The 282,086-nt window shown below is 46.3% G+C and overlaps 12 protein-coding genes and 4 long non-coding RNA genes across 35 annotated transcripts in view; 2 read left to right on the plus strand and 14 right to left on the minus strand.

The window, feature by feature from the left end:
- Positions 1 to 639: 639 nt before the first annotated feature.
- On the minus strand, positions 640 to 17,661 carry LOC310691132 (uncharacterized protein). 3 transcript variants are annotated; one of them, XR_014518346.1, is made up of 21 exons: positions 17,017 to 17,633; positions 15,112 to 15,384; positions 14,649 to 14,760; positions 12,708 to 12,960; positions 12,445 to 12,594; positions 11,720 to 11,784; positions 11,112 to 11,335; positions 10,375 to 10,628; positions 9,840 to 9,968; positions 9,185 to 9,314; positions 9,048 to 9,083; positions 8,395 to 8,501; positions 7,962 to 8,036; positions 7,343 to 7,407; positions 5,263 to 5,486; positions 4,674 to 4,918; positions 3,576 to 3,698; positions 3,261 to 3,402; positions 3,056 to 3,106; positions 1,513 to 1,980; positions 640 to 1,343 (listed from the first exon to the last, which is right to left on the minus strand). XR_014518346.1 is itself a non-coding variant. In XM_083470732.1 (20 exons), exons 1-20 carry the CDS (start codon positions 17,432 to 17,434, stop codon positions 1,700 to 1,702), a joined length of 3,357 nt encoding a protein of 1,118 aa, XP_083326858.1. In that variant the 5' UTR covers positions 17,435 to 17,661; the 3' UTR covers positions 640 to 1,699. The 3 variants fall into 3 exon arrangements, 2 of the variants coding, with proteins under 2 accessions (XP_083326858.1, XP_083326859.1); XM_083470732.1 differs by having other exon boundaries at positions 640 to 1,980; positions 17,017 to 17,661; XM_083470733.1 differs by having other exon boundaries at positions 640 to 1,980; positions 14,649 to 14,757; positions 17,017 to 17,634.
- LOC310691209 lies at positions 16,570 to 24,568 on the plus strand. 3 transcript variants are annotated; one of them, XR_014518380.1, is made up of 5 exons: positions 16,570 to 16,613; positions 18,344 to 18,619; positions 20,501 to 20,694; positions 21,039 to 21,069; positions 24,440 to 24,568. It is a non-coding gene; the product is annotated as an uncharacterized lncRNA (long non-coding RNA). The 3 variants fall into 3 exon arrangements; XR_014518381.1 differs by lacking the exon at positions 16,570 to 16,613 and adding an exon at positions 17,750 to 17,979; XR_014518382.1 differs by lacking the exon at positions 16,570 to 16,613 and adding an exon at positions 17,750 to 17,979 and having other exon boundaries at positions 20,523 to 20,694.
- LOC310691217 lies at positions 18,883 to 20,503 on the minus strand. 2 transcript variants are annotated; one of them, XR_014518392.1, is made up of 2 exons: positions 20,013 to 20,503; positions 18,883 to 19,977 (listed from the first exon to the last, which is right to left on the minus strand). It is a non-coding gene; the product is annotated as an uncharacterized lncRNA (long non-coding RNA). The 2 variants fall into 2 exon arrangements; XR_014518393.1 differs by having other exon boundaries at positions 20,010 to 20,503.
- On the minus strand, positions 21,039 to 43,820 carry LOC310691137 (uncharacterized protein). 2 transcript variants are annotated; one of them, XM_083470739.1, is made up of 15 exons: positions 43,316 to 43,820; positions 42,094 to 42,366; positions 39,288 to 39,399; positions 33,007 to 33,302; positions 32,803 to 32,918; positions 31,895 to 31,959; positions 27,876 to 27,942; positions 27,623 to 27,687; positions 26,465 to 26,688; positions 25,810 to 26,063; positions 24,435 to 24,560; positions 24,139 to 24,280; positions 23,987 to 24,022; positions 22,891 to 22,960; positions 21,039 to 21,816 (listed from the first exon to the last, which is right to left on the minus strand). In XM_083470739.1, exons 1-15 carry the CDS (start codon positions 43,650 to 43,652, stop codon positions 21,537 to 21,539), a joined length of 2,463 nt encoding a protein of 820 aa, XP_083326865.1. In that variant the 5' UTR covers positions 43,653 to 43,820; the 3' UTR covers positions 21,039 to 21,536. The 2 variants fall into 2 exon arrangements, with proteins under 2 accessions (XP_083326865.1, XP_083326864.1); XM_083470738.1 differs by having other exon boundaries at positions 39,288 to 39,402.
- A 4,363-nt stretch (positions 43,821 to 48,183) lies between these two features.
- LOC310691151 (uncharacterized protein) lies at positions 48,184 to 59,050 on the minus strand. Its single transcript, XM_083470774.1, has 12 exons — positions 58,904 to 59,050; positions 56,008 to 56,303; positions 55,789 to 55,910; positions 55,065 to 55,129; positions 54,009 to 54,232; positions 53,161 to 53,405; positions 52,009 to 52,131; positions 51,698 to 51,839; positions 51,544 to 51,594; positions 50,883 to 50,952; positions 49,943 to 50,224; positions 48,184 to 49,352 (listed from the first exon to the last, which is right to left on the minus strand). Coding segments are annotated over exons 1-12 (1,716 nt in total). The 5' UTR covers positions 58,999 to 59,050; the 3' UTR covers positions 48,184 to 49,351.
- An 892-nt stretch (positions 59,051 to 59,942) lies between these two features.
- On the minus strand, positions 59,943 to 64,130 carry LOC310691569 (uncharacterized protein; the record flags this gene model as incomplete). The annotated part of the gene is made up of 3 exons (XM_083471429.1): positions 63,155 to 64,130; positions 61,979 to 62,245; positions 59,943 to 59,950 (listed from the first exon to the last, which is right to left on the minus strand). Exons 1-3 carry the CDS (start codon positions 63,498 to 63,500, stop codon positions 59,943 to 59,945), a joined length of 621 nt encoding a protein of 206 aa, XP_083327555.1. The 5' UTR covers positions 63,501 to 64,130.
- A 4,266-nt stretch (positions 64,131 to 68,396) lies between these two features.
- Positions 68,397 to 89,949, minus strand: LOC310691144 (uncharacterized protein). Of its 3 annotated transcripts, XM_083470756.1 has the most exons (13): positions 86,157 to 89,949; positions 84,853 to 85,125; positions 77,693 to 77,807; positions 75,712 to 76,001; positions 75,533 to 75,617; positions 73,858 to 74,081; positions 73,010 to 73,254; positions 71,858 to 71,980; positions 71,309 to 71,450; positions 71,155 to 71,205; positions 70,492 to 70,561; positions 69,519 to 69,800; positions 68,397 to 68,928 (listed from the first exon to the last, which is right to left on the minus strand). In XM_083470756.1, coding segments are annotated over exons 1-13 (2,256 nt in total). In that variant the 5' UTR covers positions 86,512 to 89,949; the 3' UTR covers positions 68,397 to 68,927. The 3 variants fall into 3 exon arrangements, 2 of the variants coding, with proteins under 2 accessions (XP_083326882.1, XP_083326883.1); XR_014518355.1 differs by lacking the exon at positions 68,397 to 68,928 and having other exon boundaries at positions 69,661 to 70,244; positions 70,279 to 70,561; XM_083470757.1 differs by lacking the exon at positions 68,397 to 68,928 and having other exon boundaries at positions 69,661 to 69,899.
- A 1,187-nt stretch (positions 89,950 to 91,136) lies between these two features.
- LOC310691158 (NACHT, LRR and PYD domains-containing protein 1-like) lies at positions 91,137 to 96,643 on the minus strand. 2 transcript variants are annotated; one of them, XM_083470783.1, is made up of 8 exons: positions 96,400 to 96,643; positions 96,129 to 96,193; positions 94,723 to 94,946; positions 93,757 to 94,001; positions 92,801 to 92,923; positions 92,495 to 92,636; positions 92,334 to 92,384; positions 91,137 to 91,491 (listed from the first exon to the last, which is right to left on the minus strand). In XM_083470783.1, the coding sequence occupies exons 1-8, from the start codon at positions 96,439 to 96,441 to the stop codon at positions 91,211 to 91,213; spliced, it is 1,173 nt and encodes a 390-aa protein (XP_083326909.1). In that variant the 5' UTR covers positions 96,442 to 96,643; the 3' UTR covers positions 91,137 to 91,210. The 2 variants fall into 2 exon arrangements, with proteins under 2 accessions (XP_083326909.1, XP_083326908.1); XM_083470782.1 differs by having other exon boundaries at positions 96,292 to 96,643.
- A 6,849-nt stretch (positions 96,644 to 103,492) lies between these two features.
- LOC310691142 (uncharacterized protein) lies at positions 103,493 to 129,651 on the minus strand. Its single transcript, XM_083470750.1, has 13 exons — positions 129,090 to 129,651; positions 122,175 to 122,229; positions 119,662 to 119,957; positions 119,420 to 119,577; positions 114,948 to 115,012; positions 114,194 to 114,417; positions 111,986 to 112,245; positions 111,428 to 111,553; positions 111,114 to 111,255; positions 110,949 to 110,999; positions 107,914 to 107,983; positions 106,083 to 106,364; positions 103,493 to 105,448 (listed from the first exon to the last, which is right to left on the minus strand). The coding sequence occupies exons 1-13, from the start codon at positions 129,619 to 129,621 to the stop codon at positions 105,442 to 105,444; spliced, it is 2,268 nt and encodes a 755-aa protein (XP_083326876.1). The 5' UTR covers positions 129,622 to 129,651; the 3' UTR covers positions 103,493 to 105,441.
- Positions 106,358 to 107,914, plus strand: LOC310691212. Its single transcript, XR_014518387.1, has 3 exons — positions 106,358 to 106,452; positions 106,732 to 106,995; positions 107,029 to 107,914. It is a non-coding gene; the product is annotated as an uncharacterized lncRNA (long non-coding RNA).
- Positions 129,652 to 132,322: 2,671 nt separating the features above from the next.
- LOC310691140 (uncharacterized protein) lies at positions 132,323 to 153,658 on the minus strand. The gene is made up of 13 exons (XM_083470746.1): positions 152,911 to 153,658; positions 150,603 to 150,645; positions 148,911 to 149,206; positions 148,666 to 148,811; positions 147,660 to 147,724; positions 145,844 to 146,067; positions 138,568 to 138,827; positions 137,998 to 138,123; positions 136,710 to 136,851; positions 136,548 to 136,595; positions 135,478 to 135,547; positions 134,738 to 135,028; positions 132,323 to 133,156 (listed from the first exon to the last, which is right to left on the minus strand). The coding sequence occupies exons 1-13, from the start codon at positions 153,536 to 153,538 to the stop codon at positions 133,150 to 133,152; spliced, it is 2,346 nt and encodes a 781-aa protein (XP_083326872.1). The 5' UTR covers positions 153,539 to 153,658; the 3' UTR covers positions 132,323 to 133,149.
- Positions 153,659 to 157,755: 4,097 nt separating this feature from the next.
- Positions 157,756 to 193,771, minus strand: LOC310691136 (uncharacterized protein). The gene is made up of 15 exons (XM_083470737.1): positions 193,093 to 193,771; positions 191,851 to 192,717; positions 188,476 to 188,530; positions 180,556 to 180,851; positions 180,314 to 180,456; positions 173,302 to 173,369; positions 166,018 to 166,250; positions 165,045 to 165,298; positions 164,483 to 164,608; positions 164,171 to 164,312; positions 164,006 to 164,056; positions 163,446 to 163,515; positions 162,321 to 162,602; positions 158,892 to 159,549; positions 157,756 to 158,727 (listed from the first exon to the last, which is right to left on the minus strand). Exons 1-14 carry the CDS (start codon positions 193,148 to 193,150, stop codon positions 159,543 to 159,545), a joined length of 2,652 nt encoding a protein of 883 aa, XP_083326863.1. The 5' UTR covers positions 193,151 to 193,771; the 3' UTR covers positions 157,756 to 158,727; positions 158,892 to 159,542.
- Positions 193,772 to 198,331: 4,560 nt separating this feature from the next.
- LOC310691213 lies at positions 198,332 to 200,137 on the minus strand. The gene is made up of 2 exons (XR_014518388.1): positions 200,054 to 200,137; positions 198,332 to 199,875 (listed from the first exon to the last, which is right to left on the minus strand). It is a non-coding gene; the product is annotated as an uncharacterized lncRNA (long non-coding RNA).
- A 1,855-nt stretch (positions 200,138 to 201,992) lies between these two features.
- Positions 201,993 to 216,084, minus strand: LOC310691139 (uncharacterized protein). Of its 2 annotated transcripts, none has more exons than XM_083470744.1 (13): positions 215,352 to 216,084; positions 213,064 to 213,106; positions 211,364 to 211,659; positions 211,119 to 211,264; positions 210,113 to 210,180; positions 208,295 to 208,518; positions 207,345 to 207,604; positions 206,783 to 206,908; positions 206,470 to 206,611; positions 206,305 to 206,355; positions 205,231 to 205,300; positions 204,489 to 204,779; positions 201,993 to 202,442 (listed from the first exon to the last, which is right to left on the minus strand). In XM_083470744.1, the coding sequence occupies exons 1-13, from the start codon at positions 215,980 to 215,982 to the stop codon at positions 202,436 to 202,438; spliced, it is 2,355 nt and encodes a 784-aa protein (XP_083326870.1). In that variant the 5' UTR covers positions 215,983 to 216,084; the 3' UTR covers positions 201,993 to 202,435. The 2 variants fall into 2 exon arrangements, with proteins under 2 accessions (XP_083326870.1, XP_083326871.1); XM_083470745.1 differs by lacking the exon at positions 201,993 to 202,442 and adding an exon at positions 205,462 to 205,583 and having other exon boundaries at positions 204,104 to 204,779.
- Positions 216,085 to 220,328: 4,244 nt separating this feature from the next.
- Positions 220,329 to 282,086, minus strand: part of LOC310691145 (uncharacterized protein) — a 63,344-nt gene continuing 1,586 nt past the window's right edge. The window contains exons 2-14 of one of the 9 annotated variants that reach the window (XR_014518356.1): positions 276,192 to 276,246; positions 274,006 to 274,301; positions 273,761 to 273,921; positions 266,595 to 266,659; positions 265,647 to 265,870; positions 264,773 to 265,032; positions 263,631 to 263,756; positions 263,314 to 263,455; positions 263,149 to 263,199; positions 261,928 to 261,997; positions 261,413 to 261,694; positions 259,957 to 260,240; positions 220,476 to 220,542 (exon numbers count right to left, since the gene is read on the minus strand). Coding sequence is in view for 7 of the 9 variants with exons in the window: in XM_083470758.1 (XP_083326884.1) it covers positions 222,042 to 222,048; positions 223,328 to 223,609; positions 223,843 to 223,912; positions 224,870 to 224,920; positions 225,035 to 225,176; positions 225,347 to 225,472; positions 227,963 to 228,222; positions 228,816 to 229,039; positions 266,595 to 266,659; positions 273,761 to 273,921; positions 274,006 to 274,301; positions 276,192 to 276,246 (1,739 nt within the window). In the remaining 2 variants the exon portion in view is untranslated. Of the gene's footprint in view, positions 222,049 to 223,327; positions 223,610 to 223,842; positions 223,913 to 224,869; positions 224,921 to 225,034; positions 225,177 to 225,346; positions 225,473 to 227,962; positions 228,223 to 228,815; positions 229,040 to 247,642; positions 248,807 to 258,293; positions 258,342 to 259,550; positions 260,241 to 261,412; positions 261,695 to 261,927; positions 261,998 to 263,148; positions 263,200 to 263,313; positions 263,456 to 263,630; positions 263,757 to 264,772; positions 265,033 to 265,646; positions 265,871 to 266,594; positions 266,660 to 273,760; positions 273,922 to 274,005; positions 274,302 to 276,191; positions 276,247 to 282,086 lie in introns of those variants that run through there. The other 8 variants (XR_014518357.1, XM_083470758.1, XM_083470760.1 and 5 more) reach the window with 8 other exon arrangements.
- On the minus strand, positions 248,789 to 255,367 carry LOC310691157 (uncharacterized protein). Of its 2 annotated transcripts, none has more exons than XM_083470780.1 (2): positions 253,932 to 255,367; positions 248,789 to 251,663 (listed from the first exon to the last, which is right to left on the minus strand). In XM_083470780.1, the coding sequence occupies exon 2, from the start codon at positions 250,782 to 250,784 to the stop codon at positions 249,465 to 249,467; it is 1,320 nt and encodes a 439-aa protein (XP_083326906.1). In that variant the 5' UTR covers positions 250,785 to 251,663; positions 253,932 to 255,367; the 3' UTR covers positions 248,789 to 249,464. The 2 variants fall into 2 exon arrangements, with proteins under 2 accessions (XP_083326906.1, XP_083326907.1); XM_083470781.1 differs by having other exon boundaries at positions 251,225 to 251,663; positions 253,932 to 254,806.

Raw genomic sequence — 282,086 nt, forward strand, 5'->3', positions numbered from 1 at the left:
TCTCTCGTGCTCTCCAAAAGCACACACACAGCCTCTCTGCTGTGCTGCGTCTCAGTCTCAGTCAGAATCGAAAGCAATTCTCTGAACACACACAGACTCTGACGCACTTCCCTGCATCAAGCTCCTCCCAGATACAGGACACCACGGAGTTTTAACCCTGTCAGTTCCAAACTCCACATAACCCAGAGATGCATTTTAAATAAAAGGACTGTGGGCCGGATTGAGAAGGGGATTGGGCCTTAGGTTGCCTACCCCTGGGTTAGGGTGTTCAAAGGGGTGTTCTAAGGGTTAGGGACAGGCCAAACAAACCATTTGCTAATCTTAATGCCCTGACCATGCCGTGAAGGAAAAGACAGCTTTTAGGTAACCTGGTCTGCAGTTGTTTAGAGCTTTGCATGTAAGTAGCAAGACCTTAGCGTAGGCTCAGTAGCTAATAGGTGGACTCCACAGACCTTTTAGCATGGGTGTGATTTGTTCCTGATGAGGAAAGGCCACTCGGCCTGCACAACCCATTAAAATAAATGGGTTTAATTATTCTTCATTGACACTAGACAGCAGTATGATGCATTTTCTATTTGACTGTCAGCTAATTTAATAAGAAATTCATTACAGAAACAGGAAAGTCCAGCTGCAAAAATAAGTCACAAAACTAATTTATTTGCAAGTGATAGTTTAGTATTTTCAACACAGCAACACCTGCACCCTTTGAACCAGGAAAGCAATTCATCAGTGGCGTAGCTAGCCACTTGGGTGCCCGTGCCGGTGCACACGCCCTGCGCCTCGGGGCAGGGTGAGTCACCCATGGGGGCAGGGCAAGCTGTCCATGGGGTGGGGTGAGCTGGGGCAGGGGCACACTGCGTGGAACCTCCATGGGGTCCACCCACCACCTCCAGCGGGCAGATGCAAGCCCCACGGTGCTGTTTTGGGCAGCGCGGAGCCTGCAGGCACCCGAGCCAGTGTGGCAGTCCTAGAGCCATGCCGCCTCTGAGGTCACGGCTCCATTGTCTGAAGTAAAATGTACAAGGAGGAGGATAATGAAGCCTTGAGAAGGGTTGGGCAGCAGCTGCAAGAGGCTCCGCAACTCAACTTTGTGCTGATGGATGGTGGCCAGTGAGGGCTGCGGTTGTGGTGTGAAGTTGTTGTTGTTGTCGTTGTCCTCCTCCTCCTTGGAGCAATGGAAGCCCACGGGACCCAACCGTAGCTCAGCTGTGGAAGCATTCAGTCTCACTCTCTCTTCCTCACACAGTAGTTCTAAGGAGAATGAGGTGACAGTGGAGTGTCGCACAACCCCAACCATCCAGTGTCCACTCCCAATGACATCAGCACCAACAAAGCTGAAGGCCCTAATGAGAGTGGGGGGAGAGTGGGGGAGAGAAATAAAGCTGATAATAGGGAGTGGGGTGTTACAGCTCCATATGAGAGTGCCTCTCAATCTACAGCAGAACATCATAGAGAGGTGGGGATGAGAATGGTATCTGGGCAACTGCCTAAGGGAGCAAAGGGGTGACATACTTGACAGAGTAGAGAACAGCCTCCTCCAATCACACTCCAGTTCTTATCATGGGAATATTGGAGGGTATGCATGTAAGTTCTTGGGAAAATACATGGTATGGCTTTGTCTTCAGGAGTCCCCTAGCAATAAGGAGGTGGATTTCTGGTGCCTTGAAAAGGGTCTTGTCTTCTGCCTTCCCTTGGGGCCTCATTGCCCTTCCAGGTCTTTCACGAGATGTGGATTTTTGGCCTTCAGTGCCTCATACAGCTTATTCTTGCACTGGAGGTCCCAGCTTGGCACAAGCTTGTAGAGCTCTCGCATCTTGTCTGGGTTAGTTTCCTGGGCAATGATTTTTTGGTATTGCTCCTCACTGAGGACGAAGGCATGCAAACTATCCAGCACCGGTTCCACTGGGATGGTCCGTTGGATTAGCACCTCCCTGTGCCGCTCAATGAAGTGCACGTTGGAAGAGTTTGGAAACTGCAGCCCTACCGGGAAAGAGAGAAAGAATGGAAATCTTTCTACAGGTTCACACTGCAGGCTTAAGACTGGTTCCCCAACTCATTCCTTCTTCCCCCATGCCCTGGGAATTGTAGTTCCATGAGGGGAGGGATTGTGAACAGAGCATTCCTAGTAGCTCACCTGCCTAAAATTCCCAGAATTCATTGGGCAAAGCCATAACTGTTGAAGAAGTATAAAACTGAAATAAGTGAGAGCTGTTGGAAGGGAGCCAAGGCTGGAGCCACCCCTACCATTAGGGAGAGTGAGGTGGCATCATAATTTGGGGTATCATAAATGACAGCAAATTGTCAGGCAATTAATTCATTACTATTTCACATAGTATTATATTTAGCTTTATCTTTTCTTACTTTAAAGCCCAGGAATTGATAGAGGGTGGGACTGAATGACACTTGGAATCCCTCCAAACTCTACAAATTCTATGCTTCTATTATTGTTGTTATCATTACTGAACCCAGCTTTCTTCCACAGAGGCAATTTTCCTCACTATCCAAATTCCACTATCCCCATATGGCCTAGGACCCTCATACTTATGGGACCTCCTCTCCTGGTATGCCTTGCGGAGGACCTTACGGTCCACAAACAATAACACCTTGGAGGTCCCGGGCCTCAATGAGGTTAGACTGGCCTTCTCAGCCCTGGCCCCAGCCTGGTGGAATGCTATGTCGCAAGAGACCAGGGCCTTGTGGCACTTGACATCTTTCTGCAGGGCCTACAAGATGGAGTTGTTCCTCCAGGCCTTTGGTCTGGGCCCAGTCTGACCCCCCTCTTTTTACAAGACCCTGCATGTAAGTGACCTCTCTCACTCCTCCAGGCAACCCAGAAACAATAGCTGACAGCCGCATCAGATGTTCGGTTTCTGAAAATTGTTCGAAAACCAGAACACTTACTTCCGGGTTTTTGGCATTTGAGAACCAAGGTACCACTGTACAAAAGTTATTTTTCATTTTTGTGCAGTGTATGTTCTACTGTGTCACCAGCACTTCCTATTGGGAGGAAGATAAGATACAAGTACAATGAAAGAAACAATTAAAACCTGCTGACCTTGTGCTGGGTGTATAATAGGAGAAGCCATCTGCCCTGAAGTTAACTCATCTGAAAATCAAGAAGAAAAAGTCAGTCAAAGAGGGAATGTGACCCCTGGTCCTTTTCCATCCTGCCTCCCAAGATATGACTCAACCTCACGATCATCCCTTGTTCAAAACTCACTTTTTTTAAAATGGGCCTTCATCCCTTGTTCAAAACTCACTTTTTTTTAAATGGGCCTTCCAAACAACTTCAGTTGTGCCCTTCTTCATCAGGTAGAAGTTGAACTTCTCTTGCATTTGTTCAGCAGACAGTTCTACGTACTGCTGCAGTTTCTCTGCATCCAGGTATTGAAGATGCAGTTCCTGTGGGAAAGAATGAAACCTCTGTAAGTGTGAATCTGGTTTGGCCCAACCCACCATTCCAAGGGAGTCAGATTAAAGGGTGAAGAAGGATCCTCGTTGAATTTCTCCCACTCTCAGACTTCACAGTCTTGGTTCTGCCCCATCAAAAAACCACCATCATCTTCATGTCTCACCTCAGGATTCACTGTGACATCCTCTGGAGTACTAAGAGAGACCTGAGAGCCAATCATCAGAGGTTTCAGGGTCACAGGGGGTTTCTCTATTCTCTTTGAATTTACTTCACGCTTATCGACCGCCTGGGAAGGGTAAAGAGAGTCACTTTTGACATACGCAGAGAGGGACCAAAATTTTTGGAAGACTAGATGCCTACAACATTCTTGGCATTGTAGCACCAGGTAATGCAGGAATGGGGAACCTGGTGTCCTCCAGATGTTGTTGGACTCATATCCTCCCCAACAAGCATGGGCCAAGGATGATGGGTTTCATAGTTCAAGCACATCTGCAGAGACATAGATTCTCCATATGAAATATAAAGAAAATTAAACCACTATGGCAATAGAAACTAAAATGTGGAGCGGAGATTTCCTGGCCTCATGAGGAACTGAAGGAAGCCAAGGCTCTTGGACTGGGCAGCCTGAACGATGAAGTGGCCAAGAGGTACCATGAATCCTGGGTCCACCTGCATCTTCTCTTGATGAGACCATGCAGGAAACCACAGAAGCCATGAAACTTCATTATTTGAATGAAGCATAAGAAGACATTTTAAGGAAAAGTTTAAATTGAGAAGGCAATATGATAGTGTGCTTTATCTCCCATGTGTCAACACTGCAAATCAGGAAGAATGTTTTTCCTCAGGAGTTATCTGAGAAAGCTCGTAACTACCAAGCTGATTCCTTAATGAACGAAGCAGTATTTGTTCATTGCTAAATACGTTTACTCTGAAGGAAGTGTTACTGATTTCAATGAAGGCTTCCAGGAGAATGTGCTTAGGATTTCACAAGTCAGTGACAACCCGTTTGTTTAGAGAACCAGACAGGCTGTGTAACAAATGAAAAGGGCATATTTCAATATTGGAAAAATCACTTTAAACCAACAGTGCTGGTGGGAAGCTAAGTAACCCAGCATTGGGCAACTTGCTAATCTTCTCTCTACTGGCATGTTGATGTTGGGTAGAAGAGATCAAGTCCAACAATTGTGCATAGTCGGGGTTAATATGATCAAGCAAATGATCCAGGCAATCGGGAATACCAGAGATGGAGATTCCTGGTTACCTTTATTATCGAAGGGTCATTGGGCAGAAGGTACAGGTGAAATGTTGGCGTTTCCAGATGAAGCCTATGATAGAGCAGTACAACAGTGTTGATCTTTTGCTTAAACCACTTTTTGAAAACGACTCCAAGGGAAGAGAACTTGGGGTTTTCCAACACAGCATGGTGAGGCTCCACTCTGTCTGGCTTCTCCAGCCTCATCCCCCCTTCAACAAAATGTGCAATGTAGACATGGGAACTATCTTCACCTGAAAAGACAAACATGTTAGCAGTGGGAAAGTGACAAAAATATCATCACTTAACCCTCCCTATTTCATGCAAGTATTCATTTTCTCATTGTAATTTAAGAGGTTTATAACATCATTTCACAGGACAATATGCTTGCATGGCAGCTTAAAACAGAATGCAAATCACAGAAAATAATAAAACAGCACAGTTGGAACATTTTGAAAAATTGAAACAAATCACAAAAGTCTGATATGCCAGCACTCCTGACCTCTAGAACCCACCCATAGCATTCTGGAAACATCAATGGACATTTAGGACTCCTCCTATTATGGTTATAATGCTGGAAACTTCTCCCCTGACATACCTTCAAGGCACAAGAAGTGAGGGATGCAAATGGATGCCACAGCCTCTGCTGCATCCACCTTAAAGTTGAGCAGAGGGCCAGCAACTTGCAACTCCTCAGTGTTCTGTTCTTCCAGGAGCTTCGGCCATGAATCAAAGTAGTATGTTAAGGTCACAGCTTCTTTCACTTCACATATGAGACCAGTATCATCGCAATGGAAGGAGCCAGCCTCAGTCGAGTGCACTCTGAATGGCACAAAGAGAAAGATGAAAAGGAAAAGGGGACCCCACTCGGTTTACCTTGGGATCTCAAATTTCAGCAGCTCCCTGAGCAATGCCAAAATTCAGCACCTTACCCAAGCCTCTTGCACTCCATTCTGAATAATAGTTGTGGCATCTCCTGCAGAGACCCTCAGGCTCCACACCCAGTGCAGCTGAAGTGGCCGTGCTCCCCTAAATTTGCCTTTGAATAGCTGACATTTGGGTTGTTGAACCAAACTGTGGGAATGTTGAGGGTGGCAAGAGAGGGTATATTGATTATTAATATCCTAACTTGCGCTAGCAAGTTTCTTTATTTAGCAAAGTGCATTCCCCTTCTTACGCAGCAGAAACTGGTTGCAGACTCGTGTGAGTCTCTTAAGACTATAGGCAATTCAATCTGGCTTGTCCAGATTGAGATGTATTCCTGGTAAGACCCCTTTAGGTAAAGGTAAAGGACCCCTGACAGTTAAGTCCAGTCAAAGACGACTCTGGGGTTGCGGTGTTCATCTTGCTTTACTGGCTGAGAGAGCTGGCATTTCTCCGCAGACAGTTTTTCTGGGTCATGTGGCCAGCATGACTAAACTGCTTTTGGCAAAACCAGAGCGGTGCACGGAAATGCCATTTACCTTCCCGCCAGAGCGGTACCTATTTATCCACTTGCACTTCAACCTGCTAGGTTGGCTGATTAAAGACCCCTTTAATCCCTCCTAAAAGAATAAAGACACTGCAGTCTTATTCATAAGTGCTAAAAAGTCGTTTACTTACATTCAAAGAGAACACAGTGTGAATCCTGAAGGCAGGCTTAAGGCTTAAAGTTACAAGTATGTACAATGTGCATTTACCCCATATCAGGGAATAACCCAGTGCTGGCTGAGAGCCAGCAGTGCAGTCCAAGCTGGAAGCAGGTCGAAGGTGAAAGGTGAAAGAGAGAGGACGGGTGCATGACTTGGCCTCTTATCAGGTCTGGTAAGGTTACAACCACCTGCTAGTCACATGCAAGAGGAAGGATGCTCCAGCCAAGTGCAACAGGAAGTTCAGCTGGCTGGACCCAACATTCCCCTGCATGTCCACTCTAGCAAAACAGGCAATGTTGTACTTGACTGCTCTGGTGGATTACATCCCACAAAAACTAGTAGAGAAGAACAAGATAAATTGATTTTGGGGCAATGGCAATAATGCCAAGGAAGGGACAGGGGACAAGAGGAGCTGAAATGACTCCCTTGCTTCAAGAAACTCATTGGGTTATCTTGGGCCAGTCACTGCCTCTTAGCCTAAAGTACCTCACAGAGTTGTGAGGGGGAAATGGAGAGGGGAAAACCATGCATGCCAACTTGAACTCCTTGGGAGAAAGGTGGAATATTTTTAAGGAAAAGAAACAACAATTCCTCCAAAAATCCAGACTCCAGATTTTTCACCTTTCTCAAACTCTGCATCCTTCTTTTGATGCTACCCCAACCTGAAAAGGGGGTGGGATATATACAACTGGAAGTTAGCAACAGCAGTGCTTCAGTGTAATGTTTTTCCCCAGCTCTGCTCCATGGAACCAAGGAATTCCTCAGTGAAGACATCAGGAATGGTGGTTAAGCTTCCTTCAGAGAGAATTTGTCCACCACAACTGACCGTTCACTGCAATATGCAGATCACAGATGTACTCTGCATAAGTTTTACCAAGAACCACCATATGTGGTGACTGTGAGACCCACAGAAACCAGATGTGCTCTGTTGGACAATTCAAAGTAGAAACCACTCCCTGAGGGGATAATGTTTCAAAAGGTCTGAGAGAGATAGAGATGATAGAGATGATAGAGATAGAGAGATAGCGAGAGAGAGAGATCACACACCTGTAAGCTTCATGGCCCCTTTCTGAGTCCCAAACCACCTCTGGTTTTATTTTTTCTGGAAGATCCTATAATGAAACCATAATCATTCATGTAGATGCCAGAATCCACATCCCATCTGGAAACAGGGCATTATTGTCTGTTCCTAAGACCCTTGAGACCACACCCTTCTAAAACAGATGTGACACAGGAAGATTCCACACTAAACCGGAATCACAGCATTAGAGTTCTGCAGTAGTGCAATGATCTTTTTAGATGGAAAGTGTTTAAGCACTGGAAAATATGGGACAATTTGAAATGTTACATCAACTGGACCGCCCGTAAGATAAGAGCGAGGCAAGATGATTCCCAACTAAATGGAAACACAGTGTGCTAAGTGTGCATTGCAATGACTCTCGCCATGAGTTATTAGCACAAGGAAACAGCTGTTTAGATGCAGCCTTATTTCCTGCTATCAGACTCTAGCTTTGAATAACAAATATGTAAATAATTACCTAAGATGGGATAGTTGCTAACCTTAGGGGACTAGAAATTTAAATTCAGTGGCTTCATGTTAAAAATATCTTTGTGTACCTTATTCCTGTGGGCGGGAAATGCACATCAAGACAGGTCAGCCTCTTACCTCACTGGGACACCGGCCACACGGCACACTTTCCCCAGAACCTGCTGAGTTCTCCATCTTCATGCTTCCTTCCCTCTGTAAATATGAGCAAAGCAAGATGATTCCCAACTAAATGTAAGCACAGCAAGGCAAGAAGATTCCACATGAAATTGGAATCACATAATTACAATTGTGCAGAAATGCAATGCTTTGTTTTTTATTATTTTTTTAAGCACTAGGAGCAACCTGTTTGGAAACAGCCTTGTGGCTCAATACCAGCAATTAGTGCCGACTAGCAAGATGATTAATTAATGTACAAAAATACCTAAAGAGGGACAAGGGCTTTTTACAGTGCACAAGAAATTCAAATTCAGAACCTTTCTGTTAGAAGTACCAATATAGGCTTCATTATCATGGGTGGTCAATGCAAATGAGAAGAATGCCCACCCTTTACCTCACTGAGACACCAGTTGCTTGTGATAATCTCCCCAGAACCTACTGGGTTCTCCATCTTCATGCTTCTTTGTTCCCCTTCATATAAAGGGGATTCTGAGTGTGGTGCTGTAAAAGAATGACAATTATTTGCCTGCTATGACTTTTGGAAGTTGGTTTGCAGGGTGAACACATAAAAATACAGTATTTCTTAAGAACCCATAGGATGTGAAGAGTAGCGCCTTGTGTGAGGCCAAAATTCCCTCACTTCTCTCTTTCCATACTACTCAATTCACTATGTTATAGTTACAAAGCCCTGCAGTACCCTCTAGGAACCAGTCTCACTGCCCAAAATTCGCCTCTGGTGTGGATTGTGGCTAATGCCATGTTTCTGTCTCAGGGTTGGCCCAATACATTTTTCTACCTGAGGCAAACCAGAAAATACCCCCTATCTAACCTGATTAAGACACTGAACAGAAACGAGGTGATCACTACTACCCACTATGATCTTAGAAACATCCTCTTAATCCTTAAAAAAAAGAGAGTATTTCTTCAGTGTTGTTGAGAGCACATTGAGCAGCAGGTTGGCCTTGGTGACTTCCAAAGTCTGTTCCAACCCCAAAAGCTCAGCCTGGGTCAACCTTGTGGTAGAGCCATCTCATCTCCCCTACTGACCTTGTTCTGGATGTGGGCCTGAAAACTTCAGCTCCTCTGAAAGAGACCAGGAAAGAGGCAGTCAGATGGGATGTCCTTTCCAGCCTGCCTCCTGAGCTATGGCCCAACCTTGTGGTCCTCCCTCAGCCAAAGCTCACCTTGCCTCACATGGGCTTCCCAGACCAGTTCATTCGTGCTCCTCTCTATCAGGTTGAAGTTGAGCTTGCCTTGCATGAATTCAGCACTGATTTCGAGGAACTGCTCCTCCATGTATTGAAGCTCCAGTTCCTGTGAAAAAGCTCTGTAGGTGTGAATGTGACTTAACTGATGGACATTTTATCTCCAAATGCTGAGAAGAAGCTGAACTGAACTAGCAGACTTTACTCTGGGCATAATCACACTCAGACTCTGGGTTTAGGAGATGCAAGCAGCCATGGTTGTTTTTGCATCTCAGCAGGAGAGACACCAAAAATGTCTCCTTTACCAAGATGAGGATGAAGAAAAAGGAAGTAGTAAATGACATATCAGTGTAGCACCTGAGAGGACGTCAGCACAGGTTAGGTCAGACAGGACAATCTAGGAAACCGGGAAGTCTCTGTCCTCCTCTGCCTCCCTTTCCCCATGCAGACATATTTGCCTCAAGTGCAAGCTGAGATGCATCACACCACTTCCGATGTAATTCCCCCACCTCCCCACCATTCAAAAGGGGGTAAACAAAAGACTGAAGGGATCCTGGTTTGCTTCCTCCCATTGTTAAACCTCACAGCCTTGGTTCCCTCCAGACAACCCCTGTAATCATCTCTGGTCTCCTACCTCAGGGCAGACTGTGACGCCATCTAAATTTTGGATGAAGACGCGAGAGCCAATCTTCAAAGGCTTGAGTGCTCCAGAGGGTTTGGGCAGTCTCCTTGAAGGCCACATTTCCTCAAATTTATAGACATTCTGGGAACGGCAAACATGGTCACTTTGGAGACATGAAAGGAAGACACCAAATCTATGGAACACAGGGTCCCTTTGCTTACTCCTGGATCTCGGATAGAGAGAGATCCAAAAGAGATGCCTCCTCTCCCAAGGATGGCATGGAGAAGAGGGAAGTAGAGGTCAGCAACCCAAAGAATTTCACTCTAGCCTGAAGGAAGGTCAGCAAAGGTTAAAGGACAGTCTAGGAAAACTTAGAGAGTCCTCTCTCTAACTACTTTCACCCATGCAGCTACATCAGCCTTCAGCACATACGGAGTTGCATCTCAGCACTTCCAACAGAACAGACATTCAATAGTATCATTGTTTTCATAATCAAAATCAGACTAATAATCTAGCCTGCCAATCAGAGTTGGAGATTCTTAGTTACCTTTCTTAGGGAAGAGTCATTGGGTAGGAGGTACAGGTGGAATTTTGGGACTGAGATTTCCAGCTCCTGATAGAGCAGCGCCATGGCGTGGACCATTATCTTTCGCTTAAACAATGCCTTTTTGAAGATGACCCCACAGGTATAGAAGCGGGGGGCTTTCAATACAGCATGATACGGCTGCACGCGATCTGGCTTCTTCAGTCTCATCTTTCCTTCAACAAAATGTGCTATGTAGACATGGGAACTGTCTTTCCCTGAAAAGAAACACAAGGGAAACATGGGCAAACAGTTCACTATACTGTAGACTTGAGTATGGGTGAGAAAACTCACCCCTTCTCCCTTCCTGCTTAATGCAAGTCAAGCCATTGGCCTGATCCAGGAGACCCATTCTATGTTCTTAAGTGTTTCTTTTGTTATCATAATCTAGAGGTGTTTTTAAAAGCCCACATTGCAGAGCAATGTCCTCCCAAAGCAAGTTACAGTACAAAATACAGTATACAGCAAGTCATACAGTACAAATAGAGTAAGTCAAAGAAAAAAGCAGAATTCTTGCAAAAAGACAGAATTCTTGCAAAATCAAAAGAAGCCACAAAAGGCAGATAAAGCATTGTGATCCACTGAACCAGCCCATAGCATTATTCAGCCAATAAGAAATGTACATGATAGACAAAAGGAAGAATCTTAAACAGGAATGAGTATTAACACACTATTCTTGGAAGCTTTTCCTCCTACCATACCTGTAAGACACAAGAAGTGAGGGAAGTGGACTTCTGCCACAGCTTCTTCTGGATCCGCTCGGATGTTGAGCAAAGGACCAGCAACAGCCAGCTCTATCATTTGCCATTCATGCAGGTGTTGAGTCCATGAATCAAAGTGGTATGTGATGGTCACAGCTCCCCTTACCTTAAATATAAGGTCAGTACAACAGCAAAGGAAGGAGCCAGCCTCAGTGAAGCAAAATCTGAAGGCAAGAAAGACAAAAGGGGTTGAAAGAGATTGATGCAGCTTCCTCTACTGTTCCGGCTGATACTCTTATAAGCAATTTGGGGGTCATGTCAAATGTGCTCTCTTGATAACAATGATCATTAGCAGTATTTCAGTCCAGCATTGACTGGAATTTTGGTACTTAACTTTGGCTCTTCATCTTATACTGTGCTGTGGCATGGGCGAGGGGCAGGATTTATGTTAGGGGGTACATGCTTTATGTCCACTACTCATCTTCCACAGCGATGTGCACCCACAGGGGCAAGCAGAGTATGCCTTAGGGAGCACCGCAATGTGGGAGCATCACCATATCCATATGCAATGCAGAAAACATTCTCTGACGGTAGGAAGTACTACTCGCCTGTAAGTTTCATGGCTCCTTTGTGAATCCCAAACTTTCTCTGGTCTTATCTTTCCTGGAAGCTCCTATAACAAAGAATAAAGGGTCCGAATTGATACCATATTTCTCCTCCTATCTGAAAATAGGAACACCCACTATGACCACATCAAGGATCCCTTCTTGAGCTCCACCCCACAGCTCCACATTGCTAAAAGCTCTTTATACCTGCTGCATTCTGTATTCATTTTTAGTATAGTAATTGGACCTGTGCTGAATTCTGAAATACTGTGTGAACTGCTGATCCATTAAAAAAAAACTTTAAAAGAAGATATAATCTTCCAAAATATCTCATTATGGTGATTATAGCATGGCTGCAACCCAAACATCCATTAACATTTCCTCCCTAAGTACTGATGAGGGGGAAGAAGGGGACACGGTGGGTTGGCACTTGGTGTCCATCCATACCAGATTCTCCCACTCTTTCACCCAGAGAATTATTTCTGGAGACACCTGTGGACATGGCAGTATTGGAAAGTTCTGTACCACAATGCATGCAAATGAAGAAAGATTTAAGCTCCGGGAAACAGGAGGATTGCAATGTAACAAATAGCTGGACCCCCCACAAAATATGAGTGAGGCAAGAAGATTCCAAACTAAACTGGATACACTGTGTCATAAGTGCCCACTTGCCATGGTTTATTAGCACATGGAGCCCCCTGTTTTGATGCAGCCAGTACAACCCTTACCTCACTGGGACACTGGATGCACATGACGCTTTCTCCAGGATCTTCAGAATGCTCCATTTTCTGGTTCCTCATTTCCTTTCTGAATAGGAGGGATTCAGACTGCAGCACTGACTGGTCAGAAACCTGGGCTTTATTTTTAAACCAATATGACTGTTGTGAAAATGAAGAAAGGTGCAAAAAATGACCTTGAGGAATAAGAATGACATGAAGTCAAATCCACCCAGTACTGCAAATAGTAGGATCAGAACAGAAGCTGGACGTACCATTTCTAAACATTCCAGGAACCGACAACAAGCTTGTTCTCCCCTTTCCAGGATTATACTTAGCAATTTTTTGATTTTCTCTTTAGAATCTTTCTCCATTTTGAAAACATCCTTGTATTCTTGTAGTGTGATGACAGAGCAAGAGTGTAGGGTGTGCAAAACGAAGTCTAGGTCCTCTTCAAGAATTTCAATCAACTGTTCTCTTCCCTTGCAGATCATCTCATCACTAAAGAATGCGTATCTTTTCAACGACCTGTGGCAGAAACAGAAGCAGGGGAAGAACTGGAACCTGGTTAGGTGGCCAACTTGCAGCCAGTGGACCATCGGTAGCTCTCAGCTGCACACCTTGGGGCCCACCAAGACTTGGGGAACCTTGCCTTCTTTTCTTAGCCTTAAGCTGTGCAATTTGACCATCATAATCAGGTGTGCCAGCAGGTGAAGAGGGAGCTAAAAGCGTACGTGTGAAATGAGTGGAGGGGAAAGTGGTGTGTGCAAGAGAGAGTGGGAATGAGAATTGTGAAGGTGGGTGTGTCTGTGCACATATCTGAGCAAGTGTGCAGCCCCCAACACACTACTCACCTGCACACACAACCGTCAGGGATAAAAAGGTTGCCCTGCTGTCCCCCATTCTAGAACAACAACAACAACAAATTTATACCCTGTCCATCTGGCTGGGTTTTCCCAGCCACTCTGGGCAGCTCCCAAGAGAATATTAAAAACATGATAAAACATCAAACATTAAAAACTTCCCTAAACAGGGCTGCCTTCAGATTTCTTCTAAAAGTCAGATAGTTGTTTACTTCCTTCCTTGACATCTGATGGGAGTCTATGAAATAGACTCCCTCGAATATCCTCCCAGTAACCCCAGTCAGTTCTTATCTTTAGTTCTTATCTTAGCATTATTATCTTTATATGAGCAGGATGGGGGAGGCTGAGAAACAGTCCACACAGTGGCTTCGTTGTAGAGGCAAAATCTAACCCGGACTTCCCTGTTTCACAGCTCACTATATTCCAGCGGCTCTGCACCTTTATGGTTGTGGAGTGAGGACGGCCTGAAAAGTATCTGGCAGCTGACAGCTTCAGCAGAAAATATGCACTTTGGTTTTACTGCCCAACGGTTGACTTAGAAAGTCATCTGTGGGCAGGAAACGGAAAGGTTCAACATGGTGATTTAAAAAATATTCTTTCTTCCAAGCAGCCTTTTCCTTTAAAAAGCACACACACAATTATTAAATTGATGCTAAAGCATTTATTTGTTTTAAGCAGAAGAGCTTGCTAAATTACTTACAATGTTTACAGTGGTACTTCGGGTTAAGTACTTAATTCGTTCCGGAGGTCCGTTCTTAACCTGAAACTGTTCTTAACCTGAAGCACCACTTTAGCTAATGGGGCCTCCTATATACTTTTCAGATATATACATTTCACTGATTTTACAATCATTTTGACATTTAAAAACTTTACTTCCTTCCCCTTCTTTCTGCAGTTCCTTAAATTTATTTTTAATATTTTCTGCATATCCAGATTAGCTTAACTTGCTCATGTATTTATCTTCTTTATATATATATATATATACTCTTATGTAGCTGCAGGTTATTACAATAATCCTGCCAGTGTTTTTATCTGTTTACAATTTATCTGTAAATATTCAATAAACCATTTCCATTATTTTATATAAAAAAGTTTGTTATCTTGGTTTGTTACTCTTCCGGTAAGTTTCTCCATTTCTGCATATTCTATAAGTTTTTGTATCCATTCTTCCTTTGCTTGGACTTCTTCTTTCCATTTTTGGGCAAGTAACATTCTTGTCATATAATGTTTAAAATTGAAGCGTTTTGCATTTGTTTTGCATTGAGAGTGTAGTTTGGTGTAGTGTTAACTGAGAGGGGAAAACACATTGCTAAAATGGTGGCTTCAGTCACTTAAGTAAAGTGTAGAAATTACCCTTTGGTGGCTCTTTCTGATGAAAGCAGCTCCTCCAGACCTTGAATAATTTTTGAAGACAATACTACAGCTGTCCGATGCCTTGAAACATGTATTTTGGCGGGTTGCTCTGCTGTTAGATATATTGAGAAAATGAGTACACACAAACAGTTTTAGTTAATCAAGCCCATGGCTTAGCTGAAGTTCTGCCAGAACCTTCAGGGCCAGGAGGCATATGTAAGCAGAGGGGAAGGGATAATATTGTTCTGAAGTGATGGCATTGATTTTATAAAATCATTGTGAAACTTGAAGAGATACTGATTTCAGAGTCTTCCCTCCGATTTTGTCCAGAATACATATTCAGAATGCTGCACAGATTTGAGACACACCCAAAGCCCTTCCAAGAAGCTTCCTTTACACCCAGCCCCACTCCTAGAAGAAGACCATCAGACTCAGCCAATGTTCTCCCTTCCAAGTTCCTTACCTTTCCCGATGAGACGAAAGAGCCATTCTGGCAAGGGCTCACATTCAATGGCCTTCAGCACCTCTGACACCACCTCCACAGAATAATCCTCAGCACAGTATGTAAGCAGCAATTCTGTGAGCTCCCAAAGATTTGCTTCCTCCAGCAACCCCTTGGGGATACTGACATAGCCTTCCTTGAAGGGGAACACGCTGAGTTTATCCTTGAACTGCTTCAGATCTGACTCCTTCAAGGTTTTCAGGGTGACCAGCAGGCATAAATGTGTAATCCTTACTGTTGGAATTATTGGTGTTAGTAGCAGTATTGAACAGAAAAAACCCAGCGTTCCTACATTCCCCTTCTCCTTCTCTTCCTGTTGGAAAACCTTGAATAGGTAGCACTAAGTGGGAAAGGGCCGTGGATCAGTGGTAGATCACATGCATACAAAGGATTCCAGGTTGAATCCCTGGAAACTCCAGATAGGTCTGGGAAATATTCCTGCCTAAAACCTTGGAATGAGCTGGACCAACTGGTCCAATGTGCCCTAAGGCAGCTTTCCATCTTTCTATGATTTCCAATGATTCCAGCAATCAGCCTGACTCAGAAGACAGAAAAAACTCCAAGGGGGTTAGGAAGGCCTGAAGACTCTATTAATTTACATGCCTCTTCTTAGCTATTTGCAGGCTTCAAACATGAAGGAAAGAAGACTGCATTCCACAAGGAAAAATCTGAACCCCAAATCCAAAGGACCACAAGAAATTCATGTAAACTGTTTCTTTGCTGTTCTCTGCATCCTAAGATGAAGATACCGTATTTGCAATTTATTAAGCATTGGCAAGGGACACAGGTGGTGCTGTGGGTTAAACCACAGAGCCTAGGACTTGCCAATCCGAAGGTCAGTGGTTCGAATCCTCACGACGGGGTGAGCTCCCATTGCACAGTCCCAGCTTCTGCCAACCTAGCAGTTTGAAAGCACGTCAAAGTGCAAGTAGATAAATAGGTACCGCTCTGGCGGGAAGGTAAACGGCGTTTCCATGCACTGCTCTGGTTCACCAAAAGCAGCTTAGTCATGCTGGCCACATGACCCAGAAGCTGTACGCTGGCTCCCTCGGCCAATAAAGCAAGATGAGCGCCGCAACCCCAGAATCGGCCACAACTGGACCTAATGGTCAGGGGTCCCTTTACCTTTACCTTTAAGCATTGGCAATCCGATTGTTGAAAGCTACTGAGAATTACTGTCATCAGCCAAAAGCTTTCTATAGAAAACAGTGCATGTACTAAAAGTATCTCAGCTTGATATTTTTTGTCATTTATTGCTGCACTTTGGGGCTAGGCTAATCTAGGAGCAGGGAGTCTCAAGCCCTGTGGCCAAATGGGCTCCTCCAGGCCCCTCCTTCAAGCCCTTGGAATGCTCCCCAGGCCACACCCCTCACTGACCCCGCCTGGAAACCCTCCTGGGTGTCTCTGCCTTCCTGGAATGGGGCCTTGAGCTCAGATCAGGGCTGGCGTACTCATGAGGCAAGGTGAGGCATGATCCACAGGAGCAGCAGATCCCAATGCAGATCGTTATTCCCCACCTTGTTCCTGATGTTCCTTCTTCCCTGGTGGGGAGCCATTTTTCTGTTTCGCCTCAGGCGCTAAACTCTCTTGGGGGCAGCCCTAGCTCCGACAAAGCTTCTTTCTGGTCTAGATGGAGGGCAGAGGGATGTGTGAAAATATTAGCCCACTTTCCGCAGGTAACATTGACACCCGTCATTCTGCTCCCTTTCACTGCTGGCCCTGCCTAACATGGGCCTTTGCTGGAAAAGTTGCCCCACCCCTGGGCGACTACAGCCATGGGAAGGAGCTGTGCTGTCAGTACAAACAGAACCCCGAGGTGTCACCACCACCAGCCGGATGGATCCACCCCTCTCCGGAGATCCTTACTTAGCCTGATGAAAACAAAGAGAGAGCCCACCGGGGGCTTGTAGTTCATCGCCTGCAGCACCAGCGCCGTCACCTCCACGGCATAAGCCTCACCGTAGTAGTGGATTAATAGATCCCTGAGCTGCCGAGCATCGGCTTCCCTCAGCAACCTTTTGGGGATTCTTCCGACGCCCTCCTTGACCGGGAATCTGAGCAGTTCGCCCTTGAATTTCCTCCAGTCCTCGTCCCGCAAGTCCAGCAAGGTGCCCAGAAGGAGGAGCGCGGCGCAGTGAATCGCCCAAGGCTGCGGCTCCAGAAAGAGCGAGGGACCCGCTTTGGGTAGCTGCGTCGCGGGGCAAATGCTGCCCTCGTCGTCCCCCTTTCTGGGGGGAGCTGTGAAGGAGAGAGCCGGGAGATTGAGGACGATCTTCTTCGACATCGCGCTCCTTTCCCGCCAGCCCTAGCGCAGCAGAAACCACGGACACCCAAAGACCCAGATCTGGAGACTCTGCCAAGGGAAGTGGGGGCCAACTCGCGGCGCCTGACTCCCCGGGGGAGAAAGGCTTGGCGCGAGGGCAGCAGCGGGAAACCCGCTCGGAGCGCCGCCGGCTCTCTCTCCTCTCCTGGTCTCTTTCTGTTCCCTTTGGCGAAGAAACTCGCCTTAAAGATCCTTCCCTCCGGCAGCTGCAGGAGACTCGAGGGCGGGGCTTCGCTTCACCATTCCAGCTCACCTGCTGCCCAGCCCTGCGCTGGAAGAACTTGGCCCAGAGGTTCCTCGAGGAAAGACACCGAAGCGCAATTCTCCGAAGGGAAGAGAATTCGCTCGCGCTCGCAGGATCTGAAGCAGGGATGAGCGGCCGGACGGTGGGACAGGAAAACGCTGAGTGTGCGAGAAGAAACTACTCGTCCTTCGCGAATTTAAAGCAACCCCCCTCCCCAAAAGCAATACTGTATTTTGTTAGGGTGCTGGGACGCGTCTGAGAGGTAAACCATGGTTCCCAGGATTCTTCTTGGGGGTGGGCTTGAGATGCGGGTCGGCAGCTTCTAGCGCTTTGGTTGTGCTCTCCATCGCTAGTTTTCTTTCTCCTTTGGGGAATGTTATTACTAATTCCCGACCCACAAAGGGCTGGAGGAACTCCTTAACCGAGTCCCCCGGTAAGTTTTGTGACGCAACAAGTATTATTATTATTTTTTAACATACAAGCATGTGATTGCAACAGGTAAAATATTCTCTCTAAGCAGATTCAACAGCCACGCGGCTGCACCTTCTGTGTTACAATAACTAATTGGCTCAGTTATTCCAGCGATTAATATTCCATTTCTGCACCCACATCCTGTCCCCTGGCAGGTTTCAGACAAGAATTCAAGACCTCTACATCCTCCCTGAAATGATGTGAGGAGGGGAGAGAGGCGTATCCTCAGCATCCTACACAGCTGGAGGGAGTTTTGTATGCCAGCTGGCCTGATGCAGAAAATCCAGCCCTACAGCATGTTCAGCAGGTGGCTGTCAAGACTCTGCCTGAAGACCTCCAGTGAGGGAGCTCCTCACCCCAGGAATTGGCTCCATGAAACCCTAGGATAAATTCACAAAGTCTCCTGCGGACATTAATTGAAACAAGTCCAGGTATGTATTTTAGGGCACTGTTTTGTGAAGTATTCTCTGCATTTCCCCCATGCTTTTTGAAACTCTTTTTTAGTGTGATGTCTAATTGCCTCTGTTAATCTAGCCAGCCCAATATACTCTAACAGTTTGTCTTGCCAGTCCTTTTTTGTTGGTACAGTTTCTTTTTTCCAGTTTTTAGCAATTTGTGGATATTTAAGTTATAATTAGAAAAATCTTAATAATTATTCATAAACAGAAGAAGTACGGTAAATAAGGAGGCCAGATACAGGATAAAGGAAGTCTTTTATTTGGTTGTTTGTATTGTTGTATGTTATGCTCATTGTATGTTATGTTCATGTTTAATGAGGGTGGATTTCTGTATTGGGGAGTGGGAGGTTTATGTTAGGTTGTAAATAAAATTCCAATAAAAATTAAAAAGAAAAGAAAAGAAACCATAGGATAAATCACCAGATAAAACTCTTCCTGCAGCTTCCTGCAAATGCAAGCTGCATAAGCGACCAGGTGATTTTCTGCAGGAACCCACAAGCCCAAAGGTCATGTATGTATGAATTCATGCCAAACCGTTCTCCACCTTGCTGTCAACAAGGAAGAGATCACCGCCCTGCAGTGCATTATACTGCTTATAATGTTTAATCTTGTTTACAGTAACATGCTGAAACTCTCATGCATCAGCAGACTTTATTATCTGGATTGGTAGGCATAAAACTAAAGTTCAACTCCTCTCCTCCCGATTTTTATGACAAGGAAAAAAACCACGTATAAAATATAAACTGTTAACAGACACCAAAGAGAGGGGTGGATTTGGACTTCCGGATTGGAGAATTTACTACCAGGCTGCATGCTTAGGATGGATAAAAGACTGGGTTGTGCTAGACAAAACAGAGATTCTAGACTTGGAAGGATGGAACAACCGCTTTGGATGGCATGCCTATTTAATTTATGATAAAGTGGCAGTAAACAGGGACTTCCTGAACCACATAGTCAGGAAGTCTCTATATAAAGTGTAGGCAAATTACCGATGGTTGTTAGAACCTAAAATACCATGGTGGTTATCCCCACTAGAAGTACTGTCAGTGAAAAGAGTAAATATGGAAAAGGGCTGGCCAACATATCAACAGTTACTAATAAAAGAGCACAGTGAGATAAAAATAAGACCCTATGAAGAGGTTAAGAACTGTTGTAACAGCTGGCTACAATATCACCAGGTATTGCTTATCTTCAACCAAGATAAAAAATAGGATTTGAACAAAAAATGATAACGATAACGATATCTTTATTGTCATTGTCCCTTGCAGAACAACGAAATTGAAAAACTACATAAAACTACATAAAACTACCACAAAACTACATTAAAAAAACTACATAAAACTACATAAAAACTACATAAAACTACATAAAAACTACATAAAACATTCAAAAACCCCTAAAAACTCTAAAACCCCATTTTAAAATACACTATACTACAGAGACCCCTTATGCTGCGTTTAGAACCAGAATTGCATTAGTGTAGAAACTGTTTCTCAGGCGGCTAGTCCTGGCCTTTATAACCCTATACCTTCTTCCAGAAGGCAGAAGCTGAAAGAGATCATTTCTGGGGTGCGTACTATCCTGTGCTATCTCTGCTGCTTTCTTATGGCACCTGGCAGCATAGATTTGATCTAAGGTGGGAAGAGTGCACCCAATAATTCTCTCTGCAGTCTTTACAACCCTGGATAGCATTGTTTATCCCCTGGCTGTGCAGCTCCCAAACCACACACACAGACCATAAGTTAGTACGCTCTCCACAGTGCAATGGTAAAATGCCATCAACAGGTCCTTTGAGAGATTGTTTTTCTGGAGGATTCTCAGAAAATATAACCTCTGCTGTGCTCTCTTCACCAGGTCTTTGCTGTTCTCTCCCCAGGTTAGGTCATCTCTCAACTCCATTCCCAGAAATCGAAACACAGAGACCTGTTCCACGCACTTCCCCTCAATAATAAGTGGCTGAATATTCAATTTCCATTTCCTAAAGTCTAAACATCAAAATTACAAAGTGAACTTCCGCAACCAAAGAGGAAAATATCGAAATTACAGTGGTACCCCGCAAGACGAATGCCTCGCAAGACGGAAAACTCGCTAGACGAAAGAGTTTTCCGTTTTGGAGGTGCTTCGCAAAACGAATTTCCTATGGGCTTGCTTTGCAAGACGACAATGTCTTGCGAGTTCCTGCTGTTCTCCCCCTTTTTCTAAGCCGCTAAGCCGCTTATCAGCTGATCCGATCAGCAGATATGCTGCTAAAAGCTGCTAATAGCGCTAATAGCGCTAATAGCGCTAATCCGCTAATCCTTCAATGGGCTTGCTTCGCAAGAAGAAAAAAACGCTAGATGAAGAGAATCACAGAACGGATTCTTTTCATCTTGCGAGGCACCACTGTATACAGCTTGCTCCTTGAATGGGAAGTGAAAGATGAGGTAATAAAAGAACCAATGATAAAATGGTCACAAGAGCTGGGCCAGACAATTCATTTAGACAGATGGGAAAGATTATGGAAAACTGATATAAATTTTACAGTGTGCTATTCGATTAAGGAAAATATAATGAAGATGTTTTACTGCTGGTACCTCACTCCAGTGAAACTATAAAAATGTATAAAAAACAATCAAATCTCTGTTGGAGATGCAAAACAGAGGTGGGGACGATGTATTATATGTGGTGGGGGTGCAAAGTGGTGAAACAATTCTGGATTATGATACATGAAGAGCTTAAAAAGATATTTAGGAGTTCAATCTTTAAAAAACCAGAGGCATTTTTTGCTTGGTTTAGTATCAAGTGACATTCCTAATCTCCCTCCACTCACAGAGTGGTGTGGGGCTGGGGTAGGTGACAATCCATTTGCCCTACCTCACAACGAATTCCACAAGCTGGGACTCCTCCTTTCTCACCCAGTGAGGCTGAGGAACTTCTTTGCCTCATCCCTGCAGTTGATAGCTCTGAGGACATCAGCTGTCACCTGCAGGGCATAATCCTCCATGTAGAAACTCAGGAGGAGTTGGCTCAGGTCCATGGCATCTGCCTTCTTCAGCCGCCCCAGAGGAATGTTGTTGTGGCCCTCACTGACAGGGAACTCATGGAGCTTGAGCTTGAATTTCTTGAGTTCGTCCTCACCCAAGTTCTCCAGAGTAGATATCAGGGAGTCTCTGATGCTCCTCACCGTCGCTCTGCATTGTTGCCCCCCAGAGGCAGGGAAAAGCAGGCATAAAACAAAAGAAGTTCAGCAAAGGGACCCAGGAAGGACTCCTGATTATTTGGAGGTGCTGCTATAACTTCCAAAACTTAGATCAGCACAGAGGGAGCGGGAAGAACTGTAGCCGGAGGGGGTTCTAAAGCTTGGAGAGCCATCTTCGATTGCTGAGCAGAACACCTTAAAGAGCAACTCTCCTGCCTACTCTTTGAAGATTGCAAAGCAACAGCGCTGGCATGGGTGGAACTTCCATGCAGAGTGCAAGGCAACATGTCTACCCCTCTCCACACTACTGCAGGGAGTGTAAGGGAGTGTGGGAGAGAGGCACCATGCACATCTGTTTCTGTGTGAGAATGTACAGTTAACTCCCAACTTACACAGATTTCGCTTATATGTATGTGACCCCCCCCAACCAAGGAGATAAGTTACTAACCAACCTTTAGAAGACATCTGAAGGCTAGTCTTGTATAGGGAAGTTTCTTAATGTTTCATGTTTTATTATGTTTTTATATATGCTGGAAGCCACCCAGAGTGGCTGGGGAAACCCAGTCAGATGAGCAGGATATGATGATGATGATGATGATGATGATTAAATAGGGCATCCCTATTTTCATCAGTTAAACGCAATGCAGAAAGCAAAAAAGTGCTTCTGTACCAGGAAGATCCTGCACAAAGAAGTTTTTAAGCTCTCCACCTTGCTTACGGGGCTCTGGGAGAATCTCACATGGGCTCTGGTGGCTCTCATGAGAGAGATCAAACATTGGCTCAAAGCAAACCAGCTGAAGTCTACAGTGCATCAAGATGAAATTGGCTGAGAAGATGGAACTAAGAGTAATTTGCACTAAGCTTTTTCAGCCAGCCTTAGGTGACTCTCTGTAACTATTATTTAAAGATATTGCAACTTCATTAAGGCAAATGTAAATAAGTCTTAAAGAAACTGTAACGTACCTCCCCACCCCCGCCCAATATCTGCTACCTTCCAGACACAACTGCCTCATTATTCTAATGGTAGTACTGGAAACGGAGTGTGAGAGAAAGGATCAGGCCCTACCTGCTTTCCACTCCATGTCCTGAGTCAGTTCTTCTGGGTGGTGCATTGGTGAGTGTGCCATCACGAGAGGCTGGAAAGAAGAGAGAGTGAGGATACGTACAATGCAAGCAGGTACCTTTGAGAAGATGAATGATCATGGTGAGAGATGAAACCAGGACTTCCAAATATCATCTAAATTGCTCTTCACTCTTCCCCAGTCATGATCCCAAGCATAGGCACCAACTATAGGGGGCCCTGGGGGTCAAGCCCCCCCCCCACAAAAATTTGTGGGTGCTCGGCACCCACAGCGTGGACTCCAACATGACTTCTGGTACAAGCTGGCAGTCTCGTCAAAGGTCTCACTAGGCCTTGTACATGATCTCCAAGGCCCCGTGAGGCCTCTGAGATCACGCCTGAGGCCCTACCAGGTCTTCCAGTTTATGTTGATGTTATGTGATGTCACAATGTCATGTTACGTCGCGGGTGCCATTGGGCACCCATAACCTGGGGCCCAAATTGGCACCTATAATCCCAAGAAGGGAGCTGAAAACCAGCAAGTAAACAATGGCTGGGGAAGAAAGTCAGGAATGCAGAAGCTCTTTCAATGTGAAGAATTTGCAGAGGAAGCTTGGCAGGCATTGCAGTGAGCAATCTAGTCAGAAAAATCCTGTTCTTATGGGTGCTGGGAGTTGTAAGGAGATCCTTAATGATCGAGTTCATAGGATTCCTTATGACTCTTGAGGTGATACAAAGCAGACTTTAAATGTATGGTGCACTGCTAGAAGCCTACTGTGGGTGACCACCCCACATGATGACCCCTAATATGTCATGATCTCCAGAGATCTGATAATGTATAGGGAAGTTTTTAATGTGTGATGTTTTACTGTGTTTGATGTTTTAATTTGTTGGAAGCTGTTTATTCTTATTGTTATCTTCATGTGACACCAAAAAAAGTCCATGAAGCCAAGTTAACTCATCTCTATTTCAGAATGTTACAATTCCCGTTGCTGTACCATGTATATAGTACCATATCACCAGCCACTCTTGTGCTCCCATTGGGAGAAAGAGAAGGGATACAGGTTAAGCAAAAGGAAATAAGTCATTAAAACCTGCTGACCTTGTGTTGAATTCATCTCATCTGAATTTAACTCCTCTGAAAGAGAACAGGAAAGAGACAGTTAGACAGGGAATGTGACTAGTGGTCCTTTTTCATCCTGCCTGCCAAGCCACAATCCAGATTGTGGTCCTCCACTGAAAAAAAACCCTCACCTTGTTTCACATGGGCCTTCCAAACCAGCTTATTTGTGTGCTTCTCTATCAGACAGAAGCTGAACTTGTCTTGCATTTGCTCAGCAGACAGTTCTAAGTACTGCTGCAGCTTCTCTGCATCCAGGTATTGAAACTCCAGTTCCTGTGGGGAAGAATGAAACCTCTGTAGATGTGAATAGGGCTTAGTATAGCACCCAGTTCTAAGGGAGTCAAATTAAAGGGTAGAGAAAGATCCTAGTATAGTTTCTCCCATTCTGGGTTCTCCCCCGACAAAAAAATCTTTCTTTGTTTCTCACCTCAGGACAGACAGTGACATCATTCGTCTCCACGAAGAAGCGAGAGCCAATCGTTAGAGGTTTCAGGGTCCGAGGGGGTTTCTCTATTCTGTGTGAAGGACAATTTACTTCATGTTCATCAACCGCCTGTGAAGGACAAACAATGTTACTTTTGAGGCATACAAAGAGGGCACCAAACTGCTAAAAGCTGGATCCCTACCTCTGCTTTGGCATTCTCACAGCACATAAATATTGAGGCTATGAATATTGTGCATTTGGAAGTGAGAGGACGAAATAAAAATTGCCCAGTGTGAAAATATGTTTCAAAATCTTTACTATCAGAACTTGATCTAAAATAAACATTCAACAATAATGTTACATTATAGTTGCATAATAATATCATGTGCTGATCCCAGCACAGGTAAAAATATCTTAGAAATATAAACATCTTCATTCAGAGCTGAAATCAAAGCTCTACCTCTCCCATTCCAGCCTCCACTAGGCCTGAGGCTGCATTCTAGAGAGAGAATCATACATCCTTTCTCTTTGGTGCTTTCAGACACAGAGCTAATTCACACCACCAAAATGGAGACCTGTAACGGAATACCTCGTGATCTAAGTTAAACACCTCGTGACAGTGGTAGAGATACATTCTCACTAATCATTAACTGTTAGGCACTCTGCAGCTCAGTAGAAGTTTCCATAACATGTTGCGCTTTTAGTACTACACATACAGAGTTATTTTCCATTTCAATGTACAATTAAACAATTATACTTAACAATACAGCCACCTCTCCTGATGAGACAACCCAGGAAACCATAGAAGGCATGACACTTTGACCAAAACATAGGGCAGTATTCTGAGGAGCAGTTGAAATTGAGAAGGCAACTTATCCCACATGTGCCAACTTTGCAAACCAGAAGCAACATTTCCCTCATGAGTTCTTGGAGAAAGCTCCTAGTAAATACCAAACCAATTCCTAAACAAAGTAAGATGAATTTCTTCATTGCTAAATACATTTATTTTGAAGGAATCTCCATTAACTTCAGAGAAGGCTGAGTGTACTTAGAAATAGTAGCATAAGGATATTTTGTTTTCACAATTCAGTGACAATGCTGTTGTCTATGGAACCAGGCATGGCATTTGCCCTCTGGAAAGGAGGTTGCCTAGCACTTTTAAACATCACTACTGGTGCAAACCAAAGTAACTCAGTGAAGGGCAACTACTAATCTCTCTAGGGGCATGTTGATGTTGACGAGCAGTTTGGTAAATGAGTTCATGAACCATGACACACTCTGATGCATAATTTTGCATAGCTACTCTGTCAGGCTTCCTATGTTCAGGCAAATGATCCAGGGTGTCTAGAATACCAATCAGTTGGAGAATCCTGATTACCTTTCTCACAGAAGAGTCATTGGGTAGGAGGTATAGGTGAAATGTTGGTGCCTTGAATCGAAGCATTTGATAGAGCAGTGCCACAGTGTGGACCTTAATCTTTCGCTTAAACCATGACTTTCTGAAAATGGCTCCACGGGGAGAGAAGGTGGGATTTTCCAACACAACATGATATGGTCCCACTCTGTCTGGCCTCTCCAGTACCATCCCTTCTTCAACAAAGTGAGCAATATGGACTTGGGAACTGTCTTCACCTGAAAAGGAGCACAAAGGAATAATAAAGAAACCTGTTACAAGTGGGAAAGGGTGAATTTGAGTCTGGGTGACAAAACTCATCACCCTCCCTGTTAATGCAGGCATGTATTGTGTTGTTGTTGTCATCATCATCATCGTCATAATCTAAGGTTTCCCCCCCTGGTCTCCTTACAGGCAATGTCTTCTCAAGGCAGCTCACAAAGAAAATATAGAAATCATAGGAAATAAATAGCAGAGTTAAAATTGCAAAATTGAAACCAAGTACAAAAGATAGGTAAGTGAGCCCTATTGATCCATAGAACCAACACTGCTGGCCTCATAGCATTCCTGATCCATTATTCTTGCTAAGGATTCTACCTATTTTGGTCGTACTATTGGAAGCCTTTGTTTCCTAGCATACCTTCAAGACACAGAAAATGAGGGAAGTGAACGGCTGACACAGCCTCCACTGGATCCACTTCAATGTTGAGCAGAGGGCCAGCAACATGCCACTCCTCGGTGGTCTGTCCTTCCAGGTGCTTAGGCCACGAATCAAAGTGGTAGGTTATGGTCACAGCTTCTTTCACCTCACATATGAGATCCGTATCTAAACAATAGAAGGAGCCAGCCTTTGTGAAGCGCACTCTGAATGGCACAAAGGGAAAGATGAAAGGGGAAGTAGGTTGAACATGGATAAAGAGAATTTCTATTGTTCTAATTTACCATAATTTTCCATATATTAGATGCCCCTGTGTATAAGGGACCCCCCCCCATTTTGGGGGACTCAGTTTTGAGAAAATGAGGGGAGATGGCCCAAAGTTGTTGAGTCTCTCCTCCCACGCAGCTGTGGGCAGGAAACACTCCCTAGATCATTTCCTGTGCGCAGGTACCGAGTGTTTCCCTCGTGTAGCAGCACCAGGGGAAGTTGTGCTCCAGCCAGCCAGTGCCCCCAGATTGCTCCCCATGCACAGCAGCATCTCCCCCCATGCCACTATCCGTGTATTGGGTGACTCCAGTTTTTTGACACATTTTTGTTCAAAAAACCTCATCCAGTACATAGAAAAATATGGTATATTTTTTTTGCAGGAGATGCTTCATATACTGAATTAGAAGTTGAAACTTTTAGGGAAGGAAACCTCCTGGGCAAGCATCATTCTACACACTCAGCATTATTCCATGGAGAAGCAGGTTTGCTGTGAGGCTGCCCTGTGAGTAAAAAAAACTAGGTGGACTTGATAACTCTCATGGTCCCTTCCAACTCTACAATTCTATAGTTATAGTCTATGATGCTACCCATATCTTCAAAGTGGATAAACAACTGGATATGTGCAACAGAATTGCTCCAGAGTAATGTTTTCCCCCCAACTGTGTTCCAAGAAACCTAGAAGCTCCTCATTGAAGATATCAGTGAGAACTTGCCCATCACGACTGATCTTTCATTGCAATGTGCAGGTCTCTAGTGTAATTGGATACATTTTAGAAAACACCACCATGTGTGATGACTATGAGATCAACATATACCAAATGTGTTCCATGGTCTCTGAATCCCAAAAGGAAACAGTTCAAAAAGATCACTCACCTGTATTTTTCATGGCCCTTTTCTGAGTCCCAAAACACCTCTGGTCTCATTTTTTCTGGAAGATCCTGTAACACAGCAATCGTTAATATGGCTGCCAGACCTTTTGTCCTATCTGAAAACAGAGCATTCTTGTCTAAGACCCCTGCAGCCACACCAAGGAGCACTGCTTAAAGCCAAACCCACAACTACACAAAAGGCTGATGTTCTCATTAGGTCAACTGGGGTGCAGACCTTAGAGGCATGCAGTACTGACCTTTCTCACCTCACATATGAGATCTGTGTCACAGCAACAGAAGAAGCCAGCCTCAGTGGAGCCCACTCTGAATGGCAAAAGGGAAAGATGAAAGGGGAATCAGGTTGAACATGGATAACTTCCTCCACTGGTCTAAATGATATTTTGGCAGGAGATGCTTCACATGCTGATATAAGGAGGTAAAAAATTGATAGAAGGATATCTCCTGGTGAAGCACAACTGAAGAACAACTGCTATGAGGCCACCCAATAAATAAAAAAGGTGTTTTTTCTTATACTGAGCTGTTTTTAAAATGGTGTCTTAAAACAGAGCAAAGCAAGCTGGTGAAAGAAACTACTAATCTTCTGTTTACCTGTGTGTTGATGATACTAGAATGCCAGGGAAATTTATCATATTCAGTAACCATGGTAAGAGTTCTGTAACCCATGTACCCATTTAGCTCTAACCACTGGACCAAAAAGCACACTGTTTTAAAGTGATGGGGAGGAGCCAGTTCTAATAAGGGAAACAGCCACTATCACATCTAGTTTGGGCCGTGGTAGCTGTAACAGCTCGTTGCATGTTATTTAAATAGGAAAGTTCTGGTGAAAAGCCCAAAACATGTATGTGCATGCCGTATTTTTCATCCCATAGGACGCACCTGGTTTTTTGGGGGGGAAATAAAGGAATTCCCCCCCCTTTATTTCCCCCCAAAAGCAGGTCGGGGAAACAGAACCAGGTCGAGGAACAGCGGGATGGCGGCGCTGCGCCTCCCTGCTGTCCCCTGAGCTTGTGGGCTGGCCGATGTCTGCCCGGCGTGAGGGGCGCTCTGCATCAGGGCGCCCTGCCCGCCAGGCAGCAGGCTGCTATCCACAGCGTGGGGAGCCTTGCGGGGAACTCCTCCAGGGTTCCCCACGCTGCGGATGTCTGCCCGGCGCGAGGGGTGCTCTGCTTCAGGGAGCCCCTCGCGCCAGGCGGCAGGCTGCTATCCGCAGCCTAGACATCCCTGCAGTACCTCCTGCAGGGCTGCCTAGGCTGCGGATGTGTTCCCGAAGCGCCGGGCACTCTGCTTTCATGGCGCCCGACGCTCCGGGAAGCAGGCTGCTATCCGCAGCCTAGACATCCCTGCGGGACCTCCTGCAGGGCTGCCTAGGCTGCGGATGTCTTCCTGAAGCCTGGAGAGCGAGAGGGGTCGGTGCGCACCGACCCCTCTTGCCCTCCAAGCTTCAGCAAAAGCCTGCATTCACCCCATAGGACGCACCCAGATTTCCCCTTCATTTTTGGAGGGGGAAAAGTGCATCCTATAGGGCGAAAAATATGGTACATTGATTGATTGATTGATTTTTTTTACCCAGGCTTTACCATTATCTCCCAGGGTAGGTTATGTGGGATGTTACATAAGCAGTCAAGTACAACACTTCCTGTTTGCCCAGAGTGGACATGCGGGGGGGGGGGTGTTACTCCAGCCAGGAGGACTTCCTGTCAAACCTGGTCTGGAGCTTCCTCCCCCTGCATGTGACCAGGTAAATGGGTATGACCCTGGGAGACCCCATAAAAGGGCTAGCCATGCAGCCATCTCCACCCCCCTCTTCTTTTTCTTCTTCTTCTTCTTTTGATGCTGATACTGATGTATTTTGCTGTCTGCTGGCTCTCAGCCAGCAGCACAAGGGGCTCATTCCCATATGGGATGAACTCAAACTCTGTTCTGTAACTACAAGCTTAAGCCTGCCTTCAGGGATCCAACCGTGAACTGGAAATTATGATAAGTATAGAGTACATAAGATCTTTACAAACCACATAATAAAAAATTCCCTGTTTAGAGTTTGGGGAAAATATAAAAGACTCTACATTGGATATCGCCAGTCGAAGCAAACATGGTAAAAAAGAAGAACATGAAAGGAGACCGGATAACATATAATTCTTTATTGTTAGAAGAGGATGGCCAAATTAAATTTAGAAAATATGAGGAGATAAAAGACCAGCTTTCTGGTTGGTTGGAATACCATCAAATATACAAAATATTTAAACAAGATAAAAAGACTTGATTTGATCATCAGCCCTCTAAACAGAATTAATAAATAATAAAATCAGGGTAATTTCGAGAATATATTGGCTCCTCCTGGAATGGAAAGTTAAGGAGGTGATGGTTAAGGCAACAATGATTAGTTAGGCACAGGACATTGGACCTCCAATAATGATGGCCAAATGGGAAGAGCTTTGGAGAACAAATATGAAATTTACAGCGTGTTATAACATAAAAAAATATGTTAAAGATGCAGCACAGGTGGTACCTCACCCCCACAAGACTATCAAAGATGTATAAAAAATTAGCGAATACTTGTTGGAGGTATGGTGGGAGTAATGGCGACATGTATCATACGTGGTGGACATGTAGGAAGATCAAAGTATTCTGGGGCTTAATTTACGAGGAGTTTAAAAAAATGTTTGGAATAACTTTTTTAAAAAGACCAGAGGCATTTCTGTTAAGCCTTGTTGGCAGGGACATCCCGATGGCCTTTAGGAAGGTATTCTTATATGCAACAGCCGCAGATCAGACTTTGGTGGCAAAGGGGTGGAAGGAACAAGAAGCCCCGACAATAACGGACTGGCATTACAAGCTACAAGAATTTGCTTAAATGGCGCAGTTAACAAATACCCTGAGAGGCGATTCAAAACAAAAATTTATGTAAAAGAGGGATAGGCATAAAACATATGTTAAAAAATACAGTAATGGTTCGCTATCTATGCTAGCATTTGATTGACGTTGGAGCGAGAATGAGTTGAGAAATAAGACTAAAAGCACATATTGATGTAGGAATGTATTAGATAAAATGTAAAGAAATATACAATAATAAGAGTACATTCATTTGTAAAAAAGGAATATACAACGGAATAGACAGGAAGTCTAGTGTGTTGGTATGTATATGATCTTTTGGGGAGGGAATTGTTTTTGTTTTTTCTCTTTGTTCTTTCTTTCTTTTTGTTTTATTTTCTTTCTAGGTATATAAAATTTGTATATAATTTTTGTATACATGTTGGAAATTATATTATAGTAAGTCCTGTAATGTAATATGTCAACATTTACTGATGTAATATAAGAATGTTAAATAAAATGCAAATTCAAAAAAGAAGAAGAAAAGAAAAACAAGCAGGTCAGTTCTGTACCTGCCTTGGTCCCAGTTGTCTTTTGTCCTCAGAGAGCCCCTGGTCTGGATCCTCTCACATAGAATGAGATGGGCAAGTTGCACTTGAGAACATCTGACCATGAAATATCAAAGAATGCAGAAAGCTACTCAAGACTAACAAGAGAACTGTGCACACCTATACTCCTTTATGTGAGTATTGGCTTAGAGATGTGGAAACACAACTCCAATACCTCAACTGAAAAAAATGGCATGAATGGTTCTTTTTCTAGTAGGAAAGAACAAAAAAATAGATTTTAGGGGAGTGGCAAGAAAGCTTAGGAAATGGCAGGGAGGCAGGGAGGTAAGGAGACGACAACCTTCCTTCAAGAAGCTCCTTGGGCCAGTCACTGCCTCATAGCCTAAAGTACCTCATAGGGTTCTTGTGAGGGTAAAATGCAGAGAGGAAAACCATGCATGTCACCTTGAACTCCTTGGGAGAAAGGTGGGATATGACTTAAATCAAATCAATAAAAATATATTTAAGGAGGAGAAACAACAATTCCTCAAAAAATGCAGAGTTCCATATTTTTCACCCTCCTGGAAATAATAAGCAACAGCAATGCTCCAAGGTAATGATTTTCCAGCTGTGTTTGAGGGACCCAGGAGTTCCTCAGGGAAGAGATCAGTATTGGTGGGTAAGCTTCCTTGAGACAGAATTTGCCCACCATGGCCAACTGTTCATTGCAACGTGCAGAACATACTGTAGATGTACTCTGTGTGTGTTTTAGGGAGCACCACCATATCTGATGACTGTGAGACCCACAGAAACCAGATGTGCTCTGTGGAACAATTAAATGTAAAAACCGTTCCCTGAATGGAAAAGGTTTTTAAATGTCTGGTGGAGAGGTCACTCACCTGTGTGCTTCGTTGCCGCTTTCTGAGTCCGAAACCACCTCTGGTTTTATTTTTTCTGGAAGATCCTATAATGAAACTGTAATCATTTATGTGGATGCCAGAATGTGGATCCCATCTGAAAAGGCAGCATTCTTGTCTGTTTCTAACACCCCTGTGACCACACCAAGGGGCACTGCTTGAGCTCAAAGCCACAACTACACACTGCTACAGCTTCTTCTTCCCCTGCTGTGCTTTGTATTCATTTTGGCCACAGTAGATTAACCTAGACTGATTCCTGAAGTGCAGTGTGTTACTTAATTGCTGATAATAGCATTATTTTTTAAATGTATGTTTAATACAACATTTTCCCTTCTCATTGTAAGATCTCATTACACTGAAACACATTCAATAATATTCATCATCCAGATAAGTAGGGATAACAGCAAAGCAGTATCCTGGAATTTAGAACATATGCATGTAACCAGGAGTCAAGATGCACTCAGAGAATTATTTTCTGGAGACAGGTGTCCACACAGTGGCATCTGAAGATGCCTATCATGAGTTGAATGCGTGTTAATAAAAAATGTTTACAACACTGAAAAATATAGGAGGATAGCAGATGGATGACCACATCAAGTGGGCCCCTTTAAAACTAATGTGACACAAGAAGATTCCACAGTAAACTGGAATCACATCATTACAATGACAATAAAGATATTATTATTATTATTATTATTAGCACCTGGCTAGATGCAGCCTTATTTCCCGCTACCAGCCATTAGCAAATATGTAAATAATTACCAAGGATAGGATAAATGCTATCCTTAGGGAACTAGAAATTTAAATTCAGTGGCTTCATGTTAAAAATATCAATGTGTACCTTATTCCTGTGGGTGAAAAATGCACATCAATAGAGGTCAGCCTCTTACCTCCCTGAGAGGTAACAGGACACTTTCCCCAGAACCTGCTGGGTTCTCCAGCTTCCTGCTTTCTTCCCACTGTGGCGCTATATGGCCAAGTGTCGGTAATGGAATTTGATCCAAACCTGTAAAAGGAAGACAGTTATTTGCCTGACATGACTGTTGCAAGGAGGAAGTAAGTTGAACTGCCCTTGAAGTTTAAGTCAAACTCACCATGCCTTGCACACAGCAAAATCAGAACTGAACCTGGACGTACAATTTCTATGCATTCCAGGAACCTGCAACAAGCTTGCTCCCCTCTTTCCTGGATTATACTCAGCAATTTTTTACTTTTCCTCTTTAAAATTTTCCACATTTTGAAAATGTCTCTGTATTCTTTCAGAGTGATGACATAGCAAAAGCATAGCACGTCTAAAAAAAGTTCAATATCCGCTTCAAGAATTTCCATTAATTGTTTTCTTCCCTTGCAGATCATCTCATCACTAGAGATTGTGGATCTTTCCAATGACCTGTGGCAGAAACATTTATTTTATTTAGGCAACAGAAGGTGGGGAGAGGAGAATTTGAACGTAGTTAGGATACAGACTGCTCCCTTACCATAAATGCCAACCAGGGTCCTTAGGCCAACCCCCCAATAATTTTCTTCTGGGAACACAACCCCTCAATATTTTCTCCCCACCACTGCCCACCCACCTGCCTTCCTGTCTCCCTCCCTTGGTTTGCTGTCTACCCCCAGCCAACCATCACTCTCTGTTTCTGTTTCACTCTCAGGTATACTGGGCCAAGGCCACCTAGGGCTTTAAAGGTCAGCACCAACACTTTGAATTGTGCTCGGAAACGTACTGGGAGCCAATGTAGGTCTTTCAGGACTGGTGGTCTCAGTGACCACTCCCAGTCACCAGTCTAGCTGCCATATTCTGGATTAATTGTTGTTTCTGGGTCACCTTCAAAGGTAGCCCCACATAGAGTGCATTGCAGTAGTCCAAACAGGAGATAACTGTTGGTTTCTGCTCTCTTCACTGTGCAGCGAAGTGCTTGTCCCAAGACAATGTTTACATTCCACAGTCAGAGCACTGTTGGGTTTTCCCACGGGAATGGGAAGCTGGATGTGACGTACACTGGTTTCCTGTTTTTCACCGCTCTCTCTGTGTTCGTTGTTCCGAGGAGAAGGACGGTTGCTTCTCTGCTCCTGCAGAGGCAAGATGCATGTTTGTAATTTCTCAACTTTGAACTGAAAATAAAGCAACATTAAGCATGTGGCACGTACTGCTCATCATTCCGTTGTGCAAAGGACTCTGCAATTACAACATTTTTGGTTCCGGGCCCAGAAAGACGTAAATCAAACTGAAGAATGCAGACTCCAGAAGCCGAGTCGGAATGCCGGCAGAGGAGCAGAGGAACGGATCGCGTTATCTGCTCTGCGCGTCAAGTTTGATTGATGAAGGTATGTGCTCATGCTCCGGGCAGCCTGCCAGCTACTAATTTATGGCTTTATGGCTGGACTTTGAACTTTTATAGCCGTTTTGCCGCGATACAGGCAAAGGCACAGGCTCACAGGCTTGGTGGCTGGGAAAAGTGAAAGTACTTTTTACAAGTGCTTTTGGAAGCAGCTGTACTGTGACGCAGCTTGATTAAAGTAGCAGAGATGGCTGAAGCAAAGCTGGTTGATGCTTTTGGGATTCCTAAGCTCAATAAGAAAAATTATACGGAGTGGGTACTTTATGCAGAGGCTGTTCTGCGGAAGGAAGGTCTGTTTAATGTTATTACAGACAACCCCCCAGCTCCAGTTACAGATGAATGGGCTACTAAGGATTCCAAAGCACGGGGAACACTTACGTTGATAGTATCCCCAGAAGAGCTCTGTCTGTTGCGTGGAAAGACCACAGCCAGAGAAATTTGGGACACTTTAAGAGAAGCTCACTTGAGGACAGCAGCTGGTTCCTCAATGTACTATTATGCCAAGCTGCATGGTATGACTCTTGCTGAAGGTGGAGATGTGCGTACACACCTGATGGAGATGCAAAATCTGAGACATGAGTTGCAACAGAGAGGACTCAACTTTCCAGAGGCTGTGTATTCCTTCATGATACTACATTCTTTGGGTCCAAGTTGGGAGTCCGTTGCCACTCAGATTGCCGTTCAGCCAACTGCTCAGCTCACAGTAGCCTATGTTACTGCCGTGATCCAGAATGAAGCAGATCGCCGGGGTGCTAGCTGCATGGATAAGGGGGAGTCTTCACAGACGTCATCCCAGAGTGCAGTGGAACCACCAGAGGGCGCCAAAGCTTTGAAGGCAGTGAAATGCTACTCATGTGGACGTCTAGGCCATATGAAGAGGGAATGCAAATATCCCAGGGCCAAGACAGAGCAGCGCAGCGGAAGCTCATCGCGTGGAAAAGGCCAAAGCAAAGGCAAAGGTCTGGTGTCCAGGACAACGCAGCACAAGGCAATGGTCTCACGTTTCACTCCAAAGGTTGCAAAGGTCCAGAAGACGTCTAGATCTTTCTTCGTTGTTGATTCAGCAGCTACCCACCACATGTGCAACGATAAGCGACTGTTCGTGACTTTTACACCGCAGGAAGGTGCGATTCACCAGGCGGATGACCACACGATCCCCAGTCAAGGCTACGGAACTGTTGTACTTCACAGTTTGGACTTAGAGATACAGGATGTACTTTATGTTCCGGATGCCACACACAATCTTCTAAGTGTGATGCAGCTGAATGAATGGAACATTGACGTTTCCTTCAAGAACAAGAAATGCACCATCACAAAGAAAGACGATTATGTTTTGCATGCTGAATGTGTTGATCGTTTGTTTGTCTTGTATTATGATGATGTTGTGCAGAATGATACTTGTTGCATTGCAGGTTCTAACAAAAGTTTGCATGCAGGATGTATTCATGATTTTCACCGAAAATTTGGTCATTTGCATTTTGAGGCAGTATCTAAAATGCCTACCTTGGTTGAAGGTATGACTATTAAACCCTGCAGGTACCACATGAAGTGCAAGGCATGCGCAGCAAACAAGGTGAAAATGCCTGCGAAAGGTAAGGTGTCTAGTAGGCAAGCTACAGAACCACACCAGATTGTTCATGCTGATTTGGTTGGTCCACTATCGCCCTCTTTGGGTGGCAATAGGTTCTTCATGGTTCTCATTGATGCATTTTCCAGGTATATTTATGTGTACAATCTCAAGCAGAAATCAGAGGCTTTTCAAAGGTTTAAGGAATTCTGTGCTTGGTTGGAAAATGTGCATGGTAAAAAGATAAAAATTCTTTTCACAGATCGCGGGGGAGAATTCACTTCTCAGCAGTTTGAAGCTTTTCTGACTGAGAAAGGAATTCAACACGATTTGTCCAGTCCTCGCTCGCCATGGCAGAATGGACTTTGCGAAAGGGCAAATCAGACATTGCTTCAAGGGTTAAAAACCTTGCTGCATGATGCCAATCTTCCAGAGAGTTATTGGGCCGAATCTCTCTCATGTTTTGTTTACAGTTACAATCGCAGGTTATCTTCAGCGATTGGTTGTACCCCGTATGAGAAGATGTTTGGCAAGAAACCATACATCAAACACATGAAAATCTTTGGTTCAGACATGTGGATTCACTCACCACAAAGCTCCAAGTTAGGCAAACGTGGATTGCATGGTATCTTTCTAGGTTATCAGAAAGGTTCTTACAGAATAATGATGACTGACTCTAAGACAATTAAGCTCACAAGAAGTGTTGAGTACAATGCCAAGTGGGGGGAGAACGTGGGAATTTTCCAATGTTATCCTGATAACAGTGATGAGACTGAGGATAAGCAACAACAACCCACACCCACTGATGAAGGTTCTGTTTCTGAGACTGAAACTGAATCGGATACTTCAGAGGATTTCAAGAGTGCGAAAGCCTCTATGCGACCCTCTGAAAGCTCTGATCAGGAATTGGAAGAACCATTGTTCACAATAGGTCATTTTTCTCCTAAGAAGGAAGAGGAGAGTGTTGAAGACCAAAGGCTGATTCGCAGGTCACAAAGAGCCACAAAAGGCAGACCTCCAAAGAGATTTGCTGATGAATTTACTAAGACAGCAGTAGCAGCTGTTAAAAGCTCCAAGAAGGTATTTGAACCTTCAAGTTTCCAAGAAATCCAGGATTTGGATTCTAAGGAAGCTGAGCCATGGTTAAATGCCATGAAGGCTGAGCTTGATTCCTTAGCAAGGAACAAAACTTGGGAGCTAGTTCCAGTAGTTCCAGGAATGAAACTGCTTGGAAGCAAATGGGTCTTCAAAGCGAAGACTGATCAAAATGGCAAGATAGTCAGACACAAAGCCAGATTGGTAGCCAGAGGTTTTGCACAGGTACCAGGTGAAGACTATCACGAGACCTACTCACCCACTGTGAGATATGAGAGCATTAGGCTTATGCTCAAGCTAGCTGCAGAGGAGAATCTACACATTAGTCACCACGATGTAAATACAGCGTTTTTGTACGGATCTCTAGGTGAATCACTTTATATGCTTCCACCTGATGGCGTACAGGTAAAACAGGGATTTGTTTGTGCTCTAAAGAAGTCCCTTTATGGTCTCAAACAAAGTGCACGGTGTTGGCACACAAAACTCACTGAAGCATTGTTTTCTCTAGGTTTTCAGCAAGGGAAAGCTGATCCATGTGTGTTTGTCAAAGAGGAGGGGCAAAAGAAGCTGTATTGTTTGTTTTATGTTGATGATATTTTATTCTTTTGGAAAGATGTCACAATGTACAATAACGCCCTAGCTCAACTGAAAGAGCACTTTGACATGAAAGATCTTGGTGAGGTAAACAACTACCTATCTCTGGAAATAGAGAAAGATCAAAGTGGTAACATTCTAGTACACCAGTCATGGAAAATTGCTGATGTGTTAAGCAAACTGAACCTGATGGATGCTAACCCTGTAGACACACCGATGACAACAGGTTATCAGGTAGAAGACACTGAAGAAGCATTTTCTGACACTACGCTGTACAGAAGTGTGCTAGGCAAGCTAAACTTCATTGCCAGATGTTCAAGACCTGACATTGCTGTTAGCTGTAATTTGCTAAGCAGACAAGTTAACAATCCTACTGTTAAGGATTGGAAAGCTTTGAAACGCATAGCACGCTATTTGAAAGGCACTATGCACTACAGACTGAGATTTAACAATCAGAAGTCTGGTGGTCTTGAGATTTTTGCAGATGCAAGTTTTGGAAGTGACACCACAGACAGGAAAAGTACGTCTGGAGTTTGCTACATGTACAATCAGGGTCTATTTGATTGGTCATGCAAGAAGCAAACAACAATTAGCTTAAGTACTTGTGAAGCTGAACTGAATGCACTGTCTTATTCACTTAAGGATTGTGAATGGTTGTTACAATTGTGCAAAGACATGAAAATTCCTGTCAAATGTCCAATCCAGGTTTACCAGGACAACAAAGCATGTTTGGCTTTGCTGAATTCGGAAGGTTGTAAGCAAAGCACGAAGCACTTGCAATTGAAGTTGCAACATGCTAGGGAACATATTCAGAAGGGACTCGTAACGGTGTCCTATATGCCAGGTAATGAAATTCCTGCTGATGTATTGTCCAAGGTTGTATCAAGGGATCAACACTGTACCTATGTACAGAAGTTGGGTTTGTACTGATATTGTACGAACACGCTGCCCAGTGATGTTCACAGAAAGGGGGAGGATGTTGGTTTCTGCTCTCTTCACTGTGCAGCGAAGTGCTTGTCCCAAGACAATGTTTACATTCCACAGTCAGAGCACTGTTGGGTTTTCCCACGGGAATGGGAAGCTGGATGTGACGTACACTGGTTTCCTGTTTTTCACCGCTCTCTCTGTGTTCGTTGTTCCGAGGAGAAGGACGGTTGCTTCTCTGCTCCTGCAGAGGCAAGATGCATGTTTGTAATTTCTCAACTTTGAACTGAAAATAAAGCAACTTTAAGCATGTGGCACGTACTGCTCATCATTCCGTTGTGCAAAGGACTCTGCAATTACAACAATAACCAGGTATGCATCATTCAGTGAGACAGTCTGCAGATAGGTAGGGTCTCATCCTGCATACCAGATGAAGCTGGTAGACAGCTGCCCTGGACACAGAATTGACCTGCGCTTCCATGGACAGCTTTGAGTCCAATATGACCTCCATGTTGCACACCTGGTCCTTCAGGGGCACAGTTACCCCATTCAGGACCAGGTAGTTGTCCAAACCAGCCTGCCCCCTGTCCCCCCAAAACAGTACTTCTGTCTTGTCAGGATTCAACCTCAATCTGTTAGCTGCCATCCATCCTCCAACCACCTCCAGACACTTGTTAAATTAGTGGTAAGTGTTTTTGTTTTAAGCAGGAGAGCTTGCGAACTGACTTGTATTGTTTTAAGATCAATAGATTTTACATTTGCTTTGGATTGGAAGGGTTAGTTGAGAGGGGGAAAACATTGCTAAAGCTGTAGCTAAAATTGTGGCTTCAGTCAATTATATAAGTACAGAAATTACCCTTTGGTGGCTTTTTCTGACGGAACCAGTTCCTTCAGAGCTTGATTAATTTTTGACGACAAGAATTCAGCTGACCGGTGCCTTGAAACATGCATTTCACAAAGTCGCTCTGCTGCTAGATATTGAGAAAGTGAGTGCACATCAGAAGTGTTACTGAGTCAAACCCTTGGCCTATTTGAATCGGAGAAGAAGTCAAGATGAAACTGAACTGTCTCTTCCCAGTTTCACCTGGGCTAGCATTTATCATGGCATGGGAGTTCTTATCAGTAAAGAGATGGCCATGAAAAGGCCTCCTAGGAGCAACTGCAAACTCATGGGAGCCATAGTTCATAGTGGAATGAGTTTTTTGCTCTATGGTTTAACCCACAGCGCCACCCACGTCCCGGAAAACAGGTTAGGGACCAATCATTTCTTTAGCTCAATTACCAATTTACCAATGGTTGTATGATGAGACATTATCTCCTGATTGACAGGAGCCCAGCACAGCTGAACTTTGTTTAGTCTTACAGACCTTGAGATCTAAAGGCTCCCCGCTTTGACATGTACCAGGCTTTTGAGCTGTAAATTACTTAATTGCCTCTTGCACCTTTTCGAACCCAATCCACATTCAACCCCCAGCTGTGCCAGGATCTGCAAATCAGATAACATCTCTTCCTGCCCAAAGTCAGGATGCAATTTGATTCACACTTCTAAAGACAGAGAGTTTTACTATTAAAGAGACCAGATACACATTCCCCAGAAGGCCACAGTTTTAACTCTCCCACAATGCCTCACTCCTGCATGAACCAACGTTTAACATACCAAGTGTTATGTACTGAGTTCAATAGGATCCAAACTGCAGCAGGCTGATTGGTCCTAGAACAATAGGATCCAAAAGGCAGCAGTCTGATTGGTCCTAGAACAATAGGATTCAGAATGCAGCAGTATGATTGGTTGGCAGGAACCACCCAATCCTGCTCCAGATAGAAGTGAATCCACAACCTGATTGGCTTACAGTAGAATTCCGGAATTAGCCAATCATGGGCAGCCTATTGTGTAAATAATGTATATAAAGCAAATACTGTGAGGGGACTTTCATTCATTCCTCCTCACCACTATGAGCTGAATAAAGAGCATGAAATCACTTTGCGACTCTGAATATATTTCACCAAGGTTTCCCAACTTCACTACAGAAGGGCTGTGAGGGCCGACACCAAAGTTGTTAACCTTTTTTTAGGATTGAAGTAGTTGAGGTTTTTTTAGGATTTTTTTTTACCCCAGGAAATAAACTGCCATGGAAGGGGCTGGATTAAACCAACCGATGGACTGGATTAGGCCCCTGAAATGGACTTTGGACATGCCTGGTATAGAAGGATTCACTTCCATCTCATACAGGTCAGCCTTCCAGTGATGTGGAGATATCATTTTGGGTGTCCTAGAGTGTAATGTGGGATGCATACACACGACTTGCTCATTCTTTCCAACATTATTTTGGCTGTTAATGTCATGGGTGACCGACTGAAGGCACAAAGGTGGAGTAGACAATCCCAACAAGAAAGAAAAGTGGGAGGCATCTAAAGAAACCAGTGTGGCTGCATAAGGAGCTTACAGATGAGCTGAGAGTAAAGAAGGGCATGTATAAGAAATGTAAGAAAGGGAAATCACAAAGGAGGAGTATATACAAGTAGCCAGTGCTTTTTTTAAAAAAAGTATTTACGGGTACTCTCATTTTCATATTCATATTGAAATACTGCCCCTCAATGAAGCCAAACTTAGATTCACAAAATGTTTAGGCATATGTGTACCCCTGCACCCCTCCACCCAAAAAAGCGCTGCAAGTAGCCAATAGTTGCAGGGTGAAGATCAAGTGCACTAAAGCTCAGCGTGAGCTCAGGCTTGCAAGAGAAATTAAAAATAATTTTAAAAGGTTTCTCAGGCTATGTTTGAAGCAAGAGGAAGAACAAGCAAGTGTTAGGTCTCTGCATGGAGAAGACAGATAAATGCTATTGAGTGACAGAAATAAGGTGTAACTGCTCAACACCTCCTTTGCCTCTGTCTTCTCCCAAAAGAAAAGCAATGCTCAACTTGCAACAATAACATAATAAATTTTGTAAGGAGGGAGCTGTAGCCCAAGATAGGAAAGAGGTGGTCGGGGAACACCTAGCTACTTAAAATGAATTCAAATCTCCAGGGCTGATGAGCTGCACCCAAGTGTACTAAAGGAGTTTACAGAAGTAATCTCAGAGCCTCTGACTATAATCTTTGAAAATTCTTGGAGAACAAGTGTATGTTTAGCTTGGAAAAGAGGAGACTGAGAGGAGATATGACATCCATCTTCAAATATCTTATGGGCTGTCACATGGAGGAGGGAGCATGCTTGTTTTCTCCTGCTCTTGAGGGTGGGACACGAACCAATGGCTTCAAGTTACAAGAAAGGAGATTATGACTAAATACCAGGAAGAACTTTCTGACAGTAAGAGCTGTTTAGCAGTGCAACTGACTCCCTTGGGACGTTATAGACTCTCCTTCCTTGAAGGTTTATCAGCAGAGGTTCTAATGAATCATCAACTTGCTTCCTATAAGTTGAAAAGGGAATGTGCTCTGCTATTTATCACTAGCGTGAGGAGGGATAATATCAAAACAATATATCATCTCCAACCTTCCTTAACATTCCCACAATGTCAAGAAGACATATTCAGATTGGCACATAGGTTTCACACACACACACACACACACACACACACACACACACAGCCCTGCTCAAGAAGCCTCCTCCCCACCCAGTCCCATCAGACTCAGCCAATGTTCTCTCTTCCAAGTTCCTTACCTTTCCTGGTGAAAGAAGAGCGACATTCTGGCAGGGGCTCACGGTCGAAGGCTTTCAGCACCTCTAAGGCCACTTCCACAGCATAATCCTCATCACAGTATGCAAGAAGCAGTTCTGTGAGCTCCCAAGCATTTGCTTTCTTCAGCAGTTTCCTGGGGATACTGACATAGCCTTCCTTGACGGGGAACATGCTGAGATCCTTCTTGAACTTTTTCAGATCTGACTCCTTCAAGGTATTCAGTGCGGCCAGCAGCCATAATTGTGTAATCTGCACTGTGGTGATTATTGATGTTAGTAGCTGAATTGAACAGAAAAATCCAGCATTCCTACATTCCCCTTCTCTTCCTGTTGGAGCACTTTCAGACTGGACTAAGCAGGGAAGGGCTGTGGATTTGTAGGTGATCAGATGCATGCAAAGGATCCCAGGTTTAATCCCTGGAGCCTCCAGATAGGGCTGGGAAAGATTCCTGCCTAAATCCCTGGAACGAACTAGATGGACCCATCTAGGCAGCTTGCCATCCTTCTAGCCTCTCAGGTGATTGAAGGAGCTCAGCCTGGCCCAGAAGAGAGAAGCTGATCCAGGAGGGTTTGAAGAATCTCTTAACTTACAGGCCTCTTCTTAACACTTTGCAGGCTTATACGTTTATCTCACACCCAAAGAGCCAAAGGGGCAGAGGGGTGTGGGAAAACACCACCTCACTTTACACAGGGAAGATTTACATCCATCATTCTGCTGATTTCACCCTGGCCCTGCCCCTTTGGCTCTTTTTTCCTGCTCTGGAGGGTAGGACTCCAGGCAATGGCTTCAAGCTGCAAAAGAAAAAAAGAAAAAAGGAGATTCCGACTAAACATTCGGAAAAACCTTCTGACAGTAAGAGCTGTTCAGCAGTGGAACAGACTCCCACATGAGGTGGTGGACTCTCCTTCCTTGGAAGTTTTTAAGCAGAGGTTGGATGGCCATCTATCTGCCATGGATGCTTTAGCTGAAATCCCTAAATTTCAAGGGGTTGGACTAGATCTCCCTTGGGGTCCCTTCCAACTCTTAGATTCTATGATTCTTTGGAATGTTACCCAGGAGGATATGGGGACTCGAGCAGGAAAGGTTTCCCCACCCAAGGACGAAGGCAACCATGGGAGGGAGCTGAGCTCTCGGTACAGACAGAACCCGCGGGGTCAGCACCATTAGTCGGATCGAGCCCCCGCCCCGCTCCCAGTCCCTTACTTAGGCAGGTGATAACCGAGGCATCTTTCACCAGCGGCTTGTAGTCAATTTCCTGCAGCACTAGGGCCGTCACCTCCACAGCATAAGCCTCTCCGTAGAAGCCAATCAGCAGCTCTACGAGCTGCACAGCATCGGCTTCCTGGAGCAACTCCTCGCGGATTCTTCCGACGCCCTCCTTGAATGGGAATCTGAGCAGTTCGCCCTTGAATTTCTCAATGTCCCCCTCCCTCAACTGCTGCAAGGTGTCCAGAAGGAGAAAAGCGGCGGATTGCATATCCCGCATGAGGGCACGCGACGGATTTGTGGAAAAGAAGAACTTAGTCCCCATTGCGCTCATTCTCCACCAGCCCAGCAACAACCTCGGCCAGAGAAAAACTCAGAAGATCTGGAGACTGTGCCAAGGCAGAGAGGCAGGTGGGCGCGATTCCCGGGCCAACTCGCCTGGAAAGAGAGATGCCTGGCCGGTGAGCAGCAGAAGACCCGCTCCGAGTGCCCCGTCTCTTGCCCTGCGCGTCGCCTTCTTTTCCCTTTGGCGAGGAAACTCTTGAAGATCCTTCTCTCCGGCAGCAGCAGGAGACTGGAGGGCGGGGAGGGCGGAAGGGGCGTCTTTCCAGCAGCTCCCATTTCGGGCTCCCCAGCCCAGCCCTGGTTTGGAAGAACTTGGCTGAGCGGTTCTCGGGGGAAGACCTCCGAAGGCAGCCCTCGCAAGCATAGGCGCCGACTCCATGGGGCTTGAGGGGGCCCGAGCCCCCTCAAAAATTCGTTTGGGGGGGCTCAGCCCCCCCAATAATCTCGGGCGGCGGTGGGCGCGTCTGCGGCTTTTATAGGGCGCCCGGCGCGCACCAGCTCGATAACGGGCACCGGCGCGGCGGGGGGCGCCGGGCCGGGGGAGGGGGGCGGCCGGCCTGTCTCCTTGGCAACCCCATTGAGCAGCGCCGGCTCCCCCGGGAGGGCCATCCCCCCGCGCCGCCGATCGCCAACACCGCCGACGCTGTGGCTGCCCGAGCCTGAGCCCGACCCGGAGCCCGAGCCTGAGCCCGACCCGGAGCCCGAGCCCGACCCGGAGCCCGAGCCTGAGCCCGAGCCTGAGCCCGAGCCCAAGCCCAAGCCCGTCAGTCAGTCAGTCAGTCAGTCAGGAAGGAAGGAGAAATGGGGAGGGAGACGAGGGAGGAAAATTGCGCGCAGGGTGAAGAAAGGAGAAGGGCGAACGAGACGAGCTTCCAACCCAAAAAAGGGCTGGAAGACTGGGAGGATGCAGGATCGGGAAAGAAAGCGACGCCTTCCCCGCCCGCGACGTTGCCCGCTTGTCATTGGCACCGCAGCGGCCCCCAGAGGGGCTGGGCACCGGCGCAGGGCCGCTCCGCAGCCGCGGAGGACAGCTGCGCGGCTAGCAAGGTGTGCCGCGTAGAGCGCGGCCCTTGTGTGGCCCGGTGGCCAGGCAAGCTCGGGCGGGGACCCCCATGCAAATCTAAGACGGGAGAAGAGGGCAGAGCAAAGGGGGTCCCTTCCCCAACCTCCGGCTCTGAGACTTCCCTGAGCCCCAGAAAAGCGAAAGGATTTTCTCTTCTTCTTTTTTTATAAATATTTTATTAAGTTTTCAAATACAAAGTTAGAAACATACACTGAAGAAAAAAGTAAAAGAACAAGAAAAAGAAAAAAAGAAAAAGAAGAAAAGAAAACCAACCATTCAACACATTTTTTATATAACTAACTGGACTTCCTCGCATCTCCCTTACCCTGCATTCTTTATAATAAAGATATCAGCAAATTATTACCTTGTTTCGTACCTTATTTTGTACTTTTCAAATACTATACCTCTAAATTTAACATACTTTTCATCAGTTACTTATATCTTAAATTAAACATAGTATTACCTTAGATTTTGACCTTTTCTTACTTAAAATATAATTTCCTGTTTCCCAAATCTAATTGCTGAAGCTATAGTTTCCGAATCGTGTAAATTTTTAACATTCATACAACTTATATTGTTTTTGTAAATAGTCCTTAAATTTTTTCCAGTCCTCTTCCGTTGTTTCTTCTCCCAAATCTCGGATTCTGCCAGTCATTTCAGCCAGTTCCATGTAGTCCATCAATTGCGTCTGCCACTCTTCCAGTGTGGGCAAATCTTGTGTCTTCCAATATTTTGCGATAAGTATTCTTGCTGCTGTAGTTGCATACATAAAGAAAGTTCTATCCTTCTTTAACACTTTCTGGCCAACAATGCCCAAGAGGAAGGCCTCTGGTTTCTTGGGAAAGGTATACTTAAATACCTTTTTTAACTCATTATAGATCATTTCCCAGAAGGCCTTCACTTTTGGACAAGTCCACCAGAGGTGAAAGAATGTCCCTTCAGCCTCCTTACATTTCCAACATTTATTATCAGACAGGTGATATATTTTTGCAAGCTTGACTGGGGTCATGTACCACCTATAAATCATTTTCATAATATTTTCCTTCAAGGCATTACATGCCGTGAATTTCATTCCGGTGGTCCATAACCTTTCCCAGTCCTCAAACATGATGTTATACCCAATATCCTGAGCCCATTTTATCATGGCTGATTTGACTGTCTCATCCTGAGTGATTTTCTCTTCAACCTGCCCTCCATCCTCTTGCAGAAAACTCTTTGCCTGCCCTGCCTGTATCTCGTTTTTGCTTTTTAATTCCACACACGCACCCTTCGGACTTCGTGGCAATCGGGCGCACGGGTGCGTTTCCTAAGAGAGTGAGGACCCCCGCCTCCTCCCCACCTGCTCCCTCGCCAGCCAGCCAGCCGCGCGCCCTAGCCGGAGAGCCCCGGCCGTCCCCGTCGCGCAATCGGCTGGATCTCCCTTCAGCAGGCCGTGCTCACAACTCGGCCCAGGGACCCCCCAGCAGCGGATCTCCGGCCCAGCTGAAGAATCCGGCAACAAGCCCCCTCCTCCCCAATCGCTCCGCCAAAATACGCTCCAAAACCCCCCAGATAGGCCGCCGGCCGCCAAGTCTAGTGGCGCCCTGAGCGAGGGTCTCTCCCCAACACCGCCACCTCGAACTGCGTTCTCCCGGCTACCCGAGCAAACCAGCGGCAGGACCCCGGTATGGGCCCCCCCAATATTTTTTATAAGTCGGCGCCCCTGCTCGCAAGATTTGCAGGGGCGCTTTGGCTACAAGACGGGGGTGAAGAGAATCCGCTCTTGCTCTCCCTTTGCGCAGGATCTGAAACCGGGAGGAGCGGCAAGGAGGCAGAGCAGGAAAATGTGGGAGCGCGCAAGAAAGACCTGCTCGTCCTTTGGAAATCTAACGCACCCCACCCAAAGAAAAGGAACCTGTGATTTTGTTCAGGGTGCTGGGACTTGTAGATCTCTCAGAGGTGAACTGTGGTTCCCAGGATTCTTCCGGGGCGTGGGCTTGAAATGCGTTCCTTCTGGCACTTGTGCTGCGCTCTCGGAGGCTAGTTTCTTTTGAGGACACAGCGCTCCCCTCCAAGAAATGCAGAATACCCACCCCGCATGTCAGCCAAGTCATGCCCCACCTTGTAAGGGCTTCAGCTGAGGAGACTGGCACAGAAAAACCAAAGAGCCCACCGGAACATTTTCCACACACAGAGAGAGAGACACACACCGTGGCAATCGAGCGCACTGGAATAGAACCAGCTTAGGCAGTGAATTATTTTTTAACTGCATGAGGCATAATCCTGCCACAGAAACTTTCATTTACTTGCGGCGTGGCAGCCAAGATACTAAACCTGCTGGGTGGGGGTCAGGAGTGCCAACTTGAAAAACACATGAGGGGGGGGGGCGGAGAAGCCCAGCCCTGCGATGCATACACTGTCAGTCAGCATTTCTTAGTGCAGAGAGTATTGATATGATGTGTAGAGATCTTTCCTATTCTACTTAATTCAAGAGTCATGGATTGAATGTCAATGACTGTCAACTTTTTTGGGGGGGGTATCATATTTTATGGGGGGGGCAAAGGGTCCTTGGCCACTAGGAGTTGGCTCCTATGACCTTCAGTGAGGGAGCTCCCCACCCCAGGAATTGGCTCCATGAATCCATATGAGAAATTTCCCAATAAAACCCTTCCAGCAGTTTCATGCAAATGCTAAGCTGCATCAGAGACCAGATGGATCTCTGCAGGAGCCCACAAGCCCAATGCTCATATCCGGATTCATCCATGCCCGATCTTTCTCCACCTTGCTGCCTACAAGGAAGAGATCACTGGCCCAGCCTTTGTTTACAGTAACCTGCCTGAAATCCTCATGCTACCAGAAACTTTATTAGCTGGGTTGGTAGGCATAAAACTAAAGTTCAAAGTACAAGGTAGGGCAGGTGTGAATCATAGAAATATTGAGTTCTTGTGCCCTGGGAAGATGTTTGCAGAAACACTTTGGAGGTTTGTACTCAATAACTACTGATGCTGAGGAATCACCATGCTATAATCAGTCAGGGTGATTTCAGAGGGACAGACATGCTACAAAGGGGGAAATACAAGCCTGGGTTTAGAAACCAAGCACCCCTATTTCTCTTTCTGTGTTCCACCACATTATATTCAATTCAACTTAGAATTCCTGCTGTTGTGGGTATTTTCAGATGGTGTGTCATGGCACCCTGGAGTTACTTGAGGAACATTCAGGGGAGGTGTGCTTTCATTACGGTAACTTGCAACCCTTATCTTCCTGCATTCTCTCTCTCTCTCTCTCATTCTGAGGAACATTCAGGAGAGCCGGCTGCTTTAACTTGCAACACATTACCTTCCCAAAATAAAACAGTGACAAAAAAAGAGGGGAACACTTTTGCATGACTGTTTATATTCTGAAAATCTCCCCCCTCCAAACAAAAATCCTCCCCAGCTTCAGTAACTAACAGTTCCTTAGTTTTAGACAGAGGGTTTGAGAAATGCCAGAAACTAACAAAGTAGCTTGATGGGTGTGTGTGTGTGTGTGTGTGTGTGTGCAGGAGAATGTTGCAGGAAAGGATCGTGTCTGCATGTTTGTCCAGTGCTGTGTGTTTCTTGGTTTTCCTTCTCCACGGTAAAAAAAAAAAAATCTGCTTCTGATTGTAATCTTGTTTTGCCCTCTCCATGCCCAACCAAAGGGAAGCTGGGCTGCCATGTGGAGTCCATCAGCTCAGCCCTGCAGAGCAGTGGCGTTTCTTGGCTTCCCATTGACACACGCACTCCCACTTACATGTGTGCCAAAATTAGGGGTGGGACGGAATGGAGAGATTCCCCAGTACATGTGCCTTGTAGCAGAACCCCAGCGTCAGTGGCTCCCATAGGGGAGCTGCAGAAAGGATGAGTGGCTGGTCAAGGAAGCCGTGGACTTAAAAAGGTTGAAAACCACAGGGCGAGGTGAGACACAGGAAGTGAGGAAAGTGTATGGAACTGCTTGGACCAGCAACAAGGAATTGTCTTCCATTCGTGCAGATGCTTAGGCCATGAATCAAAGTGGTATGATATGATCACAGATCCTCTTATCTCACATAGGAGATCAGTATCGCCGCAAAGTAAGGAGTCAGCCTCTGTTGAGCACACTCTGAATGTGAGGAAGCCAGGAAAGCAATTAACCCAGCAGTCTGTGTGCCCAGCTCACACCCAGCTGTCCATGTTGCCAGTCATTGAAGCATCCACTACCAGGATCTCTCTGGCCTCTGGAGAAATATCCTTAGAACGTGAAACAACTTCTTTGCTGAGACAGGCCTGCTCAAAGAGCTAAAGCTGACAAGTGTTTTAATATGCACTTTACTTTTATAAAGTTATATTTTTAACCACTGATATTATTCATTTTTTATTCATTTTTAATTTCTGACTTTTATCAGAAATTTTAATGTTTATTTGGTATTCTTAAGAAACTGTGAAGGGATTTTTTACAACTAAGTGGTATACACATTCAATTTTTAAAAAATTGACAGCTGAAGAGCACTAATTTGTGTGGGGGTTGCAGCCATAAGAACACATGTTCTGCTAGACAGTACAGGGCTAGTATACACAGAGTTCTTGAACTTCCTAGAGAGGACTCTGTGTGTGTGGTCATTTTCTTTGGCTCCTCTGGGCAGGAACTCTGTAAAAAAGTAGACAATTCTTTATATTTCCTTCTGCCTGTGACAAGACTCTCTCTTTCCACCATGCCTTCAAGCTGAGGAGACCTGTGTGGTTGAGGCTCCTACTTTCAGCCATGTTTGCTAAGACTACTGCAATTTTATTGTAACTTAGAAGTATTTTTCTGCATACTATACTACTTTTTCTGTATATGCTGCTTGCATGGAAATGTAAGGAAAGCCTTTTCCAATTATCTTACTAAAATGTGTGGTTCATTCTCTGCAATGGAGGTGAAGAGGAGGAAGGTAAGCAGACTGCAATTGAAAGGGATAGAATGGTGGGTTTGCTTAATTCCTAAGCTTTAGTAAACTGCAAAACTCATAGGTGCTTGCGAAAAAGGCTTCACAGCTAGATTTCATTTGCATTTCTCCCACACACTTAGAAGAGGGGGTTTAGATTTAAATCTACAGATTTAATCCTCCATCCATCTCCCATAGTTTGGCTATCCCTGATGTAACACTTTCCTCCTTCCGGCTCCTTAGCCCCCAAGTAGGGATGATCTAAATTGCTGTCCATGTTGGGGGTGGGCTGCCAGCATTCCTCTTTTCTTACCACTTCCTGCAATGCCTGAGGAGCCTCTCTGCCTCATCCCTGCAGTTGATGGTTCTGAGCACCTCAGCTGTCACCTGCGCGGCATAATCCCCTGTATAGAAATTCAGCAGAAGCAGGCTCAGGTCCACCACATCTGCCTTCTCCAGTGTCCCTCGGGGGATATTGTCATAGCCCTTCTTAACAGGAAACTCATGGAGCTTGAGCTTGAACTTCTTGAGTTCGTTCTCTCGCAAGTTCTCCAGGGTGGACACCAGGCTGTCTCTGATGGTCTTCTCCATCCCTCTGCATTGTCACCCCCCAGAGGCAGGAAAAAACAGACACGCTCTCAAGATTCAAAATGGACCACCCGTCTAAAAAGGTTGGCGACTCCTGCTTTAAATACTGAGATAAAGGATTGTAAACTACATTTATTATAGCAAATGTAAGTATGCCTTTAAAAACAGTAACAAACTGAAGCCGAGTATTCATCCCATCATATCTTTATAGATTAGAATAAATCAAGAATATAGTTACATTTATTTCATTAAAACAGTCTCTGGCTGGTTTTGTACCACAGCAAAATTACCATGGCTAGTGGGATACAGTTCAAGGCATTGGCAAAGAGCAGAGTACAGGTAAATGTTGGCTGGGGTTAGGTGAATCTGCAGTGGTAGAGAAAAGCTCCAGCCATAAAGAAATTGGTGCATTTCCCCACATTTGGTGGAATCGCGTTCTCTCTCTCTTTACAGGAACACACAGATCTGTCTTCAGAAGTGTTCCTCATACATGCAATTTCCCCGAGAATTTATCTGAATTCTGAGTAACGACTTTCAGAGCCTCCCCATTGTTTCCCATCCTCCAATACCCGTTGCCCACCTGAGGCAGCTGCTTCACTGTGCCTAATGGCAGGATGGGTCTTTTTTTGGTGAAATGGAGTGGGGGAGAAAGGGTTAAGCCTTACCTGCCTTCCACATTATGTCCAGGGTTAGTTCTGCTGAATGATGCATTGCTTGGTGTGCAGCCACAAGCACCTGGGAAGGTGAAGAGGGAGGGAATACATACAAAGCAAGCAGGGACAACGAATAAAATGAGCATGGTGGGAGATGAGCCCAAGACTTCCAAATCACATGCAAGTTTCTCTTGGATATGTTAAGAACTGATACTCAGTTTAAAATGGAGAAGCTCACACTGTAAAACTTCAAGGGAGGAATTCAACGCCAGCAAAGGCAGTTCTGCTTGTCAGATGGGACAATTTCCCGACTCCTCCCTCTGAACTCTGTTCTGCAGAGTTTTATGACCCTCCAGGGAAGATTGAGGCAAGCAGGGCGAGGAGAGGACAAAGTCCCATTGCCCTGGTGGTGCCTTGTGCTGCCATGCTGAATTAGATGAATCTGGGTGGGAAACGTCTGTAAAAAAACCTAGCTGACTTGAAAGATTTTCATCTGGCACCAAACCAAATGATAAGCCCAGACCACCTTATCCAGGAGGGCTGTTGTTGAATAAAGTCACAAACGTTACTTTTTATCTTCCTGCAGTTCATCTGCTACTGTATCCTCAGCCCTCTCTGCTCCTATTGGGAGGAAAGTGGGATATAAATACAAGGGAAATTACAACCTGCTGACCTTGTGCTGGGTGTAGAATAGGAGAATCCAACTCCCCTGAAATTAACTCTTCTGAAAAAGAATAAGAAAGAGGCAGTCAAAGAGGGAATGCCACCAGTGGTCCTTTTCTATCCTGCCTCCTTGATCCTGCTATGATCCCTTGATCAAAACTCACTTTTTTTTAAATGCGCCTCCCAAACAATTTCAGTGGTGCCCGTCTTCATCAGGTAGAAGTTGAACTTGTCTTGCATTTGCTCAGCAGACAGTTCTACGTACTGCTGCAGTTTCTCTGCATCCAGGTATTGAAACTTCAGTTCCTGTGGGAAAGAATGAAACCTCTGTAAGTGTGAATCTGGCTTAGCCCAACCCGCCATTCCGAGGGAGTCAAATTAAAGGGTGAAGAGGGATTCTGGTTGAATTTCTCCCATTCTCAGACTTCACAGTTTGACTCTCCCCCAGTAGAACCTTTCGTCATATTTGTCTCACCTTAGGATAAACTGTGACATCCTCTGAAGCCTTCAAAGATACCTGAGAACCAATCATCAGCGGTTTCAGGGTCACAGGGGGTTTCTCTATTCTCTTTGAATTTACTTCACGCTTTTCGACCGCCTGGGAATGGCAAATAAATTCACTTTTTAGATATGCAAAGGGGGAACCAAACTTCTTGAAGACTGGATCCCTACAACCTTCTTGGCACCGTAACACCAGCTAAGGCAGGAACGGGGAACCTGATGGCCTCCAGATGTTGTTGGACTCAAATCAACCCTAACCAGCTTGGATCAGGGATGATGGATGCTGTAGTCCAAGAGCACCGGCAGATACACAGATTCCACATCTGCAGTATGAAGAAGATTAAACCACTATGGCACCAGAAACTACACATGGGGAACTCAAGCCAGAGCTCTTGAACTGGGCAGCCTGAACTAAGCCTGAGCTAGTTGGCAGAGAGGTACCAGCAATCCTGCGTCCACCTGCATCTTCTCTTGATGAGACCATGCAGGAAACCACAGAAGCCATAAAACCTCAATATTTGAATGAAGCATTAGAAGACAATTTTAAGAAAAGTTCAGATTGAGAAGGTAATATGATAATGTGCTTTATCTCCCATGTGCCAACACTGCAAATCAGGAAGAATGTTCTTATAGACAGTTCTTATAGACAGTTCATAATTACCAAGCTGATTCCTTAATGAACAAAGCTGAATTTGTTCATCAATAAATCTGAAGGAAGCCTTACTTATTTCCATGAAGGCTTCCAAGAGAATGTGCTTAGAATTTTGTTTTCACAAGTCAGTGACAACAACGTTTGTTTAGAGAACCAGACAGGATATTTGGCCTCTAGCAAGCAGGGTGGCTAACAAAGGAAAAGGGTGTATTTCAATATTGCAAACTTCACTTTGAAACAACAGTGTTGGTGAGAAGCTAAGTCACCCAGTGGAGGGCAACTGTGAATCTTCTCTCAAGTAGCATGTTGATGTTGGCTAGAAGTTTGGTAAAACAGATCAAGTCCAACAAAGATAAGTACAGTTCATGCACCCTAATGTATAATTTTGCATAGCTATTCTGTCAGGGTTAGAGTGATCAAGCAAAAGATCCAGGTAATCTGCAATACCAATCAAAGTTGGAGATTCCAAGTTACCTTTACTATAGAAGAGTCATTCGGTAGGAGGTACAGGTGAAACGTTGGTGTTTCCAGTCGAAGTCTCTGATAGAGCAGTACGACAGTGTTGATCTTTTGCTTAAACCACTTTTTGAAAACGACTCCAAGGGAAGAGAACTTGCGGTTTTCCAACACAGCATGGTGAGGCTCCACTCTGTCTGGCTTCTCCAGCCTCATCTCCCCTTCAACAAAATGTGCAACGTAGACATGGGAACTGTCGTTACCTGAAAAGACAAGCATGTTAGCAGTGGGAAAGTGGGAAATAGGGAACCCCTCACTATTCCAGCTCCTGCCAACCTAGCAGTTTGAAAGCACATCAAATTGCAAGTAGAGAAATAGGTACTGCTCCGGTCGGAAGGTAAACAGCGTTTCCGTGTGCTGCTCTGGTTTCACCAGAAGCGGCTTAGTCATGCTGGCCACATGACCCAGAAAAACTGTCTGCAGACAAATGCCAGCTCCCTCAGCCAGTAAAGCATGATGAGCGTTGCAACCCCAGAGTTGTCTGCAACTGGACTTAATTGTCAGGGGTCCTTTACCTTTTTATTTCATGCAAACATTTATTTTCTTATTGTCTTTTAAGAGGTTTATAACATTGTTTCACAGGACAATATGGCACATGGCAGCTTAGAATGCAAATCACAGAAAATAATAAAACAGCACAGTTGGAACATTTTGGAAAAATATAAAAGACTGGTAAGCGAGGACTACTGACTTCTAGAATCCACACCGCAGACCCCATAGCATTCTGGAAACGTCAATGGAAGTTATTCCTGTTTGGGATTCCTCCTATTATGGTTATAATGCTGGTAACTTTCCCCCGGCCATACCTTCAAGACACAAGAAGTGAGGGACGTGAATGGCAGCCACAGCTTCTACTGCATCTACTTTAATGTTGAGCAGAGGGCCAGCGACATGCAACTCCTCAGTGGTCTGTTCTTCCAGGTGCTTAGGCCATGAATCAAAGTGGTATGTTACAGTCACAGCTTCTTTCACGTCACATATGAGATCTGTATCTCCACAACGGAAGGAGCCAGCCTCAGTGGAGCGCACTCTGAATGGCACAAAGGGAAAGATGAAAGGGGAATCAGGTTGAACATGAATTGGGAGAACTTCCCCTGCTGGTCTAAACTGATATTTTTGCAGGAGATGCTTCAAACGCTGAGTTATGGAGGTAAAAAATAGATGGAAGGATATCTCCTGGTCAAGCATTACTCAGCTAAAACACAAGTGTTGTCAGGTCACCCAATAAATAAAAAAGGTGGTTTTTCTTATACTGAGAAGGTGTTTTTAAAATGGTGCCTTCATGCAGAGCAAAGCAAGCTGGTGAAAGTAACTACTCATCTTCTGTTTACCCTTGTGTTGATGATACTAGAACATCAGGGAAATTTCTCATACTCGGTAAGCAGGGCAAGAGTTCTGTAACCCATGTACCCATTTAGCTCTAAACACCAGACCAAAAAGCACACGCTTTAAAGTGATTGGGAGGAAAACCATGCATGCCACCTTGAACTCTTTGGGAGAAATATGGGGTATAACTTAAATCATATCAATAAAATATTTTTAAGAAAAAATGCAGAGTTCTATATTTTTTCACCCTTCTGGAAATAATAAGCAACAGCAATGCTCCAAGGTAATGATTTTACAGCTGTATTTGAGGGACCCAGGAGAAGAGATCAAGATTGGTTCACAAGCTTCCTTCAGAGAGAATTTGCCCACCATGCCACTACAACGTGTAAAACATAGATGTATGTTTTAGAGAGCGCCATCATATGTGATGACTGTGAGACCCACAGAAACTAGATGTGCTCTGTGGAACAATTAAATGTAGAAACCATTCCCTGAAGGGAAAAGGTTTTAAAATGTCTGATGGAGAGATCACTCACCTGTATGCTCTGTTGCCCCTTTCTGAGTCCCAAACCACCTCTGGTTTTATTTTTTCTGGAAGACCCTATAATGAAAATATAATCATTTATGTGGATGCCAGAATGTGGATCCCATCTGAAAAGACGGCATTCTTGTCTGTTTCTAACACTCCTGTGACCACACTAAGGAGCACTGCTTGAGGCCAAAGCCACAACTATACAGTGGTACCTCGGGTTACATATGCTTCAGGTTACATACGCTTCAGGTTACTGACTCCGCTAACCCAGAAATAGTGCTTCAGGTTAAGAACTTTGCTTCAGGATGAGAACAGAAATCGTGCAGCGGCGGTATGGCGGCAGCAGGAGGACCCATATGCTAAAGTGGTGCTTCAGGTTAAGAACAGTTTCAGGTTAAGTACGGACCTCTGGAACGAATTAAGTACTTAACCCGAGGTACCACTGTACACTGCTACAGCTTCTTCTTCACCTGCTGTGCTCTGTATTCATTTTGGCCACAGTAGACTAACCTAGACTGATTATTAAAATCAGCATTATTAAAAAATGTATGTTTAATGCAACATTTTTCCTTCTGATTTTAAGATCCCATTATACTGACACACATTCAATAATATTCATCATCCAACTAAGTAGGGATAACACAGAAGCAGCATCCTGGAATTTAGAACCAATCCATCCATGATTCCTGTGGGCGGGAAATGCACATCAAGACAGGTCAGCCTCTTACCTCACTGGGACACCAGCCACATAGGACACTTTCCCCAGGACCTGCCGGGTTCTCTATCTTTATGCTTCCTTCCCGCTGTGGCTCTATTGGGCCAGCTGCCTTGAGTGGAGTTTGATCCAAAGCTGTAAAAGAAAGACAATTATTTGCCTGACACGACTGTTGCAAGGAGGAACTTAGTTGAACTGTCCTTGAAGTTTAAGAACTCGAAGTCAAACTCACCATGCCTTGCAGAGAGCAAAATCAGAACTGAACCTGGACGTACCATTTCTACACATTCCAGGAACCTCCAACAAGCTTGCTCCCCTCTTTCCTGGATTATACTCAGCAATTCTTTACTTTTCCACTTTAAATTTTTCAACATTTTTAAAAAGTTTCTGTATTCTTTCAGTGTGATAACAAAGCAAGAGTATAGCACGTCATAAAAAAGTTCAATATCCGATTCAAGAATTTCCATTAATTGCTTTCTTCCATTGCAGATCATCTCATTACAAGAGATTGTAGATCTTTCCAATGACCTGTGGCAAAAACATTTATTTTATTTAGGCAACAGAAGGTGGGGAGAGGAGAATTAGAACGTAGTTAGGATGCAGACTGCTCCCTTACCATAAATGCCAACCAGGGTCCTTAGGCCAACCCCCCAATAATTTTCTTCTGGGGAAACAACCCCCTCAATATTTTCTCCCCACCACTGCCCACCCACCTGCCTTCCCATCTCCCTCCCTTGGTTTGCTGTCTACCCCCAGCCAGGCATCACTCTCTCTTTCTGGCTTTCCTCCAGGAGGAGCAAAGTGGGACACAGCAGTGGCAGGAGGTGCATGTGAGGGTGCGGTTTGTGTGTGTCCATCCCCCACCTGGCTGCCCACCCCTCCATCCATTGCTCCCTCGTTCCCTCTGTGTGTGGCACCCTCCTGCAGTTGGGACAACCCCCCACTCAACCCAGTGAGCATGCCTGGCCAGTGGGTGATGACAGGCATGGGCAAGGCCGGGTGCCAGGCTGAGAGGAGGCAGCTGACTGAGGGAGAGAGGAAGGCAGACGAAGAACCCTGGCCATGTTGCCAACACCAACACTGACTGCCTACACTCGATGCACCTGCCTGGGTGCACACCTGACACCTGACTTGACTGGCCTACCCCACCTAAATTCATATTATCATCATGTTATGATGAAACTATGCTAATTTGTCATATTACTATGAAATTGCTTTTGTAGTTGGCCTATGGGTTGCCCTCTAGCCTCCCACCTCAGGGTTGCCTCAAGTTTATGTGAACCATATCACACTTTGCTGTGGTCCTTTTCTTCAACCTTCCCCCAATCTTTGGGTTCCCTGCCCCTTAGGGGCTCGTTTCCCCGAAACAAATTCCAATCCTTACCGTGCCCTCCCAACTCATCCCTCCACGGGGCGGGCGTGAGATGATAATCCCAGCCAAGCTATCCTGACTGTGAGCCATTTGCTGACGACCACTGTCCCCCAAGCAACTGGAAAGTTCCCTGCCCTCAGACCAGCTTAATGTGACATACAGGGCTGGAGGGTTCAAAAGGTCTTTCAGATACCAAGAGTCATTTGCTGGGGAGTCTCTAGCTCTTGTGTTCCTGCTTCAACAGCAGGTGTACTAGAACAGATGGCCCACTGAGTTCCCTCCAGGTCTGGTACAGTGGTACCTCGGTCTATGAACTTAATCTATTCCTGAAGTACTTTCTTATAACGACTCTGTTCTTAAACCAAGGCGTTCTTTCCCTAATGAGGCCTCCCGCCACCGGTGCCCTTCCACTGTTCGCCTTCCGTTTTTAGATGGAGGTAAAGTTTGCAAACCAGAACACTACTTCTAGTTTTGCGGAGTTCGTAAACCGAATAGTTCCTAAAAAAGGACTGTTCGTAAACTGAGGTACCTCTGTATTCTATGACACAGGCAGGATCCGTGCAGCCAGTGGACCACAGGTAGTCCTCAGATACACTCCCTGGGGCCTTCCAAGGCCTGTGGAGCCCTGCCTCTGTTTCCCAGCTACTAAGCTGTGTGATGGTGCCTTCATCAGGCGTGACAGTAAGTTGAGAGGGAGCTGAAAGTGTGTGCTTCTGAGAGATGAGAGAAAGTGAGTCGAGGGGAAAGTTGCACATGTGTGGGATGGAAAGAGCATTGTGAAGCTTATGCGTCTGATTGAGTGTGAAGCCCCCAACCCACCACTCACTCCCACATGCAGCCCTCAGGGCTAAAGAGATGGTCCTGTCATCCCCTGTTCTATGTAATACAGGAACTTGAATATCCTTCCAGCAGCCCCATTCAGTTCTATCTTTAATATGTCAACATTATTACATTTATAGTGGCTGGTGTGTGTTTGTGTGTGTGTGTGTGTGTGTGTGTGTGTGTGTGTGTGTGCGTGTGGAGGCTGAGAAACTGTTGACATAGTGACTATCTTACAGAGCTGGACTTTTTTGCTTCACTGCTCCTTGTACTCTGCTGGTTCCACACCCCTAAGGTTGTAGGCCTTTAAAGTATCTGGCAACCTGCCAGCACCAGTGGAAAATATGAATAATAATAACAACAACAACAACAACAACAACAACAACAACAATAATAATAATAATAATAATAATAATAATAATAATAATAATTTATTACTTATACCCCACCGTTCTGGCCAGGCATCCCCACCACTCTGGGTGACTCCCAACAGACTATTAAAAACACAATAAAAGTTCAAACATTTAAAACTTCCCTAAACAAGGCTGCCTTTAGATATCTTCTGAAAGTCAGATAGTTGTCAGATAGGAACCCTGCCTCCATCCCCCAGCTGCTAAGCCTTTAAAGTATCTGGCAACCTGCCAGCATCAGTGGAAAATATGCACTTTGGTTTTCCTGCCCAATGGTTGACGCAGAAAGTGGGAAAGATCCAAAATAGCAATTTTCAAAGTATTGTTTTTTCCAAGCAGGGGCACACACACATTTATTAAATTAGTGCTAAAGCATTTTTGTTTTAAGCAGGAAAGCTTGTATTGTTTTAATATTAATGGATTTTACATTTGCTTTGGATTGGAAAGGTTAGCTGAGAGGGGGAAAACATTGGTATAATTGTAGCTAAAATTGTGGCTTCCATCAATTATATAAGTACAGAAATTACCCTTTGGTGGCTTTTTCTGACGGAACCAGTTTCTCCAGAGCTTGATTAATTATTGACGACAAGAATTCAGCTGACCGGTGCCTTGAAACATGCATTTCGCAAAGTCGCTCTGCTGCTAGATATTGAGAAAGTGAGTGCACATCAGAAGTGTTACTGAGTCAAACCCTTGGCCTATTTGAATCGGAGAAGAAGTCAAGATGAAACTGAACTGTCTCTTCCCAGTTTCCCCTGGGTTAGCATTTATCATGGCATGGGAGTTCTTATCAGGAACGAGATGGCCATGAAAAGGCCTCCTAGGAGCAACTGCAAACTCATGGGAACCATAGTTCATAGTGGAATGAGTTTTTTGCTTCCCAAAGGAAAACCATCATGTTTGCCAGCAGCAGGTATCCCTTTCTGGGAAAGGGCTGTCTGGCTGAAATTCTCCCTGCACCAAGAGACATATGCGAGCAGAGAGAAATCATATAACACCCACAATTCCTTTCCCCTTATTTTTCACTATTATTTGGCATCGACACACATATTAGGCATTGTATTGCCTGAAAGACAGCACTGGTATAGATAAGAACAGAAATTGTGCTCCAGCGGCACAGCAGCAGCGGGAGGCCCCATTAGCTAAAGTGGTGCTTCAGGTTAAGAACACTTTCAGGTTAAGAACGGACCTCCAGAACGAATTAAGTACGTAACCAGAGGTACCACTGTATAAGAAATGTAAGAAAGGGGAAATCACAAAGGAAGGGTATATACAAGTAGCCAGTGCTTTTTTTCTTTAAAAAAAGTGTTAAGGGGTGCTCTAATTTTCGTACTCATATTGAAATACTGCCCCTCAATGAAACCAAACTTAGATTCACAAAATGTTTAGGCATATGTGTACCCCCCCATCCCGCCCAGAAAAAAAGCACTGCAAGTAACCTACAGTTGCATGGTGAAGGTCAGGCTGCTAAAGCTCAGAGTGAGCTCAGGCTTGCAAGAGAGATTAAAAATAATTTTTAAAGGTTTCTCAGGCTATGTTTGAAGCAAGAGGAAGAACAAGCAAGTGTTAGGTCTCTGCGTGGAGAAGACAGAGAAATGCTATTGGGTGACAGAAAGTAGGTGTAATTGCTCAACACCTCCTTTGCCTCTGTCTTCTCCCAAAAGAAAAGCAATGCTCAACTTGCAATAATAACATTATCAATTTTGTAAGAAGGGAGCTGCAGCCCAAGATAGGAAAAGAGGTGGTCGGGGAACACCTAGCTACTTTAAATCAATTCAGATCTCCAGGCCTGATGAGCTACACCCAAGTGTACTAAAAGAGTTTACAGATGTAATCTCAGAGCCTCTGACTATAATCTTTGAGAATTCTTGGAGAACAGGTGAGGTCCCTGCAGACTAGAAGCAGATGAATGTTATCCCCATTTTCAGAAAGGGGAAGAAAGAAGACCTAAGTAACTACCACCAGTGAGCTTGATATTGATACCAGGAAAGGTCCTGGAACAGATAATTCAACAGTCGGTCTGTGAGCAGTTAGAAAAGGATGCTGTGATTACTAAAACCCGGCATGGTTTTATCCAAAACATGTCATGTCAAACTAATCTCATTTCTTTTTTTTTTTAATGGAGTTACAAGCTTTGTGGATCAGCAGAATGCTGTGGGTGTTGTGTATCTTGATTTCAGGAAGGCTTTTGACAAATTCTCCCCTGATATTCTTTTGACAAAGCTGGTATAGTGTGGATTGAACAAGGTAACTGTTAGGGGGATTTGTTGCTGGTTGACTGACCAAACCCAAACAGCGCTCATTAATGCTCATAAATCATCCGGGGGTGGGGGATGACAAGTGGTGTGCTGCAGGATTCTGTCCTGGGCCTGTTGTTGTTTAACGTCTTTATAGATGACTTGTATGAAGGAATTGAAGCAATGCTAATCAAACTTGCAGATGACACCAACTGGGAGGGGGAGCTAATGCTGCAGAGGACAGAATCAGGATTCAATATGACCTTAACAGAATGAAGAACTGGGCCCAAGCTAATAACATAAGTTTCAATAGGGACAAATGTAAGGTTCTGCACATAGGCAGAAAGAACCAGATGCACAAATATAAGATGGAGAACACCTTGCTCCTAGTAGTGCATGTGAAAAGGATCTAGGGGTCTTAGTGGACTACAAGTTTGACATGAGTCAGCAGTGTGATACAGCAGCAAAAAATGGCTAATGCTATTCTAGGCTGCATCAACAGAAGTATATTGTCCAGATCAAGGGAAATAATAGTATGACTTTATTTTGCCTTGGTCAAACCACATCTGGAATACTGTGTCCAGTTCTGAGCACCGCAACTTAAGAGGGATGTTGACAAGCTGGAACGTGTACAGGGGGGGCAGCCAAGATGATCAAGGGTCTGGAAATCAAGCCTTATGAGGAGTGCTTGAAGTAGCTGGGTGTGTTTAGCCTGGAAAAGAGGAAACTGATAGGAGATATGACAGCCATCTTCAAATATTTTACGGGCTGTAAACGGAGGGAGCATGTTTGTTTTCTCCTGCTCTTGAGGGTAGGACATGAACCAATGGCTTCAAGTTACAAGAAATGAGATTATGACTAAATATCAGGAAGAACTTTCTGACAGTAAGAGCTGTTCAACAGTGCAACTGACTCCCTTGATCAAAACAACAACAACAAAATCTTTCCAGTAGCACCTTAGAGACCAACTAAGTTACTGTAGTTATTGGTATGAGCTTTCTTGTGCATGCACACTTCTTCAGATGACTCCCTTGAGACCTTATGGACTCTCCTTCCTTGGAGGTTTATCAGCAGAGGTTCTAACGAACCATCAACTTGCTTCCAATAAGTTGCAAAGGGAATGTGCTCTGCTATTTATCACTAGCGTGAGTGAGGGGGGATAATATCGAAACAATATGTCATCTCCAACCTTCTTTAACATTCCCACAATGTCAAGAAGACATACAGAGATTGGCACATAGGTTTCATGCACACACACACACACACACACACACACACACACACACACACAGCCCTGCTCAAGAAGCCTCCTCTCCACCCAGTCCCATCAGACTCAGTCAGTGTTCTCCCTTCCAAGTTCCTTACCTTTCCTGGTGAAACTTGGGGGACATTCTGGCAGGGGGTCAAAGGCTTTCAGCACCTCTGAAGCCACTTCTACAGCATAATCCTCACCATAGTATGTAATAAGCAGTTCTGTGAGCTCCCAAATATTTGCTTCAATCAGCAGCTCCCTGGGGATACTGACATAGCCTTCCTTGACGGGGAACATGCTGAGTTTGTTCTTGAACTTCTTCAGATCTGACTCCTTCAAGGTATTCAGTGTGGCCAGCAGGCATAATTGTGTAATCTGTACTGTGGTGATTATTGATGTTAGTAGCCATATTGAACAGAAAAATCCAGCATTCCTACATCACCCTTCTCTTCCCGTTGGAGCACATTGAATAGGAATAGGTAGCAATTTCAGACTGGACTAAGTAGGGAAGGGCTGTGGATTTGTAGGTGATCACATGCATGCAAAGGATTCTAGGTTTAATCCCTGGAGCCTCCAGATAGGGCTTGGAAAGATTCCTGCCTAAATCCCTGGAACGAACTAGATGGACCCACTGGCCCAATGTGCTCTAAGGCAGCTTTCCATCCTTCTAGCCTCTCAGGTGATTGAAGGAGCTCAGCCTGGCCCAGAGAAGAGAAACTGATCCAAGAGGGTTGAGAGGGTTTGAAGACTATCTTAACTAATAGGCCTCTTTTTAACTATTTGCAGGCATCTACATTTATTTCCCACCCTGTTTCTGATGTTCCTTCTTCTCTGGTAGGGAGCGGATGCCATGTAATATTTTGCCTCAGGTGCTAACATGTCCTGGGCCAGCCCTGGTGTCAATAAGGCTTCATTCTGGTTTAGATGGAGGGCAGAGGAGTGTGGGAAGACGCCACCTTACTTTACACAGGGAAGATTTACATTCATCATTCTGCTCATTTCACCCTGGCCCTGCCCCTTCGGCTCTATCTGTCATGGATGCTTTAGCTGAAAACCCTAAGTTGCAGGGGGTTGGACTAGATGTCCCTTGGGGTCCTTTCCAACTCTTAGATTCTATGATTCTTTGGAATATTGCCCAGGAGGATACGCGACTCTTCTGCTCGAAAGGTTTCCCTACCCAAGGACGAAGGCAACCATGGGAGGGAGCTGAGCTCTCGGTACTGACAGAACCCGCGAGGTGTCAGCACCATCAGTCGGATCGAGCCCCCGCCCCGCTCCCAGTCCCTTACTTTGCCAGGTGATACCCGAGGGATCGTCCCCCGGCGGATTGTAGTCCATCGCCTGCAGCACCAGGGCCGTCACCTCTACAGCATAAGCCTCGCCGTAGTAGTCCATCAGCAGGTCACTGAGCTGCCAAGCATCGGCTTCTTTCAGCAACCTTTTGGGGATTCTTCTGACGCCCTCCTTGACCGGGAATCTGAGCAGTTCGCCCTTGAATTTCTCCCTGTCCCCTTCCCGGAATTTCACCAAGGTGCCCAGAAGAAGGAGAGCGGCGGATTGACTCTCCTGGATCTCAGTATTTAAGAGAATGAAGCGACTCGACGGATTTCTGGAAAAGGCTAACTTCTTCGCCATTGCGCTCCTCCCTCACCAGCCCCAGCCCAGCAAAAGCCTCGGCCAGAGAAAAACCTCAAAGGTCTGGAGACTCTGTCAAGGCAGAGAGGCAGGTGGGCCCGATCCCCGTGCGAACTCGCCGTGGCTGATGCCCTGGAGGAGAAAGGCGTGGCCGGTGGACAGCAGGAAGCCTGCTCCGAGAGCCCCGTCTCTTGCCCTGCGCGTCGCTTTCTGCTCCCTTTGGCAAGGAAACTCTTGGAGATTCTTCCCTCTGGCAGGAACAGGAGACTCGAGGGCGGGGAGGGCGACAGGGACGTCTTTCCAGCAGCTCACCTTTCGGGCGCTCCAGCCCCGCCCTGCGTTGGAAGAACTGAGAGGTTCTCGGCGGAAGATCTCCGAAGCAGCCCTCGCAAGATTTGCAGGGGTGAAGAGAATCTGCTCTTGTTTTGAGGAGGTCATAGCACTGCCCTCCAAGAAATACAGAATAACACCCGCGCTGTAATCATGCCCATTTTCCAGACACGCACACAGCATGGCAATCGAGCGCAATGGAATACAGTAGAACAAAGTCAGACAGTGAGCGCTTTTATTTTTTAATTGCATGAGGCATAATCCTGCCACAGAAACTTTCATTTACTTACTGCGTGACAGTCAAATATTAAATCGGGGGTGGTGGCGGTCCAGGGGTGCCAATTTGAAAAACACATTAGGGGGGCAGTCAAGCCCAGCCCTGCATAATCAATCACATGACGCAATGCACATGCTGTCAGTTTGCATTTCTTAATGCGGAAAGTATTGATACGATGTGTAGAGATCTTCCCTATTCTACTTAATTCAAGAGGGTTCTGGAAGCTTCTCTGTGTGAAAGAAAGAAGCAGAAGGTTCATGCCCATCAACTAGGGTAGGTGGTGGGGTGGGGAAAGCTCCCTAAAATATTTTATTGGGCAGCCGAAGACCTCATAGCCCCTAGGAGTTGGCTCCTATGCTGGGGGTTCAAGGGAGCTCTGACTGCTGCCACGGCTTCTCCTCACTTCTAATGTATAACCATGACAAGATCAGCTTCCTCCAGAATCAGAGCTATTGCAGCAGCTTAAATGAGGCAAGAGCAGCCCTGGCTACCTAGGAGCTCTGTTAGGTCCAAAAGCACTCCAAAGGGTGAGACTGCTTCTTAAAAAACCTGTTATCACCAGGTTGGACATACCTTTACTTCTGGATGAAGACATAGGCAAAGTAGGTGTTGAGTAGTTTTGCCTTTTCTCTGTCATCCAATAGTATTTCTCCATGTTCCCCGTGCAGAAGATCTACCACTTGCTTGTTCTTCCTCTTACTTCAGACTAGAAATGGGAAGGCCTGGAAAAAACCTGGAAAAATTGAAAAAACACACAGTCTTTTTCTGTCCCCCCCCCCCCAAAGCCGTTTGGAAAAAAACGGAAAACAACTTAGTTTCCCCCCATTTTTTCCTGTTTTTTTTCCAGGCCTTCCCATCTCTACTTCGGACATAGCCAAAGAAACATTTTTTAAAATTGTTTTTAACATCTTGCAAGCCCGAGCTCATTCTGAGCTTTAGCCAGCCTGACTTCCCCCCTGCAACTGTTGGCTACTCGTGTATATTCTTTCTTTGAGATTTCGCCTTTCTTATACATGCCCTTCTTAACTCTCAGCTCACCTGTAAGCCCCTTATGCAGCCATACCGATTTCCTTAGATGCCTCCCACTTTTCTTTCTTGTTGGTATTGTCTGCATTTGGGCCTTAAATATTTCTCCCTTTAGAAACTCCCATCCTTCTTGGACTTCCTTCTCATTGAATATTTCTGACCACGGGATGAAACCCATTAGATCCTTCAGCTTTTCAAAATTGGTCCGGAGTGCATGTCTGACTCTGTATCCTGAAACCTAGGAGAACATGATCACTTCCCCTCAAGTTTCTGAGCACTTTGACTTCATCAGTCAGTTCCTCCCTATTGGTAAGGACCTGGTCCAAGACAGATGATCCCCTTGTTGGTTCTTCCACCTTCTGGGAAATGAATTTGTCAGTGATGCAATGGAGGAATTTGTCAGACCTTACACTCTTGGCAGAGTTTGAGTCTGCATGGATATCGGGGAAGCTGAAGTCCCCCATGATAACTATTTCTCTCCTTTTGGAATGTTTGGTAATCTGCTCTAATAAGGCATCATCCAAGTCTTCAAGTCTGGCTTGGCGGTCTATAGCAGACATCCACAGTAAGATCACTGTTGTCTCTCTCTCCTACAATTTTTACCCATAAACTCTCAATCTGCTTTTCATGCTCCAGGTCATGGATTTTTTCTGAAGTGTACACATCCTTTTTATATAATGCTACTTCGCCTCCCTTCCTGATTGGTCTATTCCTTTTTAACAGCTTATACGCCTCAGTTCCTACAGTCCAGTCATGAGTCTCAGCCCACCAGAATTCAGTAATGCCTATCAAGTCGTATTTGCCATCCTGGATAAAAAGCTCCGGTTCATCTTGTTTGTTTCCCATGCTCTGTGCATTATGGAGAGACAACTGAAACCACGAGTTGTTCCCTGCTGCTGCTTCCTTCCTGCAGTTTCTTGCCCTTTAGCAGGTTTCTGGAGCATCACCTCCGTTTCCTGTGACTAAACTAATATCTTTAGTCAGGAGAAGCTTCAGCTGAGATTCCTGCATTGCAGGAGGTTGGACTAGATTACCCTTGATGTCTCTTCCAACTCTAAGATTCTATGATTCTAATGAGATTCACCAGCCTAACACTGCAGATTTTGCTTACACAAGGGTTGCAGCAGGTAACCGGCCCACTTATCCCAGTAATTAATATCCAGATTCTGCACTCACAACTTGTCTGCAGAAAAGTCTCAGACAAGAATATAGGACCTCCACACCCTCCCTGAAATAATGTGAGGAGGGAAGAGAGGAGTATCATCAGCATCCTATAGAGCTGGAGGGAATTTTCTAGGCCATCTGGCCTGATGCAGAAAATCCAGCCCTACAGCATGTTCAGCAGGTGGCTGTCAAGAGTTTTCCTGAAGACCACCAGCAGGGGTGCCAACTTAAAAAAAAATGGGGGGGGCAGATAAACCCCACCCCACATAATCGATCACAGTATGTGGTATACACACACCATTTGAACGACATTGTCTGTCAACTTTGGGGGGGGGTCCTCAACTATTTTATGGGGGGGGGCAAAGGGTCCTTGGCCACTAGGACTTGGCTCCTATGACCTCCACTGAGGGAGCTCCCCACCCCAGGATTTGGCTCCATGAAACCATATGAGAAATTTCCAAATAAAACCCTTCCAGCAGTTTCATGCAAATGCTAAGCTGCATCAGAGACCAGATGGATCTCTGCAGGAGCCCACAAGCCCAATGCCGATGTTTCTCATCCTTGCTGCCTACAAAGAAGAGATCACTTTGCTACAGTGCAGATTATGCCTCCATAACATGCAATGCTTCAGTGTTTACTCTTGCTGAGGCCTAGCCTTTGTTTATAATAACCTGCCTGAATTCTTCATGCTACCAGCAAACGTTATTAACTGGGTTGGTTGGCATAAAACTAAAGTTCAAAAATACAGCTTCACATCTTCCTACAATGTAGGGCAGGGCTAGGTATGAGAAAGCAACAGGTGTGAATCATAGAAATATAGAGTCCTTGTGCCCTGGGAAGATGTTTGCAGAAACACTTTGGAGGTTTGTACTCAAGAACTACTGATGCTGAGGAATCAGGGTGATTTCAGAGGGACAGACATGCTACAAAGGGGGAAATACAAGCCTGGGTTTAGAAACCAAGCACCCCTATTTCTCTTTCTGTGTTCCACCACATTATATTCAATTCAACTTAGAATTCCTGCTGTTGTGGGTATTTTCAGATGGTGTGTCATGGCACCCTGGGGTGACTTGAGGAACATTCAGGGGAGCCATCCTTTCATTAACTTGCAACCCTGATCTTCCTGCTCTCTCTCTCTCTCTCTCTCTCTCTCTCTCTCTCTCATTCAGGGGAGCTGGCAGCTTTAACTTTCAACCCATTATCTTCCCGAAATAAAACAGTGACAAAAAAAGTGGCAAACACTTTTGCATGACTGTTTATATTCTGAAAATCTCCCTCCTCCAAACAAGAAACCCTCCCCAGCTTCAGTAACTAACAGTTCCTTAGTTTTACACAGAGGGCTTGAGAAATGCAAGAAACCAACAAAGTAGCTTGATAGGTGTGTGTGTGTGTGTGTGTGTGTGTGTGTGTGTGTGTGTGTGCATGCACACACGCCCCATAAAGAGGGATTTAAAAATAACCCTGAAAGTGAGCTGTGTCTTTTGTTTTTCTTACTCCTTCTACCTTCAACATTCCCCCTCCCCTTCATCTCTACCTCTCCCCACAGGCAACCCCCTCCTCCTTAACAGTCAGCCAGCTTTATGGGGACAGGGAGAATGTTGCAGGAAAGGATCATGTCTGCATGTGTGTCCAGTGCTGTGTGTTTCTTGCTTTTCCTTCTCTACAGTAACAAAAAAAAAATCTGCTTCTGATTGTAATCTTGTTTTGCCCTCTCCATGCCCAACCAAAGGGAAGCTGGGCTGCCATGTGGAGTCCATCAGCTCAGCCCTGCAGAGCAGTGGCGTTTCTTGGCTTCCCATTGACACACGCACTCCCACTTACATGTGTGCCAAAAATAGGGGTGGGACGGAATGGAGAGATTCCCCACTACATGTGCCTTGTAGCAGATCCCCAGTGTAAGTGTGGTTGGTCAAGGAAGAATGTGTGGTTGGTCAAGGAAGCTGTGGACTCAAAAGGGTTGAAAACCACTGGGCGATGAGAGACACAGAAAGTGAGGATAGTGTATGGAACTGCTTGGACCAGCAACAAGGAATTGTCTTCCATTTGTGCAGGTGCTTAGACCATGAATCCAAGTTGTATGTTATGTTATGTTATGTTGAGCACACTCTGAATGTGAGGAAGCCAGGAAAGCAATTAACCCAGCAGTCTGTGTGCCCAGCTCACACCCAGCTGTCCATGTTGCCAGTCACTGAAGCACCAACTACCAGGATCCCTCTGGCCTCTGGAAAAATATCCTCAGAACGTGAAACAACTTCTTTGTTGAGACAGGCCTGCTCAGAGAGCTAAAGGTGACAAGTGTTTTAATATGCACTTTACTTTTATAAAGTTATATTTTTAACCACTGATATTATTCATTTTTTATTCATTTTTAATTTCTGACTTTTATCAGAAATTTTAATGTTTATTTGGTATTCTTAAGAAACTGTGAAGGGATTTTTTACAACTAAGTGGTATACACATTCAATTTTTAAAAAATTGACAGCTGAAGAGCACTAATTTGTGTGGGGGTTGCAGCCATAAGAACACATGTTCTGCTAGACAGTACAGGGCTAGTATACACAGAGTTCTTGAACTTCCTAGAGAGGACTCTGTGTGTGTGGTCATTTCCTTTGGATCCTCTGGGCAGGAACTCTGTAAAAAAGTAGACAATTATTTATATTTCCTTCTGCCTGTGACAAGACTCTCTCTTTCCACCATGCCTTCAAGCTGAGGAGACCTGTGTGGTTGAGGCTCTTACTTTCAGCCATGTTTGCTAAGACTACTGCAATTTTATTGTAACTTAGAAGTATTTTTCTGCATACTATACTACTTTTTCTGTATATGCTGCTTGCATGGAAATGTAAGGAAAGCCTTTTCCAATTATCTTACTAAACTGTGTGGTTCGTTCTCTGCAATGGAGGTGAAGAGGAGGAAGGTAACTAGACTGCAAATGAAAGGGATAGAATGGTGGGTTTGCTTAATTCCTAAGCTTTAGTAAACTGCAAAACTCATAGGTGCTTGCGAAAAAGGCTTCACAGCTAGATTTCATTTGCATTTCTCCCACACACTTAGAAGAGGGGGTTTAGATCTAAATCTACAGATTTAATCCTCCATCCATTTCCCATAGTTTGGCTATCCCTGATTTAACACTTTCCTCCTTCCGGCTCCTTAGCCCCCAAGTAGGCATGATTTGAATTGCTGTCTATGTTGGGAGTGGGCTGCCAACATTCCTCTTTTCTTACCACTTCCTGCAATGCCTGAGGAGCCTCTCTGCCTCATCCCTGCAGTTGATGGTTCTGAGCACCTCAGCTGTCACCTGCGCGGCATAATCTCTTGTATAGAAATTCAGCAGAAGCAGGCTCAGGTCCACCACATCTGCCTTCTCCAGTGTCCCTCGGGGGATGTTGTCATAGCCCTTCTTAACAGGAAACTCATGGAGCTTGAGCTTGAACTTCTTGAGTTCGTTCTCTTGCAAGTTCTCCAGGGTGGACACCAGGCTGTCTGTGATGGTCTTCTCCATCCCTCTGCATTGTCACCCCCCAGAGGCAGGAAAAAACAGACACGCTCTCAAGATGCAAAATGGACCACCCGTCTAAAAAGGTTGGCGACTCCTGCTTTAAATACTGAGATAAAGGATTGTAAGCTACATTTATTAAAGCAAATGTAAGTATGCCTTTAAAAACAGTAACAAACCGAAGTAGAGTATTCATCCCATCATACCTTTATAGATTAGAATAAATCAAGAATATAGTTACATTTATTTCATTAAAACAGTCTCTGGCTGGTTTTGTACCACAGCAAAATTACCATGGCTAGTGGGATACAGTTCAAGGCATTGGCAAAGAGCAGAGTACAGGTAAATGTTGGCTGGGGTTAGGTGAATCTGCAGTGGTAGATAAAAGCTCCAGCCATAAAGAAATTGGTGCATTTCCCCACATTTGGTGGAATCTCTCTCTCTCTCTCTCTCTCTCTCTCTCTCTCTCTCTCTCTCTCTCTCTCTACAGGAACACACATATCTGTCTTCAGAAGTGTTCATCATACATGCAATTTCCCCAATAATTTATCTGAATTCTGAGTAACGACTTTCAGAGCCTCCCCATTGCTTCCCATCCTCCAGTACCCATTGCCCACCTGAGGCAGCTGCTTCACTGTGCCTAATGGCAGGATGGGCCTTTTTTGGTGAAATGGAGTGGGGGAGAAAGGGTTAAGCCTTACCCGCCTTCCGCACCATGTCCAGGGTTAGTTCTGCTGAATGATGCATTGCTTGGTGTGCAGCCACAAGCACCTGGGAAGGTGAAGAGGGAGGGAATACATACAAAGCAAGCAGGGACAACGAATAAAATGAGCATGGTGGGAGATGAGCCCAAGACTTCCAAATCACGTCCAAGTTTCTCTTGGATATGTTAAGAACTGATACTCAGTTTAAAATGGAGAAGCTCACACTGTAAAACTTCAAGGGAGGAATTCAACGCCAGCAAAGGCAGTTCTGCTTGTCAGATGGGACAATTTCCCGACTCCTGCCTCTGAACTCTGTTCTGCAGAGTTTTATGACCCTCCAGGGAAGATTGAGGCAAGCAGGGCGAGGAGAGGACAAAGTCCCATTGCCCTGGTGGTGCCTTGTGCTGCCATGCTGAATTAGTTGAATCTGGGTGGGAAACATCTGTAAAAAAAAACCTAGCTGACTTGAAAGATTTTCATCTGGCACCAAACCAAATGATAAGCCCAGACCACCTTATCCAGGAGGGCTGTTGTTGGATAAAGTCACAAACGTTACTTTTTATCTTCCTGCAGTTCATCTGCTACTGTATCCTCAGCCCCCTCTGCTCCTATTGAGAGGAAAGTGGGATATAAATACAAGGGAAATTACAACCTGCTGACCTTGTGCTGGGTGTAGAATAGGAGAATCCAGCTCCCCTGAAATTAACTCTTCTGAAAAAGAATAAGAAAGAGGCAGTCAAAGAGGGAATGCCACCAGTGGTCCTTTTCTATCCTGCCTCCTTGATCCTGCTATGATCCCTTGATCAAAACTCACTTTTTTTTAAATGCGCCTCCCAAACAATTTCAGTCGTGCCCTTCTTCATCAGGTAGAAGTTGAACTTGTCTTGCATTTGCTCAGCAGACAGTTCTACGTACTGCTGCAGTTTCTCTGCATCCAGGTATTGAAACTTCAGTTCCTGTGGGAAAGAATGAAACCTCTGTAAGTGTGAATCTGAGCCAACGTGGTGTAGTGGTTAAGAGTGGTAGACTCATAATCTGGTGAACCGGGTTCACGTCTCCGCTCCTCCACATGCAGCTGCTGGGTGACCTTGGGCTAGTCACACTTCTCTGAAGTCTCTCAGCCCCACTCACCTCACAGAGTGTTTGTTGTGGGGAAGGAAGGGAAAGGAGAATGTTAGCCGCTTTGAGACTCCTTCGGGTAGTGATAAAGCGGGATATCAAATCCAAACTCTTCTTAGCCCAGCCCACCATTCCAAGGGAGTCAAATTAAAGGGTGAAGAGGGATTCTGGTTGAATTTCTCCCATTCTCAGACTTCACAGTTTGACTCTCCCCCAGTAAAACCTTTCGTCATATTTGCCTCACCTTAGGATAAACTGTGACATCCTCTGAAGCCTTCAAAGATACCTGAGAACCAATCATCAGCGGTTTCAGGGTCACAGGGGGTTTCTCTATTCTCTTTGAATTTACTTCACGCTTTTCGACCGCCTGGGAATGGCAAATAAATTCACTTTTTAGATATGCAAAGAGGGAACCAAACTTCTTGAAGACTGGATCCCTACGACCTTCTTGACACCGTAACACCAGCTAAGGCAGGAATGGGGAACCTGATGCCCTCCAGATGTTGTTGGACTCAAATCAACCCCAATCAGCTGGGGTCAGGGATGATGGATGCTGTAGTCCAAGAGCACCGGCAGATACTCAGATTCCACATCTGCAGTATGAAGAAGATTAAACCACTATGGCACCAGAAATTACACATGGGGAACTCAAGCCAGAGCTCTTGAACTGGGCAGCCTGAACCAAGCATGAGCAAGTTGGCAGAGAGGTACCAGCAATCCTGCGTCCACCTCATCTTCTCTTGATGAGACCATGCAGGAAACCACAGAAGCCATAAAAACTCAATATTTGAATGAAGCATAAGAAGACATTTTTAAGAAAAGTTCAGATTGAGAATGTAATATGATAATGTGCTTTATCTCCCATGTGCCAACACTGCAAATCAGGAAGAATGTTTTTCCTCAAGAGTTCTTATAGACAGTTCATAATTACCAAGCTGATTCCTTAATGAACAAAGCTGAATTTGTTCATCAATAAATCTGAAGGAAGCCTTACTTATTTCAGTGAAGGCTTCCTAGAAAATGTGCTTAGAATTTTGTTTTCACAAGTCAGTGACAACAACATTTGTTTAGAGAACCAGACAGGACATTTGGCCTCTAGCAAGCAGGGTGCCTAACAAAGGAAAAGGGTGTATTTCAATATTGCAAACTTCACTTTGAAACAAGAGTGTTGGTGAGAAGCTAAGTCACCCGGTGGAGGGCAACTGTGAATCTTCTCTCTAGTAGCATGTTGATGTTGGCTAGAAGTTTGGTAAAACAGATCAAGTCCAACAAAGATAAGTACAGTTCATGAACCCTAATGAATAATTTTGCATAGGTATTCTCTCATGGTTAGAGTGATCAAGCAAAAGATCCAGGTAATCTGCAACACCAATCAAATTTGGAGATTCCAAGTTACCTTTACTATAGAAGGGTCATTTGGCAGGAGGTACAGGTGAAATGTTGGTGTTTCCAGTCGAAGTCTCTGATAGAGCAGTACGACAGTGTTGATCTTTTGCTTAAACCACTTTTTGAAAACGACTCCAAGGGAAGAGAACTTGGGGTTTTCCAACACAGCATGGTGAGGCTCCACTCTGTCTGGTTTCTCCAGCCTCATCCCCCCTTCGACAAAATGTGCAATGTAGACATGGGAACTGTCATCACCTGAAAAGACAAGCATGTTAGCAGTGGGAAAGTGAAACTTAACCCCCCCCCCATTTCAGCTCCTGCCAACCTAGCAGTTCGAAACACGTCAAGTGCAAGTAGATAAATAAGTACTGCTCCGGCAGGAAGGTAAACAGCGTTTTCGTGCGCTGCTCTGGTTCGCCAGAAGCGGCTTAGTCATGCTGGCCACATGACCCAGAAAAACTGTCTGTGGACAAATGCCGGCTCCCTCAGCCAGTAAAGTGAGATGAGCGCTGCAACCTCAGAGTTGTCTGCGACTGGACTTAATTGTCAAGGGTCCTTTACCTTATAATTTCACGCAAACATTTATTTTCCTATTGTCTTTTAAGAGGTTTAAAATGTTGTTCCACAGGACAATATGCTGACATGGCAGCTTACAACAGAATGCAAATCAAAGAAAATAATAAAACAGCACAGTTGGAACATTTTGAAAAATTACAAAAGACTGGAAAGCCAGCGCTACTGATTTCTAGACTCCACACCGCAGGCCCCATAGCATTCTGTAAACGTCAATGGAAGTTATTCCTGTTTAGGATTCCTCCTATTATGGTTATAATGCTGGGAACTTTCCCCCTGCCATACCTTCAAGACACAAGAAGTGAGGGACGTGAATGGCTGCCACAGCTTCTACTACATCTACTTTAATGCTGAGCAGAGGGCCAGCGACATGCAACTCCTCAGTGGACTGTTCTTCCAGGTGCTTAGGCCATGAATCAAAGTGGTAGGTTACGGTCACAGCTTCTTTCACTTCACATATGAGATCCGTATTACCGCAATGGAAGGAGCCAGCCTCAGTGGAGCGCACTCTGAATGGCACAAAGGGAAAGATGAAAGTGGAATCAGGTTGAACATTGTATTTGAGAGCAGAAGCAGTAAAGGAGTCTAGAAATGTTGTGAAATGCTGAAAAGCTGCAGAATCATTTAGCATGCTGAATCACTGAATCCTGAGGATGAGTCATTCTCTGTATAAATATTGTATCTGTTTGCAGGCAGACCCAGTGTCTCTGGTGACTCTGTCTGCAGTGACTGTCTGAGCTTTGTGAAGCATGTGCACACTGAAGACTCTGTGTGACTCTAACTCTGTGTATGCTCTAAAGCTAACTTAATCTTCTGTTCACTATGCTGTGAGAGCCAGTGTGGTGTTGTGGTAAGAGCGATGGACTCGTAATCTGGTGAACCGGGTTCGCGTCCCCGCTTCTCTGGCTGACCTTGGGCTAGTCACACTTTGAAATCTCTCAGTCTCACTCACCTCACAGAGTGTTTGTTGTGGGGAAGGAAGGGAAAGGAGAATGTTAGCCGCTTTGAGACTCCTTAAAGGGAGTGAATGGCAGGATATTTATTTTAAATCAGTAAAACTTTTATTCTTTTACTGAAGAAGATTCTGCATTATTAATTTACGCTGCACGTCAAACATGAATTGGGAGAACTTCCACACCTGGTCTAATTGATATTTTTGCAGGAGATGCTTCGCACACTGAGTTGTGGAGGTAAAATATTGACAGAAGGACATCTCCTGGTCAAGCATCACTCAACTGAAGCGCAACTGCTATGAGGCCACCCAAAAAGTAAAAAAAGGTGGTTTTTCATATACAGAGAAGGTGTCTTTAAAATGGTGTCTTCATGCAGAGCAAAGCAAGCTGGTGAAAGTAACTACTCATCTTCTGTTTACCCTTGTGTTGATGATACGAGATCATCAGGGAAATTTCTCGGTAACCACGGCAAGAGTTCTGTAACCCATGCACCCATTTAGCTCTAAACACCAGACCAAAAAGGACACTGCTTTAAAGTGATGGGGAGGGAAACCATGCATGCCACGTTGAACTCTTTGGGAGAAAGGTGGGATATAACTTAATTCATATCAATAAAATGATTTTAAGGGGGGAAACCAACAGTTCCTCAAAAATAAAATAAAATGCAGAGTTCCATATTTTTCACTCTCTTGGAAATAATTAGCAACAGCAATGCTCCAAGGTAATGATTTTCCAGCTGTGTTTGAGGGACCCAGGAGTTCCTCAATGAAGAGATCAGGATTGGTGGGTAAGCTTCCTTCAGAGAGAATTTGCCCACCATGGCCAACTGTTCATTGCAACGTGCAGAACATACTGTACATGTACTCTGTGTATGTTTTAGGGAGCACCACCATATCTGATGATTGTGAGACCCACTGAAACCAGATGTGCTCTGTGGAACAATTAAATGTAAAAACCGTTCCCTGAATGGAAAAGGTGTTTAAATGTCTGATGGAGAGATCACTCACCTGTATGCTTCGTTGCCCCTTTTGGAGTCCCATACCACCTCTGGCTCTATTGGGCCAGCTGCCTTGAGTGGAGTTTGATCCAAATCTGCAAAAGGAGGACAATTATTTGCCTGATGACTTTGCAAGGAGGAAGTTAGTTGAACTGCCTTTGAAGTTTAAGAACTCGAAGTCAAACTCACCATGCATTGCAGAGAGCAGAATCAGAATGGTACCTGGATGTGCCATTTCTACACATTCCAGGAACCTGCAACAAGCTTGCTCCCCCCTTTCCTGGATTAGACTCAGCAATTTTTCACTTTTTAAAATTTTCAACATTTCGCAAATGTCTCTGTATTCTTTCAGAGTGATGACATAAAAATAGTATAGCACATCTACAAAATGTCCAATATGTTGTTCAAGAATTTCTATTAATTGTTTTCTTCCCTTGCAGATCATCTCATTACCAGAGATTGTAGAACTTTCCAATGACCTGTGGCAGAAACATTTATTTTATTTAGGTGACAGAAGGCGGGGAGAGGAGAATTAGAACGTAGTTAGGATGCACACTGCTCCCTTAACATAAATGCCAATGAGGGTCCTTTGGCTAACCCGCCAATAATTTTCTTCTGGGGGCATAGCCCCCCCCCAATATTTTCTCCCCACCACTGCCCACCCACATGCCTTCCCATCTCCCTCCCTTGGTTTGCTGTCTACCCCCAGCCAGGCATCACTCTCTGTTTCTGGCTTTCTTCCAGGAGGAGCAAAGTGGGACACAGCAGTGGGGGGGTGAATGTGAGTGTGTGGTATGTGTGTGTCCCTCCCCCACCTTGCTTCCCATCCCTCCATCCATTGCTCACTCCCTGTCTCTGTGTGGCACCCTCCTGCAGTGGGGACAGCCACCACCCAACCTACCATGGTGGCAGCCTGAGCAAAGATGAGCATGCCTGGCCAGTGGGCGATGACAGGCATGGGCAAGGCGGATGCCTGGCTGAGAGGAGACAGCTGACGTAGGGACAGAGGGAGGCAGAGCAAGCACCCTGGCCGTGCTGCAAACACCAACACCGACTGCCTACACTCAATGCAGCTCCCTGGGTGCACACTGGCCTGACACCAGACTTAGTGCAGCAAGGGGGCGGGGGCAGGGGAAGTAGGCAGGCCTGCCCCACCCATATTTTGTTTAAGTTGGCGCCACTGTCTCTCACACGGAATCAAACTGTTGGCCCACCTAAATTCATATTATCAACATGTTATGATGAAACTATGCTAATTTGTCATATTATTATGAAGTTGCTTTTGTAGTGTTTGAAATTGGCTTATGGGTTGCCCTCTAGCCTCCCACCTCAGGGTTGCCTCAAGTTTATGTGAACCATACCACTCCTTGCTGTGGTCCTTTCCTTCAACCTTCCCCCAATCTTTGGGTTCCCTGCCCCCTAGGGGTTCTTTTCCCCAAAACAAATTCCAATCCTTACCGTGCCCTCCCAACTCGTCCCTCCACGGGGCGGGAGTGAGATGATAATCCCAGCCAAGCTATCCTGACTGTAAGCCATTTGCTGACGACCACTGTCCCCCAAGCAACTGGAAAGTTCCCTGCCCTCAGACCAGCTTAATGTGGCATACAGAGCTGGAGGGTTTAAAAGGTCTTTCAGATACCAAGGGTCATTTGCTGGGGAGGCTGTCGCTCTTGCTTTCCTACTTCAAGCAGCAGTTGGACTAGAATAGATGGCCCACCGAGTTCCCTCCAGGTCTAGTATTCTATGACACAGGCAGGATACCTGCAGCCAGTGGACCACAGGTAGCCCTCGGATGCACTCCTTGGGGCCTTCCAAGGCCAGTGGAGCCCTGCCTCCACTCCCCAGCTGCTAAGCCTTTAAACTATCTGGCAACCTGCCAGCATCAGTGGAAAAATATGCACTTTGGTTTTCCTGCCCAATGGTTGACACAGAAAGTGGGAAAGGTCCAAAATAGCAATTTTCAAAGTATTTTTTCCAAAGCAGGGGCACACACACATTTATTAAATTAGTGCTAAAGCATTTTTGTTTTAAGCAGGAAAGCTTGTATTGTTTTAAGATTAATGGATTTTACGTTTGTTTTGGATTGGAAGGGTTAGCTGAGAGGGGGAAACATTGCTATAATTGTAGCTAAAATGGTGGCTTCCGTCAATTATATAAGTACAGAAATTACCCTTTGGTGGCTTTTTCTGATGGAACCAGTTCCTCCAGAGCTTGATTAATTTTTGACGACAAGAATTCAGATGGCCGGTGCCTTGAAACATGCATTTTGCAAAGTCGCTCTGCTGCTAGATATTGAGAAAGTGAGTGCATGTCAATGGCTTTACTGAGTCCTTTTCCCTTTCTACATATTTTTAACCATTATTTGGCACTGACACACAGATTTGGCATTGTATTGCACGAAAGACAACATTGGTATAGAAAGGATTCACTTCTGTCTCATACAGGTCAGTCTGCCAGTGATGTGGAGGTATCATTTTGGGTGGCCTAAAGCTTAATGTGGAATGCATACTTCTTTCCAACACCACTTTGGCTGTTAATGTCATGGGTGACATACTGAAGGCACAATGGCAGACAATACCAACAAGAAAGAAAAGTGGGAGGCATCTAAGAAAACTTATTAAGAATTATAGACCAATTTCACTACTAAACATGGATTATAAAATATTTACAGGTATCCTGGCTAACAGGCTAAAAAATTTCTTCAACAGGGTAATAGGAAATGATCAAGCCGGCTTTTTACCGGGGAGGCAAATAAGAAATAATACAAGGATAATTAATGACTTACTGGAATATACATAAATGAAACCAAGCAAAAAGGTAGCAATGCTACTGGAAGAAGGCTTTCGACAGCATATCGTGGAACTTCTTAATTAAAACTTTTGAGAGCTTGAGAATAGGAAACAACATCATGAATGGAATTAAGGCAATTTATGACAACCAGAAAGCCAAAATAATTATAATGAAATCACTGAAGAATTTAATATAGAAAGAGGGACTAGACAAAGTTGTCCCTTGTCCCCACTCTTATTTATCACAACGTTGGAGACTCTCTTAATAGCAATAAGGAAAGACCAGGAAATAAGGGGAATCCATTTAGGTAGCCGATATTACAAGGTGAAGGCATTTGCTGATGATGTGATTATTACTATAGTCATAACTCATGTTATGTCCGCTTCATGTTACATTCTTTCAGGTTACATCCCACAGTGACCCGGAAGTACCGTAAAGGGTTACTTCCGGGTTTCGCCACTCGTGCATGCACACAAGGGCAAAATGACATCCCGTTCGCAACCAGAGGTACCACTGTTCTGAAAACCCAATTGAAGGCATACAAAAAGCACTAGTGAAAATGAATGAATTTGGCGAGGTCTCAGGATTTAAACTGAATAAAAATAAATCTAAATTATTAACAAAAAATATGGAAGAGATGGAACAAGAGGACCTAGTAAGAATAACGGGTCTAAAGACCACAAATACAGTAAACTATCTGGGGGTCTGGATTACAAATAAGAACACTAATTTATTTAAACAATTACATTTAAAAATGGAAGGAAATTAAAGGAAATTTAGAAAATTGGAGTAAATTGAAGCTGTCATTATGGGGCAGAATATCAGTGATTAAAATGACAATACTTCCCAAAATCCTCTTTCTCTTTCAGACAATTCCAATAATTATTGGGACAAAATGTTTTCAAGATTGGCAGAGTGACCTGGCCAATTTCATTTGGCAGGGCAAAAAAGCAAGAATGAAATTTAAATTGTTGACGGAACCCAGAGAAAGAGGAGGGTTCGCGGTCCTGGACCTCAGAATGTACTTTGAGGCCGCATGCTGGACTTGGCTGAAAGACTGGATGTTGCTTAGGAATACCGAAGTCTTGGATTTAGAGGGCTGGGACAAGGTTTTTGGGTGGCATAAAAGCACAAAAAGGCTTCACGAACCACCTAATGAGGAAGGCCTTATTCGAGGTTTGGGAGAGGAATAAATCCAAAGTTATAACAAAAAACCCTTGGTGGATATCACCTATAGAGTCAACTGACATTCATAAGAATAACATGAACAATAACTGGCCAACACAGAGACTTGGTAGATGAGATAAATTATTGCCCCAAACTGAAAAGGTTTGAAGAACTCAAGCAACTAGGGCTAAATTGGCTAGAATATTACCAGCTTAGGGTGACTTTTGAAAAAGATAAGACTTTTGATAAGGGTTTGATAACAAAGCATCAGTCTTAGAGAAGGAGGTTTTACAGAACAACCAAAAGACTCTCTCCAAAATGTACAAGCTGTTAAAGAATGCTCAAATAGAAAAAGAGGAAAAGGGAAAGGCCATAATAAGATGGGAGCAGGACTTAGGTTATGTAACAGAATATAAAGAGTGGAAAAAACTGTGGTCAAAAAAATATTAATTTTACAGCATGTTATTTAATAAAAGAAAACTACCTGAAAATGCACCATAGGTGGTATTTAACACCGGAGAGATTGGCTAAAAAGAACAAATCGCTTAGTAATAAGTGTTGGAGATGTACAAAGCAGATTGGAACCTTCTACCATATGTGGTGGACACGTCCAGAGATCAGAAAGTTCTGGGACATGATCCATGAAGAAATAAAAAAGTTACTAAGAACGTCACATGGCAAAAGACCAGAAACATACCTTTTGGGTATACAATGGTACCTCGGGTTAAGTACTTAATTTGTTCCGGAGGTCCGTTCTTAACCTGAAACTGTTCTTAACCTGAACCACCACTTTAGCTAATGGGGCCTCCTGCTGCCGCTGCGCTGCTGGAGCCCGACTTCTGTTCTCATCCTCAAGCAAAGTTCTTAACTTTGCGCCCCCTTGCCCAGATTATCCGGAGCTTTGGGCTGGGCTGTCACCAATATGCTGATGACACTCAGCTCTATCTGCTGATGGATGGCCACACCGACTCGGCCCCGAACACATTGACCAGATGCTTGGAAGCTGTGGCTGGATGGTTTCGTGGGAGCCAATTGAAACTAAATCCTTCGAAGACAGAGGTCCTATGGCTGGGTTGGGATGGCATGGGGATGAGGGACCAACTCCCTTCTCTTGCGGGTCCCAATTAGTGCCATTGCCTTCCGTTAAGAGTTTGAGTGTAATCCTTGACGCCTCCCTTTCCATGGAGGCGCAAGTTACAGCAACAGCCAAGGCGACATTTTTCCACCTTCGCCGCATGAAGCAGTTGGTCCCTTACCTGGCCACAGTGATCCATGCGACGGTCATCTCCAGGCTTGACTACTGTAATTCGCTCTACGCGGGACTGCCCTTGAAACTGTCCCAGAAACTCCAGCGGGTGCAGAATGCTGCAGCGAGACTCCTCACGGGGTCCCTGCCATAGGAGCATATTCACCCAGTGCTTTTCAATCTGCACTGGCTCCCGGTGGAGTACAGGATCAGATTTGAGGTGCTGTTTTTGACCTTTAAAGCCCTTCATGGCCTAGGACCCTCGTACCTATGGGACCGCCTCTCCCAGTATGCCCCACGGAGAGCCTCAAGGTCCATAAATAGCAACACCCTAGAGGTCCCGGGCCCTTAGGAAGTCAGATTGGCTTCAACCAGAGCCAGGGCCTTTTCAACTCTGGCTCCGGTCTGGTGGAACGCTCTGCCTCATGAGACCAGGGCCTTGCAGGATCTGATTTCTTTCCGTAGGGCCTGTAAGACAGAGTTGTTCTGCCTGGCCTTTGGCTTGGAGCCAATTTGATTCCCTCCCTCTCTTTCTTTTTTCTTTTCCTTCTCCTTCTGCGATGAGGCTACATTTTAATATTTTAATGTTGTATTTTTTAATTTTGTTTTTAAGTTGTAATCATTTAACTTGTTTTTATTATTGCTTGTAAGCTGCTCTGAGCCCAGCCTTGGCTGGGGAGGGCGGGGTATAAATAAAAATTATTATTATTATTATTATTATTATTATTATTATTATTAACCTGAGGTACTATTTCTGGGTTAGCGGAGTCTGTAACCTGAAGCGTCTGTAACCTGAAGCGTCTGTAACCCGAGGTACCACTGTATTAAATAGTAATATTTCTAGAGAAAATACTAAATTCTTCCTGTATGCGACATCTGTGGCAAGAATCCTGGTGGCTAAGTACTGAAAGGGTAACCAGGTACCGACCAAAGAGGAATGGTTATGTAAATTAAATTATGTGAATATTTGGAACTGGCCAAATGGTTGGATATAATAAGACTAAAGCCAATGAATACAGTCAAGAAGGAATGGAAGTGCTTGAATGATTATTTAGAAAGACAAGGTTCTAATGTAAAAATTTGGCTGTGTCTAGAATGACCTCGTGAATGGAAAAAGTACGAAGAAATAAAAGATCAATTATCGGGATGGCTGGAATACCACCAGTTCTTTGAGACATTTAAACAAGATTTAAATAATGGATTTAATAACGAGCCCTCAAAATTAGAAAAAGAACTGTTAAATAATAATAACAAAATTATTTCCAGAATGTACTGACTCCTCCTTGACTGGGAAGGAGTCAGTAAGTATTTTCCCTGGCAAGGGAAAAACCCCCAGAATTAAATATAAAATACTAACAGATTCAAAAGTGAGAGGGGGGATTTTCCCTGCTAGATTTGAAGATATACTTTGAAGTTGTGACTTTCTGCTGGATCAAGGATTGGATTCAGTTAGACAATGCTGATGTATTAGATTTGGAAGGATTTGACAATGTATTTGGATGGCATGCATATTTATGGTATGATAAGATATCGGCTCATAAAGGTTTTAAAAAAATCATGTAATTAGAAAATCATTATATCATGTTTGGATAAGGTATAAAGATCTCTTAGAAAGGAGAACACCCAGGTGGATTTCACCAATGGAAGCAAAGGCACACAAAAAGTAAAATATGGAGAGTAAATGGTTGAAATACACAGATTTATTGTTGGAAGATAATGAAGGATTTAAATGGAAACCATTTGACCAAATTAAAGATAAATTGGATGGATGGTTATCAATGAATTGTATAAACTTGATAAGAAAAATGGTTTTGCGACAGAAAAATCCAAATTGGAAACGGAATTGTTAGATACCAATGTTAAAAATCTCTCTAAAATGTATAATTTACTGTTGGAATGACATGCAAAGGATGAACAAGTTAAATCTGTGATGATTGATTGGGCAAGAGATGTTGGACACAATATAATGTTGGATGATTGGGAAAAGCTATGGAAGAAAGGGGTTAAGTTTACTGCATGTACTGTATTAAAATAAAACATTATGAAAATGATGTATAGATGGTACTTAACCCCAGTAAAATTAGCAAAGATCTACCATACAAATGATAATCTTTGTTGGAAATGTAAAGAAAAAGAAGGTACCGTATTTTTTGCACCATAACACTCACTTTTTTCCTCCTAGAAAGTAAGGGGAAATGTCTGTGCGTGTTATGGAGCGAATGCCTGCGGGTGGCGGGAGGGATCTGCTGCAGTCGTGAGCAGAGGATCCATGGTTCCCCTTCCTTCCCTCCTCCATGGTTACAAAGCATGGATCCACATGGATCCTCAGGATTTTTGCATTGGGCTACTCCAAACTCACTGTCAGATCACATGTCTGTGGCCACAGCATGAACCACAAAAATCATATATCCACTATTTTGTTTAGAATATTTTTTTTTCTTGTTTTCCTCCTCTAAAAACTATGTGTGTGTTATGGTCTGGTGCGTGTTATAGAGCGAAAAATACGGTACTTTTTACCATATGTGGTGGACATGTCCTAAGGTGAAAGACCTCTGGGGAAAGATTTATAATGAGTTGAAAAAAATGTTGAAAAATACATTCATTAAGAAACCAGAAGCCTTTCTACTTGGTATAATAGGATTGGAATTGCCCAAAAAAGATGTTAGACTGTTTGTTTATGCCACTGCAGCGGCAAGACTTTTATTAGCCAAAAATTGGAAATCGCAAAAAATACCAACAATAGAAGATTGGCAGATGAAGATGTTGGATTTATTGACTGGAAGAATTCGCGACCAGAAAGAAGAGGGGACACAAGAGGATTTGAAGAAATGTAAAGAATATTTAGCTAAATATTGTAATATAAGATAACTAGAAAATTCTTGGAAGCAACAAATAGGCTTAGGGGTAGAAGAAGAATATGTGTTAGTAAATATTAAGGATTAGAATATTAATAAAGGAGAAGAGGTTAGTAAATGTTAGGAGTCAATATTATTAGAAATATGAATTTGGAGAACTGTCATACAGGTGATATAATGAAATTCAGTTAGAGGGGATGCGAGGAAGTCAGTTATAATGTTATGAGAATTAAATATCTGAAGAAATATTTTTTGTGTGTGTTTAGCTTACTGTATTGTACAGTGTTTTTCTTTGTTGTGTGTTTTGTAATGTCTTTTTTGTCATAAATGTGGAAAAACAATAAAAAATGGGGGGGGGGATAATCAGAGAGCTTGTCTTGTGTGGGAGAGCCTATCGACCTGACAACCCGTAGCATATGTGAAAAGGATCTAGGGGTCTTAGTGGACTACAAGCTTGACATGAGTCAACAGTATGATACAGCAGCATAAAAAAGCTAATGCTATTCTAGGCTGAATCAACAGAACTATATTGTCCAGAACAAGGGAAATAATAGTATGACTTTATTTTGCCTTGGTCAAACTATGTCTGGAATACTGTGTCCTGTTCTGGGCACCACAACTTAAGAGGGATGTTGACAAGGTGGAACGTGTGCAGAGGGGGGCAACCAAGATGATCAAGGGTCTGGAAACAAAGCCTTATGAGGAATGCTTGAAGGAGATGTGTATGTTTAGCCTGGAAAAGAGGAGACTGAGAGGAGATATGACAGCCATCTTCAAATATCTTATGGGCTGTCACATGGAGGAGGGAGCATGCTTGTTTTCTCCTGCTCTTGAGGGTGGGACACGAACCAATGGCTTCAAGTTACAAGAAAGGAGATTATGACTAAATACCAGGAAGAACTTTCTGACAGTAAGAGCTGTTCAGCAGTGCAACTGACTCCCTTGTGCGGTGATGGTCTCTTCTTCCTTGGAGGTTTATCAGCAGAGGTTCTAACGAATCATCAACTTGCTTCCAATAAGTTGCAAAGGAAATGTGCTCTGCTATTTATCACTAGCGTGAGTGAGGGGGGATAATATCGAAACAATATGTCATCTCCAACCTTCTTTAACATTCCCACAATGTCAAAAAGACATACACAGATTGGCACATAGGTTTCACACACACACACACACACACACACACACACACACACACACAGCCCTGCTCAAGAAGCCTCCTCTCCACCCAGTCCCATCAGACTCAGCCAACGTTCTCCCTTCCAAGTTCCTTACCTTTCTTGGTGAGACTCGGGGGACATTCTGGCAGGGACTCATGGTCAAAGGCTTTCAGCACCTCTGAAGCCACTTCCACAGCATAATCCTCATCACAGTATGCAAGAAGCAGTTCTGTGAGCTCCCAAGCATTTGCTTCAACCAGCAGCTCCCTGGGGATACTGACATAGCCTTCCTTGACGGGGAACTTGCTGAGTTTGACCACGAACTTCTTCAGATCTGACTCCTTCAATGTATTCAGTGTGGCCAGCAGGCATAATTGTGTAAACTGCACTGTGGTGATTATTGATGTTAGTAGAAGTATTGAACAGAAAAATCCAGCATTCCTACATTCCCCTTCTCTTCCTGTTGGAGCACTATCAGACTGGACTAAGTAGGGAAGGGCTGTGGATTTGTAGTAGATCACATGCATGCAAAGGATCCCAGGTTTAATCCCTGGATATCTCCAGATAGGGCTTGGAAAGATTCCTTCCTAAATCCCTGGAATAAACTAGATGGACCCAGTGGCCCAATGTGCCCTAAGGCAGCTTCCCATCCTTCTAGCCTCTCAGGTGATTGAAGGAGCCCAGCCTGGCCCAGAAGAGAGAAGCTGGTCCAGGAGGGTTTGACGACTCCCTTAACTTACGTGCCTCTTCTTAACACTTTGGAGGCTTCTACAATTATTTCCCACCCTGTTTCTGATGTTCCTTCTTCCCCGGTGGGGAGCGGATGCCGTGTAGTGTTTTGCCTCAGGTGCTAACATGCCCTGGGCCAGCCCTGGTTCAGATGGAGGGCAGAGGGGTGTGGGAAGACGCCACCTCACTTTACACAGGGAAGATTTACATCCATCATTCCACTCACTTTCACCCTGGACCTCCACACCCCCCACTGGCCTTTGGCTCTGTTCTCCTGCTCTGGAAGGTAGGACTCGAGGCAATGGCTTCAAGCTGCAAGAAAGGAGATTCCGACTAAACATTTGGAAAAACCTTCTGGCAGTAAGAACTGTTCAGCAGTGGAACAGACTCCTACAAGAGATTTTTAAGCAGAGGTTGGATGGCCATCTATTTGCCATGGATGCTTTAGCTGAAATACCTAAATTTCAAGGGGTTGGACTAGATCTCCCTTGGGTTCCCTTCCAACTCTTAGATCCTGTGATTCTTTGGAATGTTGCCCAGGAGGATATGCGACTCTCCTGCTCGAAAGGTTTCCCCACCCAAGGAGGAAGGCAACCATGGGAGGGAGCTGAGCTCTCGGTACTGACAGAACCCGCGAGGTGTCAGCACCATCAGTCGGATCGAGCCCCCGCCCCGCTCCCAGTCCCTTACTTAGCCAGGTGATACCCGAGGGATCGTCCACCGGCGGATTGTAGTCCATTGCCTGCAGCACCAGGGCCGTCACCTCCACAGCATAAGCCTCACCGTAGTAGCTGAACAGCAGGTCTACGAGCTGCAAAGGCATGGCTTCCTTGAGCAACTCCTCGGAGATTCTTCTTCCCTTGACCGGGAATCTGAGCAGTTCGCGCTTGAATTTTTCCCACTCCCCTTCCCCCTCCTTCAACTCCTGCAAGATGTTCAGAAGGAGGTAACTGGCGGATTGCAGATTCGGGTACTCAGGATTTAAGAAAATGAGGGCACGCATGTGATTTGTGGAAAAGAAGAACTTAGTCCCCATTGCGCTCATTCTCCACCAGAAGCAGCCCAGCCAAAGCCTCGGCCAGAGAAAAACTCAGAAGATCTGGAGACTGTGCCAAGGCAGAGAGGCAGGTGGGCGCGATCCCCGGGCCAACTCGCCGGGAAAGAGAGAGGCCTGGCCGGTGAGCAGCAGGAAACCCGCTCCGAGAGCCCCGTCTCTTGCCCTGCGCGTCGCCTTCTCTTCCCTTTGGCGAGGAAACTCTTGGAGATCCTTCTCTCCGGCAGCAGCAGGAGACTGGAGGGCGGGGAGGGCGGAAGGGGCGTCTTTCCAGCAGCTCGCCTTTAGGGCTCCCCAGCCCAGCCCTGCGTTGGAAGAACTTGGCTGAGCGGTTCTCGGGGGAAAACCTTCGAAGGCAGCCCACGCAAGATTTGCAGGGGCGCTTTGGCTGCAAGACGGGGGTAAAGAGAATCCGCTCTTGCTCTCCCTTTGCGCAGGATCTGAAGCCGGGAGGAGCGGCAAGGAGGCAGAGCAGGAAAATGTGGGGGCGCGCAAGAAAGACCTGCTCGTCCTTTGGAAATCTAACGCACCCCGCCCAAAGAAAAGGAACCTGTGATTTTGTTCAGGGTGCTGGGACTTGTAGATCTCTCAGAGGTGAACTGTGGTTCCCAGGATTCTTCCTGGGCGTGGGCTTGAAATGCGTGCCTTCTGCCACTTGTGCTGCGCTCTCGGAGGCTAGTTTCTAAGGGCGGCAGCTGAGGAGACTGTCACAGAAAAACCAAAGAGCCCACCGGAACATTTTCCACACACACAATCACACACACAGCGTGGCAATCGAGCGCACTGGAATATAACAAACCTAGGCAGTGAGTGCTTTTATTTTTTAACTGCATGAGGCATAATCCTGCCACAGAAACTTTCATTTACTTGAAGCGTGGCAGCCAAGATATTAAACCTGGTGGGTGGGGGTCAGGAGTGCCAACTTGAAAAACACATGGGGGGGGGGCGGAGGTGCCCAGCCCTGCATTATCGATCACATGAGGCGATGCACACACTATCAGTCTGCATTTCTTAGTGCAGAGTGTATTGATATGATGTGTAGACATCTTTCCTATTCTACTTAATTCAAGAGGGTTCTGGAAGCTTCTCTGTGTGAAAGAAACAAACAGAAGTCACCCTGATTACTATTTCTCTCCTTTTTGAATGTTTGGTTATCTGCTCATCCAAGTCTTCAGTCTGGTAAGGTCACTGCTGTTTCTTTCTCCTACAATTTTTACCCATAACCCTCAATCTGCTTTTCATCCTCAAAGTCATGGATTTTTTTCTAAAATTTACACATCCTTCATATATAATGCTACTCCTCCACCCTTCCTGATTGGTCAATCCCTACAGTCCTGTCATAAGTCTCATCCCACCTGGTTTCAGTAATGCCTACCAGGTCGTATTTGTGATCCTGGATAAAAAGCTCCAGTTCATCTTGTTTGTTTCCCATGCTTTGTGCATTATGGAGAGACAAATGAAACCATGAGTTGTTCTCTGCAGCTGCTTGCTTCCTGCAGTTTCTTGCCCTTTAGCAGGTTTCTAGAGCATCACCTCAGTTTCCTGTGACTAAACTACCGTAATATCTTTAGTCAGGAGATACTTCAGCTGAGATTCCTGCATTGCAGGGGGTTGGACTAGATTACCCTTGACGTCTCTTCCAACTCTAAGATTCTATGATTCTAACCAGATTCACCCACCCAATGCTGCAGATTTTGCATACAAAAGGGTTGCAACAGGTAACCGGCCCACTTATCCCAGTAATTAATATCCAGATTCTGCACCCACAACTTGTCTGCAGACAAGTCTCAGACCTAAATGCAGGACCTCCACATTCTCCCTGAAATAATGTGAGGAGGGGAGAGAGGAGTATCATCAGCATCTTCTAGGGCTGGAGGAAATTTTCTAGGTCATCTGGCCTGATGCAGAAAATCCAGCCCTACAGCATTTTCAACAGGTGGCTGTCAAGAGTCTGCCTGAAGACCCCCAGCAGGGGTGCCAACTTGAAAAAATATGAACAGGTTGCAGATTTAACATATAGAAGAGAACAAGAAGAATATATCACAATATGTGGTACACACAAACCTTTTGAATGTCAATGACTGTCAACTTGGGGGGGTCACATATTTTTTGAGGGGGCGAAGGGTCCTTGGCCACTAGGAACTGGCTCCTATGGCCTTCAGTGAGGGAGCTCCCCACCCCAGGAATTGGCTCCATGAAACCATATGAGAAATTTCCAAATAAAACTCTTCCAGCAGTTTCATGCAAATGCTAAGCTGCATCAGAGACCAGATGGATCTCTGCAGGAGCCCACAAGCCCAATGCTCATATACGGATTCATCCATGCCCGATCTTTCTCCACCTTGCTGCCTACAAGGAAGAGATCACTGGCCCAGCCTTTGTTTACAGTAACCTGCCTGAAATCCTCATGCTACCAGGAAACTTTATTAGCTGGGTTGGTAGGCATAAAACTAAAGTTCAAAGTACAATGTAGGGCAGGTGTGAATCATAGAAATATTGAGTCCTTGTGCCCTGGGAAGATGTTTGCAGAAACACTTTGGAGGTTCATACTCAAGATCTATTGATGCTGAGGAATCACCATGCTATAATCAGTCAGGGTGATTTCAGAGGGACAGACATGCTACAAAGGGGGAAATACAAGCCTGGGTTAGAAACCAAGCACCATTATTTCTCTTTCTGTGTTCCACAACATTATATTTAATTCAATTTAGGATTTCTACTGTTGTGGTTATAACATTGTTTTTAAACTAGTGTGCCGGGGCACATTGAGGAACATTCAGGGGTGTCGTCCTTTCATTAACTTGCAACCCTGATCTTCCTGCATTCATTCTCTCTCTCTCTCTCTCTCTCTCTCTCTCTCTCTCTCTCTCTCTCATTCTGAGGAACATTCAGGGGAGCTGGCAGCTTTAACTAGCAACACATTATCTTCCAAAAATAAAACAGTGACAAAAAAATAGGGAAACACTTTTGCATGACTGTTTATATTCTGAAAATCTCCCTCCTCCAAACAAAAACCCTCCCCAGCTTCAGTAACTAACAGTTCCTTAGTTCTACATAGAGGGCTTGAGAAATACAATAAGGTAGCAAAGTAGCTTGATGATGATGGTGTGTAGGTGTCCACCCTATAAAGAGGGTTTTAAAAATACAGTGGTACCTCAGGTTAAGAACTTAATTCATCCTGGAGGTCTGTTCTTATCCTGAAACTGTTCTTAACCTGAAGCACCACTTTAGTTAATGGGGCCTCCTGCTGTTGCTGATATGCCGCTGCATGATTTCTGTTCTCATCCTGAAGCAAAGTTCTTAACCCGAGGTATTATTTCTAGGTTAGTGGAGACTGTAACCTGAAGCATATGTAACCCGAGGTACCACTGTAACCCTGAAAGTGAGCAGTGTCTTTTGTGTTTCTCACTCCTTCTACCCTCAACATCACTCTCCCCCCAGGCAACCCCCTCCTCCTTAACAGTCAGCCAGCTTTATGGGGACAGGGAGAATGTTGCAGGAAAAGATCGTGTCTGCATGTGTGTCCAGTGCTGTGTGTTTCTTGCTTTCCTTCCGCATGGTAACAAAAAAAAATCTGCTTCTGATCCTAATCTTGTTTTGCCCAGTCCATGCCCCCCACCCAACCAAAGGTAAGCTGGGCTGCCATGTGGAGTGCATCAGCTCAGCCCTGCAGAGCAGTGATGTTTCTTGGCTTCCCATTGACACACGCACTCCCACTTACATGTGTGCCAAAGTCAAAATAAAAAAATTCCTTCCAGTAGCACCTTAAAGACCAACTAAGTTAGTTCTTGGTATGAGCTTTCGTGTGCATGCACACGAAAGCTCATACCAAGAACTAACTTAGTTGGTCTTTAAGGTGCTACTAGAAGGATTTTTTTTATTTTGACTATGGCAGACCAACACGGCTACCTATCTGTAACTGGAACTATGTGTGCCAAAAATAGCGCTGAAAAGGAGTGGGATGGAATGGAGAGATTCCCCAGTACGTGTGCCTTGTAACAGAACCCCAGCGCCAGTGGCTCCCATAGGGGAGCTGCAGAAAGGATGAGTGGCTGGACAAGGAAGCTGTGGACTCAAAAAGGTTGAAAACCACTGGGAGATGAGAGACACAGGAAGTTAGGAAAGTGTATGGAACTGCTTGGACCAGCAACAAGGAATTGTCTTCCATTCATGTAGAGCTGGCATAGGCAAACTTGGCCCTCCAGATGTTTTGGGGCTACAATTCCCACCATCTCTGACCACTGGTCCTGTTGGCTAGGGATGATGAGAGTTGTAGTGCCAAAACATCTGGAGGGCCGAGTTTGCCTATGCCTGGTGTAGGTGCTTAGACCATGAATCAAAGTGGTATGTTATGATCACAGATCCTCTCATCTCACATAGATCAGTATCGCCACAAAGTAAGGAGTCAGCCTCTGTGGAGCACACTCTGAATGTGAGGAAGCCAGGAAAGCAATTCACCCAGCAGTCTATGTGCCCAGCTCACACCCAGCTGTCCATGTTGCCAGTCATTGAAGCACCCACTACCAGGATCTCTCTGGCCTCTGGGAAAATATCCTCAGAATGTGAAACAACTTATTTGTTGAGACAGGCCTGCTCAGAGAGCTAAAGCTGACAAGTGTTTTAATATGCACTTTATTTTATAAATAAAATGCCTTGAAAGGGGTCTTGCCTTCTGCCTTCCCTTGGGGCCTCATTGCCCTTCCAGGTCTTTCACGAGATGTGGGTTTTTGGCCTTCAGAGCCTCATACAGCATATCCTTGCACCGGAGGTCCCAGCTTGGCACAAGCCTGTAGAGCTCTCGCATCTTGTCTGGGTTAGCTTCCTGAGCAATGATTCTTTGATATTGCTCCTCACTGAGGACGGAGCCATACAATCTATCCAGCACCGGTTCCGCTGGGGTGGTCCGTTGGATTAGCGCCTCCCTGTGCCGCTCGATGAAGTGCACGTTGGAAGAGTTTGGAAACTGCGGCCCTGCCAGGAAAGCGAAAAAGAACGGAAATCTTGCTACAGGTTCACACTGCAGGCTTAAGACTGGTTCCCCAACTCATTCCCTCCTCCCCCATGCCCTGGGAATTGTAGTTCCATGAGGGGAGGGATTGTGAACAGAGCATTACTAGTAGCTCATCTGCCTACAGTTCCCAGAATTCTTTGGGCAAAGCCATAACTGTTGAGGAAGTATAAAACTGAAATACAGTAAGTGAGAGCAGTTGCAAGGGAGCCAGGGATGGGGCCAGCCCTACCATTAGGGAGAGTGAGGTGGCATCATAATTTGGGGTATCATGAAACAACAGCACATTGTCAGATAACTAATTTCACATAGTATTATACTCAGCTTTACATTTTATTGCTTTAAAGCCCAGGAATTGATAGCTCATACATTGTAGTGGGTTGGACTAGATGAGACTTGGAATCCCTCCAAATTCTATGCTTCTGTTATTGTCGTTATAATTACTGAACCCAGCTTTCTCCCACAGGGAGAGAAGAGACCATTTCGCTCACTATCCAAAAGCCATGAAAACTTTGCCCACAAGGTCTCTTGGAAGAAGATGAGCCTATGGAACATTGTCTCACAGATTTATGTATTATGCTTGCAGTATCACTTCATAACAAATGACAATAAAAGCAAGTGACAGTTAATATTTAAAAGAACTGACACTCAGTTTAAAACTGATAAGCTCACACTGTAAAACTTAGAGTGAGGAGTTCAAGGTCAGCAAAACCAGTTCTGCTACTGTTTCATCAGCCCTCTGTGCTCCTATTGGGAGGAAAGTGGGATACAAATACATGGAGAGAAATAATTAAAACCTGCTCACCTTGTGCTGGGTGTGGAATAGGGGAATCCATCGCCTCTGAAATGAACTCTCCTGAAATAGAATAAGAGGCAGTCAAAGAGGGAACGTGACTGGTGGTCTTTTTCTGTCCTGCCTCCTAAGATATGACCCAACCTCATGATCATCCCTTGATTAAAACTCACTTTTTTTCAAATGCGCCTTCCAGACAATTTCAGGTGTGCCCTTCTTCATCAGGCAGAAGAAGAACTTGTCTTGCATTTGCTCAGCAGACAGTTCTACGTACTGCTGCAGTTTCTCGGCATCCAGGTATTGAAACTCCAGTTCCTGTGGGAAAGAATGAAACCTTCGTAGGTGTGAATCTGGCTTAGCCCAACCCGCCATTGTAAGGGAGTCAACTTAAAGGGTGAAGAGGGATCCTGGTTGAATTTCTCCCATTCTCAGGCTTCACCATCTGGGCTCTGCAAAACCTTTCATCATATTTGTCTCACCTCAGGACAGGCTGCGACATTCTTCGAAGCCTTCAAAGAGACCTGAGAGCCAATTGTCAGAGGTCTCAGAGTCACAGGGGGTTTCTCTATTCTCTTTGAATTTTCTTCACTGTCATTGACCGCCTGGGAAAGACAAATAAAGTCACATTTGAGATACGCAGAGAGGAAGCCAAGACTAGATCCCTACAACTTTCTTGGCATTGTTACACCAGCTAAGGCAGGAATGGGGAACCTGATGCCCTCCAGTCAGCAAGAGTCAGGGCTGATGGGTTTTGTAGTCCAGTAACATCTGCAGAGACACAGATTCTCCATCTGCAATATGAAGAAAATTAAAGCACATGGCACCAGAAACTAAAATGTAAGGAGGAGATTCCCTGGCCTCATGGGGAACTCAAGCCAGGGCTCTTGGACTGGACATCCTGGTGGCCGAGAGGTACCAGCAATCCTGGGTCCATCTGCATCTTGATGAGTCCATGCAGGAAACCACAGAAGCCATGAAACCCATTAAGAAGGATGTTCTTCCTCAAAAGTTCATTTAGATAGCTTGTATGAATTAAGCAGAATTTCCTCATCACTAATTACGTTTACCCTGGGGGAAGCCTGATTTCAGTGAATGCTTCTGGAAGAAATCCATTGGGACTCACAAGGGAGGCTAAGGACTGAATTGTTTCACAATTCAGTGACAACACCGTTGTTTGGAGAACCAGACAGGGAATTTGGGCTTTAGCAAGCAGGTTGTTTAAGAAGTGAAAAGGGTGTATTTCAATTTTGGAAAAATCACTTTAAAGCAGCAGTGTTGGTGAGAAGATAAGATAAGAGGGCAACTTGTTAATTTTCTCTCTACTGGCATGTTGGGTAGAACTGATCAAGTCCAACAATTGTGCATAGTCGGGGTTAATATGATCAAGTAAATGATCCAGGCAATCAGAATACCAGAGTTGGAGGTTCCTGGTTACCTTTATTATCGAAAGGTCATTGGGCAGGAGGTACAGGTGAAACATTGGTGTTTCCGGTCGAAGGCTCTGATAGAGCAGCACAACAGTGTTGATATTCAGCTTAAACCGCTTTTTGAAAAGGACTCCAAGGGAAGAGAATTTGGGGTTCTCCAACACAGCATGGTGAGGCTCCACTCTATCTGGTTTCTCCAGCCTCATCCCCCCTTCGACAAAATGTGCAATGTAGACATGGGAACTATCTTTACCTGAAAAGGAGCCCAAAGGAAACATAGACAAACATGTTACAAGTGGGAAAGTGAAAAAAAATCACCATCACTTAACCCTCACCCTCTCTGTATCATGCAAGTATTTATTTTCTCATCATCATTTAAGAGGTCTATAGCATTGTTTCACAGTACTGTATGTTCTCATGGTAAAGGTAAAGGGACCCCTGACCGTTAGGTCCAGTCGTGGACGACTCTGGGGTTGCAGTCCTCATCTCACTTTACTGGCCGAGGGAGCCAGCGTACAGCTTCCAGGTCATGTGGCCAGCATGACTAAGCCGCTTCTGACGAACCAGAGCAGCACACGGAAACGCCATTTACCTTCCCGCCAGAACGGTACCTATTTATCTACTTGCACTTTGATGGGCTTTTGAACTGCTAGGTTGGCAGGAGCAGGGACCGAGCAATGGGAGCTCACCCCGCCGCGGGGATTCGAACCGCCAACCTTCTGATCGGCAAGCCCTAGGCTCTGTGGTTTAGATGACAGCTCCAACATGTCTTACAACAAAATAAAAAACAGTAAAAAAGCAGAACATTTTGCAAAATTGAAACAAATCAGAAAAGACAATTTAGCCAGCACTACTGATCCCTAGAACCCACACCACTGGCCCCCAAACATTCTGGAAATGTCAATGGAAGTTATTCCTGTTTAAGCTTCTTCCTATTATGGTTATAATGCTGTAAGGTTTTTCCCATGTAATACCTGAAAGACACAAGGAGTGAGGGACGCAAATTGCTGCCATGGCTTCTCCTGCATCCACTTTAATGTTGAGCAGAGGGCCAGCGATCTGCCACTCCTTGGTGTTTTGTTCTTCCAGGTGCTTAGGCCATGAATCAAAGTGGTATGTTATGGTCACAGCTCCTCTCACTTCCCATATGAGACCAGTATCACAGCAATGGAAGGAGCCAGCCTTTGCGAAGCGCACTCTGAATGGCACAAAGGGAAAGATGAAAGGGGAATCAGGGTGAACATGGATGAAGAGAACTTCCTCTGCTGGTCTAGTTGATATTTTTGCAGAAGGTGCTTCACACGCTGAGTAAGGAGGTAAAAAAATTATGGAAGGAAATTTCCTGGGCAGGCACCACTCTACACACTCAGGATTTTGCCACAGAGAAGCACGTTTATTATGAGGCTGCCCAAAAAGTATTCTTCTGATACTGAGAAGGTGACTTTAAAATGCCTGCGTTCATGCAGAGTAAAGCCAAGTGGGAGGATTAACTACTAATCTTCTGATTCCTGGTGTGTTGATGATACTGGAACTTCAGGGGGAATTATCATATTCATTGAGCAGGCCAGGGGTTCTACAAGCCATGAACCCATTTTGCTCTAAACCAGTATTTCTCATAGTGGGTGATCCCACCCCCTGCAGGGGGCTGGAATGATTGAGGGGGGCAGTGGGAGCTTCAGGTGCAATTGGGGGGCATTGAATAAAAATAAGGGGGCGGTGAAAGCATAAAGAAGAAAAAAGAAGAAAAAACATATGTTGTGTAATGACGCTTACTGCAACCTGGGCACTGTTGTGAGACACTGACAATGCCTCCCCTTGATCTGACGGTTGTGCTGGAGGTGAGGGGTTTTCCTGGGTTTGGGTGAATCCATTTTAGCTTCACCCAGGCCCAGGAAGTGGATCGCAGCTTGACTGCCTATTTGGTCAATGGCAGGCAGGCTGCGACACTGGCCCCATCCCTGGGGCAGATTGAACTGACATGACAGGCTTAACTCTAGTCCTCCTCCTAGGTTTTTAATCCTGGACCTAGTCCACCTCCTCATCCAGTTCTGAAAAGCCATTTGCACATGTTTCATCCGTTCTGCAACGATGCTTACCAATGTAACATGGAGTTAAAGTTGTAGTGATTATTTTCCAAATAAACACACAAAATGCATGTTATAACTGATCAGTGGTCAAGTCCACCAGCGGGTCTTATATGCGCTACAGTACAAAAGTTTTAAATTGCATTTCCTTCATCATATTTAGAGGAACATGGGTGGAGACAGCAACCATATTTGATGACTGTGAGACCCACAGAAACCAGATGCGTTCCGAAGAACAATTCAATGTATAAACCATTCCCTGAAGGGTGAAATTTTCAAGAGATTGGGAAGCTTACCTGTAAGCTTCATGGTCCCTTTCTGAGTCCCAAAACACCTCTGCTTTTATTCTTTCTGGAAGATCCTATAATAAAACCACAAGCATGAATGAGGATTCCAGAATCCTTCTCCCATCTGAAAACGGGGCGTTCTTGTCTATTTCCAGCACCGCTGTGACCATACCAAGGAGCACTGCTTGAGGCCAAAGCCACAACTAGGCAGCCGCGCCCTCAGGTTGCCGTCGTGTTCCTCCTCGCTACCCATCTCCAGCCTTCGGAACTCCCCCTCTACCTGGGCTTCCTCGAAGCGTCCCCTGGGAGTCTTCTTGGCCATCGCGCTGCTTCCCCGCCAGCCCCAGCCCAGCCAAATCCTCGACCAGCGAAAGACCCAGATCCGGAGACTGTGCCAAGGCAGAGAGGCAGGAAAGCCAGACTCTGGTGCCCAACTCGCGGCGCCTGATGCCCCGGAGGAGAGATGCCTGGCCCGAGGGCAGCGGGAAACCCGTCGCTTGCTGCTCCCTTTGGCGAAGAAACCCTTTGAGATCAGGGGCGCCGACTTATAAAAAATATTGGGGGGGCCCATACCGGGGTCCTGCCGCTGGTTCGCTCGGGTAGCCGGGAGAACGCAGTTCGAGGTGGCGGTGTTGGGGAGAGACCCTCGCTCAGGGCGCCACTAGACTTGGCGGCTGGCGGCCTATCGGGGGGGTTTTGGAGCGTATTTCGGCGGAGCGATTGGGGAGGAGGGGGCTTGTTGCCGGATTCTTCAGCTGAGCCGGAGATCCGCTGCTGGGGGTCCCTGGGCCGAGTTGTGAGCACGGCCTGCTGAAGGGAGATCCAGCCGATTGCGCGACGGGGACGGCCGGGGCTCTCCGGCTAGGGCACGCGGCTGGCTGGCTGGCGAGGGAGCAGGTGGGGAGGAGGCGGGGGTCCTCACTCTCTTAGGAAACGCACCCGCGCGCCCGATTGCCACGAAGTCCGAAGGGTGCGTGTGTGGAATTAAAAAGCAAAAACGAGATACGGGCAGGGCAGGCAAAGAGTTTTCCGCAAGAGGATGGAGGGCAGGTTGAAGAGAAAATCACTCAGGATGAGACAGTCAAATCAGCCATGATAAAATGGGCTCAGGATATTGGGTATAACATCCTGTTTGAGGACTGGGAAAGGTTATGGACCACCGGAATGAAATTCACGGCATGTAATGCCTTGAAGGAAAATATTATGAAAATGATTTATAGGTGGTACATGACCCCAGTCAAGCTTGCAAAAATATATCACCTGTCTGATAATAAATGTTGGAAATGTAAGGAGGCTGAAGGGACATTCTTTCACCTCTGGTGGACTTGTCCAAAAGTGAAGGCCTTCTGGGAAATGATCTATAATGAGTTTAAAAAGGTATTGAAGTATACCTTTCCCAAGAAACCAGAGGCCTTCCTCTTGGGCATTGTTGGCCAGAAAGTGTTAAAGAAGGATAGAGCTTTCTTTATGTATGCAACTACAGCAGCAAGAATACTTATCGCAAAATATTGGAAGACACAAGATTTGCCCACACTGGAAGAGTGGCAGACGCAATTGATGGACTACATGGAACTGGCTGAAATGACTGGCAGAATCCGAGATTTGGGAGAAGAAACAACGGAAGAGGGCTGGAAAAAAATTAAGGACTATTTACAAAAACAATATAAGTTGTATGAATGTTAAAAATTTACACGATTCGGAAACTATAGCTTCAGCAATTAGATTTGGGAAACAGGAAATTATATTTTAAGTAAGAAAAGGTCAAAATCTAAGGTAATACTATGTTTAATTTAAGATATAAGTAACTGATGAAAAGTATGTTAAATTTAGAGGTATAGTATTTGAAAAGTACAAAATAAGGTACGAAACAAGATAATAATTTGCTGATATCTTTATTATAAAGAATGCAGGGTAAGGGAGATGCGAGGAAGTCCAGTTAGTTATATAAAAAATGTGTTGAATGGTTGGTTTTCTTTTCTTCTTTTTCTTTTTTTCTTTTTCTTGTTCTTTTACTTTTTTCTTCAGTGTATGTTTCTAACTTTGTATTTGAAAACTTAATAAAATATTTATAAAAAAAGAAGAAGAGAAAATCCTTTCGCTTTTCTGGGGCGCAGGGAAGTCTCAGAGCCGGAGGTTGGGGAAGGGACCCCCTTTGCTCTGCCCTCTTCTCCCGTCTTAGATTCGCATGGGGGTCCCCGCCCGAGCTTGCCTGGCCACCGGGCCACACAAGGGCCGCGCTCTACGCGGCGCACCTTGCTAGCCGCGCAGCTGTCCTCCGCGGCTGTGGAGCGGCCCTGCGCCGGTGCCCAGCCCCTCTGGGCGCCCGCTGCGCTGCCAATGACAAGCGGGCAACGTCGCGGGCGGGGAAGGCGTCGCTTTCTTTCCCGATCCTTCATCCTCCCAGTCTTCCAGCCCTTTTTTGGGCTGGAAGCTCGTCTCGTTCGCCCTTCTCCTTTCTTCACCCTGCGCGCAATTTTCCTCCCTCGTCTCCCTCCCCATTTCTCCTTCCTTCCTTCCTTCCTTCCTTCCTGACTGACTGACTGACTGACGGGCTTGGGCTCGGGCTCGGGCTCAGGCTCGGGCTCCGGGTCGGGGTCGGGCTTGGGCTCAGGCTCAGGCTCGGGCTCGGGCTCCGGGTCGGGCTCAGGCTCGGGCTCGGGCTCGGGCTCGGGCAGCCACAGCGTCGGCGGTGTTGGCGATCGGCGGCGCGGGGGGATGGCCCTCCCGGGGGAGCCGGCGCTGCTCAATGGGGTTGCCAAGGAGGCAGGCCGGCCGCCCCCCTCCCCCGGCCCGGCGCCCCTCGCCGCGCCGGTGCCCGTTATCGAGCTGGTGCGCGCCGGGCGCCCTATAAAAGCCGCGGACGCGCCCACCGCCGCCCGAGATTATTGGGGGGGCTGAGCCCCCCCAAACGAATTTTTGAGGGGGCTCGGGCCCCCTCAAGCCCCATGGAGTCGGCGCCTATGTTTGAGATGCTTCCCTCCGTCCGCAGCAGAAGACTCGAGGGCGGGGCGAGCGCAAGAGGCGTCTTTCCCGGGAGCTCTCGCTCTCTTTCCCAGCAGGTTCTGAAGCAGGGAGGAGCGGCAAGAAGTTGGAGCAGGAAAACGTGTGAGCGTGAGAGAAGAACCTGCTCCTCCTTTGGGAATTTCAAAAACACACAACCCTCCCCCTCAAAAAAAGCAATCCTTGAAGTTGCTTGGGGGAGAGCTGGATGAGAGTGAAGCAGCCAAACAGCTGCTCAACGAGGAGGAGCACAGAAAGGCAGTGGCGTAGCGTGGAGGGTGCAGGGGGGCCCGGCCGCACCGGGCGCAACATCTGGGGGTTAGGGTTAGGGAGCGCAAATCCACGGGTTAGGGGGCGCAAATCCACGGGTTAGGGGGCGCAAATCCATGGGTTAGGGGGCGCAAATTACTTGCCTTGCCCCAGGTGCTGACAACCCACGCTACGCCACTGCAGAAAGGGCTCCTGCAGGACCCAGGTATTACAATGAACAATAATTTTCTAACCCAGAACCATCTCTTTGTGTATGATTGCAACAGGTAAACTCTAATCTCTATCCACCAGCCAAATGTTGCATATGAAAGGTAACTGACCCACTTTTGCCAGTAATTCATATTCCATTTCTGCACCCACATCCTGTCTGCTGACAGCCAAGAATGCAGGACCTTCGCATCCTCCCTGAAATGATGTGAGGAGAAGAGAGAGGCGTATCCACAGCATCCTACACAGCTGGAGGGAGTTTTGTAGGCCATCTGGCCTGAGGCACAAAATCCAGTCCTACAGCATGTTCAGCAGGTGGCTGTCAAGACTCTGCCTGAAGACCTCCAAATGAAGGAGCTCCTCACCCCAGGAACTGGCTCCATGAAACCATAATAATAATTTATAATAATTTATTATTTGTACCCCACCCATCTGGCTGGGCTTCCCCAGCCACTCTGGGCGGCTTCCACAGAAACCAAAAATACACTAAAATCACACACATTAAAAACTTCCCTGAACAGAGCTGCCTTAAGATGTCTTCTGAATGTCAGGTAGTTGTTTATCGCTTTGACATCTGATGGGAGGGCGTTCCACAGGGCAGGCACCACTACCGAGAAGGCCCTCTGCCTGGTTCCCTGTAGCTTTGCTTCTCACAATGAGGGAACTGCCAGAAGGCCCTCGGCGCTGGACCTCAGCATCCGGGCAGAACGATGGGGGTGGAGACGCTCCTTCAGGTATACTGGGCCGAGGCCATTTAGGGCTTTAAAGGTCAACACCATCACTTTGAATTGTGCTCGGAAACGTACTGGGAGCCAATGTAGGTCTTTCAAGACCAGTGATATGTGGTCTCGGCGGCTGCCCCCAGTCACCAGTCTAGCTGCCGCATTCTGGATTAGTTGTAGTTTCCAGGTCACCTTCAAGGGTAGCCCCACGTAGAGCGCATTGCAGTAGTCCAAGCGGGAGATAACTAGAGCATGCACCACTCTGGCGAGACAGTCTGTGGGCAGGTAGGGTCTCAGCCTGCGTACCAGGTGGAATTGGTAGACAGCTGCCCTGGATACAGAATTGACCTGCGCCTCCATGGACAGCTGTGAGTCCAGAATGACTCCCAGGCTGCGCACCTGGTCCTTAAGGGGCACAGTTACCCCATTCAGAACCAGAGAGTCCTCCACACCTGCCATCCCCCTGTCCTCCCAAAACAGTACTTCTGTCTTGTCAGGATTCAACCTCAATCCATTAGCCACCATCCATCCTCCAACCACCTCCAGGCACTCCATATGACAAATTTCCAGACAAAACTCTTCCAGCAGTTTCATGCAAATGTTAAGCTGCATCAGAGACAAGATGGATCTCTGCAGAAACCCACAAACCCAAAGGTCACATATGGATTCATCCATGTCAGTTCTTTCTCCACCTTCCTGCCTACAGGTAAAGATAAAAGGTTAATTAACCCTTGGACGGTTAAGTTCAGTCAAAGGTGACTATGGGGTTGTGGCACTCATATTGCTTCAGGCTGAGGGAGCTGGCGTTTGTCCGCAGACAGCTTTCCGGCTCCTGTGGCCACTGGGGAAGTGGTAATTCTGTATTGATTTGTTTTGGATGTTGTATGTGATACCAATAAAAGGTTTGATGATGATGATGATGACTAAACCGCTTCTGGCGCAATGGAACATTGTGACGGAAGCCAGAGCGCACGGAAATGCTGTTTACCTTCCTATCACAGTGGGACTTATTTATCTACTTGCACTGGCGTGCTTTCAAACTGCTAGGTTAGCAGAAGCTGGGACAGGGCAATAGGAGCTCACTCAGATTGCAAGCCCAAGAGACTCAATGGTTCAGACCACAGTGCCACCCTACAAAGAAGAGATCACTGCCCATAACATGCAGTTCTTCAATGCTTAATCTTGCAATGGGTCTGGCTCTGTTTACAATAACATGCTATCAGCAAACTTTATGATCTGGATTGGTAGGCATGAAGCTGAGGTTCAAAGAGCAGCTTCACATCCTCCTATAATGTAAGATCAAGGGGGGTGGAGTGGCTGTGCTGTGAAGACTGGTTGCAACATTTGGGACTTTTTAGTTCAGGGAAAGGGCGAGTCAGAGCTGACATGATTGAAGTTCATACAGCATGGAGACAGTGGTTGGAGAAATGTTTTTCTCCCTCTCTTGTATCACGAGAACCTGGTAGTATCCAATGAAGGTGAGTGTTGGAAGATTCAGGACTGAAAAATGAAATTACTTCTCCATGCATCGCAGAATTAAATGATGGAACTTGCTCCCACAAGAGGCAGTGCTGGCTACCAACCTGGATGCCTTTAAAAGAGGGTTAGACAAATTAGTGGACCGGGGGCTGTTGTTGGCTGCTAGCCACAATGGCCACCCTCTGTCTCCAGTTGGAGGCAGCAATGCTTCTGAATAGCAGTTGCAGGAAACCGCAGGAGGGAGGAGTTGTGAGCCCTTGTGCTCAAATCCTGCTTGCCACTGTGAGAGCAGGATGCTGGAGTATATGGGCCATTGGCCTGATCCAGCAAACGCTTCTAATGTTATTTTGTGTCCTTTTGTAAACCTCTAAATTAACCATTATCTCTTTTCTCACTTGACTGTTGTAAGGACAAAGAAAGCAGAACCCTGAATCAAACTAGCCATGACCTTTTGTGGCAACCACACAGGGTCCCTGGACGTTTAACGGTCTAATGATCCCTGTGCCACCACTGTGCTCGCTTCCCCGCTGCCACCAACCAGTTACACTCTGGTAAAACACTGAGTCCAGTCAGTTATTAAAAGTGAACAGAAAAAAACCAAAACAAGTTTATTTTACAAACATTAACAAGTTTATGGTTTCTCAGATAATATTCCTGTATGTTAACTTTTGTTTCTTTACCGGCCTATACCTTCCTAATACCTTCTGACTGATTATCTCAACTGTTTGACTGACTCCTCTTAACAAATTCTCTCACTCTCTCACACCAGGCTAGCCCAAACCACAGACTTATCTTCTCTGTCTCTTCTAACTCCAGACTGTCTTCTCAACAACTCTAACTCCTAAAAAAAACCCTCTGTGCTTATACCTTATACAGTTAACTCTGCCCCCTGGGTTCCCATTGGTTAGTCATTTTACAATTAGTTAACCCTTTCCCTATGAACCCAGTATGATGTCACACACCTAGGAGGGCAAACGCCACACCTATATATTGCCAGGCCTGATTTGAACCTGCTTTGTCACTTCTACACATTCCAGGAACTAGCAACAAGCTCTCCCCCTCACCTTTCCTGGATCATACTTGCCAATTTTTAACTTGCCTTTTTGGAATTTTGAGCATTTTGAGCGAGTTCTCTGGGCTGGCACTATCCTCAGTCTGTCTGAGGCAGGTGCCTCAAGCACCACTCTGGAAAGGGTGGCATATTTGCATCTGGGTGCTGTGCCCACTCCCTGCCCCCTTGCTTGTGGCGCTGTCGCCTCCTACTCCCTGGGACAGTTTCTTCAGGAATGCAGGAAAGCTTTCCCTCCTCGCCCACCATTTTCCTTCTCCATTTCGTCCCCTTGCTTTCCTGCTTTCTTCCTTCCCCCTCTGTTTTCCTACTCCATTTCACACCCTGCTTTCCTACTTTCCCTCTCCCCCCATTACAATAATCATCCTACAATACTAATCTATTTTCCCCTGCTGTTCAAAGTTCACTCACTTTATTAAACGACAATTAATGTACCACCTGCTCTCTCTGAGTGTTTTATCAAATGACCTCTCAGCATTCCAAGGACACTTTTAGACGTTTCCATGTAGGATTCAGAGAATCATAGACTTGTAGAGTTGGAAGGGACCACGATGTTCCTCTAGTCCAACTCCCTGCAATGCAGGAAGCTTTCACCCAAAGCAGGGCTCAAACCATGAGGCACAGAGGAGACTGTGGTGTCTTTATTATATTTGGTTTATTTACACATATATATAGCCTGAGCCTACTGTTCAAAGCATTACATTCCAAGAGGGTCCCTTGCTTCTCCCATAGGTGCATAGCTTTGAATCCAAAACAGAAATCTGCTCTACATTTACAGCCTGTCAGCCCACATGATTCTTTGCCTCCACCTTCTTGCTAGTCACCACTAACAGACCCGAAGGATTTCCCCTCCTGTCCACATCAGGCAAACCTATTGGCCTTTGTTCATCTAACTCCCTTTGGCTCAGGGTGGGCTGCATCCAGAAGAGATTCTTTGCCTGGTTGGTGGCTTTCTTGATTGTCATCACCCTGCCTTTGTTTGCTTATGACTTGACCATTATCAGGCTGCCTCATGAGTAAGCCGTCTTGTGTTATTTCCAACACTTGCTAGATCCAGGGATTTAGGGGTTTGCTTAAATGCTAACCCTTTTCTGAATCCAGAGATTTAGGGGAGTCTGACCGTCCCCCTCAGCAAACTCATAACCATACATTGTGCTGCATCCATGGGCTTCCTTGAATGAGGGGCTTTGCTTACCATATAGAAGAGAATTTTAGTGTGGAAGGCAGGCCTGGAAACCTACTGCAAAAGTCCTCTAGAAGAATGCTATACTGCCAGTTCTTGTCTCTCTCTTACACTTACACAAGACTGCCTTTCTCTTTGTCTTACTGAGTAGTTTTTAGGAAGTGCTTATATAATAATAATAATAATAATAATAATAATAATAATAATAATAATATATTTATATCCCGCCCATCTGGCTAGGTTTCCCAACAGAATTAAAGGCACAATAAAACATTAAAAACCTCCCTAAACAGGGCTGCCTTCAGATATCTTCTAAAAGTCAGATAGTTGTTTATTTCCTTGACACCTGATGGAAGGGCATTCCACAGGATGGGCACCACTACCGAGAAGGCCCTCTGCTTGGTTCCCTGCAACCTCACTTCTCGTAGGGAGGGAACTGCCAGAAGGCCCTCAGAGCTGGAACTCAGTGTCCGGGCTGATCGATGGGGGTGGAGACACTCCTTTAGGTATAACACATACTTAACACATAGAGTGAGTCTTTAAACTGTACAGCTTAGCACCAGCACATAGTCAAACAGGATCAGGTCCAAAAAGAGTGTGAGAATTTGCAGGGTTGATTTTTCTTTAGAAAACCAGCAAATTTTAAATGTGGTTAACAAAACCAACCAAAAACAAACCCTTGAGCTAACTTTCTGAAATTTGGCAGTTAATTCCCTCTGGAGGGACTACCATGTGTCCAAATTACAAATAATGGCCCTTTTGGTTCCCCCACTCTGAGTGAATGAGAATACTGAAGATTCAAATATCTAGGTTGTGATTCAGATCCAGGGTCCTGATTGGTTCATATTGGGGCTCGGTTGCACCTGATCAGGTCCAGGTCCCAAACTGATTGTACAATGCTTGCATCTGCATTTCCTGATAGTAAACACCACTCCCACCAATGCAGTCCATTGGACTAGCTGTTTCCAGTGTCCCTTGATGAAATGGGGCACTGATGCAACACGCTGGCTGGGGCTGATGGGAGTTGTAGTTTGGAACGTCTGGAGGGCAGGAGGCCAGCCAAAGCTGAAAGTCTTCTATCAGTATGTATTTTCCTGGAGCGCTGGGAACTGTAGTTTCATTGGAAGCTTGGGTTGTTTTTGTTTGAGATAATTGTTAGCAGTTTGCTAGACTACAATTTCCAGGATTCTCTGAGGGAAGCCAATGCATTATAAAACTGGAAAAAGTTTGTAGTACTGAAGTGTTGCTGAGGATTCTGGATGGCAGCCATGGCTGGGCTGAGACAAAACAATTTGGCTTCCAGATATTTTTGGAGATTGGCAGGATCAGATAAGGCAGGAGAGGGGTCACCATTGTTTGCTGATAAAAAGCAGAGGTTTTAACAAAGAACTGCTAGTTCCTAGGAGAGAGAGGGAGAGAGAATGAATAAGTTTATATGGAAGTACAGCAATGAAATACTGCCAGGAGAACAAAGAAGGGAGACTTCACAGCCAAAACAAAGCCCCACTGAGCCTTCGACCTCCTCAGCCTCCTCTTTGGGCTCTGGGAAGGTTCTCCTCATGAGCCACGATGACTTTCCCACTTCCCCCTCCATTTCCAGGTTCCTGTCACTATACATACATGCGGCTGCACACAAATAGTTCACATGCAAGAGGGGAGTTGCCTGTACATCATTTTATTTTATAAAGTGTATATCTTCAATGGCTGATGTTTTTTACATTTTGATTTTTTTAAACTCAACTCATCGTTAACTTCTGACCTTTATATATAAAAAACCAACATATAAACTGCTTAGAGGTGCTTACAGCTAAAAGATATGCAAATCTGTTTGGTAAGTAAGTAAAATAAATGAAGAGCTGATGGGCACTAGATTGGCTGGCTGTGATATAAGACTTGCCTCTTTTCTCCCCCATGAAGAAATGATCAGAATCCATCACTCTCACCTCACAGTGGGTGGGGCGTCAGGGGCGACTGGCCCTCCATATGCCTTCCCTCCCAGCCAGTTTCATGAGCTGGCCCTCCTTCTTTCTTACCTCTTCCTGGTGAGGCTGAGGAGTCTCTGTGCCTCATCCCTGCAGTTGATAGCTCTGAGGACAACAGCCGTCACCTGCACAGCATAATCCTCCATGTAGAAGCTCAGGAGGAGTTGGCTCAGGTCCATGACATCTGCCTTCTTCAGCAGCCCCAGGGGAATGTTGTCATGGCCTTCAATGACAGGGATCTCGTGGAGCTTGAGCTTGAATTTCTTGAGTTCATCCTCACCCAAGTTCTCCAGAGTAGACACCAGGCAGTCTCTGATGCTCTTCACTGTCACTCTGCATTATCACCCCCAGAGGCAGGGAAAAACAAGGCACAAAACAAGAGACACTCAGCAAAGGGACCTGGGAAGGAGCCACACCATCTGTAAGTGCTGCCAGCTTCCATGCCTGGGATTGGCACAGAGGGAGCGGAAAGAAATGCAGGTTGCAGTGGTGCTTAAATTTATCCGCAATAAGGGCCAAGCATCACAATGCTGAGATGGCAGCTAAACTCCTTCCTCCTGCTCTTTAAAGATTAACAGGCAACATCTGTCCACTTCAGGGTGTTTAGTCCTGTGTGTGAGAGTGTTTCATTCCATTTCAGTTAATTTCAGTTTCCTACGAAACTGCTGAATTTACTTACCAATATATAAAACCATTCCAGATCCAATACTCCTGCCGACTGGGGGATAAAGATCTCCACCAGTTGAAAAAACAAGGTATTCAAAAGGAGCATAGAGACAGCGCTTAACTGATGCGTAACAGGAGGCAGTTCTAAAGGGCAGTTGCTGCCAGAATAAAGACTCAGTTCAAAAACGGACCTCCTGAAGAGATGGTTCCAGCAGGAGGTTTTGTCCTGAAAAGTGTGCAGTAATCCCTGGGGTATAATAGGGGTAAGTCTATCATTTTGGCATCCTGATCTCACACAGTGGAGTAGTAGTAGTAGTAGTAGTAGTAGTAGTAGTAGTAGTAGTAATAGTAATAGTAATAATAATAATCAAATTTTATTCACCAGCCACTCTAGGCAGGTACCAACAGAACACTAAGAACAGAATAAAAATTCAAACATTAAAAAATTCCCTAAACAGGCCTGCTTTCAGATGTCTTCTAAAAGTCAGATAGTTCTTTATTTCCTTGACATCTGATGGGAGGGCGTTCCACAAGGCGGGCGCCACTACCGAGAGGGCCCTCTTCCCGGTTCCCTATGCCCTAATTTCTCACAGGGAGGGAACTGCCAGAAGGCCCCCGGCGCTGGATCTCAGTGTAGGGTTTTGTATGAGGAATAGTTTGTATGTATGTGTGAGGTGGAGATTTATGTGACATTGTGTGTCTGAGGTGTGTGCCTTATGCCTAGTGAGCCTGCATGCTCCATAGGTGTGCTTCTGTGCAATGCATGCGCAGTATTTGTGTATGTGATCTCTGTGTGTTGTGTGCACATACATTGGCCATGCCCACCAGTGGCCTGTGACCCTCAAAGAGGTACCTGACCATCCTCAGGCCAAAAAGATTAGCTGCCTCTGTCCGAAAGAATTATGTCTTCACCTCTTCCGCTGCCCCATTCCAAATTGTGCATGAGGCTAGGCTTATAATCTCTTGGCCATGGAATAAGAAAAAGCAGCCGTGTCTCTCTCCCCTGAAGGGAACCTTCTATGCAACTGATAGATAGAGTGACCCATTTAGCTTCTGTTAAATTTGCACATTTGTATGTTTCTGCCCCTCCAGAGACTGCAGTGCAGCCAATGCATAAACAGCACCACCCCTTCAATATCTGCTGCCTGCCTGTGGCAGCTGCTTCATTGTCCCTAATAGCAGGACTGGCCTTTCATGAGGAACAGTTAAGCCCTACCTGCTTTCCCCACCATGTCCTGAGTCAGTGCCACTCGATGCAGCATGAGACCGAGTGCAGGAAGAAGCACCTGGAAAAACGAGAGAGAAGGTGTGTTTATGAAACATGCAGGGACTATGGGAAAATCATAATCACTGGACATGAACCCAGGATTTTCAAAGCTCTCCAGCATTTTGCATCATGAACAAGTGTGTTGATTGAGTTCACTACCAACAAGCAAATGGGAGCAGGGAAAGAAAGTCAGGAAACCAGAAGCATTCCCAGTGTGTTCAATTTGCAAGGTTGCTGTCTTGACAATTTCTGGGCTGGACTGAATTATTTCTTTTTAAGAAAAAACAAAACCCAGAGAAAGTGTGCCTGGCACAGCAGGAAACCCTCTGTTTAGAAAAATGTGATGGCTACTGTGTGGGTGATAGTGAGGGTGCTGGGGGTTGTTAGTAATAATAATAATAATAATTTATTATTTTTAATAATAATTAAATAGCCACTCTCGGCGGCTTCCAACAGAGATTAAAAATACATTAAAATGTCACACATTGAAAACATCCCTGAACAGGTGTCTTCTAAATGTCAGGTAGTTGTTTATCTCTTTGACATCTGGTGGGAGGGCATACCACAGGGAGGGCGCCACTACCGAGAAGGCCCTCTGCCTGGTTCCCTGTAGCTTTGCTTCTCGCAGTGAGGGAACTGCCAGAAGGCCCTCTGTGCTAGACCTCAGTGTCTGGGCAGAACGATGGGGGTGGAGATGCTGCTTCAGGTATACTGGGCCGAGGCCGTTTAGGGCTTTAAAGGTCAACATCAACACTTTGTATTGTGCTTTAGGAGATGCTTAGAAAATTAAAGCTCCCAGGATTCCCCACCACTGCTGAAATGGTGTAAGAGGGCTTTTTAAAAAGTATGGTGTGGTGATACAAGCCAACTATGGTTTCCTGGCCCAAACTATGACTAATCAAATAAGACAGTCCTAATAGTCTATCAAATGCATTTCTTAAGGAACCAGTCACTCTCTCTCCCCAGTACTGGATTTACATGGCTGGAGAGGGGGAGGCGGCCTATAGGAAGGAAGCTGAGCAGTTGGGGGAGTGGTGCAGGAAAAACAACTTATTAACTTATTCCTCAACTTAAAGAGAACAAAAGAGATTATTGTGGACTTTAGGAAATGGAAATTGAATATTCAGCCACTAATTACTGAGGGGAAGTGTGTGGAACAGGTCTTGGTGTTCTGATTTCTGGGAATGGAGTTGAGAGATGACCTAACCTGGGGAGAGAACAGTAAAGACCTGATGAAGAGAGCACAGCAGAGGTTATATTTTCTGAGAATCCTCTGGAAAAATAATCTTTCAAAGGACCTGTTGGTAGCATTTTACCATTGTGCTGTTGAGAGTGTATTACCGTATTTTTTGCTCTATAAGACTCACTTTTTCCCTCCTAAAAAGTAAATGGAAATGTGTGTGCGTCTTATGGAGCGAATGCAGGCTGCGCAGCTATCCCAGAAGCCAGAACAGCAAGAGGGATTGCTGCTTTCACTGTGCAGCGATCCCTCTTGCTGTTCTGGCTTCTGAGATTCAGAATATCTTTTTTCTTGTTTTCCTCCTCCAAAAACTAGGTGCATCTTGTGGTCTGGTGCGTCTTATAGAGCAAAAAATACAGTAACTTATGGTCTGTGTGTGTGGTTTGGGAGCTGCATGGTCAGGGGAAAAACAATGCTGTCCAGGGTTGTAAAGACTGTGGAGAGTGCACTCTCTCCCACCTTGGATCAAATCTATGCTTCCAGGTGTCGTAAGATAGCTGCAGAGATAGTGCAGGATAGTGCGCACCCCGGAAATTATCTCTTTCAGCTTCTGCCTTCTGGAATAAGGTACAGGGTTATAAAGACTAGGAGTAGTCACCTGAGAAACAGTTTCTATCCAAATGCAATTTTGGTTTTAAACGCAGTGTAAGGTAGTCTCTATGGGAGTATAGTGTATTTAATTATGGGGTATCAGAGTTTTTAGGGGGTTAACCAGGCTGGGATAGCAGGCTTGTTGGTTTTTGAATGTCTGATGTAGATTTTTTCAATTTCGTTGTTCTGTAAGGGACAATGACAATAAAAATTATCGTATTGTATTAAAAATGATATTTTAGCAACTGACATTCAGCTGAAAACTGAGAAGTTCAGGCTGCAAAACATACAGGGAGAAATTAAATGTCACCCTCTGTGACCTTTCCTGCTTTCCAGACAGAGCTATCCCTCCCCAACAGCCAAGTACACACATCACACCCTTTCTGGCTGTTGTGGGGGTTCTCCTTGACCCTCCAAAGTGCATTTGAGGGAAGTGGCGGGTGAAGGGAGGAAAGCCCAATTGCAGTATCTTGAGCATTTGCACTGGACTCCGTTAGCACACTGGGTGTGCTGAATCCAAGCCAAAGCTGTTTCTACAAAATTTAGCTGCGTTGAAAGAACTTCATCTGGCACCAAAGGAGACTACAGTGGTGCCTCGCAAGACGAAAAGAATCCGTTCTGTGATTCTCTTCGTCTAGCGGTTTTTTTTGTCTTGCGAAGCAAGCCCATTGAAGGATTAGCGGATTATTAGCGGCTTTTAGAGGCTTTTAGCGGCTTATCTGCTGATAAGATCAGCTGATAAGCGGCTTAGCCCTATTAGCGCTATCAGCGGCTTTTAGCTGCTTTTAGCGGCTTATCTGCTGATCGGATCAGCTGATAAGCGGCTTAGCGGCTTAGAAAAAGGGGGTGGAGGGGAAAAAACCAGCAGGAACTCGCAAGACATTGTCGTCTTGCGAAGCAAGCCCACAGGAGATTCGTTTTGCGAAGCACCTCCAAAACAGAAAACTCTTTCGTCTAGCGAGTTTTCCGTCTTGCGAGGCATTCATCTTGCGGGGCACCACTGTATAAAGCAATGGGGAACCTGCACCGGAAGGCGATTCCCTAACATTAGAAAAGTGAATTTTCTGTGGTACTGTATCACCAGCCACTCTGTGCTGCCATTGGGAGGAAGGTGGGATTTAACTAATACCGTAAGTAATCAAAACCTGCAGACCTTGCTCTGAGTCTGAAGGAGAAGACGTCATCTCAGGAGGCTTTAACTCTTCTGAAAGAGAACAGGAAAGAGGCAGTCAAAGAAGGAATGTGACTGCGATGTCCTTTATCATCCTGCCTCCCAAATTATGGTCCAACCTTCCAATTTTCTTCCAACTAAGCTCACCTTGTGTCACAAGGGCCTCCCAGATGAGTTCATTCTTGGGCTTCTCCATCACACTGAAGTTGAACATGTCTTGCATTTGCTGAGCAAACAGTTCCACATACTGCTGCAGCTTGTCAGCATCCAGGTATTGAAACTCCACTTCCTGTGGGGAAGCATGAAACCTCCTTATGTGCAAACAAGGCTTAGCCCAATCGACCAGTCCAAGGGAGTCAAATTAAAGCATGACAAGGGATCCTGGTGGAGTCCCTCCCGTTCTCATACTTCACAGCCATGCCTCTGCCCTAGCAAAGCCTTTCATCATCTTTGCGTCTCACCTTGGGACAAACTCTGACAACATTTGTCTCCACAAAGAAGCGACAGCCAATTGTCAAAGGTTTCAGGGTCCAAGGGGGCTTCTCTATTCTCTGTGAAGGACACTGTACTTCATGCTCATGAACCGCCTGGGAAAGGCAAAGAAGGGCACTTCTGAGTTATGCAAGAAACGTAACCAATTTCTGGAAGACTGGATCCCTACCCTTTTCTTGGCTTTGTTGCAGCATTTAAGGCAGGGGTGGGGAACCTGCAACCTTCCAGATGTCAGGAATGATGGGTTTTTTGTCATCCCACTGAATCTGAAGGGACACAGGATCTCCATCAGTAATATAAAGACAACTAAATCAGTCTGGTAGTAGAGACCAAAATATGCACAGGTAATTTGATGTTGGCTAGCAGTTTGGTAAATTAGCTCAAGCCCAACAAAGGGAGATACAGTTCATGAACCATGACACACTCGGAGGCATAATTTTGCATAGCTACTCTGTCAGGCTTACTATGGTCAGGCAAATGATCCAAGCCATCTGGAATACCAATCAGAGTTGGAGAATCCCGATTACCTTTCTCAGAGAAGAGTCATTGGGTAGGAGATACAGGTGGAATTTTGGTGAGCTGAATTGAAGCATTTGATAGAGCAGTGCCACAGTGTGGACCTTTATCTTTCGCTTAAACCATGACCATGACGTTCTCAAAATGGCTCCACGGGGAGAGAAGTTTGGGTTTTCCAACACAACATGATACGGCCCCACTCTGTCTGGCTTCTGTAGACCCATCCCCCCTTCCACAAAATGTGCAATGAGGACTTGGAAATCACTTTTGCCTGGAAAGCAGCACAAAGGAAAAACAAACAAACGTGTCACAAGTGGGAAACTGTGGACCGTCTGTCACCTGGTGTCAGTGAAGTCAACTATTCAAAAAAAAAAAGGCAGGCCTAGTGAGCATAGCAACTCCTTCTGGTAGATCTAGCCCCCAAATGGGAGTTCCCTAAGGCTCCTTTCCCCCTGGGTCCTTCCCAAGCAATCTGAGACTGCGTCGCCATATATGTATTTGCTCTGCTCTCTTCATACCTCTTTAGTGGTGCGGGGTGACATTTTCTATAGGTGAACAGTTATGGTGTGAGGCACCAGCTTGTGAAGGCGATTTGGGGGGGGGGGCAGCGACATTGTGACGTTGCATGCATGAGTATAGCGCCTCCCTCCCTAAGCCAGGCAGAAGCTTCCTGGGCTTTGGGAAGGGGCACCAGGTCTCTGAAAGGATGCTGAAGCCCTGCTGCCTTCTTCCCAATGTTAGGCAGGCTTTGAGAAGGGAACGGGAAGGCTCTTGCACCCATCAGAGTAATGTGCCTCTCTCCCTAAGGCAGGCAGAAGCTTCCTGGGCTTTGGGAAGGGGCACCAGGTCTCTGAAAGGATGCTGAAGCCCTGCTGCCTTCTTCCCAATGTTAGGCAGGCTTTGAGAAGGGAACGGGAAGGCTCTTGCACCCATCAGAGTAATGTGCCTCTCTCCCTAAGGCAGGCAGAAGCTTCACAGGCTTTGAGAAGGAGGTGCCAGGAGAACACTTAGGAAACTAGCCTCTTCCCCCAAGTCCACTGACCACATGCCACTGTACCTCTTCTGGTTCTGGGAGACCAGTGGGGAAGGGAGCTTGTCGCAGCAGGAAGGAAAGACTCCCCAGGCTTCTTCAGCAGCCTGCCTCACATTTGTCTCTTGGCCCACCTCCTCTCCAGCCTCCACTTCTGCCTCCGATTCTGGACTGCTCTCAGCCACAGCCTCTCCCTGCTCAGTAAAGTACCGTATTTTTCACTTCATAAGACACACTTTTTTCCTCCTAAAAAGTAAGGGGAAGTGTCTGTGCTTCTTATGGAGCGAATGCCTACGGATGGCGGGGGGATCCTGCTGCAATCACAAGCTGAGCCGGGGAGGAGTGAGAGAAGGAGAGCCCACTCGCTTTAAAGGAGCAAAGTGGGAGAGGAGAGGAGAGGAGCTGCTTACATGGGTGTAAGAGGCTCCTGTACAGTTGGCTGCTTTAAAGCGAGCATGCTCTCTTTCCCTCCTTCCTCCCCAGCTCACCTCACTGAAAAGCTCTTTCTCCACACACCCCACACATGCTCCTTGTCCATTCAGTGTTTTTCCTTCCCTCCCCACTTAAAACGTGGTTACAAAGCACAGATCCACATGGACCCTCGGGATTTTTGCATTGGGTCATCCCAAATTCACCATCAGATCACATAGCATGTCCATGGCTACAGCCTGCACTAAAAAAATCACACACCCACTGTTGCCTGGGGCCGCAAGGGCTCAAAAACGTGGTTACAAAGCACGGATCCACATGGATTCTCAGGATTTTTGCATTGGGCTACCCAAAACTCACCGTCAAATCACATGTCTGCGGCCACAGCATGAACCACAAAAATCATACATACACTGTTTCGTTCAGAATATTTTTTTTCTTCTTTTCTTGCTCTAAAAACTAGGTGTGTCTTATGGAGTGCAAAATACGGTGCCTCGGTTTTTGAACATCTCTGTTGATAAACATTTTGGTTTTCGAATGGCATAAACCCAAAAGTAAATGCTTCGGTTTTCGAATATGCCTTCAAAGTCAAACAGGATACGCAGCTTCCACTGAGTGCAAGTTATTTGTTTCCCTATCTGCAAACAGTACCTCAGTTTTTGAATGTTTCAGAACTCGAATGGTCTTCCGGAACAGATTACGTTCAAAAAGTGAGGTACTGCTGTATTTATTTTGTTGCAAGTTTTTTTATCTGCCATACCTGCAAGACACAAGAAGTGAGGGAAGTGAACAGCTGCCACAGCCTCTGCTGGATCTGCTTCAATGTTGATCAAAGGCCCAGCGACAACCCAGTCCTCCATGTTCTGTTCGGCCAGGTGCTTAGACCATGAATCAAAGTGGTAGGTGATGGTCACAGCTCCTTTCACCTCAAATATGACATCAGTATAAAAGCAAAGGAAGGATCCAGCCTCCGTGAAGCATAGTCTGAATGGCACAAAGGGAAAAATGGAAAAAGAAGTGGATTGAACACCAGCCGGACACCCTCTGCATCTTCCTGATGGGAAGCAATCCCCGCTCCAAACTCACCCCCCAAAAAAAACTTCCAGGGAGGAAGAAGAGGAAGACAGTATGGGAGTATCTTTGCTCTCCTACTTTTAAGGCTTGCCAGGTTCTGGAAGATGGAGGGTCTGGAATGCTTTCTAATGATAACATGTTAGCTGTGCATTGCTCTGGCTCTCCCATGATTTCCCAACTTTCCCTCTCATCTGACTCTGAGCTGTGACCTCCCTCAAACCCCTGCTGTAAATCTATACTGTCTCCACCACTCCTCCTCTGGCCTATCCCTGACACAGATGTAGTTTGGGAACGTTTTAGAGAGCACCACCACATGTGATGATTGTGAGATCTTCATATACCAGATGTGTTCTGCGGAACACTTCTCTGAAACCTAAAAAGAAAATCAACTTTCCCTTAAAGGAGAAAGCTCTGCAAGATCTGAGAGAGACATTGCTCACCTGTATCTTTCATGACTTGTTTCTGAGTCCAAAAACACCTCTGGTCTGATTGTCTCTGGAAGATCCTGTTACAAAATAATTTACCATTAATATGGGCACCAGACCCCTTTTCCACCTGAAAGCAGGGCATTCCTGTCTGTTTCTAACACCCATATGACCACAGCAAGGAGCACTGCTTGAGGTCAGCCCCACAAATACAAATAGAGCTACTTTCTTCTACATTCATTTTGGCCATAGTAGTTCTCACTCAGGTCTGACAGTTTCTTATGAAAGGTTTTTTCTTTCACCTCAGCAGTATTCCCCCCTGTTCCTTACAGAGAGCCCCTGCACAGGTTTCTCCCTATTAACATTTAGGGACCTTCCTCTTTCTGTTTCACTTTAATATATATATATATAGAGAGAGAGAGAGAGAGTGTTTATTTACAACATACGCACACACTTTCAAACTGAACATGAAAATAATAATACAGAATCAAGACAGACAAACAACAAATAGAAACAACAAAACAAAAAAGTACAAATAAAACATAACGTACGAAAACTTATACAAAACAAGTAGTCACCCACACACCCACACACACACACATCCACCCACACACCATATTACACTTCTTCTTTTCTTACAATTGACTTACTTCATCCTCAACATGGTTCTTTTATCGCTTTTGGTAAACTGTCTCCTTTTTAGTTCGTTATTACCCCTTTTTCTTTCTGTTTTTAACTTAAGTACCATACACTGTTTTGCAGAAGTTAATCAAAACAAGTCCAAGTATTCATTTGAGGGCGCTGCTTTTTAAGATATTCTCTGTATTTTACTCATTCTTTTTGGAATTTTTGCTTGGGTTGGTTTGACCCCTAATTGCCTCTGTCAATCTGGCCAATTCAATATAATCAAATAATTTGTCTTGCCATTCTTTTTTTTGTTGGGATTATTTCTTTTTTCCAATTTTTGGCAATTAGTGTTCTTGCCACTCCCGTGGCGTAAAGGAATATTTTATTATTTTCTCTGGCAATATCTGTGTCTAGTTTCCCCAATAAAAAAGGTTCTGTTTTCTTAACAAAGTTTTGTTTAAACATTTTCTTTAACTCTTCATACACCATATCCCAGAAGCCTTTGATTTTATCACGTCCAATACATATGTATGACACATATGTATTTGTTACACCTCCAACTTTGATTTGATTTTGTTTTATACATTTTACATATTTTTAAAAAGGTAACGGTCCCCTGACAGTTAAGTCCAGTCATAAACGACTCTGGGGTTGCGGCGCTCATCTCGCTTTACTTGCCAAGGGAGCCGACATTTGTCCACAGACAGTTTTTCTGGGTCATGTGGCCAGCATGACTAAGCCGCTTCTGTTGAAACCAGAGCAGCACACAGAAACACCATTTACCTACCCACCGGAGTGGTACCTATTTATCTACTTGCACCTTGACGTGCTTTCAAACTGATAGGTTGGCAGGAGCTGGGACTAAGCAACGGGAGCTCACCTCGTTGTGGGGATTCAAACCGCTGACCTTCAGATCGGCAAGCCCTAGGCTCAGTGATTTAGACCACAGTGCCACCCGTGTCCCTTTTACATGTTTTGGTTGGTGTTAAATACCATCTGTAAAACATCTTTATTAAATTTTCCCTTATCGCTTCACAAGCCATAAATTTCCAACTCTCTTTCCATATTTTTTCCCATGATGATAATTTGGTAGTTTTACCTATATCTATAGCCCATCTAATCATTACCTGTTCACCTCCCACTCCAGTAGTGTTTCATAAATTTTAGAAGTTACCTTGGTCTTATTTTGAAACAACTCTTTATCTAGTAATGAGATTTCCTTTCAAAAGCCTCTTTTCTCATCTGCCTTGAACACTTCATTTAGTTGGTGATACTGAATCCACCCTATTAGATGATGCCTTATTTTCTTGTAATCTTTTAATATCAGCTTTCCCCCCCCCTTTTAATAAATCCTTATATGTAGCCCAATTTAGTTCTATATTTTTCTTTTTTACCATTATCGCTTCTAAGGGTGAAATCCACCAGGGTGTCTTCGGTTCTAGTAGTTCTTTGTATTTTGCCCATACTCTGTATATCGATTTTCTTATGATATGATTGGTAAATCCCCTGTGAACTTTCACCTTTTCATATCCTAAATATGCATGCCATCCATAGCAGTTATTAAACCCTTCAAGGTCCAATAAATCTCCATCCTGTAACAATATCCATATATATATATGCTTTATTGTTCATACTTGCATCTGTACATCAAAGACATACTTTCCTTATTTTACATTAGTCAATTTTGTCAAAATGAAAATCCAACAAAAGAATGTAAGTCCTCCTACAATACATTTAATACATAAGCTTGACTTCCTGTCCTTTCCCAGTTTTTCCACTCTAATAAACCTATTGCCTCAATATGTTACTCATGAAATTAAATCTGTTTTCTCACAGAGATTACACAAAGGCTGCTATCAAGTTCAGATTGCAACAATTGTTCTTTAAATATCTCCTTAGAGGTTCCCAGTTTGAAATGAACTCCTGTTTTGACTTAACTTTGCTCTTTTCCGAGAGACTGTCTAATTCAGCATTTTCTACCAGGTTTAGTAACCATTCAGATTTAGTGGGAATTCTGTCACTCTTCCAATGTTTTCCTATAAGTACCCTTGCGGCAGTGGTGGCATACAGAAAAACTTCTTATCTTGCTAACAATGTCTCAGTATCCTGAGATCTCTCTCGGCAGCCATTCTCCCTCCTCACACGCAGAGAGAGAGGCAGAAAGACTGTTGAAAAAGACAGTTACTGGAATAACAGTTGGAAGAGAATGGAATGCCTCTCTCATGTGACCCACAGTCAGCCAATCACGTGAGAGATACAGCGAAAGGAACACGCCCCCCCTAAAGTAAACATAAGAAAACATCTCCATTCTAGGAAATGGGAATGCACTGGCACAGAATAGGTCTTCAAAGAGGCTCTAGTCTGTGTTCAGACGGAATCATTCTGCCAAGTTCATTGTAGTCACCCTCTCTCACATTTACAGTAATCATTACAAGCTCCCTAGAGAAGCAGGCGGCTGGTTTGGCTCCAGTTCCTGAGCAGGGACACTCAAGAGTAATCTGTCTGACTGTGTCTTGCAGATTTGGAATGAAATGTCTAAACAACAGCTATACGCAACAGCGGCCGCCAGAACCTTAACTGCAAGAAACTGGAAAGGAGCAAGGGTTCCAACGAGAATGGAATGGCAGAATAAATTACTAGAATATGCATAAATGGCACAACTGACTAATTGGATGAGAGGTAATAAAAAACAATCATTTATTCAAAAATGGGACATGTTTAAGCTATATTTACAATAATGTAACAGTGGTGTGATATCTATGGCTGTATTTGAGTGACCCTTGTGTAAAATAATAACAAAGAAATAAGGAAAATTGGTACGATATGTTGTAAGAATGTATTAAAAAATATAAATAGATGAAGGTAATAATTATAAGTACGCTCGATATTAGAAATGTTAAATGCATTGGTGAAGGAGGTGAGAGCAGGTGACCCCACCTAGGCCCGGTCACCCCCCCCCCCAGCCTCAAAACTGTCCAAAATTCCTTTTCTCTCTTCTAAAAAATCCACAGCTAAAATTTTCCTCTGCTTTTCTCACAAGATGCTGTTGCATAGGCAAACTGTTACTTTTATCAGTACGAGAGAGCTTCAAAAAGGCTAATGTCAAAGCAAAAGGCTCTGTCAAAGCAAGCCTGGGAACTGACTCTTATCTCATTTGGTTGTAACACATCTTGGACACACTGAATGCAAGGCTCCTCGACCCCCTTGGCTTCTCATCCCCCTTTTCTGGGAAAAGCGCCAAGAGTCCCAAGACAGGAGCTTTCTGTTCATGCTCAGGAAACTCATCATGGGGCAGGGCTCCTGAGGAGGAGGAGAAAGGGGAGGGAACTGAAGGGGAATATATGCTCTGTGCAAATGGCTGTGAACTTGTGCTTGTTTGTGACTCTATCACACTTGCTCCTTCTACCAGCCGGATGGTAGAAATAAAGCTTTTTCTCTGAAACTATTCCTTGAGTGTCTGTTGACTCCCATTTCCCTGTCCCGGGCACAAAGCTCTTCTCACCCGAGGCTAAAAAGGCTACATTGGGAGTTAATGGGAAGTCTATTACACTTTAGTAAGAATATTGAACTAAAGAGATTGTATAAGATTGAATCAATTTTTATCTGTATATTTACATAAGATTACTTACATAAGATCATTTTAGGTTTGTTTTTTGTTATTTATGAAACTCAATAAAGCATTGAATTGGAAAAATTAAAAAAAAATACTTTTTTTCACCCCAAGTGCTCAGAAAAATCTGTCAAAATCTTTCTACAATTCCTACTTTTAGTTAAGTATTTTTATTCATTTACTTGATTGGGTGGAGACAGCTGCCCCACCCCCACCCCCCCAGTCTGGGCCCATGTTTTCAGCCACTTACCTCACTGGGACACAGATTACACACAACACTTTCCCCACAAACTGCTGGGTTTTCCATCTTGCTTCTTCCTTCCTCCGCAAACAGGGGGGATTCTGACTTCAGCCCTGAGGCGCCTGTCGCCTGGACCAATTTTTTACCTGAGCCTGTAAAAGACAATTCTTTACCTGACACGACTGTTGCAAGGAGGAGGAAGGTAGTTGAACTGTCCTTGAAGTTCAGAAAGTACTCTAAGTCAAACTTACCATGGACTGCAACTAGCAGAAGCTGAATGGAGCCTGGATGTTTCCTTTCTACTTGTTCCAGGAACCAGCAACAAGTTGCCTCCCCCCTTTCCTGGATCATATTCAGCAGTTTTTCACTTTTCCCCTTGGAGTCTCCCTCTGCTTGACACAAGTCCCAGTATTCTTTCCGTGTGATAATAAAGCCATAGCTTAATACATCTATAAAGAATCCTAGGTCCTTTTCAATAATTTCAAGTAATTCTTTTCTTCCCTTGCAGACTATTTCATCATCAGTGATAGCGACGCCTTCCAGTGACCTGTGGCAAAAACATTTATTTTATATTAGGCATTGTTGTGGGGAGAGAATTAGAGCTTGATTAGGATACAACTGGGGCTTAATTTTTCCACCCCTAGTATATTGCCCTCACTGATCCTCTGAGCACGCTGAGATCTGCTTTTCCTTTGCAACCTGGAAAATATGTTGATTTACTCCACACTGCAAAGAAAACATGATGTAATTTGCCACCCCTTTTTTACTGGCCAAGAATATACACAGTCTTCGTGATACATTATGCACTCCTTTCTAGGTTGCATCCAAGGCAGGCGCCCCTGCTGACTTCGTTATTATACATTCTGCATGCAGACACAGCCAGGCTGCCCACGAAGAGGGGGAGGAAAGCTGCCTTGGGGGGGCATACATGGACCCTCCTAAGAGGGGTTGCAGATCTGCCTGCCGCTGCCTCTGTGACCAGCTCTTCCACAGACCCTCTTGCTGCCTCTCCTCCTCCACCAACTGCTAACTCACCACTTCCTCCTCCTCCTCCTCAACTGCACATCTGCCCTTCCTTGCAGGTCTCTATTTTGAAAATGTAACACTTCATCCACACCCCTAAGGAACAAGGAAGGCAAAGTTGTAATAGAGTGATTTTCAAAATGGAGACCTGAAAGGAAGGTGTGTGGCAGGTGGTTGGTGGGGGTGAAGCTGCGCTGGTGGCCTGAATCTGCAGCAGAGACTCAAACCAGTCAGCTGCCTCTCTTGTCCATACTTTTCCATCTTCCTGAGAGAGGAAGATGCAGCAGCTGTGCCTCCCCCTCTCCCCTCTGGGCTAGGGTATTATTATTATCCAGCTGATCTGCCTCCTCTTTCAGGTAAGGCAGCCTCCTTTCCACCAGCAGAAGGCAACAGCCACTTCATGGGGGGGGGGGCTGACAAACTAGCCAATCACAGTTTTCTTTTAGGGTTTTTTTAAAGACCAAAGTGGGAAAACCTTCTGCCCCAGGCCAGCTGTAAAGAATAGATTTTAGAAATATACTGGCAGGATAATGGGGCAATCTTTCTAGCAGAAAGAAAATTTGTGGGAAAAGATTGCCACCTTTGGTTAAAGACCCCTCTTAACTGCATGAGATTTCCCATTTCTTTTTCTCCATGAGAGGAGCAGAAGCTGATCTAGGAAGGATGCTGCTAAGCCAGGGTCCTCTCTCTCCTCAGCTCCCTCCTCCCATCACACTGGCTGCTGCATCTTTGGTGGCTCTCAGGTCACCTTGTCCATCCCAGCCTGGCTCAGCCCCCCTGGCCCCAGCACTGCCCACCCACAGCCGGGCAAGGGTCTTCCTGGCCACTGATGCTGCTCCTGCCACTGCTTATCACTGGTTGGGCTGCTGAGAAGGAAGGCAAGAGGGAAAGAAAGGAGACAAGTGTTTTCCCTGTGTTTCGTGTGTTTGTGTGTGTGTATGTGTAGAAAGAGAAAGAGAGTGAGTCCCTTAGCAAACTACAGTTCCAGGGGGAGAACCAATTTGATTTGCCTCAGGCACCAAAATGTCTGGGGCCAGCCCTGCATGCAAACCATGCTCCATAATAATAAGCAGAAGCTTGAAGTCATAGAAATGGCTGAGAAGTTGCCCTCTGGACTCACACACAAGCCTTTCTCCAAGGCTGTTTCTCCCATTCCCCCATCCATCAGGTTCCTGAGGACCATTGAACTACTCGTGTCTCTCTACATCGCCTAGTAACCCCTAGGAAGTGATAAAAAGGTAAAGGTACCCCTGCCCATACGGGCCAGTCTTGACAGACTCTAAGGTTGTGCGCCCATCTCACTCAAGAGGCCGGGGGCCAGCGCTGTCCGGAGACACTTCCGGGTCACGTGGCCAGCGTGACAAAGCTGCATCTGGCGAGCCAGCGCAGCACACGGAACGCCGTTTACCTTCCCGCTAGTAAGTGGTCCCTATTTATCTACTTGCACCCGGGGGTGCTTTCGAACTGCTAGGTTGGCAGGCGCTGGGACCGAACCCCGCCGCGGGGATTCAAACCGCCGACCTTTTGATCGGCAAGCCCTAGGCGCTGAGGCTTTTACCCACAGCGCCACCCGCGTCCCAACCACTAGGAAGTGATACTTATCACTAAATCCCTTAGCACTGTCCATTCCAGTGACACATTTGCCCATCCTTTTCCCCTCCCAAGCTAAGATCTGATTCTCACACCATCCAATCAATGCTCTTCCACTATAAGCTGCAAGTAGAATTGCAATGGGACTTACCACACATTTTTCTTTCGTACATTCCTCTGCATATCAGGGGGCATGAGACTGTCACCTGTGGAAAGGTAAGAGAGAGGTCAAAACTGGCTGTTTTCTTGCTGGGTAAGCACTTTTTCCTTTAACCATTGATGTTTGTGTGACACAAGCCCTTTGGAATTCCAGTGGATATCAGACTGTGAAATGTATATGAGAGAAAGAGTAGGGGCAAATGGTCAGTTGACACTTGACAGCTCTAGTTCTAAAAACAAATGGAGTAGGACAAGGGTGCTTATTGGCACCCCTGCTGTTTAACATTTATGTAAATGATGTAATAACTAGACCTAAAACAACCAGATTTTTTTCCTGTTACACTTTTATCCCATAAGGTATCCATCTTGCTATATGCCGGCAATATGGGTTTTGAGCACAAACACGTGGGTATGAGGCGATTACTAAAGAACTTTGGGATCATTTGTCCTAACAAAGGTTTGAATATAAATTATTCCAAGACAAAAGCTGTAGTATTTGAGGCACAGCCTGAGAAGCATAAATGGTTCCTAAATGAGCAAATAATTGAACAAGTGAGACATTTCAATTATTTGGAGATTTGTTCTCTGATAAAAGTACTGCGACCCTTCCCCTCTGCAGGGAGGTGGGACCAATTCGGATGGTCCGCCCCCGCCACTTAATGGATCCAAATGGTTTCCAGAGAGTGGTAGGAGATGCTTTATCCCATGTTGATGGCCTTTCAGCTGATTCCCTGGTGGCCCGCTGGAATGCAGAGTTAACCAGGGCTATCGACTGTCTGGCTCCGAAGCGCCCTCTCCGATTGCATGGAGCCCGGACAGCCCCATGGTTTTCTTCGGAGCTGAGGGCGATGAAACAATCGCTGAGACGGCTAGAGCGTCGGTGGCAGAAAACTCACTCCGAATCTGACCGGACACAGGTTAGAGCTCAACGTCGAGCCTACCAAGTGGCGATAGCGACGGTGAAGAAGACTTTCTTCACCGCCTCTATTGCATCTGCAGAAAATAGTAGCAGGACACTCTTTCAGGTGGTTCGCAATTTAACGGAACCACCTTTACCACCGGGGCCTTGTAAAGACCCCAAGATCTCCTGCAACAATTTTGCAAAGTTTTTTGCAGATAAAATCACTCATATTCGGAAGGAGCTAGACACCACCGTGGGAGCAGGGCTGGGGCGGGAGAGTGCTGGAGCTCTGTCTGGTCAAGTTGCATGGAATCAATTTCAATCCGTTACCCCCGAGGATGTGGACAGGCTGCTTGGACGCGTGAAACCAACCACCTGTCTCCTTGATCCTTGCCCATCCTGGCTACTAAAAGCAAGCCGGGAAGGGCTGGGCGATGGGCTCTGCGGGGTGGTGAATGCTTCCCTCTGTGAGGGAACATTCCCAGATCCGCTGAAAGAGGCGGTCGTTAAACCGCTTCTTAAAAAACCATCTTTAGACCCGGCCAGTATGGCCAACTATCACCCAGTCTCAAATATTCCATTCTTGGGCAAGGTGATTGAGCGCGTGGTTGCTGAACAACTCCAGGCACGCCTGGAGGAAGCGGACCATTTGGATCCCTTCCAATCGGGATTCAGGCCTCATCATGGGACTGAAACTGCCTTGGTCGCGCTGGTTGATGATCTCCGGCGAGCTAGGGACAAAGGTGAGAGTTGTTTCCTGGTTCTGCTGGATCTCTCAGCGGCCTTTGATACAATCGACCATAACATCCTTCTGGACCGTCTAGAGGGGCTGGGAGCTGGGGGCACTGTTATACAGTGGTTTCGCTCTTTCCTCCTGGGCCGTGTTCAGAAAGTGGTGGTGGGGGATGAGTGTTCAGACCCCTGGGCTCTCACTTGTGGGGTGCCTCAGGGTTCTGTCCTCTCCCCCATGCTTTTCAACATCTACATGTGGCCGCTGGGAGAGATCATCAGGAGGTTTGGGCTGGGTGTTCATCAGTATGCGGATGATACCCAGCTCTACCTCTCTTTTAAATCAGAACCAGTGAAGGCAGTGAAGGTCCTGTGTGAGTGCCTGGAGGCAGTTGGAGGATGGATGGCAGCTAATGGATTGAAGTTGAATCCTGACAAGACAGAAGTACTGTTTTGGGGGGACAGGGGGCGGGCTCGTGTGGAGGACTCCCTGGTCCTGAATGGGGTAACTGTGCCCCTGAAGGACCAGGTGCGCAGCCTGGGAGTCATTTTGGACTCACAGCTGTCCATGGAGGCAAAGGTCAATTCTGTATCCAGGACAGCTGTCTACCAACTCCACCTGGTATGCAGGCTGAGACCCTACCTGCCCGCGGACTGTCTCGCCAGAGTGGTGCATGCTCTAGTTATCTCCCGTTTGGACTACTGCAATGCACTCTACGTGGGGCTACCTTTGAAGGTGACTTGGAAACTACAACTAATCCAGAATGCGGCAGCTAGACTGGTGATTGGGGGCGGCCGCCGAGACCACATAACACCGGTCTTGAAAGACCTACATTGGCTCCCAGTACGTTTCCGAGCACAATTCAAAGTGCTGGTGTTGACCTTTAAAGCCCTAAACGGCGTCGGTCCAGTATACCTGAAGGAGCGTCTCCACCCCCATCGTTCTGCCCGGACGCTGAGGTCCAGCGCCGAGGGCCTTCTGGCGGTTCCCTCATTACGAGAAGCAAAGCTACAGGGAACCAGGCAGAGGGCCTTCTCGGTAGTGGCGCCCGCCCTGTGGAACGCCCTCCCATCAGATGTCAAAGCGATAAACAACTACCTGACATTCAGAAGACATCTTAAGGCAGCCCTGTTCAGGGAAGTTTTTAATCTGTGATATTTTACTGTATCTTTGGTTTTTATGGAAGCTGCCCAGAGTGGCTGGGGAAACCCAGCCAGATGGGCGGGGTACAAATAATAAATTATTATTATTATTACCATATAGCAGCACTTAGGCCTTGAAGACATCAAGATCTGCACAAGCAATTCTTAGTTTTACCAGAAGCAAAGTCGGCACTGAGAACAAAAAATGGTTAGGTGCTCCCACAGTTAACGTATTGGGGAGAAATTAATTTCTAATAAGACTACTCGGTTTACCCCCCCCCCAACTCCAGCAGCTAGCATTAGAGCAGAAACAGGAACTATGCCAGTACAGTGTCAAATTCCTATGGTCTTATTTAGGTATTATTTTAAACTCTGTAATATGGAAGACTTTTTGTGGAACAAAAATTACAACAGAAGATTTCTTGGGAGAGATGTGTGGCTCGGGTGCACTGCAGGCCCCAGGGTGGAGTCTGGGAGAGACGTGGTGGCTTGGGTGCGCAGACTCCAAGCTGCCAAAACGGTCCACCCACTGCCTCCCCCCCCCCACCTGTAGAGCGGCTGAGTGGGAGGAGGCAGGCAGACTCCGGAGGCCGCACGGTGCGCCCCACCCCTATGGACAGTTCGCCCCACCCTGGGCGAGCCGCCCCAGGAGCCCAAGCAGCTTCCTCCACCGCTGGATAATTGGTGACTACGTTATAGAAGGACTACCCTGTAGGTCTACTTATGTGTAAGCTAAAGAATTAAAAGTGTGCCTGTGTTAAGGGAAAACCCAACAAAATTGGATAAAGCTTAAACAGGACTGATTGCTACCTAATGTCAAAAAGTTCAGTGTTTTATATTTGTTTTTTATTGGAATAGGTTTTTATGGAGGAGAAAACATCACTAAAATGGATCCCTTCCAGTCGGAATTCAGGCCTCATCATGGGACTGAAACTGCCTTGGTCGCACTGGTTGATGATCTCCGGCAGGCTAGGGACAAAGGTGAGAGCTGTTTCCTAGTTCTGCTGGATCTCTCAGCGGCATTTGATACCATTGTCCATAGCATCCTTCTGGACCGTCTTGAGGGGCTGGGAGCTGGGGGCACTGTCATACAGTGGTTCCGCTCCTTCCTCCTGGGCCATGTTCAGAAAGTGGTGGGGGGGATGAGTGTTCACACCCCTGGGCTCTCACTTGTGGGGTGCCTCAGGGTTCTGTCCTCTCCCCCATGCTTTTCAACATCTACATGCAGCCGCTGGGAGAGATCATCAGGGGGTTTGGGCTGGGTGTTCATCAGTATGTGGATGATACCCAGTTCTACCTCTCTTTCAAATCAGAACCAGTGAAGGCGGTGAAGGTCCTGTGTGAGTGTCTGGAGGCGGTTGGAGGATGGATGGCAGCTAACAGGTTGAGATTGAATCCTGACAAGACAGAAATACTGTTTTTGGGGGACAGGAGGCAGGCAGGTATGGAGGATTCCCTGGTCCTGAATGGGGTAACTGTGCCCCTGAAGGACCAGGTGCGCAGCCTGGGAGTCATTTTGGACTCACAGCTGCCAATGGAGGCACAGGTCAAATCCATGTCCAGGGCAGCTGTTTACCAGCTCCATCTGCTACGCAGGCTGAGACCCTATCTGCCTGTGGACTGCCTCACCAGAGTGGTGCATGCTCTGGTTATCTCCCACTTGGACTACTGCAACGCGCTCTACGTGGGGCTACCTTTGAAGGTGACCCAGAAACTACAACTAATCTAGAACACAGCAGCCAGACCGGTGACTGGGAGCGGCCACCGAGACCATATAACACTGGTCTTTAAAGACCTACATTGGCTCCCAGTACATTTCCGAGCACAATTCAAAGTGTTGCTGCTGACCTTTAAAGCCCTAAATGGCCTCGGTCCAGTATATCTGAAGGAGCGTCTCCACCCCTATCGTTCTGCTCGGACACTGAGGTCCAGTGCTGAGGGCCTTCTGGCGGTTCCCTCACTGCGAGAAGCCAAGTTACAGGGAACCAGGCAGAGGGCCTTCTCGGTAGTGGCACCCTCCCTGTGGTACGCCCTCCCACCAGATGTCAAAGAGAACAACAACTACCAAACTTTTAGAAGACATCTGAAGGCAGCCCTGTTTAGGGAAGCTTTTAATGTTTGATGTATTACACTATTTTTATATTTTTTTGGAAGCCGCCCAGAGTGGCTGGGGAAGCAGGGTAGAAATAATAAAAATATTATTATTATTATTATTATTATTATTATTATTATTATTATTATTATTAAATTGTGGCTTTTGTCAATTGTTTAGGGGGCCCGCGGCTCTTAAAGGGCTCTTTCTGATTAAACCTTTCTTGAGCTCCTGAATTATTTTCCATGTACAGGATTGGGCTGATCTGAAGGAAGCTTAACCAAAAGTTTATTGTGGGGTGGAAACCCTTTTCCTTATTTATAATAATCATCTGACACCATCCTTTAATAATGGGCATGCAGCATGTTCAGCAGACAGGCATTTGGAGACTGTGCTGTAGAGGCAGTATTGAACAGAAAATCCAGGGAACCTCTTTATGCTATCGTAAAGCATGGAAATTCCTCCTCCCCTTCCTAGTGCAATCTATTTGCAGGACATTCAGCAGGCAGCACTTCCAGCTGGATGACCAGGGAAGAGCCATGGCTCAGTGGCAGCAGTGGCGTAGCGTCGGGGGTGCCAGGGGTGCCGGCCGCACCGGGCGCAACTTCTGGGGGGGCGCGCTCGCTGCCTCCGGAGTTGCCGAACAGCGCTCGCCGCGGTCCCCGCGCATCAGGGCCGCGGAGGGCGCGCCAGGCAGCCCCTCCTCACCTACAGGCAGCGTTCGCCTGCGGGGCTCGGCCAGCGCGCTGGGCTGGCCGCGTGGAGTCGCCGAGGAGCCGCCGCCGCCTGCCATGCCGCCCTGGCTGCTTCAACCGCGTCCGACAGCCGGCTCGAGGCTCCTTCCGGCCGGGTCTCCCGACGGGGCGCTGCGGGTGGAGGCTCCGGCACCAAGCGCCACGCCGCCCAGGCTCGGGTCGCTGTCTGGACGCGCGCAGCCCGCCAAACGCGCCATCGGCAGCGCTCTAGTGGCTGCGCGCCAAGACCGCCCACCCGCCCCGACGGGCCCCCCCCCCCGCCGGAGGCCGGCCGACGCACTGGCCCCAGAGCCGCCCCCTCCCCGCGCCAGAAAGAAGCCACGTCGGGACTAGCCGGGCCAGGGAGGGAGACCGAGAAGGCTGCGCCGTGACGCCCAAAGACGCGTGTCTTGGCGCAAAGGGGCCCGCGGCACCCAGACGCGAAAGGGACCCTCTCCCCCTGACCCGCCACTGAACTGCAATTTCCAGCTCCCTTGGCAAATCCCAGTCCCCAATCCCCAAGATGCTTTATTTGAGGCAGGGATCCTTTAATTGCAAAAACAACACCACGGAGGGCAGTAGTCACCACGAAGTTTGCCCCAGAGTAGAGCCGTCAGTATTAATGACCATGGTTAGGGGTTAGGGGGCGCAAATTACTTGCCTTGCCCCGGGTGCTGATAACCCACGCTACGCCGCTGAGTGGCAGAGCACCTGCTTTGACTGCAGAAGGTCCCAGGTTCAATCCCTGGTGTCTCCAGGTAGGGCTGCGAAAGACTCCTGCCTGGAACCCTGGAGAGCCGCAGTCAGGCAAGATTAGCAATCCTGAGCTAGATGGACCACGAGGCCCATTTGGGACCTTCCTCTGTTCCAGAGATGTCAGGATGGCCTGCAAACTTTCTGAACTTACAGGCCTGATTAAAAAATTTTGCAGGGCTCAAGCAGGAAAGAAAAAGGAGGCTCCTTTCTACAAAGAACAATTTCAACCCCGAATCCTAAGGACTTCGAGCCCTTTTGCTTAAGGCTGATTCTTTGCTGTTCTGTGTGTCCTAAGGGTGCTGAAGGTATTTCTAATATTTTAAGCAATAGCAATCAGACTGTTGAAACATACCAAATATGGAAGACCATATGCGCTAAATGCCTGGCGCTAAAGTAAGGCGCTTCCAAACATTCCAAGCCCATTGTTGTTTTTCCTTCCCTCCTTCACGGCTGCAGCTCAGCGCTGGGCTGGCGCAACCAGGGAAGGAAGGGATGGAAGGATCTGCTGTCAGACTGAACGGCTGCGAAGGTCACGATCCAGCAAAGACTTACGTTCGTAGGTGGAGAGGAGAGCGTCCGCCTGGTACTGGCAGCCAACGGCCCTCAGTGCTTTGGCCGCCACCTCGACTGCGTAAGTTACGCCGTAGTAGCTGAGCAGCAGGTCTCCGAGGTGAGAGGCGTCTGCCTCCTGAAGCGCCTCCTCAGGGATGCGGACGAAGCCCTCCTCGAGCGGGACCTCGCGCAGTTTGCGCCGGAACCACCGCCGCTCGTCCCGATTCAAATTCCACAGGGTCAATCGAAAGACCTGAACGATAAAGAGACTCTCCAGCGCAAAGCCAAACTGCGTGGCCCCCGAGTCCCGCAATGCCAACTTGGGTAGGTCCCTGTTGTAGTCGCTGCTGCTGCTACTCTGGCGCCCACCACCCTCGAGACTTCGGGACCTCTGCAGTCCCTGGAACTTGAGGAGGGGATCCTCCTCCCTCTCCCCCTTCTTCTCGGTGGATTTGCCGGGCTCCTCCGTCTTCAGCTTCTCGCCTCCTTCCTCCAGGGGCTCCTTCGCCGAGGGGTCTTCGGGGGTCGCCATGGCGCCCCTGCCCAGAGGAAAGTCTCGCCCCGAGACAGAGCCGGAGAGGCGGCAGCGTCTGAAGGGGGAAGAAGGAACCGGGCGACGCCCTCGGGGAGGCGGCTCCTCCGCGGGCACTTGGCGGGCGCGGAGACTCCCGAGGTTTCCTCCCGCCGAAAAGAGAATCAGCGCCGGACCTGGGAAGGGTCTTCCCGGCGCTCCCAGAAAACTGGCTGGCTTGCTGGCGGCGGGGGGGGGGGGGGACGACGGCAAAATGAAAACACGCCGCTTCCTTCCAAGTTTGGCTCAACCTCTAAAAGCGTATCAGCCACCAGCATCTCCTCTCTCCCCCCGCTGCCAAAAGGAGCACATCCGCCCTTGCTCAACCGCAGGACCCAGAAAGGCAGAAACGGAACCGCCTGGTGAGTAAAGAAAGAGGGTGGAGCGCGCCTCTTTCTCAGCGCGGAAGGGAAGCCCTTGGCCGCCGCCTCTTCCTCGGGGAACCCAAAGTGGCTGCCCACCTTCTGGCTGCGGGATCCCCAAGACCGTCGGCCGGTGCAGGGGGGGGGGCGCAACCAGGGGGGCCTAGAGGAAGTAAACCAAGAGAAATACTTAACTGAACAATCACGTCGGTTCTGCTCCCCTAACAAGGGTCCACCCCCCAAAAAAATAAATAAATCCTGGCAACGCCTACGCTCCGGTGCCTGAAGGACACCCTTGAGAACTTGGAGAAAGACGAGCTGCGGAAGTTCAGGGGAAAACTGAAGGCAATTCCCATCGATGGATGGCGCTGAAGGAGCGGGTGCCACAAACGCACGTGAGCCTGCTCCGGCTTCGCTACTACACGGAGGAAGACGCCCCACACCTGACAGCCCAGATCGTCAATGGGATTAACTGCAGCATAGGCGCCAGGGCCCTTTGCACCCACTAAAATATTTGAGGGGGCCAGGTCCACCTCCAAGGTTGACAGTGATTGCCATTCAAAGGGTATGATCTTGTGATCGATTATGTGGGGTAAGGCTTACCTAAGCTCCCCGCCCACATATTTAATTCAAGTTGGCTCCCCTGAACTGCAGCGACCAGGCACAGGAAGTGGATTGGACTAGGGATAGGAAGGAGAACTCCCCCAAGTTCTCTGGTAGGTCGGTCCTGATCAAATTATCTGGATCTGTAGGGAGCTGGTTAGAGGAGGGCTTTCTTCGATATCTAGCGCAGGTGCCCAGAAATCTTGGGTGGACTTCTGTGCATCCCAGACTATTCCTCTCATTTCTTTCAAATAACCAAATTCCCATGATGAAGTGTACGAAAAATTGAGAGAGACTTCTTGGACCAGTTTCCTTTGGATGAAAGAATATTGGAAGCTTATGCAGGCCTAATAAAAAGGACAGAATGTTATTGGTAAAATATCTTTATTACAAAGTACTTTTATCTACAATGTACAAACTGGAAAGGATAAATGTTAGGAAGCCCTAAGGCAAACCAACTTGGAGTCACCACCACCCAGGAAGTTCGGAGAAGGACAGGCTGGCTCTCTCTGGCTTCATCTCCTGGGATTGAAACCTGCTCCTCCTCCCAAGATGTACATCTCCCAGCAAGAGAAAAAGTTCCAGTAAGAAAGGAAGATGCACTGAACTGCAGCCTCAGGAGGGACTTTGCTCACCAGAGGCACTGTGCTTAGTGAATGAGACAGCTCTGCTGTGGTATGTCAAACACAAGAGCAGTTAAGTACAACATTCCTAGAGTGAACGTTTACACATGGGGAGGAATGTTTGTCCAGCCAGCAGGTAAACTTCCTCTGCATGTGACTAGAGGTGGGTGTGGCCTCACCCGTGCAGGTAACAACAATAGCACAGGGCAGGGCAGCCATCTCTCTCTCTCTGACTACTTTAGTTGAAGAAGCAACATCTGCTTAGCCAAAGATGCTCTCTTGGCCTCTAGCCAAGAGAGGACAAAGGGACTGTCTCCTTATGAGTTAGCTTTGAAAAATAACATACACCTGAAAACTAAGTTTGCCTTCTGGGATCCAATTGTGAACAGAATGTGAGTAAACTCTTTTTATACTTTTATAGAAGACTGTGTCGTGTCTTTTCTTTTATAAGGGAATAAAGGGGGAAATACCAGAACTGCTTTGTGTGGCTCATTGGTATTTCCCTGGAGGTCTGGAAATTGAAGCTTAAAGGGAAGTTTTCCTTCTGCCCATACCTGCTGCATTTTGGGGAAGCCTTGCACCTTTTCTCTTGCATTCTGGAAAGTCTTGCTTATAATCTTTTCCCTGCTTTTGCACACACTGTACAGATCTGTTCTAAACACCAAGACATTCCCTCCTTGCTCAGCTCACCCTAAGTTCATGATGACATGTTATTTATGCCTAGCTGACCACATCTACAGAACTTGATTGTTATATTGTTTCATGCTATGATCCATCATTAGTAATTGTTTGTGCCATATTAATCTCTAGTTACAATTTAATTAGGAGGCTTCATGCCTGTCTAGTTCTAGCTTCGATTCCCAGCCTTTAATCCATCGATAATAAATGATCACACGTGATCCCCACCTCTCACATGTAATTCCCGCCTTATGCTTATGTATCAACCAATCAGCGACAAGCACACCTGTGGCAATGTTTGTAATATTCAATAAAAGAGGCTCCCAGGGTCCGCCCTGGCCAGACGCCTCATGTTACACCTGCCTCTCTCGTCTCCTGTGATTTTTCATTCCTACAGAAGCTCTGTTGGGAAAGGCTAGGGATTTTGTGGGAGAATTCTTAAGAGCTCAATGGGCTAAAATTCACAGTGGATAGCATGATGAAGAGGTGGATCTAGTGTGCGGTAGCTGTGAAAAAGTCCAATTCCATGCTGGGGATCATTAGGAAAGGAGCTGAACTTAAAACTGTGAATATCATACCATTTTGCAAATCCATGGCCAACCACATTTGGAATACTGTGTACAGTTCTGGTTCCACACCGCAAAAAGGACATTGTAGAGTTGGGAAATGTTCAGAAAAGGGCAAGCAAAATGATTGAGGGGATGCAGCAACTCCCATATGAGAGCGGCTGCAGGGTTTGAGACTGTTTAGAGAAAAGGTAAGAGAGGACATGATAAAAGTTTATAACATTATTCAGGGTGTGAGCAAAGTGGACAGAGAAATTTTTTTATCCCTTTCTTGGAACGCTGGAACCAGTGAGCAGCCAATGAGGCTGGATGTTGGAAGACGCAGACAGATAGAAGTCCTTCACACAGGAGAGAGTTAGACCATGGAACTCACTTCCACAGGAGACAGTGCTGGTCACCAACTTGGGTTGTTTCAAAAAAGTTACTGGACAACTTCATGGAAGACACGGCTCCTTGCCATGATGGCTGCGCTCTCCCTCCTCAGTCAGAGGCAGAAATGCTTCTGAATACCAGTTGCTGGAAGCCACAGAAAGGGAGCGAGTTCTTGCACTTGCAGGTTTCCCACAGGCATCTGGTTGGCAGGGGTGAGAACAGGATGCTGGCCTGATCCAGCAAACTCTTATTATCTTATAAGGCACAGGTTTCAGCAATGAACTGCTAAATCCTGTAGGAAAGAAAAAAGGGATCATTGAGTACATTTGTGAAGCTATTAAATACTGTCAGGAAATGAAGGGAAAAGAAGCCCCCAAATTTCTAAAGTGTGGGCCCTCCAAATGTTGCTGAACTACAACTCCCACCATCCTGGGCTCCATTGGCCAAGCTGGCTGGGTGTGATGGGACTTGGTTCAACAACTTCTGGAGCTTCAACGGTTACCTGCTCCTGCTCTAGAGAATGATCTTCAACTTTGGGCCCCCAGATGTTGTTGGTCTACAAGTTCCATCACCCCCAGCCAGCTTAACCTGACCTCAAAGAGGGTGGGAGTTGAAGTTCAGCAACATCAGGGGACCCAAAGTTGGAAAACAGCTCTAGAATGTTCCAAGTGGTGGCCTATGCAGGTAATCCTAAAGTATGACGGTGGGTGCAGGCAAGGGGTTCAGGAAGTTAGAAAGGGCATGTTTTACCTAAAGTGAGAAACACATCCCTAAATTTGTGAGAAGCTTCACTGATGTACCTGTTCCCAGGTAGAGCAAGCTGTCCCCCAATCATGTTGTAGCAAAACTCCCCAAACTGGGGAACATGAGACCATGTGAATCAGGGGTAGTCAATATGGTGCCCTCCAGAAGATGCTGGACTACAACTCCCATCTTGCGTGACCATGTGAAGTGCTCTTCTGTAAGCCTCAGATCTGAGGGACACAAGACGAAGAGCTGATCGACACCATTTAAGTGCATAAATTCCTCCAAAGAATCCTGGGAACAGTATTTTATTTAGAGCATGGTGTATTTCAGCCCTGTGAAGGGCTAAACTACAGTTCCCAGGATGCTTTGGGGGAAGCCACATGCTCTAAATGTGCATTAAAAATGTGGTGTGGATGCACAGCTAGATCCATGTCTTCATATCTCCAACAACATTGCCCCAGAGCAAACAGCTTTTGTATGTACAGCAGCGGTAGCCAACACAGTGCCCTAAGTTAACTGCAGGACTACAACTCCCATCATGCCTGATCTTTAGCAGTGCTGGCTGGGACTGATGGGAGCAGCAGTCCAACACCTCTAGGGAATCCATATTCTAGCAAGGCAGCACCTACACTCTGGAATGGCTTGCCCATTGACAGCTACCTTCTTTGTACTATGCTCAGTGCCTGCTAAAAAAAATATTTGTTTAGGCAAGCCTACATAGATACGTAAAGCTGACACGCATTTTAATAGGTGATTTTATTTTTAAAATTATATTTTAGCTGCTGATATTATTAACATTTTGAATGTTTTTAAGCTCAACTCTTTTAAACTTCTGACTTTTATTTAAAAATAATATTTTTTGTTTTATACAAATAGCTTAGAGATTTGTTTCTTATAACTGAGCATTACACACATTCTGTTAAATAAAAAAGATAAGCCAACTACTGAAGGGCACCAGGTTGGTTATCCCTGATGTAAGGTTTTTATCCTCTCATCCCCACTGCCCCCATGAAGAGATTATCAATCCACTGCTCTGCATTTGCTGGGGGGGGGGGCTGGGGCAGGTGGCACTCCATTTGCCTTCCATCCTAGCAAGTTCTGTGAGCTGGAATTCCTTCTTTCTTACTCAGTCTCAGAGAGGGAGATGAGCCTCTCTGCCTCAGGCCTGCAGTTGATGGCTCTGAGCACCTCAGCCGCCACCTGCACAGCATCTTCCATGTAGAAACCAAGCAGCAGCAAGCTCAGGTCCATGACATCCGCCTTCATTAGCCTCCCTCGAGGGATGTTGTCATAGCCAGCCCTGATGGGGGAATCACTGAGATTGAGCTTGAACCTCTTGAGTTCATCCTCATCCAGATTCTCCAGGACAGACACTAGACGTTCTCTGATGGTCCTCACCTTCACTCTGCACTGGCGCCTCCAACAGCAGGGAAAAGCAGACACAAAACAAGAGAAGCTCAGCAAAGGGATATGGGAAGGAGCTGCATCATCAGGAGGTGCTCTCACCTTCCATGACTGTGACTGGCACTGAGGGAGGGGAAAGAGGGGTGGCCTGAAGTTGCTTTGAAGTTTAGAGAGCCATCTTTGATCAGTGATTCGAGGTCCAAGCAACACAATGCTGGGATTGGAGCTAAAAGTCCTCCTGCTCTGAGGGGAGCCTTGCATGCAACCGATATGTAGAGAGATACCCAATTTAGCTTCTGTTGACTTTACACATTTGCATGTTCCTGCTCCTCCAGCAACAGCAGTGCAGCCAATGCCTAAACAGCACCCCCCCAAACATCTGCTGTCTGCCTGTGGCAGCTGCTGCATTGTCCCTAATAGCAGGACTGGCTTTGTGTGAGGAAAGGGATTGTCAAGCCCTACCTGCTTTCCACACCATGTCCTGAGTCAGTGCGGCTGGAAGCAGCATGAGTCAGAGTGCAGCAACAAGCACCTGGAAAAGAGAGAGAGAAAGTTTATGGATAGGTAGGAAACAAGGAGGGATCACAGGGAAATGATAATCATGGAACGTGAACCAGTAGAGGACCTTCGGGTCTCAAATTACAGCAGCGTTTTGTGTGACACCAAAATTTTGCACACTCACACGCTTCTCACCTTCCATTCTACATCATAGTTGTAGCAGGGGTATAGCGTGGGGGGCCCAGGGGGCTATCGCCCCGGGTGAACGATTTTTGGGGGGTGCAAACCAGGACTGCCGGCAGGGGTCTGCTGCGATACTGTAGGGAGAGAGAGGTCATTCTGCCAGCATTTAAATCCATGAAAACTACCCACAAGACCCCTGTCCTTGGAAGAATACCACCTTTTTGGACTCTGTGTCACATATGTTACTTGTTAAAGTCTTACACTTGCACTACCCCTTCATAACACAATTTCCAAAGTTGGCTCACAAGGAAAAACAGAGCAACAAACACACACATTAACATGCAATTAGAAAAATAGTTTAACAACTAACACTCAGCTGAAAACTAAGAAGCCCAGGCTGTAAAACATACAGGGAGAAATTAAATGTCACCCTCTGTGACCTTTCCTGCTTGCCAGACAGAGCTATCCCTCCCCAACAGCCAAGTACACACATCACACCCTTTCTGGCTGTTCGGGGGGTTCTCCTTGACCCTCCAAAGTGCATTGGAGGGAAGTGGTGGGTGAAGGGAGGAAAGCCCAATTGCAGTATCTTGAGCATTTGCACTGGACTCCGTTACCACACTGGGTGTGCTGAATCCAAGCCAAAGCTGTTTCTACAAAATTTAGCTGCATTGAAAGAACTTCATCTGGCACCAAAGGAGACTATAAAGCAATGGGGAACCTGCACCGGAAGGCGATTCCCTAACATTACAAAAGTGACTTTTCTATGGTATTGTATCACCAGCCACTCTGTGCTGCCATTGGAAGGTGGGATTTAACTACGAGGAAATAAGTAATTGAAACCTGCAGACCTTGCTCTGAGCTTGAAGAAGACGTCATCTCAGGAGACTTTAACTCTTCTGAAAGAGAACAGGAATGAAGCAGTCAAAGAGGGAATGTGACTGGGGTGTCATTTTCCATCCAGCCTCCCCAATTATGGTCAAACCTTCCGATCTTCCTCCAATCCAACTCACTTTGTGTCACAAGGGCCTCCCAGATGAGTTCATTTGTGCGCTTGTCCATCACACTGAAGTTGAACATGTCTTGCATTTGCTCAGCAGACAGTTCCACGTACTGCTGCATCTTGTCAGCATCCAAATATTGAAACTCCACTTCCTGTGAGGAAGCATAAAACCTCCTTATGTGCAAACAAGGCTTAGCCCAGTCGACCAGTCCAAGGGAGTCAAATTAAAGCGTGACAAGGGATCCTGGTGGAGTCCCTCCCGTTGCGTGGCTATTCCCTCCCCCCCACAGGTGGAATAAATAAAGACACTGGACACAAAGATTTAGGTTAATGGGCGAAAATGGCCACAACTTTATTGATTACAGGTAAGAAGGGTATCGGCTTTAGGCATTGGCCCCTAACCGACTATCTGGTCTAACCGGGAAGGGTTAAACACCAACAGGGGGAGCCACCCGAGATGCATATCCCTAGGCGCTCCCCGAGGGGTTACCGCTCGGGGGCGCGCTTTAGGCCCTAGCCTCCGTAGGTTTCGGACGAGGCGTCGCCCCTCGGAGTCCTTTAACGAACTACCCTTCAAGCATTGGGGGAGGTGATGGCGTTCCTCCCCCCCAACCTCATTTGCATGACAATACCCCGGGCAATGCCTACCGCCACCCGAGCCGTATTAGCCGGCTCGCCAATACCCTCAGACCTGTAACCAATCCCTAACACCTTGAAAAATATCCGCCAACCAAATATCATTACCAGCATCAGATAGATGCACGCCATCCCAGCGATAGAGCGTTTCCATGTTATACCGGATGCTTGGGTGCTTGATGACCCGTCCGCCCAACGCGGACACTCTACGCACCACTGTACGCTCCACGATCCTCCTGGCTTTATTCACAGCCACGGGATTCTCTGCGTCCCACCAACATCGCCTTTCCAGCAAAGATGACCAAATTATTGCAATGTTTGCATGGGATGCCCTCAACAATTCCAAGTCATTGATAATGTTCCACATTAGGTCCACCGCGTCAGCTGCAAGGGAGAAAAGGGGCGAGCCAAGGGCTGCCCTGACCTTAAGTGGCCTCTGGAAGGCCCGCCCCTGCCGCCAGCCGATCGGCTGGGGCCTGCAGGGGATGCAAATTAAGGGAATCCCTGCTTCCCGCGAGGCTGGCGCCAGCCTCGCGAGAGTGAGTATGGGCGGGGTCGTGAGCCCACAACCCCCCCTCCTCCTGAATTTCGGTAGTGGCATTCTCATACTTTACAGCCTTGGCTCTGCCCTAGCAAAGCCGTTCATCATCTTTGTGTCTCACCTTGGGACAGACTCTGACATCATTTGTCTCCACAAAGAAGCGAGAGCCAATCGTCATAGGCCTCAGGGTCCAGGGGGGTTTGTCTATTCTCTGTGAAGGGCACCGTACTTCATGCTCATGAACCGCCTGGGAAAGGCAAAGAAGGGCACTTCTGAGTTATACAAGAAAGGTAACCAATTTCTGGAAGACTGGAAGACTGGATCCCTACCCCTTTCTTGGCTTTGTTGCAGCATTTAAGGCAGGGATGGGGAACCTGCAACCTGCCAGATGTCATGAGTCAGGAATGATGGATTTTGTAGTCCCAAAACATTTGAAGGGACACAGGATCTCCATCAGTGATAGAAAAAAACTAAACCACTTCGGTAGCAGAGACCAAAATATGGATAGGTAATACGATGTTGGCTAGCAGTCTGGTAAATTAGTTCAAGCCCAACAAAAGGAGATACAGTTAATGAACCATGACACACTCTGATGCATAATTTTGTATAGCTACACTGTCAGGCGTCCTATGGTCAAGCAAAAGATCCAGGACGTCTGGAATACCAATCAGAGTTGCAGAATCCTGGTTACCTTTGTTATGGAATGGTCATTGGGCAGGAGGTACAGGTGGAATGTTGGTGGCTGGAATTGAACCATTTGATAGAGCAGTGCTACAGTGTGGACCAGTATCTTCCGCTTAAACCATGACCATGATGTTTTCAAAATGGCTCCACGTGGAGAGAAGTTTGGGTTTTCCAACACAACATGATATGGCCCCACTCTGTCTGGCTTCTCTAGACTCATCCCCCCTTCCACAAAATGTGCAATGAGGACTTGGGAACCATCTTTACCTGGAAAGGAGCAAAAGAAAAAACAAACAGACATGTTACAAGTGGGAAACTGTGGAGCCGTCCACCAGGAACTGGAGTCAAGAGCAGGTCAGCAATAAAACACCCAGTGTCAGCGATGTCAACCCTTTATTCAAAGAAAGAAGGCTAGCCCGGGAAGCCAAGCCTACTGAAAATCTGCACCATCTGCAGATGAATAGATGGAGGATGCTGGGAAGATGGCGGCTGTAACAACTTCTCCTTCGTGAACCCTCCGGACTACAAACCTTTTATAGCCTTTTATAGCCTTTTACAGCCGTCTTTATAGCTGTTTTTATTAGACTTTTAAATTATTTTACCTCTGATAGAAGTTTTTAATTGTTTTACTCCCACGGCTGGCCTGTCGGGGCCAACATACGTATCAACAAGGATATTCAAACCTTCTGCCCGCAGCTGATTAGTAACGCCGCCTTGAAGACTGGATTATGCTGAGTAGTGGAGGAGGAGTAGTAGAGACGTTGTGCCCATAACAGATAAGTTTTCTTCTATCTCTGTTTATCTCTACTTTGAACCTCCGTGGTTAGTGAGACAGCGACAAATGGGTTATGGCAAGCGACCAAGATCTGCTGAGAAAGGTTGCTCACCTCCAAGAGTAAAGCAGTCGAAGCTTGAATCTCCCCCACCTTCTACTAATAATTGCAAAACAGAGCAAGTAATTGTTTCTGCGGTCGAAACATACAACCGCTTTTGGCCTCTGTATGATCAAGGAGAGTTGGAAAAGCTAGCTGATTCAGCGGGGGATGGAAGCCATAGGGAAGCCCTCCTCCCTGACCCCTCAATCACATCTCCGCCATTAAAACGGGACGCATTAGGGCAAACTGCCCATGAATTAGTACCTGATCAAATACAACTGGTTATCAGGACTTTAAGCTTCATTTTCAAGGAATTGGAGGGGATTTCTTTGTCATTGAACAAACTTTCACGGGCCCTTCTGGCCCACTTACCTTCCTCAACTGAGCTATCTAATTTGCATCAATCTCCTGTGCAGCTTGTGAGTACCTTAAAGAGACAGCCTGATCAGAAAACTCATCTTAAGAGCTCAAGACGCTGGTCGCCACTGCCCCAAAGGAATAAGCAATCCTTGATTTTTCAACCTAATAAAATATGTCTATCCATTTTTTCCCGTGACGCCCCCAGACTTAGGTGGAATAACCTGAGGATGGCTAGAGGGTACCTACGTGATTTGCTAAATATTCCTTTCTTCCAGATAGATCTTATATCTGTAGTACCCCTAAATGCCACACCCTGGCCAAGGAAATTTATGCTCTCCTTCCAGTCTGCAAGGATCCCACATCTTCTTGCAAGACAGAAAGATCGGCTGGCACCCTGGGAGATTGTAACAACAAGAGTCTTTAAGGACACGTGTGTTAAACCTCTTTTTGCCAACATCTCAACCGGCAATGGACACTCGTTTCCTCCTTCTGTTCCTATATCAAAGGGAAAAACATCTAGCCGGGTACCCCCTGGTCCATCTGCGTTCTCAAGTGCCCATCTAGCTACGTTGAGGAATGATTCAATTGCAAGCGGAGATTGGAATATCCCTGAAGAGAGAAATCTTATCTTCTCTTATCAAAAACTCCCTTCAGAAGAACAGCAGGCTATTCTTGATAGATTGGATCTACTCAAACAAAGACTCCTATCGCAAGGGGACCCCTCTATTCCGATGAGTGGGGAGAGCAGGCGCTCCACGTCCCACAAGGTGTCTCCACCAAATGCCTTGATAATCTCTCAACCTGCTACCTTGTTACCCCCTACTGACCTGAATCAGCAGTCACCTGTTGTCCAACAGCACCATTCCTCCGTGGAGGATGTCGATAAACTTAATACTCCCGTCTTTGACCTTAAGTCTAATCAAAATAGGGAAGCTGAGGATTCCTTTGCCTCAATGCCTGAGCTAGAATCTACCCTGTCTGAAGATCACCAGGAAATGACTATGCATGTACCATCCCCACGTTCACGTTCTTCTATACATTTGCGTGACAATTCTTCTCCATCTGCGCAGCAACTACAAGTGATGGCTGGAACACCTCTCAGCGCTACCTTGGTTAAGACTGACAACTCTGACGGATCTACTAGTATAGCCCATCAAAGACTTGCTACTACTCACCTTAATGAACAACACCCGACCTCACCAACCTTGTCTAATTCTTCCTCCTCGGCAAAGCCCTTCCTGCCTGTTAATGTTACCAAATCATCGATCCAATCAACACAGAAGAAGACTTTATCCGCACAAACTAAAATTACTGATTTCCTTATGGGTCCTCGCTCTACCCCCAAGAACCCATTAATCAACCCAAAGTGACAATTACCGGGACAGCATAAGGACCCGACATTATCAATACTTAGCTGGAACATTGCTGGTTGGAGATCCAAGAAATCAGACCCCGAATTCAGGAAGTACATTAATTCATTTAACATCATCCTATTCCAAGAAACATGGGACGAGGAAGAGATTACCATAGACGGCTTCGATCTTCTAACACTTCCGGCCTCCCCTTCCTTGAAAGGTGGTCGCCCCAAAGGGGGTCTTCTGATTGGGATCTCACTCCAACTTCGAGCCAAATTCACTCTGGTACGGGCTTCCCCGCCTTTTGCTCTATCTGGACTGATCGTAGAAGGGAAGTCCTCATTACTAATTACTAATGTTTACCTCCCCCCCGAAGGCTCAACACCCGATCTTGAATGGAGATGGGAATCATTTGAAAATCACCTATTGTCATGTCATACCAAATGCCCAAACTCGTACTCCTTAATTGGGGGTGACTTTAATGCTCGAATTGCCACAAATTGGGACCTACTAACCAAGTCCAAATGGTGGACTCCCCCATGTTTGGACAACTTTGACTTAGAACATACTAGAATTAGAACTTCAAAGGACAACAGAGTAAACAAAGCTGGAGTGACCCTTTATCAAATGGCCATTCGCCTGAATTTAGTATTCTTGAACGGCACCTTCCCCCCCGATATACCGGGAGAGTTCACTCACCTGGGACCAGCATCTAACAGTGTTATCGATTACTTCTTGATCTCCGCAAATTTGGCCGTCAGCGTACTTTCCTTCCAAGTCGAAAACCAACATTTCAGTGATCACCTCCCAATAGTGACCACTTTGTCATTGTTCCGGCGCCAGAAGGACTATAAACACTCAGTCCTTCTGGAAACTTCATCAGCGATCAAAATAAGAGGGATCAAATGGTCCGAGGCCGTGGCCCAAAAATACCAGGATTTTTTCCATAGGGAAATCACTGCCTATCTACCTCAAATAACTACTGATTTACAAGATTCCAGTTCGGTTTTGAATCTTTTTAACCTTCTTATAACAAACCTCACCATTTTTTTTACATCACCTCCTCAGAAGGCGAAAGTGGCGCATTGCAGTGCTGGGGCCCCTTGGTTTAACACCTCTTGCAAGCTAGCAAGATCCCTTCTTCGCTCCATCTATAATGAATATAAAAACTCAAATGCCCAGGCTTTACCATCCTCCTATTTACAAGCCAAAAGAGCATACAAACAGACTTTAAAGCTGGCCAAACGTGAGTGGTATCTAAAGCGTTGGCGAGCCTTGATTGCGGCCTCTAGATCCCGCAGACCACAGGAATTTTGGGCCTTGATAAACAAAAGAGGAAGGAAGTACCCACTGACGATTATCCCTGCGCCCACATGGGAACAATTCTTGAGTAAATATTTCTCCTTGGCAGAGGAATCCAACTCATCCACGGAATTCCGAGCTGACCATCTACCTTTGTGGCCCTCTACCGACCCAGACCTGATAATGAACTTGATATTAGATCTGAAAACGGGCAAAGCCCCCGGGCCGGATCTAGTGCCTGCTGAGGCTATTGTTGCGCAACCGAGGTGGTGGGCTGAACTCCTGGCCAAAGTCTTTGATGCGATTAATTCTACGGGGCTTATCCCTAGGTCATGGAAGATGGCCGTGATCGTGCCAGTCCATAAAAAAGGTCCCCCTGCTGACCCGGAGAACTATCGGAACATCAGCCTTTTGTCTATCATCGGGAAAATCTATGCAAAATTTTTGCTGTCTAAGCTGTCCCATTGGGCAAACGACTCAAATTTGATTGGCCATGAGCAAGCGGGCTTTAGGAACAACTATTCGACCACTGACCATATGGTAATTATGTATCATCTTGCCAGAAAATATTCTGCCCCGAGTCGGGGGCGCCTATGTGTCGCTTTCATAGACCTAAAGGCCGCCTTTGACAGTATCCCAAGAAACTGTCTATGGAAGAAATTAGAGAGATGGGGCATAGATAGAAGGCTGTTATGGCTTATAATTCAATTACACCACGGGTTGTCAGCTAGAGTGAGACTCACACCGGCGGGAAACCTATCCAACGAGGTCCCAATAAATAGAGGTGTGCGCCAAGGCTGCATTTTGGCCCCACTCCTCTTTAACTTGTTTATTAGCGATATGAGGCTCTTTCTGAATGAGTCTCAAGCCAACATCCATGCCCCCCGCCTAGCTGATTTTCGTTGCCCTCTGCTTCTATATGCCGATGATGCAGCGCTCCTCTCCTACTCTAGAGTCGGTCTATGCAGAGCTCTAAAGATTTTTGCGGCTTACTGCAAACTTAACCATCTGACTATTAATCATGGGAAATCTAAAGTCCTGGTCTTTACCAGGTCTCGGAAAACTTACAGCTGGAAGTTAGATGGAGTCCAACTAGAACAGGTTTTCAAATTTAAATACCTAGGAGTCTTTTTTCATTACAACCTAAGCTGGAAGCCACAGATTCAGTATCTACTAAACAAAGGGAAAACAATACTCTATTCTCTGCTCCAATTTTTTGCGGCCGACGGAGCCTCCCACATCCCTTCTGCTTTGAAGGTATACCACGCAAAAGTGGTTTCCACCCTCTGTTATGCTGCCCCGCTCTGGGCCCCAGGGTCCAATTTAACATCGCTTGGGACATTGCAGAATCAGTTTCTCCGTCGCCTCCTGAAACTCCCCATGTGTGTGAGCAACGCAGCCATACGTTTGGAGTTAAGGATTGCATCATTGGAGACCGTCATCTGGAAGCGAGTCTTTGGCTACTGGCTGTCCAGCTGGCATAGGCTTCCCGACCATTACCTTTTTCAGTGCCTCTGGCGAGACGACTTTGTCAATCCGTGGGTAGGAAAAATCCATGCCAAACTCCTGAGCATCGGAATTTCTCCAGCGGACTCCCTAAAGATGAACTTATGCTCAGCCAAAAGCCTTATAGAGCAAAGATTAGCAGACATTGAATATCAACACAACCTGGCTTGGGGTGGGGGTGTTTGCTCCCCCAGGTATCACGGAATAACCCCACCACTTGGCCTTCCATCATACATGTCATCTCTTTCATCTGTTCCACACCGACTTGCATTTATTCGTGCAAGGTTCAATGTCCTTCCATCGAACCTGCTGAGCCACAGATTTTCTAAGGGTTTGGTGTCTCCGTTATGCGTGTGTGACGGGAAAACTGTTGAATCTCTTCCACATATAATGTTCAACTGCCCCCTACATAGCATAGCCAGGACTAAATTCCTAGGTCCTGCTCTACTGTGCTTGGTGGGCCGGCCTGTTGAGTCACACGCCGCACTACTTTTGCAGGATACAGATCCCTTGGTAACTCTGCAGGTGGCGAGATTCCTGAACGCGGTTATCTCACACACAAAAACAACTAAAAAACAACAACAACACCAAAACTAATCGGACAGTTACGATGAGAGTGCATGTCGGACCTCGTCTTCAGTTTCTTTTTCTGTGATCCGTCCCTTGGAGCTCTCTGGGCCCCAAGCTGTTATTTGGCTCTGCTCATTGACCCACCCTAGTACCGTGATGTTCACCCTTTGGTGTCGAATATATCGGTCCTTATGCCTCTGTGTTTTTATGTTTGTACATATTTTATGGGCTAATAGCCGTAAATAAATAAATAAATAAATAAATAAATAAATAAATAAAGCCAAGCCTACTGACCACTGCAACTCATTCCGGTACATCTAGCCCCTATGAGGCTCAGCGGCGTAGCGTGAGTTGTCAGCACCCGGGGCAATGCAAGTAATTTGCGCCCCCTAACCCGGGGCAAGGCACGTAATTTGCGCCCCCCCTAACCCCTAACCTGCGAGTTGCCGCTGGCGCTGCTGCCCAAACGACGCCGCTTGCCCGGAGGAGGAGGGGGGCAGAGAGGCGAGCAAAATGCAATGGCCCAGCAGCTGCAGCAGCAGCGGCGGAGGCGGGGCTGTGAGGAGGGGCTGCCTGGCGCGTCCTCCGCGGCGAGCGCTGAGAGCCGCTGCCTGCCGGGCGCCTTCAGCCCGGACGCGCGCACAGCTCGTCGGTTCCGCGAGACATGCGGGTCCGCTACAGCCTGCGCCCGAGGCTCTTCGGCGACTCCGGAGGTAGCGAGCGCGCCCCCTCCAGATGTTGCGCCCGGTGCGGCCTGCCCCCCTTGCACCCCACGCTACGCCACTGATGAGGCTGTTCCCTAAGGCTCTTTCTCCCCCAGGTCCTTCCCAAAGCGATCTGAGATTCCAAAACTATGTCTGTATTTGCTCTGCTTTCTTCATACCACTTCTGATTCTGGGAGACGAATGGAGAAAGGAGCAGGCTGCAAAAGGAGGGGGAGGCTGCCCTGACTTCTTTAGCAGCCTGCCTCACATCTGTCTCCTGGCCCCCTTCCTCTCCAACCTCCACTTCTGCCTCCAATTCTGCACTGCTCTTGGTCTCAGCCTCTTCTTGCACACTAAACCCTGTTCCCTCTCCAACCTCCAACACCACCTCCTCCCAGGCTGCTCCCTCTGATCCCTCATCATTGTCCCACCAGCATTGTCCTGGCTCTGAGCCTTCTTCCCTTGTGGGTTCCCCAACTGGTGCCTCCCACCACTCCTCTGCAGCCAGCCTGGGCATGACCTCCCATGAGTTTGGATGACAGAGCTCATCACTGCACCCTTCCTGTTACATGCAATATTTATTTTGTTACAAACTTTTTCGCCTGCCATACCTGCAAGACACAAGAAGTGAGGGAAGTGAACAGCTGCCACAGCCTCTGCTGGATCTGCTTCAATGTTGATCAAAGGCCCAGCGACAACCCAGTCCTCCATGTTTTGTTCGGCCAGGTGCTTAGACCATGAATCAAAGTGGTAGGTGATGGTCACAGCTCCTCTCACCTCAAATATGACATCGGTATAAAAGCAAAGGAAGGATCCAGCCTCCGCAAAGCACAGTCTGAATGCCACAAAGTAGAAAATGGAAAGAGAAATGGATTAAACACCAGCTGAACACCCTCTGCATTCCCCATGATGGGAAGCAATCCCCACCCCAATAATATTTGACCAGAAAATCTCAAAGAAACAATAAAATGGGTTAGAGCACGGTTCTGATCAGTGTTATTCTTCTAGAAAGAGATGCTGCAACTCACCATGAACGCTTCCCTTCTTCTCTTATAATGCCCATGGCACCCACCTGAGAGGTGCTGGAACTCAGTTCTGGTGAGGTCCAGATGAAAAAAGCCCTGGAGCTGATAATGCCAAGGTTTCAAGTTTGATCCCTGCATGGGGCAGCTGCATATTCTGGCATTGCAGAGGGTTGTACTATAAGACCCTCAGGATCCCTTCCAACAATCCTATGATTCTATGAAGATTAGGAAGAGACCTACGCACACTTAAACCCCTATGGAAAGCAGGGTGTAAAAGAGTGAAATGGAGATGTGGAATATTAACCCCAAGATCACAACTGAAAAGTGGAAAACCATGAGCTCTTTGTGTGAGACATTTAAAATGCAGTCAAACCAACAATTTGTGTTTTGCTAGATAGGCGCATGAAAGGGTTTTCCCGTAAACTTGCTAGCAAGAGCTCTGTAAGAACACCCCCTTGTGCCCAGGCAGGAAGTGGGCGCAACTATATCTCCTCCTCTCTGCCTGGGAACACCTTCTTTCTGCTCTTCTCCATGTGCCTGCAATGTTGCAAGATCTGGTAAGTCTGAGCTCCTTTATTTAAAGAGTAGAAAAACCTTTTCTCCAAACTTACAGATTTCACTTTCCTCACAATCTGCTTTACTTAGACATCAATTTGTGATGCTAAGCCCATTCCTCAGAGGACGGGGGATATAAACAATTAGATTTAAGCAACACCAATGTTGAATCGTAATATTTTCCCAGCTCTGTTCCTGGGAACCCAAGAATGCAATGTGCAAGTGACAGATTGTCAGGATGCTGTCAGCAACACCCAGCTGTTGCCCAGAAAATTATTGTAACAAGGGAATATTTCTTACCATTCTTTTTTATTCAATATTTACAGAGAGAGGCTATACAACCCAGTCTCTTCAATAATGGCGTCCCAAGTGAATCTCCATACATCCCATCTCTCCCACCTCCTCATTCGTCACTTCTATTGGCGCTGTCTTTGACCTCTTAGCTCTCCTACTTTAAAGGCTCGCTGGGTTCTGGAAGATGGTGTGTCTGGAATGCTTTCTAATGACAATGTTAGCTGTGTGTTGCTCTCCCATGATTTCCCAACTTTCCCTCTCATCTGACTCTGAGCTGTGACCTCTCTCAACCCCCTGTTGTAAATCTATACTGTCTTCTTCTTCCTCTTCCCTGGAAGGTTCAGGTCTTCACCACTCCTCCTCTGCCCAGTCCCTGACACAGATGTAGTTTGGGAATGTTTTAGAGAACATTCACCACATATGATGATTGCGAGACCTTCATATACCAAATGTGTTCTGCTGAACACTTCTCTGAAACCCAAAAAGAAATTCAATGTAGATAACTTTCCCTTAAAGGAGAAAGCTTTGAAAAACTGAGAGAGAGATTGCTCACCTGTATCTTTCACGACTCATTTCTGAGTCCAAAAACACCTCTGGTCTGATTGTTTCTGGAAGATCCTGTAACAAAATAATTTATCATTAATATGACCGCCATACCCCTTTTCCACCTGAAATCAGGACATTCCTGTTTCTAACACACATATGACCACAGCAAGGAGCACTGCTGGAGGTCAAACCCACAAATACAGACCACTAATGGCTCTTTTAGAGCTACTTTCTTCTACATTCATTTATGCCATAGTAGTTCTCACTCAGGTCTGACAGTTTCTTATGAAAGGTTTTTTCTTTCACCTCAGCAGTATTCCCCCTGTTCCTTACAGAGAGCCCCTGCACAGGTTTCTCGCTATTAACATTTAGGGATCTTCCTCTTTCTGTTTCACTTTAGACAGATCACACTAACACACACGGCCCAAATGAGTATCCTGAGAACTCTCTCTTGGCAGCCATTCTCCCTCCTCACACGCAGAGAGAGAAGCAGAAAGACAGTTGAAAATGATAGTTACTGGAATAACAGTTGGAACAGAATGGAATGCCTCTCTCATGTGACCCACACTCAACCAATCACATGAGAGATACAGTGAAAGGAAAAGAAAACATAAGAAAACATTCCCATTCCAGGAAATGGGAATGCACTGCCACAGAATAAGTCTTCAAAGAGGCTCTAGTCTGTGTTCAGTCAGACTCATTCTGCCAACTTCCTTGTAGTCACCCTCTCACACGCTTATTCATTACCAGCTCCCTAGAGAACCAGGCGGCTGGTCTGGCTCCAGTTCCTGAGCAGGGACACTCAGGAGTAATCTGTCTGGCTGTGTCTTGCAGATGTGGAATGAAATGTCTCAACAACAGTTGTTTAAAATTACTTTTTTTTTTTTACCCCAAGTACTCAGAAAAATCTGTCAAAATCTTTCTACGATTCCTACTTTTAGTAGTTAAGTATTTTTATTCATTTACTTGACTGCCCCCTCCCCTGATCTGGGCCCGTGTGTTCAGCCACTTACCTCACAGGGACACAGATTACACACAACACTTTCCCCACAAACTGCTGGGTTTTCCACCTTGCTGATTCTTCCTTCCTCCGCAAACAGGGGGGATTCTGACTTCAGCCCTGAGGGGCCTGTCCCCTGGACCAATTCTTTACCCGAGCCTGTAAAAGACAATTCTTTACCTGACACGACTGTTGCAAGGAGGAGGAAGGTAGTTGAACTGTCCTTGAAGTTCAGAAAGTACTCTAAGTCAAACTCACCATGGACTGCAATTAGCAGAATCTGAATGGAGCCTGGATGTTTCCTTTCTACTTCTTCCAGGAACCAGCAACAAGTTGCCTCCCCCCTTTCCTGGATCATATTCAGCAATTTTTCACTTTTCTCCTTGGAGTCTTCCTCTGCTTTCCACAAATCCCAGCATTCTTTCCGTGTGATGATAAAGCCATAGCTTAATAAACCTATAAAGAATCCTAGGTCCTTTTCAATAACTTCAAGTAATTCTTTTCTTCCCTTGCAGACTATTTCATCCCCAGTGACAGCGACTCCTTCCAGTGACCTGTGGCAAAAACATTTATTTTATGTTAGGCATTTGTGGCTGGGAGGGTGGGGTGGAGAGGGAGGGATAGCATTAGAGCAGAATTAGGATACAAGCTGGGCCTGAAGTTCTCCACCCCTGCTCTACTGCCCTCACTGATCCTTGCAGACCATTTGATCAGCAGTGACAGCGACTCCTTTCATTGACCTGTGGCAAAAACATTGATTTTATTTTAGGCATTGTTGTGGGGAGAGAATTGGAACCTGATTAGGATACAAGCTAGGGCTTACGTTTTCCACCCCTGGTATACTGCCTTCACTGATCCTCTGAGCATGCTGAGATCTGCTTTTCTTTGCAACCTGGAAAACATGCTGATTTATTCCACGCTGGGGGAAAAGCATGATGTAATTTGCCATCCTTTTTAATGGCCAAGAATATACTCAAACCAGTCCGCTGCCTCTCTTGTCCATACTTTTCCATTTTCCTGAGAGAGGAAGATGCAGCAGCTGTGCCTCCCCCTCCCCCCTCTGGGCTAGGGTATTATTATTATTATTATTATTATTATTATTATTATTATTATTATTATCCAGCTGATTGGTCTTGGCTGTCAGGTCCAGCTCTGCCTCCTCTTTCAGGTAAGGCAGCCTCCTTTCCACCAGCAGAAGGCAACAGCCACTTCATCTCAGGTTGCCTCCTCCATCCCAGCCTGGCTCAGCCCCCCTGGTCCCAGCATCGCACCCCCCACCCACAGCAGGGCGAGGGTCTTCCCTGCCACTGATGCTGCTCCTGCCACTGCTCGTTGCTGGTGGGGCTGCTGAGAAGGAATGAAGGCAGGAGGGAAAGAAAGGAGAGAAGTGACTTTCCCCTGTGTTTTCAAACACACACCACACACCCTTAGCAAACTACAATTTCTGGGGAAACACCCGCTTGATTTGCCTCAGTCACTAAAATGTCTGGGGCCAGCCCTGCATACAAAGCATGCTCTATGATAATACGAAGAAGTTTGAATTCAGAGCATTATAGTTTGCATGTGATGTCATGTGGTGAGAGGAGGCCTGATGGGGTCTGTCACAACAGCAGGGAGGGCCTGAAGGGGTCCACCACAGCAGCCCATCGGGGCCAGTCAAAGCCTTGAGTGTGGCCAGGATTTATTTTAGGGGGCAGGCTTTATGTTGGGGGGACAGAACTGAGTTCTCTTGGACACAACTGATCAATTAGTTAAGTTTTTTTTTTTTTTTACTTGATGGGCCTACTCCCATGGTCACGGGCACAGAATATTGAGGGGACCCAACCCACTCCTTGAAATTTGGGGAGTTGTCAGTCCCCCGTCCCCCTTGCTTATCATCGAATCCCTTAGCACCATTCGTTCTAGCAACACATTTGCCCATCCTGCAAACAGAATTGTGTTGGGACTTACCACACTTTTCTCTTTCTTTCATTGCTCAGCATATAATAATAACCTGTAGGGAGGTAAGGGAGAGGTCAAAATTGGCTGCTTTATTCCCCCTCCCCCTCTCCCTGCCCCCCAAACAGTCTTTTTCTATATTTAATTGGTGCCGGTGCATTTCTTGCTGGGTAAGCACTTATTTCCTTAACCAGTGACTAGGGGTGTCACACTAGCTGTTTGGGGGGGTATAGAATATTCTCCACAAACTGTAAATTCTAATGTAAGAACTAGTTTTACAACCCACATTTTAAAAACCTAGTAAAAATTAAGTCAAGCTGTGATATTGCCAGTGCAAGTAATGAATAATGGATTTTTTGATCCAGTTACATTACTGGGCAATGTGTCATTCACCATTGGCACTTCTGAAATGTGAGCTACAGAAAACATTTTTTTTTTTAGTTTTAAAAATGCTATTTGTTTAAATTTGATGAACATTTGAATTTGTATGTATTTCAACGATATGTAATAGCCTTTTTTCTATTTTGGTGTGACCTTATACTTAGCGATTGTATACCCTTGGCCATACAGTGTGATTTTATTTTTTTTACAGAAAGTAACTTTAATGCTTTATACACTTAAAGTACCTAGGCCTATAAAATTATGTGTAATAGCACGTGAGGTGGAATTATTTATTTAGCTAAAAGGAATAGTCAGAGACAGACCAGAAAAGCTTGCATATGTAGCACATAACTTAAAGCTCCTAACAAGCTCATTGAATTTTACACAACCATCAACTTCGTTCTATGATCTCGCAGATGATCAGTGTGGAACTGAAAGCTCTGCTACCAGTGGAGACAAACATGGTGACTTATCCTCTTAAGATGTTTGAGGAGTCGATATAAATTTATAAACATTTGAGACTTGTTACTTAAAGCCTATTTTTTGAATAAATTTATTTCTTGTCACAATTTATCAGTTATAATTTTAATATGTTGTGTGTTGCCTTACTTGTCTAAAGGTAAAGGTAAAGGGAGCAGATAGTAATTTGCATTTCTGATGTTATGTAACTTGTCATTACTGATTATTTGTTTTATTTTCTGGAAATAATAGCATTTATTTTAAACTTTATATTGATTTTATTAGTTTTGTACAGTACTGAAAATACTGCACCATGTAGATATGCTTATTAAAGAACGTAATATAGCGGACCTAAGGTTTTTTTTATATTGCTTTTACTTTAAAAGCTACATTTCATACATACACAACATAATTAGAATTCAAAGTTGATGGTAAATATACGGTTAGTGGCAGGCTTAGTGATTTTTCAATTTCAAGTTTGGTGCAAAAAAAAAATCAAAGAATGTGAATTCACTGCATTGCCCCATTGAATAAAAGCATCTGTACAGTTTTTGGTTGCCATCTGAACAAGTTTACCCATGAATAAACATGCATATTAATTAATTATATCAATTTCAATGCATCAAAATTATACCATTTTCAATGCATTAAAATGAATATTCTTCTATTTTAAATGAAAATTCTCTAACATTCTCATTAATTGATAATATTCTCCAAATGATTATTCTCCAGAAGATTATTCACTAGATTTTAACATCACTAAACCATTTTATACCATCATAAAGCATGGAAATTCCTCCTCCTCTTCCTAGAGGAAGCTATTTGCAGGACATTCAGCAGGCAGCACTTCCAGCTGGATGACCAGGGAAGAGCCATGGCTCAGTGGCAGAACACCTGCTTTCCATGCAGAAGGTCCCAGCTTCAATCCCTGGTGTCTCCAGGTAGGGCTGCGAAAGACTCCTGCCTGAAACCCTGGAGAGCCGCAGTCAGGCAATGTTAGCAATCCTGAGCTAGATGGACCCTGAGGCCCATTTGGGACCTTCCTCTGTTCCAGAGATGTCGGGTTGGCCTGCAAACCTTCTGAATTTACAGGCCTGATTAAAACTTTTTGCAGGGCTCAAGCAGGAAAGAAAAAGGACTTTCCCTTCTACAAAGGGACAAGCTCAACCCCGAGTCCAAAGAACTGCCAGCCCTTGTACTTAAGGCTGATTCTTTGCTGTTCTGTGCGTCCTAAGGGCCCTGAAGGTATTTGTAATATTTTAAGCAATAGCAACCAGACTGTTGAAACATACCAAATTCTTCCATATGCGCTAACTGCCTGGCGCTAAAGTAAAGATACTTCCAAACATTCCAAGCAGATGGTTGTTTTTCCTTCCCTCCTTCGCGGCTGCAGCTCAGCGCTGGGCTGGCGCAACCAGGGAAGGAAAGATCTGCTGTCAGACTGAACGACTGGGAAGGTCAGGATCCACCAAAGACTTACCTTTCGTGAAGGAGAGGAGCCTGTCCGCCTCGTACTCGCAGTCAACGGCCCTCAGTGCTTTGGCCGCCACCTCGACGGCGTAAGTTACGCCGTAGTAGCTGAGCAGCAGGTCTCGGAGGCGAGAGGCGCCTGCCTTGTGCAGAGCCTCTTCGGGGATGCGGACGAAGCCCTCCTCGAGCGGGATCTCGCGCAGTTTGCGGCGGAACCTCCGCCACTCGTCCGGAGTCAAATGCCCCAGGGAGAATTTCAAAACGCGAGCGATAAAGCGACTCTGCCGATAGTACCTCGCCTTCTCAAAGTCAAAGCGCCGGGCAAACGGGTCCTGCCGCCGCCCCGGGAGGAGGTCCAAGGGGGGAATGTTGTCGTCGTCGCTGCTGCTGCTGCTGCTACTCTGGTGGTAGAGCAGCCATCGAGACCCCTGCTGTCCCTGGAACTCGAGGAGGGAATCCTCCTCCCTCTCCCCTTCCTCCCTCCTCCCCTTCTTCTCGGCGGACTTGCCGGGCTCCTCCGCCTTCAGCTTCTCGCCTCCTTCCTCCAGGGGCTCCTTCGCCGAGGGGTCTTCGGGGTACTTGACTGTGCGGCTCCACCGCCGCTGCTTCCCCTCCCCCTTCTCCTCGGGGGTCGCCATGGCGCCCCTGCTCAGAGTAAAGTCTCGCCCGGCGGCAGAGCCGGAGTGGCGGCAGAGTCCGAAAGGAGGAAGAAGGAAGCGGGCGACGCCCTCGGGGAAGCGGATCCGCAGGGCGGAGTTGGTGGCCAACACCCCCGAGGTTTCCTCCCTCCCCCCCCCAAAAAAAGAGAATCAGCGCTGGATTTGGGAAGGCGAGAACGTGGGAAGGGCCTTCTCGGCGCTCCCAGAAGATTGGCTGGCAGGCAGGCAAGGGGGAAACAGCAAAATAAAAACACCCCGCTTCCTCCCAAGTTTGGCTCAACCAGAGGCTAGCAAGGTTAGGTGGTCCCCGCTGCGGAATTTTTTTTTGTCACCCCCCCGAATCTTTTTTTTACAGAGGGTACCCCAAAGTTGCGCCTGCCTGGTATCAATAGGCAGGGAGTTTCAAAGTCTGCCTATGCTGCCACACAAAAATATTGATTTTTCACAAGTGCAGGTGTTTTATGTGGAACCAGTAACTCCACCAGTTTTCTGAGATCAAAGCAGTTGAGTTGGGAATACATGGGGGAAGGCAATCTCTCAAGTAAGCTGATCCCAAGCTGTTAAGAGCTTTGTAGTCCAACATAAGATGAGTGGGGTCAGGTCAGTGGCCCATCCAGCCCTGGAAACATGGCTTTAGGGGTTATTATTGTTTAATACAGGAAGGTGGCCGTGTTGGTCTTCAGATACCTGATATCAGATATCTGAAGAAGTCTGTATGCACACGAAAGCTCATACCATAACAAACTTCATTGGTCTCTAAGGGGCTACTGGACAATTTTTGTAAAGATACTTTTAAGGACTTTTAAAAGAAAAATAAAGACTTGATTCTTTTAAAGGAATTTTTCTGGAAGAGTTTTTTTTTAATGATCTCTTTCAATAGAATTTATTATTTTTTTAAAAAAAAAAAACACCCAAACTTTTTTTTGTCAAGCACCTTTCAACATCCTCAAGCATTAGCACTAACCAATAGTCATTTTAACCACCAATCGGAAAGAAGTCACTCCAAAGCAGTGTTGTGGTGCGGAGACAGAAAAACAAGTCTTTGGGAGCAACTAGATTTTTATGTGTCAAACAAAAGCACCATGCATTGCCCTAAAAGTCCAGGGAACACGAGGTGCTTTTCATTGGACATGCATCGATTTTATTTGCACCTGCAAAAGTTTTGGGGCTGTCCTACATACTTCCTTTCCCACCAGTCCTAGAACTTCCCGATGAAATCCTATAGCTGTTCATGCCACAAATGTTCTAGGGGAGAGTGGGGGTGGTCCCCTCCTTTGCTGTGCCACTCCAGAAATCGACAATATGGTAGCCACAGGGAACAACTAATAAAAGGCAGAATTAAATCCACCACCGATGTGCTATTATTCTGTCTAGAAACGGAACACCATTGTGGAAGGGCCCATTAACTATTTCCCCAGAAGGGCGGCTACTCCAATAGCTCATGAGACAAGCACACCCCAGGGACCAGGAACTTGAGCACCCAGCCATCTTTAATTTAAAAAACAACAACGTTTAAATAATTAACAACAGAGAGGCTTGTTTCATGTACTACCGATTGCAAAAAAGGTGGGAGGGGAGAGATAATAATACACACACAAAAAACAAACCACACCTCGGAAAGTGGCACCATCTGATATTTATCTCCACCAGCCCAGTCTTGCTCTTCCGAAAGTGGAGGGGGGAGGGGTATCAATGCCGACTCCTTAAAGGAGCAGATATTTTCCAAGCTCTAAACGGAGATGGGAAAGCTGAAAGCAGGCAACAGTAGTAGATAGGTAGCCGTGTTGGTCTGCCATAGTCAAAATAAAAAAATTCCTTCCAGTAGCACCTTAAGTTAGTTCTTGGTATGAGCTTTCGTGTGCATGCACACTTCTTCAGATACACTGTATCTGAAGAAGTGTGCATGCACACGAAAGCTCATACCAAGAACTAACTTAGTTGGTCTTTAAGGTGCTACTGGAAGGAATTTTTTTATTTTGACAGCAGGCAACAGGCAGCCCTGCCAGGCACCCGCGGCTTAAATGGACTATGCAAGGGGGGTAGGGAAGAGAGCCCCAGGAAAACCCAAAGCCTGGCGGCAGAGGAAGAAAGCCTCTTAAAGAGGCAGGCAGCTCGTTAGAACGCTGAGGAAAATACGCCGTGCCCAGAAAACAGACCCCCCCCCCTCTCCCATCAGCCGCGACTGGGAGGCAAGTGGCAAAGAACACACACTCCAACAACGCAAAACAGGGACTGGGAGGCCAGCAGCAAAGCAGGAAACACACAGAACTCAAAGCAGCAACGCAGGGGGAAACTCACCACACACACACACTTTCAGGAGGGGAAGCGCACACGCACTAAACAAAATAAAGGGGAGATCTCAAGTACTGTAAGTTTGGTCTTGCCCGCCAGAGCCGCTGCAGCCAGGCAGCGAGGGCTGGCGAAAGGGCGCCAAGGATGGAGACACGATGGTTGCCCGACAGGACAGTTTGCAAGAGCAGCGGTTCCCTCGCGGAACTGGCAGGGGGGAGTTGATCCCGCAGCAAAATAAGTAGGAGCTGGAGCAAACGCCAGATCGCCGCAGCTGCCAGATCCCCAGCCAGAGCTTCTTCTATATACTGCAGAGAACCGAGCAGAGCCCAGCCCGCCAGCCGGGGGGGGGGGATGTCGCCCCTTTCAGAGTGTCACCCAGGGCAGCCTGCAACACCTTCCTACGCCACTGAGCACATTGCAAGCAGGAGCTGGAGCAAACGCCAGATCGCTGCCGCTGCCAGATCCCCAGCTAGAGCTTCTTCGGTATACAGTGGAACCTCCGGTTACGTACTTAATTCGTTCCGGAGGTCCATTCTTAACATGAAACTGTTCTTAACCTGAAGCACCACTTTAGCTAATGGGGCCTCCCACTGCTGCTGTGCTGCCGCCACCGCGCAATTTCTGTTCTCACCCTGAAGCAAAGTTCTTAACCCGAGGTACTATTTCTGGGTTAGCGGAGTCTGTAACCTGAAGCGTATGTAACCTGAAGCATATATAACCCGAGGTACCACTGTACTGCGGAGAGCCGAGCAGAGCCCAGTCCGCCAGTGCTGGCGCCCCCACCCCCTTTTCCTGCGAGCGGAAGTGGGGCAGCCGCTCGCTAGCATCACAGACTCGCCATTGGCTTTAAGGAGGGATGGGCAGAAAAAAGGTGGAGGCAGCTGCCAGGAGAGGGGCTGGCTTGCCCCCCCCCAGCTGTGTTGTGCAAATCCACCCACCTGGGGGGCAAGCAGGGGGGGATGTCACCCCCTTCAGAGTGACACCCAGGGCGGCCTGCCCCCCCTTCCTACGCCACTGAACACATTGCAAGCAATGGGGTTCCGTCCTTTATGCAGTTCAGTAAACTTTTCTCTCTCTGGTCCCAGAGAGAGATCCAAAGCTTGTTCATCACTGCAGAGTTTCTCTGCTGCTGTTAGCCATCTCTGATTTCTCAAGTTTCCTTTCCAGCTGCGAAAACTGCAGTGTGGGATTCCAGCAATGAGGTAGCTTAACTCACAGAAATGGAGAACCACTCTTCTTCTTTCACCTCGAGTGGAAGAAATGGCTTAAGGTAAACATCTTCTTACAGCATTCCAAATACAATGCATTCAAACACAGCATTTTCTGTATATAACTTTCCCTTGTGCGGGTGGCAAAATTCAGCTCCTTGTATGGATGGCGCCAGCCTTAAAAGCCTGGAGACGCCTCATGGGAGGTGAGAAAGAAGAGAATGGCCAGGTGTTATTAGTGGATCGATGAATTCTTCTTGTGGGGAACCTTTGGCCCTCCAGATGTGGCTGAATAACCATTGTGGTCCAGATGTGGTCCTATAACCCCTGCCCCTCCCTCAGCCCCTTTTGCGCTTTATCGTTTTATTGTTTTATGTTGTTTTATTGGCCATATTTCCCATGTTTATCCAAAGAGTTGGGAATCCCTTAAGGTGCTCCTCCTCTCACACATTTGATTTTATGGACATTCTTTGAAGCAAACGTAGACTTAAGACAGAGACTGGCCCAAGGAACCCCAGGGAACGTCTCTCATTCCAGACCATTTCCCCAATTTCTTTCAAATGGCCAAATTCCGGTAACTGTCTCAAAAATTCCCATGATAACAGTCTCAAAAATTGTGCAAGACGTCTTGGACGAGTTTCCTTTCAATGAAAGAATACTGGAAGCTTATGCAGGCCTAATGAAAAGGACATAATATTATTGGTAAAATATATTTATTACAAAGTACTTTTATTTACAAGGTACAAACTGAAAAGGAGAAGTGTTAAGAAGCCCTAAGGCAAAACGAAGTCTCCACCACCCAGGAAGTTCAGGGGAGGACAGGCTGTCTTTCCCTGGTTTCATCTCCTGGGATTGAAATCTGCTCCTCCTCCCAAGATATGTATCTCCCAACAGGAGAAAAAGTCCTGTCAGGAAAGGAACATGCACTGAACTGCAGTCTCAGGAGGGACTTTGCTCTCCAAGCGCACTGTGCTTAGTGAATGAGACAGCTCTGCTTTGTGTGGCTCATTGGTATTTTCCTGGAGGTCTGGGAATTGAAGCTCTGTTGGAAAAAGCTAGGGATTTTGTGGGAGACTTCTTAACAGCTCAATGGGTTAAAATTCACAGGATTCTCCAGAGGAGGTCAGGGCATTATAAAACTGGCAAATGTTTGTAGCTGTGGCCTGAGTGAAGTGTTAGAGAGGATGCTAGGAGAGCTGAGACAAAACATCCAGATCTTTTTGGAGACTGAAGGATCAGAGACGGTGGGAAGGGGCTCCCCATTGTTTCCCAGGGAGGAGGATGAAAAGGGGAAGCACAACCCTTGGGGTCACAGCGGGTCGCATGATGAAGAGGTGGATCTAGTGTGCGGCAGCTGTGAAAAAGTCAAATTCCATGCTAGGGATCATTAGGAAAGGAGCTGAACTTAAAACTCTGAATATCACAATAAAGGTAAAGGGACCGCTGACCATTAGGACTAGTCGTGGCCGACTCTGGGCTTGTGGCACTCATCTTGCTTTATTGGCCAAGGGAGCCGGTGTACAGCTTCCGGGTCAAGTGCTTTCGAACTGCTAGGTTGGCAGGATCAGGGACCTAGCAACGGGAGCTCACCCGGTCGCGGGGATTTGAACCGCTGACCTTCTGATCAGCAACTCCTAGGCTCTGTGGTTTAACCCACAGCAATAATACCTTGGCAATAATCACACTTCTTGGTATCTGAAGAAGTGTGCATGCACACGAAAGCTCATACCAAGAACTAACTTAGTTGGTCTTTAAGGTGCTACTGGAAGGAATTTTTTTTATTTTGACTATGGCAGACCAACACGGCTACCTATCTACTACAGCAATAATACCGTTATGCAAATCCATGGCCAACCGCATTTGGAATACTGTGTACAGTTCTGGTTTTCACACCTCAAAAAGGACATTGTAGAATTGGGAAATGTTCAGAGAAGGGCAAGCAAAATGATTGAGGGGATGCAGCAACTCCCATATGAGAGAGGCTGCAGGGTTTCAGACTGTTTAGAGAAAAAGTAAGAGAGGACATGATAGATAGAAGTTTATAACATTATTCAGGGTGTGAGGAAAGTGGACAGAGAAATGTTTTTATCCCTTCCTTGGAAAGCTAGAACCAGTGAGCATCCAATGAGTCTGGATGTTGGAAGACGCAGGTCAGATAGAAGTCCTTCACACAGCGCAGAGTTAGACCATGGAACTCACTTCCACAGGACACAGTGCTGGTCATCAACTTGGGCGGTTTAAAAAAAGTTACTGGACAACTTCATGGAAGACACAGCCCCTTGCCATGATGGCTGTGCTCTCCCTCCTCAGTCAGAGGTAGAAATGTTTCTGAATACCAGTTGCTGGAAGCCACAGAAAGGGAGCGAGTTGTTGCACTTGCAGGTTTCCCACAGGCATCTGGTTGGCAGGGGTGAGAACAGGATGCTGGCCTGATCCAGCAAACTCTTATTACCTTATAAGGCACAGTTTTCAGCAATGAACTGCTAGTTCCTGTAGGAAAGAAAAAACAATTCCGTACATGTGTGAATCAATTAAATATTGTCAGAAATGAAGAGGAAAGTAGCCCCCAAATCCTGTCAGGAACTCTAGAAAAGGCGTAGGGGACCTTTGGCCCTCCAAATGTTGCTGAACTACAACTCCCATCATCCTGGGCTCCATTGCCCAAACTGGCTGGGGCTGATGGGAGTTGAAGTTCAACAACTTCTGGAGGTTCAACAATTATCTCTAGAGAATGATCTTCAACTTTGGGCCCCCGATGTTGTTGGCCTACAAGTTCCATCACCCCCAGATAGCTTAACCTGACCTTGGAGAGGGTGGGAGTTGATGTTCAGCAACATCAGGGGAGCAGAACTCTAGAATGTTCCAGGTTGTGGCCTATGCAGATAATCCAAATATATGAAGACATATCTATAATTGTGGAAAGTTTCACTAATACACCTGCTTCCAGGGAGAACAAGCTGTCCTACAATCTCTCCCATCTAGATTTGATCTTGTTTTGGTTGGGACTGGTGGGAGCAGCAGTCCAACACCTGAGAGGAAGCCATATTCTAGCAAGGCAGCCCCTACACTGTGGAACTCCCTGCCCATTGACATTAGGCAGCTGCCTTCTTTGTATTATGTTAAGTGCCTGCTTTTAAAAAAATAACTTCTTTTTAAAGGCAAGCCTACTCAGATAATGTAAAGCTGACATGTATCTTCACATGTGAATTCATTTTAAAAAAATTATATTTTAACTGCTTTTATTAGTAACATTTTGAATTTTTTCAACTCAAGTCATTTTAATAATAATAATAATAATAATAATAATAATAATAATAATAATTTTTTATTTATACCCCGCCCTCCCCAGCCAAGGCCGGGCTCAGAGCGGCTTACAAGCAATAATAAAAACAAGATGAATGATTACAACTTAAAAACAAAAATAAAATACAACATTAAAATAATGGAACATTAAAATATTAAAATGTAGCCTCATTGCAGGAGAAGGAAAAGAAAAAAGAAAAGGGGGGGGAGGGAATCAAATTGGCTCCAAGCCAAAGGCCAGGTGGAACAACTCTGTCTTACAGGCCCTGCGGAAAGAAATCAGATCCTGCAGGGCCCTGGTCTCATGAGACAGAGCGTTCCACCAAGTTGGGGCCAGTGCTGAAAAGGCCCTGGCTCTGGTTGAAGCCAATCTAACTTCCTTAGGGCCTGGGACCACTAGGGTGTTGTTATTTATGGACCTTGAGGCTCTCCGTGGGGCATACCAGGTGAGGCGGTCCCGTAGGTACGAGGGTCCTAGGCTGTGAAGGGCTTTAAAGGTCAAAAGCAGCACCTTAAATCTGACCCTGTACTCCACCGGGAGCCAGTGCAGCTTGAAAAGCACTGGATGAATATGCTCCCATGGCAGAGACCCCGTGAGGAGCCTCGCTGCAGCATTCTGTACCCGCTGGAGTTTCTGGGACAGCTTCAAGGAGAGCCCCGCGTAGAGCGAATTACAGTAGTCAAGCCTGGAGATGACCGTCGCATGGATCACTGTGGCCAGGTCGGGGCGGGAAAGGTAAGGGACCAACTGCTTGATGCGGCGAAGGTGGAAAAATGTCGCCTTGGCTGTTGCTGTAACTTGCGCCTCCATGGAAAGGGAGGCATCAAGGATTACACCCAAAATCTTAACGGAAGGCAATGGCACTAATTGGGCCCCCGCAAGAGAAGGGAGTTGGTCCCTCATCCCCATGCCATCCCGACCTAGCCATAGGACCTCTGTCTTCGAAGGATTTAGTTTCAATCGGCTCCCACGAAACCATCTAGCCACAGCTTCCAAGCATCTGGTCAGTGTGTAAGGGGCCGAGTCGGTGTGGCCATCCATCAGCAGATAGAGCTGAGTGTCATCAGCATATTGATGACAGCCCAGCCCAAAGCTCCGGATAATCTGGGCAAGGGGGCGCATAAAGATGTTAAAAAGCATCGGGGAGAGAATTGCGCCCTGCGGCACTCCACACACCAAGGAGTGGCATGACGACATTTCCCTCCCTAGTGCCACCCTCTGTCCCCGACCAGAGATAAAATAGCACAACCAGTTACGGGCTATGCCCTGTATCCCCACGTCTGCGAGGCGATGGTCCAGAAGATCATGATCGACCATGTCAAAGGCTGCTGACAAATCTAAAAGGATCAGCAGTCCTGACCCGCCTCGATCCAGTTGTCTACCGATATCATCTGTTAGGGCAACCAGAGCCGTCTCCGTCCCAAAACCAGGACGGAAACCGGACTAAAATGGATCTAATTTTAAACTTCTGACTTAAAAAAATGATGTTATGTTTAATACAAATTGCTTACAGTACATATTTTATTACAACTAAGCGTTATACAAATTCTGCTAAATAAAAAAGATAAACCAACAGTGAAGGGCACCAGATTGGTTATCCCTGAAATAAAGTTTTTCTCATTTCACCTCCTCAGACTCCATGAAGAGATGATCAGGATCAATCCCCCTCACCTCACAGCGGGTGAGGCATCAGGCAGCGCAGGATTAAACCCTGCAGAGGCAGTCAAAATCTCCAAAGAGAGGGACTTGCAAATTATCCCCTGATAATCTTTTGTAATTTTCTTTCAAAATCAAATCAATATTATTCTGATCAATTGTCACGGGCCCCTAAACAGTGTGGGGCCCAAAGGCCGGTGCCTATTCTGCCTATTTGGTAATCTGGCACTGACATCAAGGGCGACTGGTGCTCCATTTGCCTCCTAGCAAGTTCCATGAGATGGCCCTCCTTCTTTCTTACCTCTTCCTGGTGAGGCTGAGGAGCCTCTGTGCCTCATCCCTGCAGTTGATAGCTCTGAGGACATCAGCCGTCACCTGCACAGCATAATCCTCCATGTAGAAACTCAGGAGGAGTTGGCTCAGGTCCATGACATCTGCCTTCTTCAGCCGCCCCAGGGGAATGTTGTCATGGCCTTCAATGACAGGGATCTCGTTCAGCTTGAACTTGAACCTGTTGAGATCATCCTCCCTCAGGTTCTCCAGGGAGGACACCAGGTGGTCTCTGGTGGTCTTCTTCATCACTCTGCATTGTCACCCCCAGAGGCAGGAAAAAGAAGGCACAAAACAAGAGAAGATCAGCAAAGGGACCCGGGAAGGAGCCACACCATCTGCAAGTGTTGCCGGGGGCCGCTAGGGGCGCATTGGAAGATGGCCGACAATACCATCTCTCCGGCTCACACGAGGTAATTAAGAGGCTAATATGGGAGCAATTAGCCTCCTGAGTTTTTCCAGGTGGAATGGAAAAACACTGCCTTTTCTGCGGTTGCCTATAAATCACCCCCAGGTTTTAAAGAAGGAGGGTGTGTGGGCACTAGACGGATAGCACTCGTGTGGGTTTTTCGCTCTCCCGGACGCTACTTCTGATCGCGACCTAGTTGCAGGAGCTCAAAATAAATAATCGGAGAGGAGCAAATGCACATGTTTCAAGTGAAGAAAGGGAGTATTGATTGCTAATTTGAAAACGACCTCTGTGAAGCTGAGCGATGGGTTGGACTGAACAGGAAAATATATCAAAGAGGACTACATCAAAGATGTCGGTATGTCGGAACAGGGCGGAAAGGAGGGGAAAACTTTAATTTTTTTCTCTATGTGATTACCTAACAACCGCCCCCTAAGAAGAACCATTGCAATAATCGACAACAAGTGAGATGAATTAATGAACTGTGTGGAAATGAATCATTAACTAAAGGCTTTGCTTTGGGGAAGATCTGGAAAGGACTTCTGTGACTGGGATTGGCCCAGAGGGAGCAGGAAGAGATGCGGGTTGCAATGGTCCTTACGTTTATCAGTAATAAAGGCCAAGCTGCTTCACTGGGCCTAATAGCAAGACTGGCCTTTTGTGAGGAAAGGGAACCTTAATCCCTACCTGCCTTCCGCACCATGTCCTGAGTCAGTGCTGCTGGATGCTGCATCGGCTGATGTGCAGCAAGAAGCACCTGGAAAAGAGAGAAAGCAAAAGTGTGTGGATACATATGAAACAAGGAGGGACTATGGGAAAATGATGATAATGGGACATGAACCAGGAGAGGACCTTGACTCCCTCCCTTGATATATATCCTGGGTGATATATATCAATATATATATCAATATATATATCAATATATTGCCCAAGCCCAGCAGGGAGGAAAGCCCAATTGCACTATCGTGAGCATTTGCACTGGATTCTGTTAGCACACAGGGTGTGCTGAATCCAGGCCATAGTGGCTCCTACAAAACAGGGCTGGTATGAAAGACCTTCATTTGGCACCAAAGGAGACTATAAAGCAGGGGGAATCTATTGTATTGGAAGGAGACTCCATAACATTACAAAAATGACTTTTCTGTGTTGTACCATGTATACAGCAGTACTCTATCACCAGTCACTCTGTGCTCCCACTGCGAGGAAGGTGGGATTTAAGTAAGAGGAAATAATTAAAACTGGCTGACCTTGTGCTGCATGTAGAAGAGGAGAAGTCATCTCAGGGGACTTTAAGTCTTCTGAAAGAGAACAGGAATGAGGCAGTCAAAGAGGGAATGTGACTGGGATATCCTTTATCACCCTGCCTCCCAAATTATGGTCCAACCTTCTGATCTTCCTCCATTCCAACTCACTTTGTGTCACAAGGGCCTCCCAGATGAGTTCATTCGTGCATTTCTCCATCACACTAAAGTTGAAGGTATCCTGCATTTGCTCAGCAGACAGTTCCACGTACTGCTGCAGCTTGTCAGCATCCAGACTTTGAAACTCCACTTCCTGTGGGGAAGCATGAAACCTCCTTATGTGCAAACAGGACTTAGCCCAGTCGACCAGTCCAAGGGAGTCAAATTAAAGGGTGAGGGGGATCCTGGTGGAGTTCTCCCGTTCTCATACTTTACAGCCTTGGCTCTGCTCTGGAAAAACCTTCCATCATCTTTGTGCCTCACCTTGGGGCAAATTTTAGCACCATTTGTCTCCACAAAGAAGCGACAGCCAATTGTCAAAGGTTTCAGGGTCCCAGGCGGCTTCTCTATTCTCTGTGAATGGCATTGTACTTCATGCTCATGAACCGCCTGGGAAAAGCAAAGGTCACTTTTGAGATATGCAGGAAAGACAACCAACTTCTGGAAGACTGGATCCCTACCCTTTCTTGGCTTTGCTGCAGATTGTAAGGCAGGGATGGGGAACCTGCAACCTTCCAGGTGTCATGAGTCAGGAATGATGGTTTTTTTTGTCATCCCACAGAATTTGAAGGGACACAGGATCTCCATCAGTAATATAAAGACAACTACACCACTCTGGTAGTAGAGACCAAAATATGGACAGGTAATTTGATGTTGGCTAGCAGTCTGGTAAATTAGTTCAAGCCCAACAAAAGGTGATACAGTTCATGAACCATGACACACTCTGATGCATAATTTTTTATAGCTACTCTGTCAGGCTTCCTATGGTCAAGCAAAAGATCCAGGACGTCTAGAATACCAATCAGAGTTGGAGAATTGCAGTTACCTTTCTCACGGAAGAGTCATTGGGTAGGAGGTACAGGTGGAATGTTGGTGGCTGGAATTGAACCATTTGATAGAGCAGTGCCACAGGGTGGATGTTTTGCTTCAACCATGATCGTAAGGTTTTTAAAATGGCTCCAAGAGGAGAGAGGTTTGGGTTTTCCAACACAACATGATACGGCCCCACTCTGTCTGGCTTCTCTAGACTCACCCCCCCTTCCACAAAATGTGCAATGAGGACTTGTGAACCATCTTTACCTGGAAAGGAGCAAAAGAAAAAACAAACAGACATGTTACAAGTGGGAAAGTGTGGAGCCGTCCACCAGGAACTGGAGTCAAGAGCAGGTCAGCAATAAAACACCCAGTGTCAGCGAAGTCAACCCTTTATTCAAAGAAAGAAGGCTAGCCCGGGAAGCCAAGCCTACTGACCACTGCAACTCATTCTGGTACATCTAGCCCCTATGAGGCTGTTCCCTAAGGCTCTTCCTCCCCAAGATCCTTCCCAAGCAATCTCAGATTCCATCACCATGTCTGTATTTGCTCTGCCTTCTTCATACCACTTCTGATTCTGGGAGACGAATGGAGAAGGGAGCTGGCTGCAAAAGGAGGGGAGACTTCCTGGCTTCTCAGCGGCCTGCCTCACATCTGTCTCCTAGTCCCCCTCCTCTACAGCCTCCACTTCTGCACTGCTCTCAGTCACAGCCTCTTCCTGCTCACTAAAGCCTATTCCCTTTCCAACCTCTGACAACACCTCCTCCCTGGCTGCTCCCTTTGAACTCTCGTCATTGTCCCACCAACAACCTCCTGGCTCTGAGCCTTCTTCTCCTGGGGGTTCCCTTGGGGGTTCCCCAAATGGTGCCTCCCACCACTCCTCTGCAGCCAGCCTGTTCATGACCTCCCCTGAGTTTGGATGACAAAGCTCATCACTGCACCCTTCCTGTTACATGCAATATTTATTTTGTTGCAAGCTTTTTTACCTGCCATACCTGCAAGACACAAGAAGTGAGGGAAGTGAACAGCTGCCACAGCCTCTGCTGGATCTGCTTCAATGTTGATCAAAGGCCCAGCGACAACCCAATTCTCTGTTTTCTGTTCGGCCAGGTGCTTAGACCATGAATCAAAGTGGTAGGTGATGGTGACAGCTCCTCTCACCTCAAATATGACATCAGTATAAAAGCAAAGGAAGGATCCAGCCTCCGTGAAGCACAGCCTGAATGCCACAAAGTAGAAAATGGAAAGAGAAGTGGATTAAACACCAGCTGGACACGCTCTGCATCTTCCTGATGGGAAGCAATCCCCATCCCAACTACCGTATTTTTCGCCCTATAGGACACACTTTTTCCTCTCCAAAAATGAAGGGGAAATGTGTGTGTGTCCTATGAGGCAAATGCAGGCTTTCGCTGAAGCCTGGAGAGTGGGAGGGGTCGGTGCACACTGACCCCTCTCACTCTCCAGGCTTCAGGAAGCTATCCGCAAGCCATGGGAGAGCTGCGCGAAGTCGCTGCCTGCACCCCGAAGCCTGGGGCGCACTGAGCTCAGCGCCCCCCAGGCTTCGGGCTTCACGCAGCTCTCCCACGGCTTGCAGAGAGAAGCCTGTTCTGGGGGCTGGGGTTGGGGGAACCTCGGGCTTCCCCCGCCCCAGCCCCACGCCTGGGGGGGGGGAAAATAATATTTTTTTCTTTATTTCCCCCCAAAAAACCAGGTGCGCCCTATGGGCCGGTGCGCCCTATGGGGCAAAAAATACGGTACTTGGACTCAATAATATTTGACCGTAAAATCTCAAAGAAACAGTACAATGGGTTAGAGCACGGTTCTTATCAGTGCTATTCTTCTAGAAAAAGAGGTGCCGGAACTCACCATGAACGCTTCCCTTCTTCTCTTATAATGGCCATGGCACCCACCTGAGAGGTGCTGGAACTCAGTTCTGGTGAGGTCCAGATGAAAAAAGCCCTGGAGCTGATAATGCCAAGGTTTCAAGTTTGATCCCTGTATGGGGCAGCTGCATATTCTGGCATTGCAGAGGGTTGTACTATATGACCCTCAGGATCCCTTCCAACAATCCTATGATTCTATGAAGATTAGGAAGAGACCTACGCACACTTAAACCCCTATGGAAAGCAGGGTGTAAAAGAGTGAAATGGAGATGTGGAATATTAACCCCAAGATCACAACTGAAAAGTGGAAAACCATGAGCTCTTTGTGTGAGACATTTAAAATGCAGTCTTTTGCTAGATAGGCGCATGAAAGGGTTTTCCCGTAAACTTGCTAGCAAGAGCTCTGTGAGAACATCCCCTTGTGCCCAGGCAGGAAGTAGGCGCAACTATATCTCCTCCTCTCTGCCTGGGAACACCTTCTTTCTGCTCTTCTCCATGTGCCTGCAATGTTGCAAGATCTGGTAAGTCTGAGCTCCAGTCTCAGGCTCCTTTTCTAAGCTAGACTTAAGCATGTCTTTGTAACTGGATTACCATTTTAATCCTGAATAATGCTGCTTATTGGTTACTCTTCAAGAAGCATTCTGAATGAGCAAGCATTATTTTTACCTTTGACAAGACAATTTTGTGTATAATAGTTATTTTAAGTGGGAGAAAGGGGCAATATCAGCCTGCCTTAAAGCACCCTGGGCTACTTAAACTAAAAGGCTAAAACTAGCCTATGTAAGGCTTCTCTTTTAAGCTGCAAATGGATGGCACTCTGCTGAACTCACAAACATGAGGAAGGATAATACCTAACAAATATAACCTCTCCTAACAACTAATGACATCCCAACACTTTGATTTCTATCCCACCTTTCTTCAAAATAAAATGTATTTATGCATTTATTTAAGGAGTTGTTGTTGTTTTGTCGTTTAGTCATGTCCGACTCTTCATGACCCCATGGACCATTGGTCAGACTCATGTTTGCAGCTTCGAGAACACTGTCCAACCATCTCGTCCTCTGTCGTCCCCTTCTCCTTGTGCCCTCCATCTTTCCCAACATCAGGGTCTTTTCCAGGGAGTCTTCTCTTCTCATGAGGTGGCCAAAGTATTGGAGCCTCAGCTTCACGATCTGTCCTTCCAGTGAGCACTCAGGGCTGATTTCCTTCAGAATGGATACGTTTGATCTTCTTGCAGTCCATGGGACTCTCAAGAGTCTCCTCCAACACCATAATTCAAAAGCATCAATTCTTCGACGATCAGCCTTCTTGATGGTCCAGCTCTCACTTCCATACATCACTACTGGGAAAACCATGGCTTTAACTATACGGACCTTTGTTGGTAAGGTGATGTCTCTGCTTTTTAAGATGCTGTCTAGGTTTGCCATCACCTTTCTCCCAAGGAGCAGGCGTCTTTTTATTTCGTGACTGCTGTCACCATCTGCAGTGATCATGGAGCCCAAGAAAGTAAAATCTCTCACTGCCTCCATTTCTTCCCCTTCTATTTGCCAGGAGGTGATGGGCCCAGTGGCCATGATCTTCGTTTTTTTGATGTTGAGCTTCAGACCATATTTTGCGCTCTCCTCTTTCACCCTCATTAAAAGGTTCTTTAATTCCTCCTCACTTTCTGCCATCAAGGTTGTGTCATCTGCATATCTGAGGTTGTTGATATTTCTTCCGGCAATCTTAATTCCGGCTTGGGATTCATCCAGCCCAGCCTTTCGCATGATGAATTTTGAACCAATCAGTTGTTCCATATCCAGTTCTAACTGTAGCTTCTTGTCCCACACAGAGATTTCTCAGAAGACAGATGAGGTGATCAGGCACTCCCATTTCTTTAAGAACTTGCCATAGTCTGCTGTGGTTGACACAGTCAAAGGCTTTTAGTCAATGAAGCAGAAGTAGATGTCTTTCTGGAACTCTCTAGCTTTCTCCATAATCCAGCGCATGTTTGCAATTTGGTCTCTGGTTCCTCTGCCCCTTCGAAATCCAGCTTGCACTTCTGGGAGTTCTCGATCCACATACTGCTTAAGCCTGCCTTGTAGAATTTTAAGCATAACCTTGCTAGTGTGTGAAATGAGTGCAATTGTGCGGTAATTGGAGCATTCTTTGGCACTTCCCTTCTTTGGGATTGGGATGTAGACTGATCTTCTCCAATCTTCTGGCCACTGCTGAGTTTTCCAGATTTGCTGGCATATTGAATGTAGCACCTTAACAGCATCATCTTTTAAAATTTTAAATAGTTCAGCTGGAATATCATCACTTCCACTGGCCTTGTTATTAACAGTGCTTTCTAAGGCCCAGGTAGTGTGGTTGCTGACCTTGAGCCAGACATCCTGGAGAGTGAAGTCAAGGTCAGCAACCACACTACCTGGGGTATATGAGACATCCATTTCTTTCTGGTATAGTTCCTCTGTGTATTCTTGCCACCTCTTCTTGATGTCTTCTGCTTCTGTTAGGTCCTTTCCACTTTTGTCCTTTATTATGGGAATCTTTGTACGAAATGTTCCTTTCATATCTCCAATTTCCAATTTTCTTGAACAGATCTCTGGTTTTACCCATTCTATTATTTTCCTCTATTTCTTTGCATTGCTCGTTTAAGAAGGCCTTCTTGTCTCTCCTTGCTATTTTTTTGGAAATCTGCATTCAATTTCCTGTATCTTTCACTATCTCCCTCGCATTTTGCTTGCCTTCTCTCCCCCGCTATTTGTAAGGCCTCATTGGACAGCCACTTTGCTTTCTTGCATTTCCTTTTCATTGGGATGGTTTTGGTTGCTGCCTCTTGTATAATGTTATGAGCCTCCATCCATAGTTCTTCAGGCATTCTGTCCACCAAATCTAAATCCTTAAACCTGTTCCTCACTTCCACTATGTATTCATAAGGGATTTGACTTAGATTGTATCTTACTGGCCCAGTGGTTTTTCCTACTTTCTTCAGTTTAAGCTTGAATTTTGCTATAAGAAGCTGATGATCTGAGTAACAGTCAGCTCCAGGTCTTGTTTTTGCTGACTGTATAGAGCTTCTCCATCTTTGGCTGCAGAGAATATAATCAATCTGATTTCGATGCTGCCCATCTGGTGATGTCCATGTGTAGAGTCGTCTCTTGTGTTGTTGGAAAAGAGTGTTTGTGATGACCAGCTTGTTCTCTTGGCAGAACTCTATTAGCCTTTGCCAAATATGCCAGTTGTTCCTTTTATCTCTTGACTCCCCACTTTAGCATTCCAATCCCCTATAATGAGAAGAACATCCTTCTTTGGTGTCATTTCTATAAGGTGTTGTAAGTCTTCATAGAATTGGTCAATTTCAGTTTCTTCAGCACCAGTGGTTGGTGCATAAACTTGGATTACTGTGATGTTAAAAGGTCTGCCTTGGATTCGTATCGAGATCATTCTATCATTTTTGAGATTGCATCCCAGTACAGCTTTTGCCACTCTTTTGTTGACTATGAGGGCCACTCCATTTCTTTTACGGGAGTCTTGCCCACAGTAGTAGATGTGATGGTCATCTGAACTGAATTCTCCCATTCCCGTCCATTTTAGTTCACTGATGCCCAGGATGTCAATATTTATTCTTGCCATCCCATTTTTGACCACATCCAACTTACCCAGGTTCATGGTTCTTACATTCCAGGTTCCTATGCAATATTTTTCTTTACAGCATTGGACTTTCCTTTCGCTTCTAGGCATATCCGCAACTGAGCATCCTTTCGGCTTTGGCCCAGCTGCTTCATCAGCTCTGGATCTACTTGCACTTGTCCTCCGCTCTTCCTCAGTAGCATGTTGGACGCCTTCCGACCTGAGGGGCTCATCTTCCAGCATCATAACTTTTATATGCCTGTTGTCTTTGTCCATGGAGTTTTCTTGGCAGGGATACTGGAGTGGGTTGCCGGTTCCTTTTTTTTTTTTAAATAACATATTTATTAAAATTTTCAAAAAATCCAGAAAAAAGAAAAAGGAAAAAAGAAAACATTTACCATTTAAGCCTTATTTTGAATAACATCTTTCCAAGACTTCCCCGCACCTCCCCTTCTTGTATTCCATTTCCATTTATTCAGTTCAACAAGTTCTTCCATCCAGACCTCTATATTTAAAAGTGGAGCTCAAATCTTGTTTCTTAATCCTTTTGAGTCTGAATGTCCCAAATGCTCCAACTTCCATCTTGATCAAATTTGTAATCCATAGGTCTTCAGATCTCCACACCAGGAGATCTCTCCAATCTTCATTGTCCAATTCAAACCAAATTTTCAGCATCCAATTCTTGCCTTTCTTTATGTCCTTCCTAATAGGCCTCTGGCCTTCCTTGATCTTCTGCGGCGTTGTAACTCCTCCTTCATTCCCTTCCAGATCATCATGTATCTCTTGTTCCCTTTTATCACATTTCTCAGGTTTCTTTTCCTGCTCAGCTGCAAAAACTTTTGGTTCCGCTACAAGGACTTTTTGTTCAGGAACAAAAACTTGAGTCAAGTCCCCTCCAGTTTCAGTAAATTTCTTTACTGTCTCATTCAGTGTAGAGGCCCTTGTAGTCAAAATATTGCTTTGTTCTTGAAGCTTTCCCAGGAGATAAAAAGTCCTGTTCAGCTCAATGAGTATTTTTCCACTTACAGCCATTCTTGTAATGTCCCAAAACCCCCTCTAGAGGGATTATGGTTACTTAGTATCCTTCCAGTTCCAACCCAAAAGTCAAAATAACTTGTTCTTCCTTGTTTTCAACAATTTATATCCAAATTGTAACAAATCTAGCCAGCAAAGGCACCAGAAACAAAGTTCTCTTTTTATTCCCCAACTTTGACAGCTACTTTGACAGCTGTCAAAATCTTTGTATCTCTTCGCCAGGCTCTCTCGCGGATCACTCCTGGTTCCCGGGGGGTTGCACTTCAGCTCTCAAAATCAACTCTTATCCTCCAGCAAAGTTACTTGTACTTTCCAATCGTGAAATTAATAACTTTTATCCAGTAAAGAAAAGGATATTCTCTCAACCTTAGTTATCTAGTCCTTGCTTTAAGTTGTTTACAAGGCGGGGAGACGGACTTCCTCTTTGCGCCTTCCCCGATCGTGCCAAATCCAAAAAGAAAATTTCCCTTTTAAGTCCAATTTCCGTATTACTCGTGGGTTGTTGCTTTTAATCCAAATGTTCAAAGGAAGAAGTCAGCACTCTCCGTCCATGGCATGCGGCTTCACTCAGCAGGGGAAGCAGAGGACTCTCAGCACCGCGCCGCTCCCCGCCCCCCGTTCCGTAGCCTTTAAAAAGGCTCCTTCACGGGTCGGGGGGGCACAAATGGTGCCCACTGAGTCGCCACGTCCACAGGCTTCCACGCTCGTGGTTTTTAAGGGTCCCCGCGTCGCCGGCGCGGCAGGACCCGATCCGGTTCCTGCTCCAGGTGGATCACGTTTGGTCAAAACTCTCCACTATCACCTGTCCATCTTGGGTGGCCCTGCTCGGCATAGCTCATAGCTTCTCTGAGTTATTCAAGCCCCTTCGCCACGACAAGGCAGTGATCCATGAAGGGGATTTAAGGAGTAGAAAAACTTTTTCTCCAAACTTACAGACTTCACTTTCCTCACAATCTGCTTTGGCTTAGACATCATTAGCCCATTCCTTAGAGGACGGGGGATATAAACAATTGGATATAAGCAACACCAATGCTGAATCGTAATATTTTCCCAGCTCTGTTCCTGAGAACCCAAGAATGCAATGTGCAAGTGACAGATTGTCAGGATGCTGTCAGCAACACCCAGCTGTTGCCCAGAAAATTATCGTAACAAGGGAATATTTCTTACCATCCTTTTTTATTCAGCATTTACAGAGAGAGGCTATACAACCCAGTCTCTTCAATAATGGCGTTGTCCCGTGTGAATCTCCACACACCCCGTCTCTCCCACTTCCTCATTCGTCACTTCTATTGGTGCTGCTACGTGCCCTCTGTCTTTGAGCTCTCAGCTCTCCTACTTTAAAGGCTCGCTGGCTTCTGGAAGATGGAGTGTCTGGAATGCTTTCTAATGACAACATGTTAGCTGTGTGTTGCTCTCCCATGATTTCCCAACTTTCCCTCTCATCTGCCTCTGACCTCCCTCAAACCCCTGTTGTAAATCTATACTGTCTTCCTCTTCTTCCTCCCTGGATGGTTCGGGGGGGGGGGCAGTGTCCGGCCGCTCCTCCTCTGCCCAGTCCCTGACACAGGTGTAGTTTGGGAACGTTTTAGAGAGCACCACCACATATGATGATTGTGAGACCTTCATATACCAAATGTGTTCTGCTGAACACTTCTCCGAAACCCAAAAACAAATTCAATATAGATAACTTTCCCTTAAAGGAGAAAGCTTTGAAAAACTGAGAGAGACATTGCTCACCTGTATCTTTCACGACTCATTTCTGAGTCCAAAAACACCTCTGGTCTGATTGTTTCTGGAAGATCCTGTAACAAAATAATTTATCATTAATATGACCGCCATACCCCTTTTCCACCTGAAATCAGGACATTCCTGTTTCTAACACCCATATGACCACAGCAAGGAGCACTGCTTGAGGTCAGCCCCACAAATACAGACCACTAATGGCTCTTTTAGAGCTACTTTCTTCTACATTCATTTTGGCCATAGTAGTTCTCACTCAGGTCTGACAGTTTCTTATGAAAGGTTTTTTCTTTCACCTCAGTGGCATTCTCCCTGTTCCTTACAGAGAGCCCCTGCACAGGTTTCTCCCTATTAACGTTTAGGGATCTTCATCTTTCTGTTTCACTTTAGACAGATTTTAGACACTTTAGACACTTTAGACACTAACACACACGGCCCACATGAGTATCCTGAGATCTCTCTTGGCAGCCATTCTCCCTCCTCACACACAGAGAGAGAAGCAGAAAGACAATTGAAAATGATAGTCACTGGAATAACAGTTGGAACAGAATGGAATGCCTCTCATGTGACCCAAAGTCAACCAATCACATGAGAGCTACTGCAAACAAACCCCCCCTTAAAGTACACAATCATTTAACATAAGAAAACATTCCCATTTCCTGAATGTACTGCCACAGAATAGGTCTTTAAAGAGGACTCATTCTGCCAAGTTCATTGTAGTCACCCTCACACATGTTTAATCATTACCAGCTCCATGGAGAACCAGGCAGCTGGTTTAGCTCCAGTTCCTGAGCAGGGACACTCAGGAGTCATTCCCAATTCTCTATACTCTTAAATCATGAAATTGAACATAATATAAAAGGGTTAAAACAAAAGAGCTTTTAATTTGCCAATAAACCTGGTAGAATGCTGGCCTGGCAGCTAAAGAGGAAACAAAAAGATAAGGAGATAGGAGGGAAGATACCGGTAATTGATGAGCCAGAGGAAAGAAGTAAAAACTTCATAAACTATTTTAAAGATCTATATCAAGCAGGAAAGGAGGATAAAGAAAAATAGAAAAATATTTAGGTCAAAGTAAATTTCCAAAGATCACAAGTGATAAAACTGAATATCTAAATTCCTCTGTAACAATGATGGAAATTCATCAGGCAATTGTAAATGCAAAGCCAGGAAAAGTGCCTGGACCGGTTGGGCTGTCAGCAAGCTATTACAAGAAATATGAAGATGCGCTTTCAGTACCACTCAGTCATGAATAAGATCTTAAAGGAGGGGAAACTGCTAGATTCATGGCAAGAAGCATTTATAACGCTGATTCCAAAGCATGGAATGGACTTAACATCAACTAAAAATTACAGACCAATATCCCTTTTAAATAATGAATATAATCTGTTCGCAGATGTGGTGGCAATCAAGTTAAAGAAAATACTAAAAGATGTTATAAACGAAGATCAGGCAGGGTTTCTACCGAGAAGACAAATGAATAATAATATGAGAACAGTGACTGAAATTTTAGAATACTTGGAGATGAGACCAGAAAAGCAAGCGGTATTGATGTTTGTGGATGCTGAAAAAGCATTCAATAAAGTATCATGGAATTTTATGAAAAGGACTATAGAGATAATGGGTCTAGGGGAAACTTTTGGTAGAGGTTGTGACGTTAACATATGAGAGAGTGCTGGAGGTGAAATAGTTAAACAGGTTGCCCAGTCAGGACCCTGGGGGGTGGAGTCAGATGGACTATAAAACCAGCTCAGGGAGGGGCAAAGGGAGGAGTTTGTTGTGGAGTTTGTTGGGAGTTGGGTGGTTGGTTGGAGTGGGGGTGAATAGGGATGGAGTCGGTGGGTAGGTTGAGTTAGTGTAGCGAAATAAGCTGAGTCAGGAACAGTTAGGGGCTAGGAAGACAAGTAAATATCTGAGAGGTGGTTTAGTGAGTGAGAGCAGGTAGCAGAAGTTATAGGTCTGGATAGGCACCCCATGAATGTAATTGACTGATACTGATCATGAAACCACACACTTGTTAAATTGCAATAAATAAACAGAAGTTTATGTTCCAATTTAACCCTGACTGGACTCAGTATTGTACCAGGAAGGGGCTGGGTCATGGCAATGAGAAATAAAGTGGTGGCACAGAGATCAATAGACAGTGAAGAATATGGAAAGGTATGTGGAAGTCAGAAAGAGGGCGGGAAGGAGATCGATGCTCTTATAGAGTAATGTATAAAGTTATAGAATTATGTAACAAAATGAACATGATAAAAGTGGAAAATTTAATAAAAATTGTTTTTTTAAAAAAATGAATAAAAATAAAACAAAGTTATTGGTAAAAATCATGCAATATCAAGGGAAACAAAATTACAAACAATGTCTGGTCTGACAATAACCAAAAAAAGTTAAATATCTGGGAATCTGGGTTACAGCAAAAAATATTAATTTATTTAATGATAATTATAGTAAGACCTAGAAAGAGATAAAAAAAAATTAGAAATTTAAATAGATCGAACCTTTCATTCTGGGGAAGAATTTCAACAATCAAAATGAACGTGCTCCCAAGGATGTTGTTTCTGTTCCAGATGATTCCAATTGTAGGGGGGACAGGACACTTTAGAGAATGGCAGAGGGACCTATCGAAATTCATTTGGCAAGGGAAAAAACCCAGGATTAAACATAAATTACTGATTGATATTAAGGAGAGAGGGGTTTTTGCATTACCAGACCTGAAGCTTTACTATGAAGTGTCTCGTCTTTGCTGGATAAAAGAGTGAATGATCTTGCAGAATACGGACTTACTGGATTTGGATGGGACAATAGAAGTAGGTGGCACGTCTACCTAGTCTATGAAAAAATAAAAGCATACAGGGATTTTCATGATTTAGCCAGACAAATTCATCAAATAAATGTAGTCACAAGAGGGAGACCCCAAGCTTCAGAGCTGCAAACAGCCTTGACCGAAACCTCGCAAGCAGAAACCTTGGATATAAAAAGAGGAAGAAGTTAAGGATGTGATGATTAAATGATCAAAAGATTTTGGTTACTCCATTCAGATGGCGGCTTGGGAAAAATTATGGAATAAAGATCTAAAGTTTACTGCCTGTTATACACTAAAGGAAAACTTTATGAAAATATTTTATAGATGGTACATGACCCCCAGCAAATTGGCCAAAATGTACAAAACAAATCCAAACATATGCTGGAGGTGCAAAAAAGTAGAGGGAACAATGTACCATATGTGGTGGGACTGTGAAAAAATTAAGAACTTTTGGGATATTGTCTGTGAGGAGCTTAAAAAAATGTTTAAATAAACATTTACGAAAAAAACAGAAGCCTTCTTCTAGGCATTTTGACAACTGAGATTCCAAATGACAAGAGGAGGGTTTTCTTGTATGCAACAACAGCAGCAAGAATGTTGATTGCTAAAAACTAGAAGGGAGAGAAAATTCCAATGAAGGAAGAATGGCAAATTAAATTATGTGAATAATTAGAACTAGCAAAGATGACAGAGGTAATCAGGAATCAAACAACCAAAAGTTTAAATCTGAATGGGAGTGTTACAGAGTATACTTAGAAAAACATTGTTTCCAAACAAAATCCTTAATATGCTTTGATTAACGTTTGGAAATTAGATAACAGACAGATAATGTACATCATGTAAGATCAAGGAACTAAAAGGTGAAAAAGGACACAGGTAGAAGAAAAAGATGATGTAAAATGATCCGCAGTGAGGTTGAAGGAAGTCATCACTAAAGATTTAATGTAGCACTGTTATTTGATGTTGAGTTATGCTGGGTTTATACAGCACTAAAATGCGATCTTCACAGTATGGGCACATAGCAATATTTTGTAATACATAGTCATATATAAAAGTACATGAGATGCCTAAATTCTCTTCATGTCAGCCAGATTGTAAAAGACCCCTGACCACTGGAAAACAGCTCCACTGGACACCACTTTGCTGATGCAATGGAAGCAGAGAATATATATATATATATATATATATATATATATATATATATGCAGGTTTTGGTGTCTTCGGGTGTCTTCCCGTGTAAGAGTTGGGGTGTCTAGGCGACGTTTCGACGAGGTCTCACTCGTCATCTTCAGGCTGGTGCTTTCGGCTTCTTGTTACTGGAACAGAGCAGGATCTCAGTGTTTGAGTTCCTATAAATACTGTTGAGGGGGTGGGTGTATAGCCTCCAACGTTCTGGGCAGAGAGGAAGTTCCCAGGTTAGTGTGCCTTTTCTTCTTTTGTTCATTAATTACTTGAGGGATATCTTGAGTGATTTCTTGAGTGATATTCTGAGTACCACTTAGGAGGGTCATTAGGTGTGGATTAGTTGCTAAAGCTTTCGTGTCTTGACCTCTTGAGCTTGTGAAGAGTTTTTCTGAGAAGATGGCTGTACTGCACTTAGTTGTGCTCTGGCTTGGCTTCGTGCATAGGGGCGAGCTGTGGTTTTGTGCCCTGTGCCAGCCAGATCTGTGTAGGGATTGCAGGGGGGTGCAGCATCCGGAGGTGCCACTATGGTTTGGCTACTGGATGGTGTCTGTAATTTATCTGTGGAGAGGGTCTGGGTTTGGGTCTGGTGTGGTTGATTGGAGATGGCGTTCTGTGTGCCTCTGGTTCTGGTGTCGGTTTTTGTGGGGAGGGCTAATTTCCAGATGTCTGGCAGGCGGGACGTGTCGTCACGCTTGTTCATGTTGTGAGGGTGTTTCTCTATCTCGATGGCTTCCATGATTATTCTCTTGTGGTGATGTTCTATGTTAAAGATGTTATATCAAGGGCACTACAGATAAAATTAGCAAAATCCTCCATAAACACAATATCAAAACAGCCTTTTGCACCAACCAAAAAATAGCCAATATCCTCAGAAACCCCAAAGATAAAATCCAGTTAGAAAACCAAGGGGTCTATGAAATACCCTGCAAAGTCTGCCCAGCCACGTACATTGGACAAACAAACAGACGAATAAATGCACGTATCGCAGAACACAAGAATGCCGTCAAAAAAGAAGAAAAAACTTCCTCTCTTTTCCAACACATGAAAGAAACAGGACACGAAATTAATTTTGCAGATTCCAAATTGCTCTTTAACATAGAACATCACCACAAGAGAATAATCATGGAAGCCATCGAGATAGAGAAACACCCTCACAACATGAACAAGCGTGACGACACGTCCCGCCTGCCAGACATCTGGAAATTAGCCCTCCCCACAAAAACCGACACCAGAACCAGAGGCACACAGAACGCCATCTCCAATCAACCACACCAGACCCAAACCCAGACCCTCTCCACAGATAAATTACAGACACCATCCAGTAGCCAAACCATAGTGGCACCTCCGGATGCTGCACCCCCCTGCAATCCCTACACAGATCTGGCTGGCACAGGGCACAAAACCACAGCTCGCCCCTATACACGAAGCCAAGCCAGAGCACAACTAAGTGCAGTACAGCCATCTTCTCAGAAAAACTCTTCACAAGCTCAAGAGGTCAAGACACGAAAGCTTTAGCAACTAATCCACACCTAATGACCCTCCTAAGTGGTACTCAGAATATCACTCAAGAAATCACTCAAGATATCCCTCAAGTAATTAATGAACAAAAGAAGAAAAGGCACACTAACCTGGGAACTTCCTCTCTGCCCAGAACGTTGGAGGCTATACACCCACCCCCTCAACAGTATTTATAGGAACTCAAACACTGAGATCCTGCTCTGTTCCAGTAACAAGAAGCCGAAAGCACCAGCCTGAAGATGACGAGTGAGACCTCGTCGAAACGTCGCCTAGACACCCCAACTCTTACACGGGAAGACACCCGAAGACACCAAAACCTGCATTCCTGTACCCGTGAAAATCTACGAAAGCATATATATATATATATACACACAAAAAAAATCCTTCCAGTAGCACCTTAAAGACCAACTAAGTTAGTTCTTGGTATGAGCTTTCGTGTGCATGCACACTTCTTCAGATACACGTGTGTATCTGAAGAAGTGTGCATGCACACGAAAGCTCATACCAAGAACTAACTTAGTTGGTCTTTAAGGTGCTACTGGAAGGAAATTTTTTTGTTTTGACTATGGCAGACCAACACGGCTACCTATCTGTAACTATATATATATATATATATGCATGCTGCCTGCAATGTTGTTTGCGTATATATACTGTATAAAGATAAAATAAATTTTGATGATACCAAAAGTAACAGAGTAGCTTACAGCTAGGAAGCTAAATAACTCTTCTAGGTGATAGCTTCTTTTTAAAGATTATGCAGTGTCCACACTCATTATAGTCAAGAGACCTTTACTTTCATAAACATATAACTGAGAGGAAAATATTTACAGTCTCATGATTATTGAAACAGGGCTACGTTCTCACTTGACTTGTAGTTCTCACTCAGGTCTTACAGTTTCTTATGAAAAAAGTTTACTTTCACCTCAGCAGTATTCTCTCTGTTCCATAGAACAGGTTTCTCCCTATTAACATTTAGGGATTTAATCACATGAGAGCTACTGCGAAAGGAAAAACCCACAGAGGCTCTAGTCTGAGTTCCTTTGGACTCATTCTGCCAACTTCATTATAGTCACCCTCTCACATGTTTAACCATGCAGCTGGTTTGGCTCCAGTTCCGGAGCACGGACACTCAGGAGTAATCTTGCCCATTGCCCTGGTCATTTCACCATTTCAGATATCGGCTAAATTGCCTGCAGAGTATCCATGTGTATTCATTCCTGCAGATGGGTAATGTAAGCAACATGTCCAACCAGGATTTATGGAAGCGGGGGCAGGACACAGACCTGCTACCATCTTCTGTCTGACTCCGTCTTGAATGAAGTGTCTCAACAACAGTTGTTTTAAATCACTTTCTTTTGACCCCAAGTGCTCAGAAAGATCTGTCAAAATCTTTCTAGAATTTCTACTTTTAGTTAAGTATTTTTATTCATTTACTTGATTGGGTGGAGGCAGCTCTCCCCCCACCACCCCCAGTCTCGGCCCATGTGTTCAGCCACTTACCTCACAGGGACACAGGTTACACACAACACTTTCCCCACAAACTGCTGGGTTTTCCATCTTGCTTCTTCCTTCCTCTGCAGATAGGGGGGATTCTGACTGCAGCACTGAGCGGCAAGAAGCCTGGACTAATTTTTTATCCAAACCTGTAAAAGATCATTCTTTACCTGACATGAATGCTGGAAGGAGAAGGAAGGTAGTTGAACTGTCCTTGACGTTCAGAAACTACTCTAAGTCAAACTCACCACGTACTGCAACTAGCAGAATCTGAATAGAGCCTGGATGTTTCCTTTCTACTTGTTCCAGGAACCAGCAACAAGTTGCCTCCCCCCTTTCCTGGATCATATTCAGCAATTTTTCACTTTTCTCCTTGGAGTCTTCCTCTGCTTTCCACAAATCCCAGTATTCTTTCCGTGTGATAATAAAGCCATAGCACAATTCACGTAAAAAGAATTCTAGGTCCTTTTCAATAATTGCAAGTAATTCTTTTCTTCCCTTGCAGACTATTTCATCATCAGTGATAGCGACTCCTTCCAGTGACCTGTGGCAAAAACATTTATTTGATTTTAGGCATTGCTGTGGGGAGAGAATTACAGCTTGTTTTTTTTTGTTTTTTGTTTTTTTTAAATAATATTTATTAAAGATTTTAAGCGTTTATAATCATCCAATACACATAAAACCATCACCAAAGTACCATAAACAAAGAAAGACACAAGAAAGTAGAAAAATTAAAACACCCTCCAGAAAAAAAAGAAAAAGAACAAGAAAATAGAACAACAAAATCAATTAGTTAATAACCATACTTTCATCAAATTTTGGATTTCCTCACGTCTCTCGTTCCTGCGTTCCCACTTATAAAGTTTTAAACAGCAAATTATCACCTTATTTCAAATCTTATTTTGTATTTTCCCAATATTATGTCCCTGACTTTGAATATTTTTATCAACAACATAAGTTCTTAAGTTAAGTTAATATTAATCCAAAGTTTATCTTTTTTCTCACATTTCACATATTCTCAAAATCCTTTCAAACAGCTTGCTGGTGCCAAGTTATTTTCAGTCCTGCATCCTACTTAGCACTCATTCAGTTTGCAATATTTTTGTAAATAGTCCTTATATTTCTTCCAATCCTCCTCCACAGCTTCTTCTCCCAAGTCTTGGATTCTGCCAGTCATTTCTGCCAGTTCCATGTAGTCTATCAGTTGCGTCTGCCATTCTTCCAGCGTGGGCAAATCTTGGGTTTTCCAATATTTAGCAATAAGTATCCTTGCTGCTGTTGTTGCATACATAAAGAATGTTCGGTCCTTCTTTAACACCCTCTGGCCAACAATGCCCAAAAGGAAGGCCTCTGGTTTCTTAGGAAAGGTATACTTAAATACCTTTTTCAACTCATTATAAATCATTTCCCAGAAGGTCTTAACCCTAGGTCAAGTCCACCAGAGGTGAAAGAATGTTCCTTCAATTTCTTTACACTTCCAACATTTATTGTCAGGCATATGATATATTTTTGCAAGCTTGACTGGGGTCATGTACCACCTATATATCATTTTCATAATATTTTCTTTTAAGGCATTACATGCCGTGAACTTCATACTGGTGGTCCATAACTTTTCCCAGTCAGCAAACATAATGTTATACCCAATATCCTGTGCCCATTTTATCATAGCTGATTTAACCATTTCATCTTGTGTATTCCATTTTAACAGCAAGTTATACATTTTTGAAAGTACCTTAGTCTTAGGTTCTAACAATTCTGCTTCTAATTTCGATTTTTCCACCTGGAATCCTATCTTTTTATCCAATTTAAAAACCTCTTTTATCTGAGCATAATGTAACCAATCCCGCACTTTATCTTTTAGTTTCTCCAAACTCTGCAATCTCCAGGTATCTCCATCCTTTTCTAATATTTCCCAATATTTCGGCCATTTGGCCTCCATATTGAGTCTTTTCCGGGCCTTAGCTTCCATTGGTGACAGCCACCTTGGGGTCTTGTTTTCTAATAAGTCTTTATATTTCATCCAGACACTAAATACTGCTTTCCTGACAATATGGTTCTTGAAAGCCTTATGAACTTTAACCTTGTCGTACCACAAATATGCATGCCATCCGTAAGCATTGTTAAATCCTTCCAAATCCAAAACATCAGTATTTTCAAGGAGCAGCCAATCTTTCATCCAGCAGAAAGCTGCTGATTCATAGTACAGCCTTAAGTCTGGCAGGGCAAACCCCCCTCTTTCTTTAGCATCGGTTAAAATTTTAAACTTAATTCTGGGCTTTTTGCCCTGCCAGACAAATTTGGAAATATCTCTCTGCCACTTCCTGAAACACTCCACCTTGTCCACAATCTGTAAGGTCTGAAACAAAAACAGCATTTTTGGCAATACATTCATCTTTATAGCAGCAATTCGACCCAACAAGGAAAGTTTCAATTTTGACCAACTTTCTAGATCCTTTTTAATTTCTGACCAACATTTTTCATAGTTGTCCTTAAATAAGTTCAAGTTCTTGGCTTTCATGTTTACCCATAGGTATCTCACTTTTTTAACCACATTTAGGTCTGTCTCTTTCTGAAACCTTTTTGATTCCGAAGGTGTCAAATTTTTTTCCAGTACCTTAGTTTTCTGCTTATTTAGTTTAAATCCCGCCACCCGACCAAACTCATGAATCAATTCTAAAACCCTTTTTGTACTAGATTCTGGCTCCTGTAATGTCAAAACTAGGTCATCTGCAAAAGCTTTTAATTTGTACTGTTTGGCTCCGACCTGTATTCCTTCGACCAACCGATCCCCTCTGATCATATTCAAGAGCACCTCCAGGACCGAAATAAATAATAAAGGGGAGATAGGGCAACCTTGTCGTGTTCCTTTTTCAATTTTAAACTCTTCTGTCACCACATTGTTAACTATCAATTTGGCCTTTTGCTCTGAGTAGATTGCTTCTATACCATTTTCAAACCCCCGTCCCACTCCCATCCCTTCAAGGTTTTTCCTCATGAACTTCCATGAAATATTGTCAAAGGCCTTCTCCGCATCTATGAAAATTAACACTGCTTTTGTATTAATGTTTGTTTGCAAAAGTTCCAAAATGTCAATAATATTCCTTGTGTTAGCAAACAAATGTCTACCTGGGAGAAAACCTGTCTGATCCGTATGGATCATTTCATTTAAAACCTTTTTAAATCTATTTGCTAAAATATCTGCAAAAATTTTGTAATCCACATTTAGGAGGGAGATGGGGCGGTAGTTCTTAAGCTGTGTCTTTTCTGTTTCTAATTTGGGTATCAATGTGATGAAGGCTTCTTTCCACGATTCCGGTGCTTTCTTCCCCTCCATAATCTCGTTGCAAACCTCCATTAATGGATGTATCAAGTTGTCTTTCAATATCTTATAATATTTGGAGGTAAGCCCATCTGGCCCTGGAGATTTGCCCAATTGCATGTTCTGAATGGCATCTTCAATCTCTTGTTGTGTTATTTTACAGTTCAGAATTGTCTTATTTTTTTGAGACAATTTTGGTAATCCATTTCTTCTCAAAAATTGATCTATCTCAGTCTCGCTTTGCGGCCCTTGAGTATTTTTTTTGTTTGAAGTATCTCTGGAAACACTTTCTAATTTCCACAGGATTCTGGATATTTTTCCCTTCAATCTCTAAGTTGGTAACCGTATTTAATTTTTGTCTCTTTTTCAACTGCCATGCTAGCAGTTTTCCACATTTATTTGCCGATTCAAATTATCTTTGTTTCATTAACTTAATTTTCCACTCCACTTCCTGATTTATCAATTTGGAGTATTGTGTTTGATAGAGTTTAATTTCTCTCAAAATCTCCTGTGACTTCGGTTTCGATCTTAACTTCTTCTCACATTCTTTAATTTTTCCCAAAATCTTGTCTTTTTTCTCATTCTGTGCTCTTTTCTTTATGGTGTTCTGTTGTATCAGAAATCCCCTCATTACTGCTTTACTTGCGTCCCAGATTACTCTTTTTTCCACCATAGTGTTCAAATTTATATCAAAATAGTCCTTCAAAGCTTTTTGGGCCTTTTTAATAATCTCCTGATTTCTAAACAAATTGTCATTCATCTTCCATCTAAAGGAGCCGGTTGGAATTAGCCTCATGTCCATCTTTACTGCATTATGGTCGGAGCAGGTCTTTGGGCAGATTTCCACTTTTCTTATCTTAGGTGCCAGACCTCTAGTTGTCCATATTTGGTCCATGTCAGTTGGGCTTCAGAAAAGAATGTTCCTTCTCTTCCTAGGGGGTTCTTTGTTCTCCAAATGTCAATCAAGTCCATATTGTCAGTCAGTTCAAAAAAAGTTTTAGGTAGTCTGCCATCTTTTGTCACATTTTGGCTATGTGACTTATCCATGTTTGTTGATACCACCCCATTCATATCCCCCATCATAATGATGTTGTTATAGTCCAGATAGTCCAGCATTATCTCATGCAGCTTCTTGTAAAATTCCGATTTCCCCTCATTTGGTGCATAGATTCCTAATATCAAGAACTTTTCGCCTTGGGTTTGTATTTCGATTGCCAAAATTCTTCCTTGCTCATCTTTAAATAAAAATTTTGGTGATAGGCTCTCCTTTGCATATATCACCACTCCTCTTTTCTTAACTCGGTCCGATGAAATAAATTCTTGGCCTAATCTCTTATTTATTAGCACTTTTCTGTGGAGCCTAGTCACATGTGTTTCTTGCAAACAAATAATGTCCAATTGTTCTTTTTTCAATACATGAAATGTTCTTTTCCTTTTTTCCGGGGAGTTACAGCAGTTAATATTCCAGCTAAGAAGTTGCAGAGACATCCTGGACAAATCTGTTATTCTTTTGGTGGTGGCGTCTCTTTCTCTTGGTCTTCAGGTCCCAAAGGTGTAGGTATAAGCAATGGCCCAGGCCCAGGGGGTCTTTCAATCCCTTTCTGAAGGTCTTCTCCGTAAGCACTCAAAAAATTTTCTTTGTCCTCGGCTGTTATAATTTTCACCTTCTTCCCTCTAAATGTAAAAGATAATCCTTGGGGAAATTCCCACCTAAAAGCAATTGAGTTGCTCCTCAGCAGTCTTGTTAGCTCTGTGTAAGTAGATCTAAGGTCCAAAAGTTGTTTCGGGATGTCTTTGAAAATTTCTGCTCTTTTGTCTTGAATTTGGAGTGACTTTTCGTAATGTAGACTTAGTATTTTATCTCTTTCCTCCTTAGATCTCAGAGTAATCAAACAGTCTCTGGGCCTGTCTTTCCTTACTGCTTTTCCAAGTCTAAAGGCAGTCACAATTTTAAAGTCCTTTTCTTCTTCCAATGTCCAAAACTTGGAAAATTCTTTTGTCAGGTATTCAATTAAGTTCCCTTGCTCAAGTTCCAAGATTGACCTCAGTCTCAAATTATTCTCCCGGCTGCGCAGTTCTATCATAGACAGATAGATCTGCTGTTCTCCAATCTGTTTGTGCAATGGTTTCACCTCCTCCTTTAATCCTTCAACTTTTTGATTGGCTTCCTCGGCCAGTTTACGATTTTCTGTGGTGGCTTCAAATAATTTCCCAATTGATTGTGCATTCAAAGCAACCTGCTCAGTCAATTTGTTTACACTGGCTGTGTTTTGGTCAATCTTAGCCGATTGGTCATCCGCTTTCTTATCCAGTAGTTCCAATTTTTGAAAGATTTTGTCTAATATTGAATCAGATCCTCCTGCAGCCATGCCTTCAGGCAAAGGTTGCTCAATTTCTTCTTCCTCTGCCACCAAAACAGCAGGGACAGATGATCTGCATGGCTGTGACGCTAAAGTCAAAGTTGAGGTCAAAGTTGTTTGTTTGGCTTTCGCTTTGGCTGCTCTTGTTTTCCCAGCACCGCTCATTCCAGTTCTGTCTAGTAGCCAAGGTCAAACTGTGTAAAGTCCCATGGGAATTCACAGGCCCAGAGAATAAACAAAAAGATAGGAAAGAGAGGAAAGGCAAAATCGCATACAGTTGTAATTCCAAAGTCCTCTAGGGGGAGTTCAAATGTACTTGAGAGTAGAAGCAAAACTACTAAATAAATAACTCTGATTAATCCAAATTTTCAACACTTTTATAACAAAGTCCACACAGCCACCAATATCCAAAAAAAACCTTCAGCTCTCTTGTGGTTAGCAGAGTTGGTCTTAGAATATCACAATGTCACTAAAAAGTGCCAGACACAATGTTCCAAATGTAACAGTTCCAATAACACTCAGTTGTAGCAGATCAAAGTAACAAAGAGTCAAAGTCTGCAATCTGACAGTTCCATTAATCTGGCAGCCCGACTGCCTGGGTTTCTCAGTGAAGTTTGTAAATCCAAAGGGAGAGGTAAAACGCAGTCCATAACAAGCAGTAGGAAAAAGTTAAATCCTTTATCTCCTTAAAAAGCAGTTCCATAAGATGCACAGATTAGGTACTTTTAACACCTCTTCAAAGGCTCCAGACATCAAAGTCCTTTGCTTTAGGTCTTAAGCAGAAACGAAAGACGGACTTCCTGTTTACGTCTCCGGCTTTTTAACCGAATTTTAAAGTCAATTTAAATTGGAATTTAGCCTCCAATTCCTTCTGTCTTTTTTACTCACGGGTTGATGTTTTCAGGTCAAATGTTCCCAGGAAAAAAGGTCAGCGCTCACTGACAGCGGCTATGCGGCTTCACTCCACAGAAAGAGCAATCGACTCACAGCACCGCGCCAGCACCGCGCCAACCCTTCCACGTTCCGGAGCCCCTTACGGGGTCCCTTCTTCGTTTTCGGGGGCGCTTCTGGTGCCCGCCGAGTCCCACGACCACAGGCTTTCGCTGCCTGTGGGTTTCTAATGTGGGTCTCCGCTTCGCCGTAGCGGACGACCCATTTCCGCGGAGCTTCCTCTTCACAAAGTAAAGAGGACCGCCATTGTCATTCGCGCCGCCTCCGGAAGTGAGAATTACAGCTTGATTAGGATACAACTGGGGCTTAATTTTTCCACCCCTAGTATACTGCCTTCACTGATCCTCTGAGCATACTGAGCTCTGCTTTTCCTTTGCAACCTGGAAAATATGTTGATTTACTCCACACTGCAAAGAAAGCATGATGTAATTTGCCACCCCTTTTTTACCGGCCAAGAATATACACAGTCTTCGTGATACATTTTGCACTCCTTTCTAGGTTGCATCCAAGGCAGGAGCCGCTGCTGACTTCGTTATTAGGCTGCCCATGAAGAGGGTGAGGCAAGCTGCCTGGGGGTGGGGCAGACCTGAACCCTCCTAAGAGGGGTTGCAGATCTGCCTGCCGCTGCCTCTGTGACCAGCTCTCCCACAGGCCCTCTTGCTGCCTCTCCTCCTCCACCGACCGCTAACTCACCACTTCCTCCTCCTCCTCAACTGCACATCTGCCCTTCCTTGCAGGTCTCTATTTTGAAAATGGAAGTGTTACAACTTCATCCACACCCCTAAGGAACAAGGAAGGCAAAGTTGTAATAGAGTGATTTTCAAAATGGAGACCTGAAAGGAAGGTGTGTGGCAGGTGGTTGGTGCGGGTGAAGCTGAGCTGGTGGCCTGAATCTGCAGCAGGGACTCAAACCAGTCAGCTGCCTCTCTTGTCCATACTTTTCCCGTCTTCCTGAGAGAGGAAGATGCAGCAGCTGTGCCTCCCCCTCTCCCCTCTGGGCTAGGGTATTATTATTATTATCCAGCTGATCTGCCTCCTCTTTCAGGTAAGGCAGCCTACTTTCCACCAGCAGAAGGAAAAAGCCACTTCATTGGGGGGGGGGTGCTGACAAACTAGTCAATCACAGTTTTCTTGTAGGGTTTTTTTAAAGACCAAAGTGGGAAAACCTTCTGCCCCAGGCCAGCTGTAAAGAATAGATTTCAGAAATAAACTGGGAGGAGAATGGGGCAGTCTTTCTAGCAGAAAGAAAATTTGGCTTGCTTATCTACCAAGTTAATAAGAGGCTTCGAATTAGACTTAGTAGCTTGACAGCCCATCTTCCAGAGCCCACTACCCACAGATCTGGATTCTGTATACATTTAGGTGTTGAATTTCAAAAGGGGGGGTAGTGTGTGCACATAATATGCATCATTCCAGTGACACATTTGCCCATCCTTTTTCCTGGATGAAGCTCCCTCCCAAGCTAAGATCTGATTCTCACACCATCCAATCAATGCTCTTCCACTGTAAGCTACAAGTAGAATTGCAATGGGACTTACCACACATTTTTCTTTCGTACATTCCTCTGCATATCAGGGGGCATGACACTGTCAACTGTGGAAAGGTAAGGGAGAGGTCAAAACTGGCTGTTTTATCCCTGCCCCCAGCAGTCTTTTGCTATATTTAATTAGCACCAGTGCATTTCTTGCTGGGTAACCACTTTTTCCTTTAACCATTGATGTTTGTGTGACACTAGCCCTTTGGAATTCCAGTGGATATCAGACTGTGAAATGTATATGAGAGAAAGAGTAGGGGCGAATGGTCAGTTGACACTTGACAGCCCTAGTTCTGACAACAAATGGAGTAGAACAAGGGTGCTTATTGGCACCCCTGCTGTTTAACATTTATGTAAATGATGTAATAACTAGAACTAAAACAACCAGAATTTTTTCCTGTTACACTTTTATCCCATCTTGCTACAAACACGTGGGTATGAGGGGATTACTAAAGAACTTTAGTAGTTTGTCCTAACAAAGGTTTGAATATAAATTATTCCAAGACAAAAGCTGTAGTATTTGAGGCACAGCCTGTGAAGCATAAATGGTTCCTAAATGAACAAATAATTGAACAAGTGAGATATTTCAATGATTTGGAGATTTGTTCTCCAATAGGAGTACTTGGTCACACCATATAGCAGCACTTAGGCCTTGAAGACATCAAGATCTGCACAAGCAATTCTTAGTTTTACCAGAAGCAAAGATGGCAGTATGATTGTACCTGCACTGAGAACAAATAATGGTTAGGTGCTCCCACAGTTAACGCATTGGGGAGAAATTAATTTCTAATAAGACTACTTGGTTTACCCACCCCCAACTCCAGCAGCTATTTATTAGAGCAGAAACAGGAACTATGCCAGTACAGTGTCAAATTCCTATGGTCTTATTTAGGTACAGTGGTACCTCGGGTTACATACGCTTCAGTTTACAGACTCTGCTAACCCAGAAATAGAGCTTCAGGTTAAGAACTTTACTTCAGGATGAGAACAGAAATCGTGCTCCGGCGGCGCAGCGCCAGGCCCCATTAGCTAAAGTGGTGCTTCAGGTTAAGAACAGTTTCAGGTTAAGTATGGACCTCCGGAATGAATTAAGTACTTAACCCGAGTTACCACTGCTTTATTTTAAACTCTGTAATATGGAAGACTTTTTGTGAAACAACAAAAATTACAACAGAAGATTTCTTGGGAGAGATGTGTGGCTCGGGTGCACTGCAGGCCCCAGCGTGGAGTCTGAGAGAGATATGGTGGCTTGGGCATGCAGACTCCACACTGCCAAAACGGTCCACCCGCTGCCTCCCCCCCCCCCCCAGCTGTAGGGTGGCTGAGTGGGAGGAGGCAGGCAGACTCCGGAGGCCCCACGGTGCGCCCGCCCCTATGGGCAGTTCTCCCCACCCTGGGCGAGTCGCCCCAGGAGCCTGAGCGGCTTCCTCCACCGCTGGATAATTGGTGATTACGTTATAGAAGGACTACCCTGTAGGTCTACTTATGTGTAAGCTAAAGAATTAAAAGTGTGCCTGTGTTGAGGGAAAGCCCAACAAAATTGGATGAAGGTTAAACAGGACTGCTTGCTACCTAATGTCAAAAAGTTCAGTGTTTTATATTTGTTTTTTATTGGAATAGGTTTTTATGGAGGAGAAAACATCACTAAAATTGTGGCTTTTGTCAATTATTTAAGCACATACATTGCTCTTGAAGGCTCTTTCCTAAACCTTTCTTGAGCTCCTGAATTTTTTTCCATGTACAGGATTGGGCTGATCTGAAGGAAGCTTAACCAAAAGTTTATTGTGGGGTGGAAACCCTTTTCCTTATTTATAATAATCATCTGACGTCATCCTGTAATAATGGGCATGCAGCATGTTCAGCAGACAGCCATTTGGAGACTGTGCTGCAGTGACAGAATTGAATAGAAAATCCTGGGAACCTGCTTAAAAAGGTAAAGGTACCCCTGCCCATACGGGCCAGTCTTGACAGACTCTAGGGTTGTGCGCTCATCTCACTCTATAGGCCGGGAGCCGGCGCTGTCCGCAGACACTTCTGGGTCACGTGGCCAGCGTGACAAGCTGCATCTGGCGAGCCAGCGCAGCACACGGAACACCGTTTACCTTCCCACTGGTAAGCGGTCCCTATTTATCTACTTGCACCCGGAGGTGCTTTCGAACTGCTAGGTTGGCAGGCGCTGGGACCGAACGATGGGAGCGCACCCCGCTGCGGGGATTTGAGCCGCCGACCATGCGATCGGCAAGTCCTAGGCGCTGAGGTTTTACCCACAGTGCCACCTGCGTCCCGGGAACCTGCTTATACCATCATAAAACATGGAAATTCCTCCTCCTCTTCCTAGAGGAAGCTATTTGCAGGACATTCAGCAGGCAGCACTTCCAGCTGGATGACCAGGGAAGAGCCATGGCTCAGTGGCAGAACACCTGCTTTGCATGCAGAAGGTCCCAGGTTCAATCCCTGGTGTCTCCAGGTAAAGGTAAAGGTACCCCTGCCCGTACGGGCAGTCGTGTCCTACTCTAGGGTTGTGCGCCCATCTCACTTAAGAGGCCGGGGGCCAGCGCTGTCCGAAGACACTTCCGGGTCATGTGGCCAGCATGACAAAGCTGCTCTGGCGAGCCAGCACCAGCGCAGCACTGAAACGCCGTTTACCTTCCCGCTATAAAGCGGTACCTATTTATCTACTTGCACTTAGGGATGCTTTTGAACTGCTAGGTGGGCAGGAGCTGGGACCGAAAGACGGGAGCTCACCCCGCCGTGGGGGTTCGAACCGACGACCATACGATCGGCAAGTCCTAGCCACTGAGGTTTTACCCACAGCGCCACCCGCGTCCCAGTGTCTCCAGGTAGGGCAGCGAAAAACTCCTGCCTGAAACCCTGGAGAGCCGCAGTCAGGCAAGATTAGCAATCCTGAGCTAGATGGACTATGAGGCCCATTTGGGACCTTCCTCTGTTTCAGAGATGTCAGGATGGCCTGAAAACTTTCTGAACTTACAGGCCTGATTAAAATTTTTTGCAGGGCTCAAGCAGGAAAGAAAAAGGACTTTCCCTTCTACAAAGGGACAAGCTCAACCCCGAGTCCTAAGGACTCTGAGCCCTTTTGCTTAAGGCTGATTATTTGCTGTTCTGTGTGTCCTAAGGGCGCAGAAGGTGGTTGTAATATTTTAAGCAATAGCAATCAGACGGTTGAAACATACCAAATTATTCTATATGCGCTAAATGTCTGGCGCTAAAGTAAATGTACTTCCAAACATTCCAAGCAGATGGTTGTTTTTCCTTCCCTCCTTCACGGCTGCAGCTCAGCGCTGGGCTGGCGCAAGCAGGGAAGGAAAGATCTGCTGTCAGACTGAACGGCTGCGAAGGTCAGGATCCACCAAAGACTTACGTTCGTAGATGGAGAGGAGAGTGTCCGCCTGGTACTCGCAGTCAACGTTCCTCAGCGCGTCGGCCGCCACCTCGACTGCGTAAGTTCCGCCGTAGTAGCTGAGCAGCAGGTTTCCGAGGCGAGGGGCGCCTGCCTTGTGCAGCGCCTCCTCAGGGATGCGGACGAAGCCCTCCTCGAGCGGGATCTCGCGCAGTTTGCGCCGGAACCTCCGCCGTTCGTACCGATCCAAAAGCTGCAGGGAGAATTGCAGGTTGCGAGCGATAGGGAGCAGAGCGAGAAAGCGATTCTCCCACTCAGAGAGAAACTGCGGGGCGAACAAGTGCGGCAATCCCGACGTGTTGGGGTCCCAGACGTCGTCGTCGTCGTCGTTGCTGCTGCTGCTACTCTGGCGCCCACCGCCCTTGAGCCATCGGGACCTCTGGAACTTGAGGAAGGGATCCTCCTCCCTCTCCCCTTCCTTCCTTCCCCCCTTCTTTTTGGTGGACTTGCCGGCCTCCCCCGTCTTCAGCTTCTCGCCTCCTTCCTCCAGAGGCTCCTTCTGGCGCCCACCGACCTCGAGCCATCGGGACCTCTGGAACTGGAGGAGGGGATCTACCTCCCTCTCCTCTTCCTTCCACCACCACTTCTTGGTGGACCTGCCGGCCTCTTTCGCCTTCAGCTTCTCGCCTCCTTCCTCCAGGGGCTCCTTCGCCGAGGGGTCTTCGGGGGTCGTCATGGCGCCCCTGCCCAGAGGAAAGTCTCGCCCCGCGACAGAGCCGGAGAGGCGGCAGCGTCCGAAAGGACAATAGGAAGGAAGCGGGCGACGCCCTCGGGGAAGCGGCTCCTCCGCGGGCGCTTGGCAGGGGCGGAGACTCCCGAGGTTTCCTCCTACGGAAAAGAGAATCAGCGTCGTACCTGAGAAGGCGAGAACGTGGGAAGGGCCTTTCGGGCGCTCCCGGAAGACTGGCTGGCTGGCAGGCAGGGGGGAAACACAAAATGAAAACACCCTGCTTTCTTCCAAGTTTGGCTCAGCCAGAGGCTAGCAATGTCAGGTGGTACCCGGTGCGCAATTTTTTTTTGTCACCCCCCCCATATCTTTTTTTTACAGAGGGTACCCCAAAGTTGTTGAGCTTTTTAAAGGGAAGGTTGCACAGAGTTTTTGAGCTTTGGGGGGGGGCAGGGAACACCATAGTTTATCAGCTTTTTTTAGGGAGGGTTGCTGTGCGCGACCGATCTGCCCACCGGGGTGCGAGCGCTGATTACCTTTCTCTGGCAGATCAGCCTGTTTCATGCAATTCAGCCCTGGAACAATGCCAGCCATGCTCCCTTGCGTGCTTGCAGATGTTTCACAATTTCCTTTGCAAGAAGGGGCGAGCCCAGCTTGTTCAATTCAAACAGAGCAGTCAGTGCAAGATTAATGCTGAAACACAAACCCCACAGCAGCCATCACTGGGGGAAACTCTTCTAAAATTGGGGGGGGGGTATGCACTCTAATATTTGGAAGGAAACTGGAGTGAGGGAATCTTCCCCACTACCCCCCCCCATGACAAAAGGCTCAAGAAAGTGGAGTCTAGGCTTAGGCTGAGTGCACATCATACATTTAAAGCACCTAGAAAAAGCAGCACCCCGGAAGCTGTAGTTTGTTAAGGGTGCTGGGAGTTATAGCTCTTTTGCGGTAACCTACAGCTCTCAGAATTACTGGAGTGTGTGTGTGTGCTTTAAAAGTGTGATATGTACACAGCCTTAGATAACTTTAATAGGGAATAGAACAGTTTTATACAGGACAGAGATCTACCAACAGTCCAAAACATTCATATTAATATATGCGTTGCTAATTTTCTCTTCCTTTATCATGCTGTTGCTCTGATAAGAAACTGTTTTGTTATGAAAAACTGTATTCCATTGCACATTTATTATTACTATCATAATTTGATTTTTTATAACCATTTTCATTTTATCACTAAAAGAAGTTACACGCAACTATTTAAAATATTTAAAAATAATTACAAATGAACCATATGCTAAAAAACAGATTAAAATACATGTCCACATTTTACATGTCTGGATGGGCTTTGGGAGCAAGTCTTTGGGAGCAACTAGATTTTTATGTATCAAACAAAAGCACCATGCATTGCCCTAAAAGTCCAGGGAACACGAGGTGCTTTTCATTGGACATGCATCGATTTTATTTGCACCTGCAAAAGTTTTGGGGCTGTCCTACATACTTCCTTTCCCACCAGTCCTAGAACTTCCCGATGAAATCCTATTGCTGTTCATGCCACAAATCTTCTAGGGGAGAGTGGGGGGTGGTCCCCTCTTTTGCTGTGCCACTCCAGAAATCGACAATATGGTAACCACAGGGAACAACTAATAAAAGGCAGAATTAAATCCACCACCGATGCGCTATTATTCTGTCTAGGAACGGAACACCATTGCGGAAGGGCCCATTAACTATTTCCCCAGAAGGTCGGCTACTCCCATAGCTCATGAGACAAGCACACCCCAGGGACTAGGAACTTGAGCATCCAGCCACCTTTAATTTAAAAAAAAGGTTTAAATAATTAACAACAGAGAGGCTTGTTTCATGTACTACTGATTGCAATAAAAAAGGTGGGAGGGGAGAGATAATACACAGTGGCGTAGCGTGGGTTGTAAGCACCCGGGGCAAGGCAAGTAATTTGCGCCCCCTAACCCGTGGATTTGCGCCCCCTAACCCGTGGATTTGCGCCCCCTAACCCTAACCCCCAGATGTTGCGCCCGGTGCGGCCGCCCCCCCCACCCCCCGCGCTACGCCACTGATAATACACACACACACACACTCAAAAACCAAACCACACCTCGGAAAGTGGCACCATCTGATATTTATTTCCACCAGCCCAGACTTGCTCTTCCGAAAGAGGGGGGTATCAATGCCGACTCCTTAAAGGAGCAGATATTTTCCAAGCTCTAAACGGAGATGGGAAAGCTGAAAGCAGGCAACAGGCAGCCCTGCCAGGCACCCGCGGCTTAAATGGACTATGCAAGGGAGGTAGGGAAGAGAGCCCCAGGCAGTGGCGTAGCGTGGGTTGTCAGCACCCGGGGCAAGGCAAGTAATTCGCGCCCCCTAACCCGTGGATTTTAGCACTCGAGTGCGAGCGCGCCCCCCCCCCCAGATGTTGCGCCCGGCCCCCCTGCACCCTCCCACGCTACGCCACTGGGGCTGGGGGCAAGCGAAGGAGCGAAGGACCCCCCCCAAGGGCTCAGCAGGGATTTATTAAATTTATTATTAGCGGAGCCCCCGCGGGCCGAGGCAACCGAAGCCCCCTCCCCTCGGGCGCCTCCCCGCCCCCTCCTCTCCTTGGGCTGTAGGTGGAGCTCCAGATCCGGGCTTGGCGAGCGCCTCTCCTCCTCCCGGCCGGTCCGGGGGCTTCCAGCCGTGCTCCGTCCTCGCCCCCCCCCCCCCCCCGCGGCTCAGAGCCGGAGCCAGCGGCGCCCCCTTCTGCCAAGAGATCCTCGCCCGCCCGCCGGCTTCCTCTCGGAGGGTTTTGGGGAGCGCAGGGCGCGGCGAGGCCCCTCGGAGCTCTCCTCCCTCCCAGTCAGCAGAAGTAGCCGCCACCTGTGGCTGGGCCGAGGGGATGGCGGCGGCGGCGGGGTGCGGAGGCTACCTGTTCCCGGCCAGGCGTCGGTGGCGGCGTCGGCGCTGCTGCAGCGGCTGCTCCTCCTGCGAGCAGTGAGTGGAGCGCAGCCGCAGCAGCGGCGGGGGGGCGCGCGCGCTAGGGCGCAAGGCTGGCGGCGCGGGGGGGGGGAGCCCGGCGGAGGAAGGAATTTGTCCCTTCCCTCTGGACTTGCGCCCCCCCCCCCAGATGTTGCGCCCGGTGCGGCTGGCACCCCTGGCACCCCCCACGCTACGCCACTGGCCCCAGGAAAACCCAAAGCCTGGCGGCAGAGGAAGAAAGCCTCTTAAAGAGGCAGGCAGCTCGTTAGAACGCTGAGGAAAATACGCCGTGCCCAGAACCCCCCCCCCTCCCATCAGCCGCGACTGGGAGGCAAGTGGCAAAGAACACACACTCCAACAACGCAAAACAGGGACTGGGAGGCCGGCAGCAAAGCAGGAAACACACAGAACTCAAACCAGCAACGCAGGGGAAAACTCACACACACACACACACACACACACACACACACACACACACACACTTTCAGGAGGGGAAGCGCACACGCACTAAACAAAATAAAGGGGAGATCTCAAGTAAGTTTGGTCTTGCCCGCCAGAGCCGCTGCAGCCGGGCAGTGAGGGCTGGCGAAAGGGCGCCAAGGATGGAGACATGATGGTTTGCAAGAGCAGCGGTTCCCTCGCGGAACTGGCAGGGGGAAGTTGATCCCGCAGCAAAATAAGCAGGAGCTGGAGCAAACGCCAGATCGTCGCAGCTGCCAGATCCCCAGCCAGCGCTTCTTCTATATACTGCAGAGAACCGAGCAGAGCTCAGCCTGCCAGCGCGGCCGCCGGGGGGGGGGGAGCGAATGTCGCCCCCTTCAGAGTGACACCCAGGGCAGTCTGCCCCACCTTCCTACGCCACACCCATGTTTCGAGCTCTGAAAGGGATCCGGTCATCTTATTGCTGCTGCTTTGTTGTTCACAATTCTGTCCAAATAATGTTCACAATTCTATCCATTCCTTCTTTGTTGTTTTCCTCATCTCTTCTTGTTGTTTTCGTATATTTTTCCTTTCTTTACTTTGTGACCTCATTTCGTGACATCATTTTCTGTATATAACTTTCCCTTGTGTGGGTGGCAAAATTCAGCTCCTTGTATGGATGGATGGCGCCTGCCTTACAAGCCTGGAGACGCCTCATGGGAGGTGGGAAAGAAGAGAATGCCCAGGTGTTATTAGTGGATCGATGAATTCTTCTTGTGGGGAACCTTTGGCCCTCCAGATGTGGCTGAATTACAACTCCTAGAACCCCTGCCCCTCCCTCAGCCCCTTTTGTGTTTTATTGTTTTATTGTTTTCTGTTGTTTTATTGGCCATATTTCCCATGTTTATCCAAAGAGTTGGGAATCCCTTAAGGTGCTCCTCCTCTCACATATTTGATTATACAGACATTCTTTGAAGCAGACGTAGACTTAAGACAGAGACTGGCCCAAGGAACCTCAGGGAACTTCTCTCATTCCAGACCATTTCTCCAATTTCTTTCAAATGGGCAAATTCCCAAAACTGTCTCAAAAATTCCCATGATAACAGTCTAAAAAATTGCTCAAGACTTCTTATACCTGTTTCCTTTCAGTGAAAGAATACTGGAAGCTTATGCAGGCCTAATGAAAAGGACATAATATTATTGGTAAAATATATTTATTACAAAGTACTTTTATCTACAATGTACAAACTGAAAAGGAGAAATGTTAAGAAGCCCTAAAGCAAAACAACTTGAAGTCTCCACCACCGAGGAAGTTCAGGGGAGGACAGCCTGTCTCTCTCTGGCTTCATCTCCTGGGATTGAAACCTGCTCCTCCTCCCAAGATATGTATCTCCCAGCAGGAGAAAAAGTCCTGTCAGGAAAGGAACATGCACTGAACTGCAGCCTCAGGAGGGACTTTGCTCACCAGCCGCACTGTGCTTAGTGAATGAGACGGCTCTGCTTTGTGTGGCTCATTGGTATTTTCCTGGAGGTCTGGGAATTGAAGCTCTGTTGGAAAAAGCTAGGGATTTTGTGGGAGACTTCTTAACAGCTCAATGGGCTAAAATTCACAGGATTCTCCAGAGGATGTCAGGGCATTATAAAAATGGCAAATGTTTGTAGCTGTGGCCTGAGTGAACTGTTGGAGAGGATGCTGGGAGAGCTGAGACAAAACATCCAGATCTTTTTGGAGACTGAAGGATCAGAGATGGTGGGAAGGGGCTCTCCATTGTTTCCCATGGAGGAGGATGAAAAGGCGAAGCACAACCCTTGGGGTCACAGCAGGCAGCATGATGAAGAGGTGGATCTATGGTGCGGCAGCTGTGAATAAGTCCAATTCCATGCTGGGGATCATTAGGAAAGGAGCTGAACTTAAAACTCTGAATATCATAATACCATTATGCAAATCCATGGCGCAATCACATTTGGAATACTGTGTACAGTTCTGGTTTCCACACCTCAAAAAGGACACCATAGAGTTGGAAAATGTTCAGAAAAGGGCAAGCAAAATGATTGAGGGGATGCAGCAACTCCCATATGAGAGAGGCTGCAGAGACTGTTTAGAGAAAAGGTAAGAGAGGACATGATAGAACATTTGTGGGAAAATGATTGCTTGTACATAAGAGCATGAGCAGAGTTCTTATTATTGCAGAGTGATTTTACAGCACGAGATATTGCTAAGAGCATGATGAGCATGTGAACACATCATTCTAGACTAATGATTGGCTTACGTAGCATAACACTCTCTTTGTCTGTGGGCAAAAGCAAGGTTACATTCCTTTGATTTGGTTACTTTTGAGTACCAGGCAGAGCAAGCGCAGTGCTGGAGGAGGGAGGATGATTTATTTCTTACTGCACACAATAAACATGGCACGGCTGAAGCCAAAGCTTTTTCTTCAAGTCATCTTGGTGTGAGACTGATTTCTTACTGATTTTCTTACTGATGTCGAGCTGGATTCTCGACAATTGGTGCCCCGTGTGACTACCTTCGGACTCCACGTTGTTTCTCATCGTTCAGCGCTCACCACACGTCTTTCATCCGCTATGGATCCCGGTGAGTGCTCCCTTGGTGCCCTCGTGTGATTTATCTCGGACTTCATGCTGTTTTACAACGTTCAGCTCTCACCTCGCCCGGCAAGGGCTGCAGACGCGTCGTTCATCCACCTAGTGGATCCCTGGTGAGTGCTCCCAACCCCCCCTTTCTTTTGCCATTATGGGGCAGTCTCTCTCTCCACCACAGAAAAAGTTTTTTGAAGACCTTAAATCTCTTTTGGCCAGCAACAGCCTTCTTGTCTTAGATGCTGATATCAAGTCGCTTATAGAAGCCTTGGATACTCACTGTCCCTGGTTTCCTCAGAATGGGAATTATAGTTTAAAAGACTGGGAAAAAATAGGACAATTTTTCCAAAACCATCCTCAGATTGATGTCAAAGTTTTGCATGCCTCCTGTAAGGTTTATAAGGCTATCTCAAGCCTAACTCCTACAAATCTCCTCCTGGCCGCTGCTTCAGCTCCTTTGCCCCCCCTCCCAGTCCTCATGCTGCCTTCAGAAGCACCATCTTATCAGCCTCCCAAACAGGCAGACATTTTTCCTCCTTCGGCTCCTGTCGTCCCTCCTCTGCATTCTTCGCATTCCACACCCCCCATTTCCACTGCCCTCCAAGAGACTCCTCCTGCTGCTCCTCCGTTGCTTGCCTTTGATTCAGACAGTCCAACTCTCTCAGCCCCCATCATGCTGACCCAAACTGATGTTCTCGATGGGCTGACGGGAGGAGGCAATTTTCTTACCATTGCCCAACAGTTGGCCCTTGATCCTATGTATTGGGCAGCCACCACAGCCTCGGCCCAAGAGGCTCTGGCCTCTGTCCCTGATGACAGGAATGAGCGCAATGGCCAGTGGGGGAGCATCAGACAGGGTCCTGCAAAGCCCTATGGACAATTTGTTGATCGCTTGTATAATACCTTCAAGCGGCAAGTTCAGGACCTGGCAGCACAAGAACTGATTGTACGCCAGCTTGCTTTTGATCATGCACATGAGGACTGTAAGCAAGCGCTGCACCCTCTAATGGCAACATCAAATATAGCCATTGCTGATATGCTTAAAGCCTGCCAGTCAGTGGGCACTGCTAGCCACGGCCTGCTAGCCACGGCTTTGTCCTCCACCGTGTCCCAAAATCCTGCAAAGGATAAAACCTGTTGGATTGACAGTGGCTAAGGAAAAAATCCAGCGGACCTTACCTATTACGTGCCTGGGACACAAGCTGACAGCATCTGCAGCCATTCCAGTCACGCCTCAACTACAGTTTCCTGATCATCTTAAACTGGTGGATTTACAACAAATTCTTGGACAGCTGAATTGGATAAAGAGTTATTTGGACCTGCCCACCTCCACTCTGTCTCCACTATTTTCTGCCCTTAAGGGACACAAGAATCCAGCGGACAAGATCACAATCACCTCTGCAATGAAAGAGGCTCTTCCACAGCTGTTCCAGTGTTTCCTGGCACGTTGAAAGGCCATCTTCATCCCTACTGCATTGGCCCCCCTTTTCCCTGGGAAGCCACTTCAACCACCAAACATCATTATAGTTTTGCTGCCTCCTAATAGCAACCATCCCATCTGTGTCATCACGCTTCATTGGGCTTGGACTTTTGACTCAGCAGTACAAGGAGCAATACATCAGACTTATTTACAGCAAATGGGCTCCTGTATCTGCAGAAATGGTTGTGTGACTTCTTCTGGATTGTGGTTTTTACATGCCAATGATCGAGCCACGAAATATCACACAGGTTGCTCGGAAGTGGCCATTGGACTAATTTACCATTCTCATCCTTATTGACATCACTTGGATTTTACCCCCCAGATCTCTTCTTTTTTTCTCCTCCCTCAGGAGTCCTGCCCTATGATGTGTTCCCCTGAGCATGTACAGAGGGCTGTCTTGGAACTATTGTGGACTCTTGGCAAGGGAGGGGGTGAGGGGATTTCAGTGTGTTCCAGTTGTTTCATTTTTGTGCTTTGGCATGGTTCCCGGACAGAAATCAAGTTGCAATATGGTTCTTTAGCAAGGTCTGCGAAGACAATGGGCTCTGTTCTCGACCTTGTTGCAACTTTTTTAGTTACAGCAAGCGGAATGTGCTTGGCTAGTGCCTTTAGCTGCTGAGAAAAATGATTTTAAAAAAGCTTCTCAAAGCTTTGAACCTTTTTTTTGGTGGTGGTATGCTAGCATTCCAGTAAATGCTTCATATAAGTTTAGCAATAATATGAAGGACAATCGTATAAGTTTATCGCCTGTGTTTTGTTGCTTGCAGAAATAGTGCCTTATTGTATTCGTTTTAATCATAATAGCAGTATATTTTTAGGTCATTATCCATATTATAATTGGACCTATGAGTATGTTAATGGATCTTCTTGTTTTTTTTAATGTTACCACTATGAGTGATAGACCGAAAGTCTCAGTTAATAATGTCACAACCTACATGACCTATGAACAACAAGCTGCGTGTAGAGATTTTTATGTTTGGTTTGACTAGATGAGAAAGAGCAGTAAATCTACATGTTTGCTTCAATCTGATTTATGGTTATTCTGTGGCAAATTGGACCGAAGCTTTGCTTTTAATTCTATCATCTTTGTTTTAAAAATAATTAACAAACAAACAAACAAAAAAGTCAGAAATGAGAGAAGTTGCTTTATAAACTTTCTATGCTTTAAATGTAATCCTTGCCTCTAAAGGTGGAATTTATGCCTTAATTCATTCTCATTGTTGTATGTATATAACTGATCAATCGACCAATATCTCTGCTATTATTGATTATATGGAACAAATGATAACCCATAATCCTTTGAATCCGCCTGAAGGTTTTGATCCATGGGATTGGTTATTTTTTTGGTTACCTAATGGAGTATGGTTAAGAAAAATATTGTTGATTGTAATTGCATGTATTGTTGGTTTTATGTTGTATTCAATGCTTGCTTTTTTTTTGATTTCCCAATATATTGCATGGTGGTTTCGACCAAGGCCCACCACAGAGATTACAAGGGGAATTTATGTTGCAAATTATAAACGCTTAGGTAATGGGATTGCGATTCTGATTAATGGTCCCTCTTTTCCTCTAATAACATAAACAAGAAAAGAGGGCATGTGGGAAAATGATTGCTTGTACATAAGAGCATGAGCAGAGTTCTTATTATTGCAGAGTGATTTTACAGCACGAGATATTGCTAAGAGCATGATGAGCATGTGAACACATCATTCTAGACTAATGATTGGCTTACGTAGCATAACACTCTCTTTGTCTGTGGGCAAAAGCAAGGTTACATTCCTTTGATTTGGTTACTTTTGAGTACCAGGCAGAGCAAGCGCAGTGCTGGAGGAGGGAGGATGATTTATTTCTTACTGCACACAATAAACATGGCACGGCTGAAGCCAAAGCTTTTTCTTCAAGTCATCTTGGTGTGAGACTGATTTCTTACTGATTTTCTTACTGATGTCGAGCTGGATTCTCGACAAACATTCTAAAATTATTCAGGGTGTGAGGAAAGTGGACGGAGAAATGTTTTTATCCCTTTTTTGGAACCCTAGAACCAGTGAGCACCAATGAGGCTGGATGTTGGAAGACGCAGGACAGATAGAAGTCCTTCACACAGCACAGAATTAGACCATGGAACTCGCTTCCACAGGAGACAGTGCTGGTCTGCAACTTGGGTGGTTTCAAAAACATTACTGGATCAACTTCATGGAAGACACGGCTCCTTGCCATGATGGCTGTGCTCTCCCTCCTCAGTCAGAGGCAGAAATGTTTCTGAATACCAGTTGCTGGAAGCCACAGAAAGGGAGCGAGTTGTTGCACTTGCAGGCTTCCCACAGCCATCTGGCTGGCAGCGGTGAGAACAGGATGCTGGCCTGATCCAGCAAACTCTTATTATCTTATAAGGCACAGGTTTCAGCAATGAACTGCTAAATCCTGTAGGAAAGAAAAAAGGGATCATTGAGTACATTTGTGAAGCTATTAAATACTGTCAGGAAATGAAGGGAAAAGAAGCCCCCAAATTTCTAAAGTGTGGGAAACCTTTGGCCCTCCAAATGTTGCTGAACTACAACTCCCATCATCCTGGGCTCCATTGGCCAAGCTGGCTGGGTGTGATGGGACTTGGTTCAACAACTTCTGGAGCTTCAACGGTTACCTGCTCCTGCTCTAGAGAATGATCTTCAACTTTGGGCCCCCAGATGTTGTTGGTCTACAAGTTCCATCACCCCCAGCCAGCTTAACCTGACCTTGGAGAGGGTGGGAGTTGAAGTTCAGCAACATCAGGGGACCCAAAGTTGGAAAACAGCTCTAGAATGTTCCAAGTGGTGGCCTATGCAGGTAATCCTAAAGTATGACGGCGGGTGCAGGCAAGGGGTTCAGGAAGTTAGAAAGGGCATTGTCAGGGAACTGCCATCGGAGGAACAGGTGGTGGAAGGGCTCACAGAGGCTGGGAGGGAGTCAGCAACGAAAGCAGGGACCAGCAGGGGGAGAGATGGGTCTCTGGAGGAAGGTCTCATGAATGCGGAGAGAGACGCAGCAGCTAAAGCAGGAACTAGCAGGGAAGAGGGAGGGCTCAGGGACACGTCCAGCGAGAACAGCGGGGAGGTGTCAGAAGCTCCCATAGGGAGACCCATTCCTCGCAGGAAGCTGTCACGTCGTGAGTCCAGGAGACGTGTTTCCGTTAAGGAGCTTCTATGCTGGAAGCGCTTCCGAAAACAACCACTGTTGGAATCTGGAAGTGACTAGGGCAGACATGTTTGAGGAGCTCTGTCACACACAGAGGTTTGTGGAGTTGCACAAACTCTGAGGGACCACGATTTTACGCACAAGCAGTTAATCATCCCATCACAGGCATGTTTTACCTAAAGTGAGAAACACATCCCTAAATTTGTGAGAAGCTTCACTGATGTACCTGTTCCCAGGTAGAGCAAGCTGTCCCCCAATCATGTAGCAAAACTCCCCAAACTGGGGGACATGAGACCATATGAATCAGGGGTAGTCAATATAGTGCCCCCCAGAAGATGCTGGACTACAACTCCCATCTTGCGTGACCATGGGAAGTGCTCTTCTGTAAGCCTCAGATCTGAGGGACACAAGACGAAGGGCTGATCGACACCATTTAAGTGCATAAATTCCTCCAAAGAATCCTGGGAACCATATTTTATTTAGAGCATGGTGTATTTCAGCCCTGTGAAGGGCTAAACTACAGTTCCCAGGATGCTTTGGGGGAAGCCACATGCTCTAAATGTGCATTAAAAATGTGGTGTGGATGCACAACTAGATCCATGTCTTCTTATCCCCAACAACATTGCCCCAGAGCAAACAGCTTTTGTATGTACAGCAGCGGTAGCCAACACAGTGCCCTAAGTAAACTGCAGGACTACAACTCCCATCATGCCTGATCTTTAGCAGTGCTGGCTGGGACTGATGGGAGCAGCAGTCCAACACCTCTAGGGAATCCATATTCTAGCAAGGCAGCACCTACACTCTGGAACAGCTTGCCCATTGACAGCTGCCTTCTTTGTACTATGCTCAGTGCCTGCTAAAAAAAATATTTGTTTAGGCAAGCCTACCCAGATATGTAAAGCTGACACGCATTTTAATAGGTGATTTTATTTTAAAAATTATATTTTAGCTGCTGATATTATTAACATTTTGAATGATTTTAAGCTCAACTCATTTTAAACTTCTGACTTTTATTTAAAATTAATATTTTTTGTTTTATACAAATAGCTTAGAGATTTGTTTCTTATAACTGAGCATTACACACATTCTGTTAAATAAAAAAGATAATCCAACTACTGAAGGGCACCAGGTTGGTTATCCCTGATGTAAGGTTTCTATCCTCTCATCCCCACTGCCCCCATGAAGAGATCATCAATCCACCACTCTGCATTTGCTGGGGGGCGGGGGGGGGCAGGTGGCACTCCATTTGCCTTCCATCCTAGCAAGTTCTGTGAGCTGGAATTCCTTCTTTCTTACTCAGTCTCAGAGAGGGAGATGAGCCTCTCTGCCTCGGGCCTGCAGTTGATGGCTCTGAGCACCTCAGCTGCCACCTGCACAGCATCTTCCATGTAGTAACCAAGCAGCAGCAAGCTCAGGTCCATGACATCCACCTTCATTAGCCTCCCTCGAGGGATGTTGTCATAGCCACCCCTGATGGGGGAATCGCTGAGATTGAGCTTGAACCTCTTGAGTTCATCCTCATCCAGATTCTCCAGGACGGACACCAGACGTTCTCTGATGGTCCTCACCTTCACTCTGCACTGGCGCCTCCAACAGCAGGCAAAAGCAGACACAAAACAAGAGAAGCTCAGCAAAGGGATATGGGAAGGAACTACATCATCAGGAGGTCCTATCACCTTCCATGACTGTGACTGGCACTGAGGGAGGGGAAAGAGGGGTGGCCTGAGGTTGCTCTGAAGTTTAGAGAGCCATCTTTGATCAGCGATCGGAGGTCCGAGCAACACAATGCTGGGATTGGAGCTAAACCTCCTCCTGCTCTGAGGGGAGCCTTGTATGCAACTGATATGTAGAGAGATACCCAATTTCGCTTCTGTTGACTTTACACATTTGCATGTTCCTGCTCCTCCAGCAACAGCAGTGCAGCCAATGCCTAAACAGCACCCCCCCCCCAACATCTGCTGTCTGCCTGTTGCAGCTGCTGCATTGTCCCTAATAGCAGGACTGGCTTTGTGTGAGGAAAGGGAATGTCAAGCCCTACCTGCTTTCCACACCATGTCCTGAGTCAGTGCGGCTGGAAGCAGCATGGGTCAGAGTGCAGCAACAAGCACCTGGAAAAGAGAGAGAGAAAGTTTATGGATAGGTAGGAAACAAGGAGGGATCACAGGGAAATGATAATCATGGAACGTTAACCAGTAGAGGACCTTCGGGTCTCAAATTACAGCAGCGTTGTGTGTGATACCAAAATTTTGCACACTCACACGCTTCTCACCTTCCATTCTACATCATAGTTGTAGCAGGGGTATAGCGTGGGGGGCCCAGGGGGCCATCGCCCCGGGTGAACGATTTTTTTGGGGTGCAAACCAGGACTGCCGGCAGGGGTCTGCTGCGATACTGTAGGGAGAGAGAGGTCATTCTGCCAGCATTTAAATCCATGAAAACTACCCACAAGACCCCTGTCCTTGGAAGAATACCACCTTTTTGGACTCTGTGTCACATATGTTACTTGTTAAAGTCTTACACTTGCACTACCCCTTCATAACACAATTTCCAAAGTTGGCTCACAAGGAAAAACAGAGCAACAAACACACACATTAACATGCAATTAGAAAAATAGTTTAACAACTAACACTCAGCTGAAAACTAAGAAGCCCAGGCTGTAAAACATACAGGGAGAAATTAAATGTCACCCTCTGTGACCTTTCCTGCTTGCCAGACAGAGCTATCCCTCCCCAACAGCCAAGTACACACATCACACCCTTTCTGGCTGTTCTGGAGGTTCTCCTTGACCCTCCAAAGTGCATTTGAGGGAAGTGGTGGGTGAAGGGAGGAAAGCCCAATTGAAGTATCGTGAGCATTTGCACTGGACTCCGTTAGCACACTGGGTGTGCTGAATCCAAGCCAAAGCTGTTTCTACAAAATTTAGCTGCGTTGAAAGAACTTCATCTGGCACCAAAAGAGACTATAAAGCAATGGAGAACCTGCACTGGAAGGCGATTCCCTAACATTACAAAAGTGACTTTTCTATGGTATTGTATCACCAGCCACTCTGTGCTGCCATTGGGAGGAAGGTGGGATTTAACTACGAGGAAATAAGTAATTGAAACCTGCGGACCTTGCTCTGAGCTTGAAGGAGAAGACGTCATCTCAGGAGACTTTAACTCTTCTGAAAGAGAACAGGAATGAAGCCGTCAAAGAGGGAATGTGACTGGGGTGTCATTTTCCATCCTGCCTCCCCAATTATGGTCAAACCTTCCGATCTTCCTCCAATCCAACTCACTTTGTGTCACAAGGGCCTCCCAGATGAGTTCATTCGTGCGCTTGTCCATCACAATGAAGTTGAACATGTCTTGCATTTGCTCAGCAGACAGTTCCACGTACTGCTGCATCTTGTCAGCATCCAGGTATTGAAACTCCACTTCCTGTGGGGAAGCATGAAACCTCCTTATGTGCAAACAAGGCTTAGCCCAGTCGACCAGTCCAAGGGAGTCAAATTAAAGCGTGAGGGGGATCCTGGTGGAGTCCCTCCTATTCTCATACTTTACAGCCTTGGCTCTGCCCTAGCAAAGCCTTTCATCATCTTTGCATCTCACCTTAGGACAGACTCTGACATCATTTGTCTCCACAAAGAAGCGAGAGCCAATCTTCAGAGGCCTCAGGGTCCAGGGGGGTTTGTCTATTCTTTGTGAAGGGCATTGTGCTTCGTGTTCATGAACCGCCTGGGAAAGGCAAAGAAGGGCACTTCTGAGTTATGCAAGAAAGGTAACCAATTTCTGGAAGACTGGATCCCTACCCCTTTCTTGGCTTTGTTGCAGCATTTAAGGCAGGGATGGGGAACCTGCAACTTTCCAGATGTTATGGTTCAGGAATGATGGGTTTTGTAGTCCCAAAACATTTGAAGGGACACAGGATCTCCATCAGTGATATAAAAAAACTAGACCACTTCGGTAGAAGAGACCAAAATATGGATAGGTAATATGATGTTGGCTAGCAGTCTGGTAGATTACTTCAAGCCCAACAAAAGGACATACAGTTCATAAACCATGATTCATTCTGATGCATAATTTTGTATAGCTACTCTGTCAGGCTTCCTATGGTCAAGCAAAAGATCCAGGACGTCTGGAATACCAATCAGAGTTGCAGAATCCTGGTTACCTTTGTTATGGAATGGTCATTGGGCAGAAGGTACAGGTGGAATGTTGGTGGCTGGAATTGAACCATTTGATAGAGCAGTGCTACAGTGTGCACTATTATCTTTCGCTTAAACCATGACCATGACGTTCTCAAAATGGCTCCACGTGGAGAGAAGTTTGGGTTTTCCAACACAACATGATATGGCCCCACTCTGTCTGGCTTCTCTAGACTCATGCCGCCTTCCACAAAATGTGCAATGAGGACTTGGGAACCATCTTTACCTGGAAAGGAGCAAAAGAAAAAACAAACAGACATGTTACAAGTGGGAAACTGTGGAGCCGTCCACCAGGAACTGGAGTCAAGAGCAGGTCAGCAATAAAACACCCAGTGTCAGCGAAGTCAACCCGGCACTGCAACTCATTCCGGTACATCTAGCCCCTATGAGGCTGTTCCCTAAGGCTCTTTCTCCCCCAGGTCCTTCCCAAAGCGATCTGAGATTCCAAAACTATGTCTGTATTTGCTCTGCCTTCTTCATACCACTTCTGATTCTGGGAGACGAATGGAGAAAGGAGCAGGCTGCAAAAGGAGGGGGAGGCTGCCCTGACTTCTTTAGCAGCCTGCCTCACATCTGTCTCCTAGTTCCCCTCCTCTCCAACCTCCACTTCTGCCTCCAATTCTGCACTGCTCTTGGTCTCAGCCTCTTCTTGCGCACTAAACCCTGTTCCCTCTCCAACCTCCAACACCACCTCCTCCCAGGCTGCTCCCTCTGATCCCTCATCATTGTCCCACCAGCATTGTCCTGGCTCTGAGCCTTCTTCCCTTGTGGGTTCCCCAACTGGTGCCTCCCACCACTCCTCTGCAGCTAGCCTGGGCATGACCTCCCATGAGTTTGGATGACAAAGCTCATCACTGCACCCTTCCTAGTTACATGCAATATTTATTTTGTTACAAACCTTTTTAACCAGCCATACCTGCAAGACACAAGAAGTGAGGGAAGTGAACAGCTGCCACAGCCTCTGCTGGATCTGCTTCAATGTTGATCAAAGGCCCAGCGACAACCCAGTCCTCCGTGTTCTGTTCGGCCAGGTGCTTAGACCATGAATCAAAGTGGTAGGTAATGGTCACAGCTCCTCTCACCTCAAATATGACATCAGTATAAAAGCAAAGGAAGGATCCAGCCTCCGTGAAGCATAGTCTGAATGGCACAAAGGGAAAAATGGAAAAAGAAGTGGATTGAACACCAGCTGAACACCCTCTGCATTCCCCATGATGGGAAGCAATCCCCACCCCAATAATATTTGACCAGAAAATCTCAAAGAAACAATAAAATGGGTTAGAGCACGGTTCTGATCAGTGTTATTCTTCTAGAAAGAGATGCTGCAACTCACCATGAACGCTTCCCTTCTTCTCTTATAATGGCCATGGCACCCACCTGAGAGGTGCTGGAACTCAGTTCTGGTGAGGTCCAGATGAAAAAAGCCCTGGAGCTGATAATGCCAAGGTTTCAAGTTTGATCCCTGTATGGGGCTGCTGCATATTCTGGCATTGCAGAGGATTGTACTATATGACCCTCAGGATCCCTTCCAACAATCCTATGATTCTATGAAGATTAGGAAGAGACCTACGCACACTTAAACCCCTATGGAAAGCAGGGTGTAAAAGAGTGAAATGGAGATGTGGAATATTAACCCCAAGATCACAACTGAAAAGTGGAAAACCATGAGCTCTTTGTGTGAGACATTTAAAATGCAGTCAAACCAACAATTTGTGTTTTGCTAGATAGGCGCATGAAAGGGTTTTCCCGTAAACTTGCTAGCAAGAGCTCTGTAAGAACACCCCCTTGTGCCCAGGCAGGAAGTGGGCAAAACTAGATCTCCTCCTCTCTGCCTGGGAACACCTTCTTTCTGCTCTTCTCCATGTGCCTGCAATGTTGCAAGATCTGATAAGTCTGAGCTCCTTTATTTAAAGAGTAGAAAAACCTTTTCTCCAAACTTACAGATTTCACTTTCCTCACAATCTGCTTTACTTAGACATCAATTTGTGATGCTAAGCCCATTCCTCAGAGGACGGGGGATATAAACAATTAGATTTAAGCAACACCAATGTTGAATCGTAATATTTTCCCAGCTCTGTTCCTGGGAACCCAAGAATGCAATGTGCAAGTGACAGATTTTCAGGATGCTGTCAGCAACACCCAGCTGTTGCCCAGAAAATTATCGTAACAAGGGAATATTTCTTACCATTCTTTTTTATTCAATATTTACAGAGAGAGGCTATACAACCCAGTCTCTTCAATAATGGCGTTGTCCCAAGTGAATCTCCACACATCCCATCTCTCCCACCTCCTCATTCGTCACTTCTATTGGCGCTGTCTTTGACCTCTTAGCTCTCCTACTTTAAAGGCTCGCTGGGTTCTGGAAGATGGTGTGTCTGGAATGCTTTCTAATGACATGTTAGCTCTGTGTTGCTCTCCTATGATTTCCCAACTTTCCCTCTCATCTGACTCTGAGCTGTGACCTCTCTCAACCCCCTGTTGTAAATCTATACTGTCTTCTTCTTCCTCTTCCCTGGAAGGTTCAGGTCTCCCCCACTCCTCCTCTGCCCAGTCCCTGACACAGATGTAGTTTGGGAATGTTTTAGAGAACATTCACCACATGTGATGATTGCGAGACCTTCATATACCAAATGTGTTCTGCTGAACACTTCTCTGAAACCCAAAAAGAAATGCAATGTAGATAACTTTCCCTTAAAGGAGAAAGCTTTGAAAAACTGAGAGAGACATTGCTCACCTGTATCTTTCACGACTCATTTCTGAGTCCAAAAACACCTCTGGTCTGATTGTTTCTGGAAGATCCTGTAACAAAATAATTTATCACCAATATGAGCACCAGACCCCTTTGCCACCTGAAATCAGGACATTCCTGTTTCTAACACCCATATGACCACAGCAAGGAGCACTGCTTGAGGTCAGCCCCACAAATACAGACCACTAATGGCTCTTTTAGAGCTACTTTCTTCTACATTCATTTTGGCCATAGTAGTTCTCACTCAGGTCTGACAGTTTCTTATGAAAGGTTTTTTCTTTCACCTCAGTGGCATTCTCCCTGTTCCTTACAGAGAGCCCCTGCACAGGTTTCTCCCTATTAACGTTTAGGGATCTTCCTCTTTCTGTTTCACTTTAGACAGATCACACTAACACACACGGCCCAAATGAGTATCCTGAAAACTCTCTCTTGGCAGCCATTCTCCCTCCTCACACGCAGAGAGAGAAGCAGAAAGACAGTTGAAAATGATAGTTACTGGAATAACAGTTGGAACAGAATGGAATGCCTCTCTCATGTGACCCACACTCAACCAATCACATGAGAGATACAGTGAAAGGAAAAGAAAACATAAGAAAACATTCCCTTTCCAGGAAATGGGAATGCACTGCCACAGAATAAGTCTTCAAAGAGGCTCTAGTCTGTGTTCAGACAGACTCATTCTGCCAACTTCCTTGTAGTCACCCTCTCACACGCTTCTTCATTACCAGCTCCCTAGAGAACCAGGCGGCTGGTCTGGCTCCAGTTCCTGAGCAGGGACACTCAGGAGTAATCTGTCTGGCTGTGTCTTGCAGATGTGGAATGAAATGTCTCAACAACAGTTGTTTAAAATTACTTTTTTTTTTTTACCCCAAGTACTCAGAAAAATCTGTCGAAATCTTTCTACGATTCCTACTTTTAGTAGTTAAGTATTTTTATTCATTTACTTGACTGCCCCCTCCCCTGATCTGGGCCCGTGTGTTCAGCCACTTACCTCACAGGGACACAGATTACACACGACACTTTCCCCACAAACTGCTGGGTTTTCCACCTTGCTGATTCTTCCTTCCTCCACAAATAGGGGGGATTCTGACTTCAGCCCTGAGGGGCCTGTCCCCTGGACCAATTCTTTACCCGAGCCTGTAAAAGACAATTCTTTACCTGACACGACTGTTGCAAGGAGGAGGAAGGTAGTTGAACTGTCCTTGAAGTTCAGAAAGTACTCTAAGTCAAACTCACCATGGACTGCAATTAGCAGAATCTGAATGGAGCCTGGATGTTTCCTTTCTACTTCTTCCAGGAACCAGCAACAAGTTGCCTCCCCCCTTTCCTGGATCATATTCAGCAATTTTTCACTTTTCTCCTTGGAGTCTTCCTCTGCTTTCCACAAATCCCAGCATTCTTTCCGTGTGATGATAAAGCCATAGTTTAATAAACCTATAAAGAATCCTAGGTCCTTTTCAATAATTTCAAGTAATTCTTTTCTTCCCTTGCAGACTATTTCATCCCCAGTGACAGCGACTCCTTCCAGTGACCTGTGGCAAAAACATTTATTTTATGTTAGGCATTTGTGGCTGGGAGGGTGGGGTGGAGAGGGAGGGATAGCATTAGAGCCTAATTAGGATACAACCTGGGCCTGAAGTTCTCCACCCCTGCTCTACTGCCCTCACTGATCCTTGCAGACCATTTGATCAGCAGTGACAGCGACTCCTTTCATTGACCTGTGGCAAAAACATTGATTTTATTTTAGGCATTGTTGTGGGGAGAGAATTGGAACCTGATTAGGATACAAGCTAGGGCTTACGTTTTCCACCCCTGGTATACTGCCTTCACTGATCCTCTGAGCATGCTGAGATCTGCTTTTCTTTGCAACCTGGAAAACATGCTGATTTATTCCACGCTGGGGGAAAAGCATGATGTAATTTGCCATCCTTTTTAATGGCCAAGAATATACTCAAACCAGTCCGCTGCCTCTCTTGTCCATACTTTTCCATTTTCCTGAGAGAGGAAGATGCAGCAGCTGTGCCTCCCCCTCCCCCCTCTGGGCTAGGGTATTATTATTATTATTATTATTATTATTATTATTATTATCCAGCTGATTGGTCTTGGCTGTCAGGTCCAGCTCTGCCTCCTCTTTCAGGTAAGGCAGCCTCCTTTCCACCAGCAGAAGGCAACAGCCACTTCATCTCAGGTTGCCTCCTCCATCCCAGCCTGGCTCAGCCCCCCTGGTCCCAGCATCACATACCCCACCCACAGCAGGGCGAGGGTCTTCCCTGCCACTGATGCTGCTCCTGCCACTGCTCGTTGCCGGTGGGGCTGCTGAGAAGGAATGAAGGCAGGAAGGAAAGAAAGGAGAGAAGTGACTTTCCCCTGTGTTTTCAAACACACACCACACACCCTTAGCAAACTACAATTTCTGGGGAAACACCCGCTTGATTTGCCTCAGTCACTAAAATGTCTGGGGCCAGCCCTGCATACAAAGCATGCTCTATGATAATACGAAGAAGTTTGAATTCAGAGCATTATAGTTTGCATGTGATGTCATGTGATGAGAGGAGGCCTGATGGGGTCTGTCACAACAGCAGGGAGGGCCTGAAGGGTTCCACCACAGCAGCCCATCGGGGCCAGTCAAAGCCTTGAGTGTGGCCAGGATTTATTGTAGGGGGCAGGCTTTATGTTGGGGGGACAGAACTGAGTTCTCTTTGACACAACTGATCAATTAGTTAAGTTTTTTTTTATTTACTTGATTGGGGAGGCAGCTGGCCCTCTGCCTACTCCCATGGTCACGGGCACAGAATATTGAGGGGACCCAACCCACTCCTTGAAATTTGGGGGGTTGTCAGTCCACCGTCCCCCTTGCTTATCATAGAATCCCTTAGCACCATTCGTTCTAGCAACACATTTGCCCATCCTGCAAACAGAATTGTGTTGGGACTTACCACACTTTTCTCTTTCTTTCATTGCTCAGCATATAATAATAACCTGTAGGGAGGTAAGGGAGAGGTCAAAATTGGCTGCTTTATTCCCCCTCTCCCTGCCCCCCAAACAGTCTCTTTCTATATTTAATTGGTGCCAGTGCATTTCTTGCTGGGTAAGCACTTATTTCCTTAACCAATGACTAGGGGTGTCACACTAGCTGTTTGGGGGGTACAGAATATTCTCCACAAACTGTAAATTCTAATGTAAGAACTAGTTTTACAACCCACATTTTAAAAATCTAGTAAAAATTAAGTCAAGCTGTGATATTGCCAGTGCAAGTAATGAATAATGGATTTTTTGATCCAGTTACATTACTGGGCAATGTGTCATTCACCATTGGCACTTCTGAAATGTGAGCTACAGAAAACATTTTTTTTTTTAGTTTTAAAAATGCTATTTGTTTAAATTTGATGAACATTTGAATTTGTATGTATTTCAACGATATGTAATAGCCTTTTTTCTATTTTGGTGTGACCTTATACTTAGCGATTGTATACCCTTGGCCATACAGTGTGATTTTATTTTTTTTACAGAAAGTAACTTTAATGCTTTATACACTTAAAGTACCTAGGCCTATAAAATTATGTGTAATAGCACGTGAGGTGGACTTATTTATTTAGCTAAAAGGAATAGACAGAGACAGACCAGAAAAGCTTGCATATGTAGCACATAACTTAAAGCTCCTAACAAGCTCATTGAATTTTACACAACCATCAACTTTGTTCTATGATCTCACAGATGATCAGTGTGGAACTGAAAGCTCTGCTACCATGGTGACTTATCCTCTTAAGATGTTTGAGGAGTCGATATAAATTTATAAACATTTGAGACTTGTTACTTAAAGCCTATTTTTTTAATAAATTTATTTCTTGTCACAATTTATCAGTTATAATTTTAATATGTTGTGTGTTGCCTTACTTGTCTAAAGGTAAAGGTAAAGGGAGCAGATAGTAATTTGCATTTCTGATGTTATGTAACTTGTCATTACTGATTATTTGTTTTATTTTCTGGAAATAATAGCATTTATTTTAAACTTTATATTGATTTTATTAGTGTTGTACAGTACTGAAAATACTGCACCATGTAGATATGCTTATTAAAGAACGTAATATAGCGGACCTAAGGTTTTTTTTTATATTGCTTTTACTTTAAAAGCTACATTTCATACATACACAACATAATTAGAATTCAAAGTTGATGGTAAATATACGGTTAGTGGCAGGCTTAGTGATTTTTCAATTTCAAGTTTGGTGCAAAAAAAAATCAAAGAATGTGAATTCACTGCATTGCCCCATTGAATAAAAGCATCTGTACAGTTTTTGGTTGCCATCTGAACAAGTTTACCCATGAATAAACATGCATATTAATTAATTATATCAATTTCAATGCATCAAAATTATACCATTTTCAATGCATTAAAATGAATATTCTTCTATTTTAAATGAAAATTCTCTAACATTCTCATTAATTGATAATATTCTCCAAATGATTATTCTCCAGAAGATTATTCACTAGATTTTAACATCACTAAACCATTTTATACCATCATAAAGCATGGAAATTCCTCCTCCTCTTCCTAGAGGAAGCTATTTGCAGGACATTCAGCAGGCAGCACTTCCAGCTGGATGACCAGGGAAGAGCCATGGCTCAGTGGCAGAACACCTGCTTTGCATGCAGAAGGTCCCAGCTTCAATCCCTGGTGTCTCCAGGTAGGGCTGCGAAAGACTCCTGCCTGAAACCCTGGAGAGCCGCAGTCAGGCAATGTTAGCAATCCTGAGCTAGATGGACCCTGAGGCCCATTTGGGACCTTCCTCTGTTCCAGAGATGTCGGGTTGGCCTGCAAACCTTCTGAATTTACAGGCCTGATTAAAACTTTTTGCAGGGCTCAAGCAGGAAAGAAAAAGGACTTTCCCTTCTACAAAGGGACAAGCTCAACCCCGAGTCCAAAGAACTGCCAGCCCTTGTACTTAAGGCTGATTCTTTGCTGTTCTGTGTGTCCTAAGGGCCCTGAAGGTATTTGTAATATTTTAAGCAATAGCAACCAGACTGTTGAAACATACCAAATAATTCCATATCCGCTAAATGCCTGGCGCTAAAGTAAAGATACTTCCAAACATTCCAAGCAGATGGTTGTTTTTCCTTCCCTCCTTCGCGGCTGCAGCTCAGCGCTGGGCTGGCGCAACCAGGGAAGGAAAGATCTGCTGTCAGACTGAACGACTGCGAAGGTCAGGATCCACCAAAGACTTACCTTTCGTGAAGGAGAGGAGCTGGTCCGCCCCGAACTCGCAGTCAACGGCCCTCAGTGCTTTGGCCGCCACCTCGACGGCGTAAGTTCCGCCGTAGTAGCTGAGCAGCAGGTCTAGGAGGCGAGAGGCGCCTGCCTTGTGCAGAGCCTCTTCGGGGATGCGGACGAAGCCCTCCTCGAGCGGGATCTCGCGCAGTTTGCGGCGGAACCTCCGCCACTCGTCCGGAGTCAAATGCCCCAGGGAGAATTTCAAAACGCGAGCGATAAAGCGACTCTGCCGATAGTACCTCGCCTTCTCAAAGTCAAAGCGCCGGGCAAACGGGTCCTGCCGCCGCCCCGGGAGGAGGTCCCAGGGGGGAATGTTGTCGTCGTCGCTGCTGCTGCTGCTGCTACTCTGGTGGTAGAGCAGCCATCGAGACCCCTGCTGTCCCTGGAACTCAAGGAGGAGGGGATCCTCCTCCCTCTCCCCTTCCTCCCGCCTCCCCTTCTTCTCGGTGGACTTGCCGGGCTCCTCCGCCTTCAGCTTCTCGCCTCCTTCCTCCAGGGGCTCCTTCGCCGAGGGGTCTTCGGGGTACTTGACTGTGCGGCTCCACCGCCGCTGCTTCCCCTCCCCCTTCTCCTCGGGGGTCGCCATGGCGCCCCTGCTCAGAGGAAAGTCTCGCCCCGCGGCAGAGCCGGAGAGGCGGCAGCGTCCAAAAGGAGGAAGAAGGAAGCGGGCGACGCCCTCGGGGAAGCGGATCCGCAGGGCGGAGTTGGTGGCCAACACTCCCGAGGTTTCCTCCCCCTCCCAAAAAAAGAGAGAATCAGCGCTGGACTTGGGAAGGCGAGAACGTGGGAAGGGCCTTCTCGGCGCTCCCAGAAGATTGGCTGGCTGGCAGGCAGGCAGGGGGGAAACAGCAAAATAAAAACACCCCGCTTCCTCCCAAGTTTGGCTCAACCAGAGGCTAGCAAGGTTAGGTGGTCCCCGCTGCGGAATTTTTTTTTGTCACCCCCCCGAATCTTTTTTTTACAGAGGGTACCCCAAAGTTGCGCCTGCCTGGCATCAATAGGCAGGGAGTTCCAAAGTCTGCCTATGCTGCCACACAAAAATATTGATTTTTCACAAGTGCAGGTGTTTTATGTGGAACCAGTAACTGCGCCAGTTTTCTGAGATCAAAGCAGTTGAGTTGGGAATACATGGGGGAAGGCAATCTCTCAAGTAAGCTGATCCCAAGCTGTTAAGAGCTTTGTAGTCCAACATAAGATGAGTGGGGTCAGGTCAGTGGCCCATCCAGCCCTGGAAACATGGCTTTAGGGGTTATTATTGTTTAATACAGGTAGGTGGCCGTGTTGGTCTTCAGATACCTGATATCAGATATCTGAAGAAGTCTGTATGCACACGAAAGCTCATACCATAACAAACTTCATTGGTCTCTAAGGGGCTACTGGACAATTTTTGTAAAGATACTTTTAAGGACTTTTAAAAGAAAAATAAAGACTTGATTCTTTTAAAGGAATTTTTCTGGAAGAGTTTTTTTTTTAATGATCTCTTTCATTAGAATTTATTATTTTTTTAAAAAAAAAACACACCCAAACTTTTTTTTGTCAAGCACCTTTCAACATCCTCAAGCATTAGCACTAACCAATAGTCATTTTAACCACCAATCGGAAAGAAGTCACTCCAAAGCAGTGTTGTGGTGCGGAGACAGAAAAACAAGTCTTTGGGAGCAACTAGATTCTTATGTGTCAAACAAAAGCACCATGCATTGCCCTAAAAGTCCAGGGAACACGAGGTGCTTCTAAACGTCCTTTTCCTTGGACATGCATCAATATTATTTGCACCTGCAAAAGTTTTGGGGCTGTCCTACATACTTCCTTTCCCACCAGTCCTAGAACTTCCCGATGAAATCCTATAGCTGTTCATGCCACAAATGTTCTAGGGGAGAGTGGGGGTGGTCCCCTCTTTTGCTGTGCCACTCCAGAAATCGACAATATGGTAGCCACAGGGAACAACTAATAAAAGGCAGAATTAAATCCACCACCGATGTGCTATTATTCTGTCTAGAAACGGAACACCATTGTGGAAGGGCCCATTAACTATTTCCCCAGAAGGGCGGCTACTCCCATAGCTCATGAGACAAGCACACCCCAGGGACTAGGAACTTGAGCATCCAGTCATCTTTAATTTAAAAAACTACAACGTTTAAATAATTAACAACAGAGAGGCTTGTTTCATGTACTACCGATTGCAAAAAAGGTGGGAGGGGAGAGATCACACACACACACACACACACACACAACCACACCTTGCAAAGTGGCACCATCTGATATTTGTAGGATTATTTCCACCAGCCCAGACTTGCTCTTCCGAAAGAGGGGGGGGGGGGTATCAATGCCAGCTCCTTAAAGGAGCAGATATTTTCTAAACGGAGATGGGAAAGCTGAAAGCTGAAAGCAGGCAACAGGCAGCCCTGCCAGGCACCCGCGGCTTAAATGGACTGCAAGGGGGGTAGGGAAGAGAGCCCCAGGAAAACCCAAAGCCTGGCGGCAGAGGAAGAAAGCCTCTTAAAGAGGCAGGCAGCTCGTTAGAACGCTGAGGAAAATACGCCGTGCCCAGAAAACACCCCCCCCCCTCCCATCAGCCGAGACTGGGAGGCAAGTGGCAAAGAACACACACTCCAACAACGCAAAACAGGGACTGGGAGGCCGGCAGCAAAGCAGGAAACACACAGAACTCAAACCAGTAATGCAGGGGGAAACTCACCACACACACACACACACACACACACACACACACACTTTCAGGAGGGGAAGCGCACACGCACTAAACAAAATAAAGGGGAGATCTCAAGTAAGTTTGGTCTTGCCCACCAGAGCCGCTGCAGCTTTGATGTTCACAATTCTGTCCAAATAATTTTCACAATTCTATCCATTCCTTCTTTGTTGTTTTCCTCATCTCTTCTTGTTGTTTTCATATATTTTTCCTTTCTTTACTTTGTGACCTCTGATAGTCTCCACAAGCGAGTTGAAAACAAGCATTTTTATAATCCTGTGTGGATTTTTCCATTCATCCAAGAGTCATATTCAGACAGCAGACGCATTTCATCACTTCCATAAGAACAATCTTAACGTCTGCTCATTAATCTTCGCAGGCCTGTCACTCCCTTCTCGATCTTCTCAGGGGTTTCTGCCAAGAGTCCGATATAATAACAAAGCCATGGCCTCCTCCCCCCTTGATCGTCAATCCTACAAGAAAGCCTGCCAACATGGTGACTCGATTTTTATAACTGCGTCATTCCAAAAACCTTTCATTCTTTTCCAGATCTCCATAAGCCAAGTCTTTGGTTAGTAATTCATTTCCACACAGTTTCTTAATCATCCCACTTATAGTCAATTGTCCAACGGTTCTTCTTGGGGAGGGATTGTTAGGTAATCACATAGAGAAAAAAAGAAAAGTTCCCTCCCTTTCCGTCCTGTTCTGACATACCAACCCTTTGATGTATCTTCTTCTTGATATATTTTCCTGTTGAATGCAGCCCGTCACTCAACTTCACAGAGGTCAGCTCAATTAGCAGTCTAAACTCCCGTTCTTCACTCGAAACATGTGCATTTGCTTTCTCTAATTGTTATTTTGAGCTCCTGCAATCAGGTCGCGCAATCAGAGACAGCATCGGGAGAGCCATCCCACACGAGTGCTGTGCGCCTAGTGCCCTCACCCCCTTCTTCTTTCAAACTCAGGGGTGATTTATCGGCAACCGCAGGTGAAGGCAGTGTTTTCCCCATTCCCTGGGGAAACAAGGGAGGCTACATATTCCCATATTAGCCTCTTAATTGCCTCGTGTGAGACGGAGAGATGGTATTGTCTGCTATCTTCCAATGCGCCCCTAGCGGGGCCCCCAACCTGAAACTGTTCTTAACCTGAAGCACCACTTTAGCTAACGGGGCCTTCTGCCGCCGCCGCACGATTTCTGTTCTCATCCTGAAGCAAAGTTGTTAACCCGAGGTACTATTTCTGGGTTAGCAGAGTCTGTAACCTGAAGCGTATGTAACCCGAGGTACCACTGTACTACGGAGAGCCGAGCAGAGCCCAGTCCGCCAGTGCGGGCGTCCCCACCTTCCTACACCACTGAACACATTGCAAGCAATGGGGTTCCGTCCTTTATGCAGTTCAGTAAACTTCTCTCTCTTTGGTCCCAGAGAGAGATCCAAAGCTTGTTCATCACTGCAGAGTTTCTCTGCTGCTGTTAGCCATCTCTAATTTCTCAAGTTTCCTTTCCTGCTGTGGAAACTGCAGTGTGGGATTCCAGCAATGAGGTAACTTAACTCACTTAAATGGAGAACCACCAGTCTTCTAGTTTCACTCAGACTGGAACAATTGCTTAAGGTAAACATCTTCTTACAGCATTCCAGATACAGTGCATTCAAACACAGCATTTTGTCTATATAACTTTCCCTTGTGCGGGTGGCAAAATTCAGCTCCTTGTATGGATGGCGCCTGCCTTACAAGCCTGGAGACGCCTCACGGGAGGTGGGAAAGAAGAGAATGCCCAGGTGTTACTAGTGGATCAATGAATTCTTCTTGTGGGGAACCTTTGGCACTCCAGATGTGGCTGAATTACAAGTCATATAACCCCTGCCCCTCCCTCAGCCCCTTTTGCACTTTATTGTTTTATTGTTTTCTGTTGTTTTATTGGCCATATTTCCCATGTTTATCCAAAGAGTTGGAAATCCCTGAAGGTGCTCCTCCTCTCACATATTTGATTTTACAGACATTCTTTGAAGCGGACGTAGACTTAAGACAGAGACTGGCCCAAGGAACCCCAGGGAACTTCTCTCATTCCAGACCATTTCTCCAATTTTTTTCAAATGGCCAAATTCCCATAACTGTCTCAAAAATTCCCATGATAACGGTCTAAAAATTGAGCGAGACTTCTTGTACCAGTTTCCTTTCAATGAAAGAATACTGGAAGCCCATGCAGGCCTAATGAAAAGGACATAATATTATTGGTAAAATATCTTTATTTCAAAGTACTTTTATTTACAATGTACAAAATTAAAAGGAGAAATGTTAGGAAGCCCTAAGGCAAAACAACTTGAAGTCTCCACCACCCAGGAAGTTCAGAGGAGGGCACGCTGTCTCTCTCTGGCTTCATCTCCTGGGATTGAAACCTGCTCCTCCTCCCAAGATGTACATCTCCCAGCAGGAGAAAAAGTCCTGTCATGAAAGGAACATGTACTGAACTGCAGCCACAGGAGGGACTTTGCTCTCCAAGCACACTGTGCTTAGTGAATGAGACAGCTCTGCTTTGTGTGGCTCACTGATATTTTCCTGGAGGTCTGGGAATTGAAGTTCTGTTGGAAAAGGCTAGGGATTTTGAGGGAGAATTCTTAACAGCTCACTGGACTACAATTCACAGGATTCTCTGAAGGATGTCGGGGCATTATAAAACTGGCAAATATTTGTAGCTGTGGCCTGAGTGAAGTGCTGCAGAGGATGCTGGGAGAGCTGAGACAAAACATCCAGATCTTTTTGGAGACTGAAGGATCAGAGACGGTGGGAAGGGGCTCCCCATTGTTTCCCAAGGAGGAGGATGAAAGGAGACAGCAGAACCCTTGGGGTCACAGCGAGTCGCATGATGAAGAGGTGGATCTAGTGTGCGGCAGCTGTGAAAAAGTCCAATTCCATGCTAGGGATCATTAGGAAAGGAGCTGAACTTAAAACTCTGAATATCACAATAAAGGTAAAAGGACCCCTGACCATTAGGACTAGTCGTGGCCAACTCTGGGCTTGCGGTGCTCATCTTGCTTTATTGGCCAAGGGAGCCGGCGTACAGCTTCCGGGTCATGTGGCCACCATGACTAAGCCGCGAACCAGAGCAGCGCACAAAACGCCGTTTACCTTCCCGCCAGAGCAGTACCTATTTATTTACTTGAACTTTGAAGTGCTTTCGAACTGCTAGGTTGGCAGGATCAGGGACCGAGCAATGGGAGCTCACCCGGTCGCGGGGATTCGAACCGCTGACCTTCTGATCAGGAAGTCCTAGGCTCTGTGGTTTAACCCACAGCGATAATACCGTTATGCAAATCCATGGCGCAACCGCATTTGGAATACTGTGTACAGTTCTGGTTTCCACACCTCAAAAAGGACATTGTAGAGTTGGGAAATGTTCAGAAAAGGGCAAGCAAAATGATTGAGGGGATGCAGCAACTCCCATATGAGAGAGGCTGCAGGGTTTCAGACTGTTTAAAGAAAAAGTAAGAGAGGACATGATAGAAGTTTATAACATTATTCAGGGTGTGAGGAAAGTGGACAGAGAAATGTTTTTATCCCTTCCTTGGAATGCTAGAACCAGTGAGCAGCCAATGAGGCTGGATGTTGGAAGACACAGGACAGATAGAAGTCCTTCACACAGCGCAGAGTTAGACCATGGAACTCGCTTCCACAGGAGACAGTGCTAGTCACCAACTTGGGTGGTTTCAAAAAAGTTACTGGACAACTTCATGGAAGACATGGCTCCTTGCCATGATGGCTGCGCTCTCCCTCCTCAGTCAGAGGCAGAAATGCTTCTGAATACCAGTTGCTGGAAGCCACAGCGAGTTCTTGCACTTGCAGGTTTCCCACAGGCATCTGGTTGGCAGCGGTGAGAACAGGATGCTGGCCTGATCCAGCAAACTCTTATTACCTTATAAGGCACAGGTTTCAGCAATGAACTGCTAGTTCCTGTAGGAAAGAAAAAAACAATTTCGTACATATGTGAATCAATTAAATATTGTCAAGAAATGAAGAGGAAAGTAGCCCCCAAATCCTGTCAGGAACTCTAGAAAAAGCGTAGGGTAACCTTTGGCCCTCCAAATGTTGCTGAACTACAACTCCCATCATCCTGGGCTCCATTGCCCAAGCTGGCTGGGGCTGATGGGAGTTGAAGTTCAACAACTTCTGGAGGTTCAACAATTACCTCTAGAGAATGATCTTCAACTTTGGGACCCCCGATGTTGTTGGCCTACAAGTTCCATCAGCCCCAGATAGCTTAACCTGACCTGGGAGAGGGTGGGAGTTGATGTTCAGCAACATCAGGGGAACAGAACTCTCGAATGTTCCAGGTTGTGGCCTATGCAGATAATCCAAATATATGAAGACATCTCTATAATTGTGGAAAGCTTCACTAATACACCTGCTTCCAGGGAGAACAAGCTGTCCTACAATCTCTCCCATCTAGATTTGATCTTGTTTTGGTTGGGACTGGTGGGAGCAGCAGTCCAACACCTGAGAGGAACCCATATTCTAGCAAGGCAGCCCCTACACTGTGGAACTCCCTGCCCATTGACATTAGGCAGTTGCCTTTTTTGTATTATGCCTGCTTTAAAAAAAAAAAACTTCTTTTTTAAGGCAAGCCTACCCAGATAATTTGAAGCTGATGTGCATCTTCATATGTGAATTCATTTTAAAAAATTACATTTTAACTGCTTTTATTAGTAACATTTTGAATTTTTTCCACTCAAGTCACTTTAAACATCTGACTTAAAAAAATGCTATGTTTAATACAAATTGCTTACAGTAGGTATTTTATTACAACTAAGCGTTATATAAATTCTGCTAAATAAAAAAAGATAAACCAACAGTGAAGGGCACCAGATTAGTTGTCCCTGATGTAATTTTCCCCTCCTCTTGTCCCCACAGTCCCATGAAGAGATGATCAGAATCAATCCCCCTCACCCCACAGTGGATTAAGCATCAGGCAGTGCAGGATTAAACCCTGCAGAGGCAGTCAAAATCTCCGGAGGGAGGGGCTCATAAATTATCCCCTAATAATCTTTTGTAATTTTCTTTCAAAATCAAATCAATATTATTCTGATCCATTGTCACGGGCCTCTAAACAGTGTGGGGCCCAAAGGCCGGTGCCTATTCTGCCTATTTGGTAATCTGGCACTGACATCAAGGGCGACTGGTGCTCCATTTGCCTCTTAGCAAGTTCCATGAGCTGGCCCTCCTTCTTTCTTACCTCTTCTTGGTGAGGCTGAGGAGTCTCTGTGCCTCATCCCTGCAGTTGATAGCTCTGAGGACATCAGCCGTCACCTGCACAGCATAGTCCTCCGTGTAGAAACTCAGGAGGAGTTGGCTCAGGTCCATGACATCTGCCTTCTTCAGCCGCCCCAGGCCAATTTTGTCATGGTCCGCACTGACAGGGATCTCGTTCAGCTTGAACTTGAACCTGTTGAGATCATCCTCCCTCAGGTTCTCCAGGGTGGACACCAGGTGGTCTCTGGTGGTCTTCTTCATCACTCTGCATTTTCACCCGAGAGGCAGGGGAAAGCAGGCACAAAACAAGAGAAGATCAGCAAAGGGACCCGGGAAGGAGCCACACCATCTGCAAGTGACTGGGATTGGCACAGAGGGAGCAGGAAGAGATGCGGGTTGCAATGGTCCTTACGTTTATCAGCAATAAAGGCCAAGCTGCTTCACTGGGCCTAATAGCAAGACTGGCCTTTTGTGAGGAAAGGGAACCTTAAGCCCTACCTGCTTTCCACACCATGTCCTGAGTCAGTGCTGCTGGATGCTGCATCGGCTGATGTGCAGCAAGAAGCACCTGGGAAAGAGAGAAAGCAAAAGTGTGTGGATACATATGAAACAAGGAGGGGCTATGGGAAAATGATGATCATGGGACATGAACCAGGAGAGGACCTTGACTCCCTCCAGCGAGTGCTGCTAGCAGAGGGACTCAGGTGCCCAGCAGTTTCACCAGCGATACACCGCTGAGTGAAACTGACATCATGGTCTGTCCCTCATACTGGGTCCTGGGTGATATATATCAATATATTGCCCAAGCCCAGCAGGGAGGAAAGCCCAATTGCACTATCGTGAGCATTTGTACTGGATTCCGTTAGCACACAGGGTGTGCTGAATCCAGGCCATAGTGGCTTCTACAAAACTGGGCTGGTATGAAAGACCTTCATTTGGCACCAAAGGAGACTATAAAGCAGGGAGAATCTGTATTGGAAGGAGATTCCCTAACATTACAAACGTGACTTTTCCTTGTTGCACCAAGGATGCAGCAAAGTATCACTGAAAACCAAGAAGCCCATGTGGTAAAACATACCAGGGGAAATTCAACATCACCCTCTATGGCCATTTCTACTTGACAGACTGAGAGTTCTCCCCACAACAGCCAAGAACACACATTACTCCCTTTCCCACTGTTCTGGAGGTTCTCCTGACCCTTTCAAAGCGCATCTGGGGGCGCAGGGAGGAGAGCCCAATTGCACTAGTGTGAGCACTTGGACAAGATTCCATCAACACATTAGGTTATTTGAATCCACGGCAAAGTTGTTTTTTACATAACTGAGCTGCATTGAAATACCTTCATCTGGCACCAAAAGAGAATATAAAGCCTGGTGGAGCTATATTGGAAGGCAATTCCATAACAAGAGTGACTTTTCTGTGTTGTACCATGTATACAGCAGTACTCTTATCACCAGCCACTCTGTGCTCCCACGGGGAGGAAGGTGAGATTTAAAGTAAGAGGAAATAATTAGAACTTGCTGACCTTGTGCTGCATGTAGAAGAGGAGAACTCATCTTAGGGGACTTTAAGTCTTCTGAAAGAGAACAGGAAAGAGGCAGTTAGAGAGGGAATGTGACTGGGATGTTCTTTATCACCCTGCCTCCCAAATTATGGTCCAACCTTCTGATCTTCCTCCATTCCAACTCACTTTGTGTCACAAGGGCCTCCCAGATGAGTTCATTTGTGCATTTCTCCATCACACTAAAGTTGAAGGTATCTTGCATTTGCTCAGCAGACAGTTCCACATACTGCTGCATCTTGTCAGCATCCAGATATTGAAACTTCACTTCCTGTGGGGAAGCATGAAACCTCCTTATGTGCAAACAGAGCATGGCCTAGTCAACCGTTTCAAGGGAGTCAAATTAAAGGGTGAGGGGGATCCTGGTGGAGTTCCCCTGTTTTCATACTTTACAGCCTTGGCTCTGCCCTAGCAAAGCCTTTCATCATCTTTGTGCCTCACCTTGGGACAGATTCTGACATCATTTGTCTCCACAAAGAAGCGACAGCCAATTGTCAAAGGTTTCAGGGTCCAGGGGGGCTTCTCTATTCTCTGTGAAGGACACTGTACTTCATGCTCATGAACCGCCTGGGAAAGGGAAAGGTCACTTTTGAGATATGCAAGAAAGGTAACCAACTTCTGGAAGACTGGATCCCTACCCTTTCTTGGCTTTGTTGCAGCATGTAAGGCAGAGATGGAGAAGCTGCAAGCTTCTAGATGTCATGAGTCAGGAATGATGGGTTTTGTAGACCCGCAGCATTTTAAAGGACACAGGATCTCCATCAGTGATATAAAGAAAACTAAACCGCTTTGGTAGTAGAGACCAAAATATGGATATGTCATTTCTCCACCCCATGGGGAACTCCAGTCTCGACTCTTGGAATGGCCAGGTTGATCCATGAAGCAACAGAGGGGTGCCAGCTATCCTGGGACACCCTGCCACCTCTCCCAATGAGACAACACAGGAAACCATAGAAGGCATTACACCTTGATGAAAACATAAAATTCTTAGGAGCAGTTGAAATTGAGAAGGCATTTTATCTTTTATGTTTGCAATACAGTGGTGCCTCGCAAGACGAAATTAATCCGTTCCGCGAGTCTCTTCGTCTAGCGGTTTTTTCGTCTGGGAAGCAACCCTGTTAGCGGATTAGTGCTATCAGCAGTTTAGCGGCTATTAAAGGCTTAGCGGATTAGCGGCTAAAAGGCTATTAGCGGCTTAGCGGCTTAGAAAAAGGGGGGGAAAGTGAAAAAAAATCGGAACACTCACAAGACGTTTTCGTCTTGCAAAGCAAGCCCATAGGGAAAATCGTCTTGTGAAGCAGCTCAAAAACGGAAAACCCTTTCGTCTAGCGGGTTTTCCGTCTTGCGAGGCATTTGTCCTGCGGGGCACCACTGTATTTGCAAACCAGAACCAATGGATTTCCTCCAGTGATTTTGGAGAAACCTCATAGTAACTACTAAGCCAATTCCTAAAGAAAGCAAGGAAAATTTGGTCATCACAAAAAACATTTATTTTGAAGGAAGCTCCACTGATTTCAGAGAAGGATTAGGGAAATTAGAACTGGAGCATAAATATATTTTGCTTGCATTATTTCAATGACAAAGCTGTTATAAAGGGAGCCAGGCAGGGCACTGGTCCACTGGAAAGGAGGTTACCCAGCAAGTAAAAAATGCTTATTTCAGTATTGGAAATGCCATTTTAAACATCACTACTGGTGAGAAGAAAAGTACCATATTTTTCGCTCCATAAGATGCACCTGACCATAAGACGCACCTAGCTTTTAGAGGAAGAAAACAAGAAAAAAAATATTCTGAATGAAATAGTGGATGTATGATTTTTGTGGTTCATGCTGTGACCACAGACATGTGATTTGGGTGGCACTGTGGGTTAAACCACAGAGCCTAGGACTTGATGATCAGAAGATCGGCGGTTCGAATCCCTGCGACGGGGTGAGCTCCCGTTGCTCGGTCCCTGCTCCTGCCAACCTAGCAGTTCGAAAGCACGTCAAAGTGCAAGTAGATAAAAAGGTACCGCTCCAGTGGTAAGGTAAACAGCATTTCCGTGCGCTGCTCTGGTTCGACAAAAGCGGCTTGGTCATGCTGGCCACATGACCTGGACGCTGTACGCCGGCTCCCTCGGCCAATAAAGCGAGATGAGCGCCGCAACCCCAGAGTCGGTCACAACTGGACCTAATGGTCAGGGGTCCCTTTACTGCAAAAATCCTGAGGATCCATGTGGATCCGTGCTTTGTAACCACGTTTTTGCGCCACTGCAGCCCCATGCAACAGTGGGTGTGTGATTTTTTTGGTGCAGGCTGTACCCATGGACATGCTATGTGATCTGCTAGTGAATTTGGGGTGACCCAATGTAAAAATCCTGAGGATGCATGGGCTTTTACCTCCCCCCTCCCAGGCAGCTTCCTTTATCACTAGTGTCCCTTATCTCCCTCCCTGATTACTTACCAATCAGCTGCTTCCTTTCAACACTCCCTTCCCTCGTTTGCCTTAGTGTCTTTTCCTTAGCTGGAGCAGTTTTTTGCTCCTCCTTTTCTTCTAATTTCTCTCCTTATTGCTTTAGTCTTCCTGTCTCCTCTCCTTGCAAGTTCGTTCTTTACCTCCCCCCTCCCAGGAAGCCTGCTTTATTGCTAGCATTCCTTATCTTGCTCTCGATCGCTTGCTGATCAGCGGCTTTGTTTCAACACCCACTTCCCACTTTCAACAAAAGAAAGCATGATCTGCTTTTTGCCCCTGGGCAATTCAGCTCCAGGGACCACACATTCACTTCATAAGGCTCACAGACATTTCCCCTTACTTTTTAGGAAGAAAAAAGTGTGCCTTATGGAGCGAAGAAAATGGTAACTCATTGAGTGACAACTGCCAATCTTCTCTCTAGGGGCATGTTAATGTTGGAGAGCAGTTTGGTAAATTAGTTCAAGCCCAACAAAAGGAGATACAGTTCATGAACCATGACACACTCTGATGCATAATTTTGTATAGCTACACTGTCAGGCGTCCTATGGTCAAGCAAAAGATCCAGGACGTCTGGAATACTAATCAGAGTTGGAGAATCCCGATTACCTTTCTTAGAGAAGAGTCATTGGGTAGGAGGTACAGATGGAATGTTGGTGGCTGGAATTGAACCATTTGATAGAGCAGTGCCACAGTGTGGACCAGTATCTTCCGCTTAAACCATGACCATGATGTTTTCAAAATGGCTCCACGTGGAGAGAAGTTTGGGTTTTCCAAAATAACACGATACGGCCCCACTCTGTCTGGGGTCTCTAGACTCATCCCCCCTTCCACAAAATGTGCAATGTAGACTTGGAAAACATCTTTACCTAGAAAGAAAGAAGGGTAGCCCAGGAAGCCACACCTACTGAGCATTGCAACTCATTCTGGTACATCTAGCCCCTATTCCCTAAGGCTCTTCCTCCCCCAGGTCCTTCCCGAAGGGATCTGAGATTCCAACACCATGTCTGTATTTGCTCTGTCTTCTTCATACCACTTCTGATTCTGGGAAACGAATGGAGAAGAAAGCTGGTCACAGCAGAAGGGGAGACTCCCTGGCTTCTCAGTAGCCTGCCTCACGTCAGTCTCATAGTCCCCCTCCTCTACAGCCTCCAACTCTGCACTGCTCTCGGTCACAGCCTCTTCCTGCTCACCAAACCCTGTTCCCTCTCCAACCTGCAACACCACCTCCTCCCAGGCTGCTCCCTCTGATCCCTCGTCATTGTCCCACCAGCAGTCTCCTGGCTCTGAGCCTTCTTCCCCTGGGGGTTCCCTTGTGGGTTCCCCAACTGGTGCCTCCCACCACTCCTCTGCAGCCAGCCTGTGCATGACCTCCCCTGAGTGTGGATGACAAAGCTCATCACTGGACCCTTTCTGTTACATGCAGTATTTATTTTGTTATAAACTTTTTCACCTACCATACCTGCAAGACACAAGAAGTGAGGGAAGTGAACAGCTGCCACAGCCTCTGCTGGATCTGCTTCAATGTTGATCAAAGGCCCAGCGACAACCCAGTCCTCCGTGTTCTGTTCAGCCAGGTGCTTAGACCATGAATCCAAGTGGTAGGTGATGGTCACAGCTCCTCTCACCTCAAATATGACATCAGTATAAAAGCAAAGGAAGGATCCAGCCTCCGTGAAGCACAGTCTGAATGGCACAAAAGGAAAGGAAAGTGGATTAAACATCAGCGGGACACCCTCTGCATCTTCCAGATGGGAAGCAATCCCAACCCCAATATATTTAACCATAAAATCTGAAAGAAACAGTACAACAGGTTAGAGCATGGTTCTGATCAGTGTTATTCTTCTAGAAAAAGAAGTGCCGGAACTCACCATGAACGCTTCCCTTCTTCTCTTATAATGGCCATGGCACCCACCTGAGAGGTGCTGGAACTCAGTTCTGGTGAGGTCCAGATGAAAAAAGCCCTGGAGCTGATAATGCCAAGGTTTCAAGTTTGATCCCTGTATGGGGCAGCTGCATATTCTGGCATTGCAGAGGGTTGTACTATATGACCCTCAGGATCCCTTCCAACAATCCTATGATTCTATGAAGATTAGGATTCTATGAAGATTAGCACACTTAAACCCGTATGGAAAGGAGGGTGTAAAAGAGTGAAATGGAGATGTGGAATATTAACCCCAAGGTCACAACTGAAAAGTGGGGTGGATGGTTGGCACCCCAGCAAATGTCTGGACTCTGGACAGTGTGGCAAATCTGGAGGGAAAGATCAAAAGTCAGTGATTTGGAGCAGGGGCAATAAAGCCCAGGGCGGGGGGAGAAAGGAGGCACCAACCTTCCTTCAAGCAGCTCCTTGGGTGACTCGCATTTACCCTAACCTACATCACATGGTTCTTGTAAAGATAAAATGAGGATGGGAAAACCACGTGCTCTTTGTGTGAGACATTTAAAATGCAATCAAACCAACAATTCATGTTTTGCTAGATAGGTTTTCCCGTAAACATGCTAGCAAGAGCTCTGTGATAAAAAAACCCTTGTGCCCAGGCAGGAAGTGGGCGCAACTATATCTCCTCCTCTCTGCCTGGGCACACCTTCTTTCTGCTCTTCTCCACCATGTCTGCAAAGGTGCAAGATCTGGTTAAGTCTGAGCTCCAGTCTCAGGCTCCATTTCTAAGCTAGACTTAAGCATGTCTTTGTAACCGGATTACCATTTTAAGCCTGCCTGAATAAAGCTGCTTATAAGAAGCATTCTGAATGAGTAAGCGTTATTTTTACCTTTGACAAGACTATTTTGTGTATAATAGTTATTTTAAGGGGGAGAAAAGGGTAATATCAGCCTGCCTTAAAGCACCCTGAGTTACTTAAACTAAAAGGCTAAAACTAGTCTATGTAAGGCTTCTCTTTTAAGCTGCAAATGGATGGCACTCTGCTGAACTCACAAACATGAGGAAGGATAATATCTAACAAATATATCCTCTCTTAACAACTAACCACATCCCAACACTTTGATTTCTATCCCACCTTTCTTCAAAATAAAATGTATGTATACATTTATTTAAGGAGTAGAAAAACCTTTTCTCCAAACCTACAGACTTCACTTTCCTCACAATCTGCTTTGGCTTAGACGTCATTTTGTGATGCTAAGCCCATTCCTCAGAGGACGGGGGATATAAACAATTGGATTTAAGCAACACCAATGTTGAATCGTAATATTTTCCCAGCTCTGTTCCTGGGAACCCAAGAATGCAATGTGCAAGTGACAGATGGTCAGGATGCTGTCAGCAATGCCCAGCTATTGCCCAGAAAATTATCGTAACAAGGGAATATTTCTTACCATCCTTTTTTATTCAGTATTTACAGAGAGAGGCTATACAACCCAGTCTCTTCAATAATGGAGTTGTCCCGAGTGAATCTCCACATACCCTGTCTCTCCCACTTCCTCATTCGTCACTTCTATTGGTACTGTCTTTGACCTCTTAGCTCTCCTACTTTAAAGGCTCGCTGGGTTCTGGAAGATGGCGTGTCTGGAATGCTTTCTAATGTCAGCATGTTAGCTGTGTGTTGCTCTTGCTCTCCCATGATTTCCCAACTTTCCCTCTCTTCCGCCTCTGACCTCCCTCAAACCCCTGTTGTAAAGCTATACTGTCTTCTCTTCCCTGGAAGGTTCAAGTCTCCCCCACTCCTCCTCTGCCCAGTCCCTGACACAGATGTAGTTTGGGAAAGTTTTAGAGAGGACCACCACATGTGATGATTGCGAGACCTTCATATACCAAATGTGCTCTGCTGAACACTTCTCTGAAACCCAAAAAGAAATTCAATGTAGATACCTTTCCCTTAAAGGAGAAAGCTTTGAAAAACTGAGAGAGACATTGCTCACCTGTATCTTTCACGACTCATTTCTGAGTCCAAAAACACCTCTGCTCTGATTGTTTCTGGAAGATCCTGTAACAAAATAATTTATCACCAATATGAGCACCAGACCCCTTTTCCACCTGAAATCAGGACATTCCTGTTTCTAACACCCATATGGCCACAGCAAGGAACACTGCTTGAGGTCAAACCCACAAATACAGACCACTAATGGCTCTTTTAGAGCTACTTTCTTCTACATTCATTTTGGCCATAGTAGTTCTCACTCAGGTCTGACAGTTTCTTATGAAAGGTTTTTTCTTTCACCTCAGCAGTATTCCCCCCTGTTCCTTACAGAGAGCCCCTGCACAGGTTTCTCCCTATTAACATTTAGGGATCTTTCTCTTTCTGTTTCACTTTAGACAGATCACACTAACACACACGGCCCAAATGAGTATCCTGAAAACTCTCTCTTGGCAGCCATTCTTCCTCCTCACACGCAGAGAGAGAAGCAGAAAGACAGTTGAAAATGATAGTTACTGGAATAACAGTTGGAACCGAATGGAATGCCTCTCTCATGTGACCCACACTCAACCAATCACATGAGAGATACAGTGAAAGGAAAAGAAAACGTAAGAAAACATTCCCATTCCAGGAAATGGGAATGCACTGCCACAGAATAGGTCTTCAAAGAGGCTCTAGTCTGTGTTCAGTCAGACTCATTCTGCCAACTTCCTTGAGAGCCAGTGTGGTGTAGTGGTTAAGAGCGGTAGTCACGTAATCTGGTGAACCGGGTTCGCTTCCCCGCTCCTCCACATGCAGCTGCTGGGTGACCTTGGGCCAGTCACACTTCTATGAAGTCTCTCAGCCTCACTCACCTCACAGAGTGTTTGTTGTGGGGGAGGAAGGGAAAGGAGAATGTTAGCCGCTTTGAGACTCCTGAAGGGGAGTGAAAGGCGGGATATCAAATCCAAACTCTTCTTCTTCTTCTTCTTGTAGTCACCCTCTCACACGCTTATTCATTACCAGCTCCCTAGAGAACCAGGCGGCTGGTCTGGCTCCAGTTCCTGAGCAGGGACACTCAGGAGTAATCTGTCTGGCTGTGTCTGGCAGATTTGGAATGAAATGTCTCAACAACAGTTGTTTAAAATCACCGTATTTTGCACTCCATAAGACGCACTTTTTTCCTCCTAAAAAGTAAGGGGAAATGTCTGTGCGTCTTATGGAGTGAATGCATGGTCCCGGGAGCCGAATTGCCCAGGGGCAAAAAGCAATTTGTGCTTTTTTTTATAGAAAGAGGGAAGGGAGTGTTGAAACAAAGCAGATGAGCAGCTGATCAGCAAGCGATCAGGAGAGGAGATAAGGGACTCTAGTGATAAAGGAGGGAGGTAAAAGCACATGGATCCTCAGGATTTTTGCATTGGGTCACCCCAAATTCTCCATCAGATCGCATAGCATGTCCATGGCTATAGCCTGCACCAAAAAGACCACACATCCACTGTTTCGTGGGGCTGCAATGGCAGAAAAACGTGGTTACAAAGCACGGATGCACATGGATCCTCAGGATTTTTGCATTGGGCTACCCCAAACTCACTGTCAAATCACATATCATGTCTGTGGCCACAGCATGAACCACAAAAATCATACATCTGAAGGAAGGTGAGGACAGGTGACCTCACCTAGGCCCGAAGTCACCCCCACCAAAGCAGGCTCAAAGCTTCTCAAAGATTTTCAAAATCATTTTCTCAGCAGCTAAGCATCAGAAACATTCCGCTTGCTGAAACTAAAAAGATTGCAACAAGGTAGAGAACAGAGCCCATTGTCTTCTCAGGCCTTTCTCAGAACCACATTACAACTTGCTTTCTCTCCGGGAACCATGCCAAAGCACAAGAATGAAACAACGGGAACACTCTGAAAACCCCCTCACCCCCTTTCCTGCCAAGAGTCCACAATAGTTCCAAGACAGCTGTGAGGGTTTGATTAGCTGCTTGTGCGTGAAAACGTGCTCCCTCAGAGTTTGTGCGACCCCACAAACCTCCGTGTGTGACGGAGCTCCTCAGACATGTCTGCTCTAGTCACTAGTAGAGTCCGACAGTGGCTGTCTGCGGAAGCGTTTCCAGCAAAGAAGTTCCTTAACGGAAACGCGTCTCCTGGACTCACGGCGTGACAGTTTCCTGCGAGGTGTGGGTCTCCCTATGGGAGACTCCGATACCTCCCCACTGTTCTCGCTGGAAGCCTCCCTGAGCCCTCCCTCCTGCTCGCATTCCCTCAGAGACCCACTCCTCCCCCTGCTGGTCCCTGCTTCAGCAGTTGAGTCTCTTTCATCCTGCCTGAGTCCCTCCACCACCTGATGCTCTGATGGCAGTTCCCTGACATCCACCTCCCCTCCAGGGCCCCCCTCACCCCCTCCCAATTCCTCCCCCCTGGGAGGTGAAGGGCTAAAACCCCGAAACGAATCTTCCTCATCTTCTGACGTCTCGAACAATTCTCTCCATCGATCGTCGTCCTGGCCAGCTGAATCCTCCTCCTCTTCAGAATCTGGGAACCCCTCCAACTCCTCTTCCTCGTCGGTGGTGGCAAAGTATTCCCTTCGGAACCTCGCTACAGGCTGAGGTTTACGTGGGAACCTCTGATGAAAAGTCTCTATTAAAACCTCGTCATTGACATCCTCTGCCCTAACCCAGGTGTTTTCCGACTCCGGTTCCCCTTCCCACATTACCAAATACTCTACTTGATCTCCCTTCCACCTGGAATCGAGGATCTCCGCTACATGGTAGCTGTGTTCCTTCTCCTCCATTGCTGGTCCCCTAGTGACCCTCCCCTCACTGTCTCCTCTATACGGTGACAGCAACGACCTGTGAAAAACTGGGTGCAGCTTCATGTGGTTCGGTAACCGGAGCCTGAAAGCCACTGGATTGACCTGCTGTATGACTTCAAACGGACCCAGCCTTTTGGGTCTTAATTTCTTACAACCTCCTTTGAATGGCAACCCTTGGGTTGACAGCCACACCTGGTCCCCCACCCTGATGCTTTCACCTTCCCTTCTGTTTTTGTCTGCCTGCCTCTTATATTCCTCCTTAGCCCTGTTTAAGTTGAGTTGGAGCTGGCGATGGATCGCTTCCATTTCTTCCACGAACTGTTCTGCAGCTGGAACGCTCCAGTTCTCCCCCTCCCCCCCTGGGAAGGCTCTGGGATGGCACCCGTGATTAGCCAAAAAGGGGCTCATCCCCGTGGACACGTTCTCTGCATTGTTGTAGGCAAATTCTGCCAACGCCAGCTTCTCCACCCAATCATTCTCTCTGTCATTAACATAACACCTCAAATATTGTTGGAGAACCCCATTTGCTCTTTCCGCCTGCCCGTTGGTTTCAGGATGACGGGCCGTCGAGAAATTAACCTCTACATGCAGTAAGCTCATGAGCTTCCTCCAGAACCTGGAAGTAAATTGTTTCCCTCGGTCTGAAACCACCCTCAAGGGGGCGCCATGCAACCTAAACACATTCTCTACAAACAATTTGGCGGTTTCTTCTGCTGTAACCGCATGTGAGCAGGCTATGAAGTGGGCCATTTTAGTTAACAGGTCTACTACAACCATGATGGCTGTTTTCCCTCTAGACCTTGGCAGATCAGTCATGAAATCTATTGCCACTGCTTCCCACGGTCTCTCAGGTGTGGGCAGTGGTTCTAATAAACCAGCCGGCGCCTGCCTCTCCCCCTTGGCTCTTTGGCATTGTTCACACCCTCTCACATACTCCCGCACATCTTCCCTGACCCTGGGCCACCAAAATTCCCTGGTAACCAGCCACATGGTTTTGTGTTGCCCAAAGTGCCCTGCTGTGGGGCTATCGTGCAGCTGCTTGAGTACCTTCTCCCTCAATTCCCCTTCAGGTATATATAACGCTCCCTTATAATACAATGCCCCATTTCTCTCCTCAAAACCACCGGATTTGTCTTCCTCCCCTCTGAGATCCCTGAGTTTCCCCTGGGCGTATGCATCCTGCACCGTACCCTCTACCAATTCCCTTTGCCCCACCAAAGTCGCCCCACACACCCAGCGGTCCTCTGGAATGATATGGGTTTCTTCGGGTGCTCCCTCCCCCTCCAAATATTCAGGTTTGCGTGAGAGAGCGTCCGCCCTAACATTCTCTGGGCCTGGCACATAACAAATCTCAAAGTTAAATTTGGAGAACTCTTGGGCCCATCTCAACTGCCTTTGGTTGAGCACTCGCGCCGTTCTCCAGTACTCTAGATTTTTATGGTCCGTGCACACTTGCACTTTATGTTGTGCACCAACTAGCAGATGCCTCCATCTCCGGAACGCCTCATGAATAGCAAGCAGTTCTCGGTCGTACACCGTGTAGTTCCTCTCGGATTTGTTCAGCTTCCGCGAGAAGAAGGCACACGGACGCCACTCTGACTCCTCCTTCCCCGGCTGCAGAAGAAGCACCGCCCCTATGGCTCTGTCAGATGCGTCTGTTTCAACCCTTAGCTTCTTTCGTAAATCCACATGCAGAAGTTGTTCTTCAGAGGCGAAGGCCCTTTTCAGTTCCTCAAACGCTCGCTCCGCCTCCGCCGTCCATACAAACTTCTTTTTACTGCTGAGACAGTCAGTGATGGGCGCCGTCAGATGGGCGAAGTTGCGGATGAACTTACGATAAAAGTTTCCAAACCCTAGGAACCTCTGCACATCCTTCTTGGTTTTGGGTGTTTTCCATTCCAGCACTGCCTGTACCTTGCCGGGATCCATGGCCAATCCCTTGTCTGACAGGCGGTACCCCAGGAATTCCACCTCCTTGGTATGGAACCGACACTTCTCCAGTTTGACCCACAGCCTGTTGGCTTGCAGTCTGCTCAACACTTCTCTGACGTCTCTCACATGTTGCTCCTCATTCTCAGAATACACCAACACATCATCTAGAAAGGCAACGCAATTCTTGTAGAGCAAAGGGCCCAGCACGTGGTTCATAAAAGATTGAAAACACGCGGAGCCTGCTTGTAATCCAAATGGCATAACGAGGTATTCAAACGCCCCCAAAGGGGTAAACATGGTGGTTTTCCATTCATCCCCTTTCCTTATGCGTATCAGGTTGTACGCCCCCCTTAGATCCAGCTTTGTGAAAATCTTTCCCTTCCTCACCCTGGTCAAAATATCATCAATTCTGGGCATAGGGAACGCCACCGGTTCAGTCACTGCATTCAGCCGCCTAAAATCACATACAAGTCTCGGCTTGTCCGCATTTTTTTTGTCCACAAAGAACACTGGGCTCCCCCCTGCTGCCTTGGACTCTCTGATGAAGCCTCTCTTCAGGTTCTTGTCAATGAACCCTCGCAACTCCTGCATTTCCCTGTCTGACATGGCATACAACTTGCCCACGGGAAGCTGTGCTCCAGGGAGTAAATTGATCTGACAATCAAAGGGTCTATGAGGTGGTAGTTGGTCAGCTTCCTTCTCGCTGAACACGTCGCTGAGATCTGCATACTGTGGTGGTACCTTCACCTTCCCCATTACTTCAGTCCCTGCTAGGGTGGCTTGGGCCCCTGCTGAACCCTTCTCCCCTTTGCAGTGTTCTAGGCAATGTGCTGAACCAAAGGACACCACTCTTTGATGCCAGCCAACCAGCGGATCATGTAGAGCTAGCCAGCTCATTCCCAAAATAATGGGAGCGCCTCCCAGGGTGGCCACATTAAACGCTATCAGTTCTGTGTGCCTTGCCACCCTCATTATCATTGGGACAGTCTGCAAGCGGACTCCTCCTCCCAACAACTCCCTGCCATCAATCGTGGTCACCTGCAGGGGGTTGCTTAAAGGGATGGTCTGTATCTGGTGTTCAGCAGCAAACTCCTTGCTCATAAAATTGCAGGAGCTGCCTGAGTCCAATAGCGCCTTTATTTTTAGGGGGTGCCCATTCTGCAGCTCTAGCGACACTTCAATCACTAGAGCAGGTCGAGGAGCTTCTGGCACGGGCACTTTCACTGCTCTTTGGCCTGGCTGCAGTGCCCCAATTGTGGCAACCAGGCGTTGGCTTTTACCTGCTCCGCTCCCCCTTCTTCTCCCCCCTCAACAGCTCCCACCATCCCTTGCCATTCCTTCCTCTGGGGGCAGACTCTGGCAAAGTGGCCTGGCTGTTGGCAGAGATAGCATTTCCGGGGGCCCTTTCCCTCCTTCTTAGCTCCCTCGCTGGTTTTTGAAAATGCGCGCGCGCGCGCTGTTCCGATTTCCATCGGCTCTGCCGGCGGGAAAGCTGGCTCAGGAATGTCTGGAATGCGGAACTCCTTCCAACGTTCCCCTCTCCCTTCCCGCCTCTCCAAGGCTCTTGCCTCCTGCCGCGCTCCTATGGTCAGCGCAGATTTGGTCAGCTGATCCATAGACTCCGCCCTGGGGCTCCGTGCCAGCTCGTCTTTCACCCCCGAAGAAAGACCTTCTTCAAATAGCATTTGAACGGGTGCCGCCGATAAATCCCAACTCAGTCTGTGAATCAGCATGGTAAACTCAGTCCAATATTCACGGACAGATCGACTTCCCTGCTTACAAGCCATTAGCTGTCTGCGCACCACCCCTTCCTCAATATCGCTGGAAAACATGATATCCATTGCACGAAAGAACTTCATTGTGTCCTTTAGTATGTCATTGTGCGTTGCCATTAGGGGTCGAACCCAGTCTCTAGCCCCTTTCTCAAGATGCCCAATTACAAAAGCAACTCGCGATTCCTCATCAGGGAACTCATCGAACTGCACATTAAGGGCATATTGCATCTCTGTCCTAAAAGCATGGTAGTCCTTGGGGTCCCCCCCAAATTTCTGCACCAATCCTGGTACCTTTCTGGGGAATTGAGTGGCTCTCCCCTTCTTGTCTGCATCCTGAGCCCTTCTCTCCTCCAGCCTCGCCGTCTGCAGGGCCAGTTGAACCTCCAACGCTCGGTATCTATCTTCCAAGCTTGGACCAGCTCCAGCCCCTGCTCCTCCGGTTCCGGTTGGTTCGCTCATGATGCCTTCTCTTGCACAGGCAGCGTACAAAGACTGTCGGACTGCTGTGAGGGTTTGATTAGCTGCTTGTGCGTGAAAACGTGCTCCCTCAGAGTTTGTGCGACCCCACAAACCTCCGTGTGTGACGGAGCTCCTCAGACATGTCTGCTCTAGTCACTAGTAGAGTCCGACAGTGGCTGTCTGCGGAAGCGTTTCCAGCAAAGAAGTTCCTTAACGGAAACGCGTCTCCTGGACTCACGGCGTGACAGTTTCCTGCGAGGTGTGGGTCTCCCTATGGGAGACTCCGATACCTCCCCACTGTTCTCGCTGGAAGCCTCCCTGAGCCCTCCCTCCTGCTCGCATTCCCTCAGAGACCCACTCCTCCCCCTGCTGGTCCCTGCTTCAGCAGTTGAGTCTCTTTCATCCTGCCTGAGTCCCTCCACCACCTGATGCTCTGATGGCAGTTCCCTGACAACAGCCTTCTGTACATGCTCAGGAACCTCAACATGGGGCAGGACTCCTGAGGGAGGAGAAAGGGGGAGGGAACTAGGAAGGGGTATATACGTTTGTGCACATGATTGTGAACTCGTGCATGCTTTTTGTGACTTATCACACTTGCTCCTTCTACCAGTTCATGGATGGCAGAAATAAAAGCCTTTTCTCCGAAACTATTCCTTGAGTGTCTGTTGACTCCCACTTCCCTTTCCCAGGCGCAATATTTTTCCCACCCGAGGGCAAAGCCTCATAAGGCTACGCATCCACTGTTTCATTCAGAAAATTTTTTTCTTGTTTTCCTCCTCCTAGGTGTGTCTTATGGTCAGGTGCATCTTATGGAGCGAAAAATACGGTACTGTCAGAGCTGCTTGAAGATCCTAGCTCACAGAGGATCACGCTAGCCAGCGATCATTAAGTAAAAGTCTTTATTGAATTACAGTTTCCATTCTCACGCTGCTGCGCGCAACTCTACGTCTAGTAGCTAGATCGGCGAAGCTCCGTCTGAGTCTCCGCCCCGTGTGCACCAACTTAATATCCTAGCCTTGCTCCACCTTTTCCGCCTGACTGTCCTCCTCTGGGTCCCTCTACCCCCCGGGGCTTCTTCCTTCCGGGATTCTTCTGACGCTGACCCGGACCCTCCTGCCTCCTTGCGCCGGGCTTTAGGACCTGGTTCCCTTTCGGGGCTGCTTACTGCGCCGCCTTCCTCTGCATTTGAACTTGGCGCGCGCGCCCAACCTTCCACTTTCCTCTTAACCGTTTCTTCGCTCCCCGATGGAGGTGTGGCCACTCCTGACTCATGCCCTCCCTCCTGTGGTGAGCTGCCAGCGCTTCCCCCCTGGCTCCTTTCCTCTTCCCTGCTTCCTGGCGGTGACACTGGTCCCGATTTCCAGCTGCTCCCCCCTGAGTCCCCTCTGGCTCTATCTTCCTGGGGTGCCCCCCTAGACTCCCCCCTTGCCCTGGCCACTGGTGCTCCTTTCTGTGAATCCTCTGATTCACTGGAAAGACTAGGAGATCTCGGGTCGTCGTCATCACTCATCTTTTCTTCTGCCTCCTCCCCTTCGCTCTCTGTTTCCTCCCTTGCCCGTGCCTCTGCTCCTAAACCCCTGACATCCATCCCCCCCTCGAAGCCCCCCATTCCCCCCTCCCCTCCTTCCGGTGCTGGAGCTGGGGGCTGCTGTTGCAAAGGGACGAACGTCGGATATCGGTCGCTTCCCATGGCGGGTCTCCATCTGAAGTCTCGCGGGTCTTCCTCCCTGCTCTCGTCGACAACGGTCACCTCCGCTTCCATCTCTGTGCCGCCGTGCTCGAAACCAGGGTCGTCCCCGAAAACGTCCATGTCCGTCTCTCCCTCACTTCCTCCTGGCGGTGTTGCTCGTCCTGGGCCTTCCAGCCACCGTCTGCGGAACTGCTCCTCTGGTCTATCGTCCCACCAATACGAGGGTTCTGATGCAGATCCCGAGGGTGACCCCTCCGGGGAACGGACGTCTTGTGTCGGGTCCTCGTCCGAGTCGAACCCCCGGAAAGTGCTGGCCGAAAGCGTGGGCGTGAAAAGCCAGTCGTCGAAAAAGTCTGCTGGCATAGGTCTATGGGGGAAGAGGGCATGAAACTCGTCTTTGAGGAGAGGTTCGTCCAAGGCGTAGCCCGGCACCCAGCTGTTCGCACTGGCCGGGGTGCCCTCCTTGGCGAGAAAGTATTCTACCCCCTCTTCCCCCCATCTGGAGTCCAAAATCTCCGTGACTTCGTTGATGCGCTCCTTCTGTGCCACTCCCGCGTGCCCTGTTCTGCCTCTGACCGGACTCGGCGCCGTTCCGGGTTCCTGGAACCTGTGCGGTGCCCTGTAGGGAGTGAGCACCGATCTGTGGAATACCGGATGCATTCTGGAACCCTCCGGAAGTGCCAGTCTGAACGCTACCGGGTTGACCTGCTCTTCGACTTGGTAGGGCCCCAGTTGTTTATGCCCTAGTTTCTTCTTGGCCAACGACCTGGCCGGCACTGCGTGGGCTGCTAACCAAACCCAGTCTCCCACGTGGAGCTCTTCGCCAACCCTTCTGTGCTTGTCCGCTTGTACCTTGTATGCGTGCTTGGCCAGCTCCAGGTGGCGCCTCAGCTGATCGTGGACTTCCTGCAGCTCCGACGCGAACGCATCTGCTGTCTGCGGCTCCCCCTCTCCCATTCTTTCCAGTCCCGGGAAGGTTCTGGGGTGCCTCCCGTTGTTGGCGAAGAACGGCGTGACCCCCGTGGACACGTGAACTCGGCAAGCGGCAGGTAATCCACCCACGTCGCAGGCTGTTGATTTGCATAACATCTCAGGTACTGCTGCATAATGGCATTGACCCGCTCCGCTTGCCCGTTGGTCTGCGGGTGTCTCGCCGACGCCAGGTTGATCTTGACGTTCAGGAAGCCCATCAGCTTCTGCCAGAAATTCGAGATGAACTGCCGCCCCCGGTCGGACAGAATAGACCGTGGCAGACCGTGAACCTTGAACACGTGGTCTATGAACAGTTTGGCGGTTTGCTCCGCCGTGGCCACCTTAGCACACGGAATGAAATGCGCCATCTTGGAAAACAGGTCTACCACCACCAGCACTGCCGTCTTGCCCCTCGAGCTGGGCAGATCCGTGACAAAGTCCAGGGCCACCCTTTCCCAAGGTTCGACCGGAGTTTGCAGCGGTTCCAACAGTCCGGCCGGCGGTTTGTGCACTGGTTTGGCCCTCTGGCAGGTGTCACACCTCGCCACGTAGTCTGCGACCTCCCCTCTCATTCCAGGCCACCAGAAATCCCTGGCTACTAATTCCACCGTCTTCTCCTTGCCAAAGTGCCCGGCCGTGGGCGCGTCGTGCAGCTGCTGCAGCACCTTGGCGCGAAGGTCGTCTCCCGGCACGTAGATGGCCCCTTTACGGATGAGCAATCCATCTCGTAGCTGGAAACCGTCGGCCGCAGCCGTGCCCCTTTGCACCTCTGCCATCTTTGCTTGCGCGAAGGAGTCATCCTGCAACGCTCGTCGCACCGCCTCCAGGTCCACGGTGGCCGCGGCGCACACCCATACTGTTGGTGCGAAGATGTGCATGGCGGCCGCTGGCGTTGCGTCCTCCAGATACTGTGGCTTACGGGAGAGGGCGTCCGCCATGATGTTAGTGTCCCCCGGGACATACTCTATGCGGAAGTCGAAGTTCGCAAAAAACTCAGCCCAACGTATCTGCCTCTGGTTTAGGAACTGTGCCGTGCGCCAGTGCTCCAGATTCTTGTGGTCCGTGCAAACCTGCACCGTGTGCTTGGCGCCGATCAGGAAGTGCCTCCACGCTTTGAACGCTGCATGAATGGCCAGCAACTCCCTGTCCCAGATGGTGTAGTTCTGCTCGGACTTGCTGAGCTTCCTGGAGTAGAACGCTGCCGGTCGCCACACCCCCTGCTGGTCCTTTTGCAGCAGGACCGCCCCCACGGCTCTGTCCGAGGCGTCTGTCTCCACCCTCATCGGCCTGCTGGGGTTGACGTGAAGCAGCTGCTCTTCCGACGCGAAGAGACGCTTGAGTGCCTGAAAGGACTGCTCCGCCTCCTCTGTCCAAACGAACTTCTTTTTCTTGGAGCTAAGCGTGTCTGTGATGGCCGCTGTCTGCATAGCGAAGCCCTTGATAAACTTGCGATAGAAGTTCGCAAAGCCAACAAACCTCTGGACCTCCTTCCGGTTGCGTGGACTCTTCCAATCCAATACCGCGCGAACCTTGGCGCTGTCCATGGCGAGCCCCTTGTCAGACAACTTGTAGCCCAGAAAATCCACCTCCGTCACGTCAAATTGGCACTTCTCCAGCTTGGCGTAGAGCCTATGTTGCTTTAGTCTGGTCAGCACTTCCTTGACGTGTCTGTCATGCTCCTGCTGCGATTCCGAAAAGATCAGGATGTCATCTAAGAAACAGACGCACGTCTTGTAGAGAAGTCCCGCCAACACGTGATGCATGAAAGCTTGAAAAACGTGGGAGCCATTTTGCAATCCAAAGGGCATAACTCTGTATTCGTAGGTACCCAGTGGCGTGAACATGGCCGTCTTCCACTCATCTCCCTCCCGCATACGAATGAGGTTGTACGCCCCTCGCAGGTCTAACTTGGTGAACACTTTCCCCTTCCGCACCTTCGCCAGGAGGTCGTCGATTCGGGGCATGGGGAAGTCCGACGGCTTGGTCCCATTGTTTAAAATGCGATAGTCCACGACCAGTCTTTTTTGGGGCGTGTCTCGCTTTTTAACAAAGAATACTGGACTGCCCCCCGCTGCCTTGGACTCTCGGATGAAACCGCGCTCCAAATTATGATCTATGAACTGTTTGAGTTCCTGCAGCTCGTCCTCTGACATGGAATACAGTTTCCCCTTAGGCAGCGCCACCCCCGGCAGCAGGTCAATCTTGCAGTCATATGGTCTGTGAGGGGGTAGCCTGTCTGCCTCCTTCTCGCAGAAAACTTCCAAAAATTCTGCGTACTTGTGGGGAATCGCTTGCAGCGTGCCTAGCAGCAGCTGTGACTCCTCTTCCTCTCCTTCCTGCCGGGGCACGATGCAGTGTTCAGCACAAAAGGAAGAGCCGAAGATCAGCTGCCTCTGGTACCAAGCCAGCGTTGGGCTGTGCTTGTCCAGCCAACTCATTCCCAATACAATGGGCGTATCCGATAGTTGAGTGACATTGAAGCTGATGATTTCTTTGTGATTTCCAAGTCGCATCGCCATGGGCGGCGTCTGCTTCACCACTTGCCCCCCTAGCAACTCCCTGCCATCCACCGTGACAACCTGCAGGGGCAGTGTGGCCGGCAGCAACTGTATAGCGTGCTTGTCGACAAAGTCCTGCCCTATAAAGTCCGCGTTGCTGCCCGAGTCAACTGTGATGGGCACGTCAGTGGTGATTCCATTGGGCAGCTGGAGAGATGCGGTGAGCCTCACCACTGGTTTGGGCGGGAGGGGGTTCACGGGCTGTAAAACCTCTGGGGACTGCGTCACTAACACGTCTGGCTGGGCCCCAGGGCCTCTTCCTCCAGCCAGACTGCGTCGTTTCCCTGCTGTGGTCCCCCTTGCTGCGTTGCTGCAGTCACCATTGCCGAGGCTGCAGTAAGCTTGTGGAGCCTCTGGGGACACTCTTTTGCCATATGCCCTGGCTCCTCACAGACGTAACACTTCCTGTTCCCTCTAGGAGGCTTCGCTTTCACTGCTGCCGGTGCTAGGGCTCTGGTTGCTGACTGAGCCCTTGCACCTCCAACCTCCATAGGTTCGGCTCCTCCTCCTGGCGGAGGCGTGGATTGCGCCCGCGCTGCTTCTCTGGGAAGGAAGGAGGGGCCCCTGGCTGGTTCGCGCCCTCCACGCCCTTCGTCCCTGCTCCACGGACGTCCTTCCAGCCTCACCCCCACTGCCAGTGCCCTCTGAACGACCTCCTGGGTGGTTCGGGGTCTCTCCCCCCTCGCGATCTCATCTTTAATCGAGTTGTGCAGCCCCTCCCAAAAGAGGTCTCTTACAGGAGCCGAATCTCTGTCCCATTCCAGGGCACTGACCAAGGCGAAAAAGCGGGCATGATACTGCCTCACGCTGGCCCTCCCTTGTCTCAGCCCATGCACCTCCTTCCGTGCAAGATCCACGTCAATACTTGATAAAAAACACCCATCCATCGCTTTAATAAAGGCATCTGCATTCTGGAGCGCCGGATCCTTATCTCTCCATAAATTGCGTAGCCATGCTCTAGCATCCCCATGCAAATGGGACATAATGAATCCCACTCTCTCTTGCTCATCTCTAAAGTCTTTATGCAGCAGTTGCAGTGCGCACAGTACGTCGGCTCTAAAGTTGGGATACTGTTGCAGGTTCCCATCGAAGTGAGAGACCAGCCCGCCTGTCCGTCTCGCCAACCCAATTCCCTCCTGCCGGGGTGTCTGCTTTGTCAGCACGTCTAACCTGACCTGGAGATCCCTGCAGGCGGCAGCTGCCTCCTCCTCTCTCTTCCTGGATGCGAGAGCCTCGGCATTCAGTTGTGCCACTGCTTTTCTGAGTTCCTCTATCTGCTGCTCAGCCGTCATGTCGTCTGCCGTTCGTGAGCTCGCTAGTAGGCACCTGTTTCTCTCCCCTCCTCGAGGCTGTAGATGCCCACAATCGTGAGACGGAGCTTACTGTCAGAGCTGCTTGAAGATCCTAGCTCACAGAGGATCACGCTAGCCAGCGATCATTAAGTAAAAGTCTTTATTGAATTACAGTTTCCATTCTCACGCTGCTGCGCGCAACTCTACGTCTAGTAGCTAGATCGGCGAAGCTCCGTCTGAGTCTCCGCCCCGTGTGCACCAACTTAATATCCTAGCCTTGCTCCACCTTTTCCGCCTGACTGTCCTCCTCTGGGTCCCTCTACCCCCCGGGGCTTCTTCCTTCCGGGATTCTTCTGACGCTGACCCGGACCCTCCTGCCTCCTTGCGCCGGGCTTTAGGACCTGGTTCCCTTTCGGGGCTGCTTACTGCGCCGCCTTCCTCTGCATTTGAACTTGGCGCGCGCGCCCAACCTTCCACTTTCCTCTTAACCGTTTCTTCGCTCCCCGATGGAGGTGTGGCCACTCCTGACTCATGCCCTCCCTCCTGTGGTGAGCTGCCAGTGCTTCCCCCCTGGCTCCTTTCCTCTTCCCTGCTTCCTGGCGGTGACGCTGGTCCCGATTTCCAGCTGCTCCCCCCTGAGTCCCCTCTGGCTCTATCTTCCTGGGGTGCCCCCCTAGACTCCCCCCTTGCCCTGGCCACTGGTGCTCCTTTCTGTGAATCCTCTGATTCACTGGAAAGACTAGGAGATCTCGGGTCGTCGTCATCACTCATCTTTTCTTCTGCCTCCTCCCCTTCGCTCTCTGTTTCCTCCCTTGCCCGTGCCTCTGCTCCTAAACCCCTGACAGGTACTTTGGTGTTTTTTTACCCCAAGTGTTCAGAAAAATCTGTCAAAATCTTTCTACAATTCCTACTTTTAGTTAAGTATTTTTATTCATTTACTTGACTGGGGGGAAGCAGCTGCCCCCTCCCCCGGTCTGGGCCCGTGTGTTCAGCCACTTACCTCACAGGGACACAGATTACACACAACACTTTCCCCACAAACGGCTGGGTTTTCCACCTTGCTGCTTCTTCCTTCCTCCACAAACAAGGGGGATTCTGACTTCAGCCCTGAGGGGCCTCTCCCCTGGACCAATTTTTTACCCGAGCCTGTAAAAGACAATTCTTTACCTGACATGACTGTTGCAAGGAGGAGGAAGGTAGTTGAACTGTCCTTGAAGTTTAAAAAGTATTCTAAGTCAAACTCACCATGGACTGCAACTAGCAGAATCTGAAAGGAGCCTGGATGTTTCCTTTCTACTTGTTCCAGGAACCAGCAACAAGTTGCCTCCCCCCTTTTCTGGATCATATTCAGCAATTTTTCACTTTTCTCCTTGTAGTCTTCTCCTGCTTTCCACAAATCCCAGTACTCTTTCCATGTGAGAATAAACTGATCGTGTGATAACCATACAAAGAATCCTACGTCCTTTTCAATAATTTCAAGTAATTCTTTTCTTCCCTTGCAGACTATTTCATCAACAGTGATAGCGACTCCTTCCACTGACCTGTGGCAAAAACATTTCTTTTATGTTGGTGTTTGTGGCTGGGACGGTGGGGTGGAGAGGGAGGGATAGCATTAGAGCCGAATTAGGATACAAGCTGGGCCTGAAGTGCTCCACCCCTGCTCTACTGCCCTCACTGATCCTTGCAGACCATTTGATCAGCAGTGACAGTGACTCCTTTCATTGACTTGTGGCAAAAACATTGATTTTATTTTAGAGATTGTTGTGGGGAGAGAATTGGAACCTGATTAGGATACAAGCTGGGGCTGAAGTTTTCCACCCCTGGTATACTGACTTCACTGATCCTCTGAGCGTGCTGAGATCTGCTTTTCTATGCAAACTGGAAAACATGCTGATTTATTCCACACTGGAAAAAATGCATGATGTAATTTGCCATCCTTTTTAATGGCCAAGAATATACCCAAACCAGTCAGCTGCCTCTCTTGTCCATACTTTTCCATCTTCCTGAGAGAGGAAGATGCAGCAGCTGTGCCTCACCCTCTCCCCTCTGGGCTAGGGTATTATTATTATCCAGCTGATTGGTCTTGGCTGTCAGGTCCAGCTCTGCCTCCTCTTTCAGGTAAGGCAGCCTCCTTTCCACCAGCAGAAGGAAAAAGCCACTTCATCTCAGGTTGCCTCCTCCATCCCAGCCTGGCTCAGCCCCCCTGGTCCCAGCATCACCCCCCCCCCTACCCACAGCAGGGCGAGGGTCCTCCCTGCCATTGATGCTCTCCTGTCACTGCTCGTTGCTGGTGGGGCTGCTGAGAAGGAATGAAGGCAGGAGGGAAAGAAAAGAGAGAAGTGACTTCCCCCTGTGTTTTCACACACACCCCCCTTAGCAAACTACAATTTCTGGGGAAACACCCGCTTGATTTGCCTCAGTCACTAAAATGTCTGGGGCCAGCCCTGCATACAAAGCATGCTCTATGATAATACAAAGAAGTTTGAATTCAGAGTATTATGGTTTGCATGTGATGTCATGTGGTGAGAGGAGGCCGGATGGGTCTGTCACAACAGCAGGGAGGGCCTGAAGGGGTCCACCACAGCAGCCCATCGGGGCCAGTCAAAGCCTTGAGTGTGGCCAGGATTTATTTTAGGGGGCAGGCTTTATGTTGGGGGGACAGAACTGAGTTCTCTTGGACACAACTGATCAATTAGTTAAGGTTTTTTTATTATTTACTTGATTGGGGGAGCAGCTGGCCCTCTGCCTACTCCCATGGTCATGGGCACAGAATATTGAGGGGACCCAACCCGCTCCTTGAAATTTGGGGGTTGTCAGTCCCCCACCCCCCTTGCTTATCATCAAACCCCTTAGCACCATTCGTTCTAGCAACACATTTGCCCATCCTGCAAACAGAATTGTGTTGGGACTTACCACACTTTTCTTTTTCTTTCATTGCTCAGCATAGAATAATAACCTGTAGGGAGGTAAGGGAGAGGTCATAATTGGCTGCTTTAGTCCCCCTCCCCCTGCCCCCCAAACAGTCTTTTTCTATATTTAATTGGTGCCAGTGCATTTCTTGCTGGGTAAGCACTTCTTTCCTTAACCAGTGACTAGGGGTGTCACACTAGCTGTTTGGGGGGTATAGAATATTCTCCACAAACTGTAAATTCTAATGTAAGAACTAGTTTTACAACCCACATTTTAAAAATCTAATATAATTTTTATTATTTATTTATTTATTTATTTATTCCCCGCCCATCTGGCTGGGCTTCCCCAGCCACTCTGGACGGTTTCCAAGAAATATTAAAATACTGTGATGCATCAAACATTAAAAGCCTCCCTAAACAGGGCTGCCTTCAGATGTCTTCTAAAAGTCTGGTAGTTGTTGTTCTCTTTGACATCTGGTGGAGGGCGTTCCACAGGGAGGGCGCCACTACTGAGAAGGCCCTCTGCCTGGTTCCCTGTAACTTGGCTTCTCACAGTGAGGGAACCGCCAGAAGGCCCTCAGTGCTGGACCTCAGTGTCCGGGCAGAACAATGGGGGTGGAGACGCTCCTTCAGGTATACTGGACCGAGGCCGTTTAGGGCTTTAAAGGCCAGCACCAACACTTTGAATTGTGCTCGGAAACGTACTGGGAGCCAATGTAGGTATTTCAAGACTGGTGTTATATGTTCTTGGCGGCCACTCCCAGTCACCAGTCTAGCTGCCACATTCTGGATTAGTTGTAGTTTCTGGGTCACCTTCAAAGGTAGCCCCACATAGAGCACCCAACAGTAGTCCAAGCGGGAGATAACCAGAGCATGCACCACTCTTGCGAGGCAGTCCACAGGCAGATAGGGTCTCAGCCTACGTACCAGATGGAGCTGGTAAACAGCTGCCCTGGACACAGATTTGACCTGTGCCTCCATGGACAGCTGTGAGTCCAAAATGACTCCCAGGCTGCGCACCTGGTCCTTCAGGGGCACAGTTACCCCATTCAGGACCAGGGAATCCTCCACACCTGCCCGCCTCCTGTCCCCCAAAAACAGTACTTCTGTCTTGTCAGGATTCAACTTCAATCTGTTAGCCGCCATCCATCCTCCAACCGCCTCCAGACACTCACACAGGACCGTCACCGCCTTCATTGGTTCTGATTTGAAAGAGAGGTAGAGCTGGGTATCATCCGCATACTGATGAACACCCAGTCCAAACCCCCTGATGATCTCTCCCAGCGGCTTCATATAGATATTAAAAAGCATGGGGGAGAGGACAGAACCCTGAGGCACCCCACAAGTGAGAGCCCAGGGGTCTGAACACTCACCCCCCCCCTTTCTGAACACGGCCCAGGAGGAAGGAGCGGAACCACTGTATGGCAGTGCCCCCAGCTCCCAACCCCTCAAGACGATGCAGAAGGATGTTATGGTTGATGGTATCAAACGCCGCTGAGAGATCCAGCAGAACTAGGAAACAGCTCTCACCTTTGTCCCTAGCCCGCTGGAGATCATCAACCAGTGCGACCAAGGCAGTTTCAGTCCCATGATGAGGCCTGAATCCTGACTGGGAGGGATCAAATGGTCCTCTTCTTCCAGGCGAGCCTGGAGTTGTTCAGCAACCACTCGCTCAATCACCTTGCCCAAGAAGGAAGATTTGAGACTGGGCGATAGTTGGCCATCATGGCCGCATCTAAAGATGGTTTTTTAAGAAGCGGTTTAATAACCGCCTCTTTCAGCAGGTCTTCCCTCACAGAGGGAAGCATTCACCACCCCACGAAGCCCATCGCCCAGCCTTTCCCGGCTAGCTTTTATAAGTCAGGATGGGCAAGGATCAAGGAGACAGGTGGTTGGTTTCACTCGTCCAAGCAGCCTGTCCACATCCTCGGAGGTAACAGATTGGAATTGATCCCACACAACTTGACTAGACAGGACTCTAGCACTCTCCCGCCCCGGCCCTGCTCCCACGGTGGCGTCTACCTCTTTCCGAATCTGAGCGACTTTATCTGCAAAAAACTTTGCAAAATCATTGCAGGAGATCATGTGGCCCGTACAGGGCCCCGATGGAGCAGGTGGTTCCGCTAAATTGCGAACCACCTGAAAAAGTCTTCTGCTGCTGTTTTCTGCAGATGCAATAGAGGCAGTGAAGAAAGTCTTCTTCGCCATCGCTACTGCCACTTGGTAGGCTCGACATTGAGCTCTAACCCGTGTCTGGTCAGCTTCAGAATGAGTTTTCCGCCACTGGCACTCTAGCCATCTCAAAGATTGTTTCATTGCCCTCAGATTCATGGAAAACCACGGGGCTGTCCGGGCTCCATGCAATCGGAGAGGGCACTTCGGAGCCAAACAGTCATTAGCCCTGGTTAACTCCACATTCCAGCGGGCCACCAGGGAATCAGCTGAAAGGCCATCAACATGGGATAAAGCATCCCCTACCACTCTCTGGAAGCCATTTGGATCCATTAAGTGGTGGGGGCGGACGATCCGAATCGGTCCCACCTCCCTGCAGTGGGGATGGGTCGTGGAGAAGTCCAGTTGCACCAGGAAGTGATCTGACCATGGCACTTCTTTCGTTTCGCTTTTACTTAGTGCCTGATCACCAACATCCATAGAGGTAAACACCAGGTCCAAGGCATGTCCACGGCTGTGGGTTGGGCCAGACTTATTCAGGGACAGCCCCATGGAGGCCATGCTTTCCACGAAGTCCCGAGCGGCCCCTTGTAAGGTTGTGTCGGCATGGATGTTAAAATCCCCTAAGACAACCAAACTAGATGTCTTCAGGAGAACATCCGCCACGACCTGAAGCAGCTCGGACAAGGAATCCTTGGTGCAGCGGGGAGGTCGGTACACCAAAAGGAATCCTGTACTGCTCCTATTGCCCAACTTCCAGAACATGCACTCAAAGAACTGGGTCTTCCCAATAGGACGCCTGGTGCAAACTAATGACTTCCTAAAAATCACTGCAACCCCCCCTCCCCGCCCACAAGGACTGGGTTGCTGTGCGTAAGAGAAACCTGGTGGGCAAGCAGCAGCAAGAACAGGCCCATCTGCTTCATCCAGCCAAGTCTCTGTTACACATGCCAGGTCAAGTCCTCCATCCATGATAAAGTCATGGATGGCAGTGGTCTTATGAATCATTGACCTGGCATTGCACAGCAGCACCTTCAGGTCATGTGGGTATCCCTTGCTGATTCCAGTATCCGTCCGGAGGCAGGGATAGTCCTCAAACAACGACTAAACCTGCCTCCTCTGTAATGACATGGTCTGGTCTTAGCGTAACTCTTCCTCCTACCCGTGATCACTGAGATCGGTTGTCCCAGCGCATCCCCCTCTGTGGAACATGCCCCAGCCATTTTGTTGGCTGGGACCCACTCCCTGGCAGCCCTGACCCCTCCCCCTTAAGAACAAAATAAAAGCTTAAAAATAAAAAAAACCCAATAAAACAATACAAACAAAAAAACTGTAAAAGTTACAAAACATCAAAATCAAACAAATTCCCAAGCCCAACCAAACATCCATCCCACCCCCACCCCCACATACAAAAAGATCAAAAGAAAAATTTAAAAACATTTTAAAAAGAACTCTGCGCCCCTCTGAGTCCTACTGGACAGCAGCAGCAGTAACAGCAACCGTCCTTGTGAGGCTTCAGGCCCCTCCCTGGGCTGGTGGAGAGTGGCAGGAGCAGGGCCCTCAGGCAATCACACGGGGGAGTCCTCCTGGGCAGAAATGCAGTCCTTTTGAGGCTTCAGGCCCCTCCCTGGGCTGGTGGAGAGTGGCAGGAGCAGGGCCCTCAGGCACTCACACAGGGGAGTCCTCCTGGGCAGCAAAGCAGTCCTTTTGAGACTTCAGGCCCCGCCCTGGGCTGGTGGAAAGTGGCAGGATCAGGGCCCTCAGACACTCACACAGGGGAGTCCTCCTGGGCAGCAAAGTAGTCCTTTTGAAGCTTCAGGCCCCGCCCTGGGCCAGGTGGTAAGTGGCAGGAGCAGGGCCGTCAGGCACTCACACAGGGGAGTCAAGCTGTGATATTGCCAGTGCAAGTAATGAATAATGAATTTTTTGATCCAGTTACATTACTGGGCAATGTGTCATTCACCATTGGCACTTCTGAAATGTAAGCTACAGAAAGCATTTTTTTTTTTTTTTTTAGTTTTAAAAATGCTATTCGTTTCAATTTGATGAACATTTGAATTTGTATGTATTTCAACTATATGTAATAGCCTTTTTTCTATTTTGGTGTGACCGTATTCTTAGTGATTGTATACCCTTGGCCATACAGTGTGATATTTTTTTTACAGAAAGTAGCTTTAATGCTTTATACACTTAAAGTACCTAGGCCTATACAATTATGTGTAATAGCACGTGAGGTGGACTTATTTATTTAGCTAAATGGAATAGACAGAGACAGAGCAGAAAAGCTTGCATATGTAGCACATAACTTAAAGCTCCGAGAAGAGAAGAAAACACAGCTTCTAACAAGCTCATTGAATTTTACACAACCATCAACTTCGTTCTATGATCTCGCAGATGATCAGTGTGGAACTGAAAGCTCTGCTATCAGTGGAGACAAAGATGGTGACTTATCCTCTTAAGATGTTTGAGGAGTCAATATAAATTTATAGACATTTGAGACTTGTTACTTAAGAAATAAATTTATTTAAAAAATAGGCTTTGTCACAATTTCTCAGTTATAATTTTAATATGTTGTGCGTTGCCTTACTTGTCTAAAGGTAAAGGGACCCCAGACTGTTAAGTCCAGTCGCAGATGACTCTAAGCAGATAGTAATTTGCATTTCTGATGTTATGTAACTTGTCATTACTGATTATTTGTGTTTTATTTTCCAGAAATAATAGCATTTATTTTAAACTTTATATTGATTTTATTAGTGTTGTACAGTATTGAAAATACTGTACCATGTAGATAAAGAACGTACTCATATAGTGGACCTGAGGTTTTTTTTATATTCCTTTTACTTTAAAAGCTACATTTCATACATACACAACATAATTAGAATTCAAAGTTTATGGTAAATATACGGTTAGTGGCAGGCTTAGTGATTTTTCAATTTCAAGTTTGGTGCAAAAAAATCAAAGAATGTGAATTCACTGCATTGCCTCATTGAATAAAAGCATCTGTGCAGTTTTTGGCTGCCATCTGAACAAGTTTACCCATGAATAAACATGCATATTAATTATATCGTTTTCAATGCATCAAAATTATACCATTTTCAATGCATTAAAATGAATACTCTCCTATTTTAAATGAAAATTCTCTAACATTCTCATTAATTGATAATATTCTCGAGAATATTCTCCAAAAGATTCTTCTCCAGAAGATTATTCACTAGATTTTAACATCACTAAACCATTTTATACCATCATAAAGCATGGAAATTCCTCCTCCTCTTCCTAGTGCAATCTATTTGCAGGACATTCTGCAGGCAGCACTTCCAGCTGGATGACCAGGGAAGAGCCTTGGCTCAGTGGCAGAACACCTGCTTTGCATGCAGAAGGTCCCAGGTTCAATCCCTGGTGTCTCCAGGTAGGGCTGCGAAAGACTCCTGCCTGAAACCCTGGAGAGCCGCAGTCAGGCAATGTTAGCAATCCTGAGCTAGATGGACCCTGAGGCCCATTTGGGACCTTCCTCTGTTCCAGAGATGTCAGGATGGCCTGCAAACTTTCTGAACTTACAGGCCTGATTTAATTTTTCTGCAGGGCTCAAGCAGGAAAGAAAAAGGACTTTCCCTTCTACAAAGGGACAAGCTCTACCCGAGTCCAAAAAACGGCCTGCCCTTGTACTTAAGGCTGATTCTTTGCTGTTCTGTGTGTCCTAAGGGCGCTGAAGGTATTTGTAATATTTTAGTTACAGATGGGTAGCCGTGTTGGTCTGCCATAGTCAAAATAAAAAAATTCCTTCCTGTAGCACCTTAAAGACCAACTAAGTTAGTTCTTGGTATGAGCTTTCGTGTATCTGAAGAAGTGTGCATGCACACGAAAGCTTATACCAAGAACTAACTTAGTTGGTCTTTAAGGTGCTACAGGAAGGAATTTTTTTATTTTGTAATATTTTAAGCAATAGCAACCAGACTGTTGAAACATACCAAATTGTCCATATGCGCTAAATGCCTGGCGCTAAAGTAAAGATAGTTCCAAACATTCCAAGCCCATGGTTGTTTTTCCTTCCCTCCTTCGCGGCTGCAGCTCAGCGCTGGGCTGGCGCAACCAGGGAAGGAAAGATCTGCTGTCAGACTGAACGACTGCGAAGGTCAGGATCCACCAAAGACTTACCTTTCGTGAAGGAGAGGAGCTGGTCCGCATCGAACTCGCAGTCAGCGGCCCTCAGCGCGTCGGCCGCCACCTCGACTGCGTAAGTTCCGCCGTAGTAGCTGAGTAGCTGAGCAGCAGGTCTCGGAGGCGAGAGGCACCTGCCTCCTGCAGCTCCTCCTCAGGGATGCGGACTAAGCCCTCCTTGAGCGGGATCTCGCGCAGTTTACGCCGGAACCTCAGCAGCTCGTCCCGACCCAAAGGCCCCAGGGAGAGATGCAAGGCGTGAGTGATAAAGCGCATAGGGAAAAAGCAATTCTCCTGGTCAAGGGGAAAATCCGGGTGTGGAAATCTCCACGTGGTGGGGTGCCAGTAGTCGCTACTGCTGCTACTCTGGCGCCCACCAGCCTTGAGCCGTCGGGGCCCCTGGTACTCGACGATGCCATCCACCTCCCTCTCCCCTTCCTTCCTCCTCCCCTTCTCCTCGGTAGACCTGCCGGCCTCTTTCGCCTTCAGCTTCTCGCCTCCTTCCTCCAGGGGCTCCTTCGCCGAGGGGTCTTCGGGGGTCGTCATGGCGCCCCTGCCCAGAGGAAAGTCTCGCCCCGCGGCAGAGCCGGAGAGGACGCAGCGTCCGAAGGAGGAAGAAGGAAGCGGGCGACGCCCTCGGGGAAGCGGCTCCTCCGCGGGCGCTTGGCGGGGGCGGAGACTCCCGAGGTTTCCTCCCGCCGAGCAGAGAATCAGCGCTGGACTTGGGAAGGCGAGAACGTGGGAAGGGCCTTCTCGGCGCTCCCAAAAGATTGGCTGGCTGGCAGGCAGGCAGGGGGAAAACACAAAATAAAAACACCCTGCTTTCTTCCAAGTTTGGCTCAACCAGAGGCTAGCAAGGTTAGGAAGTCCCAGACCCGGTGCGGAATTTTTTTTTTTCACCCCCTCCCGAATCTTTTTTTTACAAAAGGTACCCTAAAGTTGTTGAGCTTTTTAAAGGGAAGGTTGCACAGAGTTTTTAAGCTTTTGGGGGACAGGGAACACCATAGTTTATCAGCTTTTTCTAGGGAGGGTTGCTGTGCGGGACCGATCTGCCCACCGGGGTGCGAGCGCTGATTACCTTTCTCTGGCAGATCAGCCTGTTTCATGCAATTCAGCCGTGGAACAATGCCACCCATGCTCCCTTGCGTGCTTGCAGGTGTTTCACAATTTCCTTTGCAAGAAGGGGCAAGGGAATCTTCTCCACTCCCTCCCCCAATTAACAAAAGGCTCAAGAAAGTGGAGTCTAGGCTTAGGCTGAGTGCACACCATACATTTAAAGCACCTAGAAAAAGCAGCACCCAGGAAGCTGTAGTTTGTTAAGGGTGCTGGGAGTTATAGCTCTTTCGGGGTAACCTACAGCTCTCAGAATTCTTGGAGTGTGTGTGTGTGCTTTAAAAGTGTGATATGTACACAGCCTTAGATAACTTTAATAAGGAATATAACAGTGTTATAGAGGACAGAGATCTACCAACAGGCCAAAACATTCATATTAATATACGTGTCGCTAATTTTCTCTTCCTTTATTATGCTGTTGCTCTGATAAGAAACTGTTTTGTTATGAAAAACTGTATTCCATTGCACATTTATTGTTACTATCATAGGTGGCCGTGTTGGTCTTCAGATACCTGATATCAGATATCTGAAGAAGTCTGCATGCACACAAAAGCTCATACCATAACAAACTTCAATGGTCTCTAAGGTGCTACTGGACAGTTTTTGGAAGGATACTTTTAAGGGCTTTTTTGAGGAAAATAAAATAAAGACTTGATTCTTTTAAAGGAATTTTTTTTGGAACAGTTTTTTTAGTGATCTTTTACATTAGAATTTATTTATTTCTTTTTTTAAAAAAACCCAAACTTTTTTAAAAGCACCTTTCAACATCCTCAAGCACTAGCACCAACCAATAGTCATTTTAACCACTAATCAGAAAGAAGTCACTCCAAAGCAGTGTTGTGGTGCAGAGACAGAAAAAGAAGTCTTTGGGAGCAACTAGATTCTTATGTGTCAAACAAAAGCACCATGCATTGCCCTAAAAGTCCAGGGAACACGAGGTGCTTCTAAACGTCCTTTTCCTTGGACATGCATCAATATTATTTGCACCTGCAAAAGTTTTGGGGCTGTCCTACATACTTCCTTTCCCACCAGTCCTAGAACTTCCCGATGAAATCCTATAGCTGTTCATGTCACAAATCTTCTAGGGGAGAGTGGGGGGGGGTCCCCTCTTTTGCTGTCACTCCAGAAATCGACAATATGGTAGCCACAGGGAACAACTAATAGAAGGCAGAATTAAATCCACCACCGATGTGCTATTATTCTATCTAGGAACGGAACACCATTGCGGAAGGGCCCATTAACTATTTCCCCAGAAGGGCGGCTACTCCCATAGCTCATGAGACAAGCACACCCCAGGGACTAGGAACTTGAGCATCCAGTCATCTTTAATTTAAAAAACAACAACGTTTAAATAATTAACAACAGAGAGGCTTGTTTCATGTACTACCGATTGCAAAAAAGGTGGGAGGGGAGAGATCACACACACACACACACACACACACACACACACACACACAACACCACACCTTGCAAAGTGGCACCATCTGATATTTGAGGATTATTTCCACCAGCCCAGACTTGCTCTTCCGAAAGAGGGGGGGGGGGGAATCAATGCCAGCTCCTTAAAGGAGCAGATACTTTCCAAGCTCTAAACGGAGATGGGAAAGCTGAAAGCAGGCAACAGGCAGCCCTGCCAGGCACCCGCGGCTTAAATGCACTATGCAAGGGGAGTAGGGAAGAGAGCCCCAGGAAAACCCAAAGCCTGGCGGCAGAGGAAGAAAGCCTCTTAAAGAGGCAGGCAGCTCGTTAGAACGCTGAGGAAAATACGCCGTGCCCAGAAAACAGACCCCCCCCCTCCCATCAGCCGCGACTGGGAGGCCGGCAGCAAAGCAGGAAACACACAGGACTCAAACCAGCAACGCAGGGGGAAACTCACCACCCACCCACCCTTTCAGGAGGGGAAGCGCACACGCACTAAACAAAATAATGGGGAGATCTCAAGTAAGTTTGGTCTTGCCCGCCAGAGCCGCTACAGCCGGGCAGCGAGGGCTGGCAAAAGGGCGCCAAGGATGGAAACATGATGGTTTGCAAGAGCAGCGGTTCCCTCGCGGAACTGGCAGGGGGAAGTTGATCCCGCAGCAAAATAAGCAGGGGCTGGAGCAAACGCCAGATCGCCGCCGCTGCAAGATCCCCAGCCAGAGCTGCTTCTATATACTGCGGAGAGCCGAGCAGAGCTGGGGGGGGGGGGCGTGAATGTCGCCCCCTTCAGAGTGACACCCAGGACGGCCGCCCCACCTTCCTACGCCACTAAACACATTGCAAGCAATGGGGTTCCGTCCTTTATGCAGTTCAGTAAACTTTTCTCTCTCTGGTCCCAGAGAGAGATCCAAAGCTTGTTCATCATGCAGAGTTTCTCTGCTGCTGTTAGCCATCTGATTTCTCAAGTTTCCTTTCCAGCTGCGAAAACTGCAGTGTGGGATTCCAGCAATGAGGTAGCTTAACTCACAGAAATGGAGAACCACTCTTCTTCTTTCACCTCGAGTGGAAGAAATGGCTTAAGGTAAACATCTCCGTACAGCATTCCAAGTACAATGTGTTCAAACACAGCATTTTCTGTATATAACTTTCCCTTGTGCGGGTGGCAAAATTCAGCTCCTTGCATGCATGGCGCCTGCCTTCCAAACCTGGAGACGCCTCATGGGAGGTGGGAAAGAAGAGAATGCCCAGGTGTTACTAGTGGATCAATGAATTCTTCTTGTATAACTCCTATAATTCCTGCCACTCCCTCAGCCCCTTTTGTGTGTTATTATTTTAGTGTTTTCTGTTGTTTTATTGGCCGTATTTCCCACATTTATCCAAAGAGTTGGAAATCCCTGAAGGTGCTCCTCCTCTCACACATTTGATTTTACAGACATTCTTTGAAGCAGACGTAGACTTAAGACAGAGACTGGCCCAAGGAACCCCAGGGAACTTCTCTCATTCCAGACCATTTCCCCAAATTCTTTCAAATGGCCAAATTCCCGTAACTGTCTCAAAAATTCCCATGATAACAGTCTCAAAAATTGTGCAAGACGTCTAGTACCAGTTTCCTTTCAATGAAATAATACTGGAAGCTTATGCAGGCCTAATGAAAAGGACATAATATTATTGGTAAAATATCTTTATTACAAAGTACTTTTATTTACAAGGTACAAACTGAAAAGGAGAAGTGTTAAAGAAGCCCTAAGGCAAAACGAAGCCTCCACCACCCAGGAAGTTCAGGGGAGGACAGGCTGTCTCTCTCTGGCTTCATCTCCTGGGATTGAAATCTGCTCCTCCTCCCAAGATGTACATCTCCCAGCAGGAGAAAAAGTCCTGTCATGAAAGGAACATGTACTGAACTGCAGCCACAGGAGGGACTTTGCTCTCCAAGCACACTGTGCTTAGTGAATGAGACAGCTCTGCTTTGTGTGGCTCATTGGTATTTTCCTGGAGGTCTGGGAATTGAAGCTCTGTTGGAAAAAGCTAGGGATTTTGTGGGAGACTTCTTAACAGCTCAATGGGTTAAAATTCACAGGATTCTCCAGAGGAGGTCAGGGCATTATAAAACTGGCAAATGTTTGTAGCTGTGGCCTGAGTGAAGTGCTGCAGAGGATGCTGGGAGAGCTGAGACAAAACATCCAGATCTTTTTGGAGACTGAAGGATCAGAGACGGTGGGAAGGGGCTCCCCATTGTTTCCCAAGGAGGAGGATGAAAGGAGACAGCAGAACCCTTGGGGTCACAGCGAGTCGCATGATGAAGAGGTGGATCTAGTGTGCGGCAGTTGTGAAAAAGTCAAATTCCATGCTAGGGATCATTAGGAAAGGAGATGAACTTAAAACTCTGAATATCATAATAAAGGTAAAGGGACCCCTGACCATTAGGTCCAGTCGTGACAGACTCTGGGGTTGTGGCACTCATCTCGCTTTACTGGATGAGGGAGCCGGCGTACAGCTTCCGGGTCATGTGGCCAGCATGACTAAGCCGCTTCTGGCAAACCAGAGCAGTGCATGGAAACGCCGTTTACCTTCCTGCCAGAGTGGTACCTATTTATCTATTTGCACTTTGACGTGCTTTCGAACTGCTAGGTTGGCAGGAGCAGGGACCGAACAACGGGAGCTCACCCCGTCACGGGGATTCGAACCGCCAACCTGTTAAGGGATTCAGAACTTACAGGGTTAAAGAGTTCTGAGTGACGTCTCACATTCCTGAGGCGTGGTCAATGACACTTACGGGAGTGGTTTACTCTGAGTGTTTCAGTCTGTCTGTGTCTCGTACGCTATGCGAGAGGAAGAATGTGCGAGCTTTCGCCGGGATGATTTATGCTGTTATACTACATGATTAAAGGCTAAGAAGATAAGGAACGCCTTGTGTTTGTTCTGAATTATTACCCACACACTGCAATTGCTTCTAACCGCTGTGATCGCTCTGCTAACCGGCCAAAGAGGAGGAAGGACGTTTGGATCGGCACGGACAGTTTGCAAGCTGCGCAACGGAAGAGTGCTGGACTCCATGTTTGGCCCTCTTGGCCGAGCATACAACCTTCTGATCAGGAAGTCCTAGGCTCTGTGGTTTAAACCACAGCGATAATACCGTTATGCAAATCCATGGTGCAACCGCATTTGGAATACTGTGTACAGTTCTGGTTTCCACACCTCAAAAAGGACATCGTAGAGTTGGAAAACGTTCAGAAAAGGGCAAGCAAAATGATTGAGGGGATGCAGCAACTGCCATATGAGGGCGGCTGCAGAGACTGTTTAGACAAAAGGTAAGAGAGGACATGATAGAAGTTTATAACATTATTCAGGGTGTGAGCAAAGTGGACAGAGAAATGTTTTTATCCCTTTCTTGGAAAGCTAGAACCAGTGAGCAGCCAATGAGGCTGGATGTTGGAAGACGCAGACAGATAGAAGTCCTTCACACAGCGAAGAGTTAGACCATGGAACTCACTTCCACAGAAGACAGTGCTGGTCACCAACTTGGGTGGTTTCAAAAAAGTTACTGGACAACTTCATGGAAGACACGGCTCCTTGCCATGATGGCTGCGCTCTCCCTCCTCAGTCAGAGGCAGAAATGCTTCTGAATACCAGTTGCTGGAAGCCACAGAAAGGGAGTGAGTTCTTGCACTTGCAGGCTTCCCACAGCCATCTGGCTGGCAGCGGTGAGAACAGGATGCTGGCCTGATCCAGCAGGCTCTTGTTAAGGCACAGGTTTCAGCAATGAACTGCTAGTTCCTGGAGGAAAGAAAAAAAATTCCGTACATATGTGAGTCAATTTCGTACATATGTGAATCAATTAAATATTGTCAAGAAGTGAAGAGGAAAGTAGCCCCCAAATCCTGTCAGGAACTCTAGAAAAAGCATAGGGGACCTTTGGCCCTCCAAATGTTGCTGAACTACAACTCCCATCATCCTGGGTTCCATTGGCCAAGCTGGCTGGGACTGATGGAAGTTGAAGTTCAACAACTTCTGGAGATTCAACAATTACCTCTAGAGAATGATCTTCAACTTTGGGCCCCCAGATGTTGGCCTACAAGTTCCATCACCCCCAGATAGCTTAACCTGACCTTGGAGAGGGTGGGAGTTGATGTTCAGCAACATCAAGGGAACAGAACTCTAGAATGTTCCAAGTGGTGGCCTATGCAGATAATCCAAATATATAAAGACCTATCTATAATTGTGGAAAGCTTCACTAATACACCTGCTTCTGTTGAGAACAAGCTGTCCTACAATCTCTCCCATCTAGATTTGGTCTTGTTTTGGTTGGGACTGGTGGGAGCAGCAGTCCAACACCTGAGAGGAACCCAGATAATGTAAAGCTGATGTGTATCTTCATATGTAAATTCATTTTAAAAAATTACATTTTAACTGCTTTTATTAGTAACATTTTGAATTTTTTCCACTCATGTCACTTTAAACATCTGACTTTAAAAAATGTTATGTTTAATACAAATTGCTTACAGTAGGTATTTTATTACAACTAAGCGTTATATAAATTCTGCTAAATAAAAAAAGATAAACCAACAGTGAAGGGCACCAGATTAGTTGTCCCTGGTGTAATTTCCCCCTCCTCTTGTCCCCACAGTCCCATGAAGAGATGATCAGAATCAATCCCCCTCACCCCACAGTGGGTTAGGCATCAGGCAGTGCAGGATTAAACCCTGCAGAGGCAGTCAAAATCTTCAGAGAGAGGGACTCACAAATTATCCCCTAATAATCTTTTGTAATTTTCTTTCAAAATCAAATCAATATTATTCTGATCCATTGTCACGGGCCCCTAAACAGCGTGGGGCCCAAAGGCCGGTGCCTATTCTGCCTATTTGGTAATCTGGCACTGACATCAAGGGCGACTGGTGCTCCATTTGCCTCCTAGCAAGTTCCATGAGCTGGCCCTCCTTCTTTCTTACCTCTTCCTGGTGAGGCTGAGGAGCCTCTGTGCCTCATCCCTGCAGTTGATAGCTCTGAGGACATCAGCCGTCACCTGCACAGCATAGTCCTCCGTGTAGAAACTCAGGAGGAGTTGGCCCAGGTCCATGACATCTGCCTTCTTCAGCCGCCCCAGGGCAATGTTGTCATGGTCCGCACTGACAGGGATCTCGTTCAGCTTGAACTTGAACCTGTTGAGATCATCCTCCCTCAGGTTCTCCAGGGTGGACACCAGGTGGTCTCTGGTGGTCTTCTTCATCACTCTGCATTTTCACCCCAGAGGCAGGGAAAAGCAGGCACAAAACAAGAGAAGATCAGCAAAGGGACCCGGGAAGGAGCCACACCATCTGCAAGTGACTGGGATTGGCACAGAGGGAGCAGGAAGAGATGCGGGTTGCAATGGTCCTTACGTTTATCAGCAATAAAGGCCAAGCTGCTTCACTGGGCCTAATAGCAAGACTGGCCTTTTGTGAGGAAAGGGAACCTTAAGCCCTACCTGCTTTCCACACCATGTCCTGAGTCAGTGCTGCTGGATGCTGCATCGGCTGATGTGCAGCAAGAAGCACCTGGGAAAGAGAGAAAGCAAAAGTGTGTGGATACATATGAAACAAGGAGGGACTATGGGAAAATGATGATCATGGGACATGAACCAGGAGAGGACCTTGACTCCCTCCAGCGAGTGCTGCTAGCAGAGGGACTCAGGTGCCCAGCAGTTTCACCAGTGATACACCGCTGAGTGACACTGACATCATGGTCTGCCCCTCATACTGGGTCCTGGGTGATATATATCAATATATTGCCCAAGCCCAGCAGGGAGGAAAGCCCAATTGCACTATCATGAGCATTTGCACTGGATTCCGTTAGCACACAGGGTGTGCTGAATCCAGGCCATAGTGGCTTCTACAAAACTGGGCTGGTATGAAAGACCTTCATCTGGCACCAAAGGAGACTATAAAGCAGGGGGAATCTGTATTGGAAGGAGACTCCATAACATTACAAAAGTGACTTTTCCTTGTTGCACCATGTATGCAGCAAAGTATCACCAGCCACTGTCCTTGGAAGAAGACCACCTGGACTCTGTGTCACAAATGTTACTTGTTTAAGCGTTACACTTACACTACCACTTCATAACACAATTTCCAAAGTTGGCTCATAAGGAAGAACAAAGCAACAAAAACATACATTAACATGCAATTAGAAACATAGTTTAACATCTGACACTCAGTTGAAAATCAAAAAGCCCAGGTGGTAAAACATACCGGGGGGAATTCAACATCACCCTCTATGGCCATTTCTACTTGACAGACTGAGAGTTCTCCCCACAACAGCCAAGAACACACATTACTCCTTTTCCCACTGTTCTGGAGGTTCTCCTGACCCTTCAAAGCGCATCTGGGGGAAGTGGGGGGTGCAGGGAGGAGAGCCCAATTGCACTAGTGTGAGCACTTGGACAAGATTCCATCAACACATTAGGTTATTTGAATCCACGCCAAAGTTGTTTTTTACATAACTGAGCTGGATTGAAAGACCTTCATCTGGCACCAAAAGAGAATATAAAGCCAGGTGGAGCTATATTGGAAGGCAATTCCATAACAAGAGTGACTTTTCTGTGTTGAACCATGTATACAGCAGTACTCTGACATCACCAGCCACTCTGTGCTCCCATTGGGAGGAAGGTGAGATTTTAAGTAAGAGGAAATAATTAAAACCTGCTGACCTTGTGCTGCTTGTAGAAGAGGAGAACTCATCTCAGGGGACTTTAACTCTTCTAATACAGAACAGGAAAGAGGCAGTCAAAGAGGGAATGTGACTGGGATGTCCTTTATTACCCTGCCTCCCAAATTATGGTCCAGCCTTGTGATCTTCCTCCATTCCAACTCACTTTGTGTCACAAGGGCCTCCCAGATGAGTTCATTTGTGCATTTCTCCATCACACTAAAGTTGAAGGTATCTTGCATTTGCTCAGCAGACAGTTCCACGTACTGCTGCAGCTTGTCAGCATCCAGATATTGAAACTCCACTTCCTGTGGGGAAGCATGAAACTTCCTTATTTATGTGCAAACAAGGCTTAGCCCAGTCAACCAGTCCAAGGGAGTCAAATTAAACGGTGACGAGGGATCCTGGTGGAGTTCTCCCGTTCTCATACTTTAAAGCCTTGGCTCTGCCCTAGCAAAGCCGTTCATCATCTTTGTGCCTCACCTTGGGACAGACTCTGACATCATTTGTCTCCACGAAGAAGCGAGAGCCAATCGTCAGAGGCCTCAGGGTCCAGGGGGGTTTGTCTATTCTCTGTGAAGGACACTGTACTTCATGCTCATGAACCACCTGGGAAAGGCAAAAGTCACTTTTGAGATATGCAAGAAAGATAACCAACTACTGGAAGACTGGATCCCTACCCCTTTCTTGGCTTTGTTGCAGCATGTAAGGCAGGGATGGGGTACCTGCAACCTTCTAGATGTCATGAGTCAGGAATGATGGGTTTTGTAGTCCCACAGCATTTGAAAGGACACAGGATCTCCACCAGTGATATAAAGACAACTAAACCACTTTGGTAGTAGAGACCAAAATATGGACATGTCATTTCCCCACCCCATGGGGAACTCCAGTCTGGACTCTTAGAATGGCCAGGTTGAACCATGAAGCAACAGAGGGGTGCCAGCTATCCTGGGACACCCTGCCACCTCTCCCGATGAGACAACACAGGAAACCATAGAAGGCTGAAAAAGTAAGATAAAATTCTTAGGAGCAGTTAAAATTGAGAAGGCATTTTATCTTTTATGTTTGCAATATTTGCAAACCAGAACCAACGGATTTCCTCCAGAGACTTTGGAGAAACCTCAAAGTAACTACTAAGCCAATTCCTAAAGAAAGCAAGGAAAATTTGGTCATCACTAAATACATTTATTTTGAAGGAAGCTCCACTGATTTCAGAGAAGGATTAGGGGACTTAGAACTGGAGCATAAATATATTTGCTTGCATTATTTCATTGACAAATCTGTTATCAAGGGAACCAGGCAAGGAAGTGGACCTCGGGAAAGGAGGTTACCCAGCAAAAGAAAAATGCTTATTTCAGTATTGGAAATGCCATTTTAAACATCACTACTGGTGGGAACAAAAGTAATTCATTGAGTGACAACTGCCAATCTTCTATCTAGGGGCATGTTAATGTTGGAAAGCAGTTTGGTAAATTAGTTCAAGCCCAACAATGAGAGATACAGTTCATGAACCATGTCACACTCTGATGCATAATTTTGTATAGCTGCACTGTCAGGCGTCCTATGGTCAAGCAAAAGATCCTGGACGTCTGGAATACCAATCAGAGTTGGAGAATCCCGATTACCTTTCTTAGAGAAGAGTCATTGGGTAGGAGGTACAGATGGAATGTTGGTGGCTGGAACTGAACCATTTGATAGAGCAGTGCCACAGTGTGAACCAGTATCTTCCGCTTAAACCATGACCATGATGTTTTCAAAATGGCTCCACGCGGAGAGAAGTTTGGGTTTTTCAAAATAACACGATACGGCCCCACTCTGTCTGGCTTCTCTAGACTCATCCCCCCTTCCACAAAATGTGCAGTGTAGACTTGGGAAACATCTTTACCTAGAAAGAAAGAAGGGTAGCCTAGGAAGCCACACCTACTGAGCATTGCAACTCATTCTGGTACATCTAGCCCCTATGAGGCTGTTCCCTAAGGCTCTTCCTCCCCCAGGTCCTTCCCGAAGTGATCTGAGATTCCAACACCATGTCTGAATTTGCTCTGCCTTCTTCATACCACTTCTGATTCTGGGAGACGAATGGAGAAGAAAGCTGGTCACATCAGGAGGGGAGACTCCCTGGCTTCTCAGCGGCCTGCCTCACATCTGTCTCCTGGCCCCCTTCCTCTCCAGTCTCCACTTCTGCCCCCAATTCTGCACTGCTCTCGGTCACAGCCTCTTCCTGCTCACTAAAGCCTGTTACCTCTCCAACCTCCAACACCACCTCCTCCCAGGCTGCTCCCTCTGATCCCTCATCATTGTCCCACCAGCACTCTCCTGGCTCTGAGCCTTCTTCCCCTGGGGGTTCCCCTGGGGGTTCCCCAACTGGTGCCTCCCACCACTCCTCTGCAGCCAGCCTGGGCATGACCTCCCCTGAGTGTGGATGACAGAGCTCATCACTGCACCCATCCTGTTACATGCAATATTTATTTTGTTACAAACCTTTTTCGCCTACCATACCTGCAAGACACAAGAAGTGAGGGAAGTGAACAACTGCCACAGCCTCTGCTGGATCTGCTTCAATGTTGATCAAAGGCCCAGCGACAACCCAGTCCTCCGTGTTCTGTTCGGCCAGGTGCTTAGGCCATGAATCAAAGTGGTAGGAGATGGTCACAGCTCCTCTCACCTCAAATATGACATCAGTATACAAGCAAAGGAAGGATCCAGCCTTCGTGAAGCACAGCCTGAATGCCACAAAGGGGAAAATGGAAAGAGAAGTGGATTGAACACCAGCTGGACACCCTCTGCATCTTCCTGATGGGAAGAAATCCCCACCCCAACTACTTGGACTCGATAATATTTAACTATAAAATATCATGGTGCTGATCAGTGCCAGGGTTGCAAGTTCAATCCCTGTATGGGAGAGATGCATATTCCCGCATTGCAGGGGGTTGGACTAGATGATCCCCTGGGTCCCTTCCAACTCTACAATTCTATCATTCTATGAAGATTAAGAATAGACCTATGCACACTTAAACCCCTATGGAAAGCAGTGCACAAAAGAATGGCTTGGTGATGTGGAATATTAATGCCAGGATCACAACTAAATAGTGGGATGGATGGTTTGCATCCCAGCAAATGTCTGGACAGTGTAGCAAATCATAAGTAGAGACAGTTATTTGGACGAAGGGGCAATAAAGCCCAGGAAGTGGAGAAAGAGAAAGCAGGACAATGATCTTCCTTCATGAAGCTCCTTGGGTGGTTTTGGGCTAGCCACTTTCTTCATGTTTTGCCAGATAGGGCCATGAGAGGTGCTGGGGCTGAGCACATATTATTTTTACCTTTCACCACACCAGACCTTTCTTTGAGTCAGAACTCTCCGGAACTCAGTTCCGGCATCTCTCAGGTGGGTGCTAGTGCCATTCAAAGAGAACAAGGGAGGCATTCATGAAAGCTTTGGAAGATCACCTGTATCTTTCATGACTCCGGTCTGAGTCCGAAAGCACCTCTGGTCTGACTGTTTCTGGAAGACCCTGTAACAAAATCCTTATTCATTAGTGTGGCCGCCAGACACCTTTTCGCATCTGAAAACAGGGCATTCTTGTCTGTTTCTAACATCCTTATGACCACACCAAGGAGCACTGCTTGCAGTCAAACCCACAAAAAACACCTCTAAAGGCTCTTCTGTATCTGCTTTGTTCTGCATTCGTTTTGGCTGTAGTAGCCTGACCGTACAATGCTCAGAGAAATTGGGGGGGGGGGGACCCAATAGTTACATCTCAGGCTGTACAGGCCTCAGTTAGCATGTTAAATGTTAAAGTTTATGGCAGTACAATTAGCAAAAGACTGAACAAATATAGTTTGTTTGGAAGGGTAGCCAGGAGAAACCTTGTTTTTCAGCCACAGGACCTGGGAACATTGCTGTCATTGAGTCAGAGTTAACTCCTCTGTATACCATAGTATTCTAGAGTCAAACATGAGGCCATCCAAGACAGCTTAAAGCTTGGCCAAATTTGGGTCATGCATCAGGACAATGATGCGAAGCATGCCCACAAATCTACAACAGAACGGCTGAAAAAGAACAGAATTGGGGTGTTGCAATGGCTCAGTCAAACTGCAGACCTCAACCCAATTGAAATGCTGTGATGGGACTTGAAGAGACCTACACATAAACAAATGCCAGCAAACCTCAATGAACTGAAGCAATGTTGTGAAGAAGAGTGGGCCAAAATTCCTCCACAACGATGTGAGAGACTGATAAAGTAATACAGAAAACAATTAATATAGAAAACAATTACTTCAAGTTATTGCTGCTAAAGGTGGTTGTGTAAACTATTGAATCGTAAGGTGTACTTAGTTTTCCACACATGGCTTCTCCATTTTGGCTTTATTTCTGTTAAATAAACCATGGCATGGTGTTAGACATCATGTGCTACCTATTTTGAAGACCTGCTAAGGAACATATGGTTGTTATTATGTCCTCCTATGTAGAACCACAGAATTCAAAAAGGGTGTACTTTCTTTTCCCCCATGACTGTAGAGCAGGCTTGATAGGCAAACTCGGCCCTCCAGATGTTTTGGGACTACAACTCCCATGATCCCTAGCTAACAGGACCAGTGATCAGGGATGATGGGAATTGTAGTCCCAAAACATCTGGAGGGCTGAGTTTGCCTACGCCTGCTGTAGAGAGGCAAATTGGGCATGGCCAATACTGATGAAGATGGCTGCCTAAATCCTTAACTCCAGCAAAGGCCAGAATCAAACCCTCTTACAAAACCAACCCTGCACTTACTTTTCATCATAAATTTATTCTTAATTCTTTGGGCATGCCGGTGATTCTGAATCAACAAAAAAACAGGCAATCTTTCTGATTTCTTCAAGCTGTGCAACTGCAAGCAATCTAGTACGGGTCCACTACAGAAACAGACACAGAATACTAGCAACATGGCAGACACTTCGAGAAATGTGGGAGACCAAGCAGAAAATGGTGATTCTAGTCTTCGTCAGAAATGGAATCAGGTGGATTAGGGGAATGCTGTGGACGTAGTGTATCTTGATTTCAAAAAGGCTTTTGAAAATGTTCCCCATGATAGTCTTGCAGGGAAGCTGTCAAAATGAGGGCTGGATGACCGTTAGGTGGATTTGTAGCTGGTTGACTGACCAAAGGAACACAGAGAGTGCTCATTAATGTTTCCTTTTCATCCTCAGGAAAAAATGAAAAGTGGGGTGCCAAAGGGTTCTGTCCTGGGCCTGTTGCTGTTCAACTATTATTATAAACAACCAGGGGACTTAGCTCCAGTTGCAGAGAAGAGAAGCTGCCCTGGTCATGTCCCATTAAACTTTAATTAGTTTAATGGTTAGCACATGTCCAGTGCGCTTCTGATGCCACAATGTCCCATTACAGCAGAGCATTTCGCACAGCGGCTCAAGAAGGGCTGGAGAGTCAGCATCTTTTCAATAAAGGAATCTTGGAGCAAGCGGTTTGGAACTCAAATAAAAGGTTTATTTACACAAAACAAAAAACCCTGGTGAAGAATCACACATTTCAGCAAACACGCCCCAAAAGAAAGGTGAAGGGGGAAGGAGGAGAGGCAAACACAGGAGTGAGTTGACTATTTATACAAACTCACATTCCAGGAAGCTTAACGACCTCCAGCTGCTCAGTGACTAGAGCGTCCTGATTAGAGCTTCTTAACCCTTTAATACCAACACCCCCTCTCGCTCGTAACACTGAGCTGTACCAACCTTAATTCAAATTTAAACCTGAACAGAAACATTTATTAGACTGCGGACTCAAAGCTTTTGTAAAACCGTCTGCGAGATTTTCTTGGCTTGGACAATACTTTAGTTCAATTAAACCTTGTTTTACACTTTGGCATACATTTTGATAACGGATATCCAAATGTTTTGTGTGTGCCTTGAACTGACCTGATTTAGCTAGTTTAATACAAGGTTGATTGTCTTCCCACACTCTGATAGGTAGGGAACATTCTCCAAACAATTCTTGTACCAGTTGCTTATAAAATTCCAGTTCTCTACATACATCTGATAATGCATTGAACTCAGATTCAGTTGAACTTAAAGCTATAAGTGATTGTTTTCTTGATCTCCAACCAATTAGTGCATTTCCAAATTTTATCGCCATTCCTGACACTGATTTTCTATCTGGTCCAGCATCAGCCCAACTGCTGTCGGCCCAACATTCAAGTTGTGTGCTGCCCTCTGCTGATAGTTTTAAACGAAACCTTTTGGTAGTTTGGAGATACCTTAAAACTCTTTTTACTCCTTGCCAAGCATGCATTGATGGTTTTTCAGCTTGTCTACACAGCATGTTGACAGCATATGTTATATCAGGCCGAGTCCACTGTGCAATGTGGAGTAGACTGCCTATCGCTGACTGGTAAACCCCAGGATTACAGAACTCTGTCTGTTGCTCAGTTTGAGCATCCTTTGTGTAACTTAACTCCATTGGGGTTTTAACACCAGCACAGTTGTCCATTTTAAACCTTTCCAGCAACTGCTGGATCTTAGCTTCTTGGCTGAGCCAATAGTTCCCATCTTCATCTTGCTGAATTTTAACTCCTAGATAAACAGATACATTGCCTAGTGACTTTATCTGAAACTTTTCTCCAAGCTTTGTGGCAAATTGTTGTGCAAGTTTATCGTCCTTTCCACTGTATAATAAATCATCAACAAATATCAAGACTGCTTCTTGTTCACATCCCGAGCCTTTTAGATAAAGACACGCATCTGCTGCGCTCTTTCTAAACCCCATGCTCTCTAGAGCATCGTTTAAGCAGGAATTCCAATTACGGGCAGACTGTTTCAACCCATAAATGGATTTGTGTAGGCGCCAGACCTGGTTTGGCTTGTCTCCTTCAAAACCTGGTGGTGATGTCATATAGACTTCCTCCTGTAAGTCTGCATTTAAATAAGCCACATTGACATCAAAATGAAACAGCTTATTTCCCTTCTTAGCTGAAGAGGCTAAAAGCATTCTTAATGACTCCGATCTTGAAGTAGGGGCATAAATTTGAGAATAGTGAACTCCTTTGCGCTGCGAAAACCCTTTTGCAACTAGTCGGGCTTTATATTGCAACTCCTCAGTAGTTGTGGGCTTTAAACGATATACCCATCGACAACCTACAGCTTGTTGCCCTTTTGGAAGCTCTGTACTTGTAAACACACCGAGAGACTTCATTGAAGCCATCTCTTTTTCCATTGCTTCCTGCCACTTTACGGCTTCTGAGCTTGGAAGCTGTTGTACTTCCATATAGCTATCTGGCTCACACTGTGCCATATTTACGTATACACTTGTCACCTTAAACCGCTCTGGTGGCTTGCCCTTTGTGGCACGTTTTGACCTGCGCAATTGCTCCTCTTGTGCCCCCTCTGACCGTTGGCTGTCAGAATCTGTCTCAGACTTTATGTCTGGACGTGCCCCTAGGGATAAAGACCTCCGTTTAGTTACCTCCCTTGGGCTTGGTGTTGCAGGCGACCTGCTTCGCTTTTGCTGTCTGCTAGGCCTAACGACTGGTGATGTTGGAACACTCTTAGATTCTGGCTTTTCTACCTTAGGAGAAGAACCTTGTGCCTGGTCAGAATCTGCATCTGAACCATGTGCACCATCCCCTTCTGGCTCATCACCCTCTGGACTTTCTTTCTCAGCATAAATGCCCAAATCATCTCTCAAAATGTCAGGGTTAGCATGTAAGTGAGTCCATCCGGATTGCTCACAAAATTCAGCGCTCCTACTGAGGACCACTCTTGTAGTATCCCCATCTGGGTTCACAAACCTCCAAGATTTGGCGTGTGGTTCGTACCCACAAAAGATGAGTTTCCTAGCCCTTGGACTTCCCTTTTTCCTTAACGCTTTTGGGATAAGTACATAGGCTTGAGATCCAAACACCCGAAAGTAATTAACTTTGGGCTTCTTCCCATATAAAGCAAAATATGGCGTAGTATCAATTACCGAATTATATACTCGGTTCAGAACATGAGTAGCCGTCTTCCAGGCTTCTGCCCAGTAACTTTGAGGAAGTTTAGCATCAAACAACATAGAGTTTGCCAACTCTTGCAGAACCCTGTTTTTACGTTCGGCCACGCCTCCCTCTTGGGGGGAATAAGGTGTAGACAGACGATGCTTAATTCCCTTTTTCTTAAAGAAATTCTGCAACACAGACCCGGTAAATTCTGACCCTCTGTCTGTCTGAAAAGCAAGTACTCTAGTACCGAATTCAAGTTCTACTGCATGAACCCAATTTTTAACTGTTTCTGCAGTATCTGCTTTTGTTTTGAGAGGAAAAAACCATGTAACCTTTGTTTTGTCATCTGAGAGACACAGTGCATACCTCGAACCTCCCATGCTAGCAACAGGCATTGGGCCACATAGGTCCATATGCACAAGTTGGAACACTTTGTCAGATTTCCTATTTGAACTGGGATAGCTGCATCTATGAACCTTCGCCCTTTTGCATGCAGTACAATCCAAATACTTAGCACATTTGTTCAATTTGCACCCTTCTGATAATTCAGGTTGTCTTTTAACATACTGAAAATTAATATGTCCCAGACGGCGGTGCCATAAATGAACACAAGAATTATGGGTAGGCGAGTTCACACAACCAGCATGAACCTGTTCAACTTCATCTGGACTTGTCTCAAAATAATATAACCCATCTCTGCATTCCACCTGCAAAAGAGATACATTATTCTTTGAAATAGTGCAAACCCCATTTTCAAACACAGTTTTAAACCCATTTCTATCAAGTTCTGACACAGACAAAATACACCCCTTCATTCCCTTTAGCACGTAGGCATCAATTTCTGTTTGCAAACACTTCAAAAACACTGTGCCTACGGTCTCTAAGGAACGTTTAGTTGAATCTGCCATTGTCACAACTTTAAGGGTTTGCAAATGTCTGCAATTCTGCAAACGGACACTAGATGGCGCCACCAGGTGGTGAGATGCACCACTGTCGATCAACCAGCGTAGATTGCTGCCTTGGCCACGCCCTTGCATCAACACCATTGCTGAAGCCATGTGCTGTGTGCTGTGGGAGTAGCCACGACCTCCTCCTCTTCTTCGACGTCCCCTGGAACTCCTTGTCTGGTAACTAGGGGTAACGGCCTTGGTGCTGTCTTGACCAGGTTCACGTGTACAACTCCTGATTAAATGGGAAGAGGAACCACAGCGAAAACAGTGTCTAGCTGCAAAAGCATTTACTGTGTTCTCAAACTCAGCATCCCCACTCTTAGGCACAGCATAACTCCCCTTTGAAGACAAACCTCTTTCTCTTTGCCTTTTATCCTGTTCATCAGCAAGTCGAGAAGAAATGTATTCAAGGGTTAATTCAGTTGAAGGCATAGCTTCCAAAGTTAAAGCTAGAGTCTCATAGCTTTTATCAAGAGAAGACAACAAAATGTATGACTGCTGCTCCATAGAGAAAGGAATGCCCAGCTGTCTTAGTTGATTAAAGGCAGACACCATTTTGGCAATATGTTCTTTCACACACGCTCCCGGTTGGAGACGTAAATCAAACCAACATCTTGTAGCATGGATCTTGGCCCCCGCAGTGTCTCTGGAATTTAACTGCTGCAGAACCGTCCAGACCTCATGCGTGTTCTTTAACTCAGAAACATAAGGCATTTGCTCTGGTCCCACTGCCAAAACTAGTAGACCTTGGGCTTTCCTGTCGCGTTTCTGTGAAGCTGCCGCTGCTGCTTTGTCTTCTGCAGACGCGTCTGCAGCTGCCTGTAAAGGCGGTGCTTCAGTACAACTCCACAACTCTTTTGCTTGCAACCAAACCCTTACTCTAGCCTTCCAATCTTGCCAATTTTTCCCATTGAGTCGCGTAAACGGGACAGTAAAACTTTCCTGGGACTCTGCCATCCTCCCTGGGGCTTAGGAACGATACTCACAGACCTGTAGACCGTCTCCCAGCTGCTGAGGTGGCTCCTCGAGGAATAAGGCGTCTTCCAGCGAGTACAAACTGCGCAGTGCCTCTTTAAAACTTTTCCTAGGCACGTTGCAGGACTCAAGCTGCTTTGAAGGCTTTCGTTGTCGGCAACCGCTTCTGTCTTCGCTCCAGTCCTTGCATAAATCACTCTGAACTGCACTCCTTATCTCCTTCTTGACGTACAAACACCCATAACCTGTCCCATTAAACTTTAATTAGTTTAATGGTTAGCACATGTCCAGTGCGCTTCTGATGCCACAATGTCCCATTACAGCAGAGCATTTCGCACAGCGGCTCAAGAAGGGCTGGAGAGTCAGCATCTTTTCAATAAAGGAATCTTGGAGCAAGCGGTTTGGAACTCAAATAAAAGGTTTATTTACACAAAACAAAAAACCCTGGTGAAGAATCACACATTTCAGCAAACACGCCCCAAAAGAAAGGTGAAGGGGGAAGGAGGAGAGGCAAACACAGGAGTGAGTTGACTATTTATACAAACTCACATTCCAGGAAGCTTAACGACCTCCAGCTGCTCAGTGACTAGAGCGTCCTGATTAGAGCTTCTTAACCCTTTAATACCAACAGGTCATTTCTCCATTCCATAAATCCATCAGAGCTTTGACAGAACCACCTGCCAAGTATCAATGTGTATGCAAGTAAGATGTCCAGTCACCTACCTCACTGGGACACAGGTTACACACGACTCTTATGCTAGAACATGCTGGGTTTTCCATCTTGGTTTTTCTTCCTTCCTCTGCAAATAGTGGGGATTCTGATTGCGTCACTGAGGAGCCTGTCACCTGGACCAATTTTTTACCTGAGCCTGTAAAAGACAATTCTTTACCTGACATGAATGCTGGAAGGAAAAGGAAGGTAGTTGAACTGTCCTTGAAGCTTAGAAAGTACTCCAAGTCAAACTCACCATGGACTGCAACTAGCAGAATCTGAATGGAGCCTGGATGTTTCCTTTCTACTTGTTCCAGGAACCAGCAACAAGTTGCCTCCCCCCTTTCCTGGATCATATTCAGCAGTTTTTGACTTTTCTCTTTGGAGTCTTCCTCTGCTGTCTGAAAGTCTCGGTATTCTTTCTGTGTGATAATAAAGCCATAGCATAATTCACGTAAAAAGAATTCTAGGTCCTTTTCAATAATTTCAAGTAATTCTTTTCTTCCCTTGCAGACTATTTCATCACCAGTGATAGCGACTCCTTCCAGTGACCTGTGGCAAAAACATTTATTTGATTTTAGGCATTGCTGTGGGGAGAGAATTAGAGCTTGATTAGGATACAAGCTGGGGCTTAATTTCACCACCCCTAGTATACTGCCCTCACTGATCCTCTGAGCACGCTGAGATCTGCTTTTCCATTGCAACCTGGAAAACATGCTGATTTATTCCACATTGAAAAGAAAGCCATCCCTTTTATAACGGCCAAGAATATACGCAGTCTTCGTGATAGTGATACATTTTGCACTGCTCTCTAGGTTGCATCCAAAGCTGATGCCCCCGCTGACTTAGTTTTTATACTTTCTGCATGCAAACAGAGCCAGGCTGCCCATGAAGAGGCAGCTTATTTCACCTTGCTTGGGTGCCTCTTCGCAGCCCACTAACTCTCCCCCCTCCTCAGTTGCACACCTGTTTTGAAAATGGAACTGTTACGACTTCACTTGTACCCCCAAGGAACAAGGAGGGCAAAGTTGTAATGGAGTGATTTTCAAAACAGAGACCTGAAAGGAAGGTGTGTGGCTGGTTTGAAGCTGTGCTGGTGGCCCAAATCTGTAAAGGAAGCTCAATCCCATCAGCTGCCTCTCTTGTTGTTGCTTCTCCCTCTCTCCCTTCTGGGCTATAGTATTATTATTATCAAGCTGGCTTTCAGGCAAGGCAGCTTCCTTTCCACCAGCAGAAGGCAATAGCCACTAGCCACCCCATCAGGGGGTGGGGAACTGACAAGCTGGCAACTCAGGATTTGATTTTAGGGTTTTTTAAAAGGCCAAAGTGGGGAACCCTTCTGCCCCTGGGCAGCTATAAATAATGGACTTCAGAAATATTCTGGGAGCAGAATGGGGCAGTCTTTCTAGCAGAGCTAGCTAATCAACCAAGTTAACTCGAGGTTTAGCGTGAGAGTCCTCCTCCTGGAGCCCACCACCCACCGATTGGATTTTGTATACATTTAGGTGTTGGTTTTGAAAAAGGGAAAGTGTGTGCATGTGTGTACATAACATGCGTTTTGGAAAAAGATTGCCATCTCTTGTTAAGGACCCCCCCTGGATTGCATGTGACTTCTCCACTCTTTTTCTTCCTCCTTGAGAAGAGCAGAAGCCCCAGCACTGCCTCCCCCCACAGCAGGGCGAGGGTCTTCCCTGCCACTGATGCTGCTCCTGCCACTGCTCATTGCTGGTGGGGCTGCTGAGAAGGAAAGAAGGCAGGAGGGAAAGAAAGAAGTGACTTTCCCCTGTGTTTTCCAACACACACCCTTAGCAAATACAATTCCTGGGGAAACACCCGCTTGATTTGCCTCAGGCTCCAAAATGTCTGGGGCCAGCCCTGCATGCAAACCATGTGGGAATGTTCAGGGATGCAGGAGAGGATATATTGTTTGATTATAGCCTTTCCAACTTGTGTAAACAAGTTCACAATTTAGCAGAGTAACATCCCCCCTTTTAAACTCACAGCGGATGCGTTTGCTCAGGCAAGCTAAAGCCTCTATAATAACTGTTCTGGTATTTTCCCTTTATTCCCTCATAAAAGATAAGACACGACAGTCTTCTATAAAAGTATTAAAAAAGTTCACTCACATTCTGTTCACAATCAGATCCCAGAAGGATTCGGAGGGGAGAGACAGCTGGCCCCCTGCCTACGTCCATGGTCACAACCACAGAATATTGAGGGGATCCAGACCCCTCCTTGAAATCTGGGGGGTTGTCAGTCCCTCGTCCCCCTTGCTTATCGCCGAATCCCTTAGCACTGTTCTTTCCAGAAACACATTTGCCCATCCTGGTTCCTAGATGCAGCTCTCTCCCAAGCTAAGGTCTAATCCTGTCTTCTGAAACTCATAGCATCCAATCATTGCTCTTCCACTGTAAGCTGCAAACAGAATTGTGATGGACTTACCACACTTTTTTCTTTCTTACATTCCTCTGCATAACACGGGACTTGGTACTGTAACCTGTGGGCAGGTAAGGGAGAAGTCAAAATTGGGTGTTTTATTCCCCCCCCCCCGTCTTTTTCTGTATTGAATTGACTCTAGTGCATTTCTTGCTGGTTAAGCGCTTAATTCCTTAACCAATGACCGGGGTGGGGTGTCACACTAGCGGGGTGTGTGTGTTTTTCTACCCTAATGAGAATTCCAACATATTTGGGAAGAGGCTTAGACTGTAGACCTTCTAAATACCACTTGTCAACAGTCAAAACACCCAGAACCAGAAAACACTTATTCAGAGAAAGTTTGGGCCAACCTACCAACACATCCTTGACCTTTCATTGATAATTTCTCTATTTAAAAAATGATGGAATTCAATCTGGTAAATTCAATGCATTTCTGGGGCATTTTATGCAAAATGGGGTGGGTTTTTTGTTTATTTGGGTTTCCAGAGGAAAAATAGTACTGCATATACTCGAATATAAGACAACTTTTCCAGCATACTTTCTGCTGTGCTGCACTGTGCCTCCCCCAACCGGGCTCCTATGCCTGCTCTTGCGAGCGGCAGAGGGACGAACAGCGAGAAAGGAGCCCTTTCAGGCTGCTCCTTCCTCCTCCGCCGCCTTTGCCACTGTCTGCAGCGGCAGAGGAGGAACAAGCAGGAAAAGGAGGGAAGGGACTGGAAAACAGCCAAAAAGTGTTTCCTCTGTCAATGACCAGGGCACTTTGCCAAAGCTTGCCCGCAGCGTCAAGGCTGGCAAGGGATGGTGGGGGCAACGGCCAAGGAGGAAGGACAGGGGGCCAAGGAACAGGGGAACGATGCTTCCACAGGAAAGGAAAGCCAAGGTCGTGATGATGTGTCTGGGGGAGAAGGAGAAAATCCCTCCACAGTACGCAGATTTTGAGGTGTTCAGCGAGCGGGAAGCTGACACGTTACCCCCACATCGGCCGTACAATTGTCAGATCAATTTAGTCCCAGGGACCAAACTGTCAGCAGGTAAGCTGTAATCAATGTCCGACTAAGAAATACATGATTTGAAGGAGTTTATTGATAAGAACTTGAGGAGGGGTTTCATCAGGGAATCCAAGGCGGTGGGAGGGAGTCCTGTGCTCTTTGTGGACAAGAAGGGGACAAATGAGCACCGCCTAGTGGTGGATTTCAGGATTGTCAATCCTTGACGGAACCCCTGGCCTTCCCCGTGCCGAGAATCGACGACATTTTGGCGAGAGTCAGGCGTGGCAGGATTTTTACCAAACTGGACCTCAGGGGAACGTACAATCTGATCAGGGTGTGGGAGGGGGACGAATGGAAAACGACCATGTTTACCCCCCCCCCCCAGGGGCATTTGAATATCTTGTTATGCCATTTGGATTACAAAGTGGAAGCCCCTGTTTCCAGACATTCATGCACCATGTACTGGAGTCCCTACTGTACCGGAACTGCGTCTGCTTTTCAGATGACATACTAGTCTTCTCAGAGAACGAGGAACAGCACGCAAGAGATATCCTGCAAGTGTTGGAGAAGCTAAAGGAGCATCAGTTATGGGTCAAGCTGGAGAAATGCCAGTTCCATGTTTGGGCAGTGGAGTTCCTAGGGTACCGGCTGTCAGATAGGGGACTGGCAATGGACTGGGAGAAGGTGAGAGCCATTTTGGAATGGGAAAAACCCAAAAACAAAGAAGGATGTACAGAGATTCCTTGGCTTCAGCAACTTCTACAGAAAGTTTATCAAGAACTTTGCCCATTTGTCAGCGCCCATAACTGATTGCCTCAGTGGGAAGAAAAAGTTTCTGTGGACTGAGGAGGCGCAAAGGGGATTTGAGAAACTGAATAATGTTTTTGCATCAGAGGAGCAGCTACTGCACGTGAATCCTGACAAGCCATTACAGGTGGAAACTGACACCTCCGATCGGGCCATAGGAGCAGTCCTGTTGCAGCAAGATGCAGGGGGGGATTGGAGGCCTTGCGGAAGCTGAACAAATTGGAGCAAAACTGCAGTATCTATGACAAAGAATTGTTGGCAATTTTTGCGGCTTTTAAGCAGTAGAGACACTTCCTGATTGGGGCTCAGCAGCAGATACAGGTGCATACAGATCACAAGCACTTGGAATACTGGCGCACTGTGCATGTGCTTTACCAGAGGCAGATCTGTTGGGCAGAGTTTTTGCCAACTTTAATTTTAGGATCCAGTACATCCTGGGAGAGCAGAACGTGAGGGCAGATGCGTTATCTCGGAAACCAGAGTACTTGGAGGAAAAAGAACCCCCCGTGGCTAGGAATACGTTACAGAAGGACAAATGGACCTGTGGAGAAGCACTAGTGGAAGAAGCAAAACTGGTGCGACTCACCAGAGAAGATGACTTTGCTCAAAGGAAATTCAGCGAGCTCAAGCGGGGGTTGGGAGCAGGGGGGTTGAGGAGAAAGGGGGACTGTTGTTCTACAGAGGAGCATTGTATGTACCAGGAGAGTCCCTAAGGGTCAGAGTTCTCAAACAGCTCCATGACAACCCCACTGCTGGGCATTTTGGGCAACACAAGACCATGTTGTTAGTTACGCGGGATTTTTGGTGGCCCAAAGTAAGGGAGGATGTGTGAGATTATGTGCGAGGATGCGACATGTGTCAAAGGGCAAAGGGTGAGAGGGCGGCGCCAGCGGGGTTGCTAGAACCCTTGCCCACACCCGGGAGGCCATGGGAGGTGGTGTCCATAGACTTCATGACAAACCTGCCCATATCCAGAGGTAAGATGGTGGTGATGGATCTACTAAGATGTGTCACTTTGTGGCATGTTCCCATCCAGTGACAGCAGAGGAGACCACCAAGTTGTTCGTGGATCACGTATTCCAACTGCATGGGGTCCCTTCGAGGGTAATTTCAGACCATAGAAGGCAGTTCACCTCATGTTTCTGGCACAAGCTCATGAGTTTGTTGCAGGTAGAGGTGAGCTTCTCGACAGCAAGGCACCCAGAAACTAACGGACAAGCTGAGATAGTGAATGCCCTTTTGCAGCAGTACGTGCGCTGTTATGTCAATGAGGCAGAACAATTGGGTGGAGAAACTAGCACTGGCAGGGTTTGCGTACAATAATGCTGAACACGTGTCTACAGGGATGAGTCCCTTTCTTGCCAATTAAGGGTGCCACCCCAGGGCCTTCCTAGGACGGGGAGGGGGGGGGAAGAGGCTTGGAGTGTGCCGGCCGCAGAGCAATTTACGGAAGAGATGGAGGCCATACACCAACAGCTCAAGATGAACTTGGAGAGGGCAAGGGAGGCATAAAAGAAAGAGGCCAACAAGCACAGAAGACCAGGGGAGGTCATACAGGTGGGAGACAAGGTGTGGTTGTCATCTCAGGGGCTGCCCTTGAGGGAGAGGTGCAAGAAACTGCAGCCTAGGAGAGTGGGCCCCTTTGAGGTCATCCAGCAGGTCAATCCAGTAGCGTTTAGGTTGAAGCTGCCAGACAACATGAGAATACACCCGGTTTTCCACAGGTCCCTGTTGTCACCTTACAGGGAGAGGCACGGCTGCCCAGGGAGGGGGCAGGAGGTACCCACCTCACCAAACGTAGAAGAGAGGGAACAATGCAACAGTGACGGAGAGACTTGACTCCAGGTGGAACAGACATCAACTAGAATATCTAGTTGCCTGGGAGGAGGTGCCCAGTTCTGAAAATGCGTGGATTTCTGAGGGGTGCGTAACAGAGGAGTTTCTCATAGAGGAATTCCACGCTCTCTTCCCAGATAAGCCCAAACCCCCGGGGAGGTTTTTTGGAGAAGTGTTTGGACCCACAGAGGACGAGGGGGACTTCGAGGGATTCCCACCCTCAGGGGGGGAATAGTTGATGAAGTCGCTGAGAGCTCTGATGAGGAGGAACACCCCGAGGACTCTCCAATGGGGACGGGGTTGTGGGGGGGGTTGGGAAGCAGTTTTTGAGGACACAGAGGATGACGATTCTTTCCTTAGATTCCCACCCCCTCCTCCCATCGCCAGTGAGGGTGAGGTAGTTCAGAACCCCACCGATGGGGGGGTTTGAGGGGGTGGGTGTCAGCCTCCTCTGGCTTCTCCCTTCCAGACTTGAAATTATACTATGAAGCAGCTTGCATCACGTGGATTCGGGATTGGATAAAATTAGAAAGAGATGAAATACTGGACTTGGAAGGACATGATAATAGATTTGGTTGGCATTCATAATTATGGTACAGGAAAGATATAAAAAAGGTTTTCATAATCATATAATAAGAAAAACACTTATAAAAGTTTGGAATAAATATAAAAACTTTCTAGAACCAAAAAACCCATGGTGGCTCTCACCGGTGGAAGCATTAGCATTAAAACCACGTAGTAAGGGAGGAATTGGCCAACATATAGAGAATTATTAATAGAGGCGGGAAAAGGGTTAAGGCTGAAAGGCTATGAGGAACTGAAGACCTTTTTACAAAGCTGGCTACATCATAGACAATTAAATGAACAGTTTAAGGAAGACAATAAGAAAGGTTTTAGTTATACAGTTTCAAACTTTCAAAAAGAGTTAGTCGAGAGTGACACAAAATTACTTTAAAAAACGTATTATCTCCTACTTTATGGGGAAACGTTAGATGAAATGGTAAAATCAGCACAAATAAAGTGGGCTCAGGGTTTAGGTCATAATATACAACTTGAAGATTGGGAAAAGATGTGGAAGGTGAACCTAAAATTTACAGATTGTATCTTACTGAAAGAGAATTATATGAAAATGATATATAGATGGTATATAACACCAGAGAAAGTGGTCAAAATGTATAAAAAGGGATAAAAAACTTGTTGGAAATGTAAAGAAAAAGATGGGACATTCTATCATATGTGGTGGGAATGCAAAATGATATATAATGAATTGAAAAATATGTTTAAAAAGACTTTTGTTAAGAAACCAGAAGCATTCCTTCTAGGAATTTTAGACCAAGATGTAAAAAAAGAAAATTGGAAATTATTTATGTATGCAACAAAAGCGGCAAGAATTATATTAGCACAAACTTGGAAGACAGAAGAAATACCAACAAAAGAACAATGGCAAGGGAAACTTATGGAATATGCAGAACTGGCAAAACTAACAGAAAAATTACATGAAAAGGACAACAAACACTTTAAAGGAGAATGGGAACCATTTACAACATATATGAAGAGGCAACATAAAGAAATGGACTCATTGGCAGGGTTTGAGTAAACAATCACAACTGTTTACAACAAAAAAAATAAGACTACAGTGGTACCTCAGGTTACAGACGCTTCAGGTTACAGACTGTGCTAATCCAGAAATAGTACCTCGGGTTAAGAACTTTGCTTCAGGATGAGAACAGAAATCCGGCAGCGGCGGCGGGAGGCCCCATTAGCTAAAGTGGTACCTCAGGTTAAGAACAGTTTCAGGTTAAGAACGGACCTCCAGAACGAATTAAGTTCTTAACCCGAGGTACCACTGTATATGTATTGAGCAAATTTTAGGGAAACAATATGCAGGGTGAACGATATGGAAATAAAACAAAACGGGAGTATGAGGGAAGTCCAGGGGAGGAGGGTGGAAATATGAAAAATTGTTAAAGATATATTGTTAGAAGAAGTATACATGGAAAAATCAATAGAAAAGAAAGGTGAAAGTGACCTTTTTCCTTCTGAATTTCACCAGTTGCCTCTCAATCTGAAGCAAGGTTGACAATGACCTGAGAATTCTTACAAGGAAAAGGATGGCTATGAAAAGCACTTTATTCTAGTCTAAATATTTTGGCAATTTTTTTGCTGTTGGGTCCATATATATTAGAGATTGGGATGGATATGATCCATGACAGTCTCCTGGGGGGTGTGGCTGTACCATTGTGGCTGGAGAGAAGCTTACTGTGGGGTG

The sequence above is a fragment of the Podarcis liolepis genome (assembly GCF_965112155.1).
Source record: "Podarcis liolepis genome assembly, chromosome: 13".
In the NCBI taxonomy this organism is placed as follows: domain Eukaryota; kingdom Metazoa; phylum Chordata; class Lepidosauria; order Squamata; family Lacertidae; genus Podarcis; species Podarcis liolepis.

Coding starts and splice junctions, on each gene's coding strand:
- LOC310691132 (XM_083470732.1), bottom strand. CDS start 17,434: ATGTCGAAGAAGATCGTCCTCAATCTCCCGGCTCTCTCCTTCACAGCT. Junction 11,785..12,444: donor GCATCCAGTGTCCCAGTGAG/GTAAGGGTTGTA, acceptor TCTTTGTTATAG/GAGCTTCCAGGAAAGATAAG. Junction 5,487..7,342: donor AGGGGCCATGAAGCTTACAG/GTGTGTGATCTC, acceptor TGTGCCATTCAG/AGTGCACTCGACTGAGGCTG.
- LOC310691137 (XM_083470738.1), bottom strand. CDS start 43,652: ATGAGCGCAATGGGGACTAAGTTCTTCTTTTCCACAAATCCGTCGCGT. Junction 31,960..32,802: donor TCCTGTTACCTCTCAGGGAG/GTAAGAGGCTGA, acceptor GTTTCATTATAG/GATCTTCCAGAAAAAATAAA. Junction 22,961..23,986: donor TGAGATGAATTCAACACAAG/GTCAGCAGGTTT, acceptor TCTTCTTTCCAG/CCTCTCGTGATGGCACACTC.
- LOC310691151 (XM_083470774.1), bottom strand. CDS start 58,998: ATGCATGTTTCAAGGCACCGGTCAGCTGAATTCTTGTCGTCAATAATT. Junction 52,132..53,160: donor ATGACTCTTCTATAGTAAAG/GTAACTTGGAAT, acceptor TGCCATTCCCAG/GCGGTCGAAAAGCGTGAAGT. Junction 51,595..51,697: donor GGAGGCGCATTTAAAAAAAA/GTGAGTTTTGAT, acceptor ATTCTTTTTCAG/AAGAGTTAATTTCAGGGGAG.
- LOC310691144 (XM_083470756.1), bottom strand. CDS start 86,511: ATGAGCGCAATGGGGACTAAGTTCTTCTTTTCCACAAATCACATGCGT. Junction 75,618..75,711: donor TCTGCTCTCTGCAATGCATG/GTGAGTTTGACT, acceptor CTCCTTTTGCAG/ATTTGGATCAAACTCCACTC. Junction 73,255..73,857: donor TCACTTCTTGTGTCTTGAAG/GTATGGCAGGGG, acceptor TTGTCTTTTCAG/GTGATGACAGTTCCCATGTC.
- LOC310691158 (XM_083470782.1), bottom strand. CDS start 96,441: ATGGCCAAGAAGACTCCCAGGGGACGCTTCGAGGAAGCCCAGGTAGAG. Junction 94,002..94,722: donor TCACTCCTTGTGTCTTTCAG/GTATTACATGGG, acceptor GCTCCTTTTCAG/GTAAAGATAGTTCCCATGTC. Junction 92,385..92,494: donor GAAGGCGCATTTGAAAAAAA/GTGAGTTTTAAT, acceptor ATTCTATTTCAG/GAGAGTTCATTTCAGAGGCG.
- LOC310691142 (XM_083470750.1), bottom strand. CDS start 129,621: ATGGCGACCCCCGAAGACCCCTCGGCGAAGGAGCCCCTGGAGGAAGGA. Junction 115,013..119,419: donor GTAATCTGTGTCCCAGTGAG/GTAAGTGGCTGA, acceptor ATTTTGTAACAG/GATCTTCCAGAGACAATCAG. Junction 114,418..114,947: donor ACAAGTCATGAAAGATACAG/GTGAGCAATGTC, acceptor TGTGCCATTCAG/ACTATGCTTCACGGAGGCTG.
- LOC310691140 (XM_083470746.1), bottom strand. CDS start 153,538: ATGGCGACCCCCGAGGAGAAGGGGGAGGGGAAGCAGCGGCGGTGGAGC. Junction 146,068..147,659: donor ATGAGTCGTGAAAGATACAG/GTGAGCAATCTC, acceptor TGTGGCATTCAG/ACTGTGCTTTGCGGAGGCTG. Junction 138,124..138,567: donor ATGACCATTCCATAACAAAG/GTAACCAGGATT, acceptor TGCCTTTCCCAG/GCGGTTCATGAGCATGAAGT.
- LOC310691136 (XM_083470737.1), bottom strand. CDS start 193,150: ATGGCTGGCATTGTTCCAGGGCTGAATTGCATGAAACAGGCTGATCTG. Junction 180,457..180,555: donor TCTGCTAGTTGCAGTACGTG/GTGAGTTTGACT, acceptor GATCTTTTACAG/GTTTGGATAAAAAATTAGTC. Junction 164,057..164,170: donor GGAGGCCCTTGTGACACAAA/GTGAGTTGGAAT, acceptor GTTCTCTTTCAG/AAGACTTAAAGTCCCCTGAG.
- LOC310691139 (XM_083470744.1), bottom strand. CDS start 215,982: ATGGCGACCCCCGAGGAGAAGGGGGAGGGGAAGCAGCGGCGGTGGAGC. Junction 211,660..213,063: donor GAAAGAAAGAGAAAAGTGTG/GTAAGTCCCAAC, acceptor TTTTTGCCACAG/GTCACTGGAAGGAGTCGCTG. Junction 211,265..211,363: donor TCTGCTAATTGCAGTCCATG/GTGAGTTTGACT, acceptor TGTCTTTTACAG/GCTCGGGTAAAGAATTGGTC.
- LOC310691157 (XM_083470780.1), bottom strand. CDS start 250,784: ATGATTCATAAGACCACTGCCATCCATGACTTTATCATGGATGGAGGA.